Genomic DNA, 288,358 nt, shown 5'->3' on the forward strand with positions numbered 1-288,358 from the left:
CTCTCTTCAACAAAATTAGAGATAAGGGCAAAATAGCTTCTGACTGGTAGCAAGGGGGTAGGGAGGAGAGGGAGGGGGCGGGAGTTAAGGGAGGGGAGGGAAGGGGGGAGGAATGACCCAAACATTGTATGCAAATATGAATAAAAGAAAAAAATTTAAAATAAATAAATATAAATAAAGAAAGAAAGAAATAACAAAACACAAATCCATGCAATATCTTTCAGAAAATAAAAGAGGAGGGAACACTTATCATTTATTTTATGAGACAAGTATTACTCTGATAGTAAAATCAAAGGCAATAAAAAATAAGAATGAAAACTAGAAACCATGTCCCTCATGGTATAGATTCTTAAAAATTCTCTACACACCGAGTAGCAGTTTAACAAATCATCAAAATGAATCTGAAAATTCAGGGGAGAAATGGCCTAAATAATGTATGCACATGTGAATAAATGAATAAAAAATTTAAAAAATGAGAAAAAAAGAAAAAAGAAAACCCTTCTCTGGAGGAAAGCCTTGGACTCTGGACAGATATGGTAGATGCTGCTGGTTGCTGATAGTTCACACTTATAATCCTAGTTACGCAGGAGGATTGTGGATCAAAGTTAGCCCAGGCAAATACTTTGCGAGACCCTATCTGAAAAATCCCCAGCAGAGAATGACTGGTGGAGTGGCTCAAGTTGTGGAGTGCCTGCCTAGCAAGTATGAGGCCCTGAGTTCAAACTCCGGTGCCACCAAAAAAAAAAAAAAAGTGGATGCTTAGTAATAAAATATAAATTTGGTCTTGCCTTTCTATTTTGGCTTGCTATTTGTAAAAGCCCATTTCTAGGAATCTTGAAGACATATGGGGCTTTAGAAACTCTCTTCCATTGTTCTTTTTTTCCCCAGATATTTTTTCTTTACTTATTGAAACTATCAATTTACTTTGATATTATTGCAGAAAAGTAGTTAAAGTCATTAGCAATAATAACATTTAAATCGCCATTTAAGTCTGACAACCAAGGAAAATTACTGTTCATAGTTTGACAATTTTTCTTCTGATTCTTATACTTTTTTTTTCAAAAACCATGAGATCACTTTGTTTAATACTGGTTTGAAATCTGATTTTTAATAGGCTTTATTTATAGAGTAGTTTTAAGTTCATAGAAAAATTAAGAGGAAGATTTAGCGATTTTCCATATCCTCTGCTGGGAGCTGACAGGTGTATTGAATAAGCTGCGTGTTTGAGTTTGAAACAGCCCCAAACCGCAGAAGGGAGCAAATATAGTTATGCCCAGTAAAATTGCATGCTTCATTGACGCAGTCTCAGCTGCAGAAGTGGGCAAGATGCAGTACAGCTGCTTTTTCCTTTAAAAAAGGTTCCTCCTGTTCCCAAGGATCACAGTGTCACACCCCCTCGCCCAAGAAATGCCTCTCCGCCTTGTGTTGCTACTGGAGGTGGAGGGGGCTGGTGTGTCTCCATCTGAGCACACAAGCCTACTTGGCCCCAGCTTTATGCATGTTTTGACTTCTGTCTGTTGTCTTTTCTACATCTCCCATTGCCCTCAGTTAGGTTTCTAGGGCAAGCTTGTACAGGATGTGAGAATCCTCCCTATTCCCACACTTGCACAGCCATGCTCATTATCAACATCTTCCACCAGCGTAATGCATTTGATATACCTGCACTGATTGATCAGAATCACCCAAAGTCTGTGTTTTACATTAGAATTCATTCTTTGTGTGGTACAATCTGTGGGTTTCAACAAATGCATTTGAACATGTGTCCTTCATTATAGTACCAGAGTATTTTCAGTGTTCAAATAATTCTCTGTACTCTGTCATTTTATCTTTCCTTAACCTTGGCAATCATTGATTTTTCTTTTCCAGAATGTCATATAGTTGGAATTATGTAGTATTTTCAGATTGGCTTCTTTCTTCTTTCTTAAACATTTTTATTAGCATATATTAATTGTACATGGTGTCTCATTATGATATTTCCATATATGCTTACAATGTACCTTGGTTAGATTCATCCTCCATCATTCTCTCTCTTCCCCCCTCAAAATTATTTCAGCAGATCTCATTGTTCTATCTTCATACAAGTATATAAAGTAAATTGGCCACATTTACCTTTCTTCACCCTCTCTATTCATCTTCCCTCTCCCTCTAAAACCTACCCCCAACAGGACCTGTTTTACATTCTTGTCCTTCATTTTCAAAGTGTATATTCATTGTTCAAAGCAGATTTGCCATGGTATTTCACCTATGAATGTATTGTACTTTAATCAGGTTAACCCCTCTATTATTTTCCCTTACTTTTTACTTTTTCCTTCAACACCCTATTATTCAAGAACTTTCAGTGTCTTCTGTTATGCCTTATTCCTACAGAGGTGAAATGTATTTCAATATTATTCACTCGCTATCATTCTCTTTTCCTCTGCCTCCCTTTTCAGAAGCCTGGATTGCTTAAGTGTAACCTGGGCATGGGTTCTGGATTAGTGCAGCTGCACTAATTAGTGGGCAGTTCCATGTGTGTGAAGAAGCCATTGCAGATTGGTTGTGGGTTCTCTGAGCATAGCCAGTGGGTCAGAAAACACTTTTCTGCTTTTGGAGCTTGATCTTTTCTCTGTTCAGGGAATTCAGTGGCTATTCTGGTTTGTCTGCGATGTCTCTTCCACTTAGGCCTCCAGTTTAATGTTTCTTTTGTGGATTGAGGGGTGAATGGTTCCTGTCACTTTTGTATATGCTTACACTACTGGGTTGGGGAATAGGTTAGGGGCTAGCTCACACAGAGGCACTCTCATTGTTTTGAGATAGAGACCAGAATGCTTCCCTCTAGCCCACTAGCCAGCTGACTCCCTGCCTCTCCTGTCTCCTAGAGACTCTGGACTGACTGACTCCAGCTTGCCCTCTCCATACTGGTCTGGGAACCTTTGATCATTCTAGTAGCTAAAAGATTTCTCTGGGGAGTGAGAGTCAGCTCCTTTTGTCACAAGATTTATTTAAATCAGTCTACTTAGCCATAGGTTTTTTTAGGGAAGCCAGATTCAGATCACTTAACCATAAAATTTCATGGGGGTCAGATGAATTTGCTTCCACAAGCTGGAGTGGCCTGTACAGTAGCTCTCAGGACAACTAGCTCACCTGATTGGTTTGCAGCCTTGTCTATCTGTTATCCAAGGGGATGCAGGTTAGCATCCTGCTATTGTCCCATGGCTTGGGCAAGGCTCTTAGCTCTCTGTGTCATTGTTTTGCACACAGAGTGGTCCTTCTGAGCAGGAAGTCACTCAGGTCCAGAAAGAAAAAAAGTAAAAATAAAAGCTAACAAAACTCAGGTAGGGGGAATGGAGTAGGTATAAGTCTGTACACATGCACCAATGGAGCATTTGTGCTTTTTTTAAAGAAGTTTAGTTAGAAGTTGGCAACTCTAGCTACAGTCTGCCTTATACTGGCAACACCTTTTCAGCCTACTAAGTTGTCCACCTATTTTTGCAGCCATCTACCTGAGGTTTTCTTTCAGATTAGTGGAAGTGACGCCTGTCAGCAATCCATCATCTTGCCGTTATCTTGTGTTCTTTTGTTTCATGAACATCTAAGAGACATTTGGCTGACCACTTGTCATTCCTAGATGTGCCAAAAATTTTGTGCCAACCTTGCCTGAAAGAGTCTCATAGGTGAGAAAAATTCTTTGGCAGAGTATTCATTTGTCTTCTGATAACTTTTCCCTCCTTTATCTTTCTTTGCAAAATCTTTACTCTTGCACGGATGAGAATGAGTTAGTGAGTAATGTTCTGTTACTCCTAGTTAAGACAAACACTGAGACACTAGTGAGGGGTTCTGGTTCCTCACTTCAGACTGTCAGTACACAGCCCTTCCCACTCTGAATCTTGTTGCTTCTTGAGTCCTGGGTTCTGATGGACTGTTTTTGGACACAGACATCCATGATGTCTTTCACATTGGAAGTTTCATGCATCTCTTTTTGGAGGCTTGACCTTGCTTGGAAACAGTTTGATCTCTTCATCTCCTATGTTATGGTGAATCAGTTTTCTGTGGCATGTGGGGGTTTTAATTACTCTGTGAACTGTTTCAGTTGAATTTTTTTACAAAAAAGATCCAAGTCATGTTTTATGAAAATTTTGATGTCGTGGCTTTCCATAGCAATAGGATCGTTTAATTAGACAGTCTTATTGTTTTGACCCTGTCTTCTTTGCTTGACTAACCATTTTCTTTCTTTCAGGCAAGGAGAGTCCCTTGATACTATCTGGGAGAGTAGGAAATAGCTTTCTGTATTGAGTGAATGCATCAATACCATGCAAACTCTCAGACCTTCATTAGTTTGATTTAACCTAAGTTAACCTGACAGGAAAGAATGATACTTGAAATCGAGATTGACTTGGAGATGTTTTACCTAAACTCTCATAACTTGACTGGAAATAAATTTCTACTTAATACTTTGCTGATTAAGACCTATAAAATCTATCCTTTGAAACTGACTACAAAAACCTTTAGATTGTCTTCAATGACCCTTTTATTCTTAGCAGCCTCATCTCTGTGGTCAACAAGAGCCAACTCTTATCATGGATCAGTGTGTTTTTCTCAGTGCTGTTGTAATAGTATGCTTAAAACTAGTAAATTTATGTTGATTAGTGATTTGTTTTTCACAGTTCTAGAACCTGAAATGTCTAATATTGAGTGGTTGGGATCTGATGAGGGCCTTTTTGCTACATGCCAGATAGATGGCTAAAAGTAAAAGAAAAAGAAGGGGTCAGAGAAGGGGGAGAGAGAGAGATAGATAGAAAGGGAGACATGAGAGAGAGGAAGAGGGAATAGGGGAAGGAGTAAGTGAATGAGAGAGAGGCAAAAGAGGGAGGGAGAGGCGGAAGAGAGAGATAAGCTGAGAGGGGAAAAGAGGGGAGATGTGATAGGAGAAGGAAAAGAAGGTATTGGACTAAAGGGTTAAAAGCAGACTAGCTAAACTGGTCCTTTTAGGAACACACTCCCATGATAATGAACCCACTTGAGCCCCCACTCTCAAGATAATGCTATTAGTCCTTTTGTGAGGGTGGAGCATACATGTCATATCCACCTCTCAATTGTACTCTTGCATTAAGGATTAAATTTTGAGCACATTTTTTGGGGGGTCACATAGAAATCTTATCAGTTAGTCATGCTCTTTTTTTGTTATTGTTATTGTTTATGTTAATTATACAAAGTAATGGGTTCCACTGTGACATTTTTTTCTACATGCATATAATATGCTTAAATAGTATCTTCCCTGCTTTAATCTGAATTTTCACTTATCCTTGGTCTTCTTCTTCTTCTTGAATAGTCCTTCTACTACTTTCATGTCATCAATTTTTTTCTATATATCATATCACAGAGACCTGATGATATTTGTATTTGGGAGTCTGGCTTATTTCCCTTAACATGACGATTTGAATGATAACCCATTGTGCCTATATACCACAGTTTCTTTATCCATGTATTTGTTGATGGACTTGTAAGCTGATTCCATGACGTGGCTATGGTGAATAGTGTTGTAGTAAACATAAGTGTGCAGTTATCTCTATTATATCTTGGCATAGATTACTTCATATTTGACTTCAGGCATGCTATACCAGGATCATGTAGTAGTATTTTGAGTTTTCTGAAAAACCTGCTTTCCATAGTGGTTGGACTAATTTACATTGCCATCAACAGTGTATAAGAGTTCCTTACATCCCCATCCTCATTGACATTTGTTGTTTGTGGTTCCTTGATCATACCCAAGACTGGGGTGAGATTAAATCTCAATATAGTTTTCATTTGAAGTTTCCTTATGGCTAAAGAAATTGAACATATTTTCATGTATTTATTTGCAGCTTTTATTTATTCATTTGAAAAGTGCTCATTTCATCTGCCCACTTAATGATAGGATTATTTTCTGTTTTGCTGTTTAATTTGTGGAGTTTCTATATATTCTGCATATTAATCTCCAATTTTATGAATGCCTCAGGTGAATTTTCTCCCATTATATGGGTTGTCTCTTCACTCTATTGTTTCCTTTGCTGTGCAAAAGTTCTTTAGTTTGATACAATCCCATTTGTATATTATTTAATTTCATGAGCTCTTGGAGTCTAATTGAGAAGTCTGCCTATACCTACATCTTGACGTATATCCCCTGTGTTTTTCACTAGAAATTTCAAAGTTTCCAGTCTTAGCCAGGCACTGATTTCTCACACCTGTAAGCCTAGCTATTCTAGAGACAAAGATCAGGAGGGTCACAGCTCGAAGCTAGTCTGGGCAAATAGTTAGAGAGACCCCATCTTGAAAAAAAAAACAACATAAAAATGGGGCTGGTGGAGTGACTCAAGTGGTAGTGTGCCTGTTTAGCAAGTATGAGGCCCTGAGTTCAATATCCAGTATGATCAAAATTTTTTTCCAGTCTTACCTTAAGGTCTTTGACACATTTTGAGTTGATTTTTGTAAGGGTAAAAAATAAGAATCTAGTTTAAATCTTCTGTATATGGATATCCAATTTTTCTAGTAGTTGTTAAAGAGATTGTCTTTTCTTCAATGTATATTTTTGATAAGTTTGTCAACAGTGAGGTGACTGTAGTTACATTATTTTTTGGTACTCTATTATATTCAGTTTTCTACATGTCTTTTTCTAATGCCAATATCATTCTGGTTTTAATATGAAGGTAGTGTAGAATATCTGTAAATTGAGGCCATGCATGGTAGAGAATGCCTGCAATCTCAGATATTTGGGAGAAATAGATCGGGAGGATTGCAGTTTGAGACCAGCTCAGCTAAAAAGCTAGCAAGAACCCATTTCAACAAAACAAGTCAGGCATGATGGTACACATATGTAATTAATGCTACACAGGAGGCAGAGTTAGGAGAATAACTGTCCAAGGCTGGTCCTGTGCAAAAAGAACAAGACAACATCTAAAAATTACCTAAAGTAAAAATGACTGGAGTCATGGCATAAATGGTAGAGTACCTGCTGTGTAGCAAGTGTGTGGCCATGAGTTCAAATCACAGTATTGCAAAACAAAAAAATTGAATATTGTGGTATCTCCAGCCTGCTGCCGCCTCCTTCTTCTTCCTTCTCCTTCCTTCTTTTGTTCCTTCCTTCTTCTCCTTCCTGCCTTCCTTCCTTTTTCTGCATATTGAGGGTCTTTTCTGCTTTTTTTTTTGGTTTTGGAATATAAACTCAAAGCCTCCATCTTGCTAGGCAAGCACTCTACCACTTCAGTCATGCTTCTGGGACTTTTTGCTTTAAGATGTTTTTCTGGTGGGTTCTCACCTATGTGTCTGGGGCCTACCCTAAACCTACAACAACCTACCTATGCCTTCGCTCAAACCTGAGACCACAGGTACATGAGCCATGCCTGGTGTATTGATTGAGATGGAGTCTCTGTAACTTTTTTGCCCTGGCTGGCCTCCATCTGCAATCCTTCTGACCCCTGTTTCTGAATAAGTGTGAGTAGAATCATGAGTCACTGCCCTTGACTTTTATTTATTTCTTTATGATATTAAAGTTTATGTGTAGGGCTTTAAGATTTCTCTGTAGTTACTTTACTATTTTGATCATACCCACAGTTTGTTCTTCTTTGCAAATTTTTGTAGTGTTTGTTCTAGTTCCATGACAATGTCATTGGTATTTTGATGTAGATTGCATAGAATTTATAGATAGGATTTGGTAATACAGATAGTTGCACAATAATTCAGTTGTTCCATGACCACATTTTCTTCATCAGTTCATGTGCTGATGCAGACCAAGACTGATATCACAATTTGGCTATTGTGAATAGTGCCTCAATAACATGGATATACAGGTATTTCTACAGTAAGCTGACTTTTATGCTTTCTGGTATATTAAAGAATGGTATGGTTGGATCATATGACATTCTATTTTTAATTTTTTGAGGAACCTTTGTATTGATTTCTGAAGAGCTATAATAATTTCTGTTTCAACAGTGAATAGAGTTCTTTTTTTCTGCACCCTCACTAGTATTTCTATGTAGTTTTCATTCACATTTCCCTGGCTAAGGACATTAAATACACTATCATGTGTTTGTTGCCCATTTGTACTTCTTCATTTTAGAAGTGTCTCTTTGGTTCATTTCTCCATTATTTGATTGGATTAGTTGTTGTTTTATTTTTTGAGTTCTTTGTATACTGTGCTGGATATTAATCTCCTGGAGGATGAATGTTTGGCAGAGACATTTTACCATTCTGTAGGTGGTCTCTTCAGACTGTGGATTGTTTCATTTGCTGTTCTGAAGCTTTCTAATTTGATACAGTCCCATTTCTCTTATTTTCTGCGTTATTGGAGTCTTATTCAGGAAGTCCTTGCCTATCTTGAAGTGTCCACACTCTGCTATTTTCCTTTAGTAAGTTTATAGTTTTAGGTCTTTCATCCATTTTGACTTCATTTTTGTACAAGTGAGAGATAGGGGTCTATTTTCATTCTTATATGAATTAATATCTAGTTTTCCAGCACCACTTGTTAAACAAACTGTCTTTTCTCCAATGCATTTTTGGCACCTTTGTCAAGAATCAGACCACAGTACCTACTTGAGCTTCTTTATGGATCTTTTATTCTGTTTAATTGTTCTATGTGTAAGCTCTGATCATTATTACTTATTGTTCTGCTGGTTCTGATTTTGGCTTATTCTTGTCTTTGTAAGGTCTTGACATGAATTATTAAATTATTTGTGGTCTCTCTGATTTCATAATGTGTACACTCATAGGTATAAACTTACCTCATAATAATTGCCTTCAGTGTATCTCACAGATCTGGTTATGTTGTATTTCTTTTTTTTTTCATTTGATTCTAGGCATCCCTGATTTCTTCAGTGACCCACTGATTGTTCACAAATACATCGTTCAATCTCCATGTGTTTGTATAATTTGTGTAGTTCTTGTTGATTTCTAATTTCATTCCATTATGATCTGATAAGATACAAGAAGTTATTTGAATTAATTTGTATCTATTAAGATTTGTTTCATGGTATAAAACATTATTTTGGACAAAATTCCATGAACTCTTCAGTATAATAGGTGTTTTGCAGCTGTTGAATGGAATATTCTGTAGATGTTTGTTAAGTGCACTTGATCTTTAATGTAGTTGAATTCTGGTGTTAGTTGACTTTTTGCCTGAATGACACATCTATGGATGAGATGCTATTGCATTGGTGCCAATATGTTCTTTTATGTCAAATAGTGTTTTTTTATGAATTTGGATTCACTCATGTTTGGTACATATATACATAAAATTGTTATAAGTTTTCCCTGGCTTGTCAATACCTAGTGACTTTATGTCTGCTGAATAGTTTTTGTTTCAAAAATGCTTTTTCAGATGTAACTACTCTTCTTTGATTTCAGATTCTATTTGCTTGGAATATGTAGTCTGTGTATGCCTTTGCTGGTCAATTGAGTTTTCTGCAGACCAAAGATCATTGGAGCTGCATCTTTTACTTGTAGAATTAAGACTTTTTATATTCAAGGTTATTATTGAGAGATATGTGCTAATTCCAATCATTTTCTTGTTTTCCTTATTTTTTTTCCCAATACTCTCTGTTCTTTTTGTTCTCCCTAGTTCTTCTTAGAGATTTGGTGGTTGTTTTGTTAATAATGTTTAATTATTACCTAATTCTCCTTTGGTATCCAATTGGTCAAGTCAGGTTTATTTTTTCCTAACTGCTCATGATTGTTTCTCTTTCTTTCTCTTCTTTGTATAATTTCTTTAAGTATCTTCTTCAGTGCTGGTTTAGTTATCATGAATTCCTTCCATTTATGCTGACCTTGAAAGGTCTTTATTTTTCCCTCAGTTCTAAAGCGTATCTTTGCTTTGCTAGTTATAATAATTTGGCAGACAGTTATTTTCTTTCTGATTTGAAATACATCATTCCAGGCTTTCTTGGCCTTTAGAGTTCCTGTTGAGAAATCTGATAGTGTTTGGATGTTTTTTGCTTTGTAAATAAGTTGGAATTTCTCTTTTGTAGCTTTCAGTATTTATTTTTTCCTTGTTCTGGATTCTTGGCAGTTTAACAATAATAAGGCATAGACAGGTCCTTTTCTGAACATGGGTATTAGGGATTCTAAATGCTTCCTTTACCTGGGTGTCCATATCTTTCCCATGGTTATGGAATTTTTCTGCTGTTATTTCACTGAGTAAGTTTTCTAGTTTTTAACCTGCACATATATTCCTATATCTAGACATAATATTCTTATGTTTAGTTACTTAATTATGTCTCCAAGGTCTCATATATTCTGCTCATAATTTCTTTTTATTTTATTATTGTCTGAATTATAAAAAGTCATCAACTTAATCTTTAAGCCCTGATAGTTTTTCTTCCATATGATCTAGTCTATTGGTTGGCTTCCAGTTGATGTTCTTTATTAGAGTTTTTGAGATTATCATTTCCAAGATTTCTGTTTGATCCTTTCTGAGAATATTTACTTCTTTATTAAATTCTTCACTTACACACTGTATTTTCTTCCTAATTCATTCAGCTAAGTACTTAACATGTTTTTTGAAGTCATTGATCTTTATTTCACTTCACAGTTTTAGATTCTTTGTCTGACACTTGATCCACTTTGGTAGTGAGGTGTTTAGTTACTGAAGTGTTACAAATTTATTGGTGAGTGATGTTGCTTTGTTCATAGTGTTGTATTCTTATGTTGAGATTTTTGCATGTGATAGGATATATGTTTGTTACTTGTTGTGTAAGGATGTATTAATGAGATCCTGACTCAAAAACAGAAAGGAAGTCAGTTTAGATGGCATACTCTTGAAATCCCATATACTTTGAAAGTGGAGATAAGGAGGATCACAGTTCAAGGCCTTCTTGCACAAAAAGAGAGTGAGAACTCATTTCTGCCTATAGGGCAGGTGTTGTGGCCTGTGCCTACTATCTAAGCTTCATCACAGGCTATAGATAGGAAAATAACTGTCTGAGGCTGTCTCAGGGTTAAAAAAAATGAGACCATACCTGAAAAATAACTACAATACATAAAGGTTGAGAACAATATGTGAGGCCCTGAGTTCAAACCCCTGTACTACAAAAAATATGAAAAAGTAAATAAACTTAAATAATAATAAGAAGAAACAAAAGAGAAAAAGAAAGAATAATACACAAGAGAAAGTATAATTTCTCTAAGCTGAGGTACTTGGACTGGAGAAATTTCTTTCTGGGTCTTTGATATTGGATCCACCATGCATGAGGTAGATAGTAGGTCACAGTTGGAGTCTATGATAATTCCTTTATCTTCCAACCAAACTAGTCTGTGCTGTGTACAGCCTCAGGGCTTGATTAGTCAAGGTTATATTTTCAGTGATAAGGCTACATTAACTATAGAGGCTTAATTTCTTTTAGACTGGGAAGCACTGCTGGCCACAAGAGTCTTAAGTCTGTGGGATAAACAGGTTCCTACTCATTCCAGAGCCCCCATTCTGTGTACCTACTTGTATGGAAAATGCTTAGGAGGGACATGACACAGAATGCTAAGCAATCACTTGTGCACTACTTTATCAAAATTATCTGAATCCCTGTTTGTTTATGTGCCTCCTTGTAAGCAAACTTAATACTGTTTAACCATTTTTGTGCATACACTTCACCTATTTTTCCCACCATTCCTCCTTCCCTGGGCCTTCCATACTCCTTTAATGAAAGTCTTACACAGAATACAAATTTCTATGCTTGTTGTTTGTAAAATCTCCTCCCTCTTTTTTATATGACCATTTCAATAGCTTTTTTGTTTCATATGTGTTGATCATTTTCCTCTCCAGTACATACCTTTCTTCATTACTCCCTGCATAATGAAACAGAAGTCTTTGAGCTATGAAATTTCATTGTAACCTTAAAAGTTTTGTTGTGAAAAATGATAGCACAGAAATTCTAGTGAAAAGTAACTTCAAGGTGTTTGAGATGTTGGGAATTGTGAGTGAAGATGATCTGATAGCTTCAAGTTGTTTCAGATTCTGGCACAAGTCAATCAGATGGGGATATTTTCCATGGGAATAAGCTGAATCATATGCTTTCAGACAAGTGTGATTTCTTTTGTGCATTCAGGGAAATGAGTCTAAATTCAAGGTATTGCTAAGGAGTGAGAATTTTAAAAATGGGCATAATCCAGAGGTCCTAATCCTTAAAAGCTGAGCAAGGGATTTAGAAAATCTATTGTGATTTCTCTAAAGCTGACTTCAGGTACTCTGACCTGCTCCTGATATCTGCCTGGTTCATTTGTGCTTTTAAACTTTTCATCATGATGCCACCAAAAGGCTCTGGGATCTAAGCATGATTATAAAACCAACAATCCACACATATACAGCCAAACCATCCAAAATTAAATGCTTGTTAATGGCAACTCAGGCTTGTGTGGGAGATAGCATCCAAAGCAGAGAAAGAATTCTCAAACTAGCCCCTCTGTAACTAGTCTCACCATGTCCTTCTCAATCCCTGTGGTCCCACCCATACTCCCCTGTTCCTTAATAGAGTCAGCAAGGTTAGTGTTGTGTTTGTGTAAAATAGCATTTCAGGGTGAATTTTGAAGAGAAGTGGGGAGACAGGAGAGGTCTCTATCCACTAGGAAATTACCTCCTCCCCCCACACCATTTAGGTACTTAAGCCATGGTAAATCTCTATAGTAATATATATTTAATACCTTCTGAATCCATCTTTTCCTGTCCACCATATGTTAAGACATGAAAAGGAAAATGCATGACATCGTGATTCTATGAAGTAAGAGGGAAAGTATTGAGATAGAGGACTCACTCAACACTTGAGAAGACATAGAGCTTGGGCTTAATCTCCTTAGGAAGTAATAGATCCATACGCTCTGCTGAGAAGATGCTAGGAGTCAGCTCATTGAAATTCTGGGAAGACTAAGACTCTGATAGCTTGAAATCACATAAAAAAAGCAGTTAAGTGTGAGTGCGCTGGGTCTTAGCAAGTCTGTGTCTCCATTTCCCACCACTGTTCTCTCAAATTTCTTTTGTATGAGTTAAGTCCTCTAAGGAGAGTAAAAAACAAACAGGCTCTTTGCTCTGGAAAGTTGGCATGATATTTCTCACAAGTTAACTCTAGAAATTTACACCTTTGACAGCTCCTCCTTGCCCTCCTAATTAGTCCTTAAATATTTTCTTGAACTTGATGCCATTACATTTTCCATAATCACAGTGGCCATTTCTTGAAAATCCCTGGTGGCATCACACTTGATAATAATTATGCTGTTTTCTTTCTCTTTTTTTTTTTTTTTGGTGATATTGGGATTTAAACTCAGAGCCTCATGTTTGTTAGGCAGGCACTTTACCACTTAAGCCACTCCAGCAGCCCATTTTAGTGTTAGGCATTTTTGAGATGGGGTCTCTGGAAGTATTTGCTTGGACTGGCTTTGAACTGGGATCCTCCTGATTTCTGCCTCTTGAGTAGCTAGGATTACAGGCATGAGCCCCCAGCTATTATGCTGTTTTTTAAAGACAAATTTGAGGTTTAAAATGGTTTCATTCCATTTAGTTTTATAGATCCTAAAGATAGGGGGCATCACAAAAGTAATGTCATGGATATATTTTTACTGTGTTCTTTCTAAATTATACCATTATCTTGGAAGTCATTCACTTCCCAGATGACTGTGATACTCAAGATGCTTTGGGAGATGAGGGGGAAGGACAGTAAAATATACATAAAAAGAGAGAGAGAGAAAAAAAAGAAAGACTGCCTTTTTGCAGCCATCTCTGAAAAGGCAGTGGCCAAAATGAAGTTCAATGTCTTTGTGACTCCTCACCTAAGCAAGAACCCTAGAAGAGATTTCAACACATCTTTCCACATTCACAGGAAGATTTTGTCTTTCCATCTTTCTAAAGAGGTAATGCAGGGGTCAATGTTTGGTGTATCCAGTCAAAATGATCATGTAGTTCAGGCTGTGCAAAGACACTATAAAGGTGCCCAAATTGGCAAATAGCCCAGGTTTACAGGGAGAAATGTGTCATCAACATTGAATGGTTATGGCAGGAAAAGGCTAATAGCACAACTGCCCATGTGGGCATTAACCCACCAAGGTATTTATCACAAGGCTAAAACTGGAAGAAAAAAAAAGACTGCACAAAGATCCTAGAATGGAAAACTTATTCTTACCCAGTAGGAGGAGGAAAAGGGCAAACATCAGAAACAATTGAGAAAATACAAGAATGAAGTAATCTTATATGCAGCTATCATTAAAAACTCCTTAAGTGAAAATAAAATAAGAAGGACTTACTAACCTTTCTACTGGATCACTTCCTCAGGTATTTGAGTCTTGATACAAAAGGAACTTGAGTTGAGTCATGATACACAACTTGAGTTGTGTGCAGGAAAGCTTCCTGTCTACTGGTGTTATTGAAATCTTCTTATGGGTTCATAGGCCACAGGAGTTCTGAATGGAAAGCACACAACAGGTACCTTGACCATTGTCAGAAATAATCTTTAATCCTGTGAAGGATAAATCATCTTGAAAAGCTTATTTGTTTAATTTTTTTGAAATGTGGAGCATCCTTAACCTCACAGAATATTAGATGTGTACCAGTGCCTTTATATTTTATAACCACTCTTGTTCCTTTACTACTTAGAGCATTAAATGCATTTTTCAATGAAAGGGACCTCAGAGTCCTCAGCTTGACTCTTGGAGTGATCTGCAATTCATCCTCATGCTAAGTTGTGACTGGCCCCTTAGACCAAGTGTCTGACCTCCTTAAATGCCTTAAAAGGAGAAGAGTGGGATCATCATGCCAGCATCTCCAGGATTGCCAAGGGGTGACAAGGGGTGCCAATCAGTGACCTGGCTCTATGAGGCCAAAGATGTTCTGGAAGAGGTACTGCCATCCTCATTTCGGGTCATCACCTTAACTCTTATTTGGGATGAATTTCCCATCCTCTGTTCAATGGGGCCAAGACTATAACCAGCCTGAGTCTACTTCAGGACAAAATGAAGGAACACTTCATCCTGTTAAGCTTGTATACATCCCTTCTATTCTGGGATAAATGGATCATTTATTCTCATTCAGGGCCTTCATCTTGTCTCCTGAGCAGATCTGGAACATGTTTCACTTATCTGAGGCCACTCTGAGACTAAGGCCATCCCTTTTCTGAAACATCCAAATTGGCAGTCAGGAAGATACATATTTGTTTCCCTTCTCTGAGGAGTGATAGTAAGTTCAGAATTCTGAGACTCCACTCTTAGAGACCCTCACTGTGGTTTCTAACCTTGAATCCCAGTGGGAGATAAGACTCATCCCTCTACTAATATGAATCTGTCAAACTTTGACTAAAAATTTCCCCTTAATGAGAATCCAGGTGGGTTGAGCAAGGTACTACTATTTGCTACCACCTGGTACCTCTTTGTGGCCCACTGTTTTTTAGGGGAAGGTGTCTACTCATCAGCACTCAATTTCCTAAACTTAGATACAACTATGATCTGTTAGGATCTACCATTTGTTCCCACCTGGAGCTACAGCCCTAAAATCAAGGCCCTTATCTCCCTAAGACACCTATAGGGGCCAAAAGGAAATAAGAGGACACCTTTGCTAGATAGCTATGCCCATGGCCCCAACTAAGTAGGAAGTAAGATATTTTGGGGAACCTAGATTTCCTAGAGTAGGAAATCTTTCATTACTAATTTAGGGTCTTCACCTTGTCTGTGAGAGGTTGACACTCCATGCTTATACCAAGGCTCCTATCCCCAAGGACGTTGAAGATTAAATGGAGGCTGAAGGCAAAGTCCAAGTGGTAGAGAACCTGCATAGGAATCACAAGGAGCTGAGAAACCCCAGTACTGCCAAAATAAATAAATAAATAAATAAATTTTAAATCGGATTCTCAGTTTATAGGTCTGGATGGGTCCTGTAGGTCTCACAGTAGGTAGTGGTTGAACATTCAGTGAACCCTATATTTGAGGACATTGACGTCCATAATCCTCATTTTGGGGATACTCATGGTGCTTCATCTCTCACTGATTAAGGATAGATAGAGAATATCACACATCCCTGCTAGAGCAGTTTCCCTTCCGAAGCCTTGCAGAGAATGGTTCATGTTCTTTGACTCCATATGAGATGAAGAAGCTGTAGCACAATGCAGGAGGTATAGGACAGGTGCACTGTCAAAAGAAAAACACACTGTTTATTGCTTTGATTCAGTAGCCAGATTTAGACTATTATGTAACTTTGCTTTGAATGGATTTACTCTCTTTCTCCAGGGAAAAGTCAGAACAGGATGATTTTTGTGAGCTCTTGATATTTTCATGTTATCAGACATTGCTTGTGCGGACAATACAGTCACTGAATATTATTTTTTTCTTTATTCACATTACATTATTCTAGCTATGTATTCAAAACAATCTTGGATATTAGTTTCTTTTAATCTTCTGAAATATGTTTTGGAGAACTGAGAAGAAAAATTAATTAAAAGACAAATTATCTGGCTGAGACTCAGAGGACTGAGACATTTTGGGCACCAGAAAAATTCATACCAGGAGACTATCAGCTCTGTTAACTAAATGCTTGTGAACTTGAGAAATTCACGAGTTACTTACCTGTGAAGTGGGTATGCCAAGTATTAACTACTAGTAATATTGGATTATGAACTATATAAAAACACATGAAATAATAATTAGGGAATTATGTATTTAATGAATTACATTAATAAGATTATTTTATTTTATATAGTATAGTTTAATTTTTCTAATGATGTAGTTAGAAAAATTGTCAAATATATCACAAATATTTGGGATATTTAAGTTCTGTTGAAGACCTATTAATTCAGAGCCTTCTTTTACAAATCGTTTTTGAACTCATTCCAGCTCACATGGTACTGCATCATCAACATAAAACGAGAAAATACCACTTGCCAGTCAGAGGTTTTATTTTCATTTTATTTGGGATGTTTTTAGTTCAGTAGATAGTACAGAATATGCAGAGCATTAGGATGAAACAAACACTATTAAATGAACAAAATAAATACAAGACCTTATTTATATTAAAATGAATACTAAAAAGAATAAGGCACACTACAAATTAAATATGTTTTAAATTTGTTTTTACTTCTTTCCCCTTAATATTGTCATCCAATAACTTTATATTGGTGTTTTTCACTTTTCCATTACAATACCATATTCTCTAGTTTGATGTCATAAAATATAGACAGTAAATTTGTTTTATAAATACAAAAAGTGTAACATTCAAACCCTAGTAAAAAGCAGATAAAATGAGCCCCAAAAAATTGACAAAATTATAATCTCGTGCAAAATAAATAATCGATATCAAAGGAAAAACCTTGAAAAATAACAAATACATATAACAATGTTACTCCTATAATGCAACAGAAAAGAAGAGATACATTTTGTTCCCAGGCCACATTAGTCACTACTTGGAAGACTAAATGCTCTTCAAATATAAACACTCTAAATCAGACTTAACTAGATGTGAGAGGCCAGGGAGGACATGGCTTTGCAAGAAACCCTAACCCAGGCAACGGTGTGGGCCCCAGCTGCAGACCTGACTTCTGCTCTTGCTTCCTGATCTCTCAAAGCCTCATCATATAGAACAGGGAGAGCCCTGGAGACTGTATCATTGATCTTGACCGCAATTTCCAGGACTTTCATTTTGCTGTTTTCAGCTAGGGCTCTGGAACCCCACAGGAATTCATAGTTAGAAGGATCACTGCCAGGTATCTGGTGGTACTACAGGTACTTATCCTGAACTACATCTTTGGTGATGAGCTTTAGGGGCTCCCCAAAGATTAAGCGCACCTGCCCAGCATATATTACTAAGGCATTGAGGAAATCCCACATCTCTTCCTCAGTGGCACCGTTGCTCCTTATGAACATCACACCCAAGAGGGACATGATGATACCGGTCTTGGGAAAGCTCCCACTCCCTTTACTGACAAGAGTATAAGTGCTGGTGTTGACTTCCTGCACCTTAATGCCAAAGACCAGCTCTATGCACTCTCAGGGTTTCTGAAGAACTCAAGGAAGTCCTGCTTGTACTTCTTGCTGACCACCTTTAGCATATCTGCCTGTTTAACAGGCTCCTTCATTTTATACTTCTCTAGCAGGAAATGCACCAACATAGTTGCCCGCCTACCAAGTGGATCTGTACACATCCTCTGAGTGGAGTATACATTCTGGGAGGTGCTTGAACTTTTCTCATCTGCACTTACATCAGGATTCTGGACACCTACATCAGAGCACTCCCAGGAAGCATCTGCATCAGGAGAGCTAGAGGTTGCTACTATCAGACATTCCTGGAAAGTGCAGGTAGTAGAGGAGCTAGGAGGAGTATTCGCCCCAAAGGGAAGAGAAGAGGGGGAGGACTCTGCCTCTTTCTGTGCAGTAGCTTCTTCACCAACTGGATTCTGGCTCTCCCCCAGATGCTTGTTGAAACTTGCCCTCTTGGCAAGATGACTAGGGTCAGCAAACACAGGCAGGACAACTGGCAAGGTAGTAACCTGGAGGAGGTAAGGACAACCTGTGAGTAACATCAAGAGCATGGCCTTGGCATAGCCCAGATACCCTATGCTGGTTTCTTCCAGGGCACTGCTCTAGAAACCCACCGGGATCCTCTTCTGTTCAACTTGTGTCTTCAGAACCTGTGAAAGAAATTAAGAGAATATTAGGACACTACATAACACTAAGCTTAGTAGGGCAATGGTAGGGGCTGGTAGTGGGGACCGTTTTGATCAGCACAGAGAATCCTCTTGGTTTACATTCAGGGCTATCATACATTGTTGATAAGGTCCTGATGCCAGCCTCCTTCTGCTACTCTACCAACATTCCTAGTAACAAGTAGGAAACAATAATGAGCAGCTCTTCTCACTGTTTAGTTCTACACACCCAGGCCACCTAAGCTTTCAAGTGGGGATATATTTGAAGGTCCTCATTTCTGTGGCTTCCACCGTGACCCAAGTCTTCATCCTGTTGGCGGGACCTGGGAATCATGTGTGCTCACAGCTGCTGTTATGTAATAAATCTTCCCCACCCATTCCATATACTAAATCCCTCATCCCATGATTCATTCTGTAAAGCAAAGAGTTAGGGAGCACTTCCTGGAATTCAGACTGTGTGGATCCACACAGAGTAGAGTCAGTTCCATGTGCTTGCCCTGTCCCTGCACTGAGTTTAGCAGCATGACATCCCCCCAACCAGGTGTTCAGGACCCCTTCTTTAACCTTATAGGTCCTGGGATTTGTCCCTCTACTGACCAAAATTCACCACTTCAGTTTGAGTAAGATCTAGTTCCCTCAACCCCAGAAGAGTGAATGGCCTGTGGACCTGGCATGCTGGGGACTTAGGGGACCTGAGTGGGGAGGGGCTCTATGGAGCCACCTTCTCAGGGGGAGGGCAGGTTTCAGTTTTGGGGGGTTCACTGGGGGTCACAGTGTTAAGTCAGGTGACCCACCAAGACTCCTGACAAGACTCCTGAAAGCAAGTCAACACCCCAGGGCAGTGCCGGAGGAGCAGAGAGGCAGAGAAGAAGCTGAAGTCAGTGCCTTCTACTTCCGCCTGCCTGGGAACCTGATCCTCCAAATAGAACCCCAGGGGCGGGGCTGTGTTCCTTTGTTCCGGGGGAGGACGGTTCCCAGAGGAATCACAAGAGTGCTTTGCGTGGACTTTGCGTGGGCACTGGACTTCTCCCTTTGTGAGGTGAGGCAAGGCTGTCAGACCCTACAGCTCATTCATTTCCCTCAGAGTCCTGAACAGGAAGTAAGGTGGATCCCTAGCCCAGCAACCATGCCTGGGACCTTCCCAGAAGTGCCTCATGCCTTGTGTGGCTCAAGAGGTAGAGTAGAGTGCTTGCTTTGCAAGTGCGAAGCCCTGAGTCAAACCCGGTTCCACCAATAAAAAAAAAAGTAAGTGCCTCATAGGCTCGTGCTCTGTGGGTCCATCCTCCTCCATGTCTCTTTTCAGGTAGGGTCTCCTGGTTTGCCCAGGCCAACCTTGGACAGTGATCCTGCTACCTCTGCCTCCATAGTAGCTGTAATTAAACTTGTGCACTACCACATCTAGCCTTATCTTGACTTCTTGTTGCTGGTTGGCCTCCTTGGATCTAATCACTTGCTGCCAGCCCTTTACACTCAAGATCTCACTCCCTGAGACTCATATTAAGAAGTACTAATGTGGTCCATCTAGCTAGTACTACCTGACCTGGTTCTTGAGGTAAGTTGAAGTGGTGCATGTAGTGGAGACTGTTGAGTCCACTTTACTTTGACATGTGGAGCCCTCTTTCCTCACTTCAGTTTCTTATACTGAATGCTGCAGTGATTGTGTTTCCTACCTTTTTTGATTGAAAATCATCTCTTCCTGCAACCATATCTGCCATTTCCCAAGGTAAAAAGTGAGAAGGTTCTTTCCATGACACCCACATCTGCATTTTCAGGTAGCTGACTGTGGCTGTTTTTAGTTTTTTGAGGAATGAAGTTCTGACCCAATTATGTGTTATTGTCTGCATTACTTGTGAGTCTCATTTCTTAGTATTCTGTTAAGTTGGTAATAAATTAAAGAGTAATTTTTGCTTGCTAAAGTGGTGTCAGGTGATTATTACAATGGGTGGACTCATATTTTTTCAACTTACTCAAATATTTTTGCTGTACCAATATTCCAGAGTGATATTGGCAGATGTTGGTACCACCTGTTTCCTTCAGAAAAAGAACAATAAAAATTAATTGATTAATTAAATGGAAATTTTACTTTTTTGTTGGTATTTGTTTTGAATTTTAAAAAGTGTACTTTCTAAGTAGGTGATCTTCCACTTGAGCCACACCTCCAACTTTTTTTGGTTTGTTTTTGAGATGCAGTCTCACTTTCTGCATGAATTGCCTGCACTACAATCCCCCCATTTATGCTTCCTACAGTAGGTGGGGTAGGAGTCATACACCACCACATCCAGCCTTTTCTGTTGAGAAAGGGTTTTTTGAACTTTTTTGTGTGGGCTGGCCTGGAAAAAGGATCCTCCAGATCTCAACCTCCTCCATTGGTGAGATGAGAAGTGCAGGCTCATGGCTGAGCTATTGGTTGGGATGAAGTCTGTCCTGAAACTGCCATTCTCCCAATCTCTGCCTATTGTGTTCAATGACAGATTTTTATAACTTGTCCTCCTTACAGTTCTGTTACCTGTTTCTGCTGCCTCTACTTCAGTGCACATCCATAGTCATGGTCTGTAGAGACTTAGCATCCCTTGCTGGTATTATCAATATTGTTTATCTTTCCTCCTTTAATTTTTCCATGCTTATTTCATTCATGGGAAATGGCAACTTAGTTTGGTTGTCATCTACCCAACCATGCATATGGCAGTAAGTCTTAAAGAATTTAAGGACAATTGACATCTTTACAATATTTTCCTCCTGTGAATAAATTGAATACAACTCTTTTGTACACTTGTATTTCCTAAGTCTATCGGTAATTAACTGCATGAGGAACTTGTGATTTCTTTTTTTTTTTAAGTAGGTATATTTTGGATATTGATACTGTTTTGAAATGTGTATTCTTCATTACATGTTCCAGTAAGTTAAGGACTTTGTTTGACTGCATTACTAATTTTCTTACAGTGATCTTTTGTATACCAGCTTGCTGAATTTTCTTACAAATTTAAATTTTTCTGCACCAGTTATTGTTGTAAGCATGTATGTTTATGTTATTATTATTTGTGAACAATGTCCTTCATTGTGATATTTTTGTATGTGTATATAATATTTTGACTATATTCACTTCCTCTGTTACCCTCTCTCACCTTCCTTTTATCTCCTGCCACAGTTCTAATAGGCTCCCCTTTCCTTTCATGTTCCTTTATTTCTTTTCTAAATATCATGTGAGAGAAAACATGCAATATTTGGCTGAATCTGACTTATTTTGCTTAACATGATCTCTAGTTTTTTTCAAATAACACAATTTCATATTTCTTTATGGTTGAATTATACTCATCAATTCATCCATTGCTGGGCACCTTGGCTGAATCCATAAATCAGCTATTATTGAGTGGTGGTGTGATAAACATTGTGTGAAATTTTCCCTATTGTAAGCTGATGTTGATTCTTTTAGGTATATAACCAGCAATGGTATTGTTGCATGAAGGTTATATTTTTAGCTTTTTGAGGTACTTTCATACTGATTTTCATACTGGTGACTAAATTACTTTCCCGCCACCAGTGTGTAAGGGTTACTTTTTCCCCATGTCATACCAGAATTTGTTGTTGTTTCTTTTCTGACGGTGTGACATAGAATCTGTATATAATTTGGAATTTAGATTCTTTATGGCTAAAGATGCTGATCAGTTTTTCATGCATTGGCTGGCTATTTGCCCTTCTTCATTTGAGAAGTATCTGTATAGTTTTTGTGCGCACATATTAGATTATTTGATTTTATGGTGTTTAATTAATGAGATCTTTATATATTCTTGATATTAATCCCTCCTTGCATTAATATCTGAGAAAGATTTTCTCCCCTTGTGTAGGATGTCTCTTCTCTCTACTAATCATTTTCTTCACTGTGCAAAAGCTTTTTAGTTTGATGCAATCCCATTTGTTGATTCTTGTTGTTTCCTGAGCTATTGGAGAAAGTCATTTCTTATGCCTAAATCTTGAAGCCTTTTCACTAAGGTGTTTGATATATTTTGAGTTGGTTTTCTATACAGAGATAGAGCTCTAGTTTCAACCTTCTACATGTGGATAATCAGTTTCTCCTGCACCACTTGTTAAATAGGCTATCTTTTCTCAAGTGTAGGTCCTTGATATCCTTGTCAAGAATCATATGATTCACCAATTACTTTTTTAAAACTTAGGAGAATATATCATTAGCAATAGTATCTCTTTTCATCATTCTTAACTTGTATTTACTTTGATATTCTTGTTGTATTTGAATACTAGCCATGTATTTTCATCTAATTGTCAATAGTAGAGTTGATGCCATATACTTGTGATTCCTCTGGACTCTATTTGAAATGCTTGCTAAAATTTATTATCATGAATTGACTTTGAGAGTTTTTTTAAAAGGCTTTTTTATTTACCACTGTTCACGATTGCATGTGTTTTCCCCATTTTTGGTAACAGTGTGGTTTTTTTTAGGTGATACTATAATTGTATTCCTTGTATAAATCTATTTTTAAATAATTCAGTGCTATACTGCATATGTTATGAATTTATTTAAGATATGTTCTCTTTTTGTGGATAAACTCATGTATTATTTTATTGGGTTATGGTGATTTGCTATTTTTAGGTTAAAAAGCTACTCTGTTAAAATGGTTGAGAATACCCAATCTTTCTTCATGATTAGGAAGAGTTTCCACAAAGTGGTGATTTGCTTCTTCTTCAAATCTGGTATAAACGACCTCTGCAAACATGGCTGGTCCCAGCACATTTATGGTGTCTTTAGTTTGGACTGCAGTTTCAATTTCTGTTGTAGAGTTGCAGATTTCTATTTTTTCATGAACCTTTTTAGTTTTTTGCATTTTACTAATAATTCTCCATTTTACATTGGGTTTCACATTTATACACCTGATATTTATAATCTTCCTAGTGAAAAATTCTCAAATATTTACAGTATTACAGAGAATAAAATAATCCAACCAATTACCTGACATTAGTTATCCACAATTCTCATTTTAACAAGAGTTGTGTTCTTATTAAAGGTTGTTTGTTTACTTGTAGTTACACTCCACAGGTGACACCTGACACTCTTAGGCAGTGTGTGATGTATGCTGTCTCCTTGGTTGTGATGTTGGCAGTCATCAGCTCTATCTTTTAGAGTATTCAAGTTGATAATTCTTTGATTCTAAATTTCTCTTGAGTTTATTACCTGAAGCTTTTTATGTGGAACCTTTTCATTTTTCACTATTTATTGTGTTGATGTGTTGCTATACTTATTTATAGTGTTATCATTTTATCATTAAATTATTTCTGCACCCAGGGTCTCTACAAACAAATTTTTCTAATGTCATTTATTTCTATTTATTTCATTCATAATAAATAACACTTATAAAATTATGCATATAAAACTTTCCTTGAACTGGCTTGCACTAGTTGGCTCTACTATTTTTTCATTCATCAATTTTTGCATTTTCACTGTGGTATATAATATTTCATAATGCTGTGTTATATTTTATTTATTTATATATATATATTTATTTAACCCAACATGACATTCTATCTTTTTTTTTTAATTTTTTTATTCATTAGTTCACATGTGCATACATTGTTTGGGCCATTCCTCTCCCTTGCCTCCCACCCTCTCCTTCTACCCCCCACACCCCTTGCTTCCAGGCAGAACCTGTTCTGCCCTTATCTCTAATTTTGTTGAAGAGAAGACATAAGCAGTAATAAGAAAGACAAAGCATTTTTACTAGTTTTGATGAGGATAGCTATACAGAGAGATTCCTAGCATTGCTTCCATATACAAATCTGTTACAACCCAAGTTGACTCATCTCTACCTGACCTTTTCACTAGTTCCTGATCCCCTTCCCATATTGACCTCTGTAGCTTTAAGGTTTCTGTATTAGTTTCTCTGCATGGGGGACATCAAACGCTTTCATGTTTTGGATTTCCTAACTATCCGCATACCTCCTGTATGTGCTCTCCTCTTAGCATGTGACCCAAGTCCAACAACATTACTGCATTTGCCCTTGATCTAAAGTCCATATATGAGGGAGAACATACGATTTTTGGTCTTCAAACCTGGCTAACCTTGCTCAGAATGTTCTCCAGTTCCATCCATTTACTTGTGAATGATAAGATTTCATTCTTCTTCATGGCTGAGTAAAATTCCATCATGTATAAGTACATTTTCTTAATCCATTTGTCAGTAGTGGGGCATTTTGATGTTTCCATAACTTGGCTATTGTGAATAGCACTACAATAAACATGGGTGTGCAGGTGTCTCTGGAGTAACCTGTGTCACATTCCTTGGGGTATATCCCCAGGAATGGGATTGCTGGATCATATGGCAGATCTATGCTTAGATTTTTAAGAAGCTTCTATATTTTTTCCAGAGTGATTACACTAGCTTGCATTCCCACCAGTAGTGTACCAAGGTTCCTTTTCCCCTACATCCTCGCCAAAGCCTGTCATTGCTAGTGTTTTTAATGATGGCTTTTCTAACATGAGTGAGGTGGAATCTTAGTATGGTTTTGATTTGCATTTCCTTTATAGCTAGAGATGGTGAGCATTTTTTCATGTGTTTTTTGGACATATGAATTTCTTCTTTTGAGAAAGTTCTATTTAGTTCAGTTGCCCATTTCTTTATTGCTTCATTGATTTTGGGAGAGTTTTGTTTTTTAAGTTCCCTGCCTATTCTGGTTATCAGTCCTTTGTCTGATGTATAGCTGGCAAATACTTTCTCCCATCCTGTGGGTGGTCTCTGCAGTTTAGAGACAATTCCTTTGTTGAGCAGAAGCTTTTTAATTTTATGAAGTCCCATTTGTCCATTCTTTCTCTTAGTTGCTGAGGTGCTGGGGTTCTATTGAGGAAGTCCTTGCCTATACCTATTACTTCCAGAGTATTCTCTGCTTTTTCCTGCACAAACTTCAGAGTTTCGGGTCTGATAATAAGGTCCTTGATTCATTTTGATTTGATACTAGTACAGGGTAATAAACGAGGATCTAGTTTCAGTTTTTTGCAGGCAGATAACCACTTTCCCCTGCAACATTTGTGGAAGAGGCTGTCTTTTCTCCATCATATGTTTTTGGCACCTTTGTCAAAAAAAAGAGATGGGCTTAGCTGTGTGGATTCATATCCAAGACCTCTATTCTGTTCCACTGGTCTTCATGTCTGTTTTTGTGCTAGTACCATGCTGTTTTATTGCTATTGCTTTGGAATATAATTTGAAGTCGGGTATTGTGATACCTCCAGCATTGCTCTTTTTGTTGAGTATTGCCTTGGCTATTTGCGGTATCTTGTGTTTCCAAATGAACTTTAGGGTATATTTTTCAATCTCTGTGATGAATGTCATTGGGATTTTGATGGGAATTGCATTAAACAAGTAGATTGCTTTTGGTAGTACAGCCATTTTTACTGTGTTGATTCTACCAATCCATAAGCATGGGAGATCTTTCCACCTTCTGTAGTCTTTCTTCAGGGGTTTGTAGTTCTCCTTATATAGGTATTCACATGCTTTGTTAAGTTTACTCCTAGATATTTGATTTATTTTCAGGAGATTGTAAATGTAATTGTTTCCATATATTCTTTCTGAGTTTGTTTGTTATCAGTGTATAGAAAAGCTAATGATTTTTGCAACTTGATTTTGTATCTTGCCACCTTGCTGTAGCTGTTTATGATGTCTAGGAGTTTTGGGGTAGAGGTTTTTGGGTCTTTAAGGTATAGGATCATATCAAATGGGATATTTTGACAGTATCAAATGGGATATTTTGACAGTTTCTTTACCTGTTTGTATTCCTTTTATTTCTTCTTCTTGCCTAATTGCTCTGGCTAGGAATTCCAGTACTATGTTGAATAGGAGTGGGGAGAGTGAGCCCACTTATCTTGTTCCTGATTTTACAGGAAATGATTTCCATTTTTTACCATCAAGTGTGATGTTGGCTGTAGGCTTGTCATATATAGCCTTTACGTTGTTGAGGTACTTTCCTTCTATTCCTAATTTTCTTAGAGCTTTTATCATGAAGTCATTTTGGATCTTGTTGAAGGCTTTTTCTGCATCTACTGAGATGATCAAGTGGTTTTTGTCTTTGCTTCTATTAATTTGTTTTATTACATTTACAGATTTGCATATGTTGAACCACCCCTGCCTCCTGGGATGAAGCCTACTTGGTCATGGTGAATGATCTTTCTCATATATTGTTGGATTTGGTTTGCCATTATTTTATTGAGGATCTTTGCATTGGTGTCATTAAGGAGATTGGCCTATAGTTCACCTTTTTGGAGATGTCTTTTTCTGCTTTTGGGATGAGTGTAATACTGGCAGTGTTCATTCCCTTTCTATTTATTGGAACAGTTTAAGGAGGGTTGGTATTAGTTCTTCTTTAAAGGTCTGATAGAATTCAGCAGAGAATCCATTAGCTCCTGGACTTTTCTTTTTTGGCAGACTCTTTATTGCTGCTTCAACTTCATTTTGTGTTATAGATCTAGTCAGGTGACTAATATCCTCTTGGTTCAATTTTGGATGGTCATAAGTATCTAGAAATCTGTGCATTTCTTCAAGATTTTCAAATATTAGAATATACATTTTCAAAACAGTCTGTGATGATTTCCTGGATTTTGGTGGTGTTTGTTGTTATCTCCCCTTTTGCATTTCTGATCTTACTGATTTGGGTTTTTTCTCTCTTCATTTTAGTCAAGTTTGGCAGGGGTCTGTCAATCTTATTTATTTTTTCAAAGAACTAGGTTTTCGTTTCATTGATTCTTTGTATGTTTTTTTCTATTTCTCTTTCACTGGTTTCGGCTCTTATGTTTATTACTTCTCTCCTTCTGCTTATTTTAGGATTTGCTTGTTCTTGTTTATCTGTGAGTTTGAGATGTAGTATGAGATCATTGATTTGAGATCTTTCTGTCCTTTTAATATACGCACTCATGGCTATAAACTTTCCTCTTAGGACTGCCTTTGCTGTGTCCCTTAGGTTCCTATAGGTCATGTTTTCATTTTCATTAACTTCTAGGAACCTTTTTATTTCCTCTTTTATTTCATCAGTGACCCATTGATCATTAAGCAGTGTGTTGTTCAGCTTCAATTGTTTGCATGTTTTCTACTGTTGTTTTTGTTGTTGAGTTCTAGTTTTAATGCACTGTGATCAGATAGTATGCATGGGATTATTTCTATTTTCTTATATTTGCTGAGGCTTGCTTTGTGCCCTAAGATATGATCAATTTTGGAGAAGGTTTCATGGGCTGCTGAGAAGAATGTATATTGTGCAGAAGTTGGATGAAATATTCCATAGACATAAGCTAGGTCCATTTGATCTATGGTGTGATTTAGTTCTAGAATTTCTTTATTGATTTTCTGTTTGGATGACCTATCTATTGGTGATGGGAGGTATTAAAGTTTCCTACTACCACTGTGTTGGAGTTTATATATGTTTTTAGGTCCTTCAGAGTATGTTTGATGAAATTGGGTGCATTGACGTTGAGTGCATATAGGTTGATAATTGTTATTTCCCTTCAGGGTTTTTCTCCTTTTATTAGTATGTAGTGTCCTTCTTTATCTCATTTGATCAATGTAAGTTTGAAGTCTACTGCATCCAAAATAAGTATCACTACACTTGCCTGTTTTTGGGTGCTATTGGCTTGGTAAATCTTCTTCCAGCTTTTCACCCTAAGCCAAGGCTTGTTTCTGTCAATGAGATGGGTGTCCTCTAAACAAAAGATTGTTGGATCTGCCTTTTTAATCGAGTTTGCCAAATGGTATCTTTTGATGGGGGAGTTCAGTCTGTTAACATTCAGTGTTAGTATTGATAGGTATGTGGTGATTCCTGTCCTTTAGTTGTCTCAGTTGTTTAAGGGTTTGATTGAGTGCAGCTGAATCACTGCTACTCTCTACTTATTTGTCTTTTTTCTCCTGTGGTTTGGTACTGCCTGTCCTTCCATGGCTTTGTTTGCTTTCATTTTTTTGGGTGCAAAATTCCTTGAAGACTCTTTTGTAGTGGTGGCTTGGTGGTCATTTATTGTTTTAGTGTCTGTTTATCATGGAAGACTTTTATTGCTCCATCTATTTTGAGTGACAGTTTTGCTGGGTAGGATGTTCTAGGGTTGAAGTTGTTTTCATTCAGTGTCCAGAATACCTCACTCCATGCTCTTTTTGCTTTTAAGGTTTCTGTTGAGAAATCTGCTGTGGTTTTGATGGGCTTACCTTTGTATGTTATTTGTTTTTTCTCTCTTACAGCCTTCAATATTCTTTCTTTATTCTCTGTGCTTGTTGTTTTAATGATAATATGTCATGGTGTAGTTCTAATTTAGTCAGTTCTGTTTGGTGTCCTGGAGGTTTCCTGTACCTGAATGGGCCTAGTTTTCTCTAGATTTGGGAAATTTTCTGTTATTATCGTGTTGAATATAGTATAAATTCCTTTTGCTTGCAACTCTTCTCCTTCTTCAATGCCCATGATTCTCAGGTTTGGTCTTTTGATGGAGTCATTGAGTTCTTGCATATTTCTTTCACAGGTAGTGAGTTGTTTGACTAAAAGCTCTTCAGTTTTTCCTTGAATTTCCATTTTATCTTCAAGTTCTGAGGTTCTATCTTTCAATTGTTTTAGTCTGCTAGAGTGGCCTTCCATTGTGTTTTAAGTTTCTGTTTTGTTCTTTTTTCTGAGGTTTTCCATGTCATGGGTCACTTCCTCTTTATTATTGTCTATTTTTGTCTTTAATTCATTTACCTCCCTATTTATAGTGTTCTCTGTTTCACTTTGGTGTTTATTTAGGGCTCCTATGATTTCATTTATTTGTTCCTGTGTCTTCTCATATTCTTTATTTTTGGTGTCATGAAATTTCTTGAGTGCCTCCTGTACATTTTGGTTAACTTTGTCTAGTATCATCTCCATGAAATTCTCAGTGATTACTTGCAGGATATGTTCTTAATGAGTGTTCTTGTGGACATCATTGGTTACCTTGGCATCATTTATCTTTGTTTTGTTGGAGTCTGGAGCTGGGTATCCATTTTCTTCATTTCTCTCTGAATCCTATATTATATTATTTTTTGAGGGGGAATGATTTCCATTCATTTTTCTTCTTCCCATCTTAAACGCTGGTATTACATAACTATTCTTGATAGGCTAGTTCATGGTTTTAGTCACCTGTTTTTTTTCCCTTGGTTAAATTTTGTTTTGTGGCTGTATTGGATTTTCAGCTAATTGTCTGTGTGCTGTTGCTGTCCCTGGTTTGGGTGTAATTTAGTGTTAATTAATTCACAGTGATAAAACAAAAAAAACCAACAAAACAGAAACAAACAAACAAAAACAAAAACCAATAACAACAACAAAAAAAACCCAAAAAAATTAATGCAGAGAGATGAGCAAATAAACAAGAAACAAACTAACAAACAAACAAAAACTTCAGGTTCAGGATCAATAGAATTTCAGTCTTAGTTTAAGTTTTGGTGGTAGTCTTCCAGTATCCTGTCCTGGTGTTGGTATTTAAGCAGAAGCTCTGTTTTAGTCTTGCCAGGTGGTTGGCCTGTGGGTAGTGTTTTTTTTTTTTTTCTCTCCTGTCTTTCAGCTGCTGCTTCTTGGTCAGCTTCTCCCACAGTGAGGTGTTGCAGCTCTGCAGTCTACTAGTTGTCCTGCTTTGGAGTTGGCTTATCTCTGTGCTAGTTTACTAGGGGCTTGTGTCTTTGCCTCACCCCCTTTCCCTGGGGCAAAGGCAAGGTCAATGAACCATCAGCTGGCTGCCACTGTCAGCGTCTTATGATGGTTCACTGTTTGTTCCTCAACACTGCAGAGCCATTTGATAGTGGGTGCCCAGGGTCTGAGCCCTATAATCTGCCACCTTCGCTTGTTCTCTACGTCAGGCAGAGGCTTATCACATGCCTGCTGGAGGCCTTCCTGCTGTTTGTTTACTGATGGTTCACAAAGTTTGGCTCCTTGCCCCTCCCTCCTTCTCCAGTGTGCTTTCAACAACCCCTGCCCCCTCCTCTGTATGCTAGTTTTCAGTTCCATTGTTTATTCAGTTTTTGTTTGAGAGGGGGGATCGGTTTGTCCAGGGGGGTTGCTCTGTTTTATCCCAGGGGTGGCTGAGGGATACCACATGACTCTTGGCTCTCACTTGTTTGGTCTGCCAAAGGTCTCCCAAGCAAGTGGCTGGTGGCCAGAGATGGCAGCAGTGGAGTGTGGGTGGCAGCCCGCCTGCTCTCTCAGTGTATTGTGGCTTGGAGAAGCTTTCCATGGGCTAGGGGTTCAGGGTGCTAAAGTTTCAACTCTCCCTTGTGCTTCACTTCCACCAACTATGGCTCCAGCATCTCAGCCAGGTCAGTGATTCATGGAGCTCAAGCTGTCTGCAACTGTGCTCCAGTCACCATTTTTTATCTCATTTTATTTATTAATGATAGTAGAGACTTGAACAAATTTAACTATCAGTGACCAAAACAGCTTTTTCTTTTGTGGGAATAACAGGATTTTGCATCAGAAAATTGATCAAAAAGTTGGCAAAATGAAAATATTCATGAATTACCAAGGAGAGCATAAACTAGCCTCAATATAGAACTCAGAGGGGATTATTTTGTGAACATTTGCAGATTTTTGTGTGGACATAGTTGTTACCTGATTTGGGTAAATGTAGAAGTGGAAATGTGGGCTAATACTGTGAGAGTATGTTTATTTTTGTAAAATACTGTCTGATGTTTTCCAATGAGACAGTATGATCTTGCATCCCTACCAACACTAAATCAAGGATCCTATTGTTCCATATCTTCTCCATCATTTGACCTTGTCAGTGTTTTAGATTTTAGCTATTCTAGTACACATGTAGTCATTTCTTAATTGTTTAATTTGCAGTTCTCTAATGCTACCTGCTGTTAAGCATCTTTTCATCTGCTTATTAAGGGAAGTGGTATCATTTGCTCCTGTATGTTTAGTTGAATTCACGACTGAACTAATTTGAGACTGCTATTTCTATTTTAGGAAATTATTGTTACAAATTATGTTGGTAGAGATTTGTTAATAATTTTCTTTTAATATACTTTTCTTTTTTTTATTATTCATATGTGCATACAAGGCTTGGGTCATTTCTCCCCCCTGCCCCCACCCCCTCCCTTACCACCCACTCCACCCCCTCCCTCTCCCCCCTACCCCCTCAATACCCAGCAGAAACTATTTTGCCCTTATTTCTAATTTTGTTGTAGAGAGAGTATAGGCCATAATAGGAAGGAACAAGGGTTATTGCTGGTTGAGATAAGGATAGCTATAGTGTGAGATTCCTCTCATTGCTTTCCTGTACATAAGTGTTACTTTCTAAATTAATTTTTCTCAAACTGACCTTTTCTCTAGTTCCTGATCCCCTTCTCCTACTGGCCTCTGTCGCCTTAAAGTTTCTGCATTAGTTTCTCTGCATTGAGGGCAACAAATGCTATCTTGTTTTTTGGGTGTCTTACCTATCCTCATACCTCCCTTGTGTGCTCTCAGTTTATCATGTGTTCAAAGTCCAATCCCCTTGTTGTGTTTGCCCTTGATCTAAAGTCAACATATGAGGGAGAACATACGATTTTTGGTCTTTTGGGCCAGGCTAACCTCACTCAGAATGATGTTCTCCAATTCCATCCATTTACCAGCGAATGATAACATTTCGTTCTTCTTCATGGCTGCATAAAATTCCATTGTGTATAGATACCACATTTTCTTAATCCATTCGTCAGTGCTGGGGCATCTTGGCTGTTTCCATAACTTGGCTATTGTGAATAGTGCCACAATAAACGTGGGTGTGCAGGTGCCTCTGGAGTAACCTGTGTCACAGTCTTTTGGGTATATCCCCAAGAGTGGTATTGCTGGATCAAATGGTAGATCGATGTCTAGCTTTTTAAGTAGCCTCCAAATTTTTTTCCAGAGTGGTTGTATTAGTTTACATTCCCACTAGCAGTGTAAGAGGGTTCCTTTTTCCCCGCATCCTTGCCAACACCTGTTGTTGGTGGTGTTGCTAATGATGAATGCCCATAAATTCATTATTTATCGCCTCTCTTTGACTTTTGATATTAGCAATTTGTGTCTTTTTCTTCTTAATTGAAGAAACTGTTCAGTGTACTGCATCCTTCTCAATTTTCTCGTTAAGAATCTGTCAAGTACTCATAGGTGTTGGAATCTTCAACTATAAGAGTGGATTTGTCTCAATAGTATTTGTCTTTTATGACTATTTTTAGTATTGTGCTTTTCTGTGAATATACAATAAAGATTGTTACATCTTTTTGGAGTTCAACCCCTTTATCATTATTATGTGCCCTCTGATACCCTGATAATTTTACTTTATCTGAATTCTATTTTGTCTGAAATGAATATATCTAACTACAGCTTTCTTTTCATTTGTGTTAGAATGGTGCATCTTTTCTAAATCCTTTACTTTTATCCTATTGTTATCTTTATAATTAAACTGGGTTTCTTATATACAACATACAATTTGGTCTTGCTCTTTTAAATCTTCTCTGATAGTATCCATCTATTAGTTGGTCTATTTAGAACATTGGCTTTTACATAGATTATGGAGATAGTTAATTGAGCATTTTGCATGAAGGAATTTTTGTTCAATTCTTAGCCCATAAATTATATTTCTTTTTATTTCTTTCATTATTGTCCTAGAATTTGAAATATATTTTTTCAACTAATCTAAATCCACTATCTTCCACCAGAGTATCTTCAATTTTCCCTCTTCATTGATGACATTCATCTTATTTATTCAAAAGATATAATGACTGAATATATTTTTATTATTTTGAACAAACTGTTACCTGATAAATAATATAAGCATACAAAATAAAATATTTCATTTTACATTCATTTATTCTATAACACTTGTTCTGCCATTATGTACATCTGAGTTTCCAATTTATGTCATTTTCCTTCTCTCTGAAGAACTTTTTTTTAACATTGCAAGGCACACCTACTGGCAGCAAATTGCTTCACTTTTTGCTTGCCTGAGAAAATCTTTTTTTCACTTTAAAGGTTAATTGTGTTGGATATAGAAATTTAATGGTGATCTTTTTTAATATTTCACATTTTTAACTCATTTCTCTTGTCTGCTTACATTGCTCCCCTCTTTGTATGCTGTCCATGTTGTCTATCATAGTCTGTGGCTTATTAATGATAGTTAATCATTAATTAACTATTTGATAATTCTCACATGTCTTCTTTACCTAGGTCTGGTTCTGATACTTGTTGTGTGTCTTCAAACTATGTTTTCTTTTGTGTGCCTTGTAATGTTTTGTGGAAATCCAGATATAATGTATTAGCTGTAAGGAACTAAGAGAAATTGCTCTTTAGTGTGAAGTTTTATGTTTTTCTGGCCAGGAGTCAGGATATGTTTACTGTAGCTATATTTGTTAGAAGCTAAAAGTCCCTTTGCTTCTTGTTTTTTCTCCCTTTTTCTTCTTTAAAAAGATCTAAAGGATATGAGGTTCTTTTGGTTGTAATCCTCTGCTATTATAGGGAGCCCTCTCCATGTGGTGAGAAGGTATGAGGTGGAAGGAAGCATCCTATAATCCTATGAGTAGGTCTCAGTCTTTAAGTGAGCCTGTGCTACTTGGCTACTTCACAAATACTTCTCAATTTTCTTATTCCTTAGATGAAGCAGAAAGACAAGAGGGCTGCAGTTTGGCATTTCTTCCCCTGCTTAGAAAGCTGCAGGGGGATGCAGTTGGGTATTTCCCTCCTCCAAGTTGTTTAGGCTCTCATAAAACTTATGTCAAATGAACTATGGTAAATAGTATCTTTTTTGTTAGGTGTTGTTTCAGAAAATATTACTCTGGACATGCATGAAAATAGCCTTTTCTTCACCCCCCCCCACCGTTCTGCTGAAAATAGACTATTTTTATCCAATCTTCTATCCACATTGTGAGAACCTGTCATATATTTTGGAGTTAAAGATCATAAAAGTGTGGAGCCCGTATTATACTGGGCATCATTGGAGGTTTTAACTCTCAAGCTCATCTACACTGAAGATCTGGGAATTTGTCAAATTCTGCCTCCTGCACTGGCTCTTGCTTCTGGGCTTCTGCTGTAGTGAGCTGTGATTCTTTGTATCAACCAGTATGTTTGTCTGTATTTTGAAATCTGCAGCTTGCTCTGTGACCTCTGTTCTTTGACCGATTTAAGAAAAGTTGTTGATTATCAGTTTATTCAGTGCTTTCTCTTTTGAGAATATTGGGGTGACAACATACAAGCTTTTATGTGCTGGTCTAGAAGCCTGAAATGACCATGAGAAAAATACACTTCTAAATTCACTGTGTGTGTTGGCAGATTTTATTTCCTGTTGTATATTGGACCTAGAACTTTTTTGAATGTGTGGCTGCTGACTATAAACCCAGTTGTTTTCTTTTTTATTCTTTTTTTTTCCAGTATTGGAGATTGAGCTCAGGTCATCATGCACACTCTCTACCACTTGATCCCACAGTCTGTTTTGGTTTTACTTTGTTTTTCCTGTAGAACCTCATGCTAAGTTTGCCTGGGCTGGCCTTTGACCTTTATCCTGCTACCTCCACCTCCCAAGTAGCTGGGATTACAGATGTGTTTCAACAAACTAAGCCATATTTAATTTTTAAACACAGTCTGCAATTTCATGCCACATTTTACTTCCCATAGGCCTTTCAAAACAGGGCCATAAGATATGCAAGCTAGCTAGAGTTTAACTGATAGCCAAGTGGAATATTTTCTTATGATATTTATTATCAGGAGAGTGTCATCTTATCTTTGACCTATAATATAAATTGATTACAATAGTCCAATTTATCAACTTTGGCTTCATCTTTTCCTTAGAATTCACTCCCAGGCCCTACCAACACATGGTAGAAATACACATATCATGACTATCTGGAACCATTAGGATTATTTTGCAGCAGCCTGCCCTCCAGGCCCCATAATTCATGTTCCTACCTTATGCTAAATACATTAACCCCTTGCATACATCCCATAAACACTGATTCCATTAAAATATGAGCTCAAAATTGAAACTTCATCATTTGAATCATTTCCACCTGCTGATGACATTCTTACTCTATAGATATAATTATACAAAGTGGACAAAATATGCCTTTCTGTGTGGATCTGTGAAAAAAAAAGAGGAGTACCACACACTTAATGTACATTGGTAGGATACGCATAGCATAATTTCTGTAGACATGCTCTATACACAGAGGCATAAATTTGTGTTGTAAAATGTCATTGTACATAATTGTTCTGAAATCTCAATGAGCTAAGTTAGTTTCTTTTTTTGTGGGATTGGTGTTTTGAACTAGAGTTTCATGCTTGAAATCAGGTGCTCTACTACTTGAGCCACACCTGCATACAGGTAGTCAGTTCCTTGACAGGATTTCAAATCCTAAAAATAACTGTTTTGCCTGATGGCTTTATACTGTGTGGTTTGGTTCACATTCTCTCTCATCCTTACCGTTTATGGAAAGTTGAGTATGTGAAATAATTACTTACCAATCTGTGATCAAAATGCACTAAGTCAAGTACACATGCCTTACCTCCCCCCATTGAAAGATTCAATCTTGTGTATCTGGGAATCTTTTGTATCTGTTCAGCTAAGCATCATGTTGCATGGGGGGCAAGTTCAGGAGTATCTTCACTTCCAGGCAAACCAGCAAAATGAGCAATGAGTTTCTCTCTCAAAAGTAAGCAAATGGAACAAAATGTTTTGGAGTATAGCTTAAGTAATTTAAGTGCTTCCTATCAAGGATAAGGCACTGTATGCATTCTGCACTACTACAAATATAATAAATAGATAGATCAATAAATAAAACTGTTAAGAGTTAAGAGCCATGCTGCCTTGTAGGATTTAGCCTCTCAACTCTGAAACCTACTATTTGTGGATCTGCTGCCAGCTCACTACTTCTTCAGCCTTCCCCAAAAAACCTTGGAGGTAAACTTAAGTGTCAGTACCACTGAAGATCTGCAGCTTCCAAATCCCAGATCTCTTGTTTCAGGACACTTACACTTCAGTATTCTTGGCTGCATTCCCACCATAAAATCTCTTCTTTAAAATCATCCTTTGGGATACCATGATACTACACCAACTTCCAGCTGCTCCTGTCACAGAAATTATTGCATCCCTTACAGTAGCATAGTGTTCTCCAGAAAGAAAATACTCAGTTAATGCTTAGAGAATAAATGAGCCAATGAACATTGCCAAAGACTGAATGTTTGTGTTACCCTTCCAATTCATGTATTGAAATCCTAACACCCAATGTGATGATATGAAGAGGTGACACCTTGGAAAAGTAGATAGGTCATGAGGGTGAGGCTGGTGAATGGGATTAGTGCCCTGTACAGAGACATGTTGAAGCTTGTTTTCTCTCAGTAGGCTATCTGACATGAGAAAGCAGCATGAGAAGACAGCCATCTGCAAGCAGGAAGAGTGCTCTCACCAGACATTAGATTTGCCAGTCAGTTGATCTGATACTTCTCAGCTCCCAAAACTGTGAGAAATAAATTTCTGTTTTTTAAATCACCCACGGTATTTAATTTATTAAGGTTTACTTTGTCCTGTCTTCTTGAATGTACTAGGTAAATCCAAATATGGGTGTATAGAACTTTTTTACAGAATAGCAAACTGAAAGTTTAAAGAACCTTAGATTTGAACACCATTCCCTTTGTTTATCTCCATTTCTTGAGCCCAGTAATATTATTGTTGAGTTATTTCATATTTCCAATGAAACTATCAATCACCGTATTATGCTCTTTCATGTCATAATATAAATGAAAGATTTCCCAACTTTTTTACAAACAGCATAGCGCCTATTCTTAACTGATATCTTTGGTTAAAGCTGGGAGTGGGTTACATAGGACTTCTACACTTTTTTTTACAGTTTCTATGTAAGTCTAAAATTATTTCTATATGATTACAGATAAATAAGGAAGTGGCAGCTCCTGGCACATTTACCAATGTCCATCAATGTCCAGCCATTCTCTCCTGATAGAATACATTTCTGAAACCCATTGCAGCTGACTGGTCCAGCTGATGAGATTAGGCTTCTGATAGAGGCAATGATTTAACATAGGATGTGGAATTCTACAAAGGCAGTGGGGTATGATAGAATTGATTATGTAAACACAGAAGGAGAGGAAAGAAATAATTTGTGAGTCATAAGTGCTGGAAAAGGTCAACATAAATGTCAGAATGAAACATTCTGCTAAGTGTAGAATATACTAACTTTTCTTTAAGAAGGTATATAGTGAAAATAATCCATACTGCTTTCAACATTTGTTGTTCAGCAGTTTCGCTCTGTTGGCACTCGCCAGCAGTGAATGCATGATTTTTAGTAACAGAAGATATCTCTTCATTTGACAGTAACATCTCAGATAGTAAGATGTCATTTATATTTTACCAAATTTCATGTGAATACTTGGAACTGGCAAGTACCACTTATTTCTTAAATGATCTTTGAATCCATAAGGTGAAATTATTATAAATTATTATAATAAAATTGATCTTTATGCCATGTAATTTTTATCTGGGATACAATTTCCTCATTTGTATAGTAAAGGCTGTGATGAATCTAGTACACATCCCTTCAGAATCTGAAACAAATGAAAGTTTTGGAAGGACACTTGTTTGTCAGAAGAGACACAGTAAGTGTTGCCTACTGCCTCTATACATAACGCATCTCTCTAATTTTTCTCTCCCTTTCACTAGTTGAGTATGAAGAAGAGCATTGTCAGACTATGACTTGGTTTTTACCTTGTGGACCTCATGATTACATTACTTTTCATCTTTTTAGATGAATCGTTAGAAAGAAAAACACAAAGGGTACACAACAAACATTTTGAGTTTTAATAGATAGGTCCACTCTGAGATGCCATTGTTAATCATTAAAATTTTTAATTGTTATCTTACTGTACAGTCCGCTAATATATAGACCTCTTTACATATTTTCTGAGACTAACCTTACATAAAAACATTAAAGAATAAACCAAATAGAATCATAAAGGGAGGCAAAAAGTATATGAAAATAGCATAGAAACAGTTTTCAAAGAATATAGGTTACAAAAGGTTTGGGGGAAATGTAATTGTAGCTGAAGTGAGGATTTCTGTGTGCTCCTGTTCAAATCAGAGTAAAATGTGGAAGTGTTAGGAAATTTGCTTGTTCCGAGATGGATTTGTAGGAACAACAATGTTGAATACCTGATATCAGTTTGAGAAATCAGCAAAACAGAATATTGTGCAGATGTGGCTTAGATTCAGTGAAAAGTATATTTAAATGTTCATATTTAACAAATACACATGACAGGAACTGCAGAATGGACAGAATGTATGCTATAAGTAGGTAGAACAATAATGGCTATTTTATGATTTGGCAGTAGTATGTGACTGTTTGAAAGTAAGGAAAGACCCAGAAATGATTGAGAACTAAAGCAAAATCATATTACAGAAATAAGATGATAAAGTGCAAAAACAATGAAGTATTTTTATTTGTAAGGATGTAATTCTGTTTGAAACGTAAAATGATAGCATTTTTTTGGACCATGTCAACACTTTTAAAAAAAACTAAAAATGCTATGAGATGATGTTCTTTAAATAACATGTTCATGTCTTCTGTAACAGAAAACCTTCCGTTTCACATTGTGATCAAAAGCATTTGATAAAACTAAGGGATTAATGTGTTATGGAAAGAGGGTCATAGTTCAAAGACACAGAAATAAAAAAAATCCAAGAAAATGAAAGCATGTAGTGTGTCCTTCATCTTCACTTTGTTCACCAAAGCACCTTTACACAACAGGAAGAAAAAAAATGTAGAAGCAAGAGCCAAAGGTTCAACTTCACATGGACCTAGGCAAGAGTCTGAGTGACTATAACTCTCAAGATTCTCACTTGGCTTCAAATGATTGAGCCAAAATTGTTGCTTAGCTGAAGTGGTGGAGCACTTATTCAGCAAGCACTGAGGCCCTGGATTGAACCTTAGTGTTGGGGGAAAAAAATCTACTTAAAACACACAGGAAGGAGTAAAGCAGAAGATATCCAAAAATCTTTTCAGGCAGATGGGCTCAGATAGGCAAAAAGATACCTTCTTTTTTCTACCAGTCCTGTAATTTTCCTCCTTAATAAGAGTTGCTACAGGAGAGCTCAAAGCATGGGACAGTCCTCTGAATTAAAATATAAAAGCGGTCATATTAATACACTTTACCCTCCCTCCAGCCCCTCCCCCCTCTCCCTTCCTCTATGCTACCCAGGCTGGCCTTGAACTCCTGATCCTTTGCCTTAGTCTCCCTAGTAGCTGAGACTAGTTGCATGCACCACTGCATTTGGCTAATGTATGGGGTGTTTTATTTTTGTTTTGTGGTATTGAGATTTGAACTCAGGGCCTCACACAGGCACTGTAACACTGAGCCACACCTCCAATACAAGCTAACAAGTGTTTTTAAAGCGGCTTTCCCACTTTAATGATTCGGGATTCTATTATTCTGACATAAACATGTTTTTTATTTCCCCTATAAGTTAATTATATTGGAGGAAAACACTACTTTCATCTGTTCCACTAAACTAATGTACCAGTTTTTCTCCACCTCATATTATTTGGTGCTGGAGACTGAATCCAGGGCCCTGTGCATTCTAAGCACATGCTCTGGGACTGAACTGGGTGAACAGTTTTTCAAATAAAAAAATAAACAAAAATTTGAATGACCCCCCAAAGAAAAAAGAAAATGAAAGCATATATGATTCTTTTTCAAAGGAAAGGAAAAGTATAGGGATAGGATAATAACATGGGGGGGGATTTATATGGAATCATATCAATGCGAGCAAAATAATTATGACAGTTTATGAGTAAAAACTTTATAATAATTTTGAGTGAAAAAAATGAATTTGCCAGTGTAGCTTACATCTAGACAGATCACATTAATAATTAGAGAAGTCTTAAGAAAATAAAAAATCAGTTCATATTATGAAAAACATTTATGTACTTTAAGAAACACTGTGTTAGACACTGTGTTGGCCTATTAGAGAATAATTTATTTATCTTGCATTATTCTTACAAAAATAAATTAGTTAAAAAGTACATTTTCACTGACTACTTAGAGTTCATGGCAACTATGAAAATTACATATTTTAAAAGAATCTAATTTCTTCATTATGATTTTTGATGAGTGATAAACAAAATACTCTGAAAGTGATCTATGTCTTTTGTTCTTACCAATGCTGTTTGCCTGAAGACCTTCATACAAGTATTGATGCAATCCCATCAGGGATTAAATTACATATAAAAGTAATTACACTTAAAAGTAATTTCTCCTTTTTATATAGCTTGAAACTTTTTTTCTGGGTGTAGTCTTTTAAGTTGGTTTTATAGGTGAAGCTTAACACTTAAATTTTATTTTCCCCTTTTTTATAAAAAAACTCCTTTAAAACTAGAGGCTGAACAGAATCAGGAAAGTGATTGTTCAATATAAAGAAACAACAATACCCTAGAGGATGCATTTACTGTTAATGGCTAATTTAATATGTCAACTTCATTAGGCCTTGGGGTGCTTAAATATTTTGTTGAGTATTATTCTGGGCATTTTCTGGGAAGGTAATTTAGGATGGAATTATCATTGGAATTAATAGACTAAGTAAAGCATACTGTTCTCTCTAATGTGAATGGTTCTCATTCAGTCACTTAAAGGCATGAATAGAACAAAATACTAGCCCTTCTCTGAGTGGGAGAGATTTCCTCCTGCCTATCTATTCAAGATGGGACATCAGTTTTTTTTTTTTCTCCTGACTTCCATTGGAGCTGTAATATCAGCTGATCCTGGTTTTGGGGTCTGTCATCCTTTGTCCTAATAACTACACTATTTGTGTTCATAGGTGTCTAGCTTGCTGATACATACTGCATATCTTTTTTCACTTTTTAAAAAAAATTATTATTGTCCTGGGGGTACATTGTGACATTTACATAAGTTCTTATAATATATCATAGTTAAATTCACCCTCTACATCATTCTCTTTTATCCCACCTCCCCCATTCCTGGAATAGTTTCAAAAGGGTCTCATTTTTCCATTTACATTCATGTGTACACAGTATTTATACCATATTCACCCTCCTATACCCTCTCCCACATCCTTCCCCCTCCCACTGGTACTAACCCCCAGACAGGATCTGTTCTGTCCTCCTGTTCTCTGATTTTGTAAAAAAAAAAAAAATTATGTGACATTTTTGGTTGTTTAAGATAGCTATACAGGGAGTTTCCTTGTGGCATATTTGTGTATAAATGTGTTATAACCCGAATTGTTCCACCTCCTCTATTTTTCTCCTTTCTACCTTAGTCTCCTTCTTATGGTGATTTCAGCAGGTTAAAAATTCTGTATTAATTCTTGTGTAGGAAGTACATCAACTATATTCACTTTCTTCCTTCTTTTACCCTCACTCTCTCATATATGACCTCACCTTAGTGTGACCTGTTTTTCATAACATTTCTTGTATTTGTATTAGGTCTATATTCCACATATAAGATTATGTGGCCTTTGGTTTTCTGGAATTGTCAAATCCATATTAAGCAAACCAGTTCCTTCAGGCTGCTATAACAGAATACCCATAGACTGAGTGGCTTCTAAACAACAATAACAACAACAAAACCTTTATTTTTCACAGTTCTGGAGTCTGGGAAGTAGAAAACCAAAGCACTGGCGGATTCAGTGTCTGGTGAAGATCCACTTCCTGCCTCAAAAGTGGCCATCTTTTCCTTGTGTCCTCAAGTGAGAAAAGACATCTCTTTATATGAGATCTAATTCTGATCACCAGATCTCTGCCATTATGAACAAATCTCCTTCTAAAGCCTCCACCTCCAAATTATTTTACTGCACAGTTCCAAGAAAATCCCTTTTCCATTGCCATGTTTTTAGGTTCTAGATCTTAAAAAGTAATTGAAGGTTTCTAAATTTATTTTGTAAAATATCAAAATTATGACATATAGACCCAATAAAGAGCAATAAATATGTGATCCATATGATTTATGCACTTACCAGCATGTATTTAAAGGAAATAAAGCAATAATTCAACCACTTTGAAATTTGAAACTTGATATACACATATATGTGTCTGCATGTGTATGAATATGTATATTTATGTGTTTATGTTAGAGGACAGGAGTAAAGATATGTGAATAGGTTATTTTGAGGTATCCAGTCATCTAGGGTTATTTTGTTCCTGTCCACACATATAAAATTTTTAACTGTTAACTTTATATATATTTTCCTAGTTTCTTTTAATTTGTGCTCGTATTCCGGTGGGTGACATTGTCCCTTGGCCTTAAGTGTTATAAACTACAGCCAAAAAGACATGCTGTTGTTACTCACATCAGACCTGGGTTAAGAATCATTTTCTTTATAGAGTCTGCTTTAAACACATTATTGTCTGCTGGCATGGGCCAACCATTTCAAATTTGCCTCAGAACGAACACATAAAAAAAGAATGCTTTTTGTTCCTTCTCCTGTCTTAATTAATCTCCCCAAAAGTAACTAAAGAGGTACTTTTTTTCTCTTTTCTTTTCTGTCCAAATGCAGGTATGTACTGTCTTGCTGAAAGCCCTTCTCTGGAGTGAAGCTAGGGACTCTGAACAAAATGTTGGATGCTAAGTACTGTATAAGGTTTGTCTTGCTAGCTACCAATATAAGCTCATTTCTAGTAATCTTGAAGATTTATGCAGCTCCTGAAACTTTCTTCTTTGTCCTTTATGGAAATCCTCAACAGGTTTCTCCCCATTTCTGAAACCTAAGGCTCTGTGGTTACCATAAATTACATGGCAACTTTGCCTAGAAGAGTTTCAAAGGTGGGAAAGATATTAAGACAATTTATAAGGCAGTGCACAGTTGCTGAAGGAACCTAGGGTTGGGTTTCCTATGGATCCATGCATGGCACTGGCTAGATATGGTAGCAGGGGAGGACATATGCAGCAACCTGACTTCCTAAGATGTCAATGCCATTCTTGGTAAATCCTTCATTTCCAAATAGTTTTAAAACATGTCTATTCTCCCTAACCACTTCTCTAAGAGTCTCTATTTGCCTCCCCATTTCTTTTCCTTCCTTCATATTTCTTTGCAATCTTTCTTCATCGTTCTTTGGTAGCAATCTTTTTTTTCTCTTAGTTAAGACAAACGTTTGTGTCCTGATGATAGTTTATGATTCTTCTCCTCAGACTACTACTGCAGGATCCCTCCCACTCTGGATCTTTTAGCTGAGTCTGGCTACAGGCCGGCATTTTATGGACATAGACATCTATCATATTTTTCACATTTTAAAGTCTGCGTTTGGAGGTTCATTGCAGCTTAGAAACAGTTTGTAGTCTCTTCATTCCTTATGTTAATGGTGAATCTGTTTTCTGTGGCATGTGGGAATTTTAATTATTCTGTAAACTGTTTCAGTTGATTTTTTTCACACACAAAAAAATCCAGTTTATGTTTTATGAAGTTTTTGGCGTAGTGGCTTTCTAGATCAATAGGATAATTTAAATAGACACTCTTATTGGTTTTACACCAACTTCTTTTCCTGATTGCCATCTTTCCTTCCTTCCTTCCTTCCTTCCTTCCTTCCTATTCTTTCTTTCTTCCACCTTAAGCTATAGGAAATAGCTCTCACTGTGGAGTGAGTATATTATTACTCACCATATAAAATTTCCACTACTTCATCAATTATATTTTCACACAAGTATACCTGAAACTGATATTGACCTGGAGATCTTTTGCCTAACATCTCATACCTTGACTTGAAATAAAAGTCCGTTTAATTTGCACTTCTTTTATGGCCAGGGATGGTGAGCATTTTTTCACATGTTTTTTGGCCATTTGGATTTCTTCCTTAGAAAAAGTTCTGTTTAGTTCAGTTGCCCACTTCTTTATAGATTCATTGATTTTGAAGAGTTTAGTTTTTTGAGCTCTCTGTATATTCTGGTTATCAGACCTTTGTCTGATGTATAGCTAGCAAATATTTTCTCCCACTCCCTGGGTGGTCTCTTCAATTTAGAGACCATTTCTTTTGTTGTACAGAAGGTTTTTAATTTGACGTAGTCCCATTTATCCATCCTTTCTCTTAGTTGCTGAGCCACTTGTTTTCTACTGAGCAAATCCTTGCCTATTCCTGTGGTTTCCAGGGTATTCCCTGCTCTTTTGTGTACTAACTGTAAGGTTTCTGGTCTGATATTAAGGTTCTTAATCCACTTTGAGTTGATACTAGTACAGAGTGACAAGCAATTGATCTAGTTTCAGTTTTCTGTAGGCAGATAGCCACTTTCCCCAGCACCATTTGTTGAAGAGGTTGTCCTTTCTGCATCATATGTTTTTGGTACCTTTGTCAAAAATAAGGTGGGTGTAGCTGTGTGGATTCATATCCGGGTCCTCTATTCTATTCCACTGGTCTTCATGTCTGTTTTTGTGCCAGTACTATGCTGTTTTTATTGGTATGGCTTTATAGTGTAGTTTGAAGTCGGGTACTGTGACACCTCCAGCGTTGCTCTTTTTGCTCAGTATTGCCTTGGGTATTCATGGTCTTTTGTGATTCCAGATGAGCTTTAGGGTAGAATTTTCAATCTCTGTTATGATTGTCATTGGAATTTTCGTGGGTACTGTGTTGAACATGTAGATTGCTTTTGGTAGTATAGCCATTTTTACTATGTTGATTCTACCAATCCATGAGCATGGGAGATCTTTCCACCTTCTGTAGTCTTCCATGATCTCTTTCTTAGTGGTTTGTAGTTCTCCTTGAAGAGATCATTTACATCATTTGTTAAGTTTACTCCTAGGTATTTAATTTTTTTGAGGCTACAGTGAATGGAATTGTTTTCATGTAGTCTTTCTCAATTTGTTCATTGTTGATGTATAGAAAGTCTACTGATTTTTGTAAGTTTATTTTGTATCCTGCTATATTGCTGAAGCTGGTCATGGTGTATAGAAGTTTTTGGGTGGAGTTTTTTGGATCCTTGAGGTATAGGATCATGTTGTCTGCAAATAGGGATATTTTGACATTTTCTTTACTTATTTGTATTCCTTTTATTTCTTCTTCTTGCCTTAATGTTATGGCTAGGAATTCAGTTTGCCATTATTTTATTGAAGATTTTTGTATTGATGTTCATTAAGGAGGTTAGCCTGTAGTTTTCCTTTTTGGATGTGTCCTTGTCCAGTTTTGGGATAAGTGTAATACTGGCTTCATAGAATGAGTTGGGCAGTGTTCCTTCCCTTTCTGTGTCATGGAAAAGTTTAAGGAGTGTTGGTATTAGTTCCTTGAAGGTCTGGTAGAATTCAGCAGGGAATCTGTCAGGTCGTGAACTTTTCTTTTCTGTGAGACTCTTTATTGCTGCTTCAATTTCATTATGTGTTATAGATCTGTTTAGGTGGTTAATATCTTCTTAGTTCAGTTTTGGATGGTCATAAGTATCTAGAAATTTGTTCATTTCTTCAGGGTTTTCCAATTTATTGGAATATAGGTTCTCAAAGTAGTCTCTGATGATTCCCTGGATTTCCATGGTGTTTGCTGTTATCTCCCCTTTTTCATTTCTGAATTTGCTAATTTGCTAATCATTTTAGTCAGATTTACCCCACACTAAGATTCCACTTCACCCCTGTTAGAATGGTTGTCATCAAGAACACCAACAACAACAAATGCTAGTGAGGATGCGGGAAAAAGGAACCCTCATACACTGCTGGTGGGAATGTAAGATAGTACAAACACTATGGAAAACATTATGGAGGCTCCTTAAAAAATTAAAAGTAGATCTGCCATATGACCCAGCAATACCCCTCCTAGGGATATACCTGAAGGAATGAGACTCAAGTTATAACAAAAGCACCTGCACACCCATGTTTATTGTAGCAGTATTTACAATAGCCAAACTATGGAAACAGCCAAGATGCCCCACTATTGATGAATGGATTAAGAAAATATGATATTTATATACAATGGAATTTTATTCAGCCACAAAGAAGAATGAAATTTTATCATTTGCAAGTAAATGGATGGAACTTGAGAACATCATCTTAAACAAAGTTAGCCAGGCTCAGAAGGCCAAAAATTGCATGCTCTCCTTCATATGCAGATTATAGACCCAAAACAAATGCAGTAATATTATTGGACAAGGGGACAACGTGCATGGGAGAAATAGGAAAGGAAAGGAAACCTAAAACTTGAATGTCGTTGATGTGCTCCCTGTTGAGGAACAAATAAAGTAATCTTAAAATAGCAGAGGACACTATGGGAAGGGGACCAAGAAGTAGCAAAGAGATCTGGTGGAAATGAACCAATGTGGGTTGTAATACACAAGTGCATGGAAGCAATGCTAGGAATTTCTCTGTATAGCTATCTTTATCCCAGACTAGCAAAAATGCTATGTCTTTCTTATTATCTGTTATGTTTTCTCCTCAACAAAATCGGAAAAGAAGAGGGTGGAACAGGATCTACCTGGAAGCAGGGAGTTGGGGAGGTGGGGGAATGTGGGGGGAGGCACAAATAATGCATACATATGTAAGTAAATGTAAAAACAATAAAATGAAAGGAGAAATAAAAAAAATTAATCATGACAACATAGTTACCTATTATCAGGTTTAATTTATAAATTATGCACAGTAAGAGATTAAAAACAATAATTATCAATAAAATAGAATAATAAAAAAGTCCATTTAATTCCTTGGTTATTAAAACCTGTAAAATCTATGCTTTGAAACCAAATAGAACATACTTTTAAGACACTCTCCAACTCTTTTTATTTTTAGCAGCTTCATCTCATGGGTTAGTTTATACATCTATTCATCTGCTAATGCTGCTATAACAGAATGCCTGATACAGGGTAATTCATAAAGAATAGAGATTTGTTTCTCAGAGTTCTTGAGGTTGAAAAGTCTGTGAGAGAGAGAGAGAGAAAGAGAAAGAGAGAGAGAAGAAATCAGAGCATGGGGAAGGGAGAGAGAGGGACAGAGAGAAAAATGTTGGATTCAAGAAGAAATGACAGAGAGAGGGGAAAATGGGGAGGAGAGAGAGGACAAAGAGATGGTGGAGAGAGAACAAGAGGAATTGGAGAAGAGGTTTAAAAAGGGAGAGGAGAAGAGAGGAGAAAAAGACTGACTAAACTGGTCCTTTTTTGGAATTCACTGTATGATAATGAACCCACATGAGACCATTCTCAGGATAATGCCATTAGTCCTTTTGTGAGGGTGGAGCACACTGGCCTAATCAACTCTCAGTTGGACTGTTACATTGGGGATTATGATTCCAACACATGTGTTTTTAGGGAAACTTATAAACCTTATCATTTAAGAATGTCCATTTTTGTTATTGCATGTTAATTATACAAAGAAATGGGTTTCACTGTGACATTTTTCCTACATGCATAGAACATACTTTAATCATACCTGCCCCATCACCTTGTATTTCCACCTATCCCTGATTCTCTTCCACTTCTTGGGTCCCCCTTCTACTTTCATGTCATTTTTTTTTCTAGATTCCACAAATGAGAGATATCTTATGACATTTGTCTTTCTGATTCTGGTTTATTTCCCTTAACACAAAGATCTCTAGTTCCATCTATTCTTCTGCAAATGACATGACATTGTTGTGTTTATGATTAAATAATAACCTATTGTCCATATAGGCTACATTTTTTATCCATTCACTTGTTGATGGACTTCTAGTTTGATTCCGTTACTTGGCTATTGTGAACAGTGGAGTGATAAACACGGGTATGCAGTTATCTCTATTGTATTCTGAAATGGATTTCTTTGGATATATACTCAGGATCATTCAGTAGTTCTTTTTTTTTTAACAATGGGGTTCTTGTGTGCCTTTTCTGACTCCACAAGATGCTTCCAGTTCCTTCACTTAGGATGAAGCTTCTCTGGATGTTTAAAAAAATAGGTGCTCAAAGGTTGCAAATGTCCTCTTTTATATGTGGGTGTGTGTTTAAATTATTTTTTATTTTTACTCAGTTTTTAAGTTTTTTGTTATATTATTGTTGTACTGGGGGTACATTGTGACATTTACAAAAGTGCTTACAATATATCTTAGTCAAATTCATACCTCCATCATTCTCCTTTATTCCCCCTTCCTCCCCTTTTTTAGAATAGTTTCACTAGGTCTCACTTTTCCATTTTTGTACATGAGTACATAATATTTCTACCATATTCACCCTACTTCACCCTTCCTTTTATCTTCTCCTCTCCCCCTCTCACTGGTAACAACTCTCAGACAGGATCACTTACCTTTCTGTCCTTCATTTTAGAAAAAGACATTTTAGTTTGTTTAAGATAGCTACACAGGGAGTTTTATTATGACTTTTCCATGTATTTATGTATTGTACCCCAAATTGGTTCATTTCATCTTTTTTTCTCCTTTCTATCTTAGTCCCACTCTTACAGTGATTTCAGCAGGTTTATATATTCTATATTCATTCTTATATAGAAAGTATACAACCGTATTCACCTTCTTTACTTCCTTCTTTTAACCTTCCTCTCCCTTTAATGCCCTCCCCTTAGCGTGATCTGTTTTTCATTCTTGTCAGGATCATATACTAGTTCTATTTCAAGTTTTCTGAATGATATCCACATTGATTTTCTAAGTGACTGGACTAAGTTCCACTGACACTTAACAGTGTATTAGAGTTCACTTCTCCCCCATCCTTATCAACATTTGTTGTTTTATGGTTTCCTAATCATAGCCATTCTGACTGAGGTGAGATGGAAGTTTTGAATTGCTACAGAAGTTGAACATATTTTCATGTATTTGATTACAGACTTTATTTCTTCATTTAGAAAGTGTCTATTCATTGCATCTGCCCATTTGTTGATTATATTATTTTCTGTTTTGGTGTATAATTTTTTTCAGTTCTTTATATATTCTGTATATTAGTCTTATTGTTATATGAGTAAATGGGGAAAATTTTGTTCCATTCTATTGCCTGTCTCTTAACTGTAGTTATTGTTTCCTTTGCTGTGCAAAAGGTATTTTAGTTTGGTACAATCCCATTTGTCAATTCTTATGATTTCCTGAGCTGTTGGAGTCATACTTAGAAAACCTGTGCCTACATCTTGACATATTTCCCCGATGTTTTTTCCACTGGAAGTTTCAAATTTTGCAATCTTACAATAAGTCTTTGAACTATTTTGAGCTGATTCTTGTAAAGGGTGAGAAATAGGGATCTACTTTTAGTGTTCTATATGTGGATATCCCTATTTTCCAGCAGTAATCATTAAAAAGGCTGTCTTTTCTCTAATGTATATTTTTAGTTTGTTTTTCAAGGCTGTACCTGTATTGGATTGTTTCTGAGTCCTCTATTCTATTCCATTTATCTACATGTCTTATTTAGTATCAATTTCATGCAGTTTTTTGTTACTATGTTTCTGTAGTATATTCTGAAATCTAGGCCTTGTATGGTGGGGCATGTCTATAATCCAAGGTACTCGGGAGGAGAGATCAGCAAGGTTGTGGATTGAGGCCAGCCCAGACAAAAAGCTAGCAAGAACCCATTTCAACAAAACAAGTTAGTCATTGAGGTACACATGTGTAATTAAAGCTCTGCAGGAGCAAGAGGTTGTGTTGTTGTCTGAGGTCCCAGAGCAAAAAACAGAAGACACTATCTGAAAAAATTGTCTTTATCCTAACTTGAAGCTGGCTCCTTAGACCAAGTGTCTCACTTCCATAAGATTCCCTAAAAGGAGAGGAGAAAGACACATCATGCCAGCCTCCCCAAGATTGCCAGGAGTTGGCAAGGCATGCCACATCAGTGGTCTGGCTCTATGTAGCCTCATCTGATTCTGAAAGTGGTACTGCCATCCTCATGTGGGGTTATCACCTGGACTATTGTTTGGGACTCGTTTTTCATTTTCTGCCAGATAGTGCTGGTCCTGTTAAACCAAGGCCATCACAAGCCTTAGCTTATTCTAGGATAAAATTAAGGGGATACTAAAGTTCGAAGCCCTCATCTCCCTGACACACCAATAGGAGCCAAAAATGAAATGACAAGGCACATCAACCAGACATCTGTGCCCATGGCTATACTAGGTAGAAAGCAAGATGTACTTTGGGGGCCCCTACTGTTCCAGAGTAGAAAATTTCTCACTCTTCATTCAGGGTCCTCCCCTTGCTCTCTACCAGAGGCTGAGACTCCATGCTTAAACCAAAGCTTATATCCCTGAGGACCATGAAGACTAATTTGAGGCTGGAGGCATGATTCAAGTGGTAGAGCAACTGCTTAGCAATCAGCAGGCCCTGAGTTCAAATACCAGTATTGCCAAGAAAAAATTGAGATTATCAGTTTATAAGTCAGCCTGGGGACCCATAATTTCAGAGTATTGAGGGATTGGTTTTTCAATAACACCTGCATTCTGGGCATTGACCTCCAAAATCTTCTTTGTGGGGGTCATCATAGTGTCCCCTCTTTTATTTATTCATGATAGGGAATTTCACACACACCTGCATACATACAATAGAGCAGGTTCCCTACTGTAAGCATTGCAAAGAATGGTTCCTGTTCCCAGGCTCTATGTCTGATGGAGAAGCTGTAGCACAATTCAGGAGGCATGGGACAGGTGTGCTGTTATAGAAAAACACACACACACACACACACACACACACACACACACTGATCCATTCCTTTGATTCACTAGCCAGACTTAGACTATTGTGAAACTTTACTTTTAATGGATTTATTTTCATAAGGGAAAAGTCAGAACAGGATGATTTTGTGATATTTTCATGTTGTCTGGCATTGCATAAATATATGATAGCATTGTCACTTGCCCAGGCTTGTAGGACTGGGACATTGTAGGCTCCAATACATCAAGAACAGGAGTCTAGTACCAGCTTTATCAATTACAAGCCTATGTTAAGAAATTCACAAGCTGTTCATTTGTGAAGTGGGTCTGCCAAGCTTTAGCTTCTTAGTAATATTGGATGTATGTACTACATAAAAAGCACATGAAATACTGATTAGGAAATATTGTTTATTCAATGAATTACAGTGATCATATGATTCTTATTTCCCAATGATATACTGAGAAAAATGCCCAATATATTACAAATATTTGAATGATTTCAAGTCATTGGAAATCCTATTAATATTCAGACTCTTGCTTCATAAACTTTTTTGTGAGCTAATTCTGGCTCATACTGATAAGAGAATTCCATATAAATAATTTAAGCTGAGGACATACCATTTTGCAGTCTGAGGTTTTACTTTTTATTTATTTGTGGGTTTTTTGTCCAGTGAAAATAGAGAACATACAAAATACTAGGGCAAACCAAATAAACATTCTTAAATAAAGGAAATAAATACAGTTATCTTTTATTTATACTAAAATACATGCTGCAAAGAATAAGGCAAACTAATAATTAAACAGTTTTACATTTCCTTATACTATTTTCTCCTTCATATTGTGATACAGTAACTTTATTTGGTATTTATTCATATTTCCATTGCACTACTGTGTTACCTAGTTCTAGATAGCTAGATTATCTGGAAGTTGTAATTTTAGCTTTCTGAGGAACCTCCATACTGATTTCCATAATGGCAGACTAATTTACATTCCCACCAACAGTATATAAGGGTTAGTTTTGCCACACCTTTGCCAAAATTTCTTCTTGCTTGTTTTCTTGATGATGTGGGTAAGATGGATTCTTAATGTTGTTTTGATTTGCATTTCCCTGACATCTAAAGATGTTTAACATTGATACACAGATGACTTGCAGGAATTTTAGGCTGTTGAAGGTCTTTGGGTCCACTCTGAGAATGAAAGCAGAGGCAGACTCAAGCAGCAGAGGTCAGAAAGATTTTATTTGTAGAGAAGAAAAGAGAAAGGCTGCATGGGGACATGCAGCAGGACCTAGAAACTGGTGGTCCCTTGGGTCAGGTTAGAAATTGGGTTTTTGTAGCCTTTTTTATTGTTCGAGGGCTGAGATGTCTCTCGGGTGCAAACAGACATTTCCTGGGAAGGAGAAGTGTTGCCCTGGCTAATTATCACCTTTTCCGACCTCCTGCAGTCCTCCTTTCAAGTCCCCCCTCTCAATGATCTCCCTAACTGCTGTTAGGGATAGGGATGACAAAGTCTATTCAGTGACTGGTTCCTACTGACAGAGTGATGAAGGGGCCCTCAGCCTCAGGGCTGACCATGAGAGGGGTTATCTAGGGGTATCAAGGGGACTGTGATAGTAGGTCATTTTCATCTCCATCAGGGGCATCTGTAGTTTGATGGATTCTAGGCAAGAAGAAACAAACTTGAAAAGTAAGTTTAAAATGCAAGGCCCAAATACAAGTAAGAGAATAATGGCAACTATGGGCTCCAGAAAGGGTAGGAACCAAGTCCTGGAGGGGAGCCAGGATTTTATTTAGTTCCATACCTGTGTAGAAACCTGAGTTTCGAGGGACTGTTCCCAGAACCACTTAGCCTATTGGAGAATGTAGTCTGCATCTTCCTCTTGAAGTGTTTATATATGTGTAACAGGAAGTATTGACGATGGCACATATTCCCCCTTGTTTGGCCAAAAGAAAATCTAGGGCCAGGCGGTAGTCCATTACCATACACACAAGGGACGACAAAGACCTTTGCATGTCCTTAATAGCAAGGCCTACCTGGTCTGAGGTGTCCTCTACTACTTTGGTTAGGTTTTTTGCAGTTACATGATTGGCAATCACCCCATAGCTGATTCCAGCTAGGGCTGCAATCAATGCTGTTATCCCCAAAACTATTAGAGTAATCTTCCTCTGTGGAGGTGTGAATGGGGACTCTTGATGAGGTAGACTTTTGTTCCTCTATATATCCTGTGAGACATATATTTTCTCTAAGAAGAGAGGTAGCATCTGAAGGCATTGGATTTTTTTTGCTGTAGTAAGGGACAAAAATGGAGACCATTGAGGTCTCTATCCCCTTAACTCTTTTCTCCTCTGAGGGCAGACTATGGGAACCTGCTTAACCAGATCAACCAGATGCCTAACAAAAACAGTTAAGCCCAAGTTAGAGAATAGCACTTTTTGGTGTCTGTCACAGGGGATGTAGGGATCTCTCCCAGACTTGGTTGAAGAAGGAAGCCCACTGTAGTCTAGTACAAAGGGAGAGGCCACTTCTCCTGATCTACTTGAGAAAAAGGAAGGAGAAGCTGAGGATTGGGGGAAAGAGAGTTTCCAGGTTCAACACATGAAGGATTATTAGTCATCACTGCTGTCCAGGTCAATCCCACCAAAGGAAGTACTGGAGCACTTGAAGTGAGTCACCACTCTCACCACAGGAACTGTAAATAAAGTGTAGAGATCTGATTGTCCTTTGGAGCCTCAGGGTGGGTCAGGAAGTTGCATTTTCAGCCTTTAGGTTTCAATGGGGATTTGCCCCGCCAGAGTACCCTTATAGCTTGAAGAGAAACTTTCCTTCCCACCAGCTGTTTTGAGACCTCCTCTTTAGTGGGTCAGATTTGAAAGGGATAGAGAGTTTAAGGAGGGAGGGAGCTGAGAGTTGAGAGGAAAAAAAGCCTCAGTGCACTGAAGTTTTAGCTCTGCCCCTGTAGCATTGGTGTTTAATTCTTTCAGTTCTTCATATATTCTGGTTATTAATTCCTTGTTAGATGAGTACTCTAGCAAATATTTTCTACCATTCTTTACATGGTCTTTTCATTTTGCTAATCATTTCCTTCTTGTGCAGTAGTTTTTGAGTTTGATGCAATCCCATTTGTCATATCTTATTATTTTCTGAACTATTGGAGTCCTATTGAGAAAGTGTTTGTCTATGCTTATATCTTGAAATATTTCCCCTATGTTTTTCACTAGACGTTTCAAAGTTTTGGATCTTGTATTAATGTCTTTGATACATTTTGAGGTGATTTTTTTACACAGTGAGAAAGCGGTCTAGTTTTATTCTTTCCTATGTGGTTATCCAGTTTTCCCAGGACTATTTCTTAAAGAGACTGTCTTTTCTCTAGTGTTTATTTTTGGCACATCATTAAAAAATCATACAGTGTACCAATTAGTTTTTTCATTAGGAGATCATATGGTTCCCACTCTTGCTTATTTTCATTACTTTAACCTCTTATTTACTTTGATATTCTTGTTACTTTTGAGTACTAGTTATGTATTTTCATCCAGTTTTCAATACTAGAGTTGATGCCATATACCTCTGATTCTTCTGGATTCTGTCTGAGATACTTATACTGCTTCACATTACATATTAATTGTGTTTCTTTTGTAATTAAAAATACTTATAAAATTGTTTATATAAATCCTTCAAAGAAGTGGCTTTCACTAGTTTGTTTCACTCACTCTTCTAATTCATCAAATTTGCACTTATCTTCATTATTGTCTACCTTTTGCTTCTTCAGTTAATATAGTATTTATTCACCAGTTTCTTGTATTGTTAGGATATTTTAAATACTCTTTCTTATAAATACTTTAAGGAAGTAAATATCCCCATGCATGCTACTTGGGCTGGCTCTAACAATAGTGCTAGCAGATCTTTGTGACCAAATTTACTTTACAAGTTGAATATGTCTCCCACAATGCTGTAAAATGCTTTTTAAAAAGAAAAATATATGTCTATAATTTGTGTGTGTTTATGCACATAAAGAGAAGGGATTGCACAGAAATCAAATATTTAAAAGAATTTTCAAGATCCCTGGGTTTTTTTTCTGTGTTATATTTTGCTTACCAGTGATAGAAGAGACTTGAACAAATTCAACTGCTAGTGACTGAATGGGTTTTTCTTTTTTAGGAATGAAAGGGATTCACATCAGAATATTGATAAACAAAATAATTAGCCAACTGCAAGTTTTGTGACTTACTCAGGAAAACAGAAATTACTGTTCAATTCTCTTTTTCTCCTTTGTTGTTATTTTGACCATACTGGGGTTTGAGCTGTGGCCCTGTGTCTGCTGTACAGGTGCTCCACTACTTGATTCACACCTCTGGCCAGAAACTATTCTAAATATTTTACTCAGAGGGGATTTTTTTATTCATATGTTTTATTTTATTGTTTTTACTGTTTAGTAACACTTTTTAAAAACATTTTATTAGAATGGGTTAATTATACAAAAAGGGTTTCATTGTGAAATGTCTACACATGCATGCTATACCCTTTGATCAAATTCACCCCCTCTCTATTTCTCATCCTCTTCTCCCCCTTTGAAGTTATATTTTAACAGGTTTCAACATTTTATTTTTCTACATGTGTATAAAGTATTTTGATAATATTCACTCCTCTCCTCCTTTGCCCTCCTTTTTCCCTGATGTACACATCCCCCAAAAATGTGCTGTTTTACATTCATGGCATTCATTTCTAAGAACTAGATTCTAATAAAAGAGAGGACATTTGCTATTTGATTTTCTCAGACTGGCTTATCTACAGATCATCAGCTTTTATATTTTGTTAAATTTCAGGTTTACAGAAAAGTACAAAGTGTCTCAATAAACTGTCATATCTCTTCCCTGACATATTGCTTTGGTGCACTATTCTTTTGATAATTACATTTTGCATTTGTGGGGTATATTTGTTACAATTAATATTTATGAGTTATGATTAACTGAAATTTATAGTCCATATTAGCATTTGTTCTTTCTGTTTTACATTCTATTGCTTCTTAAAAAGTATAACATACATTTACCAGTATTCTATTGTACAAAATAGTTTCACGATGCTAAAAATCCTTTGTGTTCCACTTATTTATCCTTTCTTCCATCTCCTGGAGCTTCTTAACTTTTTTTGTTTCTCATTTACTTTTTTGTTTCTTTTTCTCCTTTTTTGAAATTTCATTTTTTATTTTTTTTATTGTGCTGGGGGTATATTTTAGCATTTACAAGAGCACTTACAATATGTCAAATATATCATAGTGGAGTTCACCCCCTCCATAAGTCTCCTTTATCTTCCTTTCCCCATTCCTGGATAGTTTCAACAGGTCTCATTTTTTTCATTTAAATACATGTGTACACAGTATTTGCACCATATTCACCCACCTAACCCTTTCCCATATCCTTTACTGTCCCACTAGTACCAATCTCCAGACAGGACCTGTTCTGCCCTTCTGTTCTCTGATTTTGTAAAAAAAAAAAAAAAAGACACTTTTGTTTGTTTAAGACAGCTATACAGGGAGTTTCCTTGTGACATTTCCATGTATATATGTATTATAACCCAAATTCGTTCATCCCCTCTATTTTTCTCCTTTCTACTTTAGTCCCCTTTTTATGATGATTTCAATAGGTTTAAAAATTCTATATTCATTCTTGAATGGGAAGTACATCAACCATATTTACCTTCTTAACTTACTTCTTTAATCCCCTCTACTTGTGTGTGACCTCACCTTAGTTTGACCTGTTTTTCATAATATTTCTGAATTTGTATTAAGTCTATATTCCACATATGAAAGAAAACATGTGACTTTTGGCCTTCTGAGCCTGGCCAATTTCGCTTGAGATGATGTTCTCCAGTTCCATCTACTTACCTGCAAAGATAAAATTTCATTCTTATGGCTTAATAAAATTCCATTGTATATAAATACCATATTTTCCTAATCCATTCATCAGTGGTGGGGCATTTTGGCTGTTTCCATAGCTTAGCTATTGTGAATAATGCTGCAATAAACATGGGTGTGCAGGTGCCTTTATTGTAAGCGTACATTCCTTCAGGTACATCCCTAGGAAGAAATGCTCAACATCCCTGGCCATAATGGAAATTCAAATAAAAACCACATTAAGATTCCACCTCACTCCTGTTAGAATGGTTATCATCAAGAACACAAACAACAACAAATGTTGGTGAGGATGTGGGAAAAAGGAAAACTCATACACTGTTGGTTGGAATGTAAATTTATACAACCACTATGGAAAACAGTATGGAGATGCTTCAAAAAACTAAAAATAGAACTGCCAATGATCCCCTTATCTTTTTGAGTTGTTTCCATAATTTTGCTTTTTCCAGAATGTCATGTAGTTGGAATCATACAGTATGTAGCTTTTTTTTCCAGATAGGCTAATTTCACTTAGTAATATGCATTTAGAATTCTTCCACATCTTTTCATGACTTAATAACTCATTTCTTTTTTTATCACTGAAGAATATTCTATTGTCTGGATATACTACTTTGTTTATCCATTCAACTGTTGAAGGACATCTTGGTTTTGTTATGTATGACCATTATGAATAAAGCTGCTATGAACATTTGTATGTAGGTTTTTGTGTGGACATAGCTGTCATCTCATTTGGGTAAACACTGAGGGTGAAAATGTTAGCTAATATTATCAGAATAGGTTTATTTTTGTAACATACTGCCAAACTGTCTTCCAATGGTAATGTGTGATCTTGCATCTTTACCAGCACTAAATCAAGGATATTATTGTTCAAATCCTCTCCATCATTTGACCTTGTTAGTGTTTTGGATTTTAGCCCACATAGTAGCCATGTAGTCATATCTCAATGCTTTACTTTGAAATTTCCTAATGCTATGTGTTGTTAAGCATCTTTTCATCTGTTAATTAAGAGAATTGGTATCATTTCTTCCTGACTATGCAGTAGAATATACCACTGAGCCAGTTTGTGCTGTTCTTTTCTGTTTTGGTTAATTACTGTTTAAATTCCTTCTGTAGATATAGGCCTATTTGGGTACTCAATCTTTCCACATATCTAAGTATCTTTCAAGGAATTCATTTCATCTAGTTATGAAATATGTGGGTATAAACAACTTTATACCCACATATAAATACTTAATATACTTTCAATGGCCATTGAGTCATTATTGATGGCTCCCCTTTGATTTTTGATATAAGCAATTTGTATTTTTTCTCTTCTTATTGTGGCTAGAGGTTTACAAACTTTATTAATCTTATCAAAAAACTGGCATCTGGTTTCATCTGTTTTTTATCAGTGCTTTCAGTATCATTGATTTCTAACCTAATATGTATTATTTCTTTTCTTTATACTTTGAATTGAATTTGTTCTTTATAAATTCTAGTTTGCTAAGGTTGACAGAAGTTTAGCTTATTAGATTACATATTCCTTCTTTTCTAATATAGGCATTCAGTGCTATCAGTTTCCCTTCAAACACTGTTTTTACTTCACCTCACATATTTTTATTCATTTCATTTTGATTTGTCATATATTAATAATTTTTAGAGGATCTTTTGTGATAATTCCATTCATGTATACAGCATACCTTAAGCATTATATTCTCATTTCCCCTTTCCCACCTCTGCCCCTTTTAAACAGTTTTGGTGGGATTCATTATGCTGTCTTCATATGTGTATATGTAGTGTACTTCTATCCTCTTTACCACTCTGTATCCTCTCCTTTCATCTCCTCTCCTCTTCCACTGATTCCCCCACACACAACAGAAACTTTCCAATACACATTTATTTCCTACCATCATTATCCTCATCATCATTATTTTAGGTCTAGGTTCCACAAATTTTGAGGACATGTGATATTTGACCTTTGAAGCTTGGCTTAAAAGCTTAAGGATGGTATATTCCATTCATTTTCTTGTAAAGGACAATATAAGTTTTCTTTATGGCTGAGCAATATTCCATGGTATATATATATATATGGTGTGTGTGTGTGTGTATCATATTTTCTTTATCCATTCCTCACTTGTTGGGTACCTTGGCTGATTCCACAGTTTGACTATTATGAAAAGAGCAGCAATAAACAAGGGTGTACAGGTATCTCTCTTGTATGTTGATTTAGACACCTTTGAGTATATGCCCAAGGGTGTTATGGTGGAGTAATAATGTAGGTTTATTGTTAGTTTTATGTGGAACCTCCATACTGATCTCCATAATGCTTATAATAGCTTACATTTCCACCAACAGTGTATGAGGATTCCTTTTTCCCTGCATCCTCACCAACATTTGTTGTTGTTTGTTTCCTTAGTGGTGGTTAATAGGACTGGAATGAAATGGAATCTTAGTGTAGTTTTGATTTGCATTTCCTTTATGGCCAGTGTTGAACATTGCTTTATGTATTTATTAACCATTAATATTTCTTCTTCTAAGAACTGTCTATTGAATTCATTTGCCCACTTATTAATTGGATTTTTGTGTTTAGAATTATTTTTAGCTCTTTGTATATCCTGGATATTAATTCCTTATTGGTTGAATAGCTGGCAAAGATTTTCTCCTATTATTTGGGTTGTCTCTTGATTCTACTATTTCTTTATGCAGAAACTTTTTAATTAGATGCAGTCCCATTTGTCATTTCTTGCTCTTTTTTTCCTGGGCACTTGGAGTCTTATTCAGAAAATAATTACCTCTGCCTATATAGTTCAAAATTTCCCATATTTTGTCCTGTAGCAGTTTCAGTTTTTCAGATCTTATATTAAGATCATTCATCCATTTAGAGTTAATTTTTGTACAGGGTGAGAGGCACCTAGTTTTAGTCTTGCTATTCATCTTTTTATTCATTTCTTTGAATTCATGCTTTCATACATGTCCTTTTTTATTCATTGATTATTCTTATATTCATGTTTTTTAATTGTTTGGGCTTTCTTCTTCTTACTATCCTGAGTGTCTGCAGTTGTGGAATTGTTGACCTTTAGAGGTGTCATGTTGCATTGTTTTCTCATATTTTTTGTTTGTGCATTGAGATTTACATATCTAAGATCAAAGTTATTGGTTCAAAGTTTTAATCAACAGTGATCTTGAAGTTGACTTACTCTCAGTGTTCAGGCATAGCTGTGTAGTAGAAGGATTACAGTGTAGTTTCTCACCACTGGACTGGGGGATAGCTCCATAAGCAAACCTTTGCCTGAGTGTCCAAGGCACCAGGCCTGGTCCCCAGCACAACTCAGATAAAGGAGTAGCTGTGATCTCTTTTGTTTCCTTGTGTATGTGTTGGTGTTATATGTGGATTGAGGGCTGAACTGGTCAAGGGCCAGTTGTCCATTTCTATGCTGCTTCCACCTTTGTGTACTGAAAGCCACTGCTGGCTGCATAGTGCCTTTTGCCTTATAGACCAGGTAAGTTCCCACTTGTTACAGAGGTCCCCCCATTTTTGCCCCTGGGACAATACATATGCACCCCTGAGGATGTCCCCCAAATGTGCCTGATAGTGTTGGGAACAAATAATACACTGAATTCTGCACTGATGGTGGAGAAATGAGGGACTCAGGTGCTCTGCAGCAAGCCTTAAAGCTACTAGATAGGTCCTGGATGCTGAGCACTGTGCCAGCCCTGGGCTTGATGGTGCTGTTTCTGCAGTGATCCCCTGGCACTGGGACTTGTTGTAGCCAAGGAGGGCAGGACCACCAACCACCAGTGCTTCACTGCCTGAGTTCCTGGTGCTGCTTGTATTTCTTAGGTCACCCTTGTCAAAGCCCCCCTCTCTCCTCAATCACTTCTTATTGCTGTCTTTCTCCCAATACTGCTACACAAGTTGGAATTGTTCCTTAATTTTCCTGGTACCTGGGAGGCTCAATCTGAAAGCCTGCCTGGTTACCAACAGGTTGAGAGAGCTCTTGTAACCTGAGCTCTCTGCCAGGGGAGGATAGGTGCTTTGTTTTTGAAATTGATCTGAGTTAATGGAGCTACTTTGACTGATTAGGCAGCACTGTCTACCTCTGGGCCTTTTGCTGCATTTTGGATTGCAGCCAGGAGCCCTCAGCCTTCCGTAGTCAAAACCTCTCCCTCTCTAAGTCCACCTCTGTTGGCAGTCTCCCACATGAACACTTTGGCTGTGAGTCCCTGGTTGCTCAGTTTGCTTCTGCAACCTGAGCTCTCTGCCCATGGTAGCCAGGTGTTTTGTTTTAAAATTTTTCCTCAGGGAATAAAGCTCACTGGATAGGGCAGGACTACCTGTTTCTGGGACTTTTGATGCTTAGTGCTTGGATTGCCCCCATCAAAACCTCTTTCTCTGTACTTCCCCCACTAGTGTCACCCACAGGTACAGTGGGACACTGTGGATGGGAGTACCACAACTCCCTGGGCTGTAATTTTTCAAATCTCCAGAGTTACTCAATTTCAAAACTCACATGCCTGCAGGCTATTTGCATGCAGCTTCTATTACCTGAGCTCTCTCCCAGTGAAGACAAGGTGCATTGTCTTTTAAATCTTCCACAGACAGTGGAGCTTCTCTAACCCCATAGGGCAGAGCTGTCAAACACCTTGCCTTTCCCTTCCTGAGCTCCCATTTCAGCTAGATTTAAGTCAAAGCCTCTACCTCTCCATGAGCCTCTCATGGCCATCCCCTCATATAATGCAGCCAGGTGTCTCAAGATGTTCTGAGCTGTGATTGCTCCTTGTTTTCAAGGAAATCACCTGTCTCTGCTCCCAGTACCCCAGTCTTAATCAGCAGGCCCTCTCTCAAGATGGTGCCTTAACATGGCTCTCTGAGGTTTGGGGAATAAAAGGCTTTCTTGTCTGATGCTAGCTGGCCTGTTGGCACTGGAGAAGTCACTATCTTGTCAAATCCCAGCACTGGGGTTAGGATAAGGAGGTATACTTTTGTTTCTGCATTGAGATATACATATCTAAGCCCAAATTCATTGGTTCAAAGTTTTGCCAATCTGTCACATAGTTGACCTGATTTACCTTGAGGTGAAAGTATTCACTACCCCTTCCCCTGTAGGGAGCAGGAGCTGGAGTTGCAAAGTATTTCTTAATTTACTCTGTTTTCTTTCTGTTTCACCATATTTTGCAGATGTTCCGTTCCTCTATTGTGGTTCTCAGTGCTCTTCCTTTCTTTTGCTGCTATGTATGTAGCCCCTTCTTTATTATCCAGACTCTTCTCTTTCATGGAGTCAGATGGAGAAAGTGAGAGATTAGGAGTCAGGAACAAACCAAGAACGTAGCAAAAGGTCCAACAACTAAATGGGAGTCACACAAGAAAACAAAGGAAGAAAGTTAGTCACAGAATGTTTTCACTCCTGTTTCACCATAAAGCAAGTATTCCAGAAAGGGGCAGCAAAACAGGGTGACCAAAGGCTGACCTATGCAAAAAGGGAGGCAAGGGGCAGGAGGAGAAACTCTTTGAGGGCTATTCCCAAAGTTTTAGAACCAACCCTCTCCAAAACCCTTATTCCCTCAGGATATGGCCATAAAAGTAACCAATAGAACCTGCATTAGCTTAACACCTGGCTAGCATATGAAATTAGGTAACACTTTACTCTGGTGAATAAAAACCCATAGACACCACTGAGTCAAAGGCAATCTACTCAGGACCCCTCCCTTCCCGAGGGAGCTTGCATTCTTTCACTTAATAAATTATCTTACATCTTGGTTGTTCGTGAAGTTCATTCTTAAGCTTTTTGAGACAAGAACCTTGAATGCCTACCGTCCCACTCTAGCTGAACACCTAAGCCAGCAAGGTTAAGTAGAGGCTTTAGGTCCTGCATAAATCTCCCATTTCAAAAGCATCTACTCTGACATCTTGCCCCTTAAGCCCTCATCCAAATGATGTATTTTGATGAGTGTTATTTTCACTTCGTTTACTTCAAAAGGTTTTTAATTTTAATTATTCTCAAGACTCCTACTTTGAACTATGTATGCTTTATAACTATATTGTTTAATCTGTGTATATTTTAGGACAGTCCTGCTATGATTCTGTTACCAATTTCTAGTTCAATTCCATTATGGCCTTAGAGCATACTTTGTACTATTTCTATTCCTTTAAATTTGATGGTGTGTGTTAAGTGGGACAGAATTTGGTCTATCGTGGTTTAGGTAGGGTCCATGTGAGCTTGGAATAAAAAGTGCTTATTTTTCAGATTAAGTATTCTCTAAAAGTTTTATAAGGTACTATTTAGTATGACTTCATCCTTATTGTTGTTTGGACTTTGGGATCTGTTAAATACCCATAGAGAGGTGTTGAAATCTTAAGAATATTTGTCTTAAGAGTGTATGCCTTTTTAAAGTCAATTTAGTACTGTGATTTTAAGTGCATACACAGTAAGGATTGGTATATATTTCTTGGAGAAATTAACCCCTTTATCTTATTTTATGCCCCTCTTTCTGCCTGATAATTTTCCTTGATCTGAATTCTGAATCATCTAAAATGAATATATCTTCTTCAGCATTATTTACATTTGTGTTAGAATGGTGTATATTTTCCCTTGCATTACTTTTAATCTATTGTATGTTTATATTTAAAATGGGTTTCATGTAGATAACTTATGGTTTGTTTTGTTTGTTTTTTAAATCTTCCATGACAGTTTCTACTTTTCACATGGTGTATTTGGAATACCGGCCTTTAAAGTGATCATTACTATAGCTATATTAATATATACATTTATTATTGTTTTCTATTTCTTCTACTCTTTTATGTCTTCATTGATATTAGTTAAACATTTTGTATGATTGCATTTTTTTCCTTTCTCAGAATATCAATCATACTTCTTTCCTACATTTTTTAGTGGCTGTCCTAGAGTTTGAAATGTAAGTTTGCAAATAATCCAAGTCCACTTGCAAATAATCCTCTACCACTTTACTGGTGATGCAAGGATCATACAGCAGTGTATTTTCAATTTTTGTACCCTGTGTATTTTGACAATGATGTCATTCATCTTACTTACTGAGAACATGTAATTATTGAATATATTGTTATTATTATTATGAACAAACTTATGTGCTAGGCAAGAATAACATACAAAATAAAATGCTTTATTTTAGCTTCATTTATTCTGTCACACTTTGTCATTGTGTAGAGCTGAGTTTGTGATGCAAACTCTTGTAAGGCACATCTACTGGCGGCAAATAACCTCAATGTTTCCTTGTCTGACAAAGTCCTTATGTTCTTCAATTTGAAGGATAATTTTTCTGTACATAAAGTTTCAGACTGTTTTTATTTATCATTTTACAACTGTAACTTGATTCTCTTTTTCTGCTTACATTATCCACATATTTTTGCATGTTGTTCATTTTTCTATCATAATCTCTAGCTTATCAGTGATAGTTATTGAAATAACTGATGTTAAAATTCCCAAATGTCTTTGGTAATTAAGTCTGCCTATGATGCTTGTGTGACTTCAAGCTGTTTTTTGTCTTGTATGCCTTGTAATTGTTTTGTTGAAATCCAGATACAATGTGTTAGTTGTAAGGAACTAAGAGAAGTTGTTTTTTAGTGTGAAGTTTTTTGTTTTTCTGGTCAGGAGTCAGAGTGTTTACTGCAACTCTACATGTTAGAGGCTAAATGTTCCTACGCTTCTTGTTTTTTCTCCCTTTTTCTTCTTTAACAAGGTCTAAAGGATGTGCAGTTCTTTTAGTTGTAATCCTCTGCTATTGTAAGGAAACTTCTCCGTGTGGGGTGAGATTGTGTGAGGTGGAGGGAAGCATTCTATAATCCTGTGATTAAGTCTTGGTCTTTGAGTGAGCTCCTGCAACTTGGCTGCTTCACAAATACTTTTCAAATTTTTACTCCTTAGATGAAGCAGAAAGACAAGAGGGCTGCAGTTTGGTATTCCTCCTCCTGCTTAGAAAGCTACAGGGGCATACAGTTAGGTATTTCTCTCCTCCAACTTGTTTAGGCTGTCATAAAACTTGTGTCAATTGAACTATGGTAAATAGTATCTCTTTTGTTAGGTGTTGTTTGAAGAAAAGATTATTCTGGGCATGCATAAAAATGGCTTCCCCCCCCAACCAGCTGAAAATAGACTATTTTTAACTAATCTTCCATCCCCATGAGAGTAGATCCTGGAGTTAAAAGATCATAAAAGTGTGGAGCCCATATTATACTGGGCATCATTGGAGGTTTTAACTCCCAAGTTCATCTACACTGAAGATCTGGGAATTTGTGAAATACAGTTTAAGTTTTATACTGATATTGCCTCCTGCACTGGCTATTGCTTCTGGGCTTCTGCTGTAGTGAGCTGTGATTCTTTGTATCAACCAGTATGTTCCTCTGTATTTTGAAATCTGCAGCTTGCTCTGTGACCTCTGTTCTTTGACTGATTTATGAAAAGTTGTTGATTATCAGTTTATTCAGTGCTTTTCTTTTTGAGAATATTGGGGTGACAACATATAAGCTTTTATGTGCTGGCCTAGAAGCCTGAAATGACCATGAGAAAAATACACTTCTAAATTCACTGTGTGTGTTGGCAGATTTTATTTCCTGTTGTATATTGGACCAAGAACTTTTTTAAATGTTTGGCTGTTGATTGTAAACCCAGTTGTTTTCTTTTTTGTTCTTTTCTTTTCCAGTATTGGAGATTGAGCTCAGGTCATCATGTACACTCTCTACCACTTGATCCCACAGTCTGTTTTGGTTTTACTTTGTTTTTCCTGTAGAACCTCATGCTAAGTTTGCCTGGGCTACCTTTAACCTTGATCCTGCTACCTCCACCTTCCAAGTAGCTCGGATTATGAGCGTGGGTCAATATTTTAGGCTATATTTAGTTCTTAAACACAGCAATTTCATGCCACATTTTCCTCTCCATGGGCCATTGAAAACAGAGTCACAAGGCATGCAGGCTGGCTAAATCTTAACTAATAGCCCAGTGGTACCTTTTCTTATGATATACATTATCTGCAGAGTAGTGTCTGTCATCTTACTATTGTCGTATAATATAATGTGAATATTAGAGTGCATTCTATCAATTTTGGCCTAATTTGTTCCTTAGAATTGAATCACAAACTCTGTTCACACTTAGGGTAGAAGTACGCAAGTCATGATCATCTGGATCATCTTCGAGAACCATTATAGTTTTTCTGTAGTTACCTGCCCGTCTAACCCCATTGTTCATGTGCCCACCTTATACCCTTGCAAACATCCCTCAACTCTGATACCATTAAAATATTAGCTCAAAATTCAAATTGCATCATCTAAATCAGTTCCACCTGCTCATGAGGTTCTTGCTGAATGCACATTAATTATACAAACTGAGAAAAATATGCCTTTGTGTGTGGATCTGTAAAAAAAAAGGAGTAGTAATTGATCCTACACACTCAATGTACACTGGTAGGGTATGCATAGAATAACTGCTATAGTCATACTTGTGTATGTAGAGGCATAATGGGAGCTACAAAAGAGAAACTGGGCAATAACAATTCTGAAATTCCAATGAGCAAAGTATGTGAAATAATTGCTTACCAATCTGTGATCAAATGCACAGTCAAATACCTGGAATACATGCCTTGCCTCCTCCATTGAAAGTTTTGCTCTAGGGTTTCTAGAAATCAAGAACATCTGTTCAGTGAGCGTGACGGTGCATGCCTATACTCTTATGTACCAGTGAAGCAGATGCAGTAGGATTATGATTTCCAGGTCTGTCAGCCAAATTAGCAAGGAATCTTGGTCTCAAAAATAAACAAGTAGAAAAAAAGTGTAGGAGGTGTAGCTTAAGTGGTAGAGTGCTTGCTTAGCAAGGATAAGGCACTGGGTTCATTCTGCAGAATGACAACTATTGATAAAAGAATAAATAAATAGAATTATTGTTAATATTTAAGGGGCATGATGCCTTCTAGGTTTTAGGTACTGAACTTTGAAACCTATTATTTGTAGATCTGCTGCCAGTTCACTACTTCTGCATCCTTCCCTCAATAACCTTGGAGATAAACAAATGTTAATACCACTGAAGATTTTCAGCTTCCAAACCCTAGATACCTTGTCTCAGAACACTTAACTATAACATTCCCACCTTATCAGACATTTTCTGCTGAATGGGTCTGCTCTTACTAGACCAAGGCCCACACCTGCCTGATAACACTCCAAAACAAAATGAGGGGACACTTCAGGGAGAAGGCTTTCCCTTGAGCCTCTTAGAGCTAACACCAAGGGCAGGCTACTAAACATTTCTTCTATTCTGGGGTGAACAGATCCTGTATTCTTATTCAGGACCCTCACCTTATCTCCTGATAAGACCTGGAACACCTTTCACTGATCTCAGGGCATCCTTAGCCCAAGGTCATCACCTTAATGGTGTCTTCAGATTGCAAGTCAGGAGGAACCACATGTGGCCACAGCAGTTGGGGAACTTCTGAGCGATGGTAACATGGTCAGAATTCTATGAGACTCCACTGTTTCGGAGGCAGTGGCTCCTTCAATCTTCACTCAGATTTCTAATGTTGTATCAGGATGGGAGATGGGACTCTTCCCTGTACTGATATGAGTCTGTCAGCCTGAAAACAAAGGTTTTACCTTACTGAGAAACTAGAGGGGTTATTCAGGTACTACTCCTATTCTACCTGCCTGGCACCTCTTGGTGGTTCCCTTTTTCATAAATGGGTGTGACTACTCTTCAGCATTCAGTGTCCTAACATTAGATCCAACTAAGACCCATAAGAATCTACCACTTGAATAGAACTGGAGCAACTGTGCTGAGCTTGAGGCCCTTATCTGAGACACAATAAGCGTTCATAATAAAAAGAAGTGGCACATCGGCCACAAAGCTCTGCCCTTGGCCACCCTAAGTAGAAAGCAAGATATACTTTGGGAACCTCTACTGTTCTGGAGTACGAAATTTCTTATGCATTTTTAGATCCCTCACCTTGATACCTATTAGAGACTGCAAATCCATGCTTAGACCAAGGCTTATATCCTTGAGGACCTGGGAGAATAAATGGGATCTCAACTTACAGATCTTCCCATGGCCATATAGGTCTCAGAGCTGTGAGTCCTTGGTCTTTCAGTGATTCCTATATTCTCTGTCTTGGCCCTTCTAAATCCTCATTGTGGGGTACTCATTTTGCCTCCTTTCTTTTTGCCATACTGGGGTTTGTACTCAGGGCCTTAAGCTTGCTAGGCAGATGCTTTTACCACTTGAGCCACTCTACCAGCCCCTTTTTTCTTATTGATTAACACAGACAGGGAAATTTGCATATACATGCACAGAATAAAGCAGGTTCCTTACTTCAAGCCTTGCAGTAATGACTCCCACTCCCAGGCTTCATGTGAGATAGAGAACCTATAGCACAATGCAAGAGACATAGGACAGGTACACTGTTAGAAAAAAAAACACACAGATTCATTCTTTTCATTCATTAGCACACTGATCCATTCCTTTGATTCATTAGCTAGATTTAATCTATTCTTTAACCTTATCCTGAATAGATTTACTTTCTCTAGGGAAAAGTCAGAGCAGGGTGATTTTGTGACTTATTGATATTTTCATGTTGTCTGACATTGCATATGTAGATGATAATATTGTCACTGGTCCAGACTGGGAGCAATGGAACATTGTGGGCTCCACACAAATCCAGGAGTCTAGTATCAGCGTTGTCAACTACATGCTTGTGAACTTGAGAAATATGCAAATACTCATTCTGTGATGTGGGTATGCTAAGCCCTATCTTCTAGTAATATTGGACATATGTACTGTATAAAAGCTACATGAAATACTGATAAAAGTAATAAATTTCAGTTTCATATCATTATTTTATTTTTACATACTATCATTTTCCTAATGATATAGTGAGAAAAAAATGGTCACATTGTCTTGCTAAGATTTATGAGATTACAATGTTTTAAAATCCTTATAATTCAGAAAAGATGCTCTATAAACATTTCTAGTTAATTAATATCTAGCTCATACTGCTAATTACATTCCACATGATTGAGAATGAGAAAATACCATACTCCAGTAAGAGGTTTTGTTTTCTATTTATTTATCATTTTTGATACTCCAGTAGATACTAAAAAATATCCACAGTACTAGTATAAAACAAATACTAGAAAGAGTAAGGCACACTGAGAATTAAACAAGTATTACTTTGGTTTTTACTTCTTTTCCACTTTGAATTGTGATACAATAACTTTCTTTGGTATTCTTTCACATTTCCATTAGAATACTATGTTACTTAGTTCCAGATCATAAAGAAAAGATGGTTTGTGAATTTGTTTTATAAACACTAAAAAATGTAACTTTCAATCCCTATTAAAAAGCAGTTAATGCAACTATATAAACCAATATAACATGTTACTCACATAACACAAAAGAAAAGAAATGGTACACTTTATTTCCTCCGGCCCATAGTAGTCTCCATTACTTGGAAGACTGAATGCTCTTCAAACATAGAGAAAAACTCTACTTTAGACACAACTAGATTTTGGGAGGCCCTGTGAGACATGGCCTTGCAAGGAACCCTGACCTGGGCAATAGTGCAAGCCACAGCTGCAGCCCTCCCTTCTGGTCTTGTTTCCTGATCTCTCAAAGACTCATCATACAGAACAGGAAAGGCCCTAAGGATGTTATCATTGATCTTGGCCAAAATTTCCAGGACTTACATTTTGTTGGTTTCAGCTAGAGCTCTGGAACCCTACAGGAATTCATAGCAGGGAGGATCACTGCCAGGTATCTGGCGGTATTTTTCCTGCACTAAATTTTTGGTAATTACCTTTCAGGGCTCCCTAAAAATTAAGCACCTCTGCCTACCATATATCCCCAGGGCATTGAGGAAATCCCACATCTCTTCTCTGTGGCATGATTGTCCTTCATGAAGATCACACTGTTAAAAATATCTTAAAGATATTGGGGTGTCACGAGAGAGACAACACAACTCCAAAGTTAATAGGCAAGGCAACATTTACTTCTGCAAAAGGGTATGCACCCTATAAAGAGTCTGGGAAGGAAGAACACTGGGTGGGAAGTCTGCTCTGGTTTTATCTCTAACACAATGTTGCCTCTCTCCTGGATTGGGCAGGTTTCTGATTCACAGTCTATGTGGTTGGCTAATTGGAAAGGGGACAGGTTGGAAGGGGGGCTTTGAAGTCAAAGAAGTTTAAAACTTCAGGGAAGCAATAACTGTTTTAGGTTTTCAGCTTCAGATCCAGGGCATCTAGAAGAATTTGCCCAGCTGAGGATAACAACCCTTTGTTCTTAACAGAAACTTTTATTAAGTTAAGCAGACTCCATGAAGCATATGGGAAGTGAGTTAGTGAGACAGTTATTAATGATTAAATCCTTTGACAGAAAAGACCCAACCTAAGCTGATTCTTGCAACACCTAGGAGCATCATGATGATATCAGTCTTTGGCAAGCCCCTACAATCCTCACTGCAAAGGCCCACCTTGCTGACAAGGGTATAGGTGCTGGGATTTACTTCCTGCACCTCAGTGCCAAAGACCAGCTCCATGTGTTCATAGGATTTCCTGAAGATGTCAGGAAAGTGCTACTTATATCTCCTGCTGACCACCTTTAGCATGTCTGCCTGGTTAACAGGCTCCTTCATTTTATACTTCTCCACCAGGAACTATATCAACATCGTCGCCCTCCTACTAAGTAGTTCTGTGTGCATGCTCTGAGTGGAAGATGCCTCCTGGGAGGTACTTGAACTTTTCTTATTTGCACCAGCATTGGGATTCTGGGCACCTACATCACAGCACTTCCAGGAAGCACCCGCATTAGGAGAGCTAGAGGTTGCTACTCCCAGACACTCCTGTAGAATTTAGGCAATAGGAGCAAGGGAGAATTCGCTCCCCACTGGAGGGGGACTCTGACTCTTCTTGTGCAATGACCTCTGTGCCACTTGGATCTTGGCTCTCCCCATGTGATTGTTGATGCTTGGTGTGATAGCAGAGCTTGTTTTTCTGCCCTCCTGGCATAATAACTGGAGTCAGGGACACAAGCAGGACAGCTGACAAGGTGGGAACCTGGAGAGAGGAGTGACAATTTGTAAGTACCATCAAGAGCATAGCCTTGACATAGCCCAGATCCCTCTGCTGATTTCCTCCCGGAAACTTCTTTAGAAACCCACTGGAATTCTCTTCTGTTCAGCTTGTGTCCTCAGATCCTCTGAAGGAAGTTAAGAGAGTCTTAAGGCACTGCATGACACAGGGCTTACTGCGGCAATTGTAGGGGCAGGTAGTAGGGACCGTTTTGATTAGCACTGAGAGTCTTCTTGGTTTACATTCAGGACCATCAAATGCATTCCTTCCCCTGTTCTGACTTCCAATTTCCTTAGTGTCAAGCAGAAGGCAATAAAGAGCACTTTCTTCCACCACTTCATTCTATACTCCACTCCTGGGCCTGCTAAAGCTGATCAATGGGAAGATAGTTGAAGGTTCTTGTTTCTTGTGGGTGTTTGGTTTCCATAGTAACCTGAGTCCTCACCCACGTCATGTGACCTGGGAATCATGCAGGGACTATCCCTGTCATCTTCTTACACTAAGTCCTGTCTTTTTCCCACCACATTTTACTAAAACTCTCATCCCAGGATTCTGAAGAGCACAGCTATAAGGCACACTTTCTGGCATTCAGATTCTCTGGGCCCATGCAAGGCAGAGTCTGTGCTTGGGTTCCTTGTGTCTGCCCCCCAACCCACACTGAGTTTGGCAGCATGGAATTTCATTCCCCCCACTTCTTCAGGACCCAAACTTTAACACTATAGGGCCTGGGATTTGCCCTTTTGCTGACTAAAGTCCACCACCTCAGTTATAGTAAGATCTAGTTCTTTCAAACACAGGAGAGTGAATAGCCTGTGGACCTGGCATGCTGGGGACTCAGGAGACTTAATTGGGGGTGGGGCCCTCTGTTGCCAACTTCTCAGGGGGAGTGCAGGTTGCAGTTTTCAGGGATTCACTGGGGGTCACAGTGCTAAGTCAGGTCACCCACCAATACTCCTGAGAACAGGTGGGGAGGTCTCTGTCAGCGGACTGGAGGTCACATCTTTGAAAGCAAGTCAATACCCTAGGTCGGTGCCAGAAGAAGGATGAAGCAGAGAAGCAGGCCTTCCATTTTCACCTGCCTGGAAACCTGATCCTCCAAATTTAACCCCAGGGGTGGAGCTGCCCATGTTCCTTTGTTCTGAGGGGAGGAGGGTTCCCAGAAGAATCACAGGAATGCTTTGCATGGACTTTGTGTGGGCAGTGGACTTTTCCTTTTGTGAGGTGAGGCAAGGCTGTCAGACCTTACAGCTCATTCATTTCCCTCACAGTCCTGAACAGGAAGTAAAGTGTATCCCTAGCCCAGCTGCCATGCCCTGGACCTTCCCAGAAGTGCCTCATGGGGCTGGAGGTGTGGCTCAAGCAGTAGAGTAGAATGCCTACTTTGCAAGTGTGAAGCCCTGAGTTCAAACTCCAGTTCCACCACAAAAACAAAAAGTAAGTGTCTCATAGGCTAGGGCTCTGTACAGTGTCTTACCTTGAGGTAAGTCCTGTGTTGGGAAATGAGGGGTGCTAGCTTGCTAGGCAATTCCTACAGCAATTTTTGCTTTAGTTTGTGTTTCCTGTAGAGTCTCCTGATTTTGCCCAGGCCAGCCTGGAACAGAGATCCTGCTACCTCTGCCTCTAAAGTAGCTGCGATTAAGCATATGAACTACCATGCCTAACCTTGTTTTGACTTCTTGTTGAAGGTTGGCCTCCTTGGATCTATTTACTTGCTGTCAGTCTGTAACATCTGAGACCTCACTTCCTGAGACTCATACTGATGAAATTCATTTGTCTACTACTGCCTGACCTTGTTGTTCAGGTATGTTGAGGTGGTAGAAGAAGTGAAGACTGTGGAGCCCCATTTATTTTGATTTGTGGAGCCCCTCTTTCTTCACTTCAGTTCCTTGTACTGACTATTTCACAGCCTGTGATTCCTTCCTTTTCTGATTGAAAATCATCCCTTCCTACAACCATGGGTAAAGTTCCCTAAGAAGAAAGTAAAGGGATGCCTTTTTTCCTATAGCCATGTCTGGCTCCTCTGTTGTCCTACATCAGTGTATAATGATAATAAATATAATAATAATTATAATATATAATAATATTAGTAATAATAATAATGGTTCATGAGTGTAAAAATGTGGACTGATTGTGAGGGAGCAATTTGAGAGGGGAGGTATAAAAGAGGGGGACAATTATGCTGAATGAATATATTTCTTCTTTATGTATTACTATGATAGTGGCATTTCACTTTTTCATCCTAATATTCTGTATATTTTTGTTAATTATTATACTGGGTCAATAATTTAGGATGAAATTAACATTGGAATCAATAGACTAAGACAACATATTGTTCTCTGGAAATGTGAGTGGATCTTATCCAATCACTTAAAGTCTTGCATAGAACAAAAGGCCAGCCTTTCTTTGAGTAAGAGTGAATTCCTCTTGCCTGTCTGTATTCAAGGTGGGACATCCTGCATATCTTTGAATTTTCAAAATCCATATTGAGTGAACCAATTAATTCAGGGGGCTATAACAGCATACCATACATGGGTGGCTTCTAAACAACAAACCTTTATTTTTTACAGTTCTGGAGTCTTGGAAGTATAAAACCAAGGCACTGGCAGATTCAGTATCTGGTGAGGGTCTACTTCCTGCCTCGTATGTGGCTATTTTTTTCTCTGTGTCCTCACATGGGAGAAGAGGACCCTTTATAAGGACTCTAATCCCATTTATCAAAGTCCTTATGATCTAATCATCTTCCAACTGCTCTACTTACAAATTGTTTTATGGTAGGATTGGTCAACATACCCACAAAAATGCCTCTTCTATTGCCATGCTTTCAGGTTCTAGATGTTTAAACATTACTCAAGTTTTCTTTGTTGTAATTTATAATCCTAATAAACACATATATATATGTTATCTATATGATACACTTATCTTCTGAATATAGTAAATATTTAAAGTAAATGAAGCAGTGATTGATGTAGCCATTATTCTTTGAAATGTGTGTGTGTGTGTGTGTGTGTGTGTGTGTGTGTGTATGTGTGTGTGTGTATATGTTTATGTCAGAGTGCAGGAGGACAAATGTGTAAAGACTTTGTTTTGAGGTATCCAATCACATTCAGTTACCTTATCCTTGTTCATTTGAGTTCAGATTCTTGTAGGGCAACCCTGTTCCTTGTCCTGTAGTAACCTAAATGGCATTTTGGCAAACAAAATGGCATGACATTGCCACTCACAACAGACCTGGCCTGAAAATCATTTTGTTCAGAGTCTTTGAACATATCCTGTTGGCTGGTGGGGGGAGGGCAATCATTCTATATTTGTCTCAGAACAACACTTTTTGTTCCTTCTTTCTTGCCTCTTCTTTAAGCCCCCAAAATATCCTAACCAAAAGGTTCTTTATTTTCTCCTCTTTCTTTTTTTGTCCAAATGCTTTTCTTTGGAGGGAAGCCAAAGAAAAGCTCTGGACAGGTATGTTGGATGCTAAGTATTGAGGTATATATTTTATGTTATTTTTTCATTCTTGCTAGCTATTAATATAAGCTCATTTCTAGAAATCTTGAAGACTTATGGGGGCTCTAGAAACTCTGTTCTCTGTCTTTGTGAAAGTCCTCAAGACCAGCCACTTCTATCTCTGAAACCCAAGACTACAGTGGCCATCTAAGAAGTGGTTGGCTGACCACCTGCCATGCATGTGGCAGCTATAAATTTTGTGCCAATCTTCTCTGAGTCTCAAGGTGAGAAACATGGTTTTACAGTCATAGGGCAGTGCATATTTGCTGATTGGGACTGAGTTTCCTAATGGATCCATGTATAACACTGGTTAGATATAGAAGTAAGGGAGCACATATGCAGCACTTGACTACTCAAGATGTGAAAGTCATTCTTGGTAAATCCTTCATTTCCAAATGGTGTCAATACACATCTCTTTCTCCTACCTGGACACTTCTCCAAGAGTCTCTCCATTTGTTTCCCTATCTTCCTTTATCTTCCTTTGCTAACTCCTTCCTCTCATAGGGTTGAGGGTGAGGTGGATAGCAATCTTCTTTTTCCTCTAGTTTAGCCCTGGTGAGGGTTTGTGTTTCTTCATCTCAGACTGCCAGTGCAAGATTCCTCCCACTCTGAATCTTGTTGACTGAGTCTGGCTACAATAATTTTTGAACACAGACATTCACCATGTCCTTCACATTTGAAAGTGTTATGCTCTTGTGTTTAGAGGTTTGTCCCTGCTTGGTAATAGTTTATAGTTTCTTCATTCCCTGTTATTGGTGAATCAGTTTTATGTGGCATATATGGGTTTTAATTACTCTGTGAACTGTTTCTGTTGACTTTTTAGCAAAAAAGATCAGATACATTTCGTGTTTTATGAAAAGTTTGATGTAGTGGCTTTCCATAGCAATAGAATCTTTTAAATACACTCTTACTATTTTGAGCCTGACTTATTTTTTGACTTCTGTCTTTCCTTCTTTCTGGTGAGAAGGGTTCCTTGGTATCATCTGGGACAGTAAGAAATAGCATTCTGTTTTGAGTGAGACATAGATACTATGTGAAACTCTCAGTCCTCTATTAGTTCAATTTAACCTAAGTAAACCTGACAGGAAAGAATGATATTTGAAATTGAGGTTGACTTGCAGATCTCTTGCCTAAACTCTCAGACCTTGACTGGAAATAAATTCTGTGGTGATTAGGACCTGTGAAATCTACCCTTTGAAACTTACTGGAACAAGCTTTTAATACCCTCAGCAACTTTTATTTTTAACAGTGTCATCTCCAGTAAACCAGAGTGAAGTCTTACCATGGGTCAGTGATTTTTTTTTTGTCAGTGGCACTGTAATGTAATGCTTGAGCCTGGGAACATTTTGTATAGCAAGGATTTATTTTTCATATTTCTTCAAGCTGGAAAGTCTAAGATCTAAAGGTTGGCAATGGTGAGAGACTTTGTGCTCTATCATTACATGGCAGATGGCTAAAAGTAAGGTGGAGAGTGAGGAGGGGAGGAAAGAGGGAGGGAAGGGAGAGGGGAGAGGAAGCTCAACATAGACAAAAAGAGAGAGACACATGGGGGACAGACATGACAGAGAGGCAACAGAGGAGGGAGGAGTGAACAAGAGATAAAACAAAGAAAGATGGAGTGGGGAGTAAGAGTGAGATAGGACACAAGACTTAGAGGTAGAGATTGGGAGAGAGGAGAGCAAGTTTGTGTAAAATGATCCTTTGATAAAACTGACTCCCGCGATAGTGAATCCATTTGAAGTTATTCTCAGGATAATATTATTAATTCTTTCCTGAGTGTAGAACACACATGGCCTAACAACCTCAGATTACAACTGTTGCATGTTTTGTCGGGAAATATACATACCTTATCAGTCAGGAATGCCCTTTTTGTTTTATTAGTCCACCTATTCCTCATCTCCTTCTTCCTCTTAAATAGTCCCCCCTTCTACCTCAATGTCATCTTTCTAGATTCCACATATTAGAGAAACCTTGTGATATTTGTCTTTGAGTCTGGCTTATTCCCCTGTACAAAATCTCTAGTTCAGTCTATTCTCCTGAAAAATGACATGATTTTGTTGTCTTTATAGTGGAATATAATTCTTTGTGCATATATACCATATTTTCTTTATCCATTTATTTATTTATGGACTTCTAAGTTGATTCCATGACTTGGATATTGTGAATAGTGTTGCTATATCATGGGTGTTCAGGTGTCTCTATTATATCTTGACATGGATTACTTCAGATACATACTCTAGCATGGCATAGTAGCATCATATAGTATTTCTGAGTTTTCCACAGTGGTTGGACTAATTTACATTGCCTCCAGTAGTATATAGCAATTGTTCCCTCCCCCATCTTCATCAACATTTGTTGTTTTATGCTTTCTTGATTATACTTATTCTGATTGGGATGAGATGGAATCTCCACGTAGTTTGATTTGTAGTTTCCATATAGCTAAAGAAATAAAACATATTTTCATGTATTTATTTGTGGCTTTTATTCTTCATTTGGAAAGTGTTCTGGTCATCTGGCCACTTAGTGATTAGATTATTTTCTCTTTCAGTGTTTAATATGTTGAATTTTTTACATATTCTGCATGTTAATTCTCTGTTGTATGAATAGCTGGGAAAGATTATCTTCTCTTTTCTAGGTTGTCTGCTCACTCTGGATATTGCTTCCTTTGCTGAGCAAAAGCTGTCTAGTTTGATACAATCCTATTTGTTAATTATTGTTCTTTCCTCACCTGTTTGAGTCCAACTGAGAAAGTTATTTCTTAATATATTTCCCCCATGTTTTCCACTAGAAGTTTGAAAGTTTCAAGTCCTTTGTTAAGGTCTTTGACTAAAGTTAAGTTAATATTTTTTATAAAGGTTAAGAGATGGGGATCCAGTTTCAATTTTCTATATTTCTATATCTAGGGTTTTTTGATCTGATGGTAATGATTTTTTTATTAGCATATAATAGTTGTACAAGGGGATACATTGTGATATTTATATATATGTTTACAATATATCTTAATTAGATTCACTCCTTCCATTGTTCTCCCGCATTCCTTCCCCTCTTTCTTAGAACAATTTTAATAGGTTTCATTATTCTATTTTCATATATGAATACAAAATATATCCACCATATTCACTCTCATTCACCCTTTTCTTATGACCTTCCCCCTCTCACTGGTATCCACACCCAGACTAGACTTGTTTTACCTTCCTGTCCTTCATACTTTTAAGTGTGTATTGATAGTCTAAGAGGATTTTGCATTGGCATTTCAGACATGTATATTTCAAGTTTTAATCAGATTACCCCCCAATACTTACTCTTTCTCTATTTTTTCTACCTTATTATTCAATAGTGTACAATGCATTACCTTATGTTGTCTTCATATATAGATGGAATGTTTCAATATTTTTCCTTTTGTAGCATTCTCTTTCCTTCTCCTGCCTACTGTGGTCCCCTTAGATCCACTAATACAATCTTGTCTTCTCTGTCTCTCATATGTATGTGTGTGTGTGTGTGTAAGCATATGTATATAAGATCGTATTTGTATTTATGTATTTAACTTATGGGTCTAGCTTCTAGAAATGAGGGAACACATACGACCTTTGACCTTTTAAGTCTGGCTTATGTCATTTAACATCTTGTTCTCCAGTTCCACTCATTTACCTGTAAGCAACATAATTTCATTCTTCTTTATGGCTGGATAATACACCATTGTGTACATATACCACATTTTCTCGATCCATTCATCAGTTTTGGGGCATCAGGACTATTTCCAAAGCTTGGTTACTATGAATAGTGATGCAATAAAGATGGGTGTGTAAGTGTCTCTTGTATCCTGGAGCACATTCCTTTGACTATATGCCCAGGCATGATATCACTGGATCATATGGTAGTTCTATTTTTAGTTTTTGGAAGATCCTCTATAATGCTTTCCATAGTGGTTATGCTAATTTACGTTTTTACTCACAGTGTGTAAGTGTTCTTTTTCCTTTTTGGCACATGTTTGCTAAAATTTGTTATTGTTTGTGTTATTGATGATAGCCATTTTGAATGGGATGAGTTGGAATCTCAATGTCATTGTGACTTGCATTTCTCTTATGGTCAAAGATGTGTACTTCATCTTTTGAGAATTGTCTATTCAGTTCATTTCCCTGTTTTTCAGTGGGTTGTTTATTCTTTGCAAGATTAGTTTTTTGAGCCCCTTATATATTATCATTATTAATCCCTTGTCAACTGTGTATAGCTGGGAAAGATTTTCTGCCATTCTATAGGTTGTCTCTTCAGTCTAGTGACTGTTTCCTTTTTTGTGCAGAACCTTTTTTAGTTTCATGCAGTTCTATTTGTCAATCTTTTCTCTTAATGACTGAGATACTGAAGTTCTATTCGATAGAGTAATAATGTCGCCATTTTGTGAATCAGCAGCCAAAATGGCAGCCCCACTCTTAACAGAAATTCCCGTGCTCTAAGACAGCCCTACCCCTACCAGAGACTACCACGCACATGCTAACTTTCTCAAGCTCCCTCTTCTTTAAAAGCTATGCCCGGCCCAGAGTCTGTGCTGTGCCATCTTTCCCCGGCCAGCCTGGCAGTTTGAACCTGCCATTAAACTTTGCTCTTGGACGTGAGACTTTTCTTTGTGAGCAGTGTTTTTCCTAACACTATTTATAAAGTTATTATCTATGCTTTGTGGTCCAGTGTGTTCCCTATATTTTCCTGGAGTAATTTCACCATTTCAGACCTTATGTTAAGATCTTTAATCTCGTGAAACTAGGATGGCAGATAGTCAATAGACCCTGAAACCCTGACTTCCATGATTACAGAAGGATACTTCAGATTCATTGTAACAAGGATAGGGTAATATAGTTTTTTGCCAATTAAGATACTGCCAATACATAAGGTGAACATAATGTGCAACGACTAACCCTTAAATTAGCATTTTTTATCAGATAACAGCCCCAAAAGCCTCTGCACTGCAACTGGCTTGCTGCCTGCTGAAAAGCTATTTGTCCCTTTATTTTTTGGTGGGGGGCTTCATTTCTCCTCTCATGGAAGATCAAAAGTGCAATGCAGAGGACTGCAAAATGAGTTCTGCAAACATCTGCAATGTCCTGGACCTGCCATAATTTGTGGACACAGAACTTGTCTACCTGAACCATCCTGGAGCTGACTTGATCCCATCTGAGTGAATCTGCAACCCCACCAGGTGAGCAGGACACACATCTGCTCTGGAGGGAGCCACATAGCTCAGCACAGCAGGTGGGCAGATTACACTCCCCTTGGATAAAACTGATGGCCAAATAAACAAAGAGAATATTTCACCTCTGCTTGGTGAGGGTGGGGCAGAATGCTGAGCTGATCAAGCCTGGCGGTAGGAGTGGCTCAACTACACTCTGGTGAAAATAACACCACATCCTTCACCTTGGAGAAATTGGTAGTGAGCTGAAACTGACAGACTTTCCAGAGAAAAGTGATGGACCAAAAAGCTCAATTCTATCTCCCAGGCCTTCCCTGTGGGCAGTAGGGGCTGAGGCTGCCCACATACCAGCTCCTCATGAGAGCACTTTAGAGAACCCACCTACAAAAATAAGCAGTCCAGAGAGCCCATCCCCCAAGGAAAACCTGGACTCAAACACCCTGAGTGGATTCCCTCCCCCAAAGCTGACTCATAGGCAAGGGCAACATCCATTGCTATACAGCCCAGCATACAACCTTAGAAACAGGCAGAGACACAGAAAAAACCCCTGTTAAAAGGGTCAGCAACTGGATTAGAAATCAGAAAAATCACTTCTCTGCCTTTGGCTAAGATCAAGTGTAGTATCTGTTCTTATCAGTTTAATATCTGATATGCCCTCTATCTGAGGACAATATATTAAATGGATTTTTGGAATTAGGAGATGGAATAGGAGCTTGCTACGTCCACTCCATGCATTGGCCTGGTATTGCAGTACTTCTAAGAACAGTGCACTAAAAAAAAAAAAAGAAAGAAAAGAAAAGAAATCAGAGGAAAGATCTCAGAACTGAGAGGGAACTCATTCTGCTCCATAACAAGGAAGAAATTTGGACAATAAACATATATGTGTGTGTGCATGTATGGTATTTTTATTTTTTCAATTTGTTGTTACCTGTCTCCCTCTTCCATTCTGTCCAAATGACAATTTGCTTAGCCCACTCTTCTACTTTCTTTTCTCTGTCCATTTTTCTTCTCTCTTCTTCTTTTCTCTCATCCTTTCTTCTCATTACCTTAATCTTTTCCCCCTCTCTTGTCCCCCACTGCCTCTACTTCTAACACACTCATCAAGTAGTCTGTTATACAAACTTTACACATTATCCCCATCCACCCTATCCCTTAAAAATCCCTGACAGTAGCACCCTCCCCCACAAGGACTGAATAACACTTTACACATATAAGGTCCTAATTACCCTGTAGCCCCACACCTCATAACTCTTCTCTCCTCTCCCCATCCCCCGACCCTGACCCCTCTCCCAGCTCCATCTTTTCAATTACCTTAGTATTTATCTCTGTGCAAACAACTGCTGTCTCCCCAATACTGGCTATTTATAGATAATATCACCAAGGGTTTTTATATATTATGGTTTGGCATTGAGTCTGTGAATGTGTTGTTGCTAAGTTATACCATGAGGTCATGAAACAGAAATATTACTATAACCTAGCTAACAATTAAGCTATTCAGAGCATTGAAGTTAAGTCAAGGGAAAGATAACAGGTGACTAAAACACCCAGCTAACTAAGCAATAGCATATCAGCAAAGCACAAAATAGAAACATGGGGAGAAAAATAAGGCAGGGGAATATGACTCCTCAAAAGACTAACAATAACATAATAGAGGATTTAGTGGACAGTGAAGGGGATGAATCCCTTGTTGCAGACTTCAAAAGAATGTTGATTAGTTTGTTCAATGAGCGTAAAGAGGACATACAAAAAAAAAAAACCTCAATGACTCCCAGGAGAACACACACACACACAAAAAAAAAACTTGAGAAGATATAGAAAGTTAAATGAACTCAGAGAGGATTTCAACAAACTCTGAAATGAAACTAAGGAGAATATAAAAAAAGGGCATAAATAAGTTAAAGAAAACAGCACAAGATATGAAAGAGGAGATTAACAAAGATATGGAAAGTCTCAGAAAAAAGAATCAAAAAGAAATTAGGGAAATAAAAAGTTCCAAAGTCAAATAAAAAATACAGTTTAAAGCCACTCCAGCAGACTGGAACAAGTGGAAGACAGAATTTTAGGGTTTGAAGACAAAATAGATATTAAAGAACCAACATAAGAATTCTTAGACAAAAGACTCAAGAGCTTCTAAAGGAATAAGCAAGAACTCTATCAAAACACCACCTGCGAATCATGGGCATCAAAGAGAAGAAGTTCAAACCAAAGGAATGGGTAATATATTCAACAAGATAATAGCAGAAAATTTCCCAAATCTCAGAAAGAAGATGCCCTTTCAGATACAGGAAGCCTCCTGGTCACCAAATGAACATGACCAAAATAGAGCCTCTCCACAGCATGTTATAGTTAAAATAATTAACAAAGAGTACAAGGAAAGAATATTGAAGGCTGTAAGAGAGAAAAATCAAATAACATGTAAAGGTAAACCCATCAAAATAACAGCACATTTCTCAACAGAAACCTTAAAGGCAAGAAAGGCACAGAGTGAGTTGTTTTGAGCACTGAAAGAAAACAAATTTCATTCTAGGATACTCTACTCAGCAAAGATATCATTCAAAATTAAAGGAGGAATAGATATCTTCCTTGAAAAACAGAAACTAAAACACTACATGACTGCTAAATTACCACTACAGAAGAATCTGAAAGGATTCTTATACACAGAAGATGAAAACAACCATAGCCATGAAAGGATGGGAATTATTAAACCTCAAGAGAAGAGATGACAAGTAATCAGAGAGTCGCATGTAGCATAGTATTAGTTGCACACACACAAACCCTTACTCAACAAAAGCAACTAATAGAAAGAAGCACCACATACCTCTCAATATAAACACTGAATGTTAATGGCCTGAACTCCCCCATCAAAAGTCTCTAAGTGACAAGCAGTATTAAAGAGGAAGAGACAAAAATCTGTTGTTTAAATGAAACCCACCTTACAGACAGGCAGGAGCAAACATTACCTTAGGGTGAAAGGGTGGAAGAAGATTTACCATACTAATGGCTCTTAAAACAGGCAGGAGTAGCAATACTTATTCAGACAAAGTAGATTTCATACCTGAATTAGAAGAGACAAAAGAATCGTGCGACACCACCACTTATGGCCAAAGTGGTCCATGCTGGGAGTTGGTGGCATGGTGCAGAGCTCTTAGGAACCAGCAGCTTTGGCATGGACTAGTATCTGGTGACTGTGATTTGCAGGGTCTGCCATGGAGCCAGAGCAGATGCTGGAGGGACAGACACAGGTTGCAGAAAATCCTTACTCCGAGTACGGCCTCACAGACAACTTGGAGAGGATAGTGGAAAATGAGAAAATTAATGCAGAAAAGTCATCAAAACAGAAGGTGGGTCTACAATCTTTGCCAACTCGTGCCTACTTGGACCAGACAGTCATGCCTATCTTATTGCAGGGGCTGGCTGTGCTTGCAAAGGAAAGACCACCAAATCCCATTGAATTTCTGGCATCTTATCTTTTAAAAAACAAGGCACAGTTTGAAGATTGAAACTGACTTATTGGGAAGAAAAGAAAAATTTGGTTGCTACTGTAGATTTACATGATTAAGAGGCAGCTTTAATTGCCATGATTTCTCCCCCTTTTGGAAGTTTAAGAGCCATCAAGACAACAGAACTTATTTCCGGATTGGCAGAAGAGAACTTATTTCCCTTACTTGATTTAATCACCATACTTATTTAATGAGTGTCTTCTGTGCAATTTTTTTTCTCAAATCATCTTTGTTTTTAAAAGTGACCTTCAAAATAAACTGTCAAAATGCCAAAAAAAAAAGAAGAGACAAAAATGTTACTTCATACTAATAAAAAGAGCAATACATCAAGAGAAAATAATGCCCAATGTTGGCTCACCCAACTTCATTAAACATAAAATACTGGACTTAAAAATGCAGATAAATCCCTGCACAGTGCTGATAAGAGACCTCAATATTCCTCTATCACCAAAAGATAGGTTATGCAGGTGAAAAATTAACAAAGAATCTCTAGAATTGGGTGATACCATAGATCAAATGGACCCGACAGACATCTACAAAGTATTCCATTCTGCAACAGGACAAAATCCATTCTTCTCAGCAACCCATGGAACTTTCTCCAAAATAGACCATATTTTAGATCACAAAGCAAGTCTTAACAAATATGAGAAAATTGAAATAACCCCCTGAATACTGTCTGACCACATGCAATAAAACTAGAACTCAACAACAAAAGAAACTGCAGAAAATGCTCAAACACCTGGGGACTGAACAACATGTTGTTCAATAATCAGTGGGTCATAGAAAAAATAAAGGAAGAAATCAAAAAGTTTAGGGAATTTAATGAGAATAAAAGCACAACCTATCAGAATCTGTGGGACACAGCAAAGGCAGTTCTAAAGGAAAGTTTATAGCCATGAACACATATATTAAAAACACAGAAAGATCTCAAAAAATGACCTAATACACTTAGAAAAACAAGAACAAGCTAAACCCAAAACTATAAGAAGAAAAATAATAAAACAAGGGCTGAAATCAACAAAATAGAGAACAAAAACACCAAAGAATCAACAAAACAATAAGCTGGTTCTTTGAAAAGATAGGTAAGATTGACAAACCTGACTAAAATGAGGAAGCAAAAGAACCAAATTAATAAAATTAGAAATGAAAAAGGGGAGCAAACAACAAAAACCAAGGAATTCCAGGGAATCATTACTGGCTACATTGAAAACCTATATTCAAATAAATTAGAAAGTCTTGAATAAATGGACAAATTTCACGAAACATTTGACCATCCAAAGTTGAACTAAGAGGATATTAATCACATAAACAGATCTATAACAAGCAATGAAATTGAAGCAGCAATAAAAAATCTCCCACCCAAAAAACTTCTAGAACCTGATGGATTCACCACTGAATTTGCCAGATCTTTAAAGAATAACTAATACCAACACTCCTCAAACTTTTCTACAAAATAGAAAGGGAAGGAACACTGCCAAACTCATTCTATGAAGCCAGCATTACATTCAACTCAAAACCTGACAAGGATGCAACAACAAAAAAAGAGAATTACAGGCCAATCTCTTTAATGAACACAGATGCAAATATCCTCAAAATATTTGCAACCCAAATTCAACAACATATCAAAAAGATCATGGACCATGATCAAGTCAGTTTCACCCCAGAGATTCAGGGTTGGTTCAACATACACAAATCATTAAATGTAATACAGCATATTAACAGAAGCAAAGACAAAAACCACATGATCATCTTAATAGGTCCAGAAAAAGACTTTGATAAAATTCAACATCCACTCATGAGAAAACCTCTGATGAAACCAGGAATAGAAGGAGTGTAGTTTAGCATAACAAAGGCTATATATGTCAAGTGCACAGCCAACATCATACTAAGTGGGGAAAAGCTAAAACCATTTCCTCTAAAGTCAGGAATGAGCCAAGTGTGCCCGCTCTCTACTGTGATTGAACACAGTCTTGGAATTCCTAGCCAGAGCAATAACAAAGGAAGAAGAAGTAAAGAGAATACAAATTGGAGAAGTTAAACTTTCCCTATTTACAGATGACATGATGTTATACCTAAAACTCCACTAAAAAACTCCTAAACACCATAAACACCTTCAGCAAAACAGCAGGGTACAAAATGAATTTACAAAAATCAGTAACCTTTCTATACACCAACAATGAAACAGACTGAGAAAGAATAGAGGAAAATAATTCCATTTACAATAGCCTCAAACAGTATACAATACCTAGCAATAAATGTAACAAAGGATGTGAAAGGCCTCTATAAGGAAAACTATAAACCATTGAAGAAGGAAATCAAAGAACACTACAGAAAATGGAAAGATCTCCCATGCTCCTGGTTTGGTAGAATCAATATTGTTAAAATGGCTGCATTACCAAAAGAAATCTACATGTTTGATGAAATTTCCATCAAAATTCCTATGGCATTCATTACAGAAATTGAAAAATAAACCCTAACATTTATTTGGAAGCACAAAAGACCATGACTAGCCAAGGCAATACTGAGCAAAGTGAGCAATTCTGGAGGTTTCACAATATCTGACTTCAAACTATATTACAGAGCCATAGCAATAAAAACAGCATTGCACTGGCACAAAAACATATATGACAACCAACAGAACAGAATAGAAGTCCTATATATGAATCCATGCAGCTACACCCACCTAATTTTTGACAAAGGCACCAAAAACATATCATGGGGAAAAGACAGCCTCTTCAATAAATGTTGCTGGGAATACTGGATATCTGCCTGTAGAAAACTGAAACTAGATCCATGTTTGTCAGTTTGTCACTCTGTAGAAGTAACAACTCAAAGTGGATTAAGGACCTTATATATAAGACCTGAGACTGAAGCTAGTGCAGGAAAGAGCAGGGAACACACCGGAATTAATAGACATAAGCAATGACTTCCTAAATAGAACTCAAATGACTCAGCAACTAAGTGAAAGGATTGACAAATGGGACTACATTAAGTTAAAAAGCTTCTGCACAGAAAAAGAAATGGTCTCTAAATTGAAGAGACAGCACACAGAATGGGAGAAAATCTTTTCCAGGTACACATCAGGCAAGGGATTAATAACTAGAATGCACAGGGAGCTTAAAAACCTGCTCTCCCCATTTCAATGAAGAAATGGGCAAATGAACTGAACAGAGCTTTTTTCACAGGAAGAAGTCCAAATTGCCAAAAAGTATATGCAGACATGCTCAACATCCCTGGCCAGAAATGAAATGCAAATCAAAACCACGTTAAGATCCCACTTACTTAACTCCTGTCAGAATAGCTGCCATCAAGAACATAACAGATGTTGTGAAGATGTGGGGGGAAAAGGAACCCTCATACTCTGCTGATGGAAATGTAAATTATTATAATCCTATGGAAAACAGTATAGAGGATTTTCAAAATACTGAAAATAGAACTAGCATATGATCCAGTAATACCACTCCTAGGGATATACCCACAGGAATGTAAGTCAGGTTACAACAAAGGTACATGCACACCCATGTTTATTGCAGCATTATTCACAATAGCTAAGCTATGGAAACAGTCAAGATATTCCATTACTGATGAATGAATTAAGAAAACAGTATTTATATACAATACAATTTTATTCAGCCACAAAGAATAATGAAAAATTTCTATTTGCAGATAAATGGATGGAACCGGAGAACATCATCTTAAGTGAAATTAGCCTGGTTCAGAAGGCCAGAAGTCTCATGTTCTTTCTCATATGTGGAATATGGACATAATACAAATTCAGTAATATTATGATAAACAAGTCACGCTAAGAGGAGGTCACATATGAGAGAGTGAGGGTAAAGGAAGGATGTTAAGAAGGTGAATATGGTTGATGTACTAACTATACAATACTGAATATAGAATTTTTAGACCTGCTGAAATCACCATAAGAAGGTGGACTAAGGTAAAAAGAGGAAAAATAGAGAAGATGGACCTGTTTGGGTTATAATACACATATATACATGGAGGTGTCACAAGGAAATTCCTTGTGTAGCTACCTAAAACAAACAAAAATGTCACTTTTTTTCTTTTTTACAAAATTGGATAACAGGAGGGTGGAACAGGTCTTGCCTGGGGGCTTGGTACCTATGGGAGGGGGGAGGAAGGGAAAGTGTGTGAAGTAGTGAATATAGTGAAAATACTGTGCACACATGTATGTACCAGCAGACAGAGAGAAATAACAAAAATAAGGGCCAAGATTGATGAAATTGAAACCAAACAAACTATACAAAGAATCAATGAAACAAAAAGTTTGTTCTTTGAAAAGGTTAACAAGATTGACAAACCCTTAACCAACATGACAAATGGAAGAGGGAGAAGACCCAAATCAATAAAATCAGAGATGAAAAAGGGGACATAACCACAAATACCAATGAAATCTAAAAAATCATTAGAGAGTACTTTGAAAACTTTCATTTAAGTAAACTGGAAAATCTAGACAAAATAAATAAATTCCTAGATGCATGCAAACAACCAAAATTGAACCAAGAAAGTATTAACCACCTAAATAGTCCTATTACATGCAATGAAATTGAAACAGTAATAGTATCCCTAGCAAAGAAGAGCCCAGGACCTGATGGGTTCATGGCCGAATTTTACCAAACCTTTAAGAAAGAATGAACATCAATACTCCTCAAACTTTCCCAGGAAATAGAAAGGGAAGGAACACAACCAAACTCATTCTATGAAACCAGCATTATTCTCATTCCAAAACCCAATAAAGACATAACCAGAAAAGAGAATTATAGACCAGTATCTTTAATGAATATAGATGCATAGATTCTCAACAAAATACTGGCAAACAGAATTCAACAACATGTCAAAAGGATCATACACTATGACCAAGTCGGCTTCCTTCTAGGGATACAAGAATGGTTCAACACACATAAATCAATAAATGTAACATAGTACATAAGCATGACCATGTACAAACTCAGAAGTAGAATATGTTTGTAACAATATAACTACTGCATGGAACTTGGGGAAAGAGGGAAAGGAAAAGAGAATAATAGAGCAACAGTAGTATTGCATAACACAAGATGTGAAGGTAGAGGATATAAGGATGTGTATTGAAAAATGTTGAAAAATGGGGTGGGAAGTAAAGGGGGACAGTAATCAAAGGGATTGAACAGATTAAAGTAAAGCACACCCACAGTGGGCATACAATGAGACACCCCTTTGAAAGTCAACTCAAATATTAATTATGAAAACCTGGACTGTAAAATAGGCACAGTGTGTGTTGGGGGAGGTCACTAGCAGGAGGGAGGAGGGTGAAGGAAGGACGTTAAAGTGACAGTATATGGTAGATGTACTTCATATACCTATATAAAACAGGACTAGAAAACCTCTTGCAATTGCTTTAAGTAGGGTGGAGAGGGGGCTGAGGGGGAGAGACAATGGGGACAATGTAACTAATGTACAATGTAAGTCTATTTGGAATTGTCACTATTAAACCTCCTCTGTATCATGAATATATCTTAATAAAACTTTATTTAAATAAAAAACAAAGTTGGACAATAGGAGGATGGAACAGGTCTTGCCTGGGGGGTTGGTGCTTATGGGAGAGGGGAGGAATGGTAAGTGTGTGGGATGGCAAATATAGTGCAAATAGTGTTTACACATGTATGTAAATGGAGAAATGATACCTCTTGAAGTTGGATGAAATATTGTGTAGACATCAACAGCCTATGGAACTTTCTCCAAATTAGAACACATCGTAGGTCATAAAACAAACCTCAACAAATGCAAAAATTGGAATAATCTCCTGTATAGTCCCCTAATAGACCACAATGAAATAAAATTAATAATCAATAGCAAGGAAAACAACAAAAGTCATTTAAACTCAAGATATTGAACAATACACTTTGGAACAATCTATGGGTCATTGAAGAAATTTGGAAAGAAATTCCTAGATTTAAATGAAAATGAGGACACACAATTTATCAGAACCTGTGGGACACAGCAAAGGCAGTTTATAGTCATGAGTGCACACAACAGAAAATTACAGAGATCATGGATACATGATCTGATGAAGCATCTCAAACTCTTGAAAAATAAGAGCAAGCCAACCCAAAAACTAATGGATGGAAAGAGTATATAAAAATCAGGGCAGAAATCAATGAATTGGAGACCAAAGAATGATAGAATGAATCAATGAAACAAAAAGTTGGTTTTTTGAAAAAAGTAAACAAGATCAATAAACTTCTAGCCAAAGTTACTAAAAGAAGGGAGGATGGTTACTAAGGCATAGAAGCAGGCAGCATGACCTCTGTGACTCCGGAGCCTTGCTGAGATGCTTGAGACATACTTGGTGGAAATAAAGCACCAAGGAGAATCAGAACTTCAACACCCTGAAAACCTAGCCCGTGGAAAGCTTCTCCATGCCACACTGCACTAAGAAAACAGGAGGGCTCCCACCACTGACAGACGCCAGCTCCAAACCTGTTAGAAGACATTCAGCATACTAAACAGGGGGTTGGCTGATGGATCAATATCCTTGCCACAGAGAAAGGAAGTGAGGCAAAGAAATAAACCCCCAGTAATCAAGCACAGCCAAAAGCCAACTCTAAAGCAGGACAGCTGGTGGGCTACAGAGCTGATACTGGAACCTTAGGATAACATACAAACTTAAACTGACACACCCCACTGAGTGATGAATCGACCAAGCAGCTGCCTCTTAAAGACAGAAGAAAAAAAAAAACAACAAACACTACCCAACCACCTGGCAAGTCTATGACAGAGCTTCTGCTTAAATACCAACACCAGGATTGGATGCTGGAGGAGTAACACCAGAACTTAAAATAAGACTAAAATTCTATTGTTCCTGAACCTGGAATTTTTGTTTGTTTGTTTTACTGTTTGTATGCTCTGATTCTAGTTTGTTTCTGTTTGTTCATCACTCCACATTCATTTCTTTGGTTTTTTTTTGGTTAGTTTTTGTGAATTACCAAATACTAAATTACACCCAGAACAGGGAAAGAAAAAGCACATACACACTTAGCTAAAAACTCAATACAGCCACAAAACAAAATTAAACCAAGGGAAAGAAAACATGTGACTGAAACCACCAACTAGCCTGTCAAGAACATAGTTGCACAGTACAAGGTGGAGCAATGGGAGGACAAAAAAGGGATAGTAATCATTCTCTCCACCAAAATAATTTAATACAGGATTCAGAGGGAAATGAAGAAAACTGATATGCAGTTCTAGACTCCAACAAAACAAAAATCAATGACACCAAGAAACTCAATGATGCCCACATGAACGTTCTCAAAGAAGAAACCCTGCAAGTAATCACTGAGAATTTCATGGAGATGTTACTAGACATGGTTAACCAAAACGTAAAGAGGCACTCAAGAAATTTCAAGACACCAAAAATAAAGAATATGAGAAGACAGAAACAAATAAATGAACTCATAGGAGCCCTAAATAAACACCAAAGTGAAACAGATAACACTATAAATAGAGAGATAAATGAATTAAAGATAAAAATAGACAATATTAAAGAGGAAATGATCCATGACATGGAAAACCTCAGAAAAAAGAATGAAACAGAAATACAAAACAAAATGGAAGGCAACTCCAGCAGATGAGAACAAGTGGAAGACAGAACCTCAGAACTGAAAGATAAAATGGAAATTAAAGGAAAAACTGAAGAGCTATTAGTCAAACAACTTGAGACCTCTGAAAGGAATATGCAACAACTCATTGACTCCATCAAAAGACCAAATCTGACAATCATGGGTACTGAAGAAGGAGAAGAGGTACAAGCAAAAGGGATTCATAACAAATTCAACAAAATAATAACAGAAAATTTCCCAAACCTAGAGAAAGGTATGCCCATTCAGGTACAGTCAGCCTCCAGGGCACCAAATAGACTTGACCAAAATAGAACTACCCCAAAACATATAATCATTAAAACAACAAGCACAGAGAATAGAGAAAGAATATTGAGGGCAGTAAGAGAGAAAAAACAAAAAACATACAAGGGTAAACCCATCAAAATTACAGCAGATATCTCAATGGAAACCTTAAAAGCAAGAAGAGCTTGGAGTGAGGTATTCCAGGGACTGAATGAAAACAACTTCAACACTAGAATACTCTATCCAGCAAAACTATCATTCAAAATAGATGGAGCAATAAAACTCTTCATGATAAACAAAAACAACATATGACCACCAAGCCACCACTACAAAAGATTCTTCAAGGAATTCTGCACACAGAAAATGAAAGCAAACAAAACCATGAGAGGACAGGCAGCACAAAACCACAGGAGAAGAAAAGACAAGGAAGCAGAGAGTAATGTTAATTCAGCTGCACACAATCAGACCCTTAAACAACAAAAGCAACTAAATGACAGGAATCACCACATAGCTATCAATATTAACACTGAATGTTAATGTACTTAATGCCCTCATCAAGAGACACCATTTGGCAAACTGGATTAAAAAGGAAGATCCAACAATCTGTTGTTTAGAAGACACCCATCTCATTTACAGAAACAAGCACTGGCTTGGGGTGAAAGGCTGGAAGAAGATTTACCAAGCCAATAGCCCCCGACAACAGGCAAGTGTAGTGACACTTATTTGAAACACAGTAGAATTCAAACTTACATTGATCACAAATGAGATAAAGAAGGACACTCCATACTAATAAAATGAGAAAAACACTGAAAGGAAATAACAATTATCAGCCTATATGCACTCAACGTCAATGCACCCAGTTTCATCAAACATACTTTCAAGGACCTAAAAGCATATATATGCTCCAACACAGTGGTAGTGGGAGACTTTAATACCCCCTATCACTAATAGATGGGTCATCAAAACAAAAAATCAATAAAGAAATTATAGAACTAAATCACACCATACATCTGGGCTGTGATTTTTGAAATCTCCTGGATTAGTCTCTAAGCTTGCCTGCTTTAGGGAGCTTCAGATATCTGAGCTCTCTGCCAGGGAAAGGTAGGTGCTTTGCTTTGGAGATTTTCCTCAGGCAGATTGTCCACCAATTCCCTACTGTAGTTCCCTTGAACTTCTCAGCTCACTAGAAGTCAATGACTCTTGGCAACCAGCCTCTCTGAGTACCTCAGACTCAATCAGAATGCCCTTTCTCAGGATGGCACCTTGCCACAGCTCTCTGGGTTATGGGTGTTAGACTGAAAAGCACAGAGAGATAGACAAGGAGAAGGCTCAACTGTGAGCACAGGTTTATTCAGGAGAAGAAACCTGCAGAGGTGTTCTCCAGCAGATGCTAGAACCCACTGTCACTTACAGACCAGGGGTTTTATAAGAGAGGAAGGACCTGGTAAAGAGTAGGGAAGTTTTTTTATTGTGATTTGTCCATTGTCTGTTGCTAGGGTAGTCAAAGAACTAGGACTTGTGTTCTGGTACAGGTGCTAGGAAATAGGACATTTTGGTCATAGACCTATGGCAGGAATAGGACACTGCTGAGGTAGTCAAGGACCTTGGTCTTGTGTTCTGGCACAGGTGCTGGGTAACAAGATGTTTCCCTTGGGGGGCCCATTTCTATAGGAGCTAACCAACTCTAGGGTCAATCAGTGTTTAAGAAGGCATAAATGATGTCATGTTGAGGCCTAACGTTACTATCTTTTAGTTGTTATAAAAGAAAGAGAAGGGAAAGAAGAAGTTTGGAAAGAAGGCAGTAGGGTTTCTGGGCAGTGAGGATCATCTGGCTACTTTCTGCTGATTAAGGGTGTTGTCTAGGTTGGGTTGTGGTTGAGATTGGAAATGTGGAAGGAATAGAATGTTGTGTATTTGTTTCTGTATTATGGTCATCTAGAAATAAGGTTGAGAAGACATGGTCCAAAAAAAGGAGAAAAATCATTAATAAGGGACTTAGCACTGAAACAACCTAGGGGAACCCATTTTAAAATAACTCCATTAGCATAGACTACCACTAAAAAGATATGTTTGAAGCCAGCAGAAATAGTCATTTTTGTCTTTACTTAAATAGAAGGCTATGGCCAAAACTAAGTTTGTTTTCTGTCAGAGGTGCTTGCAAGGGTTTGGAAGTCTAGTAGCCATATGTAAGAACACTTCTTTAAGACTATTCACCAAATCCTCTATTTTGTGATTATTAACCTTTTGAGGAGTCATATTCACCTGCCTTCCTTTATTTCCTGTGCTTTTATTTTGAGATTTTTCTCATGTGTTGTTGATTAGTTGGTTGGGGGTTTTACTCACCTGTTATCTTTCCCTTAACTTAATTTCTGTGCTCTGGTTGCTTAGCTATTAGCCAGGTTGTTGTAACATTTCTGTTCACTGACCTGGTGGCATAACTTAGCTGTAACAAATTCACAGATCCAGTGGTGAACCAGTTATTTAAATAATATATAGACTCCTTTTAGTATTATCTATAAGCATCAGGTATTGGAGAAATAACAGTTGTTTGCATAGAGACCAATACTTAGGTAATTAAAATGATGGGGATAGAAGAGAAGACAGGGGTGGGACAAGGACTAGAGGAGGAATGAGGTGTGGGGGATATGGGGTATAAGGATTTAATGTGTGTAAAGGTGTAGTTAAGTCATTGTGTGTGAGGGTGCTACTGTCAGGAATTGTAAAGGGATAGGAAGAATGAGAGTAATGTGTAAAGTTGGTACTCAGTGAGTGGTTAGTGTGGAGGGGATAGAGACAGTATGGGGAAAAGGAGGGGGAAGAGAGGAAGATAAGGAGAGGGAAGGAAGAAAAAAGCAGAGAAAGAAAAAAATAAGGGGAGAAAAGTGAAAATGGTATCAGAGAGGGATAAACAAATTAAAATTTCAACAGAATGAAAAAAGGATGTAAGTATCAAAAAATTACATATGTGCTTATATACATGTGTGTATATATATATACACACATGTATATATATGGTTCAAATTTCTTCCTTGTTATGGAGAGGAGTGGGTTTCATCTGAATTCAATGACTGCATTGGGTGCTTCCCTCTGATTTCTAATCTGTGTGCTGTCCCCTCTTAGGATTGATATGCTGGCCTGTGTGGCAATTGATGGTGCTCTTTTCTACCAGACAAGTTTGGGGTGGTTACACTCAGGGTATTTAATCCCAGCCTCTTCTTGGGGAAAGTGAGAAGTCAGGGTTAGCTTGTTTGAATAAGCAGGTTATCTAAAGTAGTCCTGTGAGGAGTTGATGTGTAAGTAGTGGCCAGCCCCTTTTGCCCAGCTGGGAGCTGGAATTAAGCTATTTTGTGCTCTGTCTGGGAAGGCTGCTAGTTTTAGCTCACCACCAGTTTCTCCAAGGTGGTCAAATGTGTTATTTTACACACACCTCCCTCACACAGGCTGTTTCAACCCAGTATTTTATAGAAAAAGTCCCACTGGCTGTGCCACCCCACCCCTACCAGTTAGAGCTAGAATTTTCCCTTCGATTATTAGGCCAACAGTTTTGTCCAAGAGGGATGTAATCTGCTCCCAAGCTATGCTCAACTATGTGGTTTCCTCCATAGCAGATGGCGTAGCACATTCACCTGAAAGGGTTGTAGTTTCTCTTGGTGGTGTCCAGATCGGTGGCCCCAGTTGCAAGCAGGCAGCAGTTAGAGGTTCCGTGTCCATGAATTTTGGTGGGTCCAGGACAACCCAGGTGCTTTCAGAACATGTTCTCTGCATTAAGGTTTTGTTCTTCAGAGAAAGGAAAAGAGAAAAAGAAATCAAGGAGAAACCATTTTCAGTGGACCAGCATGGCAGCTGGCAGCCATAGTGCCCAGGCTTCTGGGGCTGTTATGTGCCATAAAGATAATTTAAAGGTTAGTCATTATACATTTTTTGCCTATAAATTGGAAGTATCTTACTTGGTGAAGAAGCCAGCTTACACAATCTTTGCTACTGCGAATCTGCTGTCTGTGGTCTCTTAACACAGAAAAATTTTCTGGCAAATTGTGGCCATATAATGGTCACCCTCATCAGTTCCCTCTCAGGTTCCGCAGTTTGACTCGTGGGAGGGCCTTCAGTTGCTCCCTTTCTATGCCTATTACTGTCATCTTGTCATCAGAGCTCTATTTCTCTCTCATCCTGAAGAGGAATTGAGGGCTACCTCTTCTCTGCTTGACATCTATTTCTGCATCTCCCAGGACAGACAGCACAGAAATTATGTGCTACTGCATTGTTATGGTTTTCATGATCCACTCTTTCCTTGGAGTCCTCACTGGAATTCCTGGCACAACCTAGAAATTTTTTTATGCCTGGGCTGAATTATCCTTTCTCCAACTAAGAATCTTAACTACCCTGAGACCCCAGAGATCTAAGTCAGAGTTAACCATATCTGGCCATAGCTAGCTGTTTCGGGATAGCTGCCAGTAGGGGCAAGACTACAACATTCACTCACTGTTCTGGTGTTGGTCATCCTTTTAGTCCTCAGGATCTGAGATCCTCCCTCTAGTGACCTGAATCTGTCAGAGTGGGAAGTGAGTGTGAGACACATCTAGATACCCTTGTCTAAAGCATCCTAGAGCTGAAATGAGCAGGACATTGTGGGATGCTTTCTCTTCTAGTTCAGTTGCTCTCTTTGCTCCTTGCTTTGGGTCCTCTCACAGAATATTTCCATGACTAACACTTATTCTCTTATGCTATAGGCATTATTATACTATGACCACTTAGGACGATTAAAGGGTTACCTCACCTTAACTGAACTGCCTGTGGTCAAGCATGGCTGACAGTCTGGGAGTAATTTTGTAATGTCTATGATTTAAATGCTTCTTTTAATCCCCAGAGTCTTCAGCTTGACTCTGGCATGATCTTGTATTCTTCCTTGCACTAACTTGTACCTGGTTCCTTAGACCAAGTGTCTCACTTCCTTAAGATGCACCAAAAGGAAAGAAATGTGACTCATCATGCCAACTTTCCCAGCGTTGCTAAGGGGTAGCAAGGCATGCCACATCAATGGCCTGGCTCTGTGTGGGCCCATCTGTCCTTAAAGGGGTACTGCCATTCTTATTTAAGGTCATTATTTTGACTTTGGTTTTGGACTAGTTTTCCATTTTCTGCTAAATGGGGTGCTCCTGTTAGACCAAGATCTCAGCGGCCTGAGCCTACTCCAAGACAAAATGACAGGACACTTAATCATGACAGCTTTTCTCTGAGCCTCCTGGAGCTCACAGCAGGGGCACTGTACATTCCCTTTATTCTAGGGTAGGATCCTTTATTCTCATTTAGGGGCCCTCACCTTGTCTCCTAACCTGAACTGGAACACCTTTATGAGGCCACTCTGAGACCAAGGTCACTTTTCTGTAATCTCCAAATTGGAAGTCAGGAGGAGCTACATCTGACTACAGCTGTTGGAGATCTTTTGAGAGATGATAATAGCTTCAGAATTCAATGAAACTCCACTGTTTTGGGGACAGTGGCTCCTTCACCCCTCACTTAGGTTTGAGCCAGGTAGTCTATTGGACTTCTCATCTGTAGATGTGAGTTTGTCAACCTCAGACCAAAGTCTTTACTGTACTGAGAAACCAGTCAGAGAGATCAGGTTCTAATCTTTTGCTACCTGCCTGATACCCTCTTTGGGGGTGTCTACTCATCAACAGTCAGTGTCCTGACATTAAATCCATCTACAACCTATAAGAACCTACCACTCATGCAGAACTGGAACTACTGCCCTAAGCACAAGACCCTTAACTCCCTGAGATACCAACAGGGTCTCAGAAGGAAAGGACATGGCAGCTCTTCCCATGGCCACCTTGAATAGAGAGTAAGATACACTTTCAGGATCCCATGCTGTTTTGGAGTGGGAAATTTCTAATTCCTCATTCAGCATCCTCACCTTGTTATCCATGAGACTGCAACACCATGGTTAGAATAAGTTTCATATCCTTGAGGACCTGGGAGAATAAATGGGATTCTCAGTTTTTCAGTCTGCCTGGAGACATCTAGATATCATAGTAGTAATTGCTTAGTCTTTCAGGAACCCATATATCCTAGATCATTGACCTCCAGAATCCTCATTTATGGGGCCCCCATTTCTCACCCTTTCTCTTTGTCTAAAGATGGGGAATTTAACACATGACTGCATACACAGGCTCCATATGAAATGGAGAAACTATAGCACAACTCAGAAGGTATAGGACAGGTACACTGTTAGAGAAAAAACACACTGATCCATTCCTTTCATTCACTAGGCAGACTTAAGCCTATTGTGTAACTTTGTTTTAAATGCATTTACTTTCTCTTTCTCTAGGGAAATGTCAGATCAGGATGATAGTTCATGTTATCTGACATTGCATATGTAGATGATAGTGCTGTCACCTGAATATTATTTTTCCTTTCTTTATTCACATTACATATTTATTCAGCATTATTATTTTAACAGTGTATTCAAAGCAATCTTTGGATACTAGATTTTTAATCTTCTGAAATATATTTTGGAGTATTGAGAAGAAAAATAAATTGCAAGATACATTATCTAGCTGAAGCTTGGAAGACTGAGACATTTTGGGTACTAGACAAATCCATACCAGGAGACTATTACCAGCTCTGTTAACTACATGCCAGTGATCTTGAGAGATTCACAAGTTACTCATCTGTGAATTGGGTCTGCCAAGTACTAACTACTAATAATATTGGGTGTATGTACTATTAAAAATAACACATGAAATAATGACTTGGGAATATTGTGTATTTAATGAATTACAGTTATATGATTATTTATATGTTGTTATTGTCTCAAAGATATGAGGAAAAATTGTCAACTATATCACAGATAGATAAGAAACTTCAAATCTTTGGAAGTCCAATTAATTCAAAGAATTTATTTATAAACTTTGTTGAACTCATTCTGGTTCATACTGATAAATGCATTCCATATGATTAACTTATAAACAGATAAAATAAACCACTTTCCAGTCAAAGGTTTTATTTTCTCTTTTTATGTCCAATAGATAATAGGGAATTTGCAGAGTACTGGGTTAAAAACAAATGTACTTTTTTAAGTCAAGGAAATAAATACAGGTATGTTTTATTTATAATGAAATATATATAGTGCAAAGAATTAAGCAACTAACAGACATGGTTAACATTTGTTTTTACTTTTTCCCTTTCATAATATGATACAGTATTTTTATTTGGTATTCTTTCACATTTCCATTACAGTACCATGTTACCGTTACCTACTTCTAGATGATAAAGAAACTCGGGTTTGTGAATTTATTTTATAAATACTAAAAGTGTGACTTTCAAAGGCTATTAAAAAGCAGAGAATTGTGGAAAAATGACAAAATTGAAATCTTGAAGCAAAATAAATCACCACTTAAAATTAAATGTTGACAAATTAAGTAAACAGATAAAACAATGTTCCTAATATTAACATGAAAAGAAAAGTAGACATACATTTTGTTTTGTCCAGCTCATAGTACTCTCCATTACTCAGAAAATTGTTCTTTAAACACAGAGTAAAAACACTACCTCAGATGCAACTAATTTTGGGAGGCACAGAAGGACATGGATTTGCAAGGAACCCTAGCCTGGGCAATGGTGTGGGTACCAGCTGCAGCCCTCCCTCCTGCTCTTGCTGCCTGATCTCTCAACGCCTCATCATATAGAACAGGGAAAGCCCTGGGGTCCGTATCATTGATCTTCGCCAAAATTTCCAGGACTTTCATTTTGCTAGTTTCAGCTAGGGCTCTGGAACCCCACAGGAATTCATAGCTAGGAGGATCACTGCCAGGTGTCTGACGGTACTCCAGGTACTTTTCCTGAACCAAATCTTTGGTAATTAGCTTCCGAGGTTCCCCAAAGATTAAGTGCCTCTGCCCTGCATATATCCCCAAGGCATTGAGGAAATGCCACATCTCTTCCTCAGTGGCCCGGTTGCCCCTCATGAAGATCACACCCAGGAGTGTCATGATGATACCGGTCTTGGGCAAGCCCCTACTACCCTCAATGGAGAGGCCCAGCTTGCTGACAAGGGAATAAGTGCTGGGGTTGACTTCCTGCACCTCAATGCCAAAGATCAGCTCCATGAGCTCACAGGATTTCCTGAAGAGGTCAGGGAAGTGCTGCTTGTACTTCCTGCTGACCACCTTCAGCATATCTGCCTGCTTAACAGGCTCCTTCATTTTATACCTCTCCAGCAGAAACTGCACCAACATAGTTGCCCTCCTACCAAGTGGATCTATACGCATTCTCTGAGTGGAGGATGCATCCTGGGAAGTGCTTGAACTTTTCTCATTTGCACCTGCATTAGGATTCTGGGCACCTACATCACAGCACTCCCGGGAAGCACTTGCATCAGGAGAGCTAAAGCTTACTATTCCCAGACTCTCCTGAGGAGTGCAAGCAACAGGGGAGCTCTGGGGATTTCTCTTCTCAACAGGAGGACAGGAGGGGGAGGACTCTGTGGTCTCCTGTGCAGTAGGTACTGCACCACTCTGATCCTGGTTCTCCCCACGTGCCTGTTGACGCTTGGCTCTGTAGCGGAGCTTACTCTTCTGCCCTCTTGGCATGATGACTGGGGTCAGTTACTATAGGCAGGACAGCTGACAAGGTTGGAACCTGGAGGGGTAATGACAACTTGTGAGTACCATCAAGAGCAAGAGAGCACCTTGGTATACCCCAGATCTCCACTGCTAGTTTCCTTGAGGACACTTCTCTAGAAACTCACCGGGATCTTCTTCTGTTCAACTTGTGTCCTCAAAACCCTGTGAAGGAAATTAAGAGAGTTAGGATACTGCATGACAGTAAGCTCACTAGGGAAGTGTAGGGACTGGTAGTGGAGATCCTTTTGATCAGCACTGACAGTCCTCTTGGTTTACATTAGGACCATCAAATGCATTCTTGACAAGGTCCTGATACCAGTTCCTTCTGCTGCTCTGACTACCATCTTCCCTGGTACCAAGCAAGAAACAATAAAGAGCACTTCCTGCCATCACTTAATTCCAGATCAGTGGTGATATATTTGAGGGTCCTCAATTCTTGTAGCACTATGGCTTCCACAGTGACCAGAGTCCTCATCCTAACTGTTCCTGTGAATTGTGAAACTGGCACAGTTCACAGCTGCCATCACCATCACGTTATTATAAATCTCCCCCATCCCATATACTAAATCCCTCATCCCAAAATTCTGCAAAGCATGGGGCTAGGGAGCATTTCTTGGCATTCAGACTATATGGACCCACACAGGGTAGAGTTAGTGCTGGGGATCCATATGTCTGCTTCCACTTTGTACTAGGTTGGGCAGCACTGCATCCCCTCCCTACATCTTCAGGATCCCCTCTTTAATCCTATAGGGCCTGTTGTTTTCCCCTCTGCTAATCCAAGTCCACCACTTTAGTTAGAGTAAGGCCTAATTTCCTGAACCCCAGGGAGAGTGAATGGCCTGTGGACCTGGCATGCTGGGGACTCAGGGAACCTGAGTGGGGGAGGGGCTCTATGTGGCCACTTTCTCCGGGAGGGCAGGTAGCAGTTTTGGGGGGTTCACTGGGGGTCACAGTGTTAAGTCAGTTCACCCACCAAGACTCCTGACAACCGTTAGGAAGTCTCTGTCAGCTGACTGGAAGTCATAGTCCTGAAAGCAAGTCAATACCTCAAGGTGGTGCCGGAGGACCAGAGAGGTGGAGAAGCGGAAGTCAGTGTTTTCACTTCCGCTTGCCTGGGAACCTGGTCCTCCAAATAGAACCCCAGGGGCGGGGCTGTCTGTGCACCTCTGTTCCTGGGGAGGACGGTTCCCAGGGAATTAGGAGAATGCTTTGCGTGGACTTTGGGTGGGCACTGGACTTAACTTACTTACTCATTCTCTATTATCATGCTCCCCTAATATTCAACAACTTATAATACAGTGAATTGTATTATATTCATATGCAGGTGGGTTGTAGTGTATTTTGAACTCAGATAATATAATACCTCCGTCTTTGCTCTTTATAATCAAAATGGCTTTGTCTATTTGGGGTTTTCTGTGATTTCATATAAATTTTAGTATTATACAATTATAGTATTTTAGTTCTGTGAAAAATGTCATTTATATTTTGATAAGAATGACATTGACTCTGTAGATTGCTTTTGGTAGTATGAACTTTTAAACACTTGTGATTGTTTTAATATGAACAAGGAATGTCATTTCCTATTTTTGTGTCCTCTTCGATTTCTTTCTTCAGCGTTTCATAATTTTCATTATAGAGATCTTTTACCTCTTTGGTTAAATTTGTTGTTAGGTATTTTATTTTTTATCATAAATGGAATTGCTTTCTTGATTTCTATAGCAGACAATTAACTATTAGCATATAGCAAAGCTACTGATATTTGTATGTTGATTCTGTATCTTGAAACTTTACTGAATGTATGTTTTAATTGGTGGACTGCTAGGGGGTTTTATATTTTCTTTGTGTGGTGCTGGGTATTAAACTCAGAGCTTTGCATATGCTAGGTAACTGTGCTACCATTGAGCTACATCCCTGGCCCCTCTTTGGAATCATTTGGATCATTTCATCTGAAAACAATTAGAATTAGACCTTTTTTTCCAATTTGAATAACCTTCATTTCTTTTTTTTTGCCTGGTTGCTCTGGATAGAACTTCCAGCATTATGTTGAACAAAAGCTTTCAGCTTTTTAGCATTCAGTATAATCTTAGCAGTTGGTTTATTATGAATGGTATTTGTTATGTTGAGGAATGTTCCTTCTTTTCCTAATTTGTTTACTGTATTTATCATAATGGATGTTGAACGTCATCAAATGCCTTTTTCATTTATTGAAATGATCACATGGTTTTTGTACTTCATTTTGTTGATGTTGTGTATCACACTTATTGATTTCTATATACTGAACTATCCTTGGGATGAATACCACTTGATCATGGTGAATAATACATATGTATAAAATATATATTTATATATTTGGTAGTGCTGGAGTTTTAACTCAGGACCTTATGCTTGCTAGGCAGACTGTCTAATATTGGAGCCACTTTGCCAGCACTATTTTGTGTTGGGTGTTTTTTGTTTTGTTTTGTTTTTTTAGCATTATGATTTTTTTTCCTTTTTTTATTTATTTATTTTTTCTTTTTCTTTTATTATTCATATGTGCATACAAGGCTTGGTTCATTTCTCCCCCCTGCCCCCACCCCCTCCCTTACCACCCACTCCGCTCCCTCCCTCTCCCCCCTCCAATACCCAGCAGAAACTATTTTGCCCTTATTTCTAATTTTGTTGTAGAGAGAGTATAAGCAATAACAGGAAGGGACAAGGGTTTTTGCTGGTTGAGATAAGGATAGCTATACAGGGCATTGATTCACATTGATTTCCTGTGCGTGGGTGTTACCTTCTAGGAACTATTTGCTTGGGCTGGCTTCTGCTTCCTGAGTAGCTAGGATTGCAGGCGTGAGCCACCAGCACCCAGCATATTTCTAGTATACTGTCTAATTGAATATTTAATATGTTGTTCAGGATTTTTGCATGTGTGATCTTCAAGTTATTGACCTGTAGTGTTCTTTGTAAATTGTATCCTTATCTGGTTTTAGTGTCAGGATAGTGCTGGCCTCAAGGAATGAGGTTGGAAAAAATCTTTCCCTTTTTGTATTTTGGAACAACTTTAGAATTGGTATTTGTTCTTTTCTGAACCTATGATAGAATTCAGCAGTGAAGCCATCTGTTTTTTTTTTTTTTGATAGGAGGCTTTTTATTGCTAATTCAATCTCATCACTTGTTATTGGTCTGTTAAGATTTTTTATTCCTTCATGATTCAGTCTTGTTAAGGTATATGTCCCTAAGAGTTTGTCCACTTCTTCATTGTTATCAAATTTGTTGGTATATAATTATTCATAATAACCTCTAATTATTCTTTATATTTTCATGGCTTTAGTCATAATTTTCCATTTTCATCTCTGAATTTATTTATTTGAATCTTCTGTGTCTTTTTCTCTTTAGTCTAGATAAGGGCTCGTCTACTTTGTTAATTTTTTCAAAAAACAGCTCTTTATTTCATTGATCTTTTGTGTTTTTTAGTCTCCATTTAATTTACTTTTCCTCTTTATTTTATCCCATAACCTATATACTGGATATAGTGTCTGAGGAGTACCTTGGGGGAAAAATGCACCTCATCATATTATGATGTACCTTCTGAAAGAAAAGGGTATGACAGAAAATGACAGTAACATATTATGCTGGAAACTCACAGCCAACTAACACAAATGTATTCATCACTCTGTGCCACAGGGTACAAGACAAAGACCAATAAAATTAGCCTAACAAGAGAACAAGCCATAGCCATGTATAAAATATTATCTTTTGATGGTTCAATTAGAAGAAATAAGACTGGTTATAAAACAATGATCTTTGCAAGCATGAAGCCCTGAGTTCAAGTCCCCCAGTCCCACCAAAAATATTGGAGATTTGGCTCAAGCAGTAGAGTGTCTGATTTGCAGGTGTGAAGTCCTAAGTTCAAACCCCAATCCCACCCAAAGACAAAACAAAACAAAACACTTCAGGTTGGCAGAGTGGCTCAAGGGTAGAGTGCCAAACTAGCAAGCATGAGGCCCTGAGTTCAAACCACAAGACAGACCAAAAATGAGAAAAAGGTACAATAAAAATAATATGAAGAGCATTTTCCTTACTGTATCCCCATAGTACCAATAAAGAAGGAAGGTAAATTTTATTTTATATGAACTAAGACAGGAGGGAGGAAGATTTATTTTCCCTTCAGGGCCTTGATTTCCTTCAACTAGAACACCAGCTCCTTGCCCTCTAGCACATAACCATTTACTCAGCTAGATTGGCCAGGTCCTCATGTAATGTAGGTAAGAAGATTGTCCTACTGGATCTGCCCTCCAGATGACTGCTGATTTTGGCATTTGTTTTCTTTTCATCATATTGCTTTTGAATGTTCTCTGATAGTTTTTTATTCAAAGTCTCTTCATCCTCAGGAATCAGCTTGACCTTGTTCTCCACACCCCATGGGCAGGGTATAGTAGAACTTATATCGCCGAAGGTATGCATGTGCTGTTCATGAGCATAATGCAGTTCTTCACCAGGATCTTGGTATATAGCAACTCATTAGTGAGTATACTTCAGACAGCATGGATGACCCCTGTTTTACAACAGGAAAAGTTCCTGACTCCAGGAAAAGTTTCCCACATTCAGTCTTAAGGCATGGTACTCGTTAAAATCTCTCCTCACACATGGAATATGTATATGCAGTAGGGGCCAATCTCAAGTATTGGTAGCAGGACACTCTAGCTACAACTTGTACTTCTTATGGTAGGGCTTTGTCCTGTAATGATTAGGCCAGTTGTCCTGAGAAATGCCATTGCTCAGCAATGACTGGAAAAACCAGAAGTTAAAATGATAAAAATTTCTTGATCATGATATAAAGAAATAAGTATGTTTTTCTCTTAATCCATTTATTCCATAACTATGCAAGTCTCTCTGTAATTGATCGATGATGTAGTTTTCAACTCCTCTTTCTATTCCTCAAACACACAGTCTATATTCTTGTTTGTGCTTACTTACAAAGGAGTCTAGTATTTATGGCAAAAAATTCTTCATGGGGTGTGGGACTTTCCTATCATTTTCTATAGTCTAAAATGTAGGGAAATTTTTCCTACTAGAGAGTTCTATAACTATTTGACATGTAGATGATTTTCTGGCAGCCACAGAAACTAAAGGGCAATGCAAAGCTTATACATTGTTATGATTGCTGTCTTCTGGTGAAAAGAAAAAACAGAACAAAATAAAACAGAAATGATACTTTTATCACTTTCTATTTTCTTAGAAAATTTACTTTAGGAAATTTGTAAATGTAAAATATTTTTATTTTAAAAGCTGAATAAGCCTCTTGCTGGTTTTACAATCCAGTAATGTTTTTCCTTTGGATGAAGCAATTATTTTACATGGAAGTCCACTTCAATTACTAGGTGAATACATGAATGTATGACATATGGTGCCATCAAGTTTTTTTACTTAGGAACTAGTTCTCTTTTACCTTAAATGTGCATTGAATTCTAATACATTGTTGATGGGAATGTAAATTAGTGCAGCCACCATGGAAATCAGTATGGAGGTTCCTCAAAAACTATAAATAGAACTACCATATGATCTTGCTATACCACACTTGGGCATAAATCTGAAGGAATGAAAATCAATATAAAAGAGAGATACTTGCACACCCATGTTTATAGGAACAGTATTTACATTAGCCAAGATATGGAACCAGACCAGTTGCCCAGCAATCTAGGAAGAATATATATAAATACACACACAAGTATATATATATATATGAACAATAGAGTAATATTCAACCACAAAGAAAAATGAAATTATGCCATTTGCAGGGAAATGAATGGAAGTGGAGATCATTATCATGTTAATCAAGATTAAGTCAAGCTCAGAAGCACAAATATTACATGCTTTCATTTATATGCAGAATCAAGACCAAAGAACTAAATCATAATATGACATGATTGTTAAAGGAGTACTGTTGGAGGGGACCAGTGGATTGGAGGAGGGGGAAGAGATAGGGTGAAAAGAGGGGTGAATATTATTGAAATATATATATATATATATATATATATATATAATAGGAATATATGTTAAGAAACACACACATGTATGAAAGTAGCATAATGAAGCCCACCAAAAAAATGTTAAAATGGAGGAGGGAGCACAGAGTGTGGGTAAGGAAGAGTAATGTAGATGGGATAAATTTGATCAAAGGACATTGCATGCATTATATGTTGTAAATATCACAGTGAAACTCCTGTATACAGTTAATTTATGCTAATAACTTTAAAAAAATTCTTTTCTCTAAAAATGTGCATTTAATAAGATATGTCATCTTACCTGTATTAATGCAAGAAATTCCTGTGTTTGCTATCTCTTTAGCCTATTGCCCATAATGTGCATCAGATTCCAATTTAATGATTATTCAGAAATAAAACTTTTTTCTATCATATATGGTAATGTTGAATTTTACCTAAACTTTGTAACAATGGAAAACAATAAAGATTAAGAATCCCTCCTTTCCCCCCACTTTGTGTTCCAGAAAATATTTTACTGCAATGAACCACTCTTTCCTTCTTTGTCTATGGCAAAGCTAGACATAGACCTTTATTATTCCCTTTCTTTGCCTTGTACATTATTAACTGAACTCCTTGTCCCCAGTGATCAATGAAAACAAAATGCTTGTTGACCAAACTTTGGCTAAGTTTTTCTTCTTTCTCCAGGCTCCTGAATTTTGTCCCAACCTCATCTGAGCCAGCACACAATTCCACTTGAGAATAGAGTGGCTTCAGAAAGAACATTCTCTGATCTGTCAAATCACACCACTCTTTTATCCCACTTTCCCACACACTTGGTTCTTTGTAGATTTGTTTGCACAACTCTATAAAATAAGTTCCTATGCTCTATAGGACTGGATAACTATAGTTGATAACATTTAACTGAATATTTCACAGTAACTAATAGCATTTTTAATATTTCCAACATGCAGAAATTATATATGTCTCAGTTGATAGATAATGCCAATAATACTGATCTAACCATCATGCATTATATACATGTATTGAAGTGTCAGACTGTACCTCATAAACATGTGCAATTGTACTTTGTGACAATGAAAAATAAGATAATTTTAGAAAGAAAAAAATCTTTTTGTCTGCATCTTGAGATACTTGCCTATGATTTATTCTCAGTTTTCTTTTTTTTTTCATTTTTCTTTTATTATTCATATGTGCATACAAGGATTGGTTCATTTCTCCCCACTGCCCCCACCCCCTCCCTTACCACCCACTCCGCCCCCTCCCTCTCCACCCCCTCAATACCCAGCAGAAACTATTTTGCCCTTATTTCTAATTTTGTTGTAGAGAGAATATCAGCAATAATAGGAAGGAACAAGGGTTTTTGCTGGTTGAGATAAGGATAGCTATACAGGGCATTGACTCACATTGATTTCCTGTGTGTGGGTGTTACCTTCTAGGTTAATTCTTTTTGATCTAACCTTTTCTCTAGTACCTGTTCCCCTTTTCCTATTGGCCTCAGTTGCTTTAAGGTATCTGCTTTAGTTTCTCTGCGTTAAGGGCAACAAATGCTAGCTGGTTTTTTAGCTGTCTTACCTATCCTCATCCCTCCCTTGTGTGCTCTCGCTTTTATCATGTGCTCATAGTCCAATCCCCTTGTTGTGTTTGCCCTTGATCTAATGTCCACATATGAGGGAGAACATACGATTTTTGGTTTTTTGAGCCAGGCTAACCTCACTCAGAATGATGTTCTCAAATTCCATTCATTTACCAGTGAATGATAATATTTCGTTCTTCTTCATGGCTGCATAAAATTCCATTGTGTATAGATACCACATTTTCTTAATCCATTCGTCAGTGGTGGGACATCTTGGCTGTTTCCATGACTTGGCTATTGTGAATAGTGCCGCAATAAACATGGATGTGCAGGTGCCTCTGGAGTAACAGTCTTTTGGGTATATCCCCAAGAGTGGTATTGCTGGATCAAATGGTAGATCGATGTCCAGCTTTTTAAGTAGCCTCCAAATTTTTTTCCAGAGTGGTTGTACTAGTCTACATTCCCACCAGCAGTGTAAGAGGGTTCCTTTTTCCCCGCATCCTCACCAACACCTGTTGGTGGTGGTGTTGCTGATGATGGCTATTCTAACAGGGGTGAGGTGGAATCTTAGCGTGGTTTTAATTTGCATTTCCTTTATTGCTAGAGATGGTGAGCATTTTTTCATGTGTTTTCTGGCCATTTGAATTTCTTCTTTTGAGAAAGTTCTGTTTAGTTCACGTGCCCATTTCTTTATTGGTTCATTAGTTTTGGGAGAATTTAGTTTTTTAAGTTCCCTGTATATTCTGGTTATCAGTCCTTTGTCTGATGTATAGTTGGCAAATATTTTCTCCCACTCTGTGGGTGTTCTCTTCAGTTTAGAGACCATTTCTTTTGATGAACAGAAACTTTTTAGTTTTATGAGGTCCCATTTATCTATGCTATCTCTTAGTTGCTGTGCTGCTGGGGTTTCATTGAGAAAGTTCTTACCTATACCTACTAAGTCGAGAGTATTTCCTACTCTTTCTTGTATCAACTTAAGAGTTTGGGGTCTGATATTAAGATCCTTGATCCATTTTGAGTTAATCTTGGTATAGGGTGATATACATGGATCTAGTTTCAGTTTTTTGCAGCCTGCTAACCAGTTTTCCCAGCAGTTTTTGTTGAAGAGGCTGCTATTTCTCCATCATATATTTTTAGCTCCTTTATCAAAGATAAGTTGCTTATACTTGTGTGGCTTCATATCTGGATCTTCTATTCTGTTCCACTGGTCTTCATGTCTGTTTTTGTGCCAGTACCATGCTGTTTTTATTGTTATTGCTTTGTTATATAGTTTGAAGACAGGTATTGTGATACCTCCTGCATTGTTCTTTTGACTGAGTATTGCCTTGGCTATTCGTGGCCTCTTGTGTTTCCATATAAATTTCACAGTAGATTTTTCAATCTCTTTAATGAATGTCATTGGAATTTTGATGGGAATTGCATTAAACATGTAGATTACTTTGGGGAGTATCGACATTTTTACTATGTTGATTCTACCAATCCATGAGCATGGGAGATCTCTCCACTTTCTATAGTCTTCCTCAATCTCTTTCTTCAGAAGTGTATAGTTTTCCTTGTAGAGGTCTTTCACATCTTTTGTTAGGTTTACACCTAGGTATTTGATTTTTTTTTTGAGGCTATTGTAAATGGAATTGTTTTCATATACTCTTTTTCAGTTTGTTCATTATTAGTGTATAGAAATGCTAATGATTTTTCTATGTTGATTTTATATCCTGCTACCTTGCTATAGCTATTGATGATGTCTAGAAGCTTCTGAGTAGAGTTTTTTGGGTGTTTAAGGTATAGGATCATGTAATCTGCAAATAGGGATATTTTGACAGTTTCTTGACCTATTTGTATTCCTTTTATTCCTTCTTCTTGCCTAATTGCTCTGGCTAGGAATTCCAGTACTATGTTGAATAGGAGTGGAGATAGTGGACATCCTTGTCTGGTTCCTGATTTTAGAGGGAATGGTTTCAATTTTTCTCCATTAAATATAATGCTGGCTGTAGGTTTGTCATATATAGCTTTTATAATGTTGAGGAACTTTCCTTCTATTCCTAGTTTTCTTAGAGCTTTTATCATGAAATGATGTTGGATCTTATCAAAGGCTTTTTCTGCATCTATTGAGATGATCAAGTGGTTTTTGTCTTTGCTTCTGTTAATGTGGTTTATTATGTTTATTGATTTTTGTATGTTGAACCACCCCTGCATCCCTGGGATGAAGCCTACTTGGTCGTGGTGAATAATCTTTTTGATGTGTTGCTGAATTCAGTTTGCCATTATTTTGTTGAGGATTTTTGCATCAATGTTCATTAAGGAGATTGGCCTATAGTTCTCCTTTTTGGAGGTGTCTTTGCCTGGTTTTGGGATAAGTGTATTACTGGCTTCATAAAATGTGTTTGGCAGTTTTCCTTCCCTTTCTATTTCATGGAACAGTTTAAGGAGGGTTGGTATCAGTTCTTCTTTAAAGATCTGATGGAATTCAGCAGAGAATCCATCAGGTCCTGGACTTTTCTTTTTGGGGAGACTCTTGATTGCTGCTTCAATTTCATTTTGTGTTATAGGTCTATTCAGGTGATTAATTTCCTCTTGGTTCAGTTTTGGATGATCATATGTATCTAGAAATCTGTCCATTTCTTTAAGATTTTCAAATTTATTTGAATATAGGTTCTCAAAGTAGTCTCTGATGATTTCCTGGACTTCCGTGGTGTTTGTTGTTATCTCCCCTTCTATTTTGATCTGGTCTGTTTGGTGTCCTGGAGGCCTCTTGCATCTGTATGGGAATATCTTTCTCTAGATTTGGGAAATTTTCCGTTATTATTTTGTTGAATATATTACACATTCCCTTCGCTTGCACCTCTTCTCCTTCTTCGATGCCCATGATTCTCAAGTTTGGTCTTTTGATGGAGTCGGTGAGTTCTTGCATTTTTTTTTCACAGGTCTTGAGTTGTTTAATTAATAGTTCTTCAGTTTTTCCTTTAATTACCATTTCATCTTCAAGTTCTGAGATTCTGTCTTCTGTTTGTTCTATTCTGCTGGATTGGCCTTCCATTTTGTTTTGCAGTTCTGTTTCATTCTTTTTTTCTGAGGTTTTCCATATCCTGGCAGTTTTCTTCTTTATTGTTGTCTATTTTTGTCCTGAGTTCATTTATCCGTTTATTCATTGTGTTCTCTCTTTCACTTTGGTGTTTATACAGTGCTTCTATGGTTTCCTTTATTTCTTCTTTTGCTTTTTCAAATTCTCTATTTTTATTTTCTTGGAATTTCTTGAGTGTCTCCTGTACATTTTGGTTGACCCTATCCAGTAACATCTCTATAAAATTCTCATTGAGTACCTGTAGTATGTCTTCTTTTAAATTATTCTTGTGGGCTTCATTGGGTCCTTTGGCATAGTTTATCTTCATTTTGTTGGAGTCTGGCTCTGAGTTTCTGTTCTCTTCATTCCCCTCTGGTTCCTGTACTAATTTTTTGCTGTGGGGAAACTGGTTTCCCTGTTTCTTCTGTCTTCCCGTCATTGTCCTTGGTGTTGTTACTGTCCCTGTACTGTGTGTAATTAAGTATTTTCTAGCTTGTAATAATAACAATGGTAATATTTAGAATGGAAGAGTGAGCTGAGATGGAAAGCAAGAAGTTAAAGAAAAGGGGAAAACAAATATACAGACAAGAGGGAGAAAGCAGAACAAGGTATCAGACAAGAGAGTTTCAAAGGTATATACAGGGAGTGTTAGTGTACTAATCGACAGTAAGCTGAACAGACATTAGAGAGACAGAGAGAGGATTGAAAATCAAAGATAAAAAAAATAAAAAATAAGTAAATGAAAGTACTATCTATATATAAAAATGAATTAAAATAAAATGGAAAATAGAACTTTAAAAAAAAAAAAAAAACCAAAAAATTTCCAAGTTTATATGCAATGCAATTTCAGTCTTAATAATTTGGGTGTCCGTCTCAATCTCCAGTCCTGGAGTTGGTGCCTCAGATGTTGTTCTGTAGTTGTCTCATCAAAGGGGATGCATAAAGTAGAACAAAACTACACACTCACACAGACACACACACACACACACACACACACACACACACACACAAAGCCCCACCAAGTGTCCCCAGTTCAAATGCAATACAGTTTCAGTAAGTTTTTCAGCTTGCAGGTGTAATTCGGTTGTTCTCTCATCAAAGGTAGGGAGAAAAAGAAAAAAAAGCGTCTGGAGACAGTTCTGAGAGTGGTATCTGCAACTGTGGCTTGCCTGCCTGCTGCTCTCAGCCTGTAGCTGGTGGCGTTATTTATGCAGATCTCTGGGGTGAGCTAGCACTCACCTGGTCCCACAGGCTTTGTTTGCTCAGAGTTCTCCTGTGCAGGAACCTCTGCTACAGGCTTTCCCCTTTCCAAGCACTGGGAAAGGTGACACTGCCCCACGTTGTCAGGCCTGCATGTTTATTTACAGTTCACGTGGGAAGTGGGTCTTCCCCCCCTCCTCTGAAATTTTCCTCCCACTGCCACTTTCACAAGCTTTCCTGCTCCTGCTTACTGGGCGGTGCTGCTGCTCCTGCCGGCCGCCATGTTTGTTTACAGTTCACGTGGGAAGTGGGTCTTCCCTCCTCTCACAAGCTTTCCTGCTCTTGGTTGCTGGGCGCGCCCCGCTCCCGCCAGAGGCTCTCCGGCCCTCCAGGCTTGTTTATTTACAGTCCTGGGAAGGATTCCCTTCCCCCAATCTTCAGCGCTCAGGGCGCCCCACCCTCTTTCCAGCGTGTCTTAACTGTTCTTATTGCTTATTACTCAGTTTCTCTTCTTTTCCCGGGTGGAGGTCAGTCTGTTCAGGGGGCTATGCTGCTCTGGCCCAGGCTTGTCTGTGGGGCTACCGCGGTACTGCGAAGCTCACTTGGTCCGCATCTTCCCATGCCGTATGGGCGCCGGTCACTGGCGGCCCCAGGGGCCCTCCTTGTTTCTCCGTTTAACGTGAAGTGGAGATTCTCTGCACCGGCTGGAGATGTGGAGGGGTCAAAGTTATGCCTTTTCTCGGTGATTATGCCTGCAAAGTGTGTCTCCAGCGTCTCTCCAAGATTTCACTATAGGAGGGTCACTTTCTGCTTCCTACCTCTAGCCGCCGTCTTGGAATCTCATCTACTCTCAGTTTTCTATTGCAATAATTCCCCTCCCCTTATTTCAAAAGTCCATTAATTCTTTCTGAAGAAAAAAACTCCCTTTACTGATACTAAATTTGTTTTTGACAAATGTTTTATGTAGAGGAATTTTTTAGTTAGAAGGATACTTTGTTTTCAGTTATCTCTGTGACACCTACGATGTAATTATGGGGTAATACCTTATTGCTTTTACTGTAATCTATTGACTAGAAGCAAGTCACAGGTCTAACCATGCTCAAGAATAGGAGCACACAATGACATGAACACCAGGAGGTGGAGCTCATGAGAGATACATGAGAGACTGTCAATTACAGTCTACCTCTGGGTCCCAATGTATTGTGTCCCTAAATTATGCTGAATGCATTCCTCCCACCCAAGATTCCCAGAAGACTGACTCTATTACAACATCAGCTCAGAATCCAAGTCTTGTGATCTAAATCAGGCTCATCTGCAAATGATGAGGCTCTGGGTGTAGAGGGTAGTTCATTAAGCATGCCATCCATTTTTTGACCTGTGAAATAGAAGAGATAAGTCACCTATTCTAATACTTCCAGTGTACAACTGTGGGATAAGAATAGGATAACATCTACAAACATTTCACTTTATTTGCATCTATGCTTGAGTCCAAAATCTTTACTACTGAATTCTTTTTATTTCTGTATAAATGCCTCATTATGCTATGTTATTCTGTTCCACATTATAAAATTAAGATGGAAGATTTAGGTTGTTTTTACAAAATAGTGTTGTTCCTACTCTTAAACTTTGATTATACAGAGGTATAGTCAAAATGGGAATTCATTTACTTATATTCTAAGGCTATTTGAATATTCTATTAGAAGAAATAATATTCAGAAATTTAAAAAAAATTAGGAACTATTAAACAAAGGGATGAATGAGTGAAAGAAAAAGAGAAAGGTACATTTCTAAGCTACTACATAAAACAGGAAGACAAATGATTTACCATGTATTCCCTCCAGTCCAATACCAGTCCTCTATTACTTAAAATGTTGACTGCTCTCTTCAACCACAAAGTGAAGAAATTAGCTCTGATGAATTATAGGTGGGAGAAGCAATTGGACAGAGCCCTGGAAAATGTACTGTCCATGGCAATAGTGGTAGTCTCTCTCCTGCCCTCTTTTCTTTTTCTCTCAAAGACTGCTCATACAGATTTGATGGAAGTAGGGATTTATCATTGATCTTGACCAAAATGTCCTGGACTTTGTCTGGTTTTAGCATGGACTTTGTAACCACATAGGAGGTCATAGAGTAGAGGATCATGTTAAGCACTTGCATGTACTCCAAGTACTTTCCCTGCACCAAATCTCTGGTGAGTTTCCTGGCTTTCTGTAGGCAAAGTGCTTCTTTCTAGCCTGTACCATCATCAAAATCAGGAATGCCTGTATTTCATCCTGAATGAGGCTGTTTCCCTTTATGAAAATCATATCTAGGAGAATCACCAAGAGAGTGGTCTTGGGCAACTCCTTGTCACCACTCTCACTTCCCTTGTTGGGAAGTTCCAGTATGCTGACAAGGACATAGGTGGAACTACTTTCAGGTTCAACTTCAGTTAAAAGCTCCCTGTGCTTAAAATATAATAAGGCAGTATCTTTCACTCCAAAGTTTGACCAAAATGTAAAAGGGTGATATGAAACTGTGAATTGCTGTTACATTTTTGGAACAAAACTTCAGCAGTATTGTAAAATATTTTTAGCCTTTGCGTTCTACAAAATTTAACCCAATTTGAACTTTGCTGTGCTTTTCTTATGAGAAAACACCCACATTTTCCCAGAAGATTTCATGTTTGAAGGTGTTGATTTTAGGCAGACCTCATGAGCTGACCCAGGGATCCTGCAGAGAAGCTGGAGACACGCCTGACTGAGGTAAAGCTCCAGGGATAGCCAAAAACATGGCACTCTAAAGACTTAGATCGTGGAAGGCTTCACTACACCACAATCTAATATAAGAACAGAAGGCCTGCCAAATCCCTGCCCTGTAGGTTTGCAGAGCTGCTGCTCCATTCTGCTGGGCTCTCCACCCCCGGGCTGTGCCCACACATGTCGGGATACCTGTCCCTCAGCTGTCCTGGCCACAGCAGGCCGGAATGCCCGCCCCTTAGTCGTGCTGCTGGACCAACGACCACCAGGATTCCCACCACCAATCTGCACTGGACCCCAGCCTGGAGCCGGTCCCACAGCTTGCTGGGATACCCCGCCCCCCAAGCCCACTGCCCTTCAGGCCCTGCTGAGCTCCAGCTACATGCCAGATGACCAGAACCCACCCCACCCATCAGGCCCTGCCTGGCTCCAGCTCTGTGTGGAACAACTGGAGCCCTGCCCTGCTGGGACAGGCATCATGCTAGTGTGAGACAGCTGCATCCACCAGCCTGCCAGGAACCCTGTTCCCTGTGCGGAGCTGGCCCCAGCTCTACAGGCTTCCCACATAACCTCTCCACCAGGCTCCTGCTCTCTTGCCCCTAGAGGGCTCCAAGCATGCTTAAGAGACACTCACAGACTGGACTGGACATTAAAGAACTAAAAACAACTAAGCCTGCAATCCTACTGCTTCAGAACTGGTGATTTTTTTTCTCCCTTCTTTAAGGGCTTGCCAGCCTGGTTTGCTGTTTGATCACCCACCATTTCTCCTATTTCGTTTTCCTTTATTTCTTTCCTTTTTTTCTCTCTTCTCTCTTCCTTTTATCTTCCCTTCTCTTTCTCTTTTTAACCTTCTCTAATGATTTTGTTATTATTAACATTATAACCCAGCTAATACCAAATTACTCATACTCCAGGGACAGAAATGGTACCTAGAAAGTAGTACACGATTTAGAGCAAAATTAAGAAAATGGATACCCAGACACAGACTCCAAAAAAACAAAGATATACCAAGGAATCCAACGAAGAACACAAGACCACCCTGAAAAGAGAAATTCTACAAGTAATTAATGAGAATTTCATAGAGATGTTACTAAACATGGTCAACCAAAACATACAGGAGGCACTCAATAAATTTCAAGATGACAAAACTCAAGAATATCAGAAAACACAGAAACAAATAAATGAAATAGTAGAAGCCCTAAACAAACACCAAACTGAAACAAAGATCACATAAGCAGAGAGATAAATGAATTAAGGGCAAAATTTGACAATATTAAAGAAGAAGTAATCCATGATATGGAAAAACCTCAAAAAAAAAGAATGAAACAAATACAAAACAAAATGGAAGGCCATTCCAGCAGAATAGAACAAACAGAAGACAGAATCTCAGAACTTGAAGATGAAATGGCAATTAAAGGAAAAACTGAAGAACTGTTAATTAAACAACTCAAGACCTGTTAAAAGAAAATGCAAGAACTCACTGACTCCCTCAAAAGACTAAACCTGAGAATCATGGGCATTGAAGAAGGAGAAGAGGTGCAAGCAAAAGGAATGCATAATATGTTCAACAAAATAATAACAGAAATTTCCCCAAATCTAGAGAAAACTATGCCCATTCAGGTATAGGAAGCCTCCAGAACACCGAACAGACCTGACCAAAATAGAGCTACCCCAAGACATATCATCATTAAAACAACAAATACAGAGACTAGAGAAAGAATATTGAAGGCTGTAAGAGAGAAAAAACAAATAACGTACAAAGGTAAACCCACCAAAATCACAGCAGACTTCTCAACAGAAATATTAAAAACAAGAAGAGCATGGGGTGAGATCTTCCAAGCACTGAATGAAAATAACTTCAACCCTAGGATACTTTACCCAGCAAAACTATCATTCAAAATAGATGGAACAATAAAAGTCTTCCATGATAAGCAGAAAGGAAAACAGTATATGACCACCAAGCCACCACTGCAAAATATTCTCCAAGGAATTCTGCACACAGATAATGAAAGCAAACAAAACCATGAAAGGGCAGGCAATACCAAACCACAGGAGAAGAAAAGGCAAGAAAGTAAAGAGTAACATTGTTTGATCATCAAACTCTTAATCAACAAAGACAACTATATGACAGGGATCACCACATACTTATCAATAATAACACTGGATGTTAATGGACTAAATTCCCCCATTAAAAGACACTGACTGGCAAACTGGATTAAAAGGAAGATCCAACAATCTGCTGCCTACAGGAGACAGAAATAAGCACTGAAAGTGAAACGCTAGAAGATTTACCAAGCCAATGGTACCTGAAAACAGGCAGGAGTAGCCATACTTATCTCGGACAAAGTAGACTTCAAACCTACATTGATTAAACGAGATAAAGAAGGACACTCCATACTAATAAAAGGAGAAATACACCAAAAGGAAATAACAATTATCAACCTATATGCACCCAATGTCAATGCACCCAATTTCATCAAACATACTCTGAAGGACCTAAAAACATGTATAAACTCCAACTCAGTGATAGTGGGAAACCTTAATACTCCCCTGTCAGCAATAGATAGGTCATCCATACAAAAAAATCAATAAAGAAATCCTGGAACTAAACCACACCATGGATCAAATGTACCTAGCTGATGTCTACAGAGTATTTCATCCAACTAATGGACAATACACATTCTTCTCAGCAGCCCATGGAACCATCTCAAAAATTGATCATATCTTAGGGCACAAAGCAAACCTCAGCAAATATAAGAAAATAGAAATAATCCCATGCATTCTATCTGACCACAATGCATTAAAACTAGAAATCAACAACAAAAACAGCAGTAAAAAATATGTAAACAATTGGAAGCTGAGCAACACATTGCTCAACAACAAATGGGTCATCAATGAAATAAAAGAGGAAATTAAAAGGTTCCTGGAAGTTAATGAAAATGAAAACACGACCTACCAGAACCTATGGGACACAGCAAAGGCAGTCCTAAGAAGAAAGCTTATAGCTTTGAGGGCATACATTAAAAGCACAAAAAAATCTCAAATCAGTGCCCTAATACTACAGCTCAATCTCCTAGAAAAACAAGAACAAGCAAATCCCAAAACAAGCAGAAGGAAAGAAATAATTAAAATAAGGGCTGAAATCAATGAAATAGAAACAAAAAAACCATACAAAGAATCAATGAAACAAAAACCTGGTTCTTTGAAAAAATAAGTAAGATTGACAGACCCATGGCAAATTTGACTAAAATGAGGAGGGAAAAAACCCAAATCAGTAAAATCAGAAACGCAAAAGGGGAAATAACAACAAACACCATGGAAATCCAGGAAATCATCAGAGACTACTTTGAGAGCCTCTACTCTAATAAATTTGAAAATCTTGAGCAAATGGACAGATTTCTAGAAACTTACAACCACCCAAAACTGAACCAAGAAGATATCAATCACCTGAATAGGTCTATAACACAAAAAGAAATTGAAGCAGCAATCAACAGTCTCCCAAAAAAGAAAAGTCCAGGACCTGATGGATTCACTGCTGAATTCTGTCAGACCTTTAAAGAAGAACTAATACCAACTCTCCTTAAACTGTCCCATGGAATGGAAATGGAAGGAACACTGCCTAACTCATTCTAGCAAGCCAATGTAACTCTCATCCCAGAACCAAACAAAGACACCTCCAAAAAGGAGAATTATAGGCCAATTTCCTTAATGAATATCAATGCAGAAATCCTTAATAAAATAATGGCAAACCAAATCCAACAACATATCAGAAAGATCATACACCATGACCAAGTCTGCTTCATCCCAGGGATTCAGGGATGGTTCAACATATGCAAATCTATAAAGGTAATACAGCACATCAATAGAAGCAAAGACAAACCACTTGATCATCTCAATAGACGTCGAAAAAGCCTTCAACAAGATCCAACACCACTTCATGATAAAAGCTCTAAGAAAACTAGGAATAGAAGTAATGTACCTCAACATTGTAAAGGCTATTTATGACAAACCTACAGCCAACATTATACTTAACTGTGAAAAACTGAAACCATTCCCCCTAAAATCAGGAATGAGACAAGAGTGCCCACTATCCCCACTCCTATTCAGCATAGTACTGGAATTCCTAGCCAGAGCAATTAGGCAAGAAGAAGAAATAAAAGGAATACAAATAGGTAAAGAAACTGTCAAAATATCCTTATTTGCAGATGATATGAACCTATACCTTAAAGACCCAAAAAACTCCACCCAAAAACTCTTAGACACCATAAACAGCTACAGTAAGGTGGCAGGATACAAAACCAACCTACAAAAATCATTAGCTTTTCTATACACCAACAATGAACAAGCTGAGAAGGAATATAAGAAAACAATTCCATTCACAATAGCCTCAAAAAAAATCAAAGACCTAGGAGTAAATTTAACAAAAGATGCAAATGAACTCTATAAGGAGAACTACAAACTCCTGAACAAAGAGATCATGGAAGATTACAGAAGATGGAAAGATCTCCCATGTTCATGGATTGGTAGAATCAACATAGTAAAAATGGCTATACTACCAAAAGCAATCTACATGTTTTATGCAATTCCCATCAAAATCCCAATGACTTTCATCACAGAGATTGAAAAATCTAGTCTAAAATTCATTTGGAAACACAGGAGACCGCGAATAGCCAAGGCAATTCTCAGCAAAAAAAGCAATACTGGAGGTATCACAATACTTGACTTCAAACTATATTACAAAGCATTAGCAATAGAAACAGCATGGTACTGGCATAAAAACAGACCTGAAGACCAGTGGAACAGAATAGAGGACCCAGATATGAATCCACACAACTATACCCACCTCATTTTTGACAAAGGTGCCAAAAACATACAATGGAGAAAAGACAGCCTCTTCAACAAATGTTGCTGCGAAGAGTGGTTATCCATCCACAAGAAACTGAAGCGAGATACATGTCTATCACCCTGTATTAATATCAACTCAAAATGGATCAAGGACCTAAATATCAGACCTGAAACTCTGAAGTTACTAAAGGAAGGAGCAGGAAACACTCTGGAACTAATAGACATAGGCAAGGACTTCCTCAATAGAACTCCAGCATCCCAGCAATTAAGAGAAAGTATGGACAAATGGGACTTCATAAAATTAAAAAGCTTCTGCACAACAAAAGTTTCTAAACTGAAGAGACCACCCACAGAGTGGGAGAAAATATTTGCCACTTATACATCAGACAAGGGACTGATAACCAGAATATACAGGGAATTTAAGAAACTAAACTCTCCTAAAATTAATAAACCAATTAAAAAACGGGCAACTGAACTTAATAGAACTTTCTCAAAAGAAGAAATTCAAATGGCAAAAAAACACATGAAAAAATGCTGACCATCTCTAGCCATAAAGGAAATGCAAATCAAAACCACACTAAGATTCCACCTCACCCCTGTTAGAATAGCCATCATCAAAAACACCAGCAACAACATGTGTTGGCGAGAATGTGGGGAAAAAGTAACCCTTATACCCTGCTGGTGGGAATGCAAGCTGGTACAACCACTCTGGAAAAAATTTGGAGACTCCTTAAAAACCTAAACATCGACCTGCTATATGATCCAGCAATCCCACTCCTGGGGATATACCCAAAGAAATACAACACAGATTACTCCAGAGGCACCTGCACACCCATGTTTATTGTGGCACTATTCACAATAGCCAAGTTATGGAAACAACCAAGGTGCCCCACTACTGATGAATGGATCAAGAAAATTTGGTACTTGTACACAATGAAATTTTACTCATCCATGAAGAAGAATGAAATCTTATCATTTGCAGGTAAATGTATGAAACCGGAGAGCATCATTCTGAGCGAGGTCAGCCAAGCTCAGAAGACCAAAAATCGTATGTTCTCCCTCATATGCGGACTTTAAATCTAGGGCAAATGCAGCAATGTGGTTGGACTTGGATCACATGATAAGGGGAGAGCACATTTCAGTGATATAGAAATAGGTAGAAAACACAAAACATGAAAGCATCTGATGTCCCCACTCCAGAGGAACTAATACAGAAACCTTAAAGCGAAAGAGGTTATCATGAGAAGGGGATCAGTAACCAGGGTAAAGTTCAGTTAGAGATGAATCAACATGGTTCATAACACATGTACACGAAAGCAATGCTAGGAATATTTCTGTATAGCTATCCTCAATTCAACTAGCAAAACACTTTTTCTTCCTTATTAGGCTTGTCTCTTTTCTTCAAGAAAACTAGTGATAAAGGCAGAACCTGATCTGCCTGGAACTGAGAGGAAGGGGGTAGAGGGTGGGGGAGGGGGGCAAGGCGGAGAAATGACCCAAATAATGTATGCACATGTGAATAAAAAACATTAAAAAAATATATACACTAAAAAAAATAATAATGATGATTTAAAAAAAAAGCTTGGTTTTAATTTTCCTGGCTCCTCTGTGTGACACTGGGAAAGTGAAACAGCCTTTCTGTGCATCAGCTTGGTGTTTATAAAACAAGGTTGGTATCAGTGCTGGAGAGTCATACTAATATTTCCTTTCTTATTTCCCAGGGAAAACAGCCTGGCTTTCATTCCTGATTATAGCTCATCAAACCTCTACATAGCTACTGCTGAGCTAGGCAAAATAAATAAATAAATAAAATAAAATAAAACAAAGATGTTGATTTTAATTCTATTATTCATAGCAACAGATGATAAATAACTTATACCTCCATTTGGAGGAAAATAGTTAATTATTGTATAAACATGCTTTAGGATTCCAGAGGGTTTCAAAAATAAGGTCAATCTCCCTGTGCTATCATGGAAATATTCTCCATTTACTTTGTTAAGTGACATGATCAAGAGTCAGAACAGTATGTTCATGGTTGCCCAGGTATGCTAAAAATGCAATATATTTTGTAGCACACACACACACACACACACACACGTATGAAAAAAGCCTCAAGTAAGCCTTAAAATTACACAATCATATTTTAAATTTTTTTATTACAATATTATGGTGGGGGTACATTGTGACATTTACAGAAGTAGTTTTAATACATCTTAGTTACACATCAGATTTTCAGATTTTCATAGTTTTTTCTGAAAGGGGGGCTCAATTTTGAGGCAAGATGGGGACTGTGATTTATATGTATTGCTAGAATTTTTTTCAATAAGTATATATACATATGCTTATGCAATATATGTATATATGTATATATCTCCCATTGTAATTAAAATATTTAAATACATGTAACTACAAAAATAGTAGCTGGACATTAGTTGGATAAAGTAAATTCTAGTGGATACAACAGATAAAACCTGCATCTTGAGTAGCTTCAAACATACACATAAAAGCTGATGTGGATAGCTATTAATCTCCAATGATGGATGATACAGGATACAGGCTATTTTTAGCATGTGGTTCTATATCTCACCATGGGTTCTCAATGACAAGGACTGTCACATGGCTGTTCTTAACTGTAGGTAGACTAGGCAATATAGTTTCCACACGAGCCCAGGAGGGAGAGCAAGATACTATGTGAATGAGAACTTAAAGATTCTCCCATAAACTGTTACATAGTAGGTGAAACACCCTCTTTATTTCTTGGTAGGTTTTCAAAGGAGGCAATTTACCTTGCAATTCTCCAACTTCAAATACATTATCACATTTTTTTTTTTGGTGGGACTGGGGTTTGAACTCAAGGATTTGTTCTTTCAAAGCAGACACTCTACCGCTTGAGCCACACCTCCAGTCCATTTTGCTTTGGTTATTTTGGAGATGGGGGTCTCACAAACTATTTGCATAGGCTGGCCTCAGATTGCAATCCTCCAAATCTTAACCTCCTAAGTGGTTAGGATTGCAAGTGTGAGCCATCTGTGCCTAACTGCATTTAATTAAAAAAAAAACTGAAATCTTAGGGAGGGTTCACCTTTTTTGCTGTGGGAACCATTCTGCATTGATCTTACTGCATTGAGCCTTAGTAGGATGAGAATGTGTTCCTTTCTACTTGTGAATGGTCACAATATTATGAATTCTGCCAACCTCAACATGACTGAAATGCTTGATAAAAGAAAAACTATTGGAATTTGTAATAAGCTTCTCCATTCCTGGTGGAGTTTCTGAGAGGTCCAAATTTGCCTTGAAATTCTCCAACAGTTTTGAGAATCCACTCTTTCATGGGTAGCTTATAATATAGGAGTTCATCAAATTTTCAAAAGGAACGTATAAATTCTCAGCAGGGAAAAGCTCAATTTCTTAACTAAGTATCATTTTTTCTATATTCACCTTTGAAATAAATTCTGCAGTCTTCATAGGATGAATTGTGCTCCTTTATGTATGCTTAGTGAAAATCTTACGTGGTGAATCTTGCAAACCTCAGCATGAATGAACATGCAGGAATCCTTTTATAAGTGCCATTAGACACAAGGAAAAACCAGAATCTTATTCTGGAGCATGTAAGAAGCAGCAGAAGGATGGTGAATTATTTTTATCTTTGGTGTTCAAAGATATCATAGCTAGAAAAAAATATTTTTTCCTTGTTAGAAGGACTTTGGCTTGGTTTGAGGAATTCAGCCTCAGTAGATGTTTGCTGTACAGATTTACATGACATTTCTTCATCCTCAACTTGGCATTTTTATCTAGGTAAATTCACCTATCCATGTATTTGTTTGGATATATTACTCACATGACGTCTTTAAAATTCTATTGACGGTATTTAAATTGCATATAAAATTATGTCTTGAACTTCAATTATATCCTAAGAACCAATATATTCTGTGAAAAATCAGAAATCTGACTCTAATTACCAACTCACTTAGAATACATTTTGTACCTGTTCGTAGAGATGTGGGATGGGAGGAAGGCTCTGGTAATTGGGTACCTAAATTTCACTGCCAAGGGTTCCACTGAGAATAGTGGGACTTCTAAGGGACAGATGCAGAGAGTAGAAATGCTCTTAAGTCCTCAAGTGGGCAGTTGATTCTGGGCCACCTGTATTATAGGAAGCAAGGGTATAACCTTCAGAGAATGCAGTAAAGAAGTGATCAGCTGATAGGCTTCAGTTTGGAAATGGTGGCACACTGGAAAATACTCAGGGGAAAGGATCTGAAGTATGAGAAAAAATTGGTACAGGACTCATGTGCCAGTGCTTGGGCAAAGTCTGCTCTCAAGGAAGCTAGGAACAGGAGGATCCTTGAAAATGGAACCCATAGGCATTCCTTACTTTAGGCTTTTTCTCATATTTACCTTATTTTTTTGGCTGGATAGTCATTTCTTTTCAGTTGTCAGTAATATATTTTGGAGTATTTAGAAAAATAGTTAATTAAGAGACAAAAGATATGCCTCAGGTTAGAAGGAGTATAAAAGTGTGGGCTCTAGAAAAATTATAGCCAAATTAGGCCAGAGCTCTTTTACCAGCTCTGTCACTTATGAGCCATATGAATTTAAGAAAATTATAAATTTTGCAAATTATGTTTAATAAACCCTGTCTTATTAGAAATATTGGAATATATGTAATAAATATGAAGCACTTGCCAGGGAGGTTGGAAAATACTGTACTTTTAATGAATAGCAGTTATCAAGATTATTTTTACCCCATATGTACCACCCTCCCCTCTGGGGACATTTATCTTTTATTAATTCACAACATGTAGCTTTCTAAGATAATTAACACCAAATTATTCTAGAATGTTACTTAGCAAGTTCAAATAAAACTTTTCCCCATTTGAGAGTAAGTTACTTAATTTGCATTGTGGGGGAGTCTTCCCACTTGGATGCAAATTAAGGTTCTAGAATTTGTCTTAAGGACCAGGAACTTCCCTCTCAGCCACCCTTCTTTTCATTCATTTCATCCTCCTCCTCAAATATGGTGCTCTCCCTTACAGTTTACCAAATTACACTCAAAATAATTTAAACGTCCTTTAAAGAATTGAGTCTAGCTCTCTCAATTTAGTGTGAAGAGAGGTAATACAGTAGCTTTTGGGCATCCTACTTCAAGGGATTTTCACCCTTATTTCTCAGAAATTCCTAAGAGATATTATGCATAAAACAACTAGATTGTAATGTGCACTATCCTCAATGTGAAGAGCCCAGGACACCATCCATTTTTGCCCAGAAGATTGAACCAGGAGATTTTCCTCTGGTTCATTGACGTTGCCAAGGTAACTCTTAAAAGTAGGTTTATATTTCTGGGTTTTTTCCTTCCAGACCAAGACACACCAAGAGTGTCTGACCTTTGCTCACCTGTCTCACACTTAATTAGTTCTCTACCCAGCTTAAATGAAAGTACAGACATCCCTCAGCATCCTTGAGGGACTGGTTCCAGCTCCTCCTCCCAGGATACCAAAACCCATTCATATCCTTTAATGTCTCTTATATAAAATAGCATGGTATCTGCATATAACTTGTGCACATCCTCCTTTATACTTTAAATCATCTCCAAACTACTTATACCTAAAAGAGTTTAAATGCTATGAATACAGTTATACTATATTATTTAGGGAATAAGATAAAAAAACTATACATGTTCAGTACAGATACAGGTTTTTTCTGAATGTTTTGATCCATAGTTGGTTAAATATATGCATATTGTTTTTAGCCAGACACCCTCCCCTGCACTTTTCCAAAACCTCTTTCTACCTTCTTACTCCTTGTTACTTGTCCCTTAGTTCTTAGAAGGTATTTCTCCATCTTTCTTACATGTTTATTGTTATTTGACTATAAAATTCTAAGCAGGGGTTGAGTGTCTTGTGTGCTACTTTCTAACAAAATGGTTTTCAAACACTAGATGATAATGAACTTGAGAGAATGAATAAACCAGTGAGCATGAGTTCTAATATAAACATTTTATTGTTGCATACATTCTTCAGTAAGCTAGGCAAATATCAGCATGCATCTGTTATTTTTATAGAACTGAAATGAATAAACCAAGAAGTGAACATCTTTTATTTTTTCCTCAATTTCTTGATCTCCAAAACTTTGCTGCCGTTTTTTTTCACATCTCAAAAGAACTGCCTATTTTATTGTCTGTTGCATGTTCCTGTTCACTAAATATAAATAGTTGACCAATTAGTTTTACAAAATAGTGAAACTTCTAGTCTTAAACCTATTAAACAGCAATAAGTACATTGTGATGTTTATTAGTAATTTTAGATTCTTAAGTTATTGGAACCTTGGATTAAAAGAAACATTTGAAATATAATGTGAAAAAAAATAAAACTTCTAAGTTATGCATATAGAAAAGGTACACAAAGATGATAAACAATGTGTTCCCTCCAGCCTGACCCTGCCATCCCCTACTTAGAATTTTCTTCTATTTTTTTTTTGTCCACGAAGAAAACAATCTTTTTCAAACTTCAATCTCTGAAATATAACCTAGAAGAAAAAGAAAGGTAAAACCCAAGTTAGCAATATTCACCAGGAACACAATGATGATATACATTTACTCCCTCCAGCCCCACAGTGGCCCTCCATTATTCAGAGGTTGACAGACCTTTTCAATCAAAAAGTGGAGAATCAGCCTCAGATTTCACTTAGCCTGAGAGAAGCTGCTAGATGTGGCTCTGGGCTGTGAACTGGCCAACGCAGCAGTGCGAGCCCTGGCTGCAACTCTGGCTTGGGCTCTCTCTTCTTCATCTTTCAAAGCTTCTTCATACCAGTATGGGAAGGCATTGGGGGTACTATCATGGATCTTGGCCAGAAATTCCAAGATTTTCATTTTGCTGATTTCAGCTTGGGCTCTTGAACCCCACAGGAATTCATAGTGGGGAGGATCACTGTCAGGTACCTGCCGGTATTCCAGGTATTTCAGCTGCACCAAATCTTCTGTGATGACTTTCTTGGGATCCCCGTAAATGAAGTGCTGCTTGTTAGCATACACACCCATTATATTCAGCACCTCCCAGACTTCCTCTTCTGGGGCACAATTCTCATTCATGAAGATCATACCCAGCACAATCATCAGGAGGCCCGTCTTGGGTATGCTGTCTTCTTCACTCATTGTTCCATCAATCGCATGGTCTAGTTTGTTGACAAAGGCATAGCAGTGCCTGATGGGATCCACTTCCTTCAAATCAACACCAAAGGCCAGCTCCATGTGCTCTGAGGCTTTCTTGAAGATCTCATTGAAATTATGCTTATACTTTTTGATAACTGACTTTATCATGTCTGCCTTCAAAATTGGCTCTTTCTTTTGATACTTATCAATCAGGTACTGCACCAATAAAACCACTTTCCTGTTTATGGGATCTTTGCGCCAGCCCTCAGTTCCCTGTGAGGAATCTGAGCTTTTTTCATCTTGGCTTTGGGTACCTTCATCTGAATCGGTGTGTAAAATGGCTACAGTAGTATTGATGGTGGCTGGGACTCCCTGAGGCACATTAGTAGTGCCAGCAGCAGAAACATTCTGAGGTTGACACCCAAAGAGAGAGGAGGAAGAAGAGCAGGACTCTTCTCTCTCTGTTGTGGTGGCCTGAGCACCATCCAGATCCTTGTTCCCACTACGGACCTGGTGGCGTTTCTCACGAGCACGCTGCTTACTCTTCTGACCTCGAGGCATGACGACTATGGAACAGCAGACAGTTGGCTTGATAAAGCTGTCACCCTAGAAGACAGATGGGAGATTAGATAGTATGCATATCTTCAGCAGGGAGTTTCTACCTTGACGCCAAGAATGGCTGCCTCTACTGGTTTCCTTGACAACGCTGCCTTACAAACCAACAAAGGGCAGAGTACGATTCTATTCTGTTGGGTCTTGTTATCTCAGTTCTAACTCATTAACTTTACTACTGATCAGTCCTTTGGCTCCTCCCTCTGCTGACTCAAGGCTGCCCCCTTCAGACCACCACCTCTTACCCAGATTGCCAAGAGTAAAGGTGGAGTTATTAAGCCTAACAGTTGTGTCTTGGACCACGTATGGTTGATGGTAAGGGTGGGTGGGGCAGAGTGGGATGAGTCTCTGCAGGGCTGCCTCTGTTCTGGTGGGTAAATGTCACGGCAGATACCTTGAAACCTGCAGGTTCCTAAGACTCCTCCTCTAGCACACTTCCCAATTCAAGGCTTCAATCCCTCCAACCGGTTGGTGAAACGGAAGTAAGGTTCTCCCGCTTCCGTCTGGGGGAACTTGGTCCTCTGACTCCTCCCACCCCCCCAGGGTTTGGCTGCCCATGCTCTTTTGTTCCGGTGGAGAAGGGTTCCTGGAGCACTCTCAGAAATTCTTTTCATTGAGTTTGCGTGGGTGCTGGGACTTCACTGTCTTCTGAGGTGAATCAAGGCACTCAGCTCCTAGAGCACATTTCTCTCAGAGTCCTGAGTAGGAAGTAAGGTGGAGTGCGCGTCCAGAAGCCATGCCTGGAACCTAAGACTGACATCAGGGTTAGAGCTTTATGGGGTCTCTTCTAAGGTGGAAAGTGCCGGCAGCCTTTATTCATGTCTTACTTGTCTCATGGTAGGTGCTGAACTACTTCTATTCTGATGACTAGAGGCCAACCATACCAGGTAAGGTACTAAATCTATAAATAATTTAAGTGCAATTGACATCTGTACAATCTGTTCATCAGGAATAAACAGCATATTGCTTTATTTGAGATATCCTTTACCTAAGTCTGTCAGTAAATTATCATATTTTCTTTGATAAAGGTTCTGTATATTTTGTTAATTCTTTTAGGTATATTTTGGATTTGCTGCTTTTTAAATTAATTTAAAAAATACATAAAAAATTAAAGCTGTAGGGGGTATCCTGTAAATGTTTTACTTCATGTGTACATTAAGTAATGTTTAAATCAGGATAAGAATATCTATCTCCTTGAACATTATTTCTTGTTATTATAACTTTTTGAAATATGTAGTATTTAATTGTTTTTGGTAATCACTCTACTGCTCAATAGCCTACCAAAAATTCGCATTCCTATCTAACTGTAACGTAATATCCATTCATCAACTGTTTCTCATCCAACCCTCCTTCCTACACTTCCCCATCATCTGGTAACCACCATTCTACTCTCAACTTCTATGACATCAGCTTTTTTTTTTAATTCACATATGAGTGAGATTATGCAGTACTTATTTTCTTTTGCCTGATTTATTTTACTTAACATAATGGTCTCCAGTTCTGTATATGTTGTTGCAGATTATAGGATTTTTTTTTTGTGTGTGGCTAAATAAAATTTTGTTGGGTATATGTACCAACTTTTCTGCATTCACTTAATCAGTTGAAGGATATACATTGTTTCCATTTTGTGGCTATTGTGAATGGTACTGCAAGGAGCAGATGTTTCTTTGGCATCCTGATTTCATTTTCTTTGTATATATACCCATGAGTGGCATTGCTGGATCATACAGGAGTTCTAGTTTCAATTTTTAATGTTTTGAGCGACCTGTGAACTGTTGTCCATATGATTACACTAATTTATATTCTTTTTTTTTTTTTTCATTTTTCTTTTATTATTCATATGTGCATACAAGGCTTGGTTTATTTCTCCCCCCTGCCCCCACCCCCTCCCTTACCACCCACTCCACCCCCTCCCGCTCCCCCCCTCAATACCCAGTAGAAACTATTTTGCCCTTATCTCTAATTTTGTTGTAGAGAGAGTATAAGCAATATATTCTTAAAAACAGTGTGTGAGGATTCTGTTTTCACCAGTCTTACTAGTGTGAGGTGATTCCTCATTGTGGTTTTGATTTGTATTTCCCTAATTATTAGTGCTGTCAAACAGCTTTTCATATACCTGTTGAACATTTGTACGTCTTCTTTTGAGAAATGTATATTTAGATTTGTTGCCCATTTTAGAATTGGATTATTTGGGGACATTATTGAGTTTTTGGAGCATCTTATATATTCTTATCAGATGTATAATTTTCACTCATTCTGTAGGTTGCCTGTCCACTCTGTTGATTGTTTCCTTTGCTGAATGGAAACATTTTGGTTTGATATAATCACATTTGTCTTTTTATTTCATTTTCTGTGTTTTTGGAGTATTGTCCCCCCCCAAATCCTTCTAATCTCCTGAAGCATTTCACTTCTGTGTTCTTTAAGTAGTTTCATAATTTGAGGTTTTACATTTAAATCATTAATCCATTTTGAGCTGATTTATATGTATAACTAGTGGGAGATAGAGGTCTAGTTATTCTTGTGCATAAGGATATCTAGTTTTCTTAGCACCATTTATTGAAAACACTGTCTTTTCCCTAATGTGTGTTCTTACAGCCTTTATCCAAAATGAGTTGGCTGTGGATGTGTGAGTTTGCTTCTAGGTTTTCTATTCTGTCACATAGTTCTGTGTGTCTTCTTTTATGCCAGTACCAAGCTGTTTTGGTTACCATATCTTTACAGTATATTTCAAAATCAGGTAGTGTAATATCTCCTGCTTTGTTCTTTTTGCTCAAGATGATTTGGGCAATTTGGACTCCTTGGTGTTCAATATAAACTGTACAATTTCTTCTAGTTTTTTAAAAAAAGAATATCATTAATTGCTGCTACCTAGAGTGGAATAGTGTTTTCCATGATGTATTCTAGTTACTTATTTATTTTGTGTGGTTAGATTACTGATTTTGCCATAGCAATCTTCTATGACAGATTTTCAAGTTCATTGTAAAATTGAATGGTTTTTGAGTCAATTCCTTTGGAATTTCTAATTAGAGGATCATACATCATTATTTTAATTTTTCATAAATTTTATTTTGTTATTCTTGTGTACAGCTGTATACTGGCTATTCAATCCATGTTTGGCCAGTAACAAATTGTGCTATTCCTGTGCGTTTTGGTCTTGACTTTATTAGGAATCTTTCTAACATTTCACACCTACATATGTTTGCTGTTGATTTTATGATATGAAAATTTCATTCTAATATAAGTTTGCTAGAATTTATTACCATGAACTGTTGTTGAATTTTTTTTTTGGTGGTGCTGAAGTTTGAACTCAGGGCCTTGAGCTTGCTAAGTAGGCACTCTACCACTTGAGCCACTTGGCCAGCCCTGTTGTTGATTTTTTTTTTGGCAGTACTGGAGCTTGAACTCAGGGCCTCAAGCTTGCTAGGCATGCATTCTATACTTGGGCCACTCCACCAGCCCCTGATGTTGACTTTATAAGCAGTTTTTTTTTCTTTATAGCTTTATTTTTTATTTTTTTGTCTTTATTTTTTTTTCATTTATTCATATGTGCATACAATGTTTGGGTCATTTCTCCCCCCTACCCTCTGCCCCCTCCCTTTTCCTCCCACCCACTCCTTCTTCTCCCAACCCCCTCACTTCCAGGCAGAAACTGTTCTGCCCTTATCTCTAATTTTGTTGAAGATAGAATATAAACAATAATAAGAAAGGCAAAGCATTTTAGCTAGTTGAGATAAGGATAGCTATACAGGGAGATTCCTAGCATTACTTCCATGTACAAATGTGTTACATTCTAAGTTGGTTCTTCTCGAACTGGCCTTTTCTTTAGTTCCTGATCCCCTTCTATTGGCCTCTGTCGCTTTAAAGTTTCTGCATTAGTTCCTTTCCATTGAGGGCATCAAATGCTATCTTGTTTTTTGGATTTCTTACCTATCCTCATACCTTCCTTGTGTGCTCTCGCCTTATCATGTGACCAAAATCCAATCACATTGCTGTATTTGCCCTTGATCTAAAGTCCACATATGAGGGAGAACATACGATTGTTGGTTTTCTGAGCCTGGCTACCTTGCTCAAGATGATGTTCTCCAGTTCCATCCTTTTACTTGCGAATGATGAGATTTTGTTCTTTTTCATGGCTGAGTAAAATTCCACTGTGTATAAATACCACATTTTCTTAATCCATTCATCAGTAGTGGGGCATCTTGACTGTTTCCATAACTTGGCTATTGTGAATAGTGCTGCAATAAACATGGGTGTGCAAGTGCCACTGGAGTAACCTGTGTCACATTCCTCTGGGTATATCCCCAGGAATGGGATTGCTGGATCATATGGCAGATCTATGTCTAGATTTTTAAGAAGCCTCCAAATTTTTTTCCAGAGTGTTTGTACTAGTTTGCATTCCCACCAGCAGTGTATGAGGATTCCTTTTTCCCCACATCCTCACCAACACCTGTTGGTGGTGGTGTTTCTAATGATGGCTATTCTAACAGGGGTGAGGTGGAATCTTTCTTTATAACTTTAAATGAACAAATGTTTTTATCTTTTCTGTTAATGCAGTGAATTCCAGTTCATATTTTTCTAATGTGATTTAACCTTTGCATTCCTTGGGTAGAACCTATTTCCTTACTTCTTCATTTAATTCACTGCTCTTTTAGATAGGATATACTTTATGTTGGATATTTTTCTCTGTATGAGTAAGTCTAGCTTAACTCTTCTTTTTAGGGGCGTCTGCATATAGTTTTTGTTGTTGCTTGGTTTTGCTTGCTTTGGGGCAAAGTTTCACTATACGACACAGGCTACACTCAAACTGGTGATAGTCTTGCCTTGGCCTCTCAAGTGCTGGGTTTACAGATGTGTCTCACCTCATCCAGCCCCTATGTCATTTTTGTATCAAGAGGAGATAGCCCATTAATATACTGATGAGTTTTTCCTTCACCATTTGGTGTAATAGGCTTCCAGACATTGCTGTTCTTGGAAGATTTTTGCAAGTGCCCAAGCATGAACTACAGTTTTGGATTGTATTGTTTGATTAAAGTTTTTCTATTTCTCTATGAACTTATTTAGTAATTTATATTTTGTTACAAATTGTTCCACTTTACTTGACTTTTCAAATTTAAAGGCATGATATTTATAATAAAATTGTTTTACAATAGAAATTCTCAATTATGTACAATATCTTGAGAATAGAATAATATCCCAAATGTACATGACACTCAGCATTATAATCTTCAATAGTTACTGAAAAGAATTTATTCAGGTTAAAATTTACTTATTTTTAATCTATTTGTTGGTAAGGCCACTCTACAGGTGCTGTTGTTCACTTCCCTGAGGAGATGTATACATCTATTGTCTCCTTTGTGGTGATGTTATAGTCAATCAGGATCCATCAGCCACATCTATCAGTTCACTGAGGGCTGCACAATTCTAATTCCCTAATTTTATTCCTTTTGAGATTATTAACTGAAACATATCTATAGGGAACTCTTCATTGCTCTCATTTGGTTTTCTTAAGTTAAATCTTATAATTGCCCCATTTTATTGCCTAGAGAGAGAAAGAAAACTAAATCTCCTTGTCTAGTATCAGAAAACTCTTTAGTGTAGAATTTTATTATATTTGGTAATTTTAAGTAACAAATCTTACTGAGAACTAAACCAGTTGATAACTGGTTGAATAGTTTATTTGTTATTAAAGATTATTAGTGAGTGGTATTAGAATAATCTATGCTCAGGCTCTGGTCTTTGTCATGTGATGTATTACTTATGTCTACAGATATTTATAATTTTGGTAAACAGAAAATTGTGCTATCATTTCTTTAAAGCTATCTTTCTTTGAAGGGATATACTTTCCTATGTTTTTTCATATACCTAACCAGTTAGTATGTCAGTTATTGTTTTCTTTATAAATTGTAATATTGATATGGTACGTGATGAGTATTGTTATTATCCAAGCTTATATGCATGAAAACCTAAAAAATAAATTGTGGCATCCTTCTCATTGGATTCACAAACTTACTCAATATAAGGCTGTGCTCATAGACTTTATGTCAAGAATATTCATTAATGTGGCTAATGGGAGCCATCTCATTTATTTGAATAAATATGCTAATATGTTGTCTCACTTTATTAAAAGAAGCTTTACAACTTTTTGCTTCAATTGTTAGTAAATTAAATATTTATATTTTTCAATGAATATTTACTTCTTGAGCATGTGACTTTTGGGACATGTTTCAAGGTTAATAAGCCTAGAAATAAAGACTGCTGTACAGCAGATATTTAACTACGTGTAAGGACTCTTAGGTTATGAACCTAGGTTTATCATCATTTGGGTGTTAGAACTAATTTTAGAGCTTTTATCTACTATAGCATTCCCCTTTCCCTGTCCCTCTACCTATCTTGCTCTTCCCTGAGTGATATAGTAACTTAACTTTTTGAAGCAGAAGAAGACATCATGAATGATCTGGCAACAGCCTTGCTCTTTCAGTGGTTGAAGGACTTGCTAACCTTCACCATGATTTTGATTCATTACAACTTGGATGAATTGTTCACTGATAAACCTGATGTTTCTAATCCTTTTTCAATCATTTCAATGGTCAGACTGCCAACAAACAGCTGAATGGCTGTTTATCCTCATGCCTCATTCCCTTGATTATTAAGAGTTTTTAAAAGGCCTTCCCTTACCTTAAATTTTGAGTTCAAAACAAGTACTTCACTTGCCTCATCCTAGCCCCAGCCCTTGAGAGTCTTAAATGTTTAATACTAGTGCTGACCTCACACTTTTAAGACCATAATTACTTAATTATACCTTGCCTTGATTTAAATTTTATGCATACTTTCACTGTCTGCCTCTGTGATCTTGAGCAATAATATTACTCTATATGAGTCTGTATTAACAAAAGGAAATTAAGAATAAAGAACAAAGATACTCTTTGCTGAGTTAATGGGTGGGTTAAATGAAAGTATATATAAAAAACACTTCGTAAACTTTAAAATTGCCAGTTTTTTATAAATATTAGAATGAAACTTTGAGGCAGTACTGAAAAGTTCTTTACTTGTCCTCTAAATTGCTAAGTCCATTAGTTTTTTGTTACTACAAAACAAATTATCACACACTGCATTTAAAATAACACTTCTTTGCTATCTCACAGTTCTGTAGATTTGCAGGTTGGGTGCAGTTCATCTGTGTTCCCTGCTCAAGTCCTCAATCTCAAGGTGTCTTTTTGGCTAGGCAGCATTCCTATTAGGAAGTTCTGGGCAAGGATTTACTTCACAGATTCAAGTTGTTGGGAAAATCAAGTTCTTTGTGTTTGTAAGACTGAGATCTCCAGTTTTTTGCTGGATGCCAGACATGTACTATTAGCTCCTAGTATTTTCTGCATTCCTTGTCATGTTGCCATCTCCAATTCAAATGTAGCAATAGAAGATTTTCCTCATGTAGAATTCCTAACAATTTAAGTCCCTTTCATTATTATAAGCTTATCCCATTTAAGTGCTTACTTTCCTAAGTTAGTTCCACCGAGTATAATTTCCCTTGCTAAAGTCAACTATGCCATGTAACATAATCAAATCATGAGAATAATATTACAACATATTCAGGAGTTCCTCCTACACTCAGTAGGAGAGGGTTTTATAGATATATAGTAATCAGATAGAATCTTAAAATTCTGCCTATCATGCAAACAATAAATTCTTGCAGAATTTCCAATTGCAACAGTAGCTGGAATTCCCAAGTTTTTATAAACTATAAATTTAGAAGTAAAGCTTTTAAAGTCTCTAATGCTATATTTTTTATCCTCTTTGCAATGATCATACCAGATGGGTGCTAGCATCCATCAAGCAATATTTTAATGAAATAGTTGACTCAGTAGGCAAAATTCAATCTTCTACTTTCCTAGCTGAGAGACTACATTCAAAGATTGAACTTCACAATGTCTGATGTTTCATCATTAATGTCTTTCATGTTGTTTTATGAACTCAGGGACTAATTTCTTTCTGTTTATCATTTATTTAAAAAATACATATACCAATTACAATGGTAAGAGGGGGTATTCAGTATGAATGAGCCTGCCTATATGTCTTCAGGGTACTAAATGGAAATCCACAAGGTTTATAATTCATTCATTCAGTTTTCCAATATAGTAACTTAAATGTAAAAATAATAAATTACTCTTATATCCCAGTATTTTCAAAGGCATGGCAATGGTAATAGAACACAATGAAGGGTGATTCACAGACTACTAAACTGAAAGTAGACTATCTAGGTTTTCACTAATGTCTCAGTTTCAGCATTCTTTGGCCAAACTTTTACCTGTTTAGGTCTCAGTTTCTGTTGGATTAGCTTGTTGTATGAATTTTTTTTGTGACTGGTTGTGTTAATCAGTTTGTCACTGAGATAAACAACTTAAAAGAGGACAGATTTATTTTGGCTCACCATTTCAGAAGTTTTAATCTATGGTTGACTGACTTCATTATTTCTGGGCTGCCTGTGGTAAAGCAGAAACATCATGGAAGAAGAGCATGGCAGAGGAAAGTTGCTCACCTCATCATGTCCAGGAAACACAGAGTGGAAGGTACTGGGGACAAGATATACCCTTCCAGGGCAAGCCTTCAGCGATGTATTTCCTCTAACTAGTCCCTATCTCCTAAAAGACCATTTAGCTATGAACACATTAATAGGTTTAATTCCATCAATGAATGAGGTTAGTGCTGTCTTGATCCAGTCACCTCTCAAGACCTTACCACTTAATACTGTTGCAGCAGGGACAAAGTCTTCAACACATGAGCTTTTTTAGAGGAACACTTCATATTCAAACCATACACTGGTGTTTAATAAAAACAAGAAAGAAATTTATATTCTCTAGAAAAAAAATGCAAGTAATATAAATTTTAGCTGAAATGGTGTTAATTTGCCAAACAAATATAATAACAACCTAAAAATAGTATTAGTAAATATTAGTATGATTAATTGTGACTAGCTTGTGGCTAAAATTTTCCTGGGCTGAAAAAGGAAAAATTATAGGAATTTAAGGGGGAAGAAATTATGATAAATAATCAGAAGCATATTTAATAAACTTGTGCATGCAATGATAAGAAGTATTTACAAACTTAATAGAAATTAAGAAAAATGTAAATGACTTCTACTAAGCAATGATAATTTTTTGTGGTATTGGGGTTTGAACTCAGGGCCTCACACTTGCTAGGCAGGTGCTGTATGACTTGAGCCATTCTGCCAGCCCAGCAATGATAAGTTTTAATTAATTTAGAAAATATTGTTTGGAAACTGAATGGATACTATGGCATTTGGAGCATTTCAAATCTAATCAGCTAAGATATTTTTATTTGCTCTTCATTTGTTTATTTTAATTTTCGTTTCTATTGTTTTTGGTAGTACCAGGATTTGAACTCAAGGCCTCATGCTTGCTAGGCAGGCGCTCTACCATCTGAGCCACTATGCCAGTCCTTGATTTCATTTCTAGTGGAATACCCTCTCAGTTCATATTTGTATATTCATGGGGTAGGTAAGAAAAAATGGGGAGACAAATTAGCAATTGCCACAAGAAGAAATTAGTCCTAAGAAGGAAAATTTTAGTTAGCCTAAGTTCCAAGACTGTTTTATGGATTGAAAACATAACTGAATTACAGAATAGGGCCCAGAGCTATTCTATAAAGCATGTGCCTGTTACTGAGCTATTGGAATATGAGGGGAAAGAGTAAGGAGGTAGGAAAATATTTTAAAATAATAATAACAAATTTATTGAACATTCATAATATATAAGAAAGTGTTTTATGTGCATTGTCCTACTTAGCCTGTGCTGTAGGTATTAACTAGTTTATAGAGACAAACTGAGGCTTATGAAGATTAGGAAGCTTTCACTCATCCATATAGTTTACATTTACTAGAACTTGACCAAAGTCATGAAAATAGCAAAGGCTGAACAAGATTTAGGGAGGAGGGTTGTCAAAAAGTGGGGAAGATTCTTTAATGAAATATAAGCAACTTTATTTTAATTTCAAGTATTATACTCAACACTGTTGAACAATACCTTTTTTAGAGAGTTGTTTATGTTTTAGTGATATTATTCATTACTTTACTAATAAAAATGATAGATTAATCTTAAGTATAAACCTAGCATTAAAGTTACTATGAGGAAAATAATGTGATATTTATTGTAAGAACATTGTTCATGATAAATCATCAGAAGCATTCAGTTGAAAAAGACCTATAAGAATTTTGGTTTTAGCTTAGCACTTTTAAGAGCAACTCTATTGTTATCTGGTGGAAAACTGGCTTTTTTACTCAAGTCATATGGGAATCTCAAAGCCACATTTATGCATTCTTATAGCAAGTGAACACAGTCTTCTATGTACTTTGAATAACAATTCAACTTCATATTTCATTCTAATTATAATATTTTTCTAAATACAAAATAAACAAATAATACATAGCTCAGTTCATAATTGTTTTTGGTAATATCATTTGGCCACACACTAGGCAAGGAGCTGAAGATAACATGGTAGGCAAAATGTGGGCAGACACTGCCTTCGTGGAGTTTATTAGCTTATCCTCTAGTGAGAAATATAGATATAAATCTAATAGACAGATATACACATATGTTAAGGTTATGAAAGAAAAGAACAGGGACATAAAGTCATGGGTTGTTATCTGATTCAACAAGTTTGGGAAAACTTTCCTGAAAAAAACTAGTATTTGAGTCTAGATAAAAGGATGAATATAGGTTAGATTGGCAAAGATAAGGTGTTTTTGAGAACTGATTCTTTTAAGGAACTACCTGTGCAAAGGCTTGATTAAAGTATAAGCCTGGTTAACTCAGATGACCGGAAAAAGACCACTTTGGCATGAATGTAAAGTCCAAACCTTTCAGTCCCTCTTAATGGTCAATAAATATTTGACTTTTAATTAGCATAGATAATAAGTGCTCATTCAATGTTAATGAATAATTTAATTCCTGTAGAATATTGATAAATCACAAGTACAATAAAGTGATGAATAAATACGTAAGTACATTTTATAAAGATGTTAAGCCTATGCAATCAATATCTCATAATGGCATCTAGAGAATTTGGCTAAATAAAACTAAATATGTGGAATTCTATAACTGTATTAGTTTCAGAATGGAACTCATCACCATTTGAAAAACAACACAAAGCATAGATTCTGTTGATGTTGACATAGTGATGCTTTTTGAAGTACAACATATTAAATGCATGTTAGAGTGGCAAAGTAGAATAAGTGCTTTTAGTTTTTCCTAGACTGTCATTGTTATTATTATTATTATTATTATAGCAGCACTCAGGTTTTAACTCAGGACTTCATGCTTGCTGAAAGCTACTGTTTTAGCCTTAGCCTAATCTCCAGCCCTTTTTGGTGTGGTTCTTTTAGTGGTAAGTCCTTGCTTGTACCCATGCTGTCCTAGAATGTGGTCTTCCTATTTTATGTTTCCTGTTGTTGCTGGGATGACAGGTGTGCACAACCATGTCCAGCTTATTACCATTGAAATAGAGTCTCACAGACTTTTTCCTGGACTGGCTTGTAACTATGATCTTCCTGATCTCAGCCTCCCACATAGTTTGGGATGGCAGGCGTAAGCCACCACATCCAACCAATAGGTTGAGATGGGGTCTCACTAACATTTTGCCAAGGCTGGTCTTGAACCATGATCTTCCTGATCTCAGCCTTATTCTTTTCTTTTTTTTCCTGCGGTGCTGGGGTTTGAACTCAGGGCCTACACCTTGAGCCACTCCACCAGTCCTGTTTCAAATTGGATATTTTTGAGAAATGGTCTCATGACCAATTTGCCCAGGCTGGTTTTGAACTGCAATCCTCCTTATCTCTGCCTCCTGAGTAGCTAGGATGACAGGTGTGAGTCACCAGTGCCTGGCTCACCCTTATTTTTATTATTAAAGTGAATATTAGCTGATTTGTTCTGATTTGTTTTCTACTTGAACATCTTTTAAAAATGCCAGTGTCTACAAGTATAATGTTTTTAATGCATTAATATTCATTTGAAAGAAAAGAAAATGGATGTGTGCAGTATGTAAATCCAAAATTGATGACAAATTTTATTTTTACTAATGTGTAACATTTGGCATTTACATTAGTTTTTTCCTTTTCTATTTTCAGCAGTACATGGTTTATGGTGTCAATTACAATCATGTATGTTTTAAGATGCCAGCTGAGCCTTGGAATGAGTATGATATTTAACTTTTCTTTTTGTCAGAATAAATAAATAATCCTTGAAGTAAATTATTTTTCATTGCTCAGTTGCAGTCATAATTTTCCAGAATTCATGACATTCTTATCAAGGATGTTAATTTCAGGTTCTGGGGCTTGTGGAGTGGCTCAAGTGGTAGAGCTCCTGCCTAGCAAGTGTGAAGCCTTGAGTTCAAGCCCCAGTGCTGCCAAAAAAACCCCAAAAAAACAAAAAAAACCATGGCATCTTAATTTCAGGTTCCATTGCATATGAATTTCAGGTTAATTGAGGCATATGTACATTCATTGTCATTTTAATTAGTTTTTCAAAAAGAACATTGGAATTTTAAGTGAAAAGATATATTCCCTATTATACTTTGGATTTAATCTATATCTTTCTTTAAGCATAAGGTTTGTCTTAGCAGCTAGATAGCTAACTCATTTGACATTTTTATATTAATTTAAATAAAAAGAAATCTCTGAGATACTTATGCAATGAAGTATATGATATATGGATAATATATGTAGAGAGAAGTATCCAATGCATCTGTAATATTTGAAATTTTCAAAAATGGTTTTAGCCAACCTTTCATTTTCATGTTTCCACTGTATGAAAGCATTTGAAAGTTTTCACCAAAGATAAATAATAAATATTTGAGGAGATGAATGTGTTTAACCTGATTTAAATACTGCACAATGTCTAAATGTATCAAAACAACATGTTTGGTATATTTGTGATACCTCCAATATTGCTCTTTTTGCTCAGTATTGCCTTGGCTATTCGTGGCTTTTTTTGTGCTTCAAATGGTAACTTTGGAGTTGATTTTTTCAGTCTCTGTGATGAATGTCATTACAGTTTTGATGTCGATTGCATTGAACATGTAGATTGTTTTTTGCAATGTAGCCATTTTCACAATATTGGTTCTGCCAATCCATGAGTGTGGGAGATCTTTCCATCTTCTGTAGCGTTCTTTGATTTCTTTCTTTAATGGTTTATAGTTTTTCTTGTAGAGGTCTTTTACATCCTTTGTTAAGTTTATTCCTAGGTATTTTATTTTTTTGAGGCTATCGTAAGTGGAATTATTTTCCTATATTCTTTCTTAGTCTGTTCATTGTTGGTGTATAGGTAGGCTACTGAGTTTTGTAAATTGATTTTGTATTCTGTTACTTTACTGAAGGTGTTCATGATGTCTAAGAGTTTTTTTGAATGGGGTTTTTCAAGTCTTTTAGGTATAAGACCATGTCATCTGTAAATAGGGATAGTTTGACATCTTCCTTTCTTATTTGTATTCTTTTTATTTCTTCTTCCTGTGTTATTGCTCTGGCTAGGAATTCTAAGACTATGTTGAATAACAGTGGAGCGAGTGGACACCCTTGTCTCGTTCCTGACTTTAGAAGAAATGGTTTCAGTTTTTTCCCTATTTAGCATGATGTTACCTATAAATTTGTCATGTATAGCTTTTATTCTATGAGGTACATTCCTTCTATTCCTAGGTACATCAGAGCTTTTATCATGAAAAGATGTTGAATTTTGTTGAAGGCTTTTTCTGCATTTTTTGATATGATCATATGGTTTTTGTCTTTGCTTCTGTTAATATGCTGTATTACATTTAATGATTTGTGTATGTTAAACTATCCCTGCATCCCTGGGATGAGCCTGACTTGATCATGATGTGTGATCTTTTTGATATACGGTTGAATTCAGTTTGTAATATATTATTGAGGATGTTTTTGCATTTAAGTCCATTAAAAAGATTGACTATAATTATCTTTTTTTGTTGTGTCCTTGTCTGGTTTTGGGATGAGTGTAATACCCAACTTCAAACTATACTACTGGGCCATACCAATAAAAGTAACATGGTACTTGCACAAAAACAGATGTGAAGACCAGTGGAACAGAAGACCCAGATGTGAGTCTACACAGCTACACCCACCTGATTTTTGACAAAGGCACAAAAAGCATATGATGGAGAAAAGACAGCCTCTTCAACAAATGTTGCTGGGAAAACTGGATATCTGTATGAAAACTGAAACTAGATCCATGTCTTTCACCCTGTACAAGTATAAGCTCAAAGTGGATTAACGACTTCAACTAGTGCAGAAATGAACAGGGAATACACTGGAATTAATATATACAAGCAATGACTTCCTAAATAGAAATCAAATGACTCATCAAGTAAGAAAATAATTAACAAATAGGACTACATGAAAATAAAAGGCTTCTGCACAACAAAAGAAATGGTGAGACCAAATTGAAGAGGAAACCTACAGAAAATCTTTGCCAGCTATACATCTGACAAGGGATTAAAAACCAGAATATACAGGGAGCTAAAAAACTAAATCCCCCAAAAATCAAGAACCCAATGAAGAAATGGACAAATGATCTGAACAGGGCCTTTTCAAAGGAAGAAGTCCAAATGGCTAGGAAACACATGAAGAAATGCTCAACATTCCTGGCCATAAAAGAAATACAAATCAAAACCAACTTAAGATTCCACCTCACTCCTGTTAGAATGACTATCATCAAGAACACAAACAACTACAAATGTTTGCAAGGATATGGGGAAATGGAACCCTCATATACTGCTGGTGGGAGTGTAAATTAGTACAACCAGTATAGAAAACAGTATGGAGGCTCCTCAAAAAATCTAAAAATAGAATTTCCATATGATCCACCAATCCTACTTCTAGGGATAAACTCGAAGGAATATAAACCAGCTTACAATAAAGGTACCTGCACACCCATGTTTACTGCAGCATTATTCACAATCACTAAGCTATGGAAATAGCCAAGCCAGGCATTGGTGGCTCACGCCTGTAATCCTAGCTACTCAGGAGGCAGAGATCAGGAGGATCATGGTTCGAAACCAGCCCAGCCAAATAGTTTGCAAGACCCTATCTCAAAAAAAAAAAACTTTCACAAAAACGGGCTGGTAGAGTGGCTCAAGGTGTAGGCCCTGAGTTCAAGCCCCAGTTCTGCAAAAAAAAAGAAAGGAAAGAAAGAAAAAATAAAGTGGCCAAGATGCCCCACTACTGATGGATTAAGAAAATGTGGTATTTATATACAATAGAATTTTATTCAGCTGTAAAATTTTGTCATTTTCAAGTAAATGAATAGAACTATAGAACATCATCTTAAGCGAAGTTAGTTAGGTTCAGAAAGCCTAAGGTCACATGTTTTCTCTCATATGTGGAATATAGACCTAATACAAATACAAGCAATACTATAAAAAAAAAGTCATGGTAAGGGGAGGCCACCTATGAGAGAGGGATGGCAAAAGAAAGAATTTAAGAAGGTGAATATGGTTGATATACTTCTTATACAAGAATGAATATAAAATTTTTAAACCTGTTAAAATCATCATAAGAAGGGTACTAAGGTAGAAAGAAGAAAAACAAAGGAGACAAATCTATTTGGGTTATAATACATACATACATATATATATATATATATATATATGCCTTGATAGGATATTCAAAAATCATTGTATTTTAAATTAAAGATTTGTCAGGGAGATGCAAAAATAGAACTCAGACTGTAGATTTGTTGATTGGGCTTAATAAGATGAGTAAAGATTGACAATTTTCTTGCTAGGGGCATCATTACTTAGAAACAAACATTTGACAATCCCAATTATATACATATATTATATAATTATATACTATTTTATAATATATAATAATAAATAATATATTATAATATATAATATTATGTAGTATAGTATATAATATTATATATATAATCCTAATTTAATTCATAGAATCTTTGAAAGTGCTTGAGCTTTTTCATGATGCTTTCTGTGAGGACACAAAGAAATTTGATTTAATACTTAATAATTTGAAAGCAATTGGGAATGGTGAGACCTCCCACACTGTCACAGCCTCTATTGAGTTGCTTAATTTGATCACTTGCTTGTATTTCATCTTTTTAGTTTCAAAATATGAAAGGCTCTGGTGGTCACCTCATGTTTTGTACCAAAATGTTTCTATGTAAAGAATTATTCTAATTTGTTAGCCAAAAGAATTCTAAAACCACATACGAAAATGATGAGAGTTTTGTCATTCCTAAAGCTCAACATAGTGTTATTTTTCTTAGTTTTATTTGTACAAAGAGAGAAAAAATGCTATTTTTCCTCCTGAACATTGCTTTGGGCAGTCACATCACTTCATTCTGCATAATGAAAATGATTTTTCTGAACAGCAAAGGTATACTCTTGGCTGAGTGAGAACAGAGAACTGAGTTGATCATTTAATGAGGAAAAGAAATACATCAGAGTTAAGACTTACAGACAAAGCTTCTATACATCATTGGCCCAACTCAGAACTTCCAAGTAAGAGATGTTCTTTTAATTTGAGAATATACAATGTGAGTCAATGCCCTGTATAGCTATCCTTATCTCAACCAGCAAAAACCCTTGTTCCTTCCTATTATTGCTTATACTCTCTCTACAACAAAATTAGAAATAAGGGCAAAATAGCTTCTGCTGGGTATTGGGGGGGAGAGGGAGGGGGCGGAGTGGGTGGTAAGGGAGGGGGTGGGGGCAGGGGGGAGAAATGAACCAAGCCTTGTATGCACATATGAATAATAAAAGAAAAATGGAAAAAAAATTTGAGGATATAGCTCAGTGGTAGAGCGCTTGGCCTAGCGTTCTTGAGGCCCTAGATTTGATTCTCAGCACCATAAACAAAAAAGTTCTCTAGTACATCTGTCTTTGGAATCACAAAATTTCTTAATTTTTCCTCTTCCCGATAAAGTAATACACAATAGTAATAAAATAGTAATGTAATATTTTCTCTTTTGTTAACAGTACTGGGGTTTGAACTTAGGGCCTCATGATTGCTAGGCAGGCATTCTAACACTTGAGCTGCTCTGCTGGCCCTTTTTGGGGCTGGGTATTTTTCAAGATAGGATTTTAGGAACTATTTGCCCAAGCTGGCTTTAAACCATGGTCCTCCTGATCTCTGCCTCCTGAGTAGCTAGGATGACTGGCGCCCTGCTAAGGTAATATCTGCCTCAGTGTTTATTTGTTGAAGGATTGGATGGAATTACCATGATTTCTTACTTAAAAGTATATTTAAATTGGGACTGGCTGTGTAATTTGCCAGTAAAAAATGAAAACGCAGGGCCCCTCATTCAACAGTCATTAGGATTTCAATTAAGAGCTTCAAAGGAAGCATGAAGCCTTATAAATATGGGCCTCTGTTCAACAAAACAGCTAATGTGCCCATGAAGTTGGCCCTGATCTATCTATTGGCTGTGTGGAAGCTTCTTTTAGAATTTTTTTTTCCTTCATATAATTTTAAAAAATAATTTTCTTTCAGAAAATTAATAAAGATGTATGATTTTTAACATATGTATATGTAAAAGAATATATATATCAGTAATATATGTACACTTTTATTATGCATTTGTATCATGTAGATAATATTGCAACATGAAGAGTAAAATTTACATTATGATATTACTGTCATGTAATATTTTGGTCTATGTAAACATATTTCTGTTATATGATCAAAGCATTTGATAAAAGTTCTGTAGTATGCTGTGCTCCATCTTTCCTCTCAGGATTTTGATCCGTTTCTATGTTGAAGGGAATTGAGGACTAGCAGTCTATACTTCTTTTAGGTTCAGCTTGAGATTTTCAGTGTATTGTTTTTTCTTAATTCTCCAAGCTTTCCTCCCATTTAAGAGGCTCCTCACAGTCATTTGAAATCTCTCAGGAAAACATCATAGCTTTCTTCTATTTATTCAGTTCCACTTCTGATTAGAAAGTTTCCAGACAGAAGGAAATATGACACCGTTCTAGAAATCTATTCTCCATCACTCACATAACAACACTACCACTGGCAGTGTATATAAGCATTTGGTATATACTAGTCTCTTTACACATATTTTCTTATGGCTTCCCAAGGTTTTATTACCCAAATTTCATAGATTTGGAGACCTATGCTCAGGTACAGTTTTATTATACTGCACTACTTAGAAGAGTTTAGGTTTATGATAAAATTATGGATCTGCTCAACTATAAATTCCCACATTACCTTAGTTTATACCACCTTAAGGGGGTGGTTTATATAAGGAAATGATTTGTTGAGGTAGACTTAGAGTGTGTCAGTGGCAGGGTAAATCCAGATTTGGTGGCCCTGATACTTATTAATTTTGGAGTCCTCTCAAAGAAAATAAAAATAATATAAACTTCTTAAGTATAAAGTAGGCACCTCTGAAACTGAAACTTCATTCTCTTCATGGTAAATCAACCCCACTTGAGGTACAGTAACTTTCATGGGCCTTATATTCCAAAAGGAGCCATAGAAATTAAGCAAAAACCAAAGTAGGAAATATATTAAAAATTATAAGTGATAGGAGGGAAAATAAATAACATCAAAATAATGTAACTGGGAGTGTGGTGGAAACACTAAATCAGAGAGGACTTACAGAAGTATCTGTTGTTTAAATCATGACCTGCGGGCAAGAAAGAGCCATAAAACATTCCAGGGAGAGGAAAATGTATTTGCAAGCATCCTAAGGCTGGGCATGGGGTATTCGAGAAATGGAACAACTAGTGTGCTTTCCACTGTGTTTAAAAAAATTAATAAAATCAGTTATAGAAGCTTTCTAGGTGAGGAATATAGGTACTTGTCTTTTTCTTCATTTCTTAAGTTTATGAAAATTGTTCTGGGCTGCATGCTAGCACAGCCTGATTTGCTTATGAGCAACATCTTAATATATATGCTTAAGGTCTCAGAAATATAATTGGCACAGAGGCCTACAAAGCATTGCCCACAATTTATCTTGCCATTAATAATGGTTATTTTTTTGAGAGGGTTCTGCCTACTCCAAGAACTACATTCAAATAATGGCTACATAGGTATTCCTGGACATTCTCTAACTACAGTCATATCAAAGGATTCAAAAAGATTTGACTCTTTGCTCACTGAGAAGTATGTATTTTTAATTTTCCCTTTGATTCTTTTAGACCTATGAGTGATTCATAAGCCAAGAAGTAAATCAATCACTCTTCAAGGAAGACTGAGTTTATGGGAAAATCTGGGCTTAGAAAAATAATTTGTTCATTCGGGTGAGAGTGTTCTTTTCTGCCAACACCAAATTTTTAAGAAAGATTCTCTGTTAAAATGAGGCCTAACAGAAAACACTTCATAACTCACTTCCTATGTACAATAAATCTATTGTAATCCTCTTTATGATGAAACCTGGGCATTTCAGAAGGTCCCTGGCTCCTCGGAAGAGCACTACAGTACCAGCAAAGTGTTATATATCTACTCTGAGCTTCACAGTAGAGAACACAGGGAAAATGGGAATTCAGAAATGAAGTTTTACCTCAAAAACTCTGTACTGTATTAAATTGCTTATCAAGAACTTGGGGACAATATTGCTTTGGTGCTACACTGAAAAGAATTTTGAAAGTGCTAGTGCTAATGAGAGGACTCAGAAAATTTGCCCCAGAAAAAAAAAAAAAACTTTTCAAGGTAAGGTTTATCTAATAGCACTACTGTGCTCTTTACCAAGTTGAATGCTGTATTCTTTGGTCAGTTTCTGTTAGTGCAGCAACGTGAAGCTTGTCAAAACAACAGACATTTATTTGGGCACACTTGAATATATATGGTTGTGCTAACTACATTCTAATGAGGTGAAATTATGTTTTACTGATGGGATCACTAAGGAGGATATCAGGTGAACAGATAGACATGCATTGTTTTGGTTTCTTGAAGTTTTTAACACTACTGTAAGAACTTTTGTGTCTATATCTCTATGTATGTATGTACATATACAAATATATTATTAAATGAATTTCATATTTTTGACAAATTCTGTCCAAAAAGTTGCCAGTAGATTACAAAACACCTGTTTCCCAATATTCAGGTCAACACTGGCTGTTTATCTGTGGCAATTTGATCAGTTAAAAATTACACTTTATGTCTGTTTTCATTTGCATTTCTTTGTCCACGGGTAAGGCTTTATTTTTATATTTACTCACCATTAGTATTTTTCCATTAAGCTATAAACTTCTTAAAAGCTTCCAATAAATTGTAAGCTTCAGATAGTCTGCTTTATTCCCAATATTTAGTACTATACCAGGCACAAACAGCACTTAATAAATATTTATATTTGTGTTGGAAAATGCTGATGAATGCTTTTGGTTGATTTTTTTTCTACTGGAAATTTTAAATTATAAAATTGTAAATTCTCAGGAGATTTTGGTCTATGGAATGTATTAACATTATATAAACATAATGTATAGGGTGTCCTCACATACTAAATATATTTACCCTTTAGTATATATGAATATATATGAATATTATATATACCAAAATATAAGTATATATATACTATAACAAAATATACAATTTTTTTCATTTTTCACTTATCTATAAACTTACTAAATATCAGGTTTTTTCCAAAAATATATTGTTACTATTTTTGATAAACTTTCTGAAAATATATCAGTCTTTTATTTCAGTATGATGCTTCAAAATTTTTTTCTAACCCTAGATGATATGAATATGTATTCACGTTTCATCCCAGTAATTGCATGATTTAACTTTTTATATTGTTTAAAATACATCTGGTACTTGTTCTCAGTTGTGAGGAAGATTTTGAGTGATTCAAGAAAATCTCATCTTTTATCATTTTGCTTTCCACAGCAAGAGAAAACACACCCGTTGGACATGATTAGCCTGTAGACCATTATTACCAAGGAAGCTAGCTTGTCCTTTTCACTAAAGGTAAGACAAATATCCATTGCCAATTCACTATGTGACCTGGTATAAAAATGTTCACCAGAAACCTGGTGGTCTTTTTCTAGTCTGACTTATTTCATCCAATTCATCATTGGTAATTAATGTCATATCACTGTATATTTGTTCTCCTCCAGTGGGATAATGATCTCAATAGCTGCCAAAATCTTCTAGTGAACAAGTTGCATCATCCCTTGAATGCACTGTAGAAAAAGTGTAGTTCACATATAAAATAGAAAAGTGAGCTATGTTAAGGACTTTCATAGAGAGGAATGGGGCTTTTTAGCTACTTTTTGTTTGGCCTCTTTCACTGAAGATGAGGAGAATGAAGCCCAGGGGTAGCAATAGCAGGTATTATAAGAGAATATCCAAAGAAAGCCAAAGCAACTAACAAGATATGCAGTAATATCTTCTTGACATTAGTCACACATGTTTTACTGTATCCTTGCTGTTGAAAAAAATCTGATTCTATTTATGTGTCATTCTAGAAATTAGAAAGATTTTGAATCCTGCAATGTTCTAGTTTCATTTATAAGTTATAAAAGGTTGTGATGGAGTAATTAAGTTTTTCTTTGTATAAAATCATGTCTGTATTAGAAAATATGCATAATTTAAATTGTTCCTTTCCAATATGGGTGCCCTTTACTTTTTGTGTTGCCCAATTACTCCTGCTAAAACTTGGAGTACTATATTACCTAAGAATGGTAAAAGTGGGCATGCCCATCTTGTTCCTAATCTTGTAGTTAATGCTTTCAGCTTGTTCTTGTTGAGTATTATATTGGCTGTGGTTTTTATATATCACCTTTAGTATTTTGAGGTGTATTCTTTGTGTACCTAAATTGTTGACAGTTTTCATTATTGAATTTTTTTGTAGCCATTGAAATGATCATGTCGTTTTTGTTTTTCATTCTGTTGTTATATTGTATCATGTTTATTAATTTGCATATGTTGAACCACCCTTGTATCCCTGGGACAAATCCTGCATGGTCATGGCCCATGATATTTCTGATATTCTGGAATTCAATTTGCTAGTATATTATTCATAATCTTTTTTATCTTTTTAAATCTTTCTTGTTGTTGTACTGGGGGTATATTGTGACATTTACCAAAATTCTTACATTATTTCATAGTTGAATTCACTGCCTCCATCATTCTCCATTATCCCTCCTTCCGACATTCTGGAACAGTTTCAGCAGGTCTCAGTTTTTCATTTTGATACATAAGTACATCATATTTCCACCATAGTCACCCTCTTACACCCTTTCCTTTTATCTTCCCCCCTCCCACTGGTGCCAACCCTTAGATAGGACCTGTCTTACCTTCCTGTTCTCCATTTTTGAAAAAGGACTTTCTTAAACTTTTGTGTCACACGTTTTTTTAAATTATTTTTATTATTGTTGTACTGGGGGTACATTGTTACATTTATAGATGTTCTTATAGTATAAATGTTCTTGTATTATATCACAGTTGTATTCACCCTGTCCATCATTTTCCTTTATCTCCCCTACTCCCATTTCTGGAATAGTTTCAACAGGTCTCATTTTTCCATTTACATACATATGTACATAGCATTTCCACTATATTCACCCTCCTACACCCTTTCCTTGTATCCTTCCCTCTCCAACTGGTACCAACCCCCAGGCAGGACCTGTGCTGCCCTCCTGTTCTCTGTTTTAGAAAAAAAAGCAGACAATTTTGTTTGTTCAAGATAGCTATACAGGTTGTTTCATTGTGACATTTCTATGTCCTGTCTATCTTAGTCCCATTCTTATGGTGATTTCAACAGATTTAAAAATTCTATATTCATATTGTATGAGAAGTACATCAACTATATTCACCTTCTTAACTTCCTTCTTTTACCTTCCCTCTCCCATTAGTGGCCTCCCTTAGCATGACTTGTTTTTCATTATATTGCTTGTATTTGTATTGGCCTATATTCCACATATGAGAGAAAGCATGCAGTCTGACTTTCTGAAACTAACTAATTTCACTTAAGATGATGTTCTCCAGTTCCATTCATTTACCTGCAAAAGACAAAATTTCATTCTTCTTTATGACTGAATAAAATACTATTGTATATGAATACCACATTTTCTTAATCCATTCATCAGTATTGGGGCATCTTGACTGTTTCCATAGCTTAGCTATTGTGAATAATGCTGCAATAAACATGGGTGTGCAGGTATCTTTATTCCGAATTTTCGCATGTTTATCAAGGATATGAGTCTAGAGTTTTCCTCCTTTGTTGTATCAGAGTAAGACTGCCCTCATAAAAAGAGTTTGGCAAGGTTCCTTCTATTTCAGTCTTTTTTTGGAAAGTTTAAGAACAATTGGAATTAGTTCTTCATAGAGGGAGATTTTCATTACTGCTTCAATCTCAATCATTATTGGTCTGTTTAGATTTTCTACTTCTTGATTCAAATTTTGTAGGTTGTTCATGCACAGGAATTTATTCATTTCTTTCAGTTTTCTGGGTTTTTAACATAGAATTGTACAGAGTAGTTTCTTAGGAGCCACTGTATTTCTGAGGTATCAGTTGTAATGCTTCTCCTCATCTCAGATTTTGTCTCCTCTCCCTGCCTCCCTTCCTCTCCCTCTTTCTCTCTCTCTCTCTTGCTCTCTTTCATCTGGGTAAAATTTGTCAATTTTTGCTTGCCTTTTCAAAAAACAAATTCTTTGTGTCAGTGATTTTTTTTGTTTAGAATTTTGTTTTTGTTTTGATCTTTATTATTTCTTTCCTTTTACTAATTTTGTGTTTGGTTTGTTCATTTTTTTTTGAGTTCGTTTGTTCATTTGGGATCTTATAATTGATTCAAAGTATAGAAAACATTTTTAAAATCTACTAAAATAAAAAAGCTCTTCTAATGGATGATGGTGTTAGTATAGTTTTATGACTTTGCATATGAGAAGGTTTTTTTTTTTTTGCATTGTTTGAGACAGGGAATAGACCAACTACTACAACATCTGCAAGATGAAGAGAATTCACCGTATTTTTCCACCATCTTAAATACCTTCAAAAGAAACTGGGCTCTAGAACTCTTAAGTAAAATTACTGTTCAGTTCCCATTATCTTGGAAAGCCTTCATGAAATCCCTAGCACAGTTGTTTTTTCTTTATTCTCCCCTAAGACTTTGTTCTTTTTTCTACTACTGAATATACTGTGGTGGTACTGATTTCCATACTTGTCTGACTTCACACTGGATTAAGAACAAAGGAAGATTATAGTCTCTTTTCTCTTCCCCATGATATGATTCCTGGAAAATAACCAGGGTTAAGGTATAAAGGAGCAAGAACAAGAATTGCCAAATACTATATTAACTTGTAGAATACACACTTTTTTCCTGTAGTCCCATGACATTACAATGTGATCATTGTCTCCCTTTTCATTGTAAATTTGCTATCTACTTTTGGTGCTTATTATGTTTTGTGAGATTTCTAGCAAAAAATAAAATGTGAGTAGGGTTGAAGTCAGGACTAGGATTAAAGCAGTGAATGGAGGTAGAGTATCAGTTAAAAAAAAAAGAAAAAAGCAAAGCAAATAATTCATTCATGTTAGTTACTGTTCAACTTTTTAACAGAATGATGCTTTCTGTCTCATGAGAAATGGGCCAGAAATGAGTTGTCCAAGATGACAGAACTGTAAAATTTGATTACTATCATCTCCAAATTCCAACTTATAGAACAGAATAAAGATAAAATCTAAGGAAAGCAACTTTTCCTCTAAGGAGATGACATAAATTAGTTTCCTGCCAATGTTTTGAGTTTACCTAGCTGCCATGGAGTCTAGAAAGCATACCCTTCTGCATGCACCTGAGGAACATGATACCCAGCTTAAACCTTCGAAGTACTAGACACAAAATAATTTAAGACTGTGCATTTTTGTATAATATTTTAAGATTAATGAGAGACATTTACTGAATAACATATCCCATCTTAATCATTTTGTATCAGAACTCAATTCCTAATTACACAACTGTCAATGTGTGTTGACTTTGACTTTAGACGTCACTTGCTTTCTATCTTTAAATCATTATACTGGTCATTTCAGTATTTCTATATAGTAATTGTGATAGTTAAATTGATATATTTAATTGTGATAATTACATGTGATGACAAATATGTTTCTTATGCTTCTGGGTGGTAACTATTGTTTGTAGGTAGTCATGTTTTATTGCAGTCTTTTAAAATGTCCACTGCCTCTCTTTGCTTGCACAACCATATACTTTTATAAAGCTTGTTTTTAGCTTGCTAGTTTCATTAGAAAGCTGAGGGTCAAATCCTTAATCACCTGCAGAAAAATAACTACTCACAGTCAGTCGCTAGATGCAGAACTAAATATTCAACAATAAGTATTTCACATATTGTAAAGACAACCATATCTGTGAAATATTTCTCAGTAATTTTCAATGCCTAATGTACTCCTAGATTTTTATCTGTTGGAATATATATGAGACAGAATATATTCTGGGAGATTTTTAAACTATGCATTAATCATGTTGATGACTTTGCATTCTGGATTTTTATAAATATATATGTGATAGACATAAAAGAAGTAACATATGAACACATATAGCATATAACTTGTAAGGAGACAAAGGACTATTGTAATATAGTAATGCACATTTGATTACTGTGCTTTAATTGAAATGTGTAGTTCTGGATTTAAATAAGAGCTCTGAGTTATTTTAATATAATTGATAATATTCTTCACATTTATATTATGGTTAAATTCTGGCATGTATGCAGCACACTTAGATAAGGGGTGAGAAATAGATTATATACTATATGCCAAATTCTGATTGATGACTAATGGTGGCCTGCTGGGTTGCATTGGTAATGATTCTGAAGTAATGTTTGGCATGAGTGGGAAATAGATCTGGAGTCAGTTGGGGATGCCTATTATGGATATTTCAGGGAGAACAAAGGCATTTGTATGGGTTCCTGTCACCTTGTGTTATAATGTACTCTGGCTCCTCAATGATTAGTGGAGTGCCTGGAGCAAATGTAGTAATTGATATCTTAATGAATAGACAAATGAATGCCCTGTTACTGATTTCATTTTTCTCAAATAATTTATCATTATTATTTCATTCTAATTACAAGATTTTCATTTCTTTTCCCTAGTCCCTAAGATAATACATGTAAAATTGGAGTTACAAAATATATATGCTGATTTATAAGAATACCAATTTGATTTTAGAATTAGTAACAAAATTGCAAAATTGATGGTTTGTTTTTTGGTTGTTTTCAAGGGGTGGTTTTGGTGGTACTGGGATTTAAACTCAGGGTCTTGCACTTGCTAGACCCTGCTTGAGCCAGACCACCAGTCTTAAAATTGACTCTTACTCAGTGATTCAGTTACAAAATCAGACCACAAGGTGAATAAATACCTATTACACAGTATTGAGTATAGAGTCCTGAACAGCAAAACTGTTTTCTCATGCTAATGAAGCTTTGAGAATTCCTGAATTAAACCAAAGAAAGAAACAAAAAGAAATTCTATGTAGGAATATCTTGGTATTCAAACTGTTCTACCTTTAAGATAATGATAAATCCCTAATAGGAAATGAAAGAAGGGAGGAGAATGCTAAATTATTAAAGCTTACTTGTAGACTTTGCTCTATTCCATATTAACTTTAAGCTTCTATAATTTTAATTTGTATGAAAAGATTTAGATACTGTCCTGGGTGTCAAATGAGAGTGGAGTGACACTTTTATGTAGGCATTCGGTTACAAAGTCAGTTTGCACTCAGATTGCTAAGTAGTACTGGGAAATATTCTACACCTCCACAGAATGACATGTCTACAGACTTCTGGGTGCACACTTCACTTGAGAGCTCAAAACTACCTCAAATCCTATTTAGCCATCTTTCTGTCTCACATTTGTTTGCCACAAAATCTATTTCAAACCTTCCCTCCAATTGTCTTTAATCTTTCCAGACATTACCTCCTTAACAATTGTCATCTTCTATTTAACAAAGACAAGCTGTCCCAAAGAAACTCTTTTTATTTATATTCTTATATCTGTATGCACATATCTCATCTCACATTATCCCATTTCATACATAAGATGACCTTCCATCTGTCTCATACAGTGCCTTCTGGCCTCTACTATTTCCCACTTCCTCAGAAGCCCCAGTCCATCACTCATTCACTCTCACCTGAATCTTCAGCATATCTCTCTTTATGGCTTCTTTCCCTAGTAAGCTTAAAAAATACTCACTTCTCCTCCATCTTATAAACAGACTTCTATTTCGACTTTCCTTGCCACATCCTACCCTATACATTTCTTTATGTACTTGAAGCAAATTTCAAGAAAGTTTTTGCTATACTTATTCTCATTGCCTTCCTCCTGGTTACTCCTCAGCCCACAATAACCTGTCTTCCACCACTACAAAGTCCCTGAAGCTGTTTTTTTAGTATCATAGATGTTACCAGCCTTAAAAAATGATGGAAACTTCTCCAACTTTTTCCTACTTGATTTTCTGGTGTCATTTCCTACTTCTGAATATCCTTTCTTAATGTTCTCTCTTCTGTTGGCCTCCTTGACATTAGTTTTCTTCTTAATTCTCTGAGCATTTGTTACAAATCTACTTTATAGACTGTATTTTCTCACCTAAACCTTTTAACTTTAGTGTTTTCCAGACATGGCAATGTATGCCTATAGTCTTAGTACTCAGGAGGTAGAGCAAGTGGATCATGAATTCAAGCATAGGCTACAGAGTGAGATCCAGGCCAGCCTGGGATACATAATGAAACTTTCTCAAGATAAGTAAATAAAACCAAAAAAGCAAAAACATTGGTATTCATAGATTTAAATAATTGGTGATTATTAGAGTTCTTATCACATGAACTTCTAACTCTAAACACTTTCCCTGAACCTAATGACATAGATTGAAAAGTCATGTAAATTTTGGAGACTGATATTATGATCTCACTAATCAAACACTATTCTTAATCTCCTTTATTCCTTGCAACCTTGCATTTTTTTCTTCAGAATGTCTTTATTTATTTTTTTTAATTTTTATTTTATTCATATGTGCATACAATGTTTGGGTCATTTCTCCTCCCTTCCCCTTACCCCTCCACTCCCTCCCTTACCTCCCCCACCCCCTCCCTTCCCCCACCCAATCCCTCCCTTACCCCCCCTTACCCCTCGCTACACGGCAGAAACTATTTTGCCCTTGTCTCTAATTTTGTTGAAGAGAGAGTATAAGCAATAATAGGAAGGAACAAGGGTTTTGCTAGTTGAGATAAGGATACCTATACAGGGAGTTGACTCACATTGATTTCTTGTGTATGTGTGTTACCTTCTAAGTTAATTCTTCTCAAACTAACCTTTTCTCTAGTTCCTGGTCCCCTTCTCCTATTGGCCTCAGTTGCTTTAAAGTATCTGCTTTAGTTTCTCTGCGTTGAGGGCAACAAATGCTATCTAGTTTTTTAGGTGTTTTATCTATCCTCATACCTCCCTTGTGTGCTCTTGCTTTATCATGTGATCAAAGTCCAATCCCCTTGTTGTGTTTGCCCTTGATCTAATGTGTGCATATGAAGGAGAAAATACGATTTTTGGTCTTTTGGGCCAGGCTAACCTCACTCAGAATGATGTTCTCCAATTCCATCCATTTACCTGTGAATGATAACATTTTGTTCTTCTTCATGGCTGCATAAAATTACATTGTGCATAAATACCACATTTTCTTAATCCATTCGTCAGTAGTGGGGCATCTTGGCTGTTTCCATAACTTGGCTATTGTGAATAGTGCTGCAATAAACATGGGTGTACAGGTGCCTCTGGAGTAATCTGTCACATTCTTTTGGGTATATCCCCAAGAGTGGTATTGCTGGATCATATGGTAGATCAATGTTTAGCTTTTTAAGTAGCCTCCAATTTTTTTTTCAGAGCGATTGTACTAGTTTACAGTCCCACCAGCAGTGTAAGAGGGTTCCTTTTTCTCCACATCCTCGCCAACACCTGTTGTTAGTGGTCTTGCTAATGATGGCTATTCTCACAGGGGTGAGGTGGAATCTTAGTGTGGTTTTAGTTTGCATTTCCTTTATGGCTAGAGATGGTGAGCATTTTTTCATGTGTTTTTGGCCATTTGAATTTCTTCTTTGGAGAAAGTTCTGTTTAGTTCACTTGCCCATTTCTTTATTGGTTCATTAATTTTAGGAGAATTTAGTTTTTTAAGTTCCCTATATATTCTGATTATCAGTCCTTTGTCTCATGTGTAGCTGGCAAATATTTTCTCCCGCTCTGTGGGTAGTCTCTTCAGTTTAGAGACCATTTCTTTTGTTGAGCAGAAGTTTTTTGGTTTAATGAAGTCCCATTTATCTATGCTATCTCTTAGTTGCTGTGCTGCTGGGGTTCCATTTAGAAAGTTCTTACCTATACCTACTAATTCCAGAGTATTTCCTACTCTTTTCTGTACCAACTTTAGAGTTTGGGGTCTGATATTAAGATCCTTGATCCATTTTGAGTTAATAATGGTATAGGGTGATATACATGGATCTAGTTTCAATTTTTTGCAGACTGCTAACCAGTTTTCCCAGCAGTTTTTGTTGAAGAGGCTGTCTTTTCTCCATCGTATATTTTTAGCGCCTTTGTCAAAGACAAGTTGGTTATAGTTGTGTGGCTTCATATCTGGGTCCTCTATTCTGTTCCACTGGTCTTCATGTCTGTTTTTGTGCCAGTACCATGCTGTTTTTATTGTTATTGCTTTGTAATATAGTTTGAAGTTGGGTATGGTGATACCTCCAGCATTGTTCTTTTGACTGAGTATTACCTTGAATATTCGTGGCCTCTTGTGTTTCCATATAAATTTCACAGTAGATTTTTCAATCTCTTTAATGAATGTCAGTGGAATTTTGATGGGAATTGCATTAAACATGTAGATTACTTTTGGGAGTATAGACATTTTTACTATGTTGATTCTACCAATCCATGAGCATGGGAGATCTCTTCACTTTCTATAGTCTTCCTCAATCTCTTTCTTCAGAAGTTTATAGTTTTCCTTGTAGAGGTCATTCACATCCTTTGTTAGGTTTACACTAACAAAGCCTCACTTTTTTTGAGGCTATTGTAATTGGAATTGTTTTCATATATTCTTTCTCAGTTTGTTCATTATTAGTGTATAGAAATGGTAATTATTTGTCCACGCAACTTCCCATTTTAAAGGCAATAAAAAGTAAACAACGTCTGCAAGAAGATTTTGGATAAATGTAATGGGAAAACTTGTTAAGACCCTTTTCATCCTTTGAATTCAGAGACAATGGTTTCACATTACTATTAATATTACACATTTTTGAAAAATCTCTTAATTATAGGAAAACAGAAACTAAAAAGAGGCAAAATTTTTATGCCATTTAAAATATTATTTTTATTTAACGTGTATTAATTGTGTATATTAATGGGGTTCATTGTGATATTTCCACATACGCATAGAGCTTGCACTAACCAAATTCATCTTCTTTTTATTCACCACCCCCATTCCTTTCATAGCCTCTACTAACCACTATTCTGTATTCAGGTCAGCTTTTTTTAAGCTTCCATATATGAGAAAACAAAGCAATGCCTAAAGCTGCCTGCCCCTAGAATTGTTTTTCTACAGGAAAAATGAACCCTTGTTTTATTTTAATCACATTTTCTGTTATGTAGCATTAAAGGACTTCACAAGATAGAAAATCTACATTGTTCCCCTCAGTACCTAAACTGAGCTGTCTACCCAGCGTCTGCATTTGGATGTCTCAGAAATGCCTTAAACCAATGGAATGCAGCAAGAGTACATCACTTTCTCCCTGCAAAACTGCCTTTCCTTCTGTAGCCTCTCATTAGTGAATGGCACAGGAATGTTGGTATCATCCTTGCTACCTTACTTTCTAACTCCTACATAAAGATTAGAAAGATTGTTGGTACTACATCCAAAAGAGCTCTGTCATCTGTTACCTTGTCCCTACTTCTGCTGTCTTATTTTAGAACATTTCATTGTATTTTTTAAAATGTGAAATACATAAAAATAAAATATTTGAAATATAAAAATGTACAGATGAAGGCATATAGATTAGATACCTTTAGAATAGAATATATTATCATAAAGCAAGCACAGGTCCCCCATTCTCTTCTCCAGTGCATTCTCCATGTGGCAAGAATACTGTTATTTTTAAACTGTAAGATTATACTTTTGCCCATTTAAATCTTTCAAAAGCTTCCCATTGTACACCCCATACATTGTAGTTCTTGTACCTTGCTCTGTTTAACTTCTGTTGTCTCTGGAAGTGACCTTTCTATCTGCCTAGCACATAGCACTTAGCCCTTTAATAAACAGAACTTAACAAACTTGGCTTTCTTTTATATAATCCAGGACACTCTGAACTCTAGCAGGTCAGGGACAATAAAATCTCATTTACTACTCTGTACTGTGGGCCTAACACATACGCATACATAGTATGCATATTTCTAGGCTTATTATATGTTCACATAAAATCTATAGGTATCCTGAATGAATGGGAAAACCTCACACTTCTTTAAAATTCTCTGTAATTTCCTTTGCACTTCAAAATCACTTTGTTAAATACTAAGTTAATTGAAGAATTTATCATCATTGTGCAATAAATTTAAACACAGAAGTGTAGGAATAAAAAATAATCCTCTTTTCCTCTTCCTCAGTCCTTGTCCAATTCAAAGTATCCATTTGTGTGTGAAATATACTACTTTACATGCATGAATGAAAATAGAATAATGAAACCTGTGAAAATAGTTCAAAAGGGAGAAGAAGGGATAAGAAAGAATAATAGAGTGGGGTAAATTTGATCAATGTACATTATGTGTTTGTATGAAAATATCACAGTGGAACCCCTTTGTACAATTAATATATGTTAATAAGTCCCCCCAAGATAGTTTTTTGTATACTATACATAGACGGGTCTTGCTCTGATTTTATATTGCTGCTATGAAAACTTACCACAAACTTAGTGGTTTAAAACAAAACCATTTATTAACTCATATTTCAACAATCTGGTAGAAAATGGTATAAGTTCAAAGTCAGAAGTGTTGGTCAGGTATGTTCTCACCTGGAATTCAAGGTCTTCTTCCAAGTTCATCTCTCATTGAGGGAATTTAATTCCTTGCAGTTTTCAGACTGAGATCCCTGTTTACTTGATGGGGATCATTTTCAGCTTCCTTTTGTTTTTTTCCCTTGGTGGTACTGGAGTTTGACCTCAGTGCTTTGAACTACTTAGGCAGATACTCTATCATTTGAGCTGTACCCTTGTCTCTTTCTGCTTTACGTATTTTTTGAATAGGGTCTGTGTTTATGCCTTGGCTGGCCTGGACTCTGATCTTATTTATGCTTCCCACATAGCTGGGATGATAGGCATGAGCTGTTACACTAAGCTTTTATTGGTTGAGATGGGGGTCTCATGAAGTTTTTGCCCAGGCTGGCCTCAAACTGTGATCCTCCCCATGTCTGCCTTCTGAGTAACTAGGATTACAGGCATGAGCCACCCCACTTAGCATATTTTCAGCTTCTTATAGCAATCTTATTCTATCTCATGTGATCTTTCTATCTTCAAATCAGCAATGGTACTGTCTGTCAAATCCTTTTCCTGCCTCAAATCTATTCAACTCCTTTGTCATAAACTGGGGAAAGTTTCCAAGTGATTCACAGCCCCATCTGTATAATCTTATTTTAAGGTTAACTGTATCACTCATAACTGCATGAGTGATACTTTGTCATATGTATGGATTTGGGGGATTAGGGCAGGTTAACTTTGTGGGAACTATTGAGACAGATAGATGAGGCTATAGGTGACATGGAAATGAGATGTATTCTGCTTAATAATTTTCATGCTGATGTGAATTCTTCTTTATAATTTTGTATTATTACACATAGATATTAAGACCACAGAATATGGCTTTGTATGTATATTAAAGTATTTGCTTCCATACAGTATGTAAGATCATTTCCATCATCTAGTAAACAAAGGGAATTATTGACCTTAGGAAAATTATTAGAAGAGTACTTCATAAATAAAGATAGAGATGATGTAGGCATATATATGTAAACTAGGACACCTTAAAATTTAAAAATCCAACAGTACTGTTGTTGATTTTAATTATTCAATTCAAGATGTGTGATTAGAATTCAGAATATCATAAAGCCATAATATGGAGATCCTGATAATGTATCACACAGCATTTTTAGGAACTTCAAGGAACTTTTTTTTTCATTTTATGTTGCAATTACTGCTAATATGTCTATCTAGCCTACCAGTATCCCTAAGTATTGCCTCATTTGTTTTTATTGCATTCACAGCTTCTTGCACATAAGAGGTGTGCAGTATATGTTTGTTGAAAACTAAATTAAAACAATTTAAATGGAGGAATCCAAATTCTGTAGAGAAGAAGGTAGACAAAAGGAACTCAGTGGAGGTAGAAGTTCAGAATAACAAAGTTTGCTATTTGCATTTGAAGAACCTATCTGATTGATCACTGTCTCCAAACACTACCTGCTCAGGTTACTCTCCACAGCTTTCTTTTTCCTCCTGGCCTAACTGGTTCTGCCACTTGCTAACTGTGGGATATTGCAGATATATATATTTTAAAACTTTACAAAAAAAATTGCAAAGGTAGTACAGATAGTTCCTCTATACCATTTATTCAGCTTTCTCCGATGTTAGCAGCCTACCTTAACACAGTGCACTTATCAGAACTAACACATTGACATTGCTATAATATTATTAACCCTAGGATTTATTTAGATTTCATCAGTTTTTTACTAGTGGCATATTTCTCTTCTAGGATCCCACTAAAGAATCCATTTTGCATTGAGTTCTTAGTCTTCTTAGTCTCCTTTATTAATGTTCACATTTACATTTTAAGTTCTGAATATTAAGTACAATTTTCTATTCAAAATGATACAGCAATGTGTATTAGAAAATTGATCTCTCATACCCTTTCTAATAGTGGATTGTTATCAACTGTTTTCACTTTTTCCCACTTGATGGGTAAAAAGTGATGTCCTCTGCTTTTTGAAATTTAAATATCTCTGACTTCTAGTGAAATCATGCATTCTTTTAAAAGTTTTTAGTTATCTATTTCCCTTTCTGTGGATTGTCATTTCCTAAATTTAAGATATTTTTCTTGTGGTATCTGATAGAATAATAATGTCACCATTTTGTGAATCAGTCAAAATGACAGCCCTGCCCTTAAACAAATTCCCATGCTCTAAGACAGCCCCACCCCTACCAGAGACTACTGCACCTGTACTAACTTCCTTACCCTCCCCCTTCTATAAAAGCCACTGCTCACCCAGACTCGGGGCTGTGCCATCTTTTCCCCCGGCCAGCCTGGCAGTTTGGGCCTGCCATTAACTTTGCTCTATGGACATGAGACTTTTCTCATGAGCTTTCTTTGAGAGCAGTGTTTTTCCTAACATTTGGTGCCGAAACCCGGGATCAGGTTGAGTTCCCGGCACTGACCTTGCTCTCCCGGCTTTCCTCCGAGATCTGAGCTGCTTTACTGATCCTAGAAAGCACCACCCTCTCACTAGCTCACAGGGAAGGTCCTCCTCCCTAGCGTGCCTCCAACTACCATCCACCACCGGCCAGTCTTCCCTTAAGGTCCACTCTCCCTCAGTGAGTCCTCCTTGCACGCTGAGCTGTGGTCTCTCATTTCCTCGAAAACCCTAGTGCTAGTTCGCAGCTCACTCTCATCCTGGGAACTGGGTTCCCCACTTGGGACTGTGGACACCACCCCCTCCATGGTCAAGACGTTCCCTCTGGGGGTTGTGTTCCACATTTCTTTCTCTCTTCTGAGGACCTGATATTTTGGGGATGCCTGCCATATCTCTCCTCAGGTCAGGCCTTCACCATGGGTGTTGGACCTTCCAAATTCCTTCACACTCCCCAATGGGATGTCTCTTGGCCAACCTTGGGCCCCTCCACCTAACGCCTGATCTTAAGCCATGAAAGCTCACTTTTCTCTGTAACCAGGCATAGCCCCAATACCCATTGGACAATGCCTCCAAATGGCCACTTAATGGCACTTTCAATCCCAATATTTTAAGGGATCTATGCAATCTCTGAGCGTGCTGGTAAATGGAAGGAACTTTCCTATGTCCAATTCTTTCCCTATCTCTGCATCAAACCCTCCCTCTGTACTTTCTGTTCCCCTGTGCAGATTCTATTAGCCTGTGAACCAGTTTCTAAATCAGCCAATTCCTCTCCCAAACCTTCTCCTTCCCCATGTAAACAGACTTCTTGCACTGCTTACCATACCTATTTCCTCCTATTTTCCTGAAAAACTTTCCCCAGCATGGAGTTAAGCAAGCCACTCCTTGCCAATTCTGGCCTCAAGGAGGTTCCAGCTCTGGGAGAGCTCATGCTCCCTTCCTGTGGGCTGAGACCAAGCCCCGGATTTATTCAGTGACTGGAGAGTGGAGGTTTCATTTTGTTGAAAGCCTGCCAGCACCAATCAATGGGAGCAACCTAGAGACACAGGTGATGGCTAATCCCATAGGCGTGTGTCATGCCTCCAGGCTCTGCCTTCCCCTCCCTTACCTAAGATGTCAGCACAACTTTCTGCCTCCTCCATGGTCTCACCACGTGTCCTTTGTCTCTGTCTGCCTTCCCCTCCCTGGGCTTACTGGGACCCTGCCTCCCATGAAAAACTTGTAGCATGATACCTTATGACATAAGTTATTCCAACTAGTTTGACAGGCCTCTCAGTCTAAAGTAACTTTAAGTCAGCTGCTTTACAAAAGCACTTACAAAAAACTGCAGCTGCCATGCTCACGCTCTAACTCCACCCCCACAAGGGGAGGAGGGAAAGCAAACAGGTGCACCTGTGCACAGGATGCTGGCTTCTGGACACAGCAAAAACACCTGCCATAGCTAAGAAAATCCATAGAGAGGACCTAGCACATCCTGGGCTGCCAGCTACACGTGGTGATGGCTGTGGCCCTCCGCCACTTCCCCTAGAATAAAATGCGTGCAGAGTACACAGGAAGGGGGGAGGGGCAACAGGCTGCAGGATCAGACCTAGGCAGTCAGGGTCATTTGTCCCAGGTGTGTGTGGAGGGAGTGGCACCTTGCACAAGTCCTGCTCCTAGCCCCACCTCACACCTTGGGGCATCAGATTCAGCCCTTGTAAGCCAATTGTTAGCTCAAGATTATAGTTCCAGGAATAACAAAATAGACATTACTGTGGTCTCTAAACCTCTCATTTAGAATTTTCTATACCTTTGGCCTCAACATAAATTTTTCCCTCCAAATATTAACACTAGTTATCCCATATATACTGTTATTGGCCTGAAATGCCCTCTGAATGCCCTTCTCTAACTTTACAAATGATTTATTTCTTTGTTAAAAAGGTAACCTTTATTAAAGAGGCTGCCTGCTATTAGCTAAAAGACAGGCTCCTAACGTTTTGGTTTTGTTCTTTCTAGATGGGATCTGCATCTTCCAGTCTTCTGGCTGGTAGATGTTGGAAGCTTTGTACTGAGGCCTGGCCTCAGTATGCCTTGGGTGACCAAGAGAAGTGGCCTTCACAGGGTTCCTTAAATTACAATACCATACTCCAATTAGACCTTTTCTATAAAAGTAAAAAAAGTAAACTGAGGTCCCCTACACAAATTTCTACCTTCTAAGCCACTCCAATACTCAGAACCTCTTAACAAGTGCTTCCCTCTTCAACAGGTAGTGGTAAGAAGAGGGCAAGTCTTATGTCCCCTTCCAGTTATCAGATCTAAGGGGAATTTTAAAACATCTAAACAGCTGTACTGATGCCCAGACAAATACATTCAAGCCTTTATCTCTGTGATCCAAACCTTTCAACTGACATGAAAGGATATTATGCTTCTACTAGACCAATGGGTTCTGGCCCAGACCACTCAGGTTGGAAATGATTATATGGCTCAAGCTGTAGAGTGCAGCTTTACAAGCATAAAGTCCTGAGTTCAAGCCCAGTACAGCCAAAGTAAAAAATAATAATAATAATATTTGGGGCTGAGGAAGTAGCTCAATGGGAGAATGTCTGCCCAGCATGTGCAAAGCCCTGGGTTCAATTCCCCAGTATTACTAAAAAAAAAAAAATGTTCTGCTCTGAGTAACATCTACAAAAAACTATTACAGAGAAAGATTTTATCAAAGAAATTATTTGTGTTTTCTGCTGATCTTGTCAAGATTTAAGTACTATTAAATCAGAGTTCATTTACATAATTGCTTATGTGTCTTAAATGACCACCTTGTAACAGTGTTATATTATACTTTATCTAAATATGGTATAAACATTTAAAAAGTTAAAAGTGTCAATTTATATAAAATAATGAGCTAAAGCTCTCTTTTATCCAAGAGTGTTACATTTAAGTCCTGACAGCCCCTGCCTCCCACAGGTCACCTACCTAGGTGTGGCCTTAAAGGGACAGACTCACTCCCTGAGTCATAAATGCATCAACCAATCTTCCGTTTCCCAACCCCCATACCATAAGACAGCTTACAGCTTTCCTGGCAGTTACAGGATTTTGCAGAATTTAGATTCCTAGGTATGCAGTCCCTGAGCAGACACCTTTTCATGCTCCTTGTAATATTCCTATTTGGGTCTTAGATAATGTATGGCCACCCCTTTCTCTTAGAAAAACTTGCCTCCGACAGACTCTGCTCCTCTGGCTGACTACCTGCCTTCTCAGTGAACTTCTCAGAGAGCATGCAGAACAGATCCTGCCCACCCTATAACAATTTCTGTTAAACCAGGGCATCTAGTTCTCCAAAAGGATCTTCTACCTTCTCCATTGGGATTTCGATGGGCCAGCCCTCATCTGGTCATTCTCATGACACCCACTGCTGTCAAGCTCAATGGGTTCCCCCAATGGCGGCACCTCTCAAGAAACAATTAGAAAATGGAGAAGGGAATTGGAGGACTCTTGAAATTGTCTAGGGAAGAACATTTCACAGTGATTCTCCTGGCCAATGCCCATCCTAGTGCCTATGTTCTTGCTCTCCTATTCTTAAGCTTCCTCCCTTGTATCATACTACATGTCTGCTATTGCTAATCAAAAATTTAACCAGTTGTACCTCCAGGGATATCAACCTCTCCAAAACTGTCCAGGGGACTTCTCTGAGGGTCCCCACCAGGACACAGGAGCCTGAGGATCTTGCTCCATACAACACCCCCTGCCAGCAGGAAGCAGCTAAAGAGACCAATGCTTCACCCCAATTCCTGATCCTCAGCCCCTACCTTCATCATTATTAAAGAAAAAATGGGGGAATGATAGAACAATAATGTCACTATTTCGTGAATCAGCCAAAATGGCAGCCCCGCCCTTAAACAAATTCCCATGCTCTAAGACAGCCCCATCCCTACCAGAGACTACTGCACCTGTACTAACTTCCTTACCCTCCCCCTTCTATAAAAGCCACTGCTCACCCAGACTCGGGGCTGCACCATCTTTTCCCTGGCCAGCCTGGCAGTTTGGGCCTGCCATTAAACTTTGCTCTATGGACGTGAGACTTTTCTCATGAGCTTTCTTTGTAACAGGCGTTTTTCCTAACAGTCTGTGTATGTCTTTTGCTAATTTGTTGTTTCTACATTTTGAAAGGTTAAATATGTCATATACTGTACAAATATTTTCTATCAGTCTGACATTTAAATGTTAACTCTATATCTATAGTGCTTTTAAAATACTGTTCATGGTGCGCTGGCAGAATGGCTCAAGTGGTAAGAATGCCTGCCTAGCAAGTTTGAGGCCCTGAAATCAAACCCTAGTGCCACAAAAAACAGAAAACAAAAACAAAATAAGACAAAAAAACCTGTTAATGGTAGTATTGATATAATAAAATGTAGTAATATTAATATTTTCCTTATGAGCTTGAATTTAATGTCTTGTTTGAGACAGTCTTTCTTCTTATCTTTTTTACCTTCATAAAAATTTTAAACATAGTTTATGGTATTAGTTTGATCCAAAATTTGTTTTGCATATAGGAAAGTGGATTCATTATGTGTAAGTATGTGCTGTTGATTCCACCTAATTTAATATAATCATACACTGTAAAATTCATGTAAATTTATTATCATATCAAATCATTTGAAATGTGTTCCTTCTGTTGGGTCTGATAACCTAAGGCAGATGAGTGAGTATCCCATCCCCCATGGAGAGCAATATCATTCCTACATCCTGAGGAGTTAGAGGCCTGCATTCCTGCATCCTAAAGGAGAGAACAAAGTCTGATAGATCTGCCACAGGGCTGATGACCAAAATGCTCTCAAGATTGTTTCCCCTCTCCCAGTAAAGGTGCAAACCAAACCAGTTCACCTGAGAAAGCCCAGGAATCCATGGCCAATGGGAAAAACCCACCTAACCCAGAGTTAAAACATCCATAAAAACCCCAGCCTTCACCTGAGCAGTGAGCTACTGGCTTCTGGGCTCCACTGCACTTCTCTAGCTGTAGCCTTTCCTTTCTCTCTAATAAATCCTACTTTATTTATTAGAGAGAAATAAAAAGTCACCGGCTTTGGCTCATCATTCAGCTGCCTCACGAGCCAGTTCTCTGGCCTGTGAAGGCAAGGACCCTCGACACCGGCACGTAACACTTCCATTAGCCATGATCATCAGGAGAGCTACATTTTAAATTTCCATTTTGTTTTAGTACGGGGAATTTGAACTCAGGACTTTACACTTGCTAGGCAGGCACTCTACCACTTGGCCCACTCCATCAGCCCTTACATTTTAATCTATAGTATTATTATTAATATCCAGGGATGAACATGTTGAGAAACAGAAATGGTAACAAAGTGAAAAACAGGGGAGGTATCAGTCACATTCTGAAAAACAAAATTATCACAGGCAAAGTTTTGTCAAGGGGTGTGATAATTATTTTCCATTGGAAGTTGGTATTTAATGGTTTGTGTGCTTGCACTTGCACTCTTTTCCTCTCTCTCCTTTTCCCTTCCCTCCTTTTTATACACACACACACAAATATACATGCATTTATTTATGTTCTCAGAATAGCATAGATAAGTCTTCTGATACATAATGTGTAAGGTCATTTTTAGTCATTAAAATGTAAATGGAATTAGTCACTTAATGTGGACTGTTAGAAAATTCAACGTAATTCTCACTAAGGCGTAAATTAGAAATTGTTTTTGATATATAAGTATCCTTATTTATACTACTTTAATATACAAAAAAGCAAATTTTACAAAAAATTCACTTCATATCAAAGTGGTAACATTTCACTTGCCAGTATAGTTGTGAAAAGAAACTATTCTCAGGGCCTTTTTTACCCTACTCAATACCATTTTTTAATTTTTTAAGGCTCTCCCTTGGCAGGCCACTTATAGCTTGAATATATCCAAAATTTTTTATGAAGAAGTTGCCTCATCCTCTGTCAGTCTCAGTTCTGCTGAAAGGTCCAGGGTTTTGGTATGTAGGCAAGCATGGGCTCACTTTGCACCCCAACTCACACCCACGGCCAGATGACATTGTAAAGGACCAAACTACAAAATAATATACAGTAGTTCTGATGACTGTTATTTCTAATTCTCATTATAAACTTCATTTACTATGCCAGTTCAAAGGCTAATATAGTAATAAGATATAATCTCTCCCAAAATCGAATATAGAAATTATTAAAAGTAGTAATAAATAGAAAAGATCTCAGACATCTTCAGTCAAGACAACCATATAATAAATTATCAAGATTTGATAAATGATCATTAGTAATGTTTTCTTTCTCTCTCTCTTTGTACTGGAGTTGGAACTCAGAGCCTCACACTTGCTGCACAGGTGCTCTACCACTTGAGCCACTCCACCAGCCCTTTCTTGTGTTAAGTATTTTCAAGATAGGGTCTTGTAAACTATTTGTCTGGACTGTCTTTGAACTGTGATCCTCCTGATATCTGCCTCCTGAGTAGCTAGGATTATAGATGTGAACCCTGAGTGTCAGGCCTCTTTTTCTTTCTTTCTTTTTTTTTTGGCAGTATGGGAGCTTAAACTCACAGTGAGTTTACCAGCGTGTGCTACCTTGCCTGGATTGATTTTGAGGTAGGGTCCTGCTAACTTTTTTGCCCAGGCTGACCTTGATCCATGATCTGCTTTCTTCTGCTTCCCAAGTAGTTGGGATTACAGGTGTCTACAACTATGCACAGCAGTATAATATACTCTTAATGTTGATACAAATATAGCTACTTGTAAAATCAAAGTTACATTCACTGTTATAGAGCTACTCTCCACTAACTACTTATGCTTTTGCATTGATTTTCAACTGCATTTAAATCCACTAGTCCTTTTAGTAATTTCTATATTGCCTTATTTTATGGCTCCCAGAATGTTAAGACATAAGAATCTCTAATATAATTAATCTTGGCTTCATTATGTGCATGGGATAGAAAAGAACAGAAATGGAAAAAGTTACTCTGGATCAACATGAATAGTACTTCAGTAGGGCACTAAAAATGAGGGAAAATTGTTCATCAGAATTAGGAATTAGAGTTGGCTCTCTAAGATTTAAAGGAAATTTCAAGGGCCAAGAAGCTATCCTTTTGTTGAATGAATATCTATTCTGAAGATTCTAATAAATTTTTTACAGAACTGTGTAAGCCAGAGCACCACAAAAAATAAAGGAAGTAACCCAATAAGATCTTTAGTCACCCACACCACTATCTTTTCAAAAGATCCCCTGAGGTATACCTCAATGAATGTTTGTTGATTTTGAATCTTAATGGGGAGAGGATACATGGTTGTCTTGCTTCTAGTCTTGGCACTAAAATGCACAGACTATTAATAGACTAAATAGTTAGTAATGTTTGATGATTACACATCAGAAGTATATTTCTAGATAGGTTATTAGTGCCTGTATTATGTTCACAATTATTGCTTTTTAAGCCAAACAGCACATTTATTTCCTTCTTTGCAATCGTGATTTGCTACTATAAAAATATTGAACAACTACACTGTACAAAGCTGAAATCTTTTATGAAAAAATGCCTGACAAATGACCATAGAGAATTCTAGGCTCTTTTTCTATCTTTCATATGTAAATTATATATAATCATAAATAAATTATTTATAAATCATATATAAATTAAAGATATCTGCATGTATTTTTTTCACTTTCTTTGTGGAGTGTTGATGTTTGAGGCAGACAGAGCTTCAACTGTCACAAATTTATTGGAAATTTTAGTAAAAATATATAATGAAACCTTATTTATTTCTGTCATTATTAATAGATTGTTCTCTATATGTTTTACAATGCAGCAGTAGAAGCAAATTTCAGTGTTATACTCCTGCAATAAGGATTACTATCTTACTTAAGATATATCACAATGTGGAATCCTATCACTGAAAAGTGTCAGAAACAATGGGAAAATGAGCTGGGAATCTGAAAACTCAAAATACAGTTTATATGTGAAGGTAAAGAGGTTGAAGTTTGCTTTTAGGGTGGGTTAAAATCTTTTAATTGCTTTAAGGAAAAGAGGAGAAGGAGAGTAGCACTCTTAAGAACTGTGGAAGGCCAAGTGTGGTGAAGCACACCTGTAACCCAAGCTATGTGGGAAGCATATACAAGAAGTTTGTAGACCAAGGGAGGGCTGGTCAAAAAGCACAAGACCCTATCTGGAAAACAAGTAAAGCAGAAAAGGCTAGACATATGGCTCAAGTGGTAGAGCACTTAAGACCCTGAGTTCAAGCAATAGTCCTGCCAAAACCAAACAAACAAACAAAACTAATGGTCATAGATTGTGTTCATTATATACATGTATCATATTATGAAATCCTAATTATTTATTTCATAATGGAGAAAACATTGCCTTGGTGCTTTAAGCAAGAAATAGGAACAGTCTTAGAAAGGTCAACACACTGCCAAGATTGCAGACTCAGAATGTGTCTGATTCTAGTACTTGCTTCCTTCCTCCACCTCTAGATCATTTGAGATTGTTTAGGGGGATAGAATGGAATGGAATGAACCTACACATGGAGATGCATTTAGGGTCTACTATTTAAAATGGTACCAAGGAATGCTGAGCTCCTGAACATAAGCTGTAGCAGCAAATATCAAAAGAACAGGTTCAAGAAATATCTAAAGGAAAAATAACACCAGATATGCAGAATATGTGAATATTGGAGTAAAGAAAAATCTGGAATAAAATTTCAACTTGGGTGAAGAATTCAACTGAAGAATGACTGAAAAGTGAGTAAGATAACTAAGTTATTTGAGACTTGCAGTGTGAGGAATTGAACCCAGAGCTTTGCACTTGCCTCTAGTACTTAAGTTATGCCCCGAGCCCTTTTGTTTTATTTTGTTTTTGAGCTATGATCTCCCAGCTACCTTTGCCCATGCTGGCCTTGAGTTTGCAATCCTCCTGCCTCTGCCTCCCAAGTAGCTGGGGTTATAGGTGTGTGCCACCACATGGGGCCATTATTCAAATATTCAGTTCAGTAGAACTGATTCAGAAGAATGATGTGGGAAATAAACTGGAATATCAAGGACAGTGGGTCACATACATTTTGATCCATGACCCTTATATGCTCATCAGTTATTGAAGGCTCCAAAAACCTTTGTCGATATGGAAAATATCTGTCAATATTTACGTGTTAGTTATTAGCACTAACATGAAATAAATTGTTAATCATTATAATGATTAATTACAATGTAACAATAATAAACTCACTGCTATTAACGTAAGTAACACAATATATAAACCGTATATTTTTTGAAGGAAAAAATAATGAAGAGTGGCATTGTTTTACATTTTTATAAATTTCATTGATAAATAGCTTAATAGATAACAAATGGATTCTTGTTTTGGTTCTGCATTCAGCCCACTGTTGTATCACAGGTTGTTGGGACTCTGGAAAACCTCAATAAACATTCTTGAAGGAGTGAGTGGAAAGGTAAATGTTTCAGCATTAATAATGAAAATACTTTTGACCTTGAGAACTCCTTGAAAGATTCTTGTCCATCTCCCCAGCGTCCATGGTTTACTCTTTGAGAATTGTTGTAATAGAAGAAATCTCTGTATTTATATCGGACATATTTTAGTAGCTAGGTCACACCACCTAAGAAAGCACAAGGATTGCTACTTGTACAAATGAGCATGGCCTTCAAAGAAAGCTTAGTTTGATTTGATTACTTTGAATTTTTCTATTGAAATTTTTTGTTGTGCTGGGTGGGGGTACATTGTGATATTTACAAAAGTTCTTATAATATATTTAATATATCATCTTTAAATTCACCACCTCCATCATTTTCCTTTATCCCCTCCCTCCCATTCCTGGAATAGTTTCAACAGGTATAATTTTTTCATTTACATACATGTGTACACTATATTCACCCTCTCATGCCCTTTCCCCACCTCCTCACTCTCCCACTAGTACCACCCCTCTCCCACAGAACCTGTTTTACCCTCCTGTTCACCGATTTTGTAAAAGAAAAACAAATGACTTCTTTTCTTGCTTAAGATAGCTACACAGGGAGTTTCCTTGTGGCACTTCCGTGTATACATGTATTATAGCCCAAATTGGTTCATTTTTATTTTTCTTCTTTTTACCTTTTTGGTCCCTTTCTTATGGTGATTTCAACAAGTTTAAAAATTCTGTATTCATTTTTGTATAGAGAGTACATCAACTATATTCACCTTTCCAACTTCCTTCTTTTACCCTCCTTCTTTCATATGTGACCTCCCCTTAGCATGACCTGTTTTTCATAATATTGCTGTATTTGTATTAGTAAATTAGTACAACCACTATGGAAAACAGTATAGAGGGCTCCTCAAAAAATTAAAAATAAAACTACTTTATGATATTCAGCAATTCCACTCCTAGGAATACATCTGCAGGAATGTAAATCAGGTTACAACAAAGGCACCTGCACACCCATGTTTATGCAGCATTATTCACAGTAGCTAAGCTGTGGAAACAGCCAAGATTCCCCACTACTGATGAATGGATTAAGAAAAAGTGGTATTTATACACAATGGAACTTTACTCAGCCACAAAGAAGAATGAAATTTTGTCATTTCCAAGTAAATGGATGGAACTGACCAACATCATCTTAAATAAAGTCAGCCAGGTTCAGAACACCAAAAGTTGCATGTTTTCTGTCACATGTGGAATATATGTATTCCACATATATATCTAGTTAAAAATTTTAATGCAGTATAAAACAAAGTGAAACAATCTGCTGTCAGAAGTCATTCTAGTAACAGCTGAGCATGGTTCATGCCTGCAAAACCAACTACTTAGGAGGCCAGGATAGGAGGATCATGGTTCAAGGCCAGTCCAGGCAAAAAGTCAGTGAGATCCCATCTTAAAGAATAAGCCAGGTGGGGTGGTACATAGCTGTAATTCCAGCTACATGGGAGGCATTGGTAGGAAGATTGTGATCTAGGGATGTCTTTAGACAAAAGCAATACCCTATCTGAAAAATAACTAAAGCAAAAAAGGACTGGGGGCATGGTCAAGTGGTAAAGTGCTTACCTAGCAACCTTGAGGCCCAAGTTTAAACTCCAGTACTGCCAAAAAAAAAAAAAGACAGGCCAGGAATACTTGAGTGGAGAAAGTAATGAGTAGAAACTGGAAGGGGCCATGAAAAGCCACTAGAACACAGGTACTAGCATTATTTCTGCATCTGAATGCTAATACCATAACTATATTCAGTTAATAAAAATTAAATAATTATATACACTTTTTCCACCCTTATTGTATCTAAGCTACACTTTAGTAAAAAGTTTTTTAAAAGGAAAATATAAGTGCTAGACTCATGATCTCTAGTAATGTTTAAAACACAAGACTTCAGTCTATCACTGATATAAGATTGATGCGTAGTTTGAATATAGAAGCACGTATCCACAGTGTTAAAACATATTTGTAACATAGTACAAAACCTAATTTTTTAAATTGTGACTAAATGAACATTCATTACAGTTATGGGTACACTTACATTTATTTACAAAGTGATTGTTTCTTAGTTTATGACAGTCATTACTACATGCCTGAGTGGCATACTAATTTTTGTTCCCAGATTTGTTAAGATGAAATTGCACTCATCCTTTAATTTCCAGTAAACTGCTTAACTCAGTCAATGCTTCTACTCCACAAAAGTTTCTTAAAAGGTAGATTCTTGGCTGGCTTAATGATTCTCTTCACTTCAGTACTGGAAAAGGATATTAATTAATAGCTCTTTGTCTGTTTGCATCCATTAGTTCCAACTTCAGTTGAAATGTGTTGTTGCTGTACTCTGAGAAGGTGCCAAAAATAATTTTTAATGTGACACAGAAAAATTCCCAGAGAGATGGTTTCCTTTGTTCTGTATGATTTTCACTTAGTTTGGGCAATTTGCAGGAAAGTCTTGACAGATTTTCAGGCCACATATAAATAAGTTTGCAGAACTTCCATTAATGTGTTCCCCTGTTAAAGACAGCAAACGTGTAATAAGTAATTGGCCATTCTTGTGGGTTAGTGAGATTAAATATGCTTTCACAGATGTGCCAAAGAATGGGTCTCTTATCGTTGATATCAAGACCAACAACAACACTTACACATAAGGTAGAATGAGTATTTCATGGTTTGAACCCAAATAAACATTGTTGAAAGTAAAAACAACTAATTTGATGCCATAATAGTACAATGAATTAAGAGTCAGACTGTTGGAAAAATATTTCAGAAAAGAGCAATTTTCTTTTGTTTTACATTGGGAAAAGACTTTTAATAACAACACATAAGTTATTTGAATAGTGTAGAGTATTCTTGACTAGCTGTTTTCTTAATCCATTGTTTAGTCTTGGAATACCCTTGAGGGTCTCTATTTTAAGTTACAATAAAAATATTGTAACTACTTACATTGTAGTAAAATGCCTCATTCTACAATGTGATCACAACCATGTGTAATCATTCATACTTTCCTATACTTCTTGTTTACTTTAGAGTTGAAAGTACGTTAATCACTGCTCCTTCTTGAACTGGAAAACACATTAAAACTAGTAGAGAATACTTTTTGCAGTGATATTTACTAGCAGTAGGCTGTAGTATAAAGTACCAGCTAATCAGACAAACAGTTTTTTAACAGATGTTGCATAGACCCCAGTTCACATACAAAAACAGTGTTTATATATTTAAATGGGGTGTCTGGGAAGTAAGTTGGAGTAGAGGAGAAAAGATCCAGAATTAAATTTCACAGAAGCTTTTAAGTTACTGAAGTAATTCCAGTAAGTCAGTAAGCATCTCCATATTATGGACAGCTAATTAAAATTGCTGTACAAACTGATGTCTTAGTAGTATGACATTTCACAGGTTAGGATAGCTAAAGTAATGCAGCAGAATTCTTGAATTAATATAATTGATACCAGGGTTTTGCTGACAGAAGACATGAAGAAAGTTAATGGTTTAATCTGAAAAGCACACATAGATCGTGTTTGGGAAGTTTTTGAATTTCAGGATTGTGCAAGTTGGTAGAAAGCCAAGAAGCTGTACGGGATAGCATAAGGGAGGTCAAAGTTGGAAGACCATGTCTAGTGATGGCCTTCTTGCTGACAGAGCCCCTAGGTAACAGGGCATTACCTGACCAGAGTCATTAATCCCAGATACTTAGGAGAGGAAATCGGGAGGATTGTAGCCATCAAAAAGTTATTGAGATCCCCTATCAACTATCAACAATTGGGAGTAAAATCCTGCTCTTTCTGACTCTGAAGTGTTACTTTACAGTCTTGTCTTTGTGAACTCAATTTCCATGTTCTTCATTGTTTTTTAGATTAAAACAAAAAGAACTTGCAACTAACACTTATGCTGTATTAGTGGATGACCATGTAAATTTTCATTGGAATCAGGATACTCTTGGGAGTGAAAGGAGAGTGTTAAATACTATCCCCATAGCAGTAAGTGTAACCTGCAGTGTATGGATACTTTTTGTATTAAAATTCCAAGCAGAAAATAGATGACATATTGGGAAGGGTTTGCCTGAAAAGCATTCAACACAGAAATAAAGTACAGAGATGTGGGTACTGTGAGGCACCTAGTAAAGGATGTGGAGACGTGGATTAGCAACAACAGGCTTCAGTGGGCAAGAAGAGTAGTGCTGGCTAGAGCTATGTGAGACCTAGAACCATGGCCAGAAATGACGGGCTTCCTTTGAGAATTGTAGATGTGAAGGAAGGCATTCCTTGCCAGAACTCTGATGAGGGACAGCGGGAGTGGACAGAAATACTTCCCCTACCCTCTCTCACTCTTCCTATCCGCTAATCTCTTTCTGGTGCTTCTTATTGGTTGTATCCAACCAGAATCCAGAGAGCATCCCCTCCGTTCACAGCCAGGACCTAGAGAAGAAAAGAAAAGAAGAAAAGGGGGAGAATGGATTTAAAGGAAGAAACAGAAAATAGTCAGTATAAGGGGGCTTCTGATCATATGACCTATTCTAAAATCAAGTGAGGAGATCTGACATATTCTTACTATAAAACAACAGCAACAGTAACAACAACAACATAAAAAACACAAAGAAACTATATCAGGTGATGGTTAAGTTAGCATAAGTGTGGTAGCTATTTCACACTGCATATGTATATTAAAACATGACATTGTACACCTTAAATGTATGTATTTTTGTTTTGCAGTACTGTGGTTTGAACTCAGAGCCATGTGCTTGTTAGTCAAGAGCTCTACCACTTGAGCCATGCCCACAGCCCCTTTCTTGCTGCAGTTATTTTTTAGGTAGGGTCTCTTATTTTAGCCTGGGACCACCCTAAAACGGTGATCCTTCTAGCTACGCCTCCTGCATAGCTGAGATTATAAGCGTGAACCACTATGCCTGTCTTCTTTTCTTGAGATAGGGTTTCACTTATTTTTTAGATGGACTGGCCTGGAACCGCAAGGGGTATGCCACCATGCCTGGCCAAATGTATGTACTTTTTATTTTTCAATTAAGCCTCAATAAAACTGGCGGAGGGGCAGAAATCATGAGAAGTCATTCAGAAGAAAAAAATGAAAAAAATCTAAACATTTGAATGTGTTGTGTCATGCCCAGTAATATGGGACTCAGCATGAAGATATTCTTACTACTTGTCTTACTCTGAATTTGAACTTCATTACTGACAAATAATCTTGAGATAAGCCTTACATCCAAATTCTGATCATTATTTGTTTGCTTTTGCTTTGTTTTGGGTTTTTTGGGCCCAATTTCTTTGTAACCTGGCTAGTTACCAAGTCCTTCTTGAATCTGAAGTTCTACAAAACCGTGTTTAAACTTGAGTTCTCCCCAGCAATGTGACTATAAATATGGTCTTCTCTGAGTATCAGTTTCCCCTTTCATAAAATGGGAGCAATAAAACTCCTAAGAAATATACTTGTTCTTCTGTTTATATCATTAACATTATATTTTGTTATCATAGAAAATAGAATATGAAATGTTTCCAGTATGTCGTTCTTAGTCTGATTGTGTGTTGGCCTAGACATCTGTTAGCTGTGTCATAATGTTGTTTTCTCCTCACTTATTAGAATGTCTAGTTGGACCTCTCTGCTACCCTAAGATATCTGCTTATATGACCTGGTCCTCCTTCCATCAAGAATGAGGTCATCTCTCATATGTATCTATATGTATACAACAGCCATTAAGTACAAGAAGGAGTACAAATGGTGATGGCAGTATAATAGTGTCCAAGGGAAAAAAGAGAGGCAAAATTATGGGTTAATTGAACCTAATAATTTCTTGTTAAATAGATCATAATTTATGACTAGTTTAGAATTCTCATTTAGTGCCTGGTCTTAGCATGCCCTAGCCTTACCTCTTGAAAATGTATGGAGTTCATTTGATAAATTTCTTTATTCCACTTAGATGCAAGGAACTCATTTTCATAAGCATGGGGAACTACCTGCTTATATGGCTAGGCCAAAGCAAAGAAGTTGGGTGAAGGCTCTTATGAATAATCTTATAAAAATTTTAAAGATGCTTTTTTCTCTTGTATTTTGTTGTATTTGCAAGAGAAATACTAAATCCCTAAGGTACATTTTATTCTGTCTGTGAAACTCAGAATTTATTGAATCCAACAGTCACGAAAAGTCACATTTCCTTTTCAGTTTGTACCAATAATTACTCTGTTGTATGATATTTATTTTATAGTATCCACCTTCACCTTCATATTATTTCTTCCTCATACTCATCTATAAACTGACTTAACATCCAGCTCTTAAAAACTTATACCTGTTTAAAGCAGTGATAAACAAAAGCACCTAAAGCCCTGTTTGGCATTATCTGGCAAGAAGATGTACTTGTAATAAAATTTAAACCAAATATAGCTTTTACAGATTCATGACTTTCAGTTGGTCTTAGGTCTTTTTTTCCTTTTCCTTACAGTGGAGATTTTTTTAACTTGATCACTGCAAATGACTTCTGGGTTTACTTTAAGAAATAGATTCTACAAAGCCCAGGAAGTCAGGTATTAATATCCACAGTGTGTGTTAGATTGACTGCATTAATAGCTGTGATTCTGCACCTTTTCTTATGTTTGAGTTTGCCATAGAACCTTGTTGTGCCTTGTCTGGGGTGGTTGTTCTATTTCCCTCCTTTATCCTGGATACTTCCCTATGACTTTGTTTGGCCAACATAGTGTTAGAAGACTGGACCCAAACAAATGTTCCAGGACATTTGTATCTTTCACTTCCTGTCTTGTTCATCTGCCTTTGCCTTGATACAGTGCCTACTGGAAGTGTATGAAACACATATGGAAGGAAATGTGTCATTACTGAAGGAGTGATATTGACATCAGGACAGATCTAAGAGAGGAAGTGATGTAATAGTATATATTATAGCACAGAAAATTAAGCTATCTTTTAAATATTAATAGAAATTTATTAGAAAACTGATCCAGAAGGACAATTCAAGTGGAAGAAAAGGTATTTATTAAAAATAAAACCATGTCAGGCACAGTGGCTCACACCTATAATTCCAGCTACTTGGGATAAGGAAAATAAAAGAGTTGGGAGGTGTGGCTCAAGTGGAGGCCCTGAGTTAAAAACTCCAGCACCTCCAAAAAAATTAACTATAAAAATAAATCTGTGAAGTGTATAAAAATCTAGCATGTTTAAAAATGTCAAATAACTGAATGGGGACCATGTATATCACAAGGAGCTTGGGTTACATTTTACAATTTCAGTAATAAGGATTACTAAACAATTTTATGTAGTAAACCATCAAGTTGTACACCTTAAGTATATATAATTTTAAATTGCCTCGTATGCCCCAATAATGATGGGAAGAATAAGAAAATAAAGTTGATGGAGGAACATAAACTCCACTAAATATGAGTGTTTTATTATGGCATTCTTAAACTATGGTTTTATATATAGAAATGCAAACTGACAAGTGAAATAGGGGAAGCAATCAAGGCTGTACTATTTTTAGCTTGAGTCTGTAATAAACAGAAATGGAGACCCAGATGAAATGCTGATAAATTATCTGAGAAGTGAATCCTGTGATGACATATATGAGGAAAAGCAAAACTGAGGTAAGCAGAGATCTGAGCCAGATTTTGTTCTACTGGCTACCACCTCGTGTTAAGCCAAGAAGAAATACTACAGGGTACTCAGCAAGTGCACTTACTCAGTATCTGAGATTTCTTTAGCTAGACCTAGAGATGAAATTTGGCCTCAGGGTAGTCTTTGTGACTGCTGGAAGCAGTGAGAGGAGCTGGAAAGACAGGGAATTCAGTTGTTTTATCATTCTGTGAAATAGGAGCCCAATGGGAAAGTCTAGCAAATGACTGGCCTCTTTCTTAAGTGATGTGACCAAAAAACAAAAGAGTAGAGATGCAATTGGAAAGATGAGGTAGTGGATGGAATGTGAAGAGGCTTATAAGATTTGGGTGTAACATGCTATACTGCCTTTGGGAAATTTGAAATCCATTAGTGAAAAAATGAAGCTGACAAAGTACACACATACCATTTTCATTAAGATAGCAAAATAATGGGGCATTTAAAAAAATGTATGCATCATATTATGATTTGAATATGAAATGTCCCCCATGGGCTCATTGAATATGAAATGTCTGCCACAGCTAGGCTTGATCATTAGTTGGTTACACTATTTTGGATGTCAATGGGTTTTTTTGGCAGTACTGGGGTTTGAACTCAGAGCCTCATGCATGCTCGGCAGGCATTCTACCACTTGAGCCACTCCAACAGCCCATGTTGATACTATTTTTGGATATGCTGGAAAGTTTAGGATGTTGGGCTTTGCTGGAGGAAGTCCACCACTGGAGGAGTTCCTTGGGAGCTGTATCTTACCCAAGATGCTTCCTGTCTGTCTCTCTCTGCTTCCTGGATGCCATGAGGTGAGCAGCTTTGATTTATCACACCCTTTGATGTCTTGCTTCATCATGGCCCAGAAACACTGGAGCCAACCAATGATGGATTGAAACTTCTGAAACCATGAGCCAAAGTAAACTTTGCTTCTTTTAAAATATTTCTATCTTGGGGGAAAAAAATTGCCACTAAGGTTGGAAACCAGATCTCCTAAGCTCCATGACTTCAGAAACCTCCTTGAGATGCTAGAGCCTCACTTGGGTAATTCTGATTGCTCCTAGCCAAAATAATAACCACCATCACACTAGGAGCAGATAAAATTCAAAGACTGACCCTTAAATTGGCCTTTAATTGCACCTAACAGCCGCGAGAATCCCTCTTGGCACAGCCAGCAAGGCATGTCTGGCTCTGGCCCTGGGAAAAAAAGGCCCAGGCCGCTTCTCTCTCTCTTTTTTTTTTTCTTTTCTTTTCATGTTTCTCCCAACAAGCAGAAGACAGAGCACAAATCAGAATCAAACCCTGCAACATCCTGGACCTGTAGCCTGTGGAAAGCCTCCCCACACCACGTCAAATGATGCCATTTCTCCCAGACAGCTGGCTCCAAAGCTGCCTGCATGAAACTGCAGAAGATACAGGTAAGCATCACACAGCACATGTGGCTCACCTACCCATCCCCCAACACCAGGAAAATTATCCAGTGCAGGCCCTGGGTGGACTGAAACCCCCTCAGCAAAACTGAAAGCCATAAACAGCGAGCTATAATCTAACACCAACATTGGAGGGAGGTGGAAAGCTGAACCTGCCCTGGAGAACAGGGAGGGGCAAAGAGCCAATCTCTCACTGGTGAACTGTCAAGGGTGTGGCAAGGAACTTAGCTCTCAGGGCTGAACTCTCAGTGACACACCATAAAGCAGCAAAGGCTGAGAGTGGAGGTGGACTGACAAGCCAATTGCCTAGAGCTGCCGGTACTCAGCAGAGATCAGGAGAGGCATAAAGGCTGAGACAGGGAAACTAACCTCCCAAAGCAGGGCAGGAGGTGGATCCCAGTGCCAATCTCTGGGACAGAGGGCAGCATTCAAAACTGAATTGCCCCACCTTACTTGGGGAGGAGCTCACCAAACAAATCTGCAACTGAAGAACACCACAGCTGCTGCCTGCTGAAAACAGCTCTGACCACCCTGCATGAGGTGGCAATTTTACCTCACCAAAACTCCAACTAATCTTGTGGACAGAAAGTCCAAATACCACTCACAAGCTGGTCACCTTATGAGACCACATCAGAGCTTCTGCTTGAACACCAATACCAGGATTAGACACCTAAGGAATAACTCCAGAATTTTTATTAATAGAGTAAACTAAACCAGGTTCCTGAACCTGGTGGATTTCTTTTTGTGTGTTTCTTTTTTTTTCTTTTTATCTTTCTTTTTCTTTTTTTATTCCTGTATTATTAACTCCATCATCACTATTCTCTTATCCCTATTCTCATCCTCTTCACTCTCCCTCCTTCTCCTGTACTACAATCCATTATTCTCCCTCCCAACTAATCTTTATGCCCCTTCTCATTTACCCTTTCCCCTGTCTTCACCTTCCCCTCCCATCCTCCCCCAACCTGTCACTACACTACCCCTCCCTCCTACAAACTCACCACCTGCTGACTAACATACTGTACCAACTGCACACAATCCCAGCCACCTGCAATCCTTACACGACCACCCTCCACTACAACAATAAAAATATACCCAAACGCACACAAGGGTCACAAAACCCAGCAATCCCCATAGCACTCAGTCAACCTACCACTCCTTCCCCCCACCCTTATTTTTAGTGCCACCTTTACAAACTCCCCATAATCTATAAACTAGCCAAAAAACCATTACCACCCTAACTCCAACTGTTTAAGATAGTATCATCAAGGGGTTTTCTATAGAATATGTTAACAACTGGTCTGACATTGAACCTGTGAAGTCGTTAATGTTAAATTACACTCCCAGACCAGGGTCAGATAGAGCACATCAACCTGGCTAACAACCAAGTCAGCCACAACACAAAAATCAAATCAGGGAATGAAATCAGGCAATCAGATCCACCTGCTAGCCTACCAAAAATATAGTGGCACAGCACCGAGTGGAGCAGTGGGAAAAAGGAGAAGGTATGGAAAGCACTCTCCTCAAGAAAACAATTCAATACAGAATTCAGTGGGAGATGAAGAAAACAGCCTCAAGAAAACAACAATAAATGTAACTAAGAAACTCAGCAATGCCCCCAAAAAAATCCTCAAAGAAGAAATCTGTGAAGAAATCTCTGAGAAATTCAAGGATAGGATATTAGACATGGTTAACCAGAACATACAAGATGCACTCAAGAAATTTCAAGACACCAAAAATACAGAACATGAGGTGACACACAAACAAAAACAGGAACTTAGAGAGGACCTCAACAAAAACCAGAGTGAAACAAAGGACAATATAAAAAGAGAGATACATGAATTAAAGAGGACCACACAAAATATAAAAGAAGAGTTGATCACAGATATGGAAAACCTCAGAAGAAAGAATTAAACAGAAATCCTAGAAATTAAAAGTCCCTATAGTCAAAAGAAAAACACAATGGAAGGCCACTCCAGCAGACTAGAACAAATGGAAGACAGAATCTCAGAGCTCAAAGATAAAATAGAAATTAAAGAAAAAGCAGAAGAAATCTTAGTCAAACAACTCAAGAGCTGTGAAAGGAATATCCAAGAACTCAGCAACTCCATCAAAACACCAAACCTGAATATCACGGGCATTGAGGATGAGGTGCAAACCAAAGGGATACGTAACATATTCGATAAAATAATAACAGAAAAATATCCAAATCTCGAGAAAGTTTTGCCCATTCAGGTACATGAAGCCTCCAGAACAGCAAGCAGAGTTGACCAAAATAGAACCTCCCCGCATCATATTATCATCAAAACAACAAGCATAGAGAACATTAAAGGCTTTAAGAGAGAATAAAACAAATAACATATAAAGGTAAATCCATCAAAAAAACAGCAGATCTCTCAATGGAAACCTACAAAGCAAGAAAGGCATGGAGTGAGGTATTTCAGGTACTGAATGAAAATAGCTTCAACCCTAGGATACTCTACCCAGCAAAATTATCACTCAAAATTGATGGAGAAACAAAAATCTTTCATTATAAACAGAAACTGAAACAGTATATGACCACCAAGCCACCACTACAGAAGATTCTACAAGGAATTCTGCACACAGAAGATGAAAGCAAACAAAACCATGAGAGGACAGGAAGCATCAAACCACAGGAGAAGAAAAGACAAGCAGTCAGAGAGTAGCATTGATTCAAGTGCACACAATCAAATCCTTAAACAACAAAAACATCTAAATGTCAGGAATCACCACATACTTATCAATATTAACACTGAATGCCAATGGACTCAACTTCCCCATCAAAAGACATGCAAACCAGATCAAAAAGGAATATCCAACAATTGGTTGTTTACAAGAGACCCATCTTATTGACAGAAAGAAACACTGGCTTAGGGTGAAAGGCTGGAAGAAGATTTACAAAGCCAATGGCCCCTGAAAACAGAGTAGCAATACTTATATCAGACAAAGTAGACTTCAAACGTACATTGGTCAAATGAGATAAAGAAGTACACTTCATACTAAAAAAAGGTACAACAGAGCAAAGGGAAATAACAGTTATCAACCTATATGTACCCAATGTCAGTGCACCCAATTTCATCAAATATACACTAAAGTACTTAAGAGCACCTGTAGACTCCAACATGGTAGTGGGAGATTTTAATACCCGTCTATCACCAATAGATAAGTCATCCAAACAAAAAATCAACAAAGGAATCCTAGAACTAAATGACACCATAAATTAAATGGACCTAATTGAGGTCTATTCTTCCAACAATAACACCATATACATTCTTCTCAGCAGCCAGCAGCCCATGGAACTACCCCCCAAATAGATCATATTTTAGGACACAAAGCAAGCCTCAACAAATATAAGAAAATAGAAATAACTCCCTGCATTCTTTGACCACAATGCATTAAAACTAGAACTCGACAAAAATAACAGCAGAAAACACTCAAACAACTGGAGGCTGAACAGTACATTGTTCAATGATCAGTGGGTCATAGCAGAAATAAGAGAGGAAGTAAAAAGGTTCCTAGAAGCTAATGAAAATCAAAACACAACCTGCAAGAACCTATGGGACACAGCAAAGACAGTCATAAGAGGAAAGTTTATAGCCATGGGTGCACATATTAAGAGGACAGAACAATCTCAAATAAATGACATAATGCTACATCTCAAACTCCTAGAAAAGCAAAACGCATAAAAAGCAGAAGGAGAGAAATAATAAAAATAAGGGCTGAAATTAATGAAATAGAGACCAAAAAAAATACAAAAAAATCAAAGAAACAAAAAGCTGATTCTTTGAAAAAATAAACAAGACAAGCCCCTGGCAAACCTGACTAAAATGCAGAGGGAAAATACCCAAATTAGTAAAATCAAAAGTGAAAAAAGGGAGGTAACAACAAACACCAAAGAAATCCAAGGATTCATCAGAGACTACTTTGAGAACCTAAATTCCAACAAATTGGAAAACCTTGAAGAAATGGACAAATTTCTAGATACTTATGACCATCCAAAACTGAATCAAGAAGATATTAACCTCTTAAACAGATTTATAACATGTAATGAAATTGAAGCAGCAATGAAGAGTCTCCCAAAAAAGAAAAGACTAGGACCTAACGGATTCTCAGCTGAATTCTAACACACCTTCAAAAAAGAACTAATCCCAAAACTCCTTAAACTTTTCTATGAAATAGAAAGGGAAGGAACACTGGCCAACTCATTCTATGGAGCTAGTATTACACTCCTCCCAAAACCAGACAAGAACACGTCCAAAAAGGAAAACTACAGGCCAATCTCCTTAATGAACATCAATGCAAAAATCCTCAATGGAATAATGGCAAACCAAATCCAACAACATACCAGAAAGCTCATTCACCACGACCAAGTCGGCTTCATCCCAGGGATGAGGGGATGGTTCAACATACACAAATCAATAAATGTAATACACCACATTAATAGAAGCAAAGACAAAAACCACACGATCATCTCAATAGATGCAGAAAACACCTTTGATAAGATTCAATACCACATTATGATAAAAGTTCTAAGAAAACTAGGAGCAGAAAGAATGTACCTCAAAATTGTAAAGGTTATATATGACAAACCTATAGCCAATATCATACTTAATGGGGAAAAACTGAAACTATTCCCACTAAACTCAAGAACGAGACAAGGGTGCCCACTCTCCGCACTTCTATTCAACATAGACCTGGAATTCGTAGCCAGAGCAATAAGGCAAGAAGAAGAAATAAAAAGAATATAAATAGATAAAGAAACAGTCAAAAGACCTCTACTTGCAGATGACATGATCCTATAACTCAAAGACCCAAAAATCTCCACCCAAAAACTTCTGGACACCATAAACAGCTTCAGCAATGTAGCAGGATACACAATAAATTTACAAAAATCAGTAGCCTTTCTATACACCAACAATGGACAAATTGAGAATGAATACTTGAAAACAATTCCATTCACAATAGCTTCAAAAAAATTAAAAACCTTGGAGTAAACTTAATGAAGGACGTAAATGATCTCTTCAAGGAGAACTACAAACTGCTGAAGAAAGAGATTGAGGAAGACTACAGAAGGTGGAAAGATCTCCCATGCTCATGGATTGGTAGAATCAACATAGTAAAAATGGCTATACTACCAAAAGCAATCTACATGTTCAGCACAATTCCCATCAAAATTCTAATGACATTCATTACAGAGATGGAAAAATCTGCCCTAAAGTTCACCTGGAAACACAAAAGACCACGAATGCCCAAGGCAATACTACCCAAAAAGAGTAATGCTGGAGGTATCCCAATACTCAACTTCAAACTATATTACAGAGCCATAGTAATAAAAACAGCATGGTACTGGCACAAAAACAGACATGAAGACCAGTGGAACAGAACAGAGGACATGGATATGAATCCACACAGCTATACCCACCTTATTTTTGACAAAAGTGCCCAAAAACATACAATGGGGAAAAGACAGACTCTTCAACAAATGTTGCTGGGGAAAGTGGCTATCTGCCTGCAGAAAACTGAAACTAGACCCATGCCTGTTATCCTGTACTAGTATCAACTCAAAATGGATGAAGGGCCTTAATATCAGACCTGAAACTTTGCTGTTAGTACACAAAAGAGCAGGAAATACCTTAGAAACAATAAGAATATGCAAAGACTTCCTCAGTGGGACTCAATCAGCCTTGCAACTAAGAGAAAGGATGGATAAATGGGACGACATGAAATTGAAAAGCTTCTGCACCACAAAAGAAATGATCTCTAAATTGAAGAGACCACCCACAGAGTGGGAGAAGATATTTGCTAGCTATACACCAGACAACGGACTGATAACCAGAATATACAGAGAGCTCAAAAAACTAAACTCCTCCAAAATCAATGAACCAATAAAGAAGTGGGCAACTGAACCAAACAGAACATTTTCTAAGGAAGAAATCTAAATGGCCAAAAAACACCTGAAAAAGTGCCTCCGTACCTGGCTATAAAGAAAATGCAAATCAAAACCACACTAAGATTCCATCTTACCCCCCTTATCATGGCTATCATCAAGAACACCACTAACAACAAATGCTGGTGAGGATGCAGGGGAAAAAGGAACCCTCATACACTGCTGGTGGGAATGTAAGCTAGTACAACCACTATGAAAAGCATTATGGAGGCTCCTTAAAAAACTAAACATAGATCTGCCATATGATCCAGCAATACCGCTTCTGGGGATATACCCAAAGGAAAGCAACTCAGGTTACTACAAAGGCACCTGTACACCCATGTTTGTTGTGCCACTATTCACAATAGCCCAGCTATGGAAACAGCCAAGATGCCCCACTACTGATGAATGGCTCAAGGCAATGTAGTATTTATACACAATGGAATTTTACTCAGCCACAAAGAAGAATGAAATTTTACCATTTACAAGTAAATGGATGGAACTACAGAACATCATCCTAAGCCAGGTTAGCCAGGCTCAGAAGGCCAAAAATCACATGTTCTCCCTTATATGCAGATTATATACCCCAAACAAATACAGTAATATTATTGGACATGGTTCACATACTAAGGGGAGAACATGCACAGGAGAAATAGGGAAAGAAAAGGAAACCTAAAACGTTAATGTAATTGATGTGCTCCCTGTTGAGGAGCGAATAAAGCAATCTTAAGTTAGCAGAGGCCAGTATGGGAAGGGGGTGTGAAGTAGCAAAGAGGTCTGGTAGAAATGAACCAATGTGAGTTGCAATACACAAGTGCATGGAAGCAACACTAGGAGTCTCTCTGTACAGCTACCTTTATCTCAAACTAGCAAAGATGCTGTGTCTTTCTTACTATCTCTTGTGTTTTGTCTTCAACAAAATTGAAGAAGAAAAGAGGGGAACAGGTTCTGCCTGGAAGCAGGGGGTTGGAAAGGTGGGGGTGGGGGTGAGGGGGAGGTAGTACAAACAATGTACACACATTTAAGTAAATGTAAAAATGATAAAAGGAGAAAAAAATATTAAAAATTCTATCAAAGTATCTACCAAAGCAATGGAAAACTGATTAATACACATAGTCTGTGAAGTATAAAGAAAATATTAGGATGAAAAACATAAATGTTAACAAAGTAATTATCTCTGGCAAGATCAAGTGTAACTGTAATGTTCCATTTCTGAATTTTGTTGTTGGATTATTGTATCTTAAAATGGTTTTTGTATGCCTTCTTTCTGGAATGAAATATTTCACTAGGTAAAATTCAATAATCACTGAAACTTCATATAAAACATAAAGGTAAATGAATGGAATAAAAGTAAAATTTGAATAAACCATTGAATGTCAATAAAGAAGCTAAAAGAAATAATAAGAAATCATGTAAAATAGGAAAAAATAGGATGGCAAAAATACATCCAAACATATCCGTGATTACTCTGAATATGTGTTAAGCTAATTTGTGAATTTAAAATATAGCTTCTCAGATTGGTATTTAAAGTAAGCAAACTCAGCTATATTTAATTTATAAAGGTATCCATAAGTTTAAAATGATGATAAAGATTGAAAATGAAGTGACAATTATGTATTGGACATGTGAAAAAAGGAGCAAGCAATAGCAGAAATATCAATAAAACAAAACTATAGTCAAAGTCAAATGCAGACAAAATTGATAAAAGTTTTTAAAAATTACACAAATATCTTACAAAGAACTTTCATGATAATTTCTGTATATTTAAGCTGCATAGTTGCAAAATATATAATGCAAATGGAGAAACTCTTCAGAGTACAGATGAAATGGAGAGATAAATAATGTCATAAAGAAGTATTACAGATGTGAAAAAGAGAGAATGTAGCCATACAGCAGATAATTGTTTCTAAAGTAAAGATAATGGTAACTAGTAGAAGCAATAGTGAAAGACTTTGTAGAGCAATCTGTGTGAATCTCAAGAGAAACAATGGCAATAATACATACAATCTGCCTAGGTACACATATTGTCCCTGGTGAAAATATTGTAAATTGACTAAAACCAATATATATCTTGATTATTTTTTATTTCAAGACAGAAAAAGAAATATAATATAAACATTCAACAGAAATACAAGTTGCACACAAAGGAAAATAATTCAAATATTTTTAATACTTTTTCCATGATAATTTTGAGGAAAAAAATCAACTCATCTTATAATAGGTAATAATTCATCATATATTAACATTACCACATGTAAAAAAATTCTTTTCCCAGAAAGGACTCACAGCAGCAATTACCAGAGCACTTTTTCTATGAGAACTTTTCTGATAAGGAGAATAGACTCAAAGTTATAGATTGAGGAATGAAATTTTGGTTTTCAAAAACAGTGTATAGTTGTTCCCCACAATCCATGGTTTTAGTTTCTGTTATTTCAATTACTCTCAGTATTACTGGTCTGCAAATGTTAAATTGAAAGTTCCATAAGTAAGTAATTCCTAAGTTTTAAATAGTGTGATAAAATTTCATACTATCCCACTCCATCTAACTTGGGACATGAATCATGCATCTGTCCAGAGTATACACACTGTACACTTTACCCTCCATTTGTCACTTAGTAGTTTGTCTAGGTTATCAAATCAACTGCTGCTGGATGACTGTACTTGGGTTATGGTAGTACTCACTTCACCTCATCCCATAAGCATTTTTTCATGTCACATCATCGCATTAAGAATGCCTGTAGTACAATGATATATCTTATGAAAGAGGGCATATGCACATAACTTTTATACAGTATATTGCTGAATAGCTTTTATTTTTATTGTTAATTTTTTACAGTGCCTGATTCATAAATTAAACTTTATTATAGGTATTTTTGTATAGGAAGACATAGGGTTTTAAGCATCCACTGATGGTCTTGGGACATATTCCCTTTCCATAAAGGGGTGCTACTCTTTTAGTTCACACATGTTGCCATAAGAGAATACCAGAAACTTGGTGACTTAAACAACAGAATTTATTCTAACAGTTTTGGAGATTGGAAGTGCAAGAACAAGTATTCAGAAAGGTAAGTTTCTTGTTAGGGTTCTCGACCTGGTTTACAGATGGCCTCATTCTCTCTGTGTCCTTCCATGGCCTTTCCTCAGTAGACATTTGGAGAGAAAGCAAGTGAGGGAGCTCTTTGCTGTCTCTTCTTATTGGGACACTAATCCTATTGGGATAATCCTACCACTTATGATATCATTTAACCTTCATATTTCCATAAAGGCTCTATCTCCAAATGCCGTCAAATAAGAGGTTATGGACTTAACATATGAATTTTGAGTGTCACAAAGTTCAATTCATAACACATAGAAAATTAACATTAAAATCATTCAAACATAAATTTGATTAGAATTACATATGTTTAGTTAAAAACAATATCTCAATTCTCAAAATATAAATATACCAAGTAAAATAATGTAATTAATAGAATTAAGTTCCATGATATATCAAGAAAACCCAAACATGTATTCAGTTTGCTTTATAGTTTTGTTATTTTTTGTCATCCATAGTGTACTTTATGACTTGATACTACTGTGTATAATAGTTTCTATTTTAACCTTTTCTGGTTTTCTGTGATTTTAAATTATTATTTTATGTGTTGAAATGTGATTTACTGCCTAAAGATTCAGATAACTGTAAGATGATGAAAACATTAATTTGTTCCCATATAGTGACCATTTTATAAATATATGTACATACATATATTTATAAAATAATCTGTATACCCTAAATATTGGCAATAAATGAAAAAGCAAAAGATGCAGGTACATTGTGGTGCATTGTATATATCTAATAATTACTAATATGCTCCATTTTTAGAATTAATCTCATAACTCTAAATTAATTTGCTAATAACATGAGAAGTCTCTTTAATCATCAATGCCACTGAATTAATTACTCAACTCCCAAAGCTTTTGTATTATATTTGATTGTTCTGCTAGCTTTTTGCCTAAAACTCTTTAGTACTTTTGTACACCCTAAGAAAAAAAGACTAATAGAAGACCTGGAAACACTGAAATAAGAGCTTGTCATTTTTTTCTGAATTCTGAATGTAATTTATTTCTTTTATTGAAATTTAATTTTTAAAAATGCTATTAAACATGATTATGTAAGATCAATACCAAATGATTTTTTAAAGCATATTAACTTTAAAAGATGTGGTTTTATTAGAGTTTAATTATATAAAGAAGGAATCTATATAATAATATCTATAACTTATGACTCCTTTTCTTTTATCATTTTTCTTTTTCTGTTGTAGAATGATATATAAATGTGATATAATTATCACAGATCTTAAATCAGATTTGAAAATAATTGCATTTTTAAGTACAAAATGGATCTGCTAATCCATTTTAATCAGAGCCATTTGATTTTTTTCCCTAAAATTGTTGCAGAATTCCAAGGATGAACATTATCCAATGAAAAACAGTAAGACAAGTTATTCATGTCTGCATTTCTTATATCAACAATTAAATAGCAAAAAGCATTCCTCTGGAGCTTTGTCATATACATTGGCAATTAGGAAGAGGAAAATTTAACAAAAAACTAAACTTACTGCAGTCTATGTTTCAGAAAGACTGCATAAGTGATCAGTTTAGATTTAAACATTATGAAATTGATAAATAAGGGAAACTGATACCTCTTTTCTACGCTATAATTTAAAACTTATTCTAAACAGAACTTTGAGAAATATATATAAAAACACACGTATATGCATACATGGATGTATGAATGTATATACATATGTATGCATATATAGTATATATATATATTTATCTTGATTATAATAGGCCCTGGGCTCAAAAGATGATGAAATAACAGAAGATAAAGAATAAATTGTATTTATTCTTTCTTTTCATAGAATTCATGTGAATTAAGAGGTGAAAAAATGGTCAGTGATGAAGTCACAATGAAGTGCTCTAAGACATAGAATTCCCATACCTGGCTCAGGGCTTTGGTTCTATATGAAATAATAACCATTTTACTCTTCTATGCTTACCTTCAGTGGTTTAAATCAGGATTTCACACTCTGCCTGTGTTTTGGAAATAAGGTCTTAATGGAACACAGTCATGTCCAATTGTTTATGTATTGTCTGTGGCTAATTTTAGGCATAACAAAAGAGTTGAGTAGTTGTAACAGAGATTGTGTGTGGATTGCAAACCTAAAAGTATTTTCTGTCTGCAGTTTTGTAGAAAACAAACCTGCTTTAAATCCATGAGGTATGAACAGTAAGTTTTCTTTCACAATTACAAAGCTTTCATTTTTATCCCACAGAAAATAAACTAAAATCTATTAAAATCCAACTGTAACCCCTGGTTAACAATCTTGGTACTTCAGGTTCAAAAGACTCAAATTGAAATTGAATTAAGGAACACTGGGAAACCTTATTGAACATTTCTTTGTAATGGTTACTTGCCTGTGGAGGCCAGATACGAACATATTTTATAGTTGTCTTTCAGTTATAAATGTATTAACAAAAAAACAAATCATCTAAACAATTACAATTTTAATCTCAGATATTGTATATCCTAGTGATATAGATTTTAATCTTTATAAATAGTTTGAAAAATACATCTAAAGGGGCTTTAAAATGTGGCATACATTTTACTACCTGGGGCATGTTTTAAATAGTAGGCCTATGAGGAGTTGTTAAAATAAAGCTTTGCATCCTCAAACCTATTTGTTCATTAAATAATACATCACAAAGTCCAATTAAGTGAAGCATACTGAGGCAAAATTACTTATAACATTTTATTACTTAAAAATATCTAAAACAAAATGTAATAAAATAAACTATTCTTACCAAATTATTTTATATAAAAAAGATTAACTCCATTAAAGTCAAAAGTGTTCTAACTTTTAGGTCCATTAAAAAGTAGAAAATTACATTTTAGTTTTTAAGATCTTTAGTGCTTAATTTACAAAATAAAAATTAAAATTAAAAATTATAATGATTATTGCCCATAACATGCTCAAAATTAAAATGAGTTGTCTGTAATTTCACTCAGAGACACATGTATTTCATAATAAACTAACAATCTGTATTGAGGACTGATTCTTTCCCATTAAGGTAGTAATTCATTTGTGCTTTGTTCATTGATACAGTAATGAAAGTGGTAGATTCAATCTTTGCTCTCTTGGAGGTATAATAATCAAGGAATAAAAGCAGATATTAAATTAGTCATTACAAATGAGAGTTTCAAAGAACAGCTGAATGCTACAGAGAGGGTGCCTAATCTAATTTATGAAATACATTTTTCCTGTTTTCACATGGGAGCTATATGAAAATGTTTTTTGAGGGGTGGGCAAGTACTGGAGTTTGGCTAGGCAAGCACTTTACCACTTAAGCCCCACACCCAGCCATTTTTTCTTTATTTTTCAGATAGGTCTCATTTACTGCCCAAGGCTGGCCTCTGACAGCCATCCCCCTGTCTCCATCTACCCCCCACATAGCTGAGATTACAAGTGTGCAGAACTGACATCATGGAAACAAAACAGCAAACTATAATTTGCCATCAGCAGACCCAGTCTAAAAGAAATACTAAGGGTTGTGATTTAACAACAAAGAAACAAATCTTCAAAAGGCAGAAATTCAGAAAGAAATGAAAAGTGAAGAAACTGAGCAAAAGTAGTAATGTCTAATTTTAATACGAGTAGAAAAAACAAGTCACATGTTAGCTTAATGACATTAAAGTGTTTCAGGGATTTAAAAATTGGGAGTCAGATACCTATTAACTATCAGTTAATGTATTGTGATATTTTAAAAACAAATAATGCACACAGCATTTATAGTGGTGATTTCTCTGACAAAAAGTTAGAATGAAGGTATAAAATAGGGCCCACAGATATAAGCAGAATGTTATGTTCTAATTCATAAGTTGGCTGGTGAGTTCTTAGATACCTACTTTGTTCTCATGTTTCTTAAATTTGTACATGATGAACAAACACATTTTAATATATATCAAATAGTACATAATTGTATTAAAAACAAATTACCTATATTATGGGCCAAAAAATGCAAATCATATCTCACAAATTGTTAGTGAAACATACAAAAGAATAAATAAAATATTTAAATTATATGTATAACACTAATAAATCAAGGTAAATCATAATACAGTGATTTGGAGTGTTATCAAATTTGCTTAGTTATCATTTCTCCAATAGATAGTGATTTCATATGCATAATCAAACACTTATAATACTTTTTTCTGTTCTTTTTGGAATGTGGCATAATTCTGAGAAGGTATTACATGTTATAAATATTTATGCAATTCTGAATGTATCGCTCACCAATGCTGCAAATTTAGCACTAAGGGAAAAAAATCAGGGAATTTTTTTCCCTGACTTATTTATTTGCAGTACTGATGATGCAATCCAGGGTACATGGTATGCACCACTGTTCTTCCCCCCTATGGTAGATATCCTCCTTTAGATGGAATAGATGCATTGGTATGCATTTGTTCTCATTTGGGAGTAGTCATACTCATACCAAAACTAATATATTTTCATCTTCGTAAATATATGTGTACTTTTGGATTTCATATCCTGTTGATCTCAAACATTTAAAAGCCATTTATATCCCCAAATCATTTTTAGTTTGTTTTTATTACTTCTAATTTATTATTGTTGCTTATTATTGCAACTTCCTCTTTTACAGCTTTTTCATACTTAACATTTCATCAAATTTTTGAAAATATAAGGTTCAAAACTTTTTTGTTATTCATTTATTCACATGTGCATACATTGCTTGGATCATGTCTCCACCTTGCCCCCCTCCCCCACCCTTCCCCCCCTCCCCTCCTCAGTTCCAGGCAGGTTCTGTTCTGCCCTTATCACTAATTTTGTTGAAGAAAAGACACAAGCATAATAAGGAAGACAAAGCGTTTTTGCTAGTTGAGTTAAGGATAGCTATACAGAAATATTCCTATTGTTTTCATGTACCCATGTATTACAACCCATGTTGATTCAACTCTAACTGATCTTTACGTTGTTTCCTGATCCCTTGCTCATCATAACCTGTCGTTTTAAGGTTTCTGTATTAGTTACTCTGGAGTGGGGACATCAAACACTTTCATGGTTTGGGTTTTCTACCTATTCCTTTATCTCCCATATGTGCTCTCCTCTTGTCTTGTGATCCAAAAAGTGTATGTACATATGCAAAAATGGTGAACCCTACTATAAGAATGTGGCTAGTGCTCAGTTGATAGAAACAGTTCATTGCAATATGTAACAATTAATGTCTGTGAATTGTAAAATGATTTTTCTAGGTTTTAGATAATTCTTTGAACACCACATTTTATCATCCTAGTAAGACTTATAATTCCCTTACAGGTTATTTTTACCTTTCATTGGAGTATGGCAATATATTTTATGTGTTGACAGTAACTTATTTCAGAATCTCAATAATTTTGAACACAGCTGAAGATGCAGAGATACCTGAATAACTTTCCATGTTAAAGAAATTACTTCACAAATAATAGATTTTAAACACCTTCCATTTGAGAAATAATGCATCAGGTTTTCATGTAGAGCCTATTTACTCAGAGTTTAACTATTTCCCAGAGGGATGAACAGTAAAAGTAGAAAATTATACTGTTTGGGGCCATAAAGGACTTATTAGGGATTAGGGATGCAGTCATACCACCTATCTGAAATAGCTTGATGGTCTTATAGAGGTAAGATATAGAGTTAGAAAGTATTTAAAAAGTAGAAACCAGACCCACATCTGAAATACTCAGGAAGATTGTGAGTTCTAGGCCAGCCTGGGCTACATAATGAGTTTAAGGCCAGCCTGCACTACTAAGTAAGATCCAGCCTTTTAAAAAATTAAAATACACTTTTGAACCAAAAGTGACTGTTCCACATTTCAAGAAGTCCAAAAAGGAAATTAAGCAAAGCATGAAATTGAAAACATAGATAATTGAACATAATTCCTATAATAGACTGATTATATAGTGACATGAAATGTCATTTCATGAAATGAAAAAAAATAATAAATTCACTTTTTTGTACTCAGGAGTATGACTAAATATTTATTAGATAATTTTAAAGGAGAAAATCTACAAAGAAATAGTGTATCTTACGTATAAATTTTAATGTCAATATTTGTATTGGCATAGTGATTCTAAAGTATATTGTGTGTATCATATGATAATATAAGATTAATGTGTTAATTTTTTTAAAACCAAGTTTCTCTCAGTGGAAAAAGGGAGGTACAACTATGAAGTGGGGGGAAATAAGGAACAGCCTGTGGGGTTAGAGACAATGTGAGTTCCTTGTGTATGTATTCTCTACGTACCTGCTGAAAGCCTGGAAATAATGGTACTCATTGCAGTGAGCACTGCTGTGAGACATCACAGTGCATGTTAAAGAGGTAAAGTTTAGTAAAAGAAATTATTAAGCTGTGGTAATAGAATGACTATAAGAAGTATAGAAACTCCATGTAGTACCCAAGGAAGGACAAACAGGGTTTCAGATCTTGTGGGTGGAAGTGTAGTTCAGCTCACTAGATACAAAGAAGTTTGCTGGTTGCCCCAAGCCCTACCTGGTTTGCAGTTAATTACACAAACACCCATGCTCATGGATTGGCAGAACCAACATAATAAAAATGGCTGTACTACCAAAACCAATCTACCCAAAAACTCTTAGACACCATAAACAGCTTCAGCAATGTGGCAGGATACAAAATCAACTTTAAAAATCATTAGGTTTTCTGTACACCAACAATGAACAAATTGAGAAAGAATATATGAAAACAATTCCATTTACAATAGCCTCAAAAGAAAATCAAATACCTAGGTGTAAACTTAACAAAGGATGTGAATGACCTCTACAAAGAGAACTACAAACCTCTGAAGAAAGAGACCGAGGAAGAGTACAGAAGGTGGAGAGATCTCCCATGCTCATGGATTGGCAGAATCAACATAACAAAAATGGCTGTACTACCAAAGGCAATCTACATGTTCAATGCTATTCCCATCAAAATCCCAATGACATTCATCACAGAGATTGAAAAATCTACCCTAAAGTTAATTTGGAAGCACAAAAGACCACAAATACCTAAGGCAATGCTGAGCAAAAAGAGCAATGCTGAAGGTATCACAATACTTGACTTCAAACTATGCTACAGAACCATAGCAATAAAAACAGCATAGTGCTGGCACAAAAACAGACATGAAGACCAGTGGAACAGAACAGAGGACATGGATATGAATCCACACAGCTATGCCCACCTTATGTTTGACAAAATTGCCAAAAAACATATGATGGAGAAAAGACAACCTCTTTAACAAAAGTTTCTGGGAAATGTGGTTATCTGCCTGCAGAAAACTGAAACTAGATCCATGCCTGTCACCCTGTACTAGTATCAACTCAAAGTGGATTAAGGGCCTTAATATCAGACCTGAAACCTTGCAGTTAGTACAGGAAAGAGCAGGGAATACTCTGGAAGCAATAGGTATAGACAAGGACTTCCTCAGTGGAACTCAAATGGCCCAGCAACTAAGAGGATGGACAAATGGGACTACATGAAATTAAAAATCTTCTGCACAATAAAAGAAATGGTCTCTAAAATGAACAGACCACACACAGAATGGGAGAAAATCTTTGCTAGCTATCCATCACATAAAGGACTGATAACCAGAATATATAGGGAGGTCAAAAAACTAAACTCCCTAAAAATCAATGAACCAATAAAGAAGTGGGCAACTGAACTAAACCCAACTTTTTCAAAGGAAGAAGAAGTCCAAATGGCTAAAAAACACATGAAAAATGCTCACCATCCCTGGCCATAAAGGAAATGCAAATTTAAACCACACTAACATTCCTCCTCACTCCTGTTAGAATAGCTGTCGTCAAGAACACCACCACCACCAAATGTTGCCAAAGATGCAGGGATAAAGAAACCCTCATACACTGCTGATGGGAATGTAAGCTAGTACAACTACTATGGAAAACTGTATGGAGGCTCCTTAAAAATCTAGAAATAGACCTGGCATATGATCCAGCAATAGGGATATACCCGAAGGAATGCAACTCAGGTTATTAAAAAGGCACCTACACACCCATGTTTATTGCAGCACTATTCAAATAGTCAAGCTATGGAAACAGCCAAGATGCCCCACTACTGACGAGTGGATTAAGAAAATGTGGTATTTATACACCGTGGAATTTTACTCAGACACAAAGAAGAATGAAATTTTGTCATTCACAGGTAAATAAATGGATGGAACTGAAGAATATCATCTTAAGCGATGTTAGGCCAGGCTCAGAAGACCAAACATTGTATGTTCTCCCTCATATGCAGATTACAGGCCTAAAACAAATGCAGCAATATTGTTGGACATGAGTCACATACTAAGGGGAGAACATGCATGGGAGGAATAGGGAAAGAAAAGGAAACCTGAAACTTGAATGTGGTTGATGTGCTCACTGTAGAGGAACAAATACAGTAATCTTAAACTGACAGAGGCCACTATGGGTAGGGGACTAGGAAGTAGTTAAGAGGTCTGGTAGAGATAAACCAATATAGGTTGAAATACACAGGTGCATGGAAGCAACTCTAGAAATCTTTCTGTATAGCTAGCTTTATCTCAAACTAGCAAAAATGCTATGACTTTCTTATTATCTCTTATGTTTTCTCTTCAACAAAATTGGAGAACAAGAGGGTAGAACAGGTTCTGCTGGAAAGTGAGGGGTGGGGGTGAGGGAGGAGGAGGCCCAAACAATGTATACACATGTAAGTAAATGTAATATGATAAAATAAAATAGAAAAATTACACAAAGATTTGGGCCATCTCTGTCTTTGCTTATATGGAGTATTCCTGTCTTGGTCATAGGCCAATTTTCTTCCAGCTTTTCATAATTATTTACTTTATGTCAGACACTGTATATAAAAGAGTAATAGAGACTGAAATAGTATTATTTAACTATAAAATTGCATATGCATAGTCATTCAGGTGAGAAGATGGGGCAAAAATTCAAGGTAATTTGTTTTTGATGAGGGTTTGAATTTAGTGTCAATTTTATTTATTTGTAGTTACTTTTAATTTCTTTCTTTCTTTTTGAAGTTCCAGGAGTTAAACTCAGGGATTTGTATTTACTGGGCAAGTAGGTGTTCTACCACTTTAGCCATGCCCATAGTCCCCAAGTTATTTTTAATTTTAACTCATCAATGACTTTCAGTATTTTGAGGGATAGATTATGAGCAGCATTAGAGAGCTGAGCACTGGTAAAACTGGAGTTTTTATTATGTTTTTCCAAATTGGAAGAAATCACTCTTTTTGTTTGTTTGTTTTGGCAAATTTTTGGTTCTTTGTAAAGTTCTTTTTGCTCACCAGTACTCATCATAAGCTTTCTTCATGCCAGGTTATCTCAGCCTTTTCACAGTTTTCAGAGGGCTTTTGCAGTCCACTCAGTGGAAATTCTCTTTCAGTATGTGGTGATCCACCTTGGAAGGTCTGGTATCTTGCAGGAATTTTTCTCTGTCTACTAACACTGAACTCAATTATGGAAGTCAGCTTCAGTTCACATGAAGATTTTCTGTATCTTGGAGGGAACTCTAGTCATTTCTCCTGCTTTCAGCTAAATATTCACATGTTGCCTTGAACTTAGGAAATTCTCTGCATGTTTCAGGGATTACATCTCTCAGGTCTTCTTTCTTTCTCCCCAACTCCAGTGTTTTATGTCTGTAGATTCAGTGGAAGTTTGAAGGAATGATTTGGCAGATCAGGGCAAACTCTCTCTGGCTGCAGTTCCTTAGGATTCTAATCTATCATGTCATCTCAGTCACAGCCATTAAAACATTGCTAAACATCTGATTTCTCCTTAACTTCATCTGTGGTAGAAATTATCTCTTACTACTGCTCCATCAGGATGAAGGCAAGCATGCTTTTCTTCCTCTAAGAATAAATTTGTAGAATTTTGTCTATTTGTATGTATTTGTATTCTCAGCTCTCCAAAAAGCTTCCTTATGAATTGTGAGTGCCTAATTTATTCAGCTTTCTCTTGTTGTTAAAATAGGAGCTATTGTTTCTTGAAAATTTCCACTTACTGCCCAGTAGAGGAAGTCTCCAATGCCTTTGTAAAACAGCTGTGAAATATAGCCTATTGCTCCTTTCAAATAGCAATGACCTATTCTAGTAGCTGTCACTCATATAAATATCAAGTTGGTTCAGGTTTAAAGGTATGTCCTTTACCCATTACCTTAAAATGAGGTTCCCTGTAAATATTTCCAGCCCAGTGGCTAACAGAAAGCAGAATAATGGTATCTTTTTGAAGAATAACACTCCTGCATTAGTTTTGTATTGCCGCTGTAAAAAATGATCACAAACTTGGTGGCTTAAAAGCAACAGGAATTAATTATCTTACAGTTTTGTAGGTCACAAGTCTGACATAGGTTTCACTGGGATGAAATCAAGGTGTCAGGATTTCTGTGTTCCTTCTGGAGGCTCTAGGGGAGAATCCGTTTCCTTCTCTTTTCCACCTTTTAGAGGCAACTCATGTCTTGTTCCATGGTCTGCTTCCTCTGTCTTCAAAGTCAGCAATGACTTGAACTTCTCTTGAACCCTGCTTCACATACACATATTTCCTTCTCTGCCTGTCTTCTTCTGCCTCCCTCTTTCATTTATAAGGACTCTTGTGAGTACATTGGGCCCACTTGAATAACACAGTGGTAATTTCTTTATTGTAAGGTCAGCTGATTAAGAAACTTAATTCCATCTGAAACTTCAGTTCCACTGTGCCATGTGATATAGCATATTTATAGGCTCTGGGAACTAGAACTTGAGTATCTTTAGAAGAAGAGTGATTATTCTTCCAACCAGGATACCCTTTTTAAAAAATTATTATTTATTTAGGATTCATTAAATAATACAAAAGGGTTACATGTGAGAATTCCATACATGCATACAATATATTTTGAGCAAATTCACTCCCTCTGTTATATTCCTTTAACCCCTCTCCTTCTTCCCTTCCTTTGAAAACAGTATTTTGAAACCTACCATGATGCTCTTGTACTTCAAAATTCTCAGAAATTGGTATCCTTACTCTGAGAAGAGCATTCTAATTCTTCAAGAGTTTAAACATACTATCATTAACTTTAAATCTACTCTTATGGAAACTATTATGAAAAATTAAAAAATATATCTACCAAAGATAGCCGTATCCCCAAACACTAATATTTGCAAATCATTTTTAGCTGTCATATGCCTGTAACCCCAGATACTCAAGAGGTAGACATAGGAGGATTGTGGTCCAAAGGCGGCCTAGACAAAAGCATAAGACCCTCTCTGAAAAACAAACTAAAAGCAAAGGACTAGGGGCATGGCTCAAGTAGTAGAGCATTTGCCTAGCAAGCATGAGGCCCTGAGTTTGAGCCCCAGTACCAGCAAAAAAAAAAATCACTATTATCAGTGTTCATAAATTTTACAGGACACACATGTTTTATATAATTTTATAATATAGTAACTTACATATAAAATGCACATAGAAATTTAATCTTAAATATGTTTTCTTAAATAAATGAGAAACCAAATATAAATTGCCTGTTAAAGTATCAAATATTTTATTCACATGTCATAACTAGTTGAGGCATTATTACATATTCCTCTGATAAAGGAAAAATATCTGTGTCTTGTTCTGGAAACAAACATTATAGAACAAAAAATATGCTGAGAATTGGTTGGCAGAAAGCAAGTCACTTTTTATAAAGTTCTAAGCATTTATCATGTTTTCTATTATCACTTGGTATTTGAACCATAAGGTAATTAACTAAGAGTAAGTGAACCAAATAATATACCTACATCTGTCCACCCTTTATCAGCAACACTTTATGATGCACAGTGGTAGGTAGAAATATTTTAGCTGAGAGGCAAAATATAAAATATTAATGTTTTTAATATTGAATGCCTTTATGCCTTTGGAACAATGATTCAATAATGTGAGCCAGGCCTTGGAATTTAGAGGTGTTAGGGTCACACCTGAGTAGCATAGTAGTTTCCTTGTGAGCTCCAAGCATTCTGACTCAAAACTTTTACCTAAAACTATCTCTAAAATCCTTCACATGTTGAAATGATGCCTAATATTACATAGCAATCTTGCCATGTTTACTTGATATAAGAATTGATAGACTCTATAAGATATTGTCTGTGAGCCATTTGTAATTATAAATAATAACAAAAATAAATAATAATTTACCAAAATAAATAACAGGCATTTTTGTGTTTCCCTGGTTTTAGATGGTACAACAACCTGAAGATTATTATATTTTGAGATGTAGCAAACTTCACTGAAAAATAAAAATTGGGAGAATGACATATAAATATGACCCAGGAAGAGAAATTAGAATCTGAAATGAAAGTAAATTAACCAAATAACTAAGGCACCAAAAGGTAATCACCTTGCCCACCTGATCTCAGGGATATTAGACATAGGGTCTGTTTAAAGTTAAAGGTCAGAAGTCATGAGATAAGAGGAAACAGAATAAAAATGAATCTAGAGCCATTTTTCAATCATGGGCACACAATGCACTGTGGAGCTTTTTGCCAAAGCCACATCCTTGGATCTTTTTCTTTTTATATGACAAGGAATAATTCAGAAAAATGCATTTCATGTGTTTTCAACACTATTTTGACAATTTGTATATTAAATTATAATTTGGAATTTCATAACCTAAGTCACAGAATGCAAAACTGAAGGGTCAGATATATGTGCCAAGTGTTATCAGGAGTCAAATGTATAAGAGTTTAGTTAAACTGCCTATGATTCTTCAGGAATATCTCTCTAATGTTATACATAGGCCAAATTTTAGCATAGTAGTATTTGGAAGAACAGAAGTATAGTCAGGTGTCAGTGGCTAAGAAAGCACATTCTCAGGAGTTAATATATAGAACATTATCAAGGTGTAGTACATTATTTGATCTCTTGGACAAAAATCAATAAATTGGGAGATTGACCACTTTTCATTTTAAGTATTTTCTTCAGCATTGTCCATATCTATCACTTAGGAAAATGCTTGGCACAGCAAGAATCAATATAGCAAAACAAATACAGAAACAACTGCTGTGAAAATTCTACCATTCAAAATTGAGGGGAGGGTGCATTATATGTAAAAGTAAGGCCATCTGGTTGTTTACTCACACCTCTATAATAAATTTTATATAACTTTAATAATAGTAGTTATTAAAAGAGTAGTAGTTGTTAAAATAGTAGTTAATGCAGCAGTAATATACACTACATTAATATATAATTCTAGCTTATTTACTTCATTCCATGACCTGCTCTAATGGTTTCATTAAAGTTATTTGTGATACTATGATGACTATGTATAAGTTAAAACACATGCTACATAAAGGAATTAGCCAAAAGCAAAAACACTCTACAAATGCTTGTGTTGTTACAATGAGTTGCCTTGTACTTGAAAAAGGCAGTTCTTAAAATCCAAAACCAACTGGATGTTCATTAATATTTTAAAGTAATAATACGCTTTTAACTAGACACAAGTGGTTCTTTAAAAGAGACCACTAATTTATTTAAAATATTTAATTTACACACACACACACACACACACACACACGAGCACCCAACCACTATAAAAGCACAGTAAGAGTATCTCTTTGATAATTGTCTGAAATTGCAAATATTTGTACAAATTTTTTCCTCTTTTAAGCAGAATTGATGTACTTACTCTAATAGCATGATACTAATAAAGGTGAAAAGTTACTGACATTCTACTTAACAAGCATAATTGCCCTTTGATTTTCTAATATCTCATCCTCTTTAAGGTCACCAATAATTTTGTTTTTTCTCTGAGACATAAGTAACAGAAGATAGAGCTCATCTTTTGTGATGGAAAATGAAGGCATTGTATATAAAGTCATTTGGTTATGTTTTTCATTGCTTAAATACCATATTCTGCATTTGCTTATTTTCTGTGTATTATTTGTTTTTCTCTTATTATAAACACCAGCTTTCTGGTATTTCTATTTTGCCTACCAAATAAGAGGATTTTCTATTCTATGTTATGTGGGGTTTTTGATGTTTTAATCACGTTTAGTTTTAAAACAAAATTGTACACATTTTTGTCACATCTCATAGCATTTTCAAGTGCTAGGAGAAAAACATGGCTTTGTCAATACAATCTGATTTGATGTTTAAATAAATGAGCAATTTTATTTTATTGTCTTTAGTTCCAGTGAAACTACACAATTGTAAATATTCTTAAACTTTGTCCTGTTACTTCCCCCCATTAAAGTATGAAATTCTCTAATACATCTTACATAATGTGCTCTACTTCTGACATTTTCTGAGTTGACATGTGAAGAATTTTATTATATAGCAAAAGTATGAACCAGACATATTTAGGTTAAATCCCTGTCCCTGGCAATTAATTGTTGAGTGAATTAAGGCAAGTTTATTAACACTCTAAATCCCTATATCCTTCTCTCTAAACTGAGGAAAATATGCCCACTCTCTGAGATCTTATGATGTTCAAACAAGAGAATGAATTGAGAAATAGCAAAGTGTTATCGTTACTCAGTGAGTAAGGTCCAAGAAATTCAATGTACATCAAGTCCACATGATGAAGTAACTCAGAATTTAATGGAATGCCCACCAGCACAAGCTTGTTTACCTAGTTGGTGGGAGTTCCTCCTACTTCTGTTACTTGATGAGGTTTGTATATTTTGACTTAAATGCCCATGGGGACACTTTTGAACCCTATGACTAAGGTGATTAGATAAAATGCAGGATGCCTAGTTAAATTTCAACTTTAAATAAACAATAATTTGTTATAGTGTGTATCCCCTAAGTACTGCATGGAAAAGAAAGAGAGAAAGTTCTAAAATGAAAAGATGTAAATCTATACATACTACTGAATTTGAACAATAAGGTGATGGGCCCTTGAAGGCCTGAGATTCTCTTTTTCAGGCCTAAACTGAAGTGCTGCAAATCTTCCATAGAAATCCTACATTCTTAGATGAGAGTGTGGCTTAAGTGATAGAATGCTTGCCTAGTATGTGTGAAGCCATGTGTTCAATCCCCAGTACAACTGACTGGAGAGATAGACAGGGATTTTATTCACATAAGATACAGTCACTTTCTTCATGTAATATTTAGTGTAAAGTTTTTTCCTCATAAAATATAATTTATCTACTAGCTCTACTGGGATTAACAAAGACTCATCCAATAAGCCTTTGAGCAGTAATCTAGGATTGTGGTGAAAATGGATGACCTTTAAAGCCTATCATGGCTATGTATTTAAGTTTGACTTCAGAATGATAATATGATCTTAGTCAAATTACATAACCTACTTACTATGCCCCAGTTTCCTTACCAGTAAAAAGGTGGTAATAGCACTGGTTGGGATGATTAAATGAGATAATGCATGAAATTTACTCAGGACCTATATTCAGTGCCTAGTCAGGTTGGCATTATTGTTGTAAATGATTCTGCCTTCTAAATTAGCAACTGTGGTCCTGGCAGAGTGAAGGAATCACTAAGAACTCTGGCTAGTCATGTAGCTGCCAAGATGCAGCCTTGAATATCACAAAGAAGTCCAGTTCAGTGTAACCTGGAGCAGGTAAAAAAGGCTTAATCCAGTTCAAAGATATAAAGCTTTTACCCCAGGGAAAACAAAGAATCTGTGTTCATATTATCTTAGCTCTGTGGACCCATATCAACTTGATGTATTTTTTCAAAGGTTCAAATTTTACTTAGAGTCATAATCAGAGGAAGAAAAAAGTAAACTGGAAATGAAGAATTTAGATTTGAGTTCCAAAGTTGACAATTCTAATGGTGACAGCATGAAAACACATCCTGAGCTCTATGGGTCTTTTTCTTCATCTATCTGATCAGAAGATCAGACTAGATAGCATCAAGATATATCATTAAATGATTCTGTAGCATCACCACATCAGGGAATGAAGGACACAGACAACATGCCACTTGGCATGAGCTGAGGATTAATGTATTTCTAGGCTGCTGACATTGCTTCCAGAGGTGGTGCTGTTTGAATGACTACTACTTTAGTTCACTGTAGCAAACATATGTAATTATGTTATCTTTTCTCAGCTATAGCTAATAAACACAAAATGTATCATAATCTCAAACTCACAAAGAAGATAATGATTTAATTCTTGGCCAAGTGAATCTTCTAGGAAATTAAAATATATCCTTTAATTATTAAAATCTTGGACTAAAAAACAGACATTTCAACACTATCACAACAAAACATATCGAAATCTAAAATTAGTTTTATTTTATGTATCTAAAGATGAAGTTATAAGGATGTGCATCAATTATTTTACCATGGTAAAAGGTTGGTGAAATATATGTGACTGATTATATCTATATGCATCATAAATGCATCCAGACTGCATTTCTATCTTATTTTTTCTCAGGATATTAGAATTGTTTTCTGATTTCTTATGCATATTAAATTTAGCAGTTATTATTTATGACCATCATCAGTATGTCCATTTTTGAGCTACAGCTTCCTGGTTTCCTAAGCCTCCTAAGTTGAACAATAATATTAAAACAAATATTGAGAACAAATAATATTGAAAAATATTTAATAGTTTATGCTAAGGGTATTGAATGTATGACACTGATTTCAAATGCTCTGAGATTTAAAACACATTTTTCACATTTTAAGCTACATTGTAAGTAGATAAAGCACCTAGAAAAATAAGCTTTGTATTAGTTTAGTGTTAGTGACGTGCTATAGTGTTACTAATTATTCATTTCTTTGGATTCTGTTTTTAAGTGGAATAAGCACTTTTTGGTTCATGTTTTATATGACACAAACATTGGATTATTGAAATATGAAGATTGAGAGCAAATATATTTTCTTTCAAGCATAGGGCTGCAATTCACTTAAAAGTACCAGCCATTACAACCATAATGGGTGGTAGAATAGAAAAGAAGTTGAAATTAAGACCATTGAAGCTAAATGCCAAAACCTTACTTTCCACTTCTGTGACTTTTACATCTCTGAAATTCAGTAATCAATATGTACAAAATTCATATTAGTCTGGACCTGAGGTCAGACTTTGTGTATATGAATACCTACAATGGATTTGCTAAACGATACTAAATTCTTTATATTTTAAAGAGCTAGATATAAAAATTGCACAGATTGAATACAAAAATTTTTACTTACGATTTTTTGTAAGGAACATATACCTCTTTGTCCTCACTTTCTCACTTCTAGAAAAGTAATCATCCTTTGTCACTGTTTTTATCATTCTGGGGAGAAAGAAGTCTTTGTTTTCCAGTATTTGTGAAATATGGAAACAAAATCACTTAAAAGTAACATTGTGCAGTAATGATAACATGAAAGAATTCATCCTTGTGATTTAATTATAGCCCAGATTCCATCCTATTTTAGCATACATACATTATTTAGTTTTTGTGGAGTTTCATATTGTTTCAACATGCAGCTGTTGAAACAATATGTATTATTAAAATATATATAATTATTTATTGTCCCCAAATTTTTGTAAAAAGGCAATTTCACTTCATTGGCTATTTCCTCTTATAATAAGATAATGTGGTTGTAAGTCTTGCAAATTTTTTTATGTTCTATGATAGTTTTCTTCAATCTATTAAATCTAAGCTAGCAATTTAGTTTGTCTTATTTAAGATTCTGTCTTCATGAAGAAAAGACTCATTAGTAGTTTCAAAAGTTTAAATGATTCCCAAAACTCCCACCTGTAATTCAAACATATCTTATTCTAATTCAAGCTAATGAGGCAAAACTAGCCCATGAATGAAAATTATACTCTTATAGTAACAACTTTCTAGGAGTCACATTAAGAGAAAACTTTTAAAATATAAGACAGCAAGGAATATTAAAATCTGCATGCTTTTATCCCAAAGACAAAGTTGAGACATGCAAGAAAATAAATTTAACATTGAAGTTGAAGAGAGACAATAACTTGCCTGAAAACAGTTGTCTTTGTTCTGACCACAGCCAATTTTATTACAATATTTATTTGCACTTATTTTATTCCTGGATTTTATATCATTGCATTCATCATCATAATTCTCTCCTTTAATTACTTATCCAAAATTGAAAATAGATAGTAGTAAAAGAATAATTACAGAATGGACAAATAACTTTGTATGCTAGATAATACTGTTTGCAAAGTATTGCATTGGGAATTTCCAACCAGTTTTTTTTTTTCATTAGCCTTGGCTTCCTGTATTGGAACTCTTTTCCCAGGGAACATAAGATAGCTAATAATTTCTCTCACATCTTCTTTGATCCATTTCCGGTTTCCTTCAGTACATGAGTCACTCAAACACCAAGGAAAACTAAAAATATCCTTTTGAAACTCTTCAAATAATATAACCATGGTACATTAGTATTTAGAGCACTAAAACCTTCCTATTTGGATCTTTCCCATTTGGAGTTTTGTTTGTCTTTACCTTGCTCAGATACTTTCAACCATATTTTCCAATGGAAAAGCACTTCTCTTCAAAAATGATTTCAAGGCTCCCACTTTAGGAACACAGAAACTTTTCTTGCAGAACATCCTCAGTCTTATAATAGTTCTTTAAGCAAAATTGAAGTTCAAAGTTATGTGCTAGGGGTGGTGAGAAAATTTGTCTTCTTCCTTCTTAAGCAAACACCAAGGATAGAAATTTTGCTGCTTTTTCCACATCCTAAATATATTACATTAAGACTCTACTTTGTCAGGGAAATGAAAAAATAAGCAAGTTTTTTGTATAAATAGGGCTATAAAAATAGTAGGATATTGTTACACTTTGACAGCTTGCCTAATAGGTTTTTCTTGGAGAGCTACATTACCTATTAAACAATAAGGTATTTGGTGTAGCAATATTAATAACTTTGTATTCTACTTTCTGACTAACGTTTTCTCTCCCACTGGGAGTAAAGAATAAACTGTGTGTTTGAAAATAGAACCATCTGTCAAATAATTAACTTTAACACAATTGTAAACCATATATGTATGCCATTGTTTTTCTTAAACATTTTTTGTCTTTCTTGAAATTATTACCATTTACTCATTAATTCCAATTCAAGAAGCTTTTTAAAAAATATATAAAATTCTTCATATCTAGAAGTATGGTATGTAAGTACAAAATTTGATCCAGAATTTTCACAAACATACCATTTTCCATTCTTAACAAATTGGCTATGTATATTCCACATTTTTTCTTGAATACTAAATGTAATTATAACCAATGGCTCTGTCTTCAGCTTAGATTCTCTTCCTTGATCACTTTATCTACTTTGATACCACCTCTTGTTCTATAAAGATCTTAACTTTGAAATGGCTTATTTTACGTCTTAGTTTCTTGAACAACATTCCAAAGAAGTCAATATCTTTTTACTGATATTACATTTCCTATTAGCTTTCCTAAATGAATAATAAATAAATACATAAATAAATAAAAACATCATCTTCTTTGCTGCTACCCAGGTTCAAACATTTAGAAGCAGTGATGATTCTTTTCTTCTCATTTTTTCCTTATATTATTAATAATCTACTCACGCCGTGTGGAGATTACATTCCAAGTCTCTTTTTCTTCTATGTCCTTCTTTCCTCTGGCACTTGCCTTTGTGCTACAGGGCCTTATTTTCTCCTGGATTATTACAGTAAACTCTCCACTGGTTTCCAGATTCAATTTATAATAAATCAGTTTACTATGTGAATTATCCTTTGCTACAGGTTTACTACTATTGTAAATATGTTCAAAGATATAAAGGAAAACAGGGTCATACTGAGGAGGGAAATGAAAAATATAAGAATAAATAAAATTTAGAGAAATAAGGAGAGTGACTAAAATGGCAGATAGCTGATAGACCCTGGGACTTTGACTTGCATGATTTCAGACACGGACTCCAGGTTTTTGCGGCAGCAAAGATCGGGTAACACTGTTTTTTTTACCAAACAAGGTACCACCAATACATAGGGGGTGCATAATATTCATTTACTGATCCTTAAATTAGTTTTTTATAGACCATAACAACTAGACGCAGGGTCATGTAGCCACCGGCCTGCTTCTCCGTCCACTAACTGGGAAACCACTTTTCTTTTGTCTTTTTCTCTTATGTCCTTCCTGCCTGGGTTGGTAAAGCAAAAACACAACACAGAGAACTGCAGAAAGAGACCTGCAATCATCTGGGAACACCTGGACCTGCTAAAACATGCACAGAGAACCTCTGACTGCCTTTTACCTGCACTGCTCTGGAGCTGACCTGTTTTCACCTGAGTGAGTCTGCAATCCTGACAGGTGAACATGATACATTATCTGTGTTGGAGGGAACTACATATTCTAGCACAGCTAGGAGACTGATTACACACCCCCTGAACAAAACTGGTGGCCAAATACAGGAGGGAACATTTACCCTCTGCCTGGAGGAGGAGGGACAGAATGCAGAGCTGAATTAGCCCTGTGGAGATGGGGTGACTCAGCAGTACTGTGGTGAGAGCTAAGCATTTCACTGCCTTGGAGAAACTGGCACTGAGCTGAAACTGACAGTCTTCCAAGAGACAGCTCAGCTCTAGTTCATAGGCTTGCCCTGTGAATGGAAGGGGCTGGTGACTTCTCATATACAGCTCCTCATGTGACCACTTCTGAGGACCAGTCTACACCAGAGGGCCCATCCCACTAAGGAGGCCCAGACCCAAACACCCTGAGCAGATGCCCCCAAAGCTGTCTGATAGGGAGGGGCAACATCCATTGCCATGCAGCATAGCATACCAACCCTAAGAAGGGACAATGTCATGGTCAAACCCTCACAATGACTGAATGACACCTTAACTCACATTAGGGATTTATTACCCTATATCCTACATGCCTCACAACCCTTGCCCCTTCACCTCATCCCTCCTTTCTGCCACTTCCTCTAGTGGATCTTTTTAAATGCCTAAGTATCTATCTATCCAAACAACCATTACCCCGACCCATAAGAACCTGTAAGACACAGCAAAAGCTGTCTTAAGGGGAAGTTTATAGCCATAAGTTCATATGTTAAAAACACAGAAAGATCACAAATAAACAAAGGGAATTACAGACCCATATCTTTAATGAACATAGATGCAAAAATGCTCAATAAAATAATGGCAAACCTAATTCAACAGCATATCAGCAAGATCATACATCATGACCAAATCAGCTTCATCTCAGGGATGCAAAGATGGTTCAGCATACACAAATCATTAAATGTAATACAGCACAGTAACAAAATCAAAGACTAAACCCCAATCATCTCAAGAGGTGCAGAAAAAGCCTTTGATAAAATTCAGCATCTATCATGGTAAAAGCTCTCACAAACTAGAAATAGAAGGAATGTGCCTCAACATAATAAAAGCTAAATATAACAAACCTATACCCACTATCATACTTAATGGGGAAAACTGAAATCATTTCTCCTAAGGTCAGGAACAGGACAATGCTGCTCACTCTCCCCACTCCCTTTCAACATAGTCTTGGAATTCCTAGCCAGAGCAATAAGATAAGAAGAAGAAATAAAAAGAATACAGATAGGTAAGGAGGAAGCCAAACTATCCCTATTCATAGACAATAGGATCGTATTCTAAAACACCAAAAAAAACTCCACCAAAAAATTCCTAGACACTATAGACAGCTTCAGCAAAGTAGCAGAATACAAAACCATTTTAACAAAAATCAGTAGCCTTTCTATACACCAACAACGAACAGATTTAGAAAGAATATAGGAAAATAATTCCATTTACAATAGCCTCAAAAAATCAGATACCTAGGAATAAACTTAGCAAAGGATGTGAATGACTACTACAAGGAAAACTACAAACCGTTGAAGAAAATCAAACAAGACTACAGAAGATGGAAAGATCTCTAATGCTCATGGATTGGTAGAATCAACATAATAAAAATGCCAATACTAACAAAAGCAATCTACATGTTCAATGCAATTCCCATCAAAATCCCAGTAACGTTCATCACAGAGATTGAAAAATCATACCCAAAGTTCATCCGGAAGCACAAAAGACTGTGAATAGCCAAGGCAATACTGAGCAATGGTTGAGGTATCACAATACCTGACATCAAACTATAATATAGAGCCATAACAATAAAAACATCATGGCACTGGCACAAAAACAGATATGAGAATTGGTGGAACAGAAGACCTGGATATGAATCCACACAGCTATGCCCACCTAATTCTTGACAAAGGTTCCAAAAACATATGATGGAGAAAAGACAGCCTCTTCAACAAATGTTGCTGGGAAAACTGGATATCCACCTGAAGAAAACTGAAACTAGATCCATATTTGTCACTCTGTACAAATATCAACTCTAAGGGGACTATGGACCTTAATGAAAGACCTGAAACCTTGATGCTAGTACAAAAAAAAAGAAGGAAATATACTGGAAGCAATAGGAATAGGCAATGACTTCCTCAGTAGAACTCAAGAGACTCAGCAACTAAAAACAGGATTGACAAATGGGACTACCTGAAATTAAAGTTCTGTATAAGCAAAGAAGTGGTTTCTAAGTTGAAGAGGCCTCCACAGAATGGGAGTAAATTTTGCCAGCTATACATCTGACAAGGGAATGATAACCAGAATATACAGGGAACTAAAAAAAACTAAACTCCCAAAAAGTCAATGACCAAATGAAAAAATGGGCAAATGAACTGAACAGAACCTTTTCAAAGGAAGAAATCCAAATGTCTAAAAAACACATGAAAAATGCTCATTATCCCTGAACATAAAGGAAATGCTAATCAAAACCATATTAAAATTTCACCTCTCCTGTTAAAATAACAACATAAAGAACACCACCAACAACTAAATGTTGGCAAAGATGTAGGAAAAAAGGAACCCTCATACACTGCTGGTGGGAATGTAAATTAGGACAGCCACAATGAAAAACAGTAAGGAGGCTCCTTAAAAACTAAACATAGATCTGCCATACAATCCAGCAACACCACTCCTCTGGATATACCCTATGGAATGTGAGTCAACTTTCAACAAAGGCACCTGCACACCCATGTTTATCTCAGTACTATTCACAACAGCTAAGCTATGGAAAGAGTTAAGATGCACCATTACTGATGAATGGATAAAGAAAATGTGGTATTTAACCTAGGAGTAAACTTAACAAAGGATGTGAATGACCTCTACAAGGAGAACTACAAACCCCTGAAGAAAGAGATTGAGGAAGACTACAGAAGGTAGAGAGATCTCCCATGCTCATGGATTGCTAGAATCAACATAGTAAAAATGGCCATACTACCAAAAGCAATCTACATGTTTAATACAATTCCCATCAAAATCCCAATGACATTCATCACAGAGATTGAAATATCTACCCTAAAATTCATTTGGAAACACAAGAGACTGTGAATAGCCAAGGCAATACTGAGCAAAAAGAACAACCTTGGAAGTATCACAATACCTGACTTCAAGTGATATTACAAAGCCATAGCAATAAAAACAGCATGGTTCTGGCACAAATACAGACATGGAGACCAGTGGAACAAAATAGAGTACCCAGATATGAATCCATACAAGTACGCCCACCTTATTTTTGACAAAGGCACTGAAAATATACAATGGAGAAAAGACAGCCTCTTCAGTGAATGTTGTTGGAAAAGTGGTTAGCTGTCTGCAAAAAACTGAAACTAGATCCACGTTTATCACCCTGTATTAGTATCTACTCAAACTGGATCAAGGACCTTAATATTAGACACCAAACTATAAAGTTGTTACAGGAAAGAGTAGAAAACACATTGGAAATAATAGGTACAGGCAAGAACTTCCTCAATAGAACCCCAGCAGCTCAGCAACTAAGAGAAAGTACAGACAAGTGGGACTTCATAAACTGAAAAACTTCTGCTCAACAAAAGAAATGGTCTCTAAACTGAAGAAACTACCCACAGAGTGGGAGAAAATATTTGTCGGCTATACGTCAGACAAAGGACTGATAACCAGAATATACAGAGAACTTAAAAAACTAAACTCTCCCAAAATCAATGAACTAATTGAGAAATGGGCAACTGAGCTAAACAGAACTTTCTCAAAAGAAGAAATTCAAATTGCTACAAAACATATGAAAAAATGCTCACCATCTCTAGCCATAAAGGAAATGCAAATCAAAACCACACTAAGAGTTCACTTCACCCCTGTTAGAATAGCCATCATTAGAAACACCACCAGAACAGGTGTTGGTGAGGATGTGGGGAAAAAGGAACCATCATACACTGCTGGTGGGAATGCAAACTAGTGCAACCACTCTGGAAAAAATTTTGGAAGCTTCTTAAAAATCTAAACATAGACCTGCCATATGACCCAGCAATCCCACTCCTGGGGAGGAGCAATGTGACACAGGTTACTAAAGAAGCACTTGCACACCCATGTTTATTGCAGCGCTATTCACAACAGACAAGTTATGGAAACAGCCAAGATGCCACACTGCTGACGAATGGATTAAGAAAATGTGGTATTTATACATAATGGAATTCTACTCAGCCATGAAGAGGAATGAAATCTTGTCATTTACAAGTGAAAGGATGGAACTGGAGAACATCATCCTGAGCAAGGTTAGCCAGGCTCAGACGACCAGAAATCGTATGTTCTCCCTCATATGCGGACTTTAGATCTAGGGCAAATACAGCAATGTGGCTGGACTTTGGTCACATGATAAGGTAAGAGCATACACAGGAGGTATGGGGATAGGTAAGAAACCCAAAAAACATGATAGTATTTGATGTTCTCAGTGGAGAGGAACTAATGTAGAAACTTTAATGTGACAGAGGTCAATAGGAGAAGGGGATCAGGAACTAGAGAAAAGGTCAGTTCAAGAAGAATCAACTTAAAATATAGCACATTTGTACATGGAAGCAATGCTAGGAATCTCCCTGTTTAGCTATCCTTAACTCAACTCACAAATATGCTTCATCTTTCTTATTATTGTTTATACTCTCTCTTCAAAAAAATTAGAGATGAGGGCAGAACAGTTTCTGCCTGGAAGCTTGGGGGTAGGGGAGGAGGGGGAGGGGCAAAGGGGAGGGGAAAAGGGTGGGGCTAGGGGGGAGAAATGGCCCAAATATTGTATGCACATATGAATAAACAAAAGAAAATGTGGTATTTGCAAAGACAAATCCAAAAAGGAGAACTATAGACCAATCTCCTTAATGAACATCGATGCAATAATCCTCAGTAAAATAATGGCAAACTGAATCCAACAACATATCAGAAGGATCATTCACCACGACCAAGTCGGCTTCATCCCAGGGATGCAGGGGTGGTTCAACATATGCAAATCTATAAATGTAATACAACACATTAATAGAAGCAAAGACAAAAACCACTTGATCATCTCAGTAGATGCAGAAAAGGCCTTTGATAAGATCCAACACCACTTCATGATAAAAGCTCTAAGAAAACTAGGAATAGAAGGAATGTACCTCAACATTATAAATGCTATATATGACAAACCTATAGCCAACATCATACTTAATGGAGAAAAACTGAAACCATTTCCCCTAAAATCAGGAATGAGACAAGGGTGTCCACTATCCCCACTCCTATTCAACATAGACCTGGAATTCCTACACAGAGCAATTAGGCAAGAAGAAGAAATAAAAGGAATACAAATAGGTAAAGAAAATGTTAAAATATCCCTATTTGAAGGCGACATGATCCTATACCTCAAAGACACAAAAAAACTCTACCCAAAAACTCTTAGACACCATAAACAGCTTCAGCAATGTGGCAGGATACAAAATCAGCTTAAAAAATCATTAGCTTTTCTGTACACCAACAATGAACAAATTGAGAAAGAATATATGGAAACAATTCCATTTACAATAACCTCAAAAAGAAAATCAAATACTTAGGTGTAAACTTAACAAAGGGTGTAAATGACCTCTACAAAGAGAACTACAAACCTCTGAAGAAAGAGACTGAGGAAGAGTACAGAAAGTGGAAAGATCTTCTGTGCTCATGGATTGGTAGAATCAACATAGTAAAAATGGTATGCTATCAAAAGCAATCTACGTGTTTGACACATTCCCCCTCAAAATCCCAATGACATTCATTACAGAGATTGAAAAAATCTACCCTAAATTTCATTTGGAAATACAAAAGACTGCAAATAGCCAAGGCAATACTCAGCAAAAAGAGCAATGTTGGCAGTATCACAATACCCTACTTCAAGTTATATTACAAAGTAATAGCAATAAAAACAGCATGGGAGGAGAGCAAGAAGGCAGCTAGAGGTAGGAAGCAGAAAGTGACCCTCCTATAGTGAAATCTTGGAGAGACGCTGGAGACACACTTTGCAGGCATAATCACCGAGAAAAGGCATAACTTTGACCCCTCCACATCTCCAGCCAGTGCAGAGAATCTCCACTTCACGTTAAACAGAGAAACGAGGAGGGCCCCTGGGGCCGCCAGTGGCCAGCGCCCATATGGCTTGGGAAGACGCGGACCAGGTGAGCTTCGCGGTACCGCGGTAGCCCCACAGACAAGCCTGGGCCAGAGCAGCATAGCCCCCTGGACAGACTGACCTCCACCCGGGAAAAGAAGAGAAACTGAGTAATAAGCAATAAGAACAGTTAAGACACGCTGGAAAGAGGGTGGGGCGCCCTGAGTGCTGAAGATTAGGGGAAGGGAATCCTTCCCGGGACTGTAAATAAACAAGCCGGGCGGGCAGGAGAGGCTCTGGCGGGAGCAGGGCGCGCACCCAGCAACCAGGAGCAGGGACGCTTGTGAGAGTGGCTAAGGGAGGAAAATTCCACAGGAGAGGAGGGAAGACCCACTTCCCACGTGAACTGTAAATAAACAAGGCAGCCGGCAGGAGCAGCACCACCGCCCAGTAAGCAGGAGCAGGAAAGCTTCTGAAAGTGGCAGTGGGAGGAAAACTTCAGAGGAGAGGGGGGAAGACCCACCTCCCACATGAACTGTAAATAAACACGGAGGCCTGACAACGCAGGGGCAGTGTCACCTTTCCCAGTGCTTGGAAAGGGGAAAGCCTGTAGCAGAGGCTCCCGCACAGGAGAACTCTGGGCAAACAAAGCCTGTGGGACCAGGTGAGTGCTAGCTCACCCCAGAGATCTGCATAAATAACGCCGCCAGCTACAGGCTGAGAGCAGCAGGCAGGCAAGTCACAGTTGCAGATACCACTCTCAGAACTGTCTCCAGACATTTTTTTTTCTTTTTCTCCCTACCTTTGATGAGAGAACAACCGAATTACACCTGCAAGCCAAAAAACTTACTGAAACTGTATTGCATTTGAACTTGGGACACTTGGTGCAGCTTTTTTTTTTCTTTTGTGTGTGTGTGTGTGTGTTTGTGTGTGTGAGTGTGTAGTTTTGTTCTACTTTATGCATCCCCTTTGATGAGACAACTACAGAACAACATCTGAGGCACCAACTCCAGGACTGGAGATTGAGATGGACACCCAAATTATTAAGACTGAAACTGAATTGCATATAAACTTGGAAGTTTTTTGGTTTTATTTTTCTTTTTAATTTTCTATTTTCCATTTTATTTTAATTCATTTTTATATATAGATATTACTTTCATTTACTTATTTTTTATTTTTTTATCTTTGATTTTCAATCCTCTCTCTGTCTCTCTAATGTCTGTTCAGCTTACTGACGATTAGTACACTAACACTCCCTGTTTATACCTTTGAAACTCTCTTGTCTGATACCTTGTTCTGCTTTCTCCCTCTTGTCTGTATATCTGTTTTCCCCTTTTCTTTAACTTCTTGCTTTCCATCTCAGCTCACCCTTCCATTCTAAATATTACCATTGTTATTATTACAAGCTAGAAAATACTTAATTGCACACAATACAGAGACAGTAACAACACCAACGACAATGACGGGAAGACAGAAAAAACAGGGAAACCAGTTTCCCCACAGCAAAAAATTAGTACAGGAACCAGAGGGGAATGAAGAGAACAAAAACTCAGATCCAGACTCCAACAAAATGAAGATAAACTATGCCAAAGGACCCAATGAAGCCCACAAGAATAATTTAAAAGAAGACATACTACAAGTACTCAATGAGAATTTTATAGAGATGATACTGGATAGGGTCAACCAAAATGTACAGGAGACACTCAAGAAATTCCAAGACAATAAAAATAGAGAACTTGAAAAAGCAAAAGAAGAAATAAAGGAAACCATAGAAGCACTGTATAAACACCAAAGTGAAAGAGAGAACACAATGAATAAATGGATAAATGAACTCAGGGCAAAAATAGAAAACATTAAAGAAGAAAACTGTCAGGATATGGAAAACCTCAGAAAAAAGAACAAAACAGAACTGCAAAACAAAATGGAAGGCCAATCCAGCAGAATAGAACAAACAGAAGACAGAATCTCAGAACTTGAAGATGAAATGGTAATTAAAGGAAAAACTGAAGAACTATTAATTAAACAACTCAAGACCTGTGAAAAGAAAATGCAAGAACTCACCGACGCCATCAAAAGACCAAACTTGAGAATCATGGGCATCGAAGAAGGAGAAGAAGTGCAAGCGAAGGGAATGTGTAATATATTCAACAAAATAATAACGGAAAATTTCCCAAATCTAGAGAAAGATATTCCCATACAGATGCAAGAGGCCTCCAGGACACCAAACAGACCAGATCAAAATAGAACTACTCCACGACATATCATCATTAAAACAACAAGTTCAGAAACTAAGGAAAGAATATTGAAGGCTGTAAGAGAGAAAAAACAAGTAACATACAAAGGTAAACCCATCAAAATCACAGCAGACTTCTCAACAGAAACATTAAAAGCAAGAAGAGTGTGGGGTGAGATCTTCCGGGCACTGAATGAAAATAACTTCAACCCCAGGATACTCTACCCAGCAAAGCTATCATTCAAAATAGATGGAGAATAAAAGTCTTCCATGATAAGCAGAAACTAAAACAATATGTGACCACAAAGCCACCATTACAAAAGATTCTGCAAGGGATCCTGCACACAGAAAGGGACACCCAACTTAACCATGAAAAGGCAGGCAGCACCAAACCATAGGATAAGAAAAAGCAAGACAGTAGAGAGTAACATCAAGTTAGGTACACACAATCAAACCTTCAAACAACTAAGACAACTAAATGGCAGGAATCACCACATACCTATCAGTACTAACACTTAATGTTAATGGACTTAATTCACCCATCAAAAGACACCGTTTGACAAAATGGATTAAAAAAGAAGATCCAACAATTTGTTGCTTACAGGAGACTCATCTCACTGACAGAAATAAGCATATGCTTAGGATGAAAGGCTGGAAGAAGATTTACCAAGCCAATGGCCCCCGAAAACAGGCAGGAGTAGCAATACTTATCTCTGACAAAGTAGACTTCAAACCTACATTGATCAAACGAGATAAAGAAGGACATTCCATACTAATAAAAGGGGAAATAGACCAAAAGGAAATAATAATCATCAATCTGTACGCACCCAATGTCAACGCACCCAATTTCATCAAACATAACCTGAAAGACCTAAAAGCATATATAAACGCCAACACAGTGGTTGTGGGAGACTTTAACACTCCATTATCATCAATAGATAGGTCATCCAAACAAAAACTCAATAAAGAAATCCAACATCTAAAATATGCAATAGATCAAATGGACCTAGTAGATGTCTACAGAACATTTCATCCAACCTCTACACAATATACATTCTTCTCAGCAGCCCATGGAACTTTCTCCAAAATAGATCATATCCTAGGGCACAAAGCAAGCCTCAGCAAATATAAGAAAATAGAAATAATACCATGCATACTATCTGACCACAATGCAGTAAAAGTAGAACTTAACAACAAAAGTAAAGACAAAAAACATGCAAACAGCTGGAAATTAAATAACTCATTACTTAATGAAGAATGGATCATCGATGCAATAAAAGAGGAAATTAAAAAGTTCCTGGAACTCAATGAAAATGAAAACACAACCTACCAGAACCTATGGGACACAGCCAAGGCAGTCTTGAGAGGAAAGTTTATAGCCATGAGTGCATATATTAAAAAGATTGAAAGATCCCAAATCAATGACCTAATGATACATCTCAAACTCCTAGAAAAACAAGAACAAGCAAATTCCAAAACAAATAGAAGGAGAGAAATAATAAAAATAAGAGCTGAAATCAACGAAATAGAAACCAAAAAAACCATACAAAGAATTAATGAAACAAAAAGTTGGTTCTTTGAAAAAATAAACAAGATCGATAGACCCCTGGCAAACCTGACTAAAATGAGGAGAGAAAAAACCCAAATTAGTAGAATCAGGAATGCAAAAGGGGAGATAACAACAAACACCACGGAAGTCCAGGAAATCATCAGAGACTACTTTGAGAACCTATATTCAAATAAATTTGAAAATCTAAAAGAAATGGACAGATTTCTAGATACATATGATCATCCAAAACTGAACCAAGAGGAAATTAATCACCTGAATAGACCTATAACACAAAATGAAATTGAAGCAGCAATCAAGAGTCTCCCCAAAAAGAAAAGTCCAGGACCTGATGGATTCTCTGCTGAATTCCATCAGACCTTTAAAGAAGAACTGATACCAACTCTCCTTAAACTGTTCCACTAAATAATAAGGGAAGGAAAAATGCCAAACACATTTTATGAAGCCAGTATTACACTTATCCCAAAACCAGGCAAAGACACCTCCAAAAAAGAGAACTATAGGCCAATCTCCTTTATGAACATTGACTCAAAAATCCTCAACAAAATAATGGCAAACTGAATTCAACAACACATCAAAAAGATCATTCACCATGACCAAGTAGGCTTCATCCCAGGGATGCAGGGGTGGTTCAACATATGAAAATCAATAAATGTAATAAACCACATTAACAGAAGCAAAGACAGAAACCACTTAATCATCTCAATAGATGAAGAAAAAGCCTTTGATAAGATCCAACATCATTTCATGATAAAAGCTCTAAGAAAGCTAGCAATAGAAGGAAAGTACCTCAACATTATAAAAGCTATATATGACAAACCTACAGCCAGCATTATACTTAACGGAGAAAAACTGAAACCATTCCCTCTAAAATCAGGAACCAGACAAGGATGCCCACTATCTCCACTCCTATTCAACATAGTACTGGAATTCCTAGCCAGAGCAATTAGGCAAGAAGAAGGAATAAAAGGAATACAAATAGGTAAAGAAACTGTCAAAATATCCCTATTTGCAGACGACATGATTCTATACCTTAAAAACGCAAAAAACTCTACTCAGAAGCTTCTTGACATCATCAATAGCTATAGCAAGGTAGCAGGATACAAAATCAACGTCGAAAAATCATTAGCATTCCTATACACTAACAATGAGCAAACTGAAAAAGAATGTATGAAAACAATTCCATTTACAATAGCCTCAAAAAAAATCAAATACTTAGGTGTAAACCTAACAAAAGATGTGAAAGACCTCTACAAGAAAACTATACACTTCTGAAGAAAGAGATTGAGGAAGACTATAAAAAGTGGAGAGATCTCCCATGCTCATGGATTGGTAGAATCAACATAGTAAAAATGTCGATACTCCCAAAAGTAATCTACATGTTTAATGCAATTCCCATCAAAATTCCAATGACATTCACTAAAGAGATTGAAAAATCTACTGTTAAATTTATATGGAAACACAAGAGGCCACGAATAGCCGAGGCAATACTCGGTCAAAAGAACAATGCAGGTGGTATCACAATACCTGACTTCAAACTATATTACAAAGCAATAACAATAAAAACAGCATGGTACTGGCACAAAAACAGACATGAAGACCAGTGGAACAGAATAGAGGACCCAGATATGAAGCCACACAACTATAAGCAACTTATCTTTGACAAAGGAGCTAAAAATATACGATGGAGAAATAGCAGCCTCTTCAACAAAAACTGCTGGGAAAACTGGTTAGCAGTCTGCAAAAAACTGAAACTAGATCCATGTATATCACCCTACACCAAGATTAACTCAAAATGGATCAAGGATCTTAATATCAGACCCCAAACTCTTAAGTTGATACAAGAAAGAGTAGGAAATACTCTGGAGTTAGTAGGTATAGGTAAGAACTTTCTCAATGAAACCCCAGCAGCATAGCAACTAAGAGATAGCATAGATAAATGGGACCTCATAAAACTAAAAAGCTTCTGTTCATCAAAAGAAATGGTCTCTAAACTGAAGAGAACACCCACAGAGTGGGAGAAAATATTTGCCAACTATACATCAGACAAAGGACTGATAACCAGAATATACAGGGAACTTAAAAAACTAAATTCTCCCAAAACTAATGAACCAATAAAGAAATGGGCACGTGAACCAAACAGAACTTTCTCAAAAGAAGAAATTCAAAAGGACAGAAAACACATGAAAAAATGCTCACCATCTCTAGCAATAAAGGAAATGCAAATTAAAACCACGCTAAGATTCTACCTCACCCCTGTTAGAATAGCCATCATCAGCAACACCACCAACAACAGGTGTTGGCGAGGATGCGGGGAAAAAGGAACCCTCTTACACTGTTGGTGGGAATGTAGACTAATACAACCACTCTGGAAAAAAATTTGGAGGCTACTTAAAAAGCTGGACATCGATCTACCATTTGATCCAGCAATACCACTCTTGGGGATATACCCAAAGGAATGTGACTCAGGTTACTCCATAGGCACCTGCACATCCATGTTTATTGCAACACTATTCATAATAGCCAAGTTATGGAAATAGTCAAGATGCCTCACTAGTGACGAATGGATTAAGAAAATATGATATTCATACACAATGGAATTTTACTCAGCCATGAAGAGGAATGTAATCTTGTTATTCACAAGTAAATAAATGGAACTGGAGAACATTGTCTTAAGCAAAGTTAGCCAGGTTCAGAAGGCCAAAAATCATATGTTCTCTCTCATATACAAACTTTAGACCTATAACAAATGTAGTAATATATTTTACATGGGTCACATGCTAAAGGGAGAATACATATGGAAGTAATAGGGCAAGGTAGTAAACCCAAAACTTGAAAGTGTTTGATGTGCCCACTGCAGAGGAGCTAATACAGTAACCTTAAAGTGACAGAGGTCAATATGGGAAGGTGACCAGGAGGTAAGGAAAAGGTCTGGTAGAGTTGAATGAATTTGGGTTGTAATACACATGTGCATGGAAGCAATTCTAGGATACTCTCTGTATAGCTATCCTTATTTCAAACTAGCAAAAATGCTATATCTTTCTTATTATTGCTTATGTTTTCTCTTCAACAAACTTGGAGAAGAGGGCAGAATAGGTTCTGCCTGGAAGTGAGGGGAGTGGGGGGAGAGGGAAAAGAAAGGGGCTGGGGGAGAAATGGTCCAAAAATGTATGCACGTATGAATAAATGAATAAATAACAAAAGAATAGAAAATGTTGTATTTATATACAATGGAATTTTACTCAGCCACAAAGAAGAATGAAATTTTGTTATTCACAGGTAAATATTTGGAACTGGAGAACATCATCTTAAGGTAAGTTAGGCAGTCTCAGAAGGCAAAAAGTCCAATGTTCTGTTTCACATGTGAAATATAGACCTAAAACAAATGCAGCAATATTGTGGGTTGCTGGTCTCACTAAGGGGAGATCACACACAGGAGGATAATTCAAGGGAAGGAAAGTAAGAACTTGAATGTGGTAGATATGCTGTCTGTACAGGAAAGAATATAAGGATCTTAAACTGGCTGTAGCCACCATGGGAAGAGGACTAAGGAGGAGTGAAGAGGATTAGAGAAGATGAACCAAATGGGATTATAACACATATATGCATGGAAATATCACAAGGAAACTTCCTGTGTAGCTATCTTTATCCCAATCTAGCTAAAACATCATGTTTTTCTTTTTATCTGTATCTTTTTCTTATTCAAAATTGGAGAACAGGAGGGTTGAATAGGTCCTGCCTGGGTGGGGTTGGCACCAGTGGGAGGGTGGAGGTAGTGGGGAAACGGAGTAGGAGAATCAATATGGTACAAAAAAATTTGTACACATGTATATAAATACAAAAATGATACCTGTTGAAACTGTTCCAGGAATCAGGAATCGGGGGAAGGGGAGATAGAGGAGAGCAGTGTTGGGGTGAATTAAAGTATGATATATTTGCTACATTGTAAGAGCCTTTGTAAATGCCACAATGGATTCCCCCAGCACAACAAAGGAAAACAATTAAAAATAATAAAGATGACTTTCCCAGGCTTCAAAAATATTTAGAGAAATGAAAATTACACCATTTAAAATAAAATTCCAGAGTCTGGGATTACACAAGAAAAAAATTCAAGTGATACTGAATACATACTGGTACAAGTTACCCAAAATGTAAAGAGCCTGAGGAAAAGAAGGCCTGGGGAACTATATGACAATATCAAGTGATGTAAAATATGTATAATTGGAGTCCTAAATGGGAGTGCAAGATGAGAGAGGAAAAATGTTAAGGAAATAATATTAACCTTTCACAGATTTGAGAAACTATTAACTGATAGATCCAATAACCTCAGTGTATCACTGATATACCAGACAGACAAACAAACACACCCCCAAACACACGATGCATCCTAATAAAATTTTAGAGCAGGCATAATACAAAGAACATCTTGAAAGTAGCCAGAATTTCCACTCCTGTACATTTCCCTAAGACAACTGAAACAGGAAGTCATTATTATACTGAAAGTACATGACACTTGGCTGATGAAAATTTGCAAGTGCTTGGCCTTGAGAAAAGGAGAGGGCCTCAAGGATTAGGCAACTGAGATGATTATGAAAATGTGAACTCTGTTATTGGAAAAGAGAAGATATAAATCTGCTTTGAAGGAACAGGCAACAGTCCATACTAAAAGCAAGATTAATCTAGAGTGACCCAAGTGATAGAATTCCAAACATTCTTCCCAATATAAGATGCAAGTTGGAATTAATTATAGTACATTAAGTTTCACTTAAATTTCTTCTCTCTCACAATCTGAGTTGTTAAATTATAGGGAAGAAAAAAGTAGATTCGAACAGTTGGAACCAGTTTGACTAATCTGAGAAGTCATTTGAGAACAAGATCAGTTTTTAGGTTGAGTTAGTAGTTTCTAACATGCTGTATAACATAATATATATTTCATACTATAAGAAATATATAGTAGTCTGGGTGCTAGGGTGATCAGAGGACCAAAGGGATGTGAAGCTTTAGGCAGTAGACCCAATGTCACTTTCCAAGGGACTGTCCTGCTCTGCTTTCACAAGATTATGTCTCTGAGGATGTGCCCCTTATGAAGCAGCACTCCAGACAGTGGTTGTGGGAAAGCATGGACCAATTTCCTCCCTAGATACATTTTTAAAAGATTTCTCCAAAAATCACAGGAAAGTCAACAAACTTCCCTGACACAAAACCATGACAAAAGTCTGGCAAAATGAAACAATAAACTAAGTGTTTCCAGAGGTGAAGTTTGGTAAGTATGGTATAGCTCAGGTTCAAGCTAGAATTCCAGATACTAGTTTGAGAGTAATAACACGAAACTTCATTTGTTTCTGAGGATAGGGGTCTTGCACACTCAGACAAGATTGGCTCAGAAATGAGAGATGACTTAGGAATGAGTGATTAAGCTGAATCTCTCAATTGGAGTCCTATAAACCCTGCGTAAAAGAGAGGAGCCTAGGGTTTGGGAAGGATGGAACTTGAGAGGACAAGGATTGTTACGATCTGGGTGAGCCAGGAAACTGAGTATATGTGTTTTTCATATCTTACCTAAATTTGATATCTTTTGGGGGGAATGCTAGAGTTTGAAATTAGGGCCCCTCACTTGCAAGGCATGTGCTGTACCACTTGAGTCATGACTCCAGCCATTTTATACTTTACTTATTTTTCAAATAGGGTCTCACATTCTTGCTCAGGCCTGGTCTCAGACCATAATCCTCTTTCCTATGCATCCTGCAAAGCTGGGATCAAAAAAGTGCAGCACCATGCCCAGCTTACTGGTTAAGATAGGTTCTTAATAACTTTTACCTATGCTGGCATCCAACTGCAGTTCTCTTTATATCTGACTCCTGAGTATCTGGACTTATAGGCATGCACTACCACACCCAGACTTTGATATAAATTTTTGCTTGACCTCAGTAACGTTATCTTTTCTTTATTGGTTTCTTATAGTCAATCAAGAACTATGGTTTGGATATCTAGTCAGTGCAAAAATATTCCTTGCAGTCTTCCCCTAACCAGCCTCTCTCAACCTCCTTTGAGATTATGACACACTTGACTTCTGACTCTTGAATAAATAATTTATCTCTTGATATTTGCTTGAAATGATTCAAATTATCAAACTATCTCCTAAGCTTCAACAGATGAAGCTTATTTTGCCACTTAGTGCCCAATATGCAATGACCTGGGACTTTATTTCAGAGTCTTTAGATGTCTCATGAACTCAGAGTATATCTGCATCTTGTCAGATGTGTTTATGTGGAATCACCATAGCTAACTTTGTTGTACTTCTCTTGTATAAGAAATCCATACCATGTTACAATTTTGTTAAAAGTTTACACACCAAGAAACTGAATGCGGTTTCTTCTAATGGATTTTATTTTTTGGTTGTTTTGGGGTTTTTTTGGGCAGTACTGGGAATTTAACTCAGGAACTCATGTTTGCTAGGCAGGCACTCTACCACTTGAGCCACTCTACCAGCTTTGTCCTCTAATAGATTTTAAATTGTATAATGAATTATAAATTGTAACCATGTATAATTAATTCCATGATCTTCCTTTTTGAAAAAGTTTAATATATTTTATTTTTGTTAGAAATTTTATTTCCTTCTTTATTATCATGATAAATGAAGTGAATTTTTTTAACCTGTCTGTGTGTATCTGTTTAGTGGTACACAGAAAAACGAGAGAATTACAGTGCAGGCCTAGATAAAGCTGCTTTTAAATTGCAAAGAGTGTATTTGCCACAATGATAAATTTATATTTTTTAAATTTCTTGCAACTTGATAACAGCTATTTTTTTTTAGCTTGGAGGGATTTACTTGTGATAAAATTTAGTCATCTTGAAGTTTTATGAGACATGCAACTGTCTTACCTTTTGCTGGGATGTTAAAGTAATTCACAGCTGTTTCAAGCTATGTATTATTCCAGCCCAGCTGTGTCTGACATTTCATACTGATAGTTGAGAATCATGAGTCCTACTGAGCTCAGTTGTCAATAGATATTTCAGCAGTATTCCATCCAAGATTTTCCAATTGTGATACTGAGCTCTCAAAAACATTTTTTCTATCACACTAAGAAGATTTAACGTGAGATTTACCTGCATAACAAATTTTTATATGTGCAATATTGTTTATTATAGACATGATATTATGCTTAGATCTCTAGAACTTATCCATCTTACATACTTGAGACTTTATATGCAATGCACAGAAATTTCTCACTTCCCCCTCTCCTCAACCTCTAGTAGCTTCTATGCATTTGACTATTTTAGAAACCTCATAAAAATGTATTCACACAGTATTTTTCCTTCCATCCCTGCTTTATTTCCCTTACCATAACGTTCTCCAGGGTTCATCCAAGTTGTCGCTTATGTCCGGGTCTCCTCTTTTAAAGGTGAATACTAACCCATTGTATGTATACCACATTTTCTTTATCCATTCATTTATTTATGGACATTTAGGTTTGTTCATATCTTTGACATTGTGAATAATGCTGTGTGAGTGCACATAGATCTTTGAGGTCCTGATTTTAATTCTTTTGGATAAAATTGCCAGAAAAGGGATTGCTAGATCTTATAGTCCCAGTTTTAAGTTTTAATTGTTTTGATTGATGCATAGTATTTATACATATTTGTGAGGTATAGTACGGTATATAGATTCAGATATAAACTGGGTACATCTGAACCCAGAGGAACCTCACAATATTTCCTATAGTTGCTACACCATTTCTCAGTTGACCAACAGCGTATAATAGTTCCAGTTTCTTCACACCACTGCCAATACTTGCTATCTTTTGTGGTTGGTTTTCAGGGATATGATGGTGGCAGAGTCTCACTGTGTAGCCCAACCCGGCCATGAATTCACAATCCTCCTGCCTGCTTCAGCTTCCTGTGTGGTTGGATTACAGTATTATAGGCATGCACCACCATGCCTGGCTGCTTTGTGTGTGTGTGTGTGTGTGTGTGTGTGTGTGTGTGCATGTGTGCATGTGTGCATGTGTGCATGCATGAGCGTTTTGATAATAGCCATCTTAACAAGCGTGTAGTGACAGATATTTCATTGCAGTTTTGTTTTGTATTTCCCTGATAATTAGCAATATTGAGCATCTTTTACTGACCATGTGTATATTTTTGGATACTTTACAAGTCCTTTGCTCATTCTTGAATCATGTTGTTTTTCTTGCTATTGAGATGTAGGAGTTACGTATTTTATTATATACTAATCCCTTATTGCATATATTGTTTTAAAATATTGCTTTCTTGCCTTTGCTGTGCAGAAGCTTTTAGATTTCACGTAATCCCACTTGTCTATGATTTGCTTTTGTTGCTTGTGCTTTTAGTGTGATATTTAAAAATTGATTACCAAGACCAATGTCAGGAAGATTTCCCCCCATATTTTCTTCAAGGAGTTTTAAAGGTTCAGGTTTTGTGTACAAGTCTTTAATCCATTTTGAATTTATTTTTGTGTGTGCTGGAAAATAACATTGTAATTTTATTATTTTCATGTGGATATTTAGTTTTCTACCCACCATTTTTTGAAAAGTCTATCCTTTTCCCATTGTGTATTCTTGGTACCTTTGTAGAAAATCATTTGATGTACATGTGTAGATTTATTTCTAGAATTCCATTCTGTTCTATTGGTAGTTATGCCAGAACCATACTAATTTAGTTAATATAGCTTTGTAACATATATTGAAACCAAGAAGTGTGATTCATCCAGCTTTGTTCTTCTTTCTCAAGAGGTTTTATTCAATTTCTTGTGAGAAGCATATTATTTATTTATTCTATATTATTTTTTAGAAGCTTGGAGAATGTGAACAGAATAAAGAAGATATTAACAATATTTTAAGATTAAAACTTAAGTTACTACACTAATTGTAGTAGAAAATATTTACATCAGTTTTCAATAAGTAACTGCCTGCTAAATCCTTGTAATATGAAGGTGAATAAAATAAAACATTGTCTTTGAAGGAATTCAGTCTAAAATCATTAATTATTTTCAATTAAAGAAATCACTAATGATTTTTTAAAATGATGTTAGTTAAATGCTATTTCAGCTAAAATAACAATTGAAAAATACTTGTCAGTAGAATTCTGGTTTGGACCCGGAAATATAAAGCCAGAAAATAATGCTCCATTTCAGATCCAACCTAAATGCAATAACAGAGAAAGAATTCTGTGAAAGTTCGCAGTAGTAGATACAATGTCAAACCACAACAGAAAACAGCAATTATTCTAAAGCACTATTGAGAATTATGAGTTGCAGCGCTAAATGTAATTCCAAGCCACAAAAGTTAGTTGGTGATATGAACATGGAAGGAATCTTGGGGAGTAAAACATGTGGTTTTAGAATTGATAAGAGTAAAGAAAGTTGAATCTAAGCATATTTTGATGTAGCTATACTTTAAGAATGCTTCAGAATTTCAAAGAAAATATTAGAACTAGTAAGCATCCAAACAGAGTGAAAGTCTAAAAGTAAATTTTGGTTGAAATTCTAAATAATATCATTAAGAAAAAGGACCATTTTAAAAATAACTACTGTGGGTTTATTTTGAAACTGAGAAGTATACAGAACTGAAAAGCAGAACCCACACATAGGTGATTTTTCAAAACTACATTTACAAAGATCAAAGCTACTTTATATACTTTTGCATATTTGGGTGGTTATATTGATAACAGCAGAACTGCATGGTAGCAATTAAGCAATAAAAAGTAATAAATTGGGCTGGGCATAATTGAGTACACATGTTATCTCAGCTACTGAGCAGGTGGAGACTTAGAGGAACGTGGTCTGAGGCCTGTCCTAACAAAAAAGTACAAGACCCTATACAGAAAATAACCAAAATGAAAAAGGACTTAAGTGGTAGAGTGCTTGCCTACCAAGTGTGAGGCCCTGAGTTCAGACCCCAGTACCACAAAAAGGTAATAAATTTCTGATATTTACAATGACATGTGTGGATCTCTTAAAAATTATTCCATGCAAGAAAAGCAGTCAAAAATTATATATGTACAATTCAGTTTATATGAAGATCTAGAATAGGCAAAAACCAATATATGGTAATAGAAATTAAAATAGTGGTTGTCTAGAGAGTGGAGATAGATCAGAAAATGTACTTAGGGAAATTTTATGTTGATTAAATTCTTTATGCTTTTATAGGAGTATGTGCATTACATATGTGAGTTGACAAAACTCAATAAAATGTATATTTAAGAACTTAAATTTTTGTATTTAAATTGTTCTGAAGTTTTTATTTTCTGGAACTCTATTTGATATGTTATATGATTTATCATTTAATATGAAGTCATGTAGCAACTTTCCAAGAAAAGTACTATTATGCTTTTTGTTTAAAAAATGACAAAACAAGGTTGGGTGCCAGTGGCTTTTACCTGTAATTCTAGCTACTTGGGAGGCAGAGATTGAGAGGCTCGAGGTCCAATGCCAATCTGGGCAAATAGTAAAACACCATCTCTAAAATAACCAGAGCAAAATGGACTGGGGGAGGTGTGGCTCAAGCAATAGAGCAACTGCTTTGTAGGTGTGAAACACTGAGTTCAAACCCCAGTCCCACCCACCTCCTAAAAAAATGACAAAGCAGGAATTAATAAACCCAACTGGCAGAATTAGAATATACAATAAGCTGCTTGTTGAACACGAACTATTGATCACTACTCTATTCTATTTTATTTTTATCTTCTGTGAGACACAAGTTAATTACACTTATATTGAAGAAACTATTATACTATGTGAAGTTGATCTTAGGAAAAAGAATATCATTATACAGCTGGGTATTAGAATAATCCAATAAGTTTTAATTTAGTACTAAATAATCAGTGCTACAGTATAAATGAATGAAATGTTTGTTAAGCATGAATAAAACTATCCAGTAGGAAGAACTTTACAAGAAAACAACTCAGTGATTATGTTTAATTTCTGATTGAGTACTGAGGTAAATATACTGAAAGTGCATTGATTAGGGAAGGAAAAAACTCAAAGTAGATAATGTTTTGTTCATTTTTCTCATATGAAAAATAGTATAGAATACTAAAAATAATGAATAATAAGTAATGAAAATAAATAATACAATTGAAATTAAACAATAACATTACTTTTGTAACTAATATATAGCAATATTACATAAGTATATAATATAGTAATATTATGTTAATAGAATACATGATAAAATACTATAATAAAAATATTAAATAGTAAACTGAATATGATAGTAAAGTTCAGAAATATGATAGAAGTACTCAAAGAAATAGCGGTAATTGAGCCTGACTCCATATGATCATAATTTTATTTAACGGGTCTGGGGTTTGAACTCAGGGCTTTGTGCTTGCTAGGCAGATGGTCTACAACTTGAGCTATGCTTCCAGCCCTCTGACTACATATATAATATGGCTTCAGGTATGATGCAAAATTTACCTTTTCTGTAATATTATCCAAAGAGTTATTCTACCTAATTGTAAATATGTGGAAAAACAAATGTGATGAGTTTATTAACACTTTGAAATTTGGGGCTTAATAATAGCTCTTAGAAATGATAGTATGCTAATGTGAAATATGAATCTCCTACACTAGTATGATGTTGTTTTTCAAAATATATTTGAACACCAGACCATTTTGAAGATTATCTTAATGCAGAGGTATTTATGGAATATACTTTAGAAATTTAGAGAATTTGGTTCCTCTTATTTTTTTAACTTTTTTTCTATTGTTGTGGTGGAGGTACATTATGGCATTTATAAAGTTCTTATAATATCAAATATATCATACTTGAATTCACCCCTTCAATCATTTTCTTTTATTCTCCTCTACCCCCATTCCTGGAATAGTTTCAACAAATTACATTTTTCCATTTACATACATGTGTACACAGTATTTGCACCATATTCACCCTCCTACACCCTTTCCCTACATCCTCCCTCCTTCCACTGGTACCAACCCCCTGGCAGAACCTGTTCTGCCCTCCTGTTCTCTTATTTTGTAAAAGCAAAAAAGTGACATTTTTGTTTGTTTAAGCTAGCTATACAGGGAATTTCCCTGTGAGATTTCCATGTATATATGTACAATAATAACCACTAATGCGAAGAGAACCAAGAATGAAGAAGTACTAAATTATAAGCCTGTTTATATTTATCTGGAAGAATAAAATCTAGTGAATACTTGAAGTTCAATATTAAGAACCTTAGTAACTGTCCTACAAATTGTTGCCTTTTGTATTTAATTTTATTTAATACTGAATTGATATTTTCTAATAAGTACCATTACATTCAGCCTGTGAAATTTAAGATAAATCATTCAGTAGAAACTCGAAATCTATAAAGGAATAGTAACTACCTGTTATGAATGAGATTCAGTCTTATATTTCAATAAATTGTGTCTTAAGACAATGAAAGTCTACTAGAAATGATCATAGAAACATAAAAATATTTTTTGAGCAATGTGACAATGGAAGTTGTACATGAGAATGAAGTAGATACATGTCCTGATTTTCTGAATATCAAGAACAGGAAAACAAGGAAACAAACATAAACAAGGAAATTGAACATAAAATCTCAACATACTTGTTGCACAGATTATTAGTTAATTGTGAACAGCTAAGCTAGAAAGAAAATCATACTAAGTAATAAACAGCAGCCAAATGATTGTGGGAAATGGATTGTGGAAAACATCCTTCTATGATGAATTTACCAAGTTGATCACTATAGAAATATTGCAGTTGTTATATTTTAATTTCTGGAAGACTTATTTTTAGAATCTTTAATGAGACTTAAAACAAGGAATAGGCATTCAAATTGCTTGTCACATGTACTTTCACAGTATAATAAATGGCTCATTGTCATTTGTGTAGCCTGCTGTAGGACATGCCCTAGGTTTGTTTCCTTCAAGGCATTCTACTTGAATTTATAACTATGATTTGAACAAAGGCAGAGACACATATGAAACAGTGTTCAGGGAGAATAAAAGCTAAGAGTAATAATAATATAATTGGCAGCAAAAGCAACATTGAAAACATCCCGAACATACTGGAATTATATACTAAAGCACCCAAATGAAATTGAACTCAGATAAATGCATTATCCTGTAATTCAGTTTTCAAAAAATATTTACTGTACAAAGTAAGTTAGATGTGGGTTAATAATAGTCAAAATGCCACAGAACTTACAGTTTCAGTTCTCAAGAAGTTCAGTGTAGCTTCAGTTAAAAATCAACCCCAAATTTAAAACTAATTTTAAACTAAAAACAAAAAACTAATACAATATAAGGGTACCTTGGAACAACTATAATATTGGTAACAAGTGAGCTGTTTCGTTGCTTTATATTGATCAGAATGGACCATGAATTTTGTGTTCATTTCTAGTAGCCTGTTTTAAAAGGATCTTTGAAAAGCCGTGTTGTAACACATACTTAGAAACTGCTTTTGCTAAAAAGCACTGACTTTTTACTTAGGCCCAGGACTTAACTAACAGTAGGAAGCAGGTATCCCTACCTCCATTTTGATTTGTCTTTGCTGTAAGCCATTCTCTCTGCACTCACTTTGCAATCACCTCGGGTTCCAGGAAAGACAGGGCTGATAAATTACATCTTTATGACAGGGATCAAAACTACTTCTAAGGAACAATAGAGCCTTGCAGGACAGACGCACCTTCCCCATATGAGGGTAATTACCTATAATGATAAGTCTGTGCCCATACTGGAGCAGGAACTAGATTGCTCCTCTCAAGTGATGGGAATGATAACTAGTTCTCTAGAACCCTCAGAGAACAAGGAGTGAGACAATTTCTAACCAGGTCACAACTGTGACTGAATCTGCTTAACTATGCATACCTTTTGCCCACTGCCCTAATTCCTCTTCTATTTAAACCTAAAGCTCATTTCTGTTCCCTGAAGATGAACAGAAATACTCTCTTCCCATGGCATGCCCATGTTATATAATAACCCCCCCCCCTTCTCTACCCTTCATCTTGTCTCTCTATTTGGTGTATTGGGGTGAGTGCCTAGACCTAACATGTGGAATTTCAGGAGTTTGGGCCTGGGGTCTAAAACTTCCATTTCAAAACTACCCCCAAGGAAAGGATCTGCAGAGACTTGCAGGACAGACCATTCCCTAAATGAGGCAAATTACCTATACTGATGAGGCTGTAACCTGCAGCAGGAGTAATCATGTCTTGGGAACCAGATCGGTCCCTTCAAGCGTTGACAGGTATAATAACTTCTCCAGAATCCCTTACAGAACTGCAACTAAGATAATAATCAACCAGTCCACACTTTGCCTGGGACTGTTTAATTATGCATAACTCTGATACCCTGCTGCAGTCTTCCTCTGTTTAAACCCAAAGCTCATGTCTGAACCCTGAAGATGAGCTGAAGTACTTACTTTGTCTCTGCCTACGATGTGTCTTTGCCACTGAATAAATCCCCTTTCTCTACCCTTCACCATTACTAATCTACTTTCTGCATATTGTGGCAAATGGCCAGATCTGACATTTGGAATCTCTGGAATTAGACCCTTGGCATAGAACTGTGGTTGCAGTACTTTTACAGAAGGGAGAGGATAAAACAGTAAAAATGCATGAGAATCATTAATAGAATTCATAATGAATATGTACTGAACATAAGTGCTAGCTATGAAATGTCATGTAGGGAGAGCAGAAAGAATGCCAATGATGGAATAATATTTCTTTTTATAAATGAAGACCTACCCTAGATACCTTGCTAAAATCACAAATGGTCCATTTCAAACACATTTCATGACATTCAGTGTACTGAATGCATATTCTGTTTTCAAGTACCTTAAGAACTGTCATGTGGAAGCAAAATTGGACAAATACAACTGTCAGGGGACAGATTTAAAAAAAGGGCATTTCCCCTAATAGTGCACAAATGCTTCAATCCAGCAATTCAGCTACTAAGATTTTATCTTAAGGCTATATTTATACAAGTGGTCAAGGGAAGGAGATGATCACTACAAACTTGTCATGACAAAATACCATAAGGATAATAAACTGAAGAAAGTAGCTATCGATAGGTTATACCCACATAATATACCTATGTGAATGAAATAATACTTGGTAGCTACAAAGCCTGAGTTTGAAGAATATGGAGCCCTTTGCAGAGAGGAAAAGAGATTCAGAGAAGACAGAATAGTTCTGTCTTGGATATCTAAACAGGGTAACTGAAGAGTGCAGCAGGGGCTAAATAAAGTTGTTGAAAACATGAATAAAATATGGGGAAATCATGTGGAAACAAAATAAAGCTTGTTCCCTTTGGTTCTAAAAGGTCAAGAAATGGAACATGCAGAAACGTAAATTTCAGATGAATAGTAAGAAAAATTTCCAGTCCTTAAAACTGGGCAGAAAGCTTTGGTTGCACAAAAAAAGAATGTTCTGTCCCTGGATAAGTTTAAGCATAGGCTGAATATATTTATTGTAAAAAAATATTACGGGGGTGCTTACATTATATGCATGAATGAAAATATCACAGTGAAACCCCTCCCTTAGTAAATTAATGTATGCTAATAAAGTTTTTAATTAAAATAAAAATTGTTGACTGGCAGAGTGGCTCAAGTTGTAGAGTGCCTGCCTAGCAAGTGTGAAGCCCTGATTTCAAATCCCAGTAGCATTAAAAAAAAACTTTGTTGGTTAGATTAAGAAACATTACTACAGTACATTATTCTGCTGTGGAGATATGGCCCCATCAGTAATCATTTATGTCACCTTAGAAATGTCATTTTTGAAAATCAAAAGTCCTCATCTCTGAAGGTTTTTAAAAGTGAAGGAGAGAAAAAATTAAAACTTATTTTCTCTTCCAGTAAGCTTAATTCTTTTTTGTTTTGTGTTAAATTAGGGATAGTTCAACTGATTACATTTCCTTAATGCCTATTAGCTCAGTACACATGGAGCTCAACTATGTATGTAGGAAGAGACAATGATTTAACTTAATATGTTCACACTAAAAGCAATATGATGAGAAACCATTTAGTTACCAGCACAGCTGCACAGATACTTTTAGGACCCTAAGAGAAGGGTGTTGTTCAGAGTGTAACTGTGTAGGGGAAAAATATTGCTTTAGGGCAGGCATCAGAGCCAGAAGCAAAGATGGCAAAATTGGCATCTCTCACCTCTCAGCATCATTTGGCTCTGCTACTGTCTCATTCTGGCACTATGTTCTTTGCTTTTTCATGAAGTATTCCTCTTGATTCCTTCATTTTTTGACTGTAGGTACATTTTATGAGAAATGGTTTGGTAATACCAGTGAGAGTACTTGCTAATTGCTGTGACTGGAAGCAGAACTCACTTTCAATCTTGGTGGTAAAGGTAGGACACCTTTCACAGACTTAGAAATGAGCCATTTTTTAAAGGACTAAAGGAAGTAAGCAGCAAGATCTTGGGTCTTTAATCATCCAATGCCCTTGATTGGCTTGTAGAATGTGTAATTTTCCATGGTTCAGAAATGTATGTATTGTTGTGGTTGTATGGACAAAACAGAGAGAGGGAAAAATCTGCAGGAAATGGGGAAGTGCAAAACATGAGTGAGTGCCTCTGTGATGCTGTGGTTCCCCTCTTATTGTTTTATGAACTATAAAACCTTTGAATACTTCATTTTTTCACAGTTTGCTTTAGATTTAAGCATGAGCTCATAACGAAATATTTAACAACAAGATGTCTTTTAATGGATCAACTCATTGGGGAGTCTGAACACTATGAATACCTAATTAGAGGCTGGTAAAAGAGAGAAAATGCAAAGAGCAGAGGGCAGCATGTTGAGGAACTGCTTCTGGTCCTCATCCAAAGTCAGTGAATTACTTTTCAAGCTTCTCTAGGTTTAACATACTGAATATTGACTGGATAAGAAGAATGAGTTGCTCTATTACCTACACCAGTGGGGAGGAGAAATTTTTGTGGCATTTGTTGATTTTAATTGTCTTTTAATGTATTTCATGAGAACAAACTCCAGTATCACAAAGTAACTCCTAAATGTTAAGACATTGACTTTGACATGTTCTTATAACTATAATTAACACTCTACTTAGCATAGAAAATGTACTAGAGTGCACAGGATTTAAAGTTGGAAGGCCAGACTTCAAATATAGGTCTTGATGCTTGATTACTTGTTTGAAAGAAGGCAAGTCACTCAATCACTCCGTACCTCAATCTATTCATCCTTAAATGGACAATATTCCTTTATTTGTCTCAAGAAGTTTAAGACCTTTTAACAAGTGTTATTTGAAAGCACTTTTTTAAACTGTGAAAGTCCCACACAGTTGTCACTTTTATTGAGCTTTTTGTAGAAAAATAAATCTGGAAACTAAATAAAAATAATCAGTTAATTCCTATAGCTTATATGAGTAAAAGCCCATTAATTTGTTAACTAATTAACTCATTTAACCTTGTTGAATTGCAGATTTTTTTCTCAGAAAATGATTTCATCCATGCAATATGGATGATGGCTTTTGCATGTTTTTCTTGAATATTAACAATATCAAAATATATGGTTAGCATTTTTATTATCTGGAGCAAATCTTAAAGAAGCTGATAATTAAATGGCCGTATTTGAAACCAGAGTTTTAGGCCAAAAGCCCAAATCTGGGTGTACTACATGTTAGGTCTAGCAACTGACCCCAATATGCCAAATAAAAAGACTAGTAAATTATGAAAGAAAGAGAAAGATTAAATTAATGCCACAGCCATGGAAGAGGCAAGGTATGCACTTCAATCCATCTTCCCCATACAGACACATGCTTTATGTTTAAATAGTGGAAGACTTGGGACAATTCTGGTCCCAGGTATGTTAAGGTGGTCAGAGGTATTGGGCCACAGGTGTTGCTATTGTTTGCTGTCTCAGGATTGGTCAGGTGGGGCCTTGTTACAATAAAAGAGGAGTGTGGTCTGTCCTGCAGAGGCTCTGCTATTCTTTTCCTTGAGGGCAGTTTCCATTTCAAAGATATTATTAGGTCAGTCCTGTCCTTCCTGGATTCCAAAGTAGTTGTAGGGGAGAGAGACTCAAAGCAAAGGACATAGATGCAAAATGGAGAGAGATGCCATGCTTTTAACCTGCTTTCAGTTAATTCCTGAGCCCAAGTAGGGAGTCAGTGCATTGCAGCAAAAGTGGTGTAAGTACCTGTTATACTAATTATAAAAAAACCTTTTACAGAAATGTAACTAGGCTGCATGTTCTCTACATTGCTAAGTTCCTGTCCCAAGCTCCCAATATGGCATTTCTGTTACAAAGTGTTGTCCTAAGAAGTAGCTAATAAATGAAGCTTTAATGGCTCTTTTTAATCTACAAAGCTTTTTAACATCTTTACTACTTAAATTTATAATGATCACAACCCTGAAAAATCACAAAATGGTGAAATCTAAAGGCTTTCTATATTACCTATCATTTGAATTTCCCTAATAGTCTTCTTATCAACTGCCCCTCCAGTTCATTTCTTATTACTCCTATAAAGATGGGTAATTTCGTTTTGATCAGCTTTCATTTATTCCTTTGTTAGTCATAAGAGTTTAGTCAAATAATTTTATCTCTATGATTTTTCTGCTTATTCCACTGGAGGAAAATACAGAATTATAGCCTAACATTCATTTATTGAGTCAGTCAAATCAAGCAAAATTGCATAAAGTTATTTGGCAATGAACAGTTTTTGAAAATGAGTTTTAACATTATATCATGCTTGGACAGTATTGCTAGCTATATCATTCTAAGTTATCTACTAATTGTTTCAAACACAAAGTCACATCTATTATGAATCCTTCAACCTCACAAACATAGGCATATCTTTGTTTCATGTACCATAGAGGAAATGCTTCTTTTAACTTGTATTGAAATGTATCAATTTATGTATATGTCACTAAAAACAGGCCCTGAAATCCTGATTATCAAAAACTGTCTTATTTGTCTCTTATCTATATCTCCAGAACACAAAATAGTGTCTATCACTCAGTGTATTTAATGGATAAGTGAATGATTATGTGAAAATATTTCTTCTCACAGCTTCTACACAGAAATGCCAGTACAATTTGTAATTTTAGATAATTTTGAACTTGAAGTTTCTTGAAGATTTTTTTCCTGATATAATATATCAGAATGAACATAGTGTAAATAATATATACACATGTATGTAAATGCAAAAATGATTCCTGTTGAAACTATTCCAGGAATTGGGAGGGAGAATGAAGGAGAGCAATGGAGGGGGTGAATTCAAGCATGAAATATTTGATACATTGTAAGAACCTTTGTAAATGTTGCAATGTACACCCACCCAGCACAACAATTAAAAAAAAGAATTCCACTGAGCACTATTTTGGTTTAAGTTCACAATAGATAGGTCATCAAAAATATAAGGAAGCTGTCAGATATCTCTTTTATACGGACATTAATCTCACTTAAGAGGGATCTCCCATGACCTAATCATCTCTCAGAGGCCCCAGTTTACTTATTATAAACACTTAATAGAAGCAGTCATGAAGTCCAAATGTGGCACACAGATAGAAACTGAAACTAAAGCTTTGAGAATCATAATTTTAGATTATACTAGACTATGATAGTAACAGCAACAGCAATAGCAATTCTATCATAGCAGTGTTTACATAGACACTATAGATAACAAAAGTCTAGATTGGATGCACACACCTATTCTCCTATAACATCATATAGCATATCACTTATGGCACTATATATAATCCCTTGCTTTTATGAGATCTACCCTATAGACCCAAAGTTCTATGAGAGTAGATGCTGCTCTATTTTTCACCTGGACAAGAAATGGGGACACTGCCATTGTGAGGAATATTACTAGAGGACCTAGGAACTGCACTGGTGCTGAGTTAATGGACAACCTGGGCTCTACAGAAGGCACAGGAGCTACTGTACACTCATCCAGCCTCGACTATAATGAGCATCAGTGCATGTGGCTTGAACCCAGGGGATACTACATTTGTCTTCTATATATTGGTATCTGAAGAACCATTCAGGAATTCAGTTATACAGCATCCATCTTTTTTTTTTAACCACATGGTCACTTTGTGTGAGTGATTTCCAAAAGTCATTGTTTAGCTCCTGCTTAAAAGCTGTCTGGATAGTGCTCAGTATATGGTAGGCTATCTCTATTTGATGAATAATGATGGATTAAAGAAATATCTCTGAATATTAAATTTCTTGATATTTTAGGGGATATTTAGTGATGTGAAACAGAAGAACAGCTCCTCCATGAGTGAAGGTACATCTCTCAATCTGAATCTGAGCACTGGTTAAACATGCCCATATTACAAATGAATTAATGAGTGAGCTGATATACCTATGGGAAACTTTGACTTGATTGGAATCAAAATGCTTCAGGTTAAATAAAAATTTATGCAGTCATAACATGCCCAGCAAAACTTGTAGCTTAATTTCTCTAGCTTTTATTTAAGATAGACCTAGTGAATAAAATATGCTACATTTAGCTAATACCGAATTTTTATGTAACTTTAAAGATCTATATCATCTTTTGTTCAGATTCTGGTTCATTCATTGGAAATTATAGAAAAATTAAGGGTACATTAGTATGTGAACATCAAGTATCAGTAATATCTTGATTCTATATTCCTTACTTTTGACAAAAATATTTTATTCACATATAATAATTATGCAAATTTATAGGGTACAGTGTGATAATTTGATACATTTGATAATTTGTAATAATTAAATCATGGTAATTAACATTTCCCTCATCTCAAACATTCATTTCTAGTTCTTCATAAGATATATCATAAATTTTTGTGAACTATTGTTGCCTTACTATGGTGTAGAACATTAGAATTTATTCCTTTTGTGTAATTGTAATTTGGTATCCCTTATCCAGCTTCCCTCTATTACCTCTCTCCCCTACTTTTCCTAACCGGTCATAACCACTGTTCTACTCTAGTTGTATGAAATCAACTTTTTTGGCTTCCATATATAAGTCAGAACATGCATTACCTGGTTTATTTCACTTAACATAATAATTTTTAATTTTGTGACATCATGATTAAATTGAAAAATTGAGGTTTTTAAAAAATGTTTATGAGGTTCCTCACAATCAAACATTTTAAAAACAATCATCCAATTAAATTTGAAAATTATTGATACTATATCATCTCAAATGTCAACAAGCTTCTTTTTTTTATTCATTTATTCACATGTGCATACATTGAGTCATTTCTCCACCCTGCCCCCCTCCCCCACCCTCTCCCTCTCTCCCCCCCTCAGTTCCAGGCTGGTCTTGTTCTCCCTTTATCTCTAATTTTGTTGAAGAGTAGACATAAGCATAATAAAGAAGACAAAGCCTTTTTGCTAGTTGAGTTAAGGATAGCTATACAGAGAGATTCCTAACATTGCTTTCGTGTACCCATATGTTATGACCCATGTTGATTCATCTCTAACTGATCTTTGCACTGGTTCCTGATTCTCTTCTCATGTTAACCTCTGTTGCTTTAAGGTTTCTGTATTAGTTCCTCTGGAGTAGGAACATCAAACGCTTTCATGTTTTGGGTTTTCTACCTATTCCTGTATCTACCGTATGTGCTCTCCCTTTATCACATGATCCAAGTCCAACCACATTGCTGCATTTGCCCTCGATCTAAAGTCCACATATGAGAGAGAACATATGATTTTTGGTCTTCTGAGCTTGGCTGACCTCTCTCAGAATGATGCCCTCCAGTTCCATCCATTTACCTGCAAATGATAAGATTTTATTCTTCTTCATGGCTGAGTAAAATTCCATTGTGTACAAGTACCACATTATCTTGGTTCATTCATCAACAATGGGGCATCTTGGTTGTTTCCATAACTTGGCTATTGTAAATAGTGCTGCAGTAAGCATGGGTGTGCAGGTGCCTCTGGAGTAACCTGTGTTGCAATCCTTTGGGTATATCCCCAGAAGTGGGATTGCTGGATTATATGGCAGGTCTATGTTTAGATTTTTAAAAAGCCTCCAAATTTTTTCCGAGTAGTTGCACTAGCTTTCATTCCCACCAGCAGTGTCCAAAGGTTCCTTTTTCCCCACATCCTCGCCAACACCTGTTGTTGATGGTGTTTTTGATGATGGCTATTCTAACAGGGGTAAGGTGAGATCTTAGTGTGGTTTTGATTTGCATTTCCTTTATGGCTAGAGATGGTGAGCATTTTTTCATGTGTTTTTTGGCCATTTGAATTTCTTCTTTTGAAAAAGTTCTGTTTAGTTCAGTTGCCCATTTCTTAATTGGTTCATTGATTTTAGGAGAGTTTAGTTGCTTAAGTTCCCTGTATATTCTGGTTATCAGTCCCTTGTCTGATGTGTAGCTGGCAAATATTTTCTCCCACTCTGTGGGTGGTCTCTTCAGTTTAGAGACCATTTCTTTTATTGTGCAGAAGCTTTTTAATTTTATGAAGTCCCCTTTATTCATCCTTTCTCTTAGTTGCTGGGCTGCTGGGGTTCTATTGAGGAAGTCTTTGCTTATATCTATTAGTTCCAGAGTGTTTTCTGCTCCTTCCTGTAGTAACTTCAGAGTTTCAGGTCTGATATTTAGGTCCTTGATCCATTTTGAGTTGAAACTAGTACAAGGTGATAGACATGGATCTAGTTTCAGTTTCTTACAGACGGGTAACCACTTTTCCCAGCAACATTTTCAACAAGCTTGTGAACTCTTTGGTTTTCCAGGCAGCCAGAAACTAACAGAGACTGAGAAACATGAAGTGTCAAATTTTGTGTACCAAACAACAATGAATTAATAATGAACTAGAGTTTAATTAAAATAATATGACTTTAAGATCTTTTTATAAAATATATAATTCGTATTAATGGGATACACTATACATACATATTTATTTTCACGAAAAAGGTAATGGATTCTGTTTATATATCCACCATTAATTTGGAAAAGATGGAACATTACCAGTAAATTAGAAAACATTCTGTATTCCTTTACCCAGTCAAATCTCCAAACACGAACACATTTTTTAGTTCTTTGTTTTAATTTATAGCATTATGACATATATATGTATTGCATATATATATATATATATATATATATATATATATATATATACATATAAACACCTATTTGGTTCTGTTTTTATAAATTAACTCATAACTTTTTAATGAATTATCTCATCCTCAGGTATACTTCCTGACTTTTTCCTTAATAATATGTTATGGAGATCTAATCATATTTTATTAATCATGCAACTATAATTTACCAATTTTACCATTCTATTGTACTTGGACAATTGGATGCAATCATATAAATGTTACACAAACTATATTTTCATTTTACTAGGAATTTATAATTGAGTTTGTATTAGTAAGAATCCCTAGAAGAACGAGATGGCAAACTCAAACTTAGTAAGTTTTTTTTTTTTTTATTCATATGTGCATACAAGGCTTGGGTCATTTCTCCCCCCTGCCCCCACCCCCTCCCTTACCACCCACTCTGCCCCCTCCCTCTCCCCCCTACCCCCTCAATACCCAGCAGAAACTATTTTGCCCTTATTTCTAATTTTGTTTTAGAGATAGTATAAGCCATAATAGGAAGGAACAAGGGTTTTTGCTGGTTGAGACAAGGATAGTTGACTACAGGTTAATAAAGGCTATTTTTTTTCTTTTTTTATTCATATGTGCATACAAGGCTTGGGTCATTTCTCCCCCCTGCCCCCACCCCCTCCCTTACCACCCACTCCGCCCCCTCCCTCTCCCCCTCACCCCCACAATATCCAGCAGAAACCATTTTGCCCTTATTTCTAATTTTGTTGTAGAGAGAGTATAAGCAATAATAGGAAGGAACAAGGGTTTTTGCTGGTTGAGATAAGGATAGCTATACAGGGCATTGACTCGCATTGATTTCCTGTGCGTGTGTGTTACCTTCTAGGTTAATTCTTTTTGATCTAAACTTTTCTCTAGTTCCTGGTCCCCTTTTCCTATTGGCCTCAGTTGCTTTTAAGGTATCTGCTTTAGTTTCTCTGCGTTAAGGGCAACAAATGCTAGCTAGTTTTTTAGGTGTCTTACCTATCCTCACCCCTCCCTTGTGTGCTCTCGCTTTTATCATGTGCTAATAGTCTAATCCCATTGTTGTGTTTGCCCTTGATCTAATGTCCCCATATGAGGGAGAACATATGATTTTTGGTCTTTTGGGCCAGGCTAACCTCACTCAGAATGATGTTCTCCAATTCCATCCATTTACCAGCGAATGATAACATTTCGTTTTTCTTCATGGCTGCATAAAATTCCATTGTGTATAGAGACCACATTTTCTTAATCCATTCGTCAGTGGTGGGGCATCTTGGCTGTTTCCATAACTTGGCTATTGTGAATAGTGCCACAATAAACATGGGTGTGCAGGTGCCTCTGGAGTAACCTGTGTCACTGTCTTTTGGGTATATCCCCAAGAGTGGTATTGCTGGATCAAATGGTAGATCGATGTCTAGCTTTTTAAGTAGCCTCCAAATTTTTTTCCAGAGTGGTTGTACTAGTCTACATCCCCACCAACAGTGTAAGAGGGTTCCTTTTTCCCCGCATCCTCGCCAACACCTGTTGTTGGTGGTGTTGCTGATGATGGCTATTCTAACAGGGGTGAGGTGGAAAATAAAGGCTATTTTTAAAAAAATATGACAGATCCTTAGCACAACAATAAGGAATAATGCAGTTTACCAAGGGTGGCAACAGTGAAGTGACCTACTCTGTCTTAGATCTAGAAGGAAAAGAATCAGTTAGTCAAACATTAAGAAGGTAGATAAACAGGAGATAGAAGAGGGCTATCTGATAAGAAGTATGGCCTTCATAAAGGGATAATGGAGCCATTTCAGGATGATGTTGAGGGTTGTTGCTAAAAAATAAATATTTCAGCTGGGTTCCAGTGGTTTATGCCTGTAATCCTAGCTACTCAGGAGTCAGAGATCAAGAGGATCGTGGTTGGAAGCCAGTCCAGGCAAACAGTTCGCGAAACCCTATCTCAAAAATCCCCTCACAAAAAAGAGCTGGTGGAGTGGCTCAAGGTGTAGGCCCTGAGTTCAAACCCCAGTACCACAAAAAAAAAAGAAAGAAAAAAAAAGAAATATTTCAAGTGCACCCTTCGTCAAATCTCTAAGGTCTAGATGTGTTTCCCATGGGCTGAAAAATCAAGGGCTAGAAGTCAAGGAAGATGACTCATGAGGTCCAAACTGCTTTACTCTTTTCCCAAAGGTAGGGAGTAGATATGAAAGTGAGACAAATTATTCAGTGCCATATATGTGTGTACATACACATATTCATATATGTATGGAGAAAGAGGGAGAAGAGAGATCTGTGCTGCTATGGTTTGTCTCCTGGAAGAAAAGCATAAGAGTTGCTTGTTTCTTTGCCATGTAATAACAAGGAGTTGAAGTGCTGTGTCATTGTTATTTTTAACTTTCAAAATTGCTTCATAATGTCATATGCTTGTATGACTGACTACTCCAATCACCAGTGTATGACAGTTCCTGTTATCATCCTTAACTTTTTGTCATGCTTAACATCACTTGGTTTCTCAGATTTTCCTTATTTCTAATAAATTTGAACCATGCTTTTTCTTCTGAACATCTGCTGAATTTTCTTCCTCAGGGAACTTTTTTTCATGTTTTTTTTTTTGTCTGTTTTACTATATTTCTTAATCATTATATTCTCATTTATGGATAGACTAGATAGAGGGATAGATAGAATTTCTTTATCAGTCATGCAAAAATTGAATGCTTTGTAAAGGTGCTGATGACTGATCCCAGGATTTTCATTCTCTTTATATTATCTTTTGCTAATCAAATGCTCTTAATTTTAAGATAATTTTTATGTCTATGGATTTTCAGCTTTATTTAAATGCCCAAACAATGTATGCACATATGAAAAAATAAATAAATAATAAATAAAAGTTTCTTCCTTAATCCAAAGTTCAAAAACATAATTGTTTTCTAAAAGTTTTAACTTTTGATTTTTGTATTTAAGTATGTAATTCAACTCAATTTTTATCTTATGAGTGCATGGATCTTATTTGCTTTTCCATGTAGATTTCCAGTGGTCTCAGAACCTTGTTGAATAATCCACCCTACTGCAGTTTCTACATTCCCCATTCTTTTAATCAGGATGTCTATCATAATACCAAATCTATGCCTTAATTACCATTGTTTTTAATGAGCTGATATCTGCCGGGTTAAATCTCCATTCTGTTCTTCTTCTGACCCTTATCTTTGTCACTTATGACATGTGGCAATCATTACATGAGAATTACTGTTGAGATTTTAGTTAGAATAATTTGAATCTAAACAACAGCTTAAGTTTATATTTCCTTCTTAACTATATTAAATCTCCCTATATTATAAATGTAGTGTAATTGTACATATATTTTGACATTCTTTTATATCTCTTAATGGTTATTTCCCCTTTAAGGACTAGTATCTCTTTTCGCTGTGAATATTCATAAGAATTTTATATATTTTGCTGCTGTTTTAATTACTTTGTCTTGGGTTTTCCCAAATACAGAATTCTCATACACTGAGTCATTTATTTAGAAAATTTTATACCAAGAAACAAGTCTAGGACAATTTGAGAGGAATATGGAAGGAAAGAAAACCATTAAAAAGATGCGCTATCAATATAATCACTCAAATAGGAAGCTGATGTTTAATTCCATTCAAAATGTGACCATTGTTCTGAAACATTTTTCATTGTACCCCCACTGAGGACCGAAATAACAAAATACTTATTTATTCATCATCCTGGCTGTTCAAGGTAGTCCCATGGGTATCAACTGCTCCATAGTTCTGATATGTAAGGAGTACAGAATAAGTTTAGGGATGCACCAGAGCAAGAAATAAAAAGCATTCAGAATTCACTGACACATGGCAGCTGTACAAAGCTGGTCAAAGCCTGAATGAAAGTAGTCATGTCAACAACAGAGGGAATAAGAGTTGAAGTAAATAGAACTTTAAAATGATATGAAAAGGGTGCCCAATAGTTATGCCAAATGTATATTTTTTTGGCAATACTGGCGTTTAAACTCAGGACATTAGGATTGCTAGGTAGATGCTGTACCACTTGAATCATGCTTCCAGCCTTTTTTGCTTTGGCTATTTCGGAGACACGGTCTCACTTTTTGCCCAAGTCAGGCTGGACCATGATCTTCCAAATTTTTCAGCTCCTGCCTTTGCTGGGTGACAGGTGTGCACCATCAGTAAGATGTGGGTCTCACAAAATTTTTTGCCTAGATGGTCTGGAGCCACAATCCTCCCATTTCCTGCCTCCCATGTAGCTTGCAATGACAGGTGCACACACTTTGCCCAGCTATTGGTTGAACTGATTCTCTCGAACTATTTGCCCAGGCTGACGTCAGACTGTGATCCTCCCTCCAATCTTAGCCTCTCAGATAGTGAGGATTATAGGCATCAGCCACTGGCACCTGGCTAAAATTTAAATTTTTATTTGAGTTTTGCAGGGGGACAGATATGCATTTGACTGTATATTTCAATATTCTCTACAGAAATCTTGCTTAACTCTGATAATAATACTAATTTGTATTTAGATTTTTGTTGTTGTTTAGCAGTAAAATGTCACTGAGTTGCATTTTGTTGTGATTTTTCATGAATAGAAATTGAAAAAAATTAATAAGTGCTTTTTCTCACAATTTTTCAAGGTGTCCACATGGTTTCTTTCATTCTCTTTCTGTTACAGTATGGCGATTTGTATTATTTACTCCTACCAATATTTTATTCCTGAGATTAACCAAATGACATGCTAAATTGTATTTTCAACTTGCTGAATATATTTTTCTAGTTTTTGTCTTATTTCAAAATGTATCTATTTTATTTTGTGAGATTTCTATGTTTATTTCCCAAAAACTGTCCTCTGTTCTTCTGTTATGTGGGTGTTTTTGTTTTAATTTGGAGTTATCTTTTCTTTAAATGCCCAGGAAAGTCACTGTATACAGAATGCAGTCCTCCTGTTTTCATTGCATGAATTTTTCTTCTGTAACTTCAAGTAAATTATCAAGTTCTCCACTGTGTCGGTAAATTGGTTTCTTTAAACATTATCACTAACAAGTAATGTTTGAAATATTTGAAATAAAACCTATAAACATGTTTTTCTTACAATCTTTTACATCTCTTACAATTTTATGTTCCCATTATTATTACCATGTTTTTATTTCTATTTTTATGATTTTCTTTTTTCCTTGATTATGGTTTCTGTAAGGAAATGTGGGCCCCAAAAGTGACCATGTGGAGAGGAGTGATCTGGCCAAGAGATTCTTTATTGCTGGGTGGGAGAGGGAGAGAGCAGAGAGCCAAGAGAGAGAGGGAGAGAGGGGCAGGGGCTTAAATACCCCTCAGTGGGATATGAGTGGGTTCGAAGGTGTATGGTGGAGGACTTCGATGTGTGATGGGGTTGAGGTTGAGTATGGTCTGGGAGTTGCCTGGGGGATTTTTGGGGTCATGTCGGACTAGGTCAGGTTCTCTGTCTATGAAATGACAGGGTTATCTTGGTGTTGTTCTGCTCTGGGTGACATCTACAAAAAAACATTACAGGGAAAGATTTTATCAAAGAAATTATTTGTGTTTTCTGCTGATCTTGTCAAGCTTTAAGTACTATTAAATCAGAGTTCATTTACATATTTGTTTATGTGTCTTAAATGACCACCTTGTAACAGTGTTATGTTATACTTTATCTAAATATGCTACAAACATTTAAAGGGTTAAAAGTGTCAATTTATATAAAATAATGAGCTAAAGCTCTCTTTTATCCAAGAGTGTTACATTTAAATCCTGACAGCCCCTGCCTCCCACAGGTCACCTACCTAGGTGTGGCCTTAAAGGGACAGACTCACTCCCTGAGTCATAAATGCATCAACCCAATCTTCCATTTCCCAACCCCCATACCATAAGACAGCTTACAGCTTTCCTGGCAGTTATAGGATTTTGCAGAATTTAGATCCCTAGGTATGTAGTCCCTGAACAGACACCTTTTTATGTTCCTCCTAATATTCCTATTTGGGTCTTAGATAATGTGTGGCCACCCCTTTCTCTTAGAAAAACTTGCCTCCGACAGACTCTGCTCCTCTGGCTGACTACCTGCCTTCTCAGTGAACTTCTCAGAGAGCATGCAGAACAGATCCTGCCCACCCTATAACAATTTCTGTTAAACCAGGGCATCTAGTTCTCCAAAAGGATCTTCTACCTTCTCCATTGGGATTTCGATGGGCCAGCCCTCATCTGGTCATTCTCATGACACCCACTGCTGTCAAGCTCAATGGGTTCCCCCAATGGCGACACCTCTCAAGAAACAATTAGAAAATGGAGAAGGGAGTTGGAGGACTCTTGAAATTGTCTAGGGAACAACATTTCACAGTGGTTCTCCTGGCCAATGCCCATCCTAATGCCTATGTTCTTGCTCTCCTATTCTTAAGCTTCCTCCCTTGTATCATACTACATGTCTGCTATTGCTAATCAAAAATTTAACCAGTTATACCTCCAAGGGATACCAACCTCTCCAAAATGCCAGGATAGTTGGCTGATACCCACCATGCAGAGGTCGGAGGATTGGCTCAAGACTCTTTATGACCTGTGGCTGCAAGGCACCTTCATCAACTTCAGGGAAGAGGAAATCTTCATTTTTGGAGCCTGGGTGTATGCCATCATGGGGCTCACCACCCCAACATTGTTTGCCAACTAACCCTCCCTTCCCCTACGCCATCCCTTGCCAGCTCGAAGAAGCTAGAGCGAACACAACGCCCCCCTTCCCTAACAAACAAAAAAGGGACGAATGTTGGCAATAATGGTGCCGATGGGTTTCAGTTCTTACTGCACCCTTAAGCTTCTGTTTTCCAGGGTCATGGTCCTGCCTCAAGTCTAGCTTGAACCCTCCTTCTGCCCCAACCTCCAATCAGCATGAACCATAAGATCCTAACCAATCAGATCATGCTGAGTCCCACTGAGGGGTATTTAAGCCCCTGCCCCTCTCTCCCTCTCTCTCTTGGCTCTCTCTGCTCTCTCCCTCTCCCACCCAGCAATAAAGAATCTCTTGGCCAGATCACTCCTCTCCACGTGGTCACTTTTGGGGCCCACATTTCCTTACACTTTCCATAAAATTATCAATTTTTGGCAAATTTTAGCTTTGAAGATGGTTTCTATTTTATATTCTTCTATTTTTTAAATCTCTGCTTTCATTTTTTTGTGGCTCTGGGATTTTAACTCTAGGCGTCAAAATTGCTAGGCAGGAACTCTACCACTTGAAACCTTTTTTGCTTTAGTTATTATTTGGTTATATATTTTTTCTTTATTCATATATTCATATGTGCATACATTGTTTGGGTCATTTCTTCCTCCTGCCCCCCTTGTTCTCCCCCCATCCCCTCACTTCCAGGCAGAACATGCCTTTTCTCCAGTTTTGTTGAAGAGAAGACATAAATAATAATAAGAAAGACAAAGCATTTTTACTAGTTGAGATAAGGATAGCTATACAGAGAGATTTCTAGCATTGCTTCCATGCACAAGCATATTACAACCCAAATTGATTCATCTCAACCTGACCTCTTCACTACTTCCTGGTAACCTTCCCATATTGACCTCTGTTGCTTTAAGGTTACTGTATTAGCTCCTCGGCAGTGGGGACATCAAACATTTTCAAGTTTTGGGTTTCCTACCTATCCCCATACCTCCCATATGTGATGCAAGTTCAACAACATTACTGCATTTGCTCAAGACCCAAAGTCCGCATATGAGGGACAACATACGATTTTTGATCTTCTGAGCTTGGCTAACCTCATGAAGGACAGACCCCAGGAGGTCAAGGAGACACTTCTCCTCCCTAGGAAATGCCTGTTTGCATCTGAAAGGCATCTCTGCCCTCAGGCAATGCAAAAAATAAGCTATAAAACCCACTCCCCACCCTGGCCCATGGGCTCACCAGTTTCCGGGTCCCCCTGCATTCCCCAATATGCAGTCTTTCTCTTCTCTTTTCTCCAACTAAATTCTCTACAAATAAAATATTTCCGACCTCTGCTGTTAGAGTCTGTCTGTGCTTTCATTCTCAGAACAGGCTCAAGAACCCTGAGCACCTGAAATTCCTGTGCATGTCATCCATGCATCATATTTGGCAATGTATGAAGGGACCAGCCATCACCTGAGGTTGGTATAGGTTGTGCCAAACTGGGAAAGACTGCCTATGAATGTGAAAGTGAGCGTCCAGCACTCCGGTGGAGTCTATTTTCCAGGACAGACCCCCAACCAGGGCTTAGCTATGGTGGAACTCTCAGGTTGACCTTTTCTCCCTCTCTCTCTGTCTTTTTAAGGAGGGTTTCTTCCTTGGGAAACTGAGGAAAAGCTTCGAGCCCATTACAGCTGTACGGCAGGCAATCTGAGGAAACTCAGAGGCCAGGCAGAAATTTACACCACACTGCCAATGCTACGTGGGCAGAACCCAACTTCAGTGCACTAAGGCTTTTTCTTTTTTCCTCTCCTTAAATGCTAACTCTCTCTTTCAAGATCTGAGCAGCTTAAGGAGAGGTCCAAAAACAGCCAGTGGAAAGGAAAGTTTGTCTTCAAGCCACAAAAGGTGTTCTGGCTGGGGCATTCCCCAGTGTCACCCAAAGGCTAGAGATGCAACTTCCTGACCCGCCCTGAGACTCCAAAGTTGGCTAAGTCTCAGACCTCTTCAGCCATGTCTGCAGCAAACAATCAGATCTCTTATGCCTCCTTCATGTTATCCATGGCCCAAGAGTGGAGGCCACCTCTTGCTTCCAGTGCTCCCGTACTGCCTTTGGACAGGATTTACCTGGACAGCAGTGATGACCAATAATCCTTCATGTGTTGAGCCTGGAAATTCTCTTTTCCCCCAACCCTCAGCCTCTCCTTCCCCTTTCCCAAGCAGTTCAGGATGAGTGTCCCCCTCCCCGCCTTTGCTGTAAATAGCAGTGAGCTTCTTTCTTCAGGGAGTTTGGGAAAAATCCCTACTGGCACCAGAAAGTGATAGTCTCTAATTTAGGCTTAATAGTCTTTGTCAAGCATCAGATTAACTGGTTAAGCAGGTTCTACAGCCTGCCTTCGGAAAGAAAAAAAAAAAACAGTTAAAAGACAAAAACCTCAGGTCTCCATTTTTGCCCCTTACTGGAGCAAAAGCCTCCAGGTGCTCTCTCTCTCTCTCCTTTCATAGAAAGCATATATGCCTCACAGGATATATAGGGGGACAAAGGTGGACTTCATCAGGAGTCCCCATCCATGCCTCTAAAGGGGTCCTCCTTCTGGCCATGCAAGCCCTCTTGGTTACTTTGATAGAGTTATTCTTTTTTTAATTAAAAGCATTCAGCTGGTAGAGGAGAACTAGGCCTACCTGGGTTGCATGGCAAACAGGCAAGTCAAAATAGATGACAGATTGGTCAAAGATCATCTCAGGGGGCTGGGTGCAACTGAGATATCTATCTGTAAAGCCTCCATGGCTTTACCCACAAGCGGCAGTGGAAGGAGCAAGGGAGAGCGAGACGCCCTCTCCCACTAGAGTTTCTCCTCATCTGGGGATGCTTAGATAAAAGGGGAAACCTCTGTTAAGGTGACCAGTTTTCCCTTGTTTCCCTTTTTAGATGGGAAATCAAGCCTCAAGGATCCAGGAAGGATCCCCTCTTGCCTGCTTATTAAAACATTGGAAAGATCTCAATCCAGAAAGTCTTAAGCAAAAGCGACTCAAGTTTTACTACACCCAGGCTTGGCCACAGTATCCTCTGGGAAATGAGGAAAGATGTCCAGAAGGAGGGAGCATTAATTATAATACCATTCTTCAATTAGATATGTTCTGTAAAAAGGAGGGAAAGTGGACCAAAGTTCCATAAGTTCAATTGTTCTTTTTCCTAAGAGACCACCCAGAATGGCTAAACAAATGCAGGCTACACACCCAGACCATGGTGACCCTTTGCAAAAAGCCCCCAAACTCCCTTGAATCAAAAAACCCATCTAATGCTCCATCAGCTCCCCTTCTTACCCCTTACCCAGCTACCTCACACACTAGATGTCATCCCACAGGACTCTACCCCCTCCAGTTAATTCCTGGAGGGAGTAGGGCTCATGTTCCTTTTAGAGTGAGTGAACTTAAAGAAATAAAAAGGATTTAGGAAATTACACAGAAAACCCAGATCAGTACATCCAGGCATTTAGAGAAGTCAGCCAAAACTTTGAACTGAGCTGGAAAGATGTAATGCTATTGCTATCTCAGACCCTCACTTCTCTGGAGAAACAGTGGGTACTAGAGCAGGCAGTCACAGCTGGAGACAATTATCACTTAGATAAAAGCTGCCCTACAGGCCCTCACAGGAGGAGGAGGGGGAGGGAGAAGACAAAGACAATGGTTATTGGTTACTTAAAAGGGAACCTCAACTCCCAATTCCAACAGGAGATCAGGCAGTGCCTAGGTATGACCCTAAGTGGGACCCTGAAAATGACAAGGATGAATGGAGTTGTAACCATTTCATCCACTGCATTCTTAAGGGTCTAAGGAGAGCCAAGGTAAATCCTCTTAATTACTCCCAAGTCACAGCTGTACAGCAAGGACCCTTAGAAACTCCAGTAGCTTTCCTACAGAGACTTAAGGATGCTTTACAAAAGCATACCAACATTATACCAGAGTCACAGGAAGAAGAAATCATCCTAAAAGATAAATTTCTAACACAGTCAGCACCAGATATCCATAAAAAGTGTCAGAAACTGGTGGCTGACGGGAGCAGAGATCTGGACCAATTGGTCCATGTAGCGTTGTCTGTATACTATAACAGGGACTTAGAGAAAGAAAGGAAGGACCTGGAAAAGGAAAAGAGAAAGGATAAGCAGCAGGAGGCTGTGATCACATCGTTCAGATAGGCTCCCCCCGGGGCAATCCAAACCTGAGGACATGCTTTCAATATGGACAGGCAGGCCATTTTAGGAGGGAGTGCCCCCAAAGAAAGCTACCTCTGGGACCCTGCCCCATTTGTCGGGGAAAACACTGGAAGGCACACTGCCCCCAGTTCCCCTGGGAACCGAGGCCAGAGTCTCCCACCCAATGACAGGTTCTTGGGCCTCTCATCCAGGCTCTGTAACCACCATAAAAGCAGAGGAGCCCTGGGTTAAACACAAGGTCTGCCTCCTTATCAATACTGGAGCCAGCATCTCAGCTAGTTCTTTCTCTCCTGAACCCAGGTCCTCTAAGAAAATTACTGTTAGGGGCATATCAGGCCAGCCTCTAGAGCATTATTTCACTCAGCCTTTAGCCTGCTCTTGGGGAGATTTCCATTCCTGTCACTCCTTTTTAACTGTCCCAGAAACCCCTACTCCTCTGCTAGGGTGAGACCTTCTATCCAAATTGGGGGTACTGCTACTTTTACCCCCAGGAGAGTACTTTTGCTTGCCCCTAATAGAGGAACAAGTAGACCCCACAGTGTGGACACACTGTGGGATGGGCACGAACAGCTGGTTTTCCCCTCAAAAACAATATCCTTTAAAGCCAGGAGTTAAGGAGGGGCTAATTCCCATAATCGGAGACTTAAAGAGACAGGGACTGCTAATAGAATGCTCCAGCCCATACAATACTCCTATTCTCAGTGTCAGGAAGGGACCTAACAAATGGAGGCTAGTCCAGGATCTCTGCCTGATCAATGAAGCAGCAGTAGTGCCTCTCCATCCTATAGTTCCAAATCCCTATACACTTTTAGCCCACATACCTCTGGGTGCCGCTTACTACTCTGTCCTGGATTTAAAGGATGCCTTCTTTTGCATTCCCTTACACCCTAAAAGTCAACCTATCTTTGCCTTTGAGGACCCCACAAGAAAGTCTGGACAGGTCACTTGGACTGCCCTCCCCCAGGGATTCAGAGACAGCCCCCACCTCTTTGGGTTGGCTCTAACCCAAGACTTGGCAGAATGGCAATATCCACAAGCTACTCTGCTACAATATGTAGATGACCTCCTGCTCTGTGGACCAAATGAGCCTGTCATTTCACGAGCTACTGAGTCCTTACTAAACTTCTTAGCAGATAGAAGTTATAAAATCTCTAAAGAAAAAGCCAAATTGTGTCATTCTAGGGTTACATATTTAGGTCTTGGCCTAGAGAAAGAAATGAGGTCTCTAGGAGAAGACAGAATCTGTCCAATCCTGACGTTTCCTCTACCTAAAACTCTAAAGCAATTGAGGGCCTTTCTGGGGGTCACAGGATACTATAGAATTTGGATCCTGGGATATGCAGACCTAGCCAGGCCCTTATATCAAATCCTTAAGGAAGCACAAAGGATACCCAGCCCTTTATTGAATGGGATGACGAGTCAGAAAATGCATTCCACAAGTTAAAGAAGGCTCTTATAACAGCTCCCACCCTGGGTCTCACAGTACAAGACAAGTTTCAATTATATGTCTATGAAAAGGGAGGACTGACCTTGCGAGTCGTGACTCAGCTCTGGGGCATCACTCCCCAGCCAGTGGGTTATTTAAGCAGAGTTAGATCGGTCAGCCAAGGGATGGCCATGATGCCTCAGAGCAATGGCCGCAGTAAGCCTTCTAGTGCCTGAACCTCAAAAACTTATCCTAAACTGCCCCCTAATGGTTTATATCCCACACGACCTAGGGGGAATTTTAAACTCAAAAGGAGAACTTTGGCTACCTGACAGCCGTCTACTTAAATATCAGGCCCAGCTTCTGGGAAGGACAGAAATAACTTTAAGGACCTGTCAGAGCCTAAATCCTGCATCCCTTCTACCAGAGGCAGAGGGAAATTCTAAGTACCTCCTGTAAGGAGGTTTTTATGGAAAATTATGCTGCCAGACCTGACTTAACTGATCGGCCCTTAAAAATCCCAGATCTAGAATTATACACTGATGGCAGTTCCTTCATCAAAAATGGTGTCAGACCTGCAAGGTTTACAGTTGTGACAGAATTTGGCACCCTCAAATCAGGTCCTCTTCCTCCAAATACAAGTGCTCAATTGACAGAATTTGTGGCCCTAAGACTGTCAAAAGAAGAGTAAACATCTATACAGATTCTGAGTATGCCTTCCTGATCCTGCATGCTCATGCAGCCATTTGGAAGAAAAAAAATGCTAACGAATAGGAACAGCTTCCCATAGAGAAAAGGGAGGTTACTTTAATAGTTTTAGGGATAACAGCATTAATTGCAGCCCTTGCTGGAATCAGTTATGGGGTGATTGCCAATCATGTAACTGCAAAAAACCTAACCAAAGTGGTAGAGGACACCTCAGACTAGGTAGGTCTAGCCATTAAAGACATGCAAAGGTCTTTGTCATCCCTTGCTTGTGTGGTCATGGACCACCACTTGGCCCTAGATTTTCTTTTGGCCAATCAAGGGGGGGGTATGTGTCATGGCCAATACTTCCTGTCGCACATATGTAAACACTTCAGACATTGTAGAGGAATGTACAGATTACATTCTCCAACAGGCTAAGTGGCTCAGGGAGCAATCTCTTAAAACTCAGGTTTCTACACAGGTGTGGGACCAAGTAAAATCCTGGCTTCCCTCCAGGACATGGTTCCTACCCTTTCTGGGGCCTATAGTTGCCATTATTCTCTTGTTTGTGTTTGGGCCTTGCATTTTAAACTTACTTGTCAAGTTTGTTTCTTCTCGCCTAGAATCCATCAAACTACAAATGCCTCTAGTGGAGATGAAAAGGACTCACTACCATGGTCCCCTTGACAACCCCTCTCATGGTCAGCCCTGATGCTGTGGGCCCCTTCATCACCCCCTGTCAGCAGGAAGCAATTACTGAACAGATTTCGTCTTCCCTATCCCTACCAACAGTTAGGGCAGTCACTGAGAGGTGGGACTTGAAGGACAGACCCCAGGAGGTCAAGGAGACACTTCTCCTCCCTAGGAAATGCCTGTTTGCATCTGAAAGGCATCTCTGCCCTCAGTCAATGCAAAAAATAAGCTATAAAACCCACTCTCCACCCTGGCCCATGGACTCACTGGTTTCCGGGTCCCCCTGCATTCCCCAATATGCAGTCCTTCTCTTCTCTTTTCTCCAACTAAATTCTCTACAAATAAAATCTTTCCAACCTCTGCTGTTAGAGTCTGTCTGTGCTTTCATTCTCAGAACAGGCTCAAGAACCCTGAGCACCTGAAATTCCTGAGCATGTCATCTGTGCATCACTGGCTCAGGATGATGTTCTCTAGTTCCATCCATTTACTTGTAAATGATAAGATTTCATTCTTATTCATGGCTGAGTAAAACTCCATTGTGTATAAATACCACAATTTCTTAATCCATTTGTCACTAGTGGGGCATCTTGGCTATTTCCATAACTTGGCTATTGTGACTAGCACTGCAATAAACATGAGTGTGCAGGTGCTTCAGGAGTAACCTGAGTTACATTCCTTTGGGTATATCCCCAGGAGTGGGAATGCTGCATCATATGGCAGGTCCATGTTGAGATTTTTAAGAAGCTTCCATATTGTTTTCCAGGGTGATTGCACTTACTTGCATTTCCACCAGCAGTGTACGAAGGTTCTTTTTTCCCCACATCCTCGAGAACACCTGTTCTTGGTGGTGTTTTTGATGATAGCTATTCTAACAGGGGTGAGGTGGAATCTTAGTGTGGTTTTGATTTGCATTTCCTTTATGGCCAGAGATGGTGAGCATGTTTTCATGTCTTTTTTGGCTATTTGAATTTCTTCTTTTGAAAAAGTTCTGATTAGTTCAGTTGCCCATTTCTTTATTGGTTCATTAATTTTGGGAGAGTTTAGTTTTTTGACCTCGCTGTATATTTTGCTTATCAGTCCTTTGTCTGATGTATAGCTGGCAAATATTTTCTCCCACTCTGTGGGTGGTCTCTTCAATTTAGAGACTATTTCTTTTGTTATGCAGAAGCTTTTAAATTTCATGTAGTCCCATTTGTCCATCCTTTCTCTTAGTTGGTTGGCTGCTTGAGTTCTACTGAGGAAGTCCTTGCCTATACCTATTGCTTCCAGAGTATTCCCTGCTCTTTCCTGTACTAACTTCAGAATTTTGGGTCTGATATTAAGGTCCTTGACCCATTTTGAGTTGATACTAGTACAGGGTGATAAACATGGATTTAATTTCCGTTTTTAGTAGGCAGGTAACCACTTTTCCCAGCAGCATTTGTTGAAGAGGCTGCCTTTTCTCCACCATATGTCTTTGGCACCTTTGTCAAAAATAAGGTGGGCATAGCTGTGTGAATTCATATCCGGGTCCTCTATTCTGTTCCACTGGTATTCATATCTGTTTTTGTGCCAGTACCATGCTGTTTTTATTACTGTTGCTTTGTAATATAGTTTGAAGTCAGGTATTGTGATACCTCCAGCGTTGCTCTTTTTGCTGAGTATTGCCTTGGCTCTTTGCGATCTCTTGTGTTTCCAAATGAACTTTAGGGAAGATTTTTCAATCTCTGTGATGAATGTCATTGGTATTTTTATGGAATTTGCATTAAACATGTAGATTGCTTTTGGTAGTATAGCCATTTTTACTGTGTTGAGTCTACCAATCCATCAGCATGGGAGATCTTTCCATCTTCTTCAGTCTTCCTCAATCTCTTTCTCCTTCTTCAGGGGCTTGTAATTCTTCTTGTATAGGTCATTCACATCCTTTGTATGTTTATTCCTGGGCATTTGATTTTTCTTGAGGCTATTATAAATGGAATTGTTTCCATATATACTTTCTCAATTTGTTCATTGTTGGTGTATAGAAAAGCTAATGATTTTTATTAGTTGATTTTGTCTCCTACCATCTTGCTGTAGCTGTTTATGTGTCTAGGAGTTTTTGGGTAGAGTTTTTTGGCACTTTAAGATATAGGATCATGTCATCTGCAAATAGGGATATTTTGACAATTTTTTTACCTATTTGTATTTCTTTTATTTCTTATTCTTGCCTAATTGCTCTGGCTAGGAATTCCAGGACTATGTTGAATAGGAATGGGGATAGTGGGCACCCTTGTCTCGTTTCTGATTTTAGGGGAAATGGTTCCAGGTTTCCTCCATTAAATATTATGTTGGCTATAGGTTTGTCATATATAGCCTTTACAATGTAGAAGTACATCTTTCCTATTCCTAGTTTTCTTATAGCTTTTATCATGAAGTAGTGTTGAATCTTATCAATGGCTTTTTCTGCATCTATTGAGATGATCAAGTGGTTTTTGTCTTTGATTCTATTAATGTGCTGTATTACATTTATAGATTTGCATATGTTGAACCATCCCTGAATCCCTGGGATGAAGCCAACTTGGTTGTGGTGAATGATCTTTCTGACATGTTGTTGGATTTGGTTTGCCATTATTTTATTAAGGATTTTGCATCGGTGTTCATTTAGGAGATTGAGCTATAGTTCTCCTTTTTTGAGGTTTCTTTGTCTGGTTTTGGGATGAATGTAATACTGGCTTCATAAAATGAGTGAGGCAGTGTTTCTTCCCTTTCTATATCATGGAAAAGATAAGGAGAGTTGGTATTAGTTGTTCTTTAAAGGTCTGAGAATTCAGCTGAGAATCCATTAACTCCTGGACTTTTCTTTTTTGGGTGACTATTTATTGCTGCTTCAATTTCATTTTGTGTTATAGATCTATTCAGGTGATTAGTACCCTCGTGGCTCAATTTTGGGTGGTCATAAGTATCTAGAAATTTGTCCATTTCTTCAAGATTTTCAAATTTATTGGAATATAGTTTCTCAAAGTAGTCTCTGATGATTCCCTGGATTTCTGTGGAGTTTTTTGTTATCTCCCCTTTTGCATTTCTGATTTTACTGATTTGGGTTTTTTCTCTCCTCATTTTAGTCAGGTTTGCTAGAGGTCTGTCAATCTTGTTTATTTTTGCAAAGAACCAGCTTTTTGTTTTGTTGATTCTTTGCATGTATGTGGCTGGTGGAATACCACATGATGCTTGGAGCTCACCTGTTTGGTCTGCCGAATGTCTCCCAAGCAGGTTTGGAGCCAGCGTCTGGTGGCAGTAGGAGCCCTTCTGTTTTCTCAGTGTAACGTGGTCTGGAGAAGCTTTCTATGGGCTAGGGGTTCAGGGGGCCGACATTTTGATTCTCCTTGGTGCTTTATTTCCGCCAATTGTAGCTCCAGAGTTTCAGCAAGGTTTTGGAGTCATAGAGCTCATGCTGTCTGGTTCTGAGCCCTAGTCACCATCTTTGATCCTCTATTTAGGTATATTTTTGATCTGGTGTTGTGTTTTTGTCTGGGATCAGCCTTAGCCCTATGGTTTCCATGAAGCTCAGACTAAAGTGACACATCACCATACCTGGCTTGTTGGTTGAGATAGGGTTTCCCTAACATTTTTCCCATGCTGTCCTTGAGCTGTGATCCTTCTGATCTCTGCTTCTCTACTTTGCTGGCATTATTAATCTCTGCTCTTTATTGTTTGCTTCTTTCTAATATTTGATAGGTAATTATGGTATTCATTTCCTAACTCCTTATATTTGATGGGTAAGTCATTAACATTTAGCTTGTCTTTTTCTCTAACATAGTCATTTAATGCTCTAAGTTTCTCAGGCAGGTAGAGTTGCTCAGGTGATAGAATGCCTGCTTAGCAAATGCGAGTCCCTGAGTTCAAACCCCAGTGCCTCCCCAAAAGGCTCTAAGTTTCTAAAAGCTACTTTGTAAACACTTATAAGTTTGATATATATTCTCATATTAAATTTCACTTCTGAGTATTTCCTCACACTTTTATAATTTTATTTGATCTATGGATTATTTTTAAGTATATTTTTAAAAGTTTTCAGTATATGGATACTTTAAGTTATTTTATTTTTTATTAATTTAAAATATAAATTAACTGTAGTTAAATAATACAATTTGTCTTATATCATTCCCTTGAAATCTGTTGAGACTTTCTTTACCACCTAACACATAATCAGTTTTCTTAAATATCTTAAATATTCTCAAAAACAACTGAGAATAAACTTTTCTTTTAGTGTGTCCTATATATCTCTAGTAGGTTAAACTGTTAATCACCTGTAGTCTAACTGATTTTTATACTCTTATCATTTACTGAGAAAAATGTGGTGTCTTCTACTCTGAATTAAAATATTTGCCTATTTCACCATGTATTGTACACACAAAAGCCTAGAATTTATGTCTTCTTGTTAAATTGAAATCTCTATCATGATAAGTTTTCTGTCTTTTACTCTATTTTGCTAGTTATTAGTTTATGGGTTTATGTTTGGTTAGCATTTAACTGGTATATATAATTCTACCATTTGATTTTCAAACTCTATATCTCTATCTTAATGTTTTAAGGTATCTTTTGTAAACAACATACAGCTAGATGTAGTAAATTCAGGACTGAAATTTTTTTCATTGAAAATTTTGAATGTGTGTCTAAGTGTGTGTGTGTGTGTGTGTGTGTGTGTGTGTGTGATAGTTCATCTGCTCATCATTTTTAGTCTCCTGCTTTTTGTTATCCTTTCTTTTCTGTCTGATTTTTGATTGAGTGAGAGACTTTCCATCACTCCATCTTGTACTTTTTCTGGATTCTAACTTATGTTCTTTATACATAATATGTTCTTTATACATAATATGTTCTTTATACATAATATTTTAGTGTTTATTATATACATATTTAAGTGCCATAATCAAAATGAACTAATTTCCTTGCTGTTGAGTTACTCTCCTCTTGTGTGTGTTATTGCTCATTTAACAGTGACTAATGATGTAGCCCCTAGTATAGTTATTTACATTACAAATTATTTTTATAGCACAAGCCTTTCTAGCTTGGACTGGTCAGAGCTTTTTCTCCTTTCTCCTAATCCTGATCAAGCAATAGAAATGAAGCTCAAGGTTATCATGTTTCTGAAATTACCTTCAGTCCAAAAACCTACTGCAGCACTCATCTTCCAATTTTACAACTTTTATTTTATTTCATAGTGGATTTTTAAAAATCCTATCAGCTCAGGAGTGCATTCAATTATTTTTATGTATTTCATTCAGATTTTTTAAGATATTCATAGTTGTTCAGGGTATCTTATCCATAATATTATCAGAAGTTTAACTCTCTCTGAAGAAATTTGTTAGCTGTGTGAGAATGGATTAGATGCATTTTAAATTTCAAGCATAATCTCTTCAATGGATTGCTAACTTTCTTTTATTTCAATTTTGAAATATTAACATTTATGAATTAAAAGTACTCACAGTTATCTATTATAAAATATTTGTTTTCAGTTGGTCCAGGGCTGAGTCAGGAAATGCATTTCTGAATCCTTCAGCAAACAGAATCTTCTGTTCAAATCTTCTTTGAACATGAATCATCTTTCTGATTCCAGGAAGTGTCAAGAAAATGAAAGGCATATTTATGAAAGTTAGGCTTCAAAAAGTAAAAGGTGATGATCTAAGAAGTAGCAGCACTGCAGGAACTACTGGAGTCACCACAAGATAACCTTCCTTGACAAAATTGAAAATCAACCATGTGGACTGGGAAAAATATAATCGTGCCTTGTGGATTGACACTTGCTCTGAATTTAGGATGCTTTTGTAGGTCGACCCAATCTTTTGTGATTAAGGTCACAGCAATGCTAATCTACTACTGTGCAGGTAATAAGGATTTAGGGCAAACTTTGTGCTAGAATGATAGGAGGGTGACATTTTATACTAGTTGGTATTAGATATACAAAATATATCCCATCACCAACTTCTGTTAATTAGAATGCCTATTTCACCCTACAGGATTTCAAGTTCAATACATTACATTCTTAGAGAAATGTTTTTTGTGTCACAAAAAATTTTGGAGACAATAATGCTGAAGTTCCAGAAATCACTCCTAATGGACAGGTAGTTGGTCCTGAAATGTAACTGCTCCATGATTAATAAAACTGGTTGGCAACAACAAAAGAAACTGCCAGAGGTTTCTATGCTCCACAAAACTGCTCATTAAATCAAGCTTCATATGAAATTTATTTTGACAAAAGAGTTTTCTTTGCAGATATTCTGGCACTTTCTGATGGGAGAATATCACAATTGTGAAAGTTCTCATATATTCTCACATATCTCTAGCTTTCTTTCTTGTCAAAGGTAGACAGACATTTAAATGGAAGGTTAATTTTCCCGAGAATTGATCAGTTCTGTTATGCTATGAAATGAAAAACTCACATTGGGGCCTTCTTGTTCAATTTAGGACACACAAGAATGTGCAGAAGCCTTTCTACATACCTCACAAAAATATCTTGAAGAATTTCATTAAAATAAATATCTGAAAACTTCTATTAGCTGTATATGTAAAGAATTTTTAAATAAGTAAAGGATAAGCAGCACCAAAGAAATATTTCATAAAATTGGACTGTTTACTACATACAGGCACACTTGCAAAAACGTTCCATAATTTGCTAAAAATCATTCATAACAAAAACACCCAGATCCATATTACTAAGTCAATATAATAAGCAACAACTAAGGTCGGACTACGACCTCATTGTTTTTGTATCTCTTGATATACAACTGAGATGTGTTCCAGACATTTCTGTGACCTTCTTTCATCTTGAAAGTTTCATGAAACAGTGAATTCAGGTATTTTTCTTCTGGTAACAGGGTAACAAGTGAACTCCCTATTACATAATTTAGCTGTTATATAAGTTTTGTTGAATAAAATACAAAACACACAAGAAAACCTTAGCCTTCCCAAAGGAGAATATGACTCAATATCATAATTTTTTGATGAATTAAACATTTAGACAAAAGAAATAAATCACCAAGAAAGCAGTTCATATCAGGAATTTTTCTTTGTTGTTAATTTTTGTTTTTCTTAGAGTTGGAACACATTCAATCTAAACCTTTATAATCATATTTTCACATTATACAGTAAGACTTTAATGCATGTTTATGAGGTAGAATATATAAATATAGATAAACTATTTTTGCTAATTTCAAAGTTTGGCACAAAGAAAAAAGTAAAATCAATGAGAATTATATTTAAAATGTGAAAATCAGCAGAGAAAAGAGATTTCCTTTTTAACCTATGAGCATGTTTCAAGAAATAATAAATAAAAATGTATGATACAATAGTATTTGTTCATGAATGATTCACATTCAAAAACAAGTTTTATTCCCTGGTATCTATCTCTTTTGTTTTGTATGCTATGTGTTTGTGTGTATCTAGATAGATAAAGACACAGATATAGTAAGTACCTCTGTTAACATATCAGAGTGGTTCAAACATATTTGCATGTTTTCTATGATTCAACATGCTCCACTACCCGCATTTTTAATACATTGATTTTGTTGATTTTTCCTTTTTCTTACTGATAGGAAAGGTTCTAGCCAAAAAAGAAATATATATTCAGAAAACCTCAGATTGAGTGTTACCTCCTTTATGAAACCTAGACCCATTCTTAGATAGACTATCAAGGTATTCTGTAATAACTCAAAATAAGTTACCGAGTATAGTATGAATTATTTTGTGTATGTTTTTCTTTTTCCTAATTGGTACCATTTTTAAAGGTAGAAAGCAGGTCTTATTCTTCTTTGTCAGAGACAGAGGGACAAAGGCATGACAAATTGAGAGGAGAGATCTAGCACTGCCTTGCCCGTTCTAAGTAGTTACCAGATGAATAGAAACTTTGACTTGGTAATCCCACTATGGTTGGCATTGCCTTCAAATGTATAATTACCTCAGGAGTGGTCTCTACTTAAAAAAAAATTATTATTTAAGAGGAAGTGAACCAATTTGTGTTATAATACATGTAAATGTCTCAAGGAAACTCCCTGTAAAGATATCTTAAACAAACAAAATTGTCATTTTTTTTCACAAAATCGGAAAAGAGGAAGGCAAAACAGGTCCTGTCTGGGAGGGTGTAGGAGGGTGAATATGGTGCAAATACTGTGTGCACATGTTGTAAATGGAAAAATGAGACCTGTTGAAACTATTCCAAGGATGGGGGTAGGGAGGATAAAGGAAAGTGGTGGAGGGGATGAATTCAACAATGACATATTTGATACATTGTGAGAACTTTTGTAAATGTCACAGTGTACCCCCAGCACAACAATAATAAAAAAAACTATTTTTCCTAAAAAATTATTTAATTACATGATGTCAGTGACAGACCATTTGCATGGATGAGACAGATGAAACAACATATATGCACTTCAGAGTTGGAAAGAACTCTGTGCGTGGGCAGGGATTTCACCAGAGCTAAGCTAAGCCAGGTACATTGACTAGGTTTTCATAAAAATATATGTATGTTTTTCTCCAACAAAAACATGTTGAATAGGAAAAATAATCAACTAGACTTCTCTGTTACTCTGAATAACTAGTGACTTGATAATTTCCCTCTGGGCCTCTGTTCTTTCTGATTCTGCTGGTTTCCGAAAGGGAGAAATCCAGAAAAGTTATGTGTGTTCTACCAACTTGATCTATAGGGGGCAAAGGCTTTATGATGGTCATAAGTCTCACAGACACTGAAAAAAGTTGAGGGAAAGCATGGGATGCCATATGACTGACATATATAAGTGATACATTTTCTGCTAGAGCCACAGCTCATCTCCATAATCCACACTACTGCTGAGAAGACAAAGTGAGAAATGCAGTCTATCTGATGCCATACCTAAAACAAAATAAGCTGCAGTTAATCATTTATTGACCTAATCAAATAATAAGCCCAGTAAGTAAATACCAAGAGTACATTGCAATGATCCAGAGAATTTTGTGAGAAATCTTGCATTCACAAATAAAACTATGATCAACAGCCAATATTGGCATCTAGGTGACAGCATCATCAGCATTTCACTAGAATTCTGTCTGTAGGAATGAATGTTCACCTTATATGTAAATCTTTTACAGTAATAAATGGAATTTTATTTAGCCTTTAGAAGCCAACTTTTCTTAAAAGAATCTTCAAAACTGTGGTTTTATAATCACAAAAAAAGAGAATTGCTGTAGCATTTCAATTAATTTGCTTATTCTGTAAAGTTGACAGTTTATGGTGCACATCATGCCAAAGGTATCACAAGAGCATTTGAGTCCTGTGGAAATGTGAGTGTCTTGTTAGTATGTGGAAGAACATTTCATAACCCCCCCCCACTATCTTCTTCCTACCAAAGTGTAACCCCTACTTAGGGTCCCTGAGACAATTATTGAGGAAGCCACTGGGTGACTATAAATGACCACCTCTTTATTTTTCTTCTTAGGGAGAATAGTTGGTTGTCAATAAACTTTTTTTCCCCAGAACTTCAACCCTCATTTTTCCTTTTGTTATGCTGTTGCTTCAACCTAACTTTCTTTTATCCTGTCTTATTGAGGACCGGGAATACAAGAAAACAAAAGTTGCTGATCTCATTTTAGTCTGTCCATTAATATATATTTAGGTGGAATAAACCATACAGAGTTACTTTCTCATTTATCAGCCCCTATAACTTTTAATTAACCTTTTCATACTCAAAAACATTGTGTTGTTTCAGAGAACACAAATATTTATGGTTTTCATCCTCTCATACATACTTGCCACTATAATACATATGTGATATAATAAAACATATGTAATAGATATTGCATAGAATATTTAGATATACATAATGGGTTGTGTACGGGGTTTTTTTCATATTAGCAGTAATTAAGAGAGCTTACACCAATACCTCAGAATCTTGTGTAACAGGAATTAAAAACTCACATCTTGATCAGTACAAGTAAGTATTTTTGACCTTGGACAGAGTATTCTCTTTATTTACATGAATGATCTGCTAAGTACTTTCATATTTCATTTTTTTACTTGAAGACAAAACCAGTTGAAGAAAAGAATTGAAGAATGCATAACATGTATAAAATTCATTTTTGCTATATCTGGAAGGAAAGAATGGACAAATATCTAATATATTTATAAGATTTGGTTATAGGTAAAATCAGTGATACCACTTGATCCCAAAAGTTGATCCATTGTTTATCATCAAAAATATTCCTTCTTCCTTTAGAACTTTAAAAATGTGTTTTCAAATTAGTACTTGGATATAGATCTTTTGCGTAGGTTTTAAACCCTTCAGGGCAAGAAACAAGTCTGTCTTTGCCTTCCACAGGACTTAATATGTGCTATTGTCCACAAATGTACGTAGATTAATAAATTATTTGAAAAACACAGGTTTAGATCTAAACCCATACTTTCCTTGTTACAACCTAACAGAAGTGGAATCAAGCTTCCTCTTATTAGCATAATTGTGCTTCCTGACTCCTGCTGGCTCTGTAGGGGTACAAAGATATCGCTCCACTCTGCATGCCAAACACTCTCAGACATTCTCACTCCTACTGCAAGCCACCTGCCAGGGTCATATCCAACATTCTACATGTCTCTAAGAACCTTTCTTGCTCGGCCAGGCACCACTTGCCAACCACTAGAACTTTGACCTTTGGCATTTCTAGCAGGATTACTGGGTATAAAGTTAGAAGCCTAAATTTGAAAGTTGTGTCCACACACAAGAAAACAAAACATGCTATTAAAAAATGAGGCCTTGACTAAAGAATAAATTTCCAATGAAGCAACTAGTAAAAACTGGTCAACAAATATAAATTCCCCAAGCAGACAGGTCACACCATAAAGATATGAACATCAGTTGAAAGGCTAACTTAGGAGTCTTTGCTCCCATTTCCTGTGTAGGGAACAGCAAATGTTTCTCTCTTTTTTTCCTCCCCCTGCCCCCACCTTGTCTATACTTTATCTTGTTATACTACAATAAATGCTTGCTAAAAATTTAACAAAAAAAAAAGAAAAAAGAAAAAACAAAAGGCTAACTTAGATTGCCAACATATGCAAAACGATATGTTCATATACCTGAGGTTATGTTATGGTTGATAGGGAAAAGATAATGACATCTTTTTAAGTAGCAATTTAATCTTAACATAAATTTGGTTTTAAATTATAAAACGTTTCAAATGTGTTAACTACATAGAAGAAAATAAAGCCAAAATCTATGAATTCAACATTATAGATGAAACAGATAATTCCATCTTGGTATGTAAGTTTTAAAACTTTAAAGAAAAGGGATAATAAGTATTCCTATCATGAATGTAATTGATGTTAATTGTTAAAAATTTTGGAAAAAATAATTCTCATTTTGGTGTGTAACCTCCTGTGTATTATATGTGTTTTAAAGTTGGGATCATATCATGAATGCTTTTTCACATGTGAAAATATTTTCATGATTTTATCATACTCTATCTGCTAGTTGATGTATTATTGGATAATTAGGTTGTTTTTGTTTTTATTGTCATAAACAGTTCTAGTAGTCCTGATTCATTGCTTTTTTTTCACTTCTCATCTTCAGCCCCTCAATGGCACCTACAAGCTGTAAATGCAAACTTCATTGTCCATCTAATTTAAAACTTTATAAAGATACTGTTTAGACTAGAGCCTTCTTCTCAAAGAGTGGCATTTATAGGCCAACAGTATACCTATCTGGGGAGCACCTGTTAAAAATGGTAAACCTCAGACCCTGACTCAAACCTACTAAATGAAAATCTGAACTTCAATAAGCTTCATTAGCGAATCATGCAAATAGTGAAGTTGCAGAAAGACCGCAATGGTGAAAATCATCATCTCATTAGCCAACTAATACTAACACTGTAACACTTCCTCCATGCTTATACTCCATTCTCTTAAGCTATCTCTTAGGTATTTTAATTACATGCATGAGATGTAGTCAATATTTATGTTTTAAGTAGGGGATTTGCAATTGAAAAGCTCTGCCACTAGGAAAGACCATATGGCACTGGAGTCTCAATGATTTTCTTTTCCTCTTTGGCCTGCCTCATTCCCATTATAATACGTCTCTGTAATATCTTGACTTAGTTAAATGTTTGTTTCCTTTTACTATCTACCATATTATTACCTTTTTTATTACTCTCATAGCCCTTATCACTTTGTCTAATTATCATTTTTATTAATGGAAGTTTTCATTGTGTATCTTCTCCTTTAAAATATAATATCCATTCCAAATTTGGTGGTATATATCTTAGTCCCAACTACTCTGGTAGCTGAAGCAGAAAGATCAGTTGAGCCCAGGAGTTCAAGATCAACTTGTATAACATAGAGAGAGTCTTTCTTACACACACACAAAATGCTCCATGAGACATGTTATTGGAGTAGGGCCAATAACAGTGATTTTATATTGATCATGCTCAACACATATTTGTTAAATGAGTGGATGCTATGATGAGAATCTTTGCACACTAAATTTTATGTGAATAATTGGAGATTTCCTTAGCATAATGCCCCTGAATATTTTTCCACTGAATTTCTTTTCTCTTGAAGTCATATTACTAAATTGGATTCCAGGCAGTTCTTCTTATTTACAGGATATAAAAGTACACACACACACACACACACACACACACACCCAAACATGAGTCTTCTATGGGACAATTTCATAAGTCAGTAGGAGGAAGTAATTTTAAGTGTTTCTTTGATGACTACTGAAACTTGAACAATTGTTAAGGTCTCTGATATTTATATTCTTCAGTTTTTTCTCTTTTAATGGAGTATCCAATTCCTTTCCTCATGTAGCTGTTGGTGTGCTTATAATTTTCAAATTGATTTTTATGGTTTTGTTGAAGACTTGGAGATTTCTGTAAATAAGATTATTTCTGAAAACAAACAGTTTAACTTCTTTCTTTCCAATTTGAATGACTCCTTACTTTTTCTTGGCTGAGTGCTCAGTTTAGAACTCACTGTAATATGTTGAATAGAAGTGGTGAGAATGGTCTGCCTTTTGGTATTTGTGGTCTTAGAGAAAAAACTTTCAAGTTTTAACCATTGAGTATAATATTAGCCATGGGATTGTCATGTATGGCTTTTTTTATATTGAAGTAAATTCCTTCTATTCCTACATGGAATACAAAACAAGGCCTTTATATGCATTGTCCTGAACCAGTTGAGAAGATATTGGTGTCAGGGGTGCAAGATGTCCCAGGGTAGTCTACGGATGTGCTAAAGGGTTCTTGCTCTCAGAACACTCTCAAGAATAAGAGCCTGAAGCACCAGAGTTACAGGCAGGAAAGAAAATTTATTGATATAGAAAGGTTCATCTCCCAAATGGCAGTTAGGGACTTTAATGCATAGGAGGAGAGTTGTAGCTGTCCTATAACATAAATCAGCCCCACAACATCGAGATAGTCTTTAGCTACTTCCTTCTGTGGGGGGCAAAGAAGGGCCCTGGCAGGAGTGAGGGATCCAAAGCTGAAGAGGTGTCTAAAGATCTCTGGTAGCAAGAGTGGGTACAGAGTAACATTTGGAGTTTGATGGAGTGTAAGTGAGAAGAAATGAAACACACAAGAAGATTAAGGAGGCATGGACCAAGGCACAGGACAGCTCCAATAATAATTCATCCCAGGAGAGGGAAAAGCCATGAGAACCAGCCACCAAGCCAGTCCTTAAGTTTCCACCCATCCCAAGTTTGTACGGGGACATGGGCAATTTTTCTGATGTTAGTGGCAATGTTTGTTACTGTTTGTTGAGTGTCATCAATTTGAAGGCAACAGTATGAATGGTTGAATTTGCCACAGATGCCCACTTCCTCAACTAGAAGATAGTCTAAGGCCAAGCAGTTCTGATGTATAGCAGCACACATATGGGCCTGTTGTCTGGCCAGTAATTCTAAGGCAGAAGCAGTCTGGTTGATGATAATTTTTAACCTAATGATTCGATTGAGCATGTAAATGGAAATCTGGTAATGCCAACTCCCATCTTGTGCCCAGAGATCCTTAGAACAAACACAGCAGTTGGTGAGATTAGTAATGTTGTCCAGGAGATGGTGGGGGTCCATGGGTGGTGATGAAGGACCTGTCCCATTATAACAGGGGAAAAGAAGTATAAATTTCATAACATAAGGAGGATTATATCTGGGAGAGAGCACAGAAATGGGAAACTGAAAATTAGAGCCCTTCAGTGTGGGCAGGTTCACTCTTGGGGAGAAGTCACCAATAGGCCTATGCTTAGAACTATGGTTAGAGTGAGATAGAGTGTGATGGAGGGGTAGGGGAGGGGATCTGACATAAGTTACTTTCCTGATGGAGTCTTCTTAAAGAGAAATTTAAGATCCTAGATGGGTTTGCATAAGTAGTGAGTCTCCTCAGGAGCAGGTTTAATGCTGGCCATGTTGGTAGGGGAAATCCAGCACTTGACTCTGGAGATGTGGATCCAAGATTCCAGTCCAGCCACTCAGACTCCTGTTGAGTGGAAAGAAGCACAAGTTATGGCCTCTCTCATAGGGGCTCCAAAGGCTCCCTGGATATGTGAGGAATTTTAATAAGCACCAAATCACTGGGGAAAAGGGTGGAGGAGAAGAAGAGGGGCATGAGAGATGCCTTGGTGTAACTTGGTTAGGATTTGTTAGAACATAGCTAGCTGGGTGATGTGGGAAATAAGTTTGGCCATTTCACCATTGAGAATGAGGTTATTAGTGAGAAACAGATGGCCATAAAGAGACTAAAAAAAGGTGATACCTAACTTTCCCAGGGTGTTTCTGAGGCAGAGGAGGGACAAGGGCAGGAGTTTGGGCCAGGTAAGATGTGTTTCCTGGGCCAGTTTGGCTAGGTGGCACTTGGGTAACTCATTGGCCCATTCTACCTTCCCCAAAGACTGTGCCTCCAGGCACAGTGGAAGTGATCTTTTAGGTGAACCTGAACAGGAGGGGCTGTCCTTGCCTTCCCAATGGTGGAGCTGTCTGTCCAGACTGATGGGTCCACTTGTTCCTCAATTAGGGGCATGCAGAAATACTCTCCAGGTGGGAATAGTATTTGGACTTTAAGTTTGGACAAGAAGTCTCTTCCCAACAAGGGGATAGGGGTCTCAGGGACTAGTAGAAATGAGTGTCAGAAGTGGAGGTTCCTCCAAGAGCACACCAAAGGCTGGGTAAAATATTGTTCTAGGGGCTGGCCTGATATACCCTGAATGCTGACTTTGTTGTTAGACCTGGGACCTGGAGAGAAAGGAATGACAGATAGTAAAGCAGGCTCTACTATCCAAAAGGAAGATGACCTTGGATGTCAAGAACCAGAGCCTGGACAGGAGGCCCTGGAACCCATCATTCAAGGGAGCCATCTGGCCACTGAGTAAGGAGACAAGGGAGTTTTGGGGGTTGGGTGGCCAATCTCCTTGCTCCCCTTGGGTGGAGAGGAGGAAGTGGCTCCCTTAGGGGCAGTTGGGGTGTCTTAGAGGTATCCTCTTCTTCAGGTTTGTTTTTACAAATCATAGTTGGGGTTGGAGCACCTCTCTTACACTGTTTCCCTGGGGGCAGTCCTGAAGGATAAAGATGGGCAGCAGGGGTGTAAGGGAGGACAGTGCTTGGCGAGGTGTTGGAAAAACCCCCCAAATTGGCACTCAGTCAGGGGAGCATACATCACCCAAGGAAAAGCAAGGAATGAAAGGGCAGGGAACTTCCTGAGGGCAAAGATACTTTATCATCTCCCTACTAGATGGAGGCATGATGTCTTCCCAGATGTCCCTGAAGAAGGTCAACCAGTGTTGTTGGGGCAAAAGGGCCATTGGGTCATAGTGCAGAATTGAGAGAGGAAGAAAAACCTGGCAGTTGGAGGGATTCAGACTCTCTCATGTGGCAGTAGGGCAGTCCCGCATAACCCTGGGACAGGCTCAGTGCATTGCACTCTGAGGAGGAATGTGCTGGATTCTGCCAGAAGTCTCAGTGGGCTTGAGAAATTCCCCCTCTGCTTTCAAGAGAAACCTTCCTACAGACAGAAGGAGAAGGCAGCCAGAGAGTTCTGCTTTTGGCTACTCCACAGCAGGGGGGCTTTCCCAGTAGAAATAATCCACAGGAGTGCCAGATGATCACAGTCACTTCCCAGGCATACTGTCTCTGATTAGGCACAGCCAATACCAACCTTTCACTCTGGAGAGAAGAGTGTCCCTTCATAGGTTGCCAAGATGTTATGGGCATGAGATGTCATGGAGGAATCCTCAGCTGCACTAGCGGGTTCTTGCTCTCAGAACACTCTCAAGAATAAGAGGCTGGAGCACCAGAGTTACAGGCAGGAAAGAGACTTTATTGGTAGAGCATGGCTGAGCAGAGAGACACACAGTGGGGACTGGAAACCGGTTTCCCCCCAAGTGCTGGAGCGGGGTGATATGATTTCAGCCCTAAACTAAAGAACAGTTTGTAGTGGAATCCTATAGGTCCATTCTTCATGCATGCAGGCCTCCTGTACCTCCTGGTCCTCTGGCCAATCTTGATTCTCCACTTCTTCCAGTTCGCAGGGGCTTCTGCATTCCTAAGATGTCACGGGGCTAATTTATGTTATGGTACTGCTACAGCCTTTGTTATATTGAGGTAAATTCCTTCTATTCCTATGTGGGATACAAAACAAGGCCTTTATATGCATTGCCATGAGCCAGTTGAAAAGATGTTGGTGTTATCCTAATTTGACTATGATATAACTGAATCATAAAGAGGAAGTAACTTGTCAAATCATACAGACTTATGTAAGATAAATCAGCATTTTAATTCTATGTTCTTGAACTTTTTAGTTATTACACTGTTTTCCACTGTCATGTAAAGGGATAGAGGAATTACCCAAAACAAGGTCTTGTAAACCTTGTAATGATTATTTTTACCCTAAAAAGAAAAGGAGAATGATTTAAGAACTTCTTTGCAGGCAGAGGGACTGAAATTGTTATCACATTTGTGTTGTTTGAAAATCACATAAGAGAAAGAAGCTAGGACTAATGAGAGGATGTTATAATAATTTCAGGAATGTTTCATTTTACTAGGAAAATGACAAGTGGGAATGGTTATGTTTGATGATGTATGGCAAGTAGTGATGAAGGGAGAAAGTGGCCTCAGAATCTTCTAGGTTTCTAATTTAAGTGATGAGGCAGCTTAAAGTTCTATTTATTGATATGAAGACCACAAAAGAAGAAACTATGTTAGAAAGCATTCTTATAAAGTATAAGTAAACAGTCTATTATAATGTGTTGTAAAATACATTAACTTAGGGTAAACATGGGGACATTGGAAATATGTTTAGCATCCAACTCAGTCCCAGGACGTGATTACTGAAAAAAAGATGTCCCCGCTTAGAAGTGAAGAATTAAGGGTGCTATCTATATCTGTCCATGTCTTATATATATTTGAACTACATTTTACAGGCACGTAGTTCACCTTTTAATAGCTTGTTCTCCGAGTTTTTAACAACCTAATGTAATTTAGTATTTGAAGTTGAAGGCTCTTTTCCACCAGAAAAAATTCTAATTAGCACTTAACATATAGAACTTAATAATATCTAGCATGGCTATCCATCCCTCTTTCCTTGTGCTTCTCCCTTCTCCACTGTCATTATCAATATTGTGTCACATTTCAGATGAAATTTAAAATACTTGTCAAATATATGGCAAAAACCTCTCAAAATTCTTTAAACACACTTTAGGAAGAAACATCTACTAGTGTACTCTTCCCATTATAGAATACCAGAACATTTTTAGTTTCTTGGAGATGCTATTCTACATTGGTAGAAATAGAGAAAATTTTGTCAATAAAGTGTGTGCCCAGATAGTACTCTCAGGACCTGGGTTTTCCTCTTCTGGAGGAAGTCCTAAAAGTCAGCGCAGAGACCCAGAGAGCATTCCTGAATGTGTTAAGATGATAGACATGGGTGTTTGTTGGGGTGATGCCCACTACAGGGTAAATTTCAACTATGGACAACCCTGAAACAAACCACCTTTCAAAATCCATGCTTCAAAATCTATTATTAATCAATTCTGAATCTATTTATTGTATCAGTGAGGTAGACACGGAAGTAGTAATGGCCCCCAAAGATCTAACACCCAGTACCTAATACCAAATACCCATGAATTTACATGGAGAAAAGATCTTTGAGGAAGGATATGGAGATGAAGAGATGAATCTGGATCATCCTGGACTCAGTCTGACCAAAAGCATCCTTGTAAGAGGGAGGCAAAAAGATCAGACTTAGAGAAAGGAAACAGGAGGGTGGAAGCAGAGACTCATTTCGAAGATGGAGAAAGAGGTCATGAAGTAGCAATTATGGTGGCTCCTAGTAACTAGAAAAGACAAGGAAATAGAGTTTCACCCAGGGTCTATCAGAGAAAAACAGGCCTTTGGATAACTTGATATTAGCCCAGCGAATCTGATTTCAGACTTCTGACTTCCAAAAATTGGAGAGCAAATCTGTGTTGTTTTATACCATTAAGATTTTGGCAATTTGTCATAGCAACAATAAGAAGCTAATATAACTAGTAAACAGCTACTGGAGTATATATGTCAGAGTTATGTTTATGTCATTCAATCTGGTAGCCACATGTAGCTATAGCCACTCAAGTTGAAATGAATTAAATTAAAATGAGCTCCACAGTTGCACTAGCCATATTTCAGTGGCCTAATGTATCTATATGGCTAATGGCTATTATGCTGGAAAACATGAATTACAGATTATTTCCATTGTGTTTCCCTTCTCTCTCTCTCTCTCTCTCTCTCTCTCTCTCTCTCTCTCTCTCTCTTTCTCTCTGTCTCTATCTCTCCCTGCTTCCTTCCCTCCCTCCCTTCCATTCTCCCTCCCTCCTTGGAAAAGAGTGCAGGGAGTCAATACAAAGCATATAGACAACCATGAATTTTCCAAAGAGAAATCATCAGTTCAACTTGCTCTGGTTTATGGAAAAATTGATCTGTAATTAATGAAGCAAATCAGGACCTCTGATCTCTTAAGGTATAAAGGAATTAATACTGACTCTTAGAATTATATTCTCAGATTTTAAACATGAGGCCTATGCTAGTGCTTTTACACACAGGATTAGTTTTGAAATTACATGTAAGGGAATCTCATTATAGTAATGGAGAAGTTGGCAGAGCTAATACTGAACTTGCATGCAAGGCTTTCTGCAGCATAATAATATTGCTTACAAGGAAGTGTATGCATTGTAAAAATATAAAAGCCTTATTACTAAATTTACAGGAAATAAAGGAGGTACACAAAAAAACTTCAGGCTGTCAGAAAATCTGGATGATAGTAGAGCTACTGAACACAATTGCTCAAACTGATGACTATAATGTCTTGAGAAAGAAACAGTATTTCAGGCTGGGAGGGAGAGGAAGCATAAAGTTGTACTGAGGCAGGGAAGAAGAGAACTTCTGTAAGAGAAAAATTGTAGACCTGTAATAACTAAGAATAACAAAAGACATTAAGACAGCCCATCACTTATACTGCCCAAACTCTCAATGTTTTCTGCAGAAGCCATAAACAACTCAACTGTTTCCTTTGATGACCCACCTAGTTGTCCAAGGGCACAGTATCCCAACTGGTACAGATGAAAAAGAGGAAAAGAAACTTTGTGATTCTAAATGTCTAGAGATTATTCTTTTCTCTTGTTCATATTTAAATCCTATTGTGTCTTTCATAGATGAGATCAATGTATGCAATAATTTCCTTTGTATATAAGAAAAATACCTTGCTATTAATGGCAAATATGTTGAGTTCTTTGACAGAAGAATTGAGGTGAGATAGTTTGAAGGAAATCTTTGACTGATCAGGACTGCATTAAGGCAGGATGCACTCCAGATCCCTTAAGGAGACAGGTATATTCTTCTTTAGTCACAGAACCTCCTAAAATAGGCCTTTGACTGTTCAGTTCCTATTGAACTCAAAATGAGTACAGAGTTTATGTGGAAGTGGGGACTATACAAATTCATTATCCTGAAATGATAAAGGATTTACTGCCACATTGGACCAATTCCCCTACTGCATTTAGAAAAATAACTTTCTTGTTGTAGAACAGCTTTACATCTACCATGAATTGCAAAGATTTCCCATATCCTATACATCTAGTTTCCCATAACATTAACATCTTACTTTAGTATGGTATATCTATTATAATTAATTAAGAAAGATTAACATATTATTCACCAAAGTTCATACTCTGTCATATTTCCAGAGTTTTTTAAATCTACTATCATTTTTATGTTTCGGTATACCACATTTCATTTAGTCATAATATCCCCTTAAGCACTTCTTGGTTGTGACAATTTCTCAGACATTTCATGTTTTCACTAACTTTGCCAAGTTTAAGGAATATTAGTCAGGGCTTTTGTAGAATGTTCCTCTCCCAGGATTTTTCCAATGTGTTTCTTATCATTAAACTGGAGTTATGTGTTTTGGGGAGGAAGACCAAGCAAGTAAAATGTTATAAATGTTATTTTTTCACATCATACTTAACAACATGATTCATTACTGTTGCTGTTAACTTTAATTACTTGTTTGAGGTATTTGTCAAGTTTCGCTACTATAATGTTACTTTTCTCTTTCCCCTTTCTTACTGTACTTACTCTTAGGAAGGTACTCACTAATATAGCCTATATCTGAATGTGGAGTTAATATTTATGTTCCATCTACTTGAGGGCAGAATGTATCTACATAAATTAAATTCTTTAAATTCTTCTGCATAGAAATTTTGTCTGTCCCCCTCATTTAGTTTTTCACTTATTCATTTATTTGGTATTTTGTCTGACAAATGGTTTCTTTTATTTTTTGGTGGCACTAGGGTTTGAACTCAGGGCTTCATACTTGCTGAGCAGGTGCTCTTACCACTTGAGCCACTCCTCCAGCCTTGATATTTTGGATTATAAACTGACACAATATTACTTATTTGTTCAAATTGTTCAAATTTTGGCTATTAGTAATTAGGAGGACTTTCAGTTGGCGCCTCTGTCCTTTTTACCTACCACTACAAATGTAAGGTTGTTTTTTATTTTATTTTATTTTATCATTTTTACATTTACTTACATATGTATACATTATTTGTGCCACCTTCCCCCTTCCGCCCCCACTTTCCCCACTTCTGGGCAGATTTACCTGTTTCAAATACATCTCTGCATTTTGGCACTAGAAAATGCTCTAAACTCATTTCCACAATGTTCTCGAACTCTTTTTCTTGAACTAAGCTATTTAGAAACCAAGATGTGAACAATGAGTACACTTACTTCCATCAGCTTATCATTGCTTAGCCCTCTCAGCTAACAGAGCAAGGGACTAATGGTGTAAATATTAATTCATGTATGTATAAATATGTATAATTATTTTTATGTGCAACATCTGTATATGTTTATTAAGCAAAACAGTAGCTCAGACTGTTGTCTCTAAACTCTAATTCATTATCAGATGAACTATTTTAGCCTTCTACCTTGCTGTCTATAACTTTCCACTCCCAAATGAGAAACATGGTTCCTACTATGTGTAATTTATTTGCTTAAATGTTCGGTTCCCAGTAATGTCTGTAGAAGTATCAGAATTGTTAACCAAAACTGCATTATAGTTTCATTATTGTGTTTTTGCACAGTTTCTTTTGCTTTAGTATTACCTACTGGAGTAATTTCCAAAGTTATGGAGGTCAGCACCTTTTGCCTTCACCACTTCAGTGAGGTTACTTTCCCATTTTTAATATAGTTAGATTGTTTTCTCACATTGTGTATTCCACATACAACAAGCCTTACATATCTGCAGTAAATCCTAATTGATTGTGGTGTATAATTGCTTCTGTACATTTTGGGGTTAGATTTCCTAATATTTTGTTTTATATTCTAAATCTGTTTTGATGACATCTTTTGCTCTGTAGTTTCCTCTATTCCTAATATTTTATCTGGTTTTGATAATGGGATAATGTGGGCCTCACATTCCCTCTGCTTCTATTTTGTGGGAGAGATTATGGACAGTCAGTATCACTTCATTTTCTTGAAAATTGGATAAAATTCAGCAGTGAAATACTCTGGCTCTGGTGTTTTCTTTCTTTCTTTGAAAGGTTATTAACTATTGATTCAATTTTAAAAGATATAAGCCTTTTCAGATAATATATTTTTCTTTGTATATATATTTGTATGGTAGTTAGAATGTTTGAAAGAAGTGGCCCATTTCAAAATTTGTAGGCTTAAAATTGTTTTTAATATTCCTTATTACTTTTTAATAAGTGTAAGATCATTAGTGATGACCTTTCATTTCTGATATTGCTGTATTATGCTCTCTCTATTTTCTTGATTAGACTGTATAGAGGTTTACAAATTTAATTGATCTTTTTCAAAGAATCAACATTTGGCTTCATTGATTTTTCTCTATTTTTTTCTTGTTTATTTTAATTTATTTCTATTCTAATTTTTACCATTTCTTTTCTGCTGCTCAGTTGAGGATTAAAATGTTCTTTTGAAACCTTAGTTTATTGATTTTAGAGTTTTCTTCATTTTGGATATATGTATTCAATGCTGTAAATTTCCCTCTAACTTTGGCTTTCATTGCATCCAACAAATTCTGATAGTTTTAATTTTCATTGTTTAAAACATTTTTAAATTTCTCTTGATATATCTTCTTTGGTTCATTTCTTATTTAGAAGCATGTTAATTTCCATATAATTGGGGATTTCCACTTTTCTGTAATTGATTTCTATTTTAATTTTAATCCCAAAACATAACTTGCATGATTTTAATTTTTTCAAATGTCTTAAGATGAGTTTTATGACTCAGAGTGTGGGTCATAAATAAGGTTGAGAATATGGGTCTCAAGCTCATTGTGTGAGCTTAAGAAAATGTGTATCCTAGTGTTATTGGGTAAAGTATTCTATAAATGTCAGTTAGGTTCAGTGGATTGATAGTGATATTCAAGTTTCTATATCTTTACTGATTTTTTGCTTGTTAGATCTATCAGTTATTGAAATTGTCCTACATTTCTTAGATATTCTCATCTTTCTTTCATTATTTTATTTTCCCTTTGCATTTCAATTTGTGAAGTTACTATTGACATATCTTCATGTTCACAGCTTCTTTCCTTGGATATGTCCAGTCTAATGATGAGTTCATCAAAAACATACTTCATTTATTTGCAACATTTTTGATATCCAGCAGTTCCTTTAGTTTCTTCATGGAGCTTCCATCTTTGTGCTTATGTTATCCATCTTTTGTTAAATGTTATCTGGTTGGTTTTTCCAAAAAAGATTAAATTTATTTTTAGATAATAAAAATATAAAAATTATACATGCTCATAGGTGACGTTTTGCTGCATGCACACTTACATTATGTAATTTTTTTGACACTGGGGTTTGAACTCAGGGCCTCATGTTTGCTATGCAGGTTCTCTACCACTTGAGCCACTCTACCAACACTGCATTATATAATATTTAAATCAGGTTAAGTGTGTCTGTGTCCTCGAACATTTATTATTTCTCTTGCACGAAAATATTCCAAATCTTTTCTTCTAGCTTTTTAAAACATACAGTACATTGTCATTATTTGTAGTAATCCTACTGTGTTATACACACCAGGGAGCTTACATTTCAATGTAAACAAATAATTTTTGGTAAGTCATATGAATGTAAATAAACAATAAGATGTGATGGCATTATGGTTAGGAAAGGCATCTCTGAAGATTGGTCATTTGGGAAGAAACATCACTGCTGGGGAGGAGCAAGCCATGTGTAGAACAAGGAAAAGAATATTTCAAGAAGAGGAATTATAAAGTGGAAAAAATTCATAGTGGAATCAAACTTGGCATCATTGAGAACTGAGCAAGAGCCCTAATGGCTTGAATAAGGTGAGCATAAGAGAGAGGTAAAGGAAATGAAGTTGAAGCATAAGGCAGGGAACATATAGGACAAGGTAATGCATTTTTATTTGTGTTATAAGCAGGGTATGAAGCAAATTTTTATAGGAGACAGATATAATCTACTATGTATTTAAAAGATCATTCTTGCTACTATGGAGAAAATAACTATCCATAGCAAGTACTGGGACCCAGAAAAACTAGTTATGGGATTATGGCAATACTTTATGTTGCAGTTAACGATGGCTTAACTGAAACATAACATTACTGGTATCTTTGTAAGAAGTCACTAGTTTATCTTAGTGAGGTTAGACAGTGAAGTTATTATGGCTGTAAAAATACGCATAATAGCGACTGGGGATACAGCTCAGCGGTAGAGCATCTGCCTAGTAAATACAAGGCTCTGGGTTCCATTCACAGCACTATAAAAAAAGAATTCCCAAAATACACATAATAAATTATATAACATTTCTGTTATTTCTGAAGCTGATGTGTTTGATAGACTAAATAGGAGCTTTTCAAAATTTAAAATACATATTAATCATGTGAGGATCTTTATAAAATGGATTCTGATTTTAGTACAGCTTTATAAGGACTAGAAATTGTATATTTTAAGAAGATCCCAAATTGTGCAACCTGATCATTATCCCCCATCAAAAGAGAAGCAAGAGTCTTAATAACAGGCTGAGGTAAAATATGATAAATTGAGATAATAGTCTAAGAGGAAACAAATACCAAAAATAAGGAAAACTGGTGAGGAAACCAAGATTGGAGAGCAAGATTTAAACTCACATTAGAAGATGTACATTAGGATTGCCACTGCAAAAATTGTTGTAGAAGATAAAATACAATATGTTCTCTCAAAATAATAAAACATCAACAAAACTAAAAGATGGAAAAACATGAAACGTGAGTGGTATGAAGATTAGTATGTAAAGCACTAATCTGTAAATAATTGACATATTTGAAGGAGAACTGAAGACAGATGAAGCGGAGGCAATGATCTTGGGGAAATCCAATGTTTTTCTATGACTCTTACATGGAGAAGACAATACCTACTATCATTACACTGCATGCAGTCCAAAAGAAAGTACAGGTCTAAGTATTGAAAAAGAAGACATAGCATATTTGCTATGTCAATAGAATGCTTATAAAATTCTAATAAAATGCTTGCAAAATAAGAAAATGAAATATGGCTGCTTGTTATAAAATTAATATAAAATCAGTAATTTTAATGTACACAACAAACTAATTCAAAATACATGGAAATTATTAGTTTCAATAACAGTTCATAGCTTAATACACCAAGAAATTAATTTGTAAAGAAAAGTGCAGAGCCTGCATATAAAACAGAAAATTCTACTGAAAAATGTAAAAATCATTTAAATAAATTGAAAGAAATACTGTGTTCCTGGATGTAAAGATCTAAAGAGCAAATGTTTATTCTTCTTAATATGCAAATCAATCAATATTAAAACAAATTATCTATTATTGGACCATAATATACATTATATCAAGTTATTCTAGAAAAGGTACCATTCAAGAATAGGCTACAGAAGGATGTGAAATAAGATTAATAAGGTAAATTATTCATATTCTAAATTTAGAGAAAAAAAATAAATGGATCAGGAAGTCAAGTACAGAATGATTTTGTTTTGAAATGAATCTTATAGTTTCTCTCTGTTATTTTCTGTGGTTTATTAAGGTATGATTAAATATAAACATTGTATATATTTAAGGTGTACAACATGATGTTTTGATATATGTACACAGTACACATTGTGAATGATGGCCACAGTCAAATTAATTAGCACTTTATTCACACACCATGATTGTACTCTTTAAAAATTTTATCATTTATTGAACTACTGGGTATAGGACACTGTGATAGAGTAAATTGATCCTATAAATCAGTCCTCACAATAAAGGTATAAATTGGGCTTTATTTTACAGATGAAGAAACAAATGCTCAGAGTAATTAAGCCTTCAAAGTCCCTCAAACTAGTACTGTCAATCTACCTTTATCTATTTAAAAATGGGTTTCATTATGACATTTTCAGTGTATACAATGTACTTCTATCATATTTACTCCTGTCTCCCTCCTCCCTCTTACTGCAGTCTCCAATAGTCCTCACTGTATGTTCATGTCTTTTTGTTTGTTTGCTCGTTTTTAAGCCTAGATTCTGTATATGAGCAAAAACATGTGATATTTGTTTTTCTGAGTCTGACTTATTTCACTTAAAAAGATGATCTCTAGGTCCATTCATTTTACTGAAAATGGCATAATTTCATTTTTTGTTTTGACTGAATCGTACTTATTTGTGTATATATTAAGTTATAAATCATAATATATCATGTGTTATATATTATATTTGATATTATATACATGTACCATAGTTTATTTGTTCTGGAGGTGTTGGGGATGAGGGTAAGTGGGTGAGTACAGTTCAAAAAATGTGTACACATGTAAGTAAATGCAAAAATTATACCTGTTGAAACTACTCCAGGAATCAGGGGAGGAAGATGAAGGAAAGTGATTGAGGAGATGAATTCATGCATGTTATATTTGATACACTGTAAAAACCTGTGTAAATGCCACAATGTACACCCACCCATCACAACAATAAACAAAAATTTTTTTTATTTATCCATTGTTGGGCACCTGGGCTGATTCCACAGTTTGGCTATTGTGAACTGTGCTGAAACAAACATGGGTGTGCGGGTATCTCTATAGTAAGCTGACTTTGATTATTTTGGGTATATGACCAGGAGTAGTATAACAGGATCATATGCTAGTTCTAGTTTTAGTTTTCTGAGCAATCCTCTCCCCCATACTGATACCCATAGTGGCTAAAATCCATTTTTTTTCTCTTTTTACCATAAATGCACTACTTTCTCTTCTCCTGCTTCTCTAGCCACATTATCTGTGATCACTCTCATGTTATGTCACTGTGAGGCATGTTCTTCCTCTGTATAGCTTCCCTGGTTAAGGATGTCCCCATCAATTACCATGGCTCATTATCAAGTTTTGAGGATGATCAGCAATTACATCACTATGAAATGCTGCAACTGAAGGCTCTCCACTATTCAACTCCATTATATTTCCAAATACTTATCCTTGCTTACCTCAATGCATTTTATGCTCCAGACAAATGGAATTATTAATTGTACCCCAACCAGAATGGAAGCTGTGTGAAAGAAGGATTACTTTTGTCTGTATTGTTCATTGCTGAATCCCTAGACCCTTGATCAATGGCTGTCACAGACTAAGATGCTCAATTAATACATTTTGGATGAGAGAATAAATGAATGCATGTGCTACACTAGCCTATACCTAGACTTCTTCTGAAGTGCCTTGCATCAGTTTCCATGAACACTTAATCAGTCTTCATGGTCCAGCTTAAAGGCCATTCCTCCCATTCCTCCATGAAGATTTCTTTAATTCTCAGCCAGAAGCATGTTAGAGTTAGTGAATGAGTGTAATATTTTTTTAAAAAAGATAATGTTAGGTTGGCTTGTATTTAGCCACTATTTGCCATCACTGAATTTCTCTCTTTTAACTTTATGTATGGAAACAGAGGCAGCTAGAGGAAGCGATTGTTGCAGTGTCGCATAGACAGCCAGTTCCTATCAGGAACCAGAAAGAAACCCAGTCTTCTGCCTCAATCCAAGTCCAATGATCTTTCCCTTTATATAAAGGGTAGTGAATTGTAAAGTTTCATGACTCTGAATATTAGACTGTACTTTTTTTAATGGTGAGGACACTTGCTATCTATTCTCAGAAAAATTTAAACATGCAATACAGTATTATTAATCATAGTCACTATGCCCTATTTTAATTACCAAGAACTCAGTCGTCTTATTACTGAATGCTTGTGTCCTTTGACCAACATCTGCCCCTTTCCTCCACACCCCAGTGTCTGGTAAACACCATTCTCTGAGTTCAACTATTTTAGAATCCACATATACATGAGATCTTGCAGTATTTGCCTATTCTTTTGCATGTGGATATCCAATTTTCCCAGCATGATTTATTGAAGCAACTATCCTGTCCACATTGTGTATTATTGGCCCTATGGTTGAAGATTAGTTGACCACAAGTTTATTTCTGGAGTCTATATTCCTTTTTTATTCATTTTTGTATCGATTTTCATGCCAGTAACATACCATTTTGTTTTCTGTAATTTGTAATATAATTTAAAATGAGAGAAAGAATGATTCCTCTAAATTTGTTTTTCCTATTCAAGATTGCTTTAGCTATTTGAGTTTCTTTTGTAATGGAATACAAATTTTTGGATTTTTTTCTTTTATTCATATGTGCATACAATGTTTGGGTCATTTCTCCTCCTTTCCCCCCACCCCATCCCTTCCACCCCCCCTGCACACTCCCTCTCCCCACTCCCACCTCACTACCAGGCAGTAACTATTTTGCCCTTATCTCTAATTTTGTTGAAGAGAGAGTATAAGCAGTAATAGGAAGGAACAAGGGTTTTTGCTAGTTGAGATAAGGATAGCTATACAGGGAGCTGACTTGTATTGCTTTCCTGTACATGTGTGTTACCTTCTAAATTAATTCTTCTCGAACTAACCTTTTCTCTAGTTCCTGGTACCCTTCTCCTATTGGCCTCTGTGACTTTAAAGTATCTGCTTTAGTTTTTCTGCATTGAGGGCAACAAATGCTATCTAGTTTTTTAGGTGTTTTATCTATCCTCATACCTCCCTTGTGTGCTCTCACACAAGGATCAGAGTCCAGTCCCCTTATTGTGTTTGCCCTTGATCTAATGTCCCCATATGAGGGAGAATATACAATTTTTGGTCTTTTGGGCCAGCCTAACCTCGCTCAGAATGATGTTCTTCAGTTCCATCCATTTACTTGCAAATAATAGTATTTCATTCTTCTTCATGGCTGCATAAAATTCCATTGTGTATAAATACCACATTTTCTTAATCCATTCATCAGTAGTGGGGGCATCTTGGCTGTTTCCATAACTTGGCTATTGTGAATAGTGCTGCAATAAATATGGGTGTGCAAGTGCCTCTGGAGTAACCTGTGTCGCATTCCTTTGGGTATATCACCAAGAGTGGAATTGCTGGATCATGTGGCAGATCTATGTCTAGATTTTTAAGAAGCCTCCATATTGTTTTCCAGAGTGGTTGCACTAGCTTGCATTCCCACCAACAGTGTATGAGGGTTCCTTTTTCCCCACATCCTCATCAACTCCTGTTGGTGGTGGTGTTTTTAATAACTATTCTAACAGGGGCGAGGTGGAGTCTTAGTGTGGTTTTGATTTGCATTTCCGTTATGGCCAGAGATGGTGAGCATTTTTTCATGTGTTTTTTGGCCATTTGAATTTCTTCTTTTGAAAAAGTTCTGTTTAGTTAAGTTGCCCATTTGTTTATTGGCTCATTAATTATGGGAGAGTTTAGTTTTTTGAGCTCCCTGTATATTCTGGTTATCAGTTCTTTGTCTGATGTATAGCTGGCAAATGTTTTCTCCCAGTCTGTGGGTGATCTCTTCAGTTTAGAGACTATTTTTTTTGTTGTGCAGAAGCTTTTTAATTTCATGTAGTCCCATTTGTCCATCCTTTCTCTTAGTTGATGGGCTGCTGGGGTTCTATTGATGAAGTACTTGCCCATACCTATTGCTTCCAGAGTATTCCCTGCTCTTTCCTGTACTAACTTCAGAAATTTAGATCTGTTATTAAGGTCCTTGATCCATTTTGAGTTGATACTAGTAGAGGGTGATGAATATGGATCTAGTTTCAGTTTTCTGGCAGGGAGATAACCACTTTTCCCAGCAAAATTTGTTGAAGACACTGTCTTTTCTCCATCTTTTGTCTTTGCCACCTTTGTCAAAAATAAGGTGGGTATAGTTCTGTGGACTCATATCTGGGTCCTCTATTCTGTTCCACTGGTCTTCATATCTGTTTTTGTGCCAGTACCATGCTGTTTTTTATTGCTATTGCTTTGTAATATAGTTTGAAGTCAGGTATTGTGATACCTCCAGCATTTCTCTTTTTGCTGAGTATTGCCTTGGCTATTCTCCATCTCTTCTGTTTCCAAATAAACTTTAGGGTAGATTTTTCAATCTCTGTGATGAATGTCATTGGTATTTTTATGGATTTGCATTAAACACGTAGATAGCTTTTGGTAGTATAGCCATTTTTACTGTGTTGATTCTACCAATCCATGAGCATGGGAGTTCTTTCCATCTTGTTCAGTTTTCCTCATTCTCTTTCTTCAGTGATTTTTAGTTTTTCTTTTAGAGATCATTCACATCCTTTGTTAAGTTTAGTTCTAGGTGTTTGATTTTTTTTGAGGCTATTGTAAATGGACTTCTTTCCATATAGACATTCTCAATTTGTTCATTGTTGGTGTATAGAAAAGCTAATGATTTTCGTAAGTTGATTTTGTATTCTGCCACCTTGCTGTAGCTGTTTATGGTGTCTAGGAGATTTTTGGTAGAGTTTTTTGGCTTTTTCAGATATAGGATCATGTCGTCTGCAAATAGGGATATTTCGACAGTTTCTTTTACCTATTTGTATTCCTTTTATTTCTTATTCTTGCCTAATTGCTCTGGCTAGGAATTCCAGGATTATGTTGAATAGGAGTGGGGATAGTGGGCACCCTGGTCTCATTCCTGATTTTAGGGGAAATGGTTTCAGTTTTCCTCCATTAAGTATGATGTTGTCTATAGGTTTTGTTTACAATGTAGAGGTACATAGTTTATAGTCCTAGTTTTCTTAAGAGCTTTTATCATGAAGTGATGTTGCATCTTATCAAAGGCATTTTTTTGCATCTATTGACATGATCAAGTGGTTTTTGCCTTTGCTTCTATTAATGTGCTACATTACATTTATAGATTTGTGTATGTTGAACCATTCCTGCATCCCTGGGATGAAGCCTACTGGTCATGGTGAATGATCTTTCTGATATGTTGTTGGATTTGGTTTGCCATTATTTTATTGAGTATTTTTGCACCAATGTTCATTAAGGGGATTGGGCTATAGTTCTCCTTTTTGGAGGTGTCTTTGTCTGGTTTTGGGATGAGTGTAATAGTGGCTTCATAAAATTAGTTAGGCAGTGTTCCTTCCCTTTCTATTTCATGGAAAAGTTTATAGAGTTGGTATGAGTTTTTCTTTAAAGGTCTGGTAGAATTCAGCAGAGAATTCATCAGGTCCTGGACTTTTCTTTTTTGGGAGACTTTTTATTGCTGCTTCAATTTCATTTTGTGTTATAGATCTATTCAGGTAGTTAATTTCCTCTTGGTTCAATTTTAGGTGGCCATAAGTATCTAGAAATTTGTCCATTTCTTCCAGTTTTTCAAAATTTTGGAATATAGATTCTCAAAGTAGTCTCTGATGATTCCCTGGATTTCATACTGTTTCTTGTTATCTCCCCTTTTGCATTTATGATTTTACTGACTTGGGTTTTTTCTCTCCTCATTTTACTCATGTTTGCCAGTGTTCTGTTAAACTTATTTATTTTTTCGAAGAACCAGCTTTTTGTGTCATTAATTCTTTGTATGGCTTTTTGTTTCTATTTCATTAATTTCGGCCCCAATTTTTATTATTTCTCTCCTTCTGCTTGTTTTGGGATTTGCTTGTTCTTGTTTTTCTAGGAGTTTGAGATGTAGCATTAGGTCATTGATTTGAGATCTTTCTGTTCTTTTAATATATGCACTCATGGCTATAAACTTTCCTCTTAGGACTGCCTTTGCTGTGTCCCACAGGTTCTAGTAGGTCTTGTTTTCATTTTCATTAACTTAGGAACCTTTAAATTTATTTTTATTTCATTGATGACCCACTGATCATTAACCAATGTGTTGTTCAGCTTCCCATTATTTGCATGTTTTTTACTGTTGTTTTTGTTATTGAGTTCTAGTTTAAATGCATTGTGATCAGATAGAATGCATGGGATTATTTTTATGTTCTTATATTTGCTGAGGCTTGCTTTGTGTGCTAAGATATGATCAGTTTTGGAGAAGGTTCCATGACCTGCTGAGAAGAATGTATATTGTGCTATGGTTGGATGAAATATTCTGTAGACATCAGCTAGGTCCATTTGATCTATGGTGTGATTTAGTTCTAAAATTTCTTTATTGACTTTTTGTTTGGATGACCTATCTATTGGTGATAGGGGAGTATTAAAGTCTCCCACTACCACTGTGTTGGAGTCTATATATGCTTTTAGGTCCTTCAGAGTATGTTTGAGGAAATTGGGAACACTGACATTAGGTGCATATGGATTGATAATTGTTATTTCCTTTTGGTGTATTTCCCCATTTATTAGTATGGAGTGTCCTTCTTTATCTTGTTTGATCAATGTAAGTTGATCTTTTGATGGGGAAGTTAAGTCCATTAACATTCAGTGTTAATATTGATAGGTTTGTGGTGATTCTTGTCATTGAGTTCTTTTTGTTTAAGGGTTTGATTGCGTGCAGATGAATTAATGTTACTCTCTGCTTCCTTGTCTTTTCTTCTCCTGTGGTTTGGTGCTGCCTGTCCTCTCATGGTTTTGTTTGCTTTCATTTTCTGTGTGCAGAATTCCTTGAAGAATCTTTTGTAGTGGTGGCTTGGTGGTTATATATTGTTTTTTTCCTGTTTGTTGTGGAAGACTTTTTGCTCCATCTATTTTGAATGATAGTTTTGCTGGGTAGAGTATCCTATGGTTGAAGTTGTTCTCATTCAGTGTCCGGAATGCCTCTCTCCATGCCTTTCTTGCTTTTAAGGTTTCTGTTGAGAAATCTACTGTGATTTTATGGGTTTACATTTGTATATTGTTTGTTTTTTCTTTCTTACAGCCTTCAATATTCTTTCTGTATTCTCTGTGCTTGTTGTTTTAATGATAATATGTCATGGAGTAGTTCTTTTTTGGTCAAGTCTGTTT

At 36.9% G+C, this 288,358-nt stretch overlaps 2 protein-coding genes, 2 long non-coding RNA genes, 1 other non-coding gene and 1 pseudogene across 7 annotated transcripts; 4 read left to right on the plus strand and 2 right to left on the minus strand.

The window, feature by feature from the left end:
- Positions 1-30,625: 30,625 nt before the first annotated feature.
- On the plus strand, positions 30,626-222,697 carry LOC141419584 (uncharacterized). Of its 3 annotated transcripts, XR_012444228.1 has the most exons (7): positions 30,626-30,889; positions 127,764-127,809; positions 147,792-147,872; positions 179,010-179,187; positions 179,650-179,793; positions 208,903-209,058; positions 222,264-222,697. It is a non-coding gene; the product is annotated as an uncharacterized lncRNA (long non-coding RNA). The 3 variants fall into 3 exon arrangements; XR_012444227.1 differs by lacking the exon at positions 222,264-222,697 and having other exon boundaries at positions 208,903-213,691; XR_012444229.1 differs by lacking the exons at positions 179,010-179,187; positions 222,264-222,697 and having other exon boundaries at positions 208,903-213,691.
- On the plus strand, positions 80,330-80,519 carry LOC141419975 (U2 spliceosomal RNA). Its single transcript, XR_012444700.1, has one exon. It is a non-coding gene; the product is annotated as a U2 spliceosomal RNA (small nuclear RNA).
- Positions 82,187-84,012, plus strand: LOC141419686 (protein dpy-30 homolog pseudogene; annotated as a pseudogene).
- LOC109675685 (melanoma-associated antigen B4-like) lies at positions 98,704-99,733 on the minus strand. The gene has a single exon (XM_020152342.2). It carries the CDS (start codon positions 99,730-99,732, stop codon positions 98,704-98,706), a length of 1,029 nt encoding a protein of 342 aa, XP_020007931.2. The 5' UTR covers position 99,733.
- Positions 125,843-126,949, minus strand: LOC141419840 (melanoma-associated antigen B18-like). The gene has a single exon (XM_074063603.1). The coding sequence runs from the start codon at positions 126,869-126,871 to the stop codon at positions 125,843-125,845; it is 1,029 nt and encodes a 342-aa protein (XP_073919704.1). The 5' UTR covers positions 126,872-126,949.
- LOC141419585 (uncharacterized) lies at positions 166,836-179,003 on the plus strand. Its single transcript, XR_012444230.1, has 3 exons — positions 166,836-167,920; positions 170,713-170,767; positions 175,712-179,003. It is a non-coding gene; the product is annotated as an uncharacterized lncRNA (long non-coding RNA).
- Positions 222,698-288,358: the final 65,661 nt, after the last annotated feature.

This window comes from Castor canadensis, chromosome X, assembly GCF_047511655.1.
Source record: "Castor canadensis chromosome X, mCasCan1.hap1v2, whole genome shotgun sequence".
NCBI lineage: Eukaryota > Metazoa > Chordata > Mammalia > Rodentia > Castoridae > Castor > Castor canadensis.

Coding starts and splice junctions, on each gene's coding strand:
- LOC141419840 (XM_074063603.1), bottom strand. CDS start 126,871: ATGCCTCGAGGTCAGAAGAGTAAGCAGCGTGCTCGTGAGAAACGCCAC.
- LOC109675685 (XM_020152342.2), bottom strand. CDS start 99,732: ATGCCAAGAGGGCAGAAGAGTAAGCTCCGCTACAGAGCCAAGCGTCAA.